The sequence below is a fragment of the Balaenoptera ricei genome, chromosome 1, assembly GCF_028023285.1.
Source record: "Balaenoptera ricei isolate mBalRic1 chromosome 1, mBalRic1.hap2, whole genome shotgun sequence".
In the NCBI taxonomy this organism is placed as follows: domain Eukaryota; kingdom Metazoa; phylum Chordata; class Mammalia; order Artiodactyla; family Balaenopteridae; genus Balaenoptera; species Balaenoptera ricei.
The window spans coordinates 54,379,062-54,638,907 of record NC_082639.1 but is presented as its reverse complement, the minus strand read 5'-3'; the positions used below and the strand labels follow the sequence as shown (position 1 = coordinate 54,638,907).

Below are 259,846 nucleotides of genomic sequence, written 5' to 3'. Positions count from 1 at the left end.
TGGTAAGGTTCCAGCTTAGGATTTTTCCGCTTTATGATGGTGTGAAAGCAATAAGCATTCAGTAGGAGCCGTACTTCGAATTTTGATTTTTGATCGTTTCCCGGGCTAGCAATATGCAGTGGGTACTGTGTACACTGGAGATGCTGAGCTGTGACAGCAAACCCAGCCCCAGCTCCCAGTCAGCCACCTATCAGGAGGGTAAACAACCAATACACGTGGAACCACTCTGTATCCATACAACCATTCTGTTTTTCACTTTCAGTACAGTATTCAGTAAATTGCATGAGACATTCAACACTTTATTATAAAATAGGCTTTGTGTTAGACGAATTTGCCCAACTGCAGGGTAAAGTAAGTACTCTTTTAGGTAAGCTAAGCTGAGCTACAGTGTTTGCTAGGTTAGGTGTATTAAATGCGTTTTCCCCTTATGATAGTTTCACCTAACAGTGGGTTTATCAGGAGGTAACCCTAAGTGGAAGAAGATCTGTACAACATTTCCTGTGGTTAAGCTGGTGTTTCATGTGTAAATAACTTTCCGGAAACACGTTCTGAGGGATGTCAGGGGTGTCAGCCTTAGCTAGATTTTGACTCATTTTTTCTATTCTCTAAATATTAGGGTATTTGTGTCTAATTCAAAGGTCTAATTCAACCTGCTACTTTCCACCTGTTTACTGATGGGCCACACTTCATTTGGTTAGGGTGGGTGTACTAATAGGTAAGATTTATTGAATATAATGTTTATTGAGTATAATGTTTCTAAAGTACAGGTTTAATTTTTTCCCCTATTTCATGCTCACAAAACTGAGATTCAAAAAATAAAATGACTAGTCAAGGCCACAGAGATAAGTATATGCAGGAGGCCAACTCAGGTGGATGTGGCTCCCAAGCCAGGGCTCTTGCCATGATTTGCCTGCATGTCACCAGGTTTGAGAACTAGGAAATGTACGGGGAAGGCTTGATAAACGTACGTACAAATACACTGTAAAGCTGAGTGTTACTACCACCAGTTATTCATGTACTACAAAATTGGTGAAGAGATCAAAAAGAACTGAGGTGGCCACAAAGCGTTGGAGGATACAGAGTCAATGAAAGAGGCTCGATTGTTAAGTAAGAATCTTCTGTCTTTTAGGTTCAGCATCTTCCTTGATTTGGTGAGAGTGGTTGTCTCCTCTGCTTGAGAAATGTGTCATTTACAAGATGTGTTAACCAGGGAAAGCTAGTTAATATCTGTGGGCATATGTTTCTTTACTATAAAATGGACACAAACTTATCTTAGAGAATTTCTGCAAGAATTAATGGGGTTTTGTATGTCCCTAGTTCTCAATCATGCATACACAGTAGACTCACCTGAGAACCTTTAGAAACTAGCCATGTTCTGATCCAAACAGATTCAATCATAATCAGCTGATGTAAGTAAAGCAGAATGATGCTTATAGAGTAGTATCATCTTGTGAATTAAGTAGTATAATCAAACTCATTTTATAGACTAGAGGATTGAGAATAGAATGGTGAATGTAATCAAGGTTACCTGACTCCACAAAATGAAAATATAGCATAGAATCACTGAGTCTTAGAAATACGAACCTCTCAGAGTTGTATGGATTAAATGACATACTGAATATAGAGCTCCTCGCACAGTACTGATAGCTACTCAGTAAATGGTAACTCATTATTATAAAGTGGTGGGCTCAACTTCAGATCTCATGCTCTTTCTCTATTCTTCCCTATCTTTGGAGCTAGGATGGGGCTTTTCATTTAAGAGGACTTGTTGCATACTTCTCTCACCTCAGAAGTTGTAACAATTAGCTTTAGCTATATAACGAACCACTCTTAAACTTAGACAATCACCATTTATTATAATTGCCCATGATTTTATGAGTTAACTGGGTGGATCTGCGGATCTTGACTGGGCTCCTGTAGATGGTGGTCCCCACAATCCTCTCCTCCTGGTAATCATGCCTTTATGTAATCCCCTTATATTATTTTTTTTGCTGTGTAACACATTACCACAGAGTAAGCAACTTAACGCCCATTTATTATAACAGTTCTACAGGTCAGATGTCTGGGCGGGTTTGGCTGGGTTGAATGTTCATAGTACATATGCAACAAGGCTGAAATCGAGGTATTGGCTAGGCTGGGCTCTTACCTGGAGGCTCTGGGAAGAATCTGCTTCCAAGTTCATTCAAATTGTTGCAGGATCCATTCCCCTGCAGTTGTATGTCTGAGGTCCTTGTTTCTTTGGTGGCTGTCAGCCAGGCTCCACTCTCTGCTCCTAGAGGCCACCTACAGTGAGTCCTTCTCATGGCCGCAATCTCTGACTCCCTCTTCCACCGTCAGCCAGAGAAAACTACTGCTTTGTAAAGGGCTTGTGTGATTAGATCAGACATACCTGGATAACCTCCATTTTGCCACATAATGTAACAGTCATGGAAGTTATATCCCATCATATTCGAATATTCTACCTGCACTCAAAAACTGACTTACAGATTTCCAAGTTGTAGTATTGAGAAAAGCAGCAGAATTATTCCTGTTCCCTCCTGGGTGGCAAGTGAAGTGGAAGAAGAAGCCATTGGACATGAAGTGCCCATACAAATAGAAATGAGAATTCTTGGCAGTGTGGACCAATGGTCAAGAATTCCGGGGGCTTCCCTGGTGGCGCAGTGGTTGAGAATCTGCCTTCCAATGCAGAGGACACGGGTTCAAGCCCTGGTCTGGGAAGATCCCACATGCTGCGGAGCGACTAGGCCGGTGAGCCACAATTGCTGAGCCTGCGTGTCTGGAGCCTGTGCTCCGCAACAAGAGAGGCCGCGACAGTGAGAGGCCCGCGCACCGCGATGAAGAGTGGTCCCTGCTTGCCGCAACTGGAGAAAGCCCTCGCACAGAAACGAAGACCCAACACAGCCATAAATAAATAAATAAATAGATAGATAGATAGATAGATAAATAAATAAAATTTAAGAATTCGACAGGATGATGTGTGCCTCCAAAGACATTTGGTATCAGAGGCCAGGTATTCTTCCCCAATGTTTGGTGCTATATAAGCTAATTGTACCTAATGATAGTCCCAGATGGATTATCTCAGGCAAATGAAATAGAAATCAAGATGAATTCTAGAGAAGTAAATATTATTTCCTGAACACCTAACTCTGTGGACTGAGATTTGTATCTACTCATAGAAATCTAAGTCTCTGCCACCTGAGCAGAATGGAGTTTAGAAAACATTAAGTTGTTATAGAAAAAGTAAGTTGTCTTCCTTGCAGTTAGATTATAGTGAGATATGTGCCCCTTTCATCTTTTTTTCTGATTCATATTTTTTTCATGTTCATACAATATATCTACTTTCACTAATTAATCCTAATAAAAATCCAAGATGCTGTCAAAGATTTATCAAAAGATATTCTAACTCAGCATTACTTATATTATGGGCTTAAGTAAATAGTGTAACGTAAAAAACACAAAATTGTGTATATAGTATCATCCTACTTGAGTGTTTTAATTTCTTTCTTTTAGAAACACATACATGCAAAGGACTAAAAGGAAATAGATAAACATATATAACAATGATTACCTCTGGGTTGTGAGATAGGGTAATTCTTATATATTCCTTTATGCTTTATCTGGATCTTCCATGCTTTCTATAGAGAATTTGTATTGTTTTTATAATAATAAAAACACATTTTTTTCCTTTTATTACCTCTTTTAAGTGGTAATTCTCATGTTATTTCATTAATGAGTTATCCTTTATCTTTTAGATGGCATTCATTCATTCATGTATTGATTCATTCATTCTACAAATACGTTTTGAACTGCTACTAAGCACCAGCTCTTGAAAAGGTGTTAGGTGAACAAGTCAGAATGGTACCTGATCCCACAGAGTCTTCCATATGTTAGAGGAGACAAATACTGAATAACAAATCATACTTGTGATAAGTGCTACAAATACATAGTGGTGCTTTAAAATGTAAATAGGAGGATCTATCATTGGAGCGAGTCAGGGAAGATATCCTGGAGGAGCTGATGCACGAGCTGAGGACGGGAAGGATGAGCAGTCGTTGGCCAGGTGAAAAGGGAGGAAAGAGCATTTCATTCCATGAGAGGGAATGTTAAGGGGGCAGGTTGGAAGTAAGAAGGAAAATTTGTGCCATCGAGGATTTAAAGAGCAATCAGTGTCACTGTAGCATAGAAACTGAGGGGTAGAGGGCCTAATCATGTCAGGCCTTCTAGATGGTGTCAAACATTAGGATCTTTATCATAATAGCAATGAGCAACCAAAAGGTTTTTTTTTTAATTGTGGTAGAATATACATAATATAAAAATGACCACTTTAACCATTTTTAAGTACATTCAGTGGCATTAAATACATTCATTGTGCAACCATTACCACTATCTCCAGAACCTTTTCATCACCCCAAACTGAACCACTGTACCCATTAAATAATAGCCTCTCATTCCTCCCTCTCTCAGCACTTGGGAACCACCATTCTACTTTGTCTCTATGAATTTAACTATTCTATTCTCATATAAGTGGAATCACACAACACTTGCCCTTTTGTGTCTGGCTTATTTCACTTAGCATAATGTCTTCAAGGTTCATCCTGTTGTAGCATGCCAAAAGGGTTTTATGCAGAGGAATACTATGATCATAATAGCATTTTTAAGAGATCACTCTGGCTCCTGTGTGTATGAATGAAAGTGGATGAAGTGAAACCAAATAGGCAAGTGGAAAACTATAGTGGATTGTACTAGGGTGAAGTCAATGGAGATATATAGGAGTGAATAGACTCAAGATATTTTCAGAAAGTAGAGTCAACAGAACTTGCTGATAGACTGTATGCATAGGGTAAGTGAAAAGGAGTGGTATCTCCTGGCAACCTGGGACTGGGACCATTATGAGGAATGTGGGGTTGGAGGGTAGTGCAGTATAATCATGAATTCTGTTTTAGATATGTAAGGTCTGAGGTGACCGCCATGCATCCAAGAGGAGTTATAGAATAATGTGTTAGATATAGAGGTCTAGAGCTTAGAAAAGAGACTTGGCCGAGTGATATGAACTTATAACCCATTAGCATATAGATGGCATTTGAAAACATGAGAGTGAATGAGATCACCCAGGGAGAGAATATAGAGTACAGAAAAAAAAAAGAGAGTCCAATACCAAGCTCTGAGAAACCCCAACATTTAAAGGCCAAGAGCTGCAGTGTGAAAAAGTTAGGCATTTCTACCTTTGAAAAACAACTTCTTTAGGAACATCGACCTAGCAGGAAGATTTAGATGTGTTTCTTCTGTATGTTATCCAGCCTTCCATAAACCTGAGTTCAAACCTATTAGGTTACGTTCAAAGGCAAGGAAGATTTGCTTCTTAAGTAAGTTATTAATATGCCATTTAGGAGCCTTCCTATAAACCAAATTATCCAGAATTTTGTTAAGTTTGATCTAGGTCAAGGAACAAGCAGTTGGCGATTTTGTGAAAGAGTTGAATGATTTCTCTGTCTACATATACAAGTGTGTATAAATGGAAGGTAGGTTAAATCGTTGCTAGATAAGTATACAATACTTGGTCAAATCCCATTTCCAAATACAGTGCTCATTAAGGCAGCTTTACCTTCACCTTTCACAAATCATCATTTGCATTCCAACTATAATGATTTAAAGAAATGTGTTTACCATAGGATATCAATTTTTGATGACTTCAACAAATTGCAAATGGTACGCATTTTATAATGAAAAAGACATGTATGGAATTTATAGCGGAAACACTGGGTGGTGAAGTGGGTGATCTAGTGGCATTAGCCATTTAACACTGGTTATATGGCTTATACAGAAACTGATTATCAAAATAAAAAACACTGAAAAGTCATTAACAACATGTAGACAAGGCCTTAGAAAGACCCTATATGGCATACAATAAAAATGTGTATCATATTGTAGTTAAAAACAAAACACAACTCATTATTTGTGTACACTCAACTTCCTATCTGGTGGCGTCAAGTGATAGCAGAACAGTATATATTGAGGAATATCGGAATGGTCTCCAGTTTAGGCCTAGAATGGTCACCCAAATCTCTCTCCTACCCAAGTGTTCTACTAGGCCTGTAAGGAGGTCTCTCAATTATGAGAAATCTGATGGAATATGTAAGTAAGTTGTAGATAATCTTCTACAACTGAATTTTCAATTATTTGTAGCTGTCAAATAACTAATTGATGATTCCATATCCCCATACAAATTAATACTGAACAACACTGCAAATGTCATTTTTGTTCTTTTGTTAAACCTAAATCATAGGTTCTTTGTGGCTGTAGATTTAGTTCATTATGTTAAATTTTGACCTATTTATAACTTGCTGAAATGACTTGTTCCTACATGTGTAAGTAATATAAAACCATTCAATATCTATTCTATCTGCACCTGTAAGTTATTCAGGTGCTTAAAACTTATTTGAATAAAACTTAATGGATATCTGTAGTCAGCAATTCTGAAATTGCTTGTTCCTTGCCAAAATAATAATAGTTTCTGCGCTCATGTTTCAGTGTCAAATGGTTATTCATGAAGTTTTATGTGAAAAAGATGGATATATGATAAATTGGACTTTTCCCTTAGAATTCATTTTTGGAATCTACTATAAAGGATCTCAGTCTGAATTAATTTATATGAATATTTGATACGCAAATATTAATATAAATGACAAAAAGATAAGCTTTTAAAAATACAGATTATGAAAGACATTTTTTAAGAGATAATGAATGCCTTCTGTTATCCCATTTCATCAGTGTTCTTGATGAAGAAATCAAGATGCTATGGTAGGCTAAATAATGCCCCCCCAAAAGATACCCATGAATGTTATCTTTTTTGGCAAAAAAAGAACTTTGCAGATATAATTAAGAATCTTGAGATGGGAAATTATCTTGGATTAATCAGGTAGGCTTTAAATGCAATCACAAGTGTCCTTACAAGTGGGAGAAGGAGGGAGATTTTGACTACAGAAGAGGAGAAACAATATGAACATAAAGGCAGAACTTGGAGTGATGCAGCCACACACCAAGGAATGCCAGCAGCCACCAAAAGCTGGAAAAGGCAAGAAATGCTTTCTCCTCTAGAACCTCTGGAAAGAGCACAGCCTGATGATAACTCGATTTTGCTCAGTGTTACTGATTTTGGACTTCTGGCCTCCAAAACTGTGGGAAAAAATTTATGTTGTATTAAGCCACCAAATTTGTGGTAATTTGTTACAGCAACCATAGGAAACTAACACAGATGCTTTAACTTTATGGAGAAGTCTAGACAAGAGACTCATGGCCTGATTCTCTAGAGGCCTAAAGTGTGACTTCAGGTGGTCAGCAAGAGACAGGATAAGAGGGGCTTCCCTGCTGGCGCAGTGGTTGAGAATCTGCCTGCCAATGCAGGGGACACGGGTTCGAGCCCTGGTCTGGGAGGATCCCACATGCCGTGGAGCAGCTGGGCCCGTGAGCCACAATTACTGAGCCTGCGCGCCTGGAGCCTGTGCTCCGCAACAAGAGAGGCCGCGATAATGAGGCCCGCGCACCGCGATAATGAGAGGCCCGCGCACCACAATGAAGAGTGGCCCCCACTTGCCACAACTAGAGAAAGCCCTCACACAGAAACGAAGACCCAACACAGCCATAAATAAATAAATAAATAAATAAATAAATAAATAAATAAAATCCAAAGTTAAAAAAAAAAAAAAGAGACAGAATAAGAAAAGAAGGCTATCCTGAGGTTCTACCAATGAATTAACAACAGAGGAAAGTATCTCAGGTATATCACAAATAAAAAAGGAATTGAGAAAATCATGGATGTAATTATTTCCAAATTATTGTTTTGCTTAAATTATCTAACAAATTAAAAATTTTTTGTTGAATTGTCTAGGAAACAGAGTCTCTGTTTCATCTACTATGTAGAATTGAACATAACATACTGTGAGTGTTCTGTATACCACACTGAGATTCTGAATACTCCCTATCAGAAGTAGCTTAGATTGGCTTTAGCAATTTTTCCTCAGAGTGAATTGTTTTGTTTCCTTCCCTTGACACTCCTGACTCCTGTAGTTCCTGCTGTATATTTTCTTAATATCAAAGATATCTTTGAAATAATTTATATTCATTGTCTTCACTAACTCTCCTTTCATACATCCATCCTTCCATTCAAGCCTTCTATGAAATACTTACTAAACATATAGTACAAGATACTTAGGTAGACCCAGATTTGTCACGTAAGATAAGATCCTTGTACTCAAGGAATTTAAAATAGGAGAGTACAGACATGTATACAAATTAATAAAATACAAGAAACAAGCATGAGCCACAAAAAAACAGTATTGATTTTTAAAGCTAGTATTAGAATAAAAAGGTCCCAAATCAATAACCTAAGCTTTTACCTTAACAAACTAGAAAAAGAACAAATAAACCCAAGGCAAGCAGAAAGAAGAAAACGATAAAGATTAGAGCAGATTTCAATGAAATTGAAAACATAAAAATAGGGAATAATTAATGAAACTAAAAGTTGGCTCTTTGAAAAGATCAATAAAATCAATAAACCTGCAGCCAGTGGCAAAGAAAAGAAGACACATTTTACTAATATTAGGAATTAAAAAGAGGATATCACCACAGACCCCATAAACAATTTTTAAAAACTCTATGTGCATAAATTTGACAACTTAGATAAAATGGACCAATTCCTCGAAACCCACAAACTACCAACTACCCCCCACCCAAGATGAAATAGATAAACAGAATGGTCCCATAACTGTTAAAAAAAATTGAATTAATACTTAAAAACCTCCAAAAATCTCCACACCCAGATGGTTTTAATGGCAAATTCAAATATTTAAAGAAGAAATAACACCGGTTCCATACAATCTCTCCCAGAAAATAAGAGGAGTGAACATTCCAGACTCATTTTATGAAGCCAGCATAGCTCTGATACCCAAACCAGACAAAGACATTACAAATCGAGAAAACTACAGACCAATATCCCTTATATACATAGTCACAAAAATGCTCAATAATATACTAGTCAATTGAATCCACAATATATAAAAAGAAAAATGTATCACAACCAAGTGGAGTTTATCCTGAGAATGAAAGGGTGATTCAATATTTGAAAATCAATCAATGTAATCCACTATATTAACAGTCTAAAGAAGAAAAACCATAGGATGATGAAGAAAAAATATTTCACAGAATTCAGGATCCTGATAAAAACTCTCAGCAAACTAGGAATAGAAGGAAACTTCCCAAACCTAATAAAGGGCTTCTACAAAAACATTTTCAGCTAACATCACATTAATGGTGAAGGAATAAACGCTTCATTCCCTAAGACTGGGAGCAAGGTAAGGATATCCACTTTCATCATACTTATTCAACATAATTATGGAAGTCTTAGCCAATGCAATAAAGAAAGAAAAAAGAAAAGGCATACAGATTGAAAAGAAAGAAATCAAACTGTCCTTATTGCAGATGACATGTTTTTCTATGTAGAAAATCCTAAGAAATCTACAAACAAAAAACTCCTAGGACTAATATATTAGTTTAGCAAGAGTCTCAGGATATAAGACCAACACACAAAAATCAATCATATTTTTATATACTAGCAATGTACAACTGTTTAGACTGAAATTTTAAAAAATAGATTTACAATAGCTCATAAAAATAAAATACTTAGATACAAATCTAATAAAGAATGTATAGGATTTGTATGCTAAAAACTATAAAATGCTTATGAAATAAATAAAAGAAAGCCTAAATAAATGAAGAGCTATACCATGTTCATGGATTGGAAGCATCAACATAATAAACATGTCAATTGCCCCCAAATGATCAATACATTTAACACAATATCAATCAAAATTCCAGCAAAACTTTTTGTAGATATAAACAGACTAGTCCTAAAATTTCCTTAGAAAGGGAAAGAAACTAGATGACTTTGGAAAAGCACAATAAAATTGGAGGAATCACATTATCTGATTAAAAGGTTTACTATATATAAAGCTACAGTAACAAGACAGTGTAGTATTGGTTAGGGGAACTACAGACAGATCAATGGAACAGAACAGAGTCCAGAAATAAAAGAGCGATTTAACAGAGAAAGAATAATCTTTTCAGCAAATGGTGCCAGGATAATTGACATCCATATGGAAAAAATAATAATAATAAACCTCAACCTAAACCTCACAGCTCACACAAAAATTAATTCAAAATAGATCACAGTGTTAAAAAATACAAAATAAAGAGCTAAGTCACATATTTAATTAAAATGGAAAAAAAATAGATCATAGATATAAATGTACAAAGTAAAACTATAATATTTTTAGAAGAAAACAGGAGGAAATCTTTTTGACCTGGGGTTAGGCAACAACTTCTTAGATTTGACACCAAATGCATGATCCATTAAAGGAAAAACTGATGAGTTGGAGTTCATCAAAGTTAAACACTTGCTCTCCATATGACACAATTGAGAGAATGAAAAGACAAACTGTAGACTAGGAGACAATATTTTCAAGTCACATCTCCAACAAAGATGTACCAGAATTTATAAAGAATCCCAAAACTCGGCCTACCCGGGCTCTTTGGTAGGGCTAATGGCAGACCCTGGGAGGGCTCACACCAAGGAGTACTTCCCAGAATTTCTGCTGCCGGTGTCCTTGTCCTCACAGTGAGACACAGACACCCCCCGCCTCTGCAGGAGACCCTCCAACACTAGCAGACCAGAGGGAAGAGAGAAGAAACAAGAAGAACTACAATCCTGCAGCCTGTGGAACAAAAACCACATTCACAGAAAGATAGACAAGATGAAAAGGCAGAGGGCTATATACCAGATGAAGGAACAAGATAAAACCCCAGAAAAACAACTAAATGAAGTGGAGATAGGCAACCTTCCAGAAAAAGATTTCAGAATAATGATAGTGAAGATGATCCAGGACCTCAGAAAAAGAATGGAGGCAAAGATTGAGAAGATGCAAGAAATGTTTAAAAAAGATCTAGAAGAATTAAAGAACAAACAAACAGAGATGAACAACACAATAACTGAAATGAAAACTATACTAGAAGGAATCAATAGCAGAATAACTGAGGCAGAAGAACGGATAAGTGACCTGGAAGACAGAATGGTGGAATTCACTGCTGTGGAACAGACTAAAGAAAAAAGAATGAAAAGAAATGAAGACAGTCTAAGAGACCTCTGAGGCAACATTAAATGCAACAACATTCGCAATATAGGGGTCCCAGAAGGAGGAGAGAGAGAAAGGACCAGAGAAAATATTTGAACAGATTATAGTTGAAAACCTCCCTAACATGGGGAAGGGAATAGCAACACAAGTCCAGGAAGCGCAGAGAGTCCCATACAGGATAAACCCAAGGACAAACACACCGAGACACATAGTAATAAAATTGGCAAAAATTAGAGACAAAGAAAAATTATTGAAAGCAGCAAGGGAAAAACGACAAATAACATACAAGGGAACTCCCATAAGGTTAACAGCTGATTTCTCAGCAGAAACTCTACAAGTCAGAAGGGAGTGACATGATATACTTAAAGTGATGAAAGGGAAGAACCAAGATTACCCTACCTGGCAAGGATCTCATTCAGATTCGATGGAGAAATCAAAAGCTTTACAGACAAGCAAAAGTTAAGAGAATTCAGCACCAGCAAACAAGCTCTACAACAAATGCTAAAGGAACTTCTCTAAGTGAGAAAAACAAGAGAAGAAAAGGACCTACAAAAACAAACCCAAAACAATTAAGAAAATGGTCATAGTAACATACATATCAATAATTACCTTAAACGTGAATGGATTAAATGCTCCAACCAAAAGACACAGGCTTGCTGAATGGATACAAAAACAAGACCCATATATATGCTGTCTACAAGAGACCCACTTCAGACCTAGGGGCACATACAGACTGAAAGTGAGGGAATGGAAAAAGATATTCCATGCAAATGGAAATCAAAAGAAAACTGGAGTAGCAATTCTCATATCAGACAAAATAGACTTTAAAATAAAGACTATTACCAGAGACAAAGAAGGACACTACATAATGATCAAGGGATCAATCCAAGAAGAAGATTTAACAATTGTAAATATTTATGCACACAACATAGGAGCACCTCAAAACACAAGGCAAATGCTAACAGCCATAGAAGGGGAAATCGACAGTAACACAATAATAGTGGGAGACTTTAACACCTCACTTACACCAATGGACAGCTCATCCAAACAGAAAATTAATAAGGAACACAAGCTTTAAATGACACAATAGACCAGATAGATTTAATTGATATTTATAGGGCATTCCATCCAAAAACAGCAGATTACACTTTCTTCTCAAGTGCACATGGAACATTCTCCAGGATAGATCACATCTTGGGTCACAAATCAAGCCTCAGTAAATTTAAGAAAATTGAAATCATATCACGCATCTTTTCTGACCACAACACTATGAGATTAGAAATCAATTACAGGGAAAAAAACGTAAAAAGCACAAACACATGGAGGCTAAAGAATACGTTACTAAATAACCAAGAGATCACTGAAGAAATCAAAGAGGAAATCAAAAAATACCTAGAGACAAATGACAATGAAAACACGATGACCCAAAACCTATGGGATGCAGCAAAAGCAGTTATAAGAGGGAAATTTATAGCTATACAAGCCTACCTCAAGAAACAAGAAAAATCTCAAATAAACAATCTAACCTTACACCTAAAGGAACTAGAGAAAGAAGAACAAACAAAACCCAAAGTTAGCAGAAGGAAAGAAATCATAAAGATCAGAGCAGAAATAAATGAAATAGAAACAAAGAAAACAATAGCAAAGATCAATAAAACTAAAAGCTGGTTCTTTGAGAAGATAAACAAAATTGATAAACCATTAGCCAGACTCATCAAGAAAAAGAGGGAGAAGACTCAAATCAATAAAATTAGAAATGAAAAAGGAGAAATCACAACTGACACTGCAGAAATACAAAGAATTATAAGAGATTACTACAAACAACTATATGCCAATAAAATGGACAACCTGGAAGAAATGGACAAATTCTTAGAAAGGTATAACTTTCCAAGACTGAAACAGGAAAAAATAGAAAATATGAACAGACCAATCACAAGTAATGAAATTGAAACTGTGATTAAAAATCTTCCAACAAACAAAAGTCCAGGACCAAATGGCTTCACAGGTGAATTCTATCAAACATTTAGAGAAGAGCTAACACCCATCCTTCTCAAACTCTTCCAAAAAATTGCAGAGGAAGGAACACTCCCAAACTCATTCTTTGAGGCCACCATCACCCTGATACCAAAACCAATGATACTACAAAAAAGAAAATTACCAATATCACTGATGAATATAGATGTAAAAATCCTCAACAAAATACTAGCAAACAGAATACAACAGCACATTAAAAGGATCATACACCATGATCAAGTGGGATTTATCCCAGGGATGCAAGGATTCTTAAATATATGCAAATCAGTCAATGTGATACACCATATTAACAAATTGAAGAAGAAAAACCGTATGATCATCTCAATAGATGCAGAAAAAGCTTTTGACAAAATTCAACACCCATTTATGATAAAAACTCTCCAGAAAGTGGGCATAGAGGGAACCTACCTCAACATAGTAAAGGCCATATACGACAAACATCATTCTCAATGGTGAAAAACTGAAAGCATTTCCTCTAAGATCAGGAACAAGACAAGGATGTCCATTCTCACCACTATTATTCAACATAGTTTTGGAAGTCCTAGCCACGGCAATCAGAGAAGAAAAAGAAATAAAAGGAATACAAATTGGAAAAGAAGAAGTAAAACTGTCACTGTTTGCAGATGACATGATACTATACATAGAGAATCCTAAAGATGCCACCAGAAAACTACTAGAGCTAATCAATGAATTTGGTAAAGTTGCAGGATACAAAATTAATGCACAGAAATCTCTTGCATGCCTATACACTAATGATGAAAAATCTGAAAGAGAAATTAAGGAAACACTCCCATTTACCATTGCAACAAAAAGAATAAAATACCTAGGACTAAAGCTACCTAGGGAGACAAAAGACCTGTATGCAGAAAACTATAAGACACTGTTGAAAGAAATTAAAGATGATACCAAGAGATGGAGAGATATTCCATGTTCTTGGATTGGAAGAATGAACATTGTGAAAATGACTATACTACCCAAAGTGATCTACAGATACAATGCAATCCCTTTCAAATTACTAATGGCATTTTTTACAGAACTAGAACAAAAAATCTTAAAATTTGTACAGAGACACAAAAGACCCCGAATAGCCAAAGCAGTCTTGAGGGAAAAAAACGGAGCTGGAGGAATCAGACTCCCTGACTTCAGACTATACTACAAAGCTACAGTAATCAACACAATATGGTACTGGCACAAAAACAGAAATATAGATCAATGGAACAGGATAGAAAGCCCAGAGATAAACCCACGCACCTATGGTCAACTTATCTATGACAAAGGAGGCAAGGATATACAATGGAGAAAAGACAGTCTCTTCAATAAGTGGTGCTGGGAAAACTGGACAGCTACATGTAAAAGAATGAAATTAGAGCACTCCCTAACACCATACACAAAAATAAACTCAAAAATGGATTCAAGACCTAAATGTAAGACTGGACACTGTAAAACTCTTAGAGGAAAACATAGGAAGAACACTCTTTGACCTAAATCACAGCAAGATCTTTTTTGATCCACCTCCTAGAGTAATGGAAATAAAAACAAAAATAAACAAATGGGACCTAATGAAACTTAAAAGCTTTTGCAAAGCAAAGGAAACTACAAACAAGACGAAAAGACAACCCTCAGAATGGGAAAAATTATCTGCAAAAGAATCAATGGACAAAGGATTAATCTCCAAAATATATAAACAGCTCATGCAGCTCAATATTAAAAAAACAAACAACCCAATCAAAAAATGGGCAGAAGACCTAAATACACATTTCTCCAAAGAGGACATACAGATGGCCAAGAAGCACATGAAAACATCACTAATTATTAAAGAACTGCAAATCAAAACTACAATGAAGTATCACCTCACACCAGTTAGAATGGGCATCATCAGAAAATCTACAAACAACAAATGCTGGAGAGGGTATGGAGCAAAGGGAACCCTCTTGCACTGTTGGTGGGAATGTAAATTGATACAGCCACTATGGAGAACAGTATGGAGGTTCCTTAAAAAACTAAAAATAGAATTACCATATGACCCAGCAATCCCACTACTAGGCATATATCCAGAGAAAACCATAATTCAAAAAGACACATGCACCCCAATGTTCACTGCAGCACTAATTACAATAGCCAGGTCATGGAAGCAACCTAAATGCCCATCGACAGATGAATGGATGAAGAAGATGTGGTACATATATACCATGGAATATTACTCAGTCATAAAAAGGAACGAAATTGTGTCATTTGTAGAGACGTGAATGGATCTAGAGACTGTCATACAGACTGAAGTATGTCAGAAAGAGAAAAACAAATACCGTATATTAATGCATATATGTGGAACCTAGAAAAATGGTGCAGATGAACCGGTTTTCAGGGCAGAAATTGAGACACAGATGTAGAGAACAAACGTATGGACATCAAGGGGGGAAAGCCGCGGGGCGGGTGGGGATGGTGGTGTGATGAATTGGGAGATTGGGATTGACATGTATACACTGATGTGTATAAAATTGATGACTAATAAGAACCTGCTGTATAAAAAAATAAATAAAATTCAAAAAAAGTTACATAATTAAAAAAAGAATCCCAAAACTCAACAGTAAGAAAACAACCCAATTTAAAATAGGCAAAAGACTTAAAGAGATACCTCACTGAAGAGAATGTATACAGATAGTAAAGAAGCATATGAAAAGTTGCTCAATATCATTGGCCATTAGGGGAATGCAAATTAAAACCACTATGAGATAACACTTCATAGCTATTAGAATGACTAAAATAAAAAATACTGACAAACTAAGTGCTAACAAGGATGCAGAACAACTGGAACTCTCATATATTGCAGGTAGAAATGCAAACTGGTACAGCCACTCTGGAAAACACTGAAACAGTTTCTTAAAAATTCAAACATACACTTAAACATATGATCCAGTAATCTCACGTTTGGGTATCTACCCTACAGAAATGAAAACTTACGTTCATGTAGGAACCTATACTTGAATGCTTACAGCAGCTCTGTTAATATTGCCAAAAACTGGAAACAACCTAGCAGATGAATGAATAAACAAATTGTGTAAATCTTCATTATGAGAAACTACTCAGCAGTAAAAGGAACAAACTATTGATACACCAATTTGGATAATTCTCAAAGGCATTATGCTGAGTGAAAAAATTCAGTCTCAAAGGGTTAATACATGATCCCATTTATATGACATTCTCAAAAAGAGAAAACCATAGTGAGGGAAAACAGATCAGTGATTGCCAGGAGCTGGGAGTATGGAGCTAGGAGGAGAGGAGGATGTGACAAGGGAGTTTATTGGTGATGGAACTGCTCTGGATCCTGATTGCGGTGATGGTCAAATGAATCTATACATGTGTTAAGTTAATAGAAATACATAACCTCACCTCCTCCCCTCAAAAGGTCAAATTTATTGTATAATAATTATTTTAATATGGAATTAAAACCACACAGAGGGATTCCCTGGTGGCGCACTGGTTAAGAATCCGCCTGCCAATGCAGGGCACACGGGTTTGAGCCCTGGTCTGGGAAGATCCCACATGCCGCGGAGCTACTAAGCCCGTGCGCCACAACTGCTGAGCCTGTGCTCTAGAGACCTCGAGCCACAACTACTGAAGCCTGCACGCCACAACTACTGAAGCCCGCGTGCCTAGAGCCTGTGCTCCGCAACAAGAGAAGCCACCGCAATGAGAAGCCCGCGCACTGCAATGAAGAGTAGCCCCTGCTTGCCGAAACTAGAGGAAGCCCGCGTGCAGCAATGAAGACCCAACGCAGCCAAAAATAAATAAATAAAATAAATTTATTAAAAAAAAAAACTCAGAAAAAAAATATTAGATGTAAAATAGAAGCTCAAAAAGCAGAATAGTTTCTTCTGCATTGAGGAAAGGTTTAAAGGCTTCATGAAGAATGAAGCATTTAAAAAATATATGTTAAAGGCCCAATGTGTAATACTTGTTCACAATCTATCTTCTCTGATAGACTATATATAATGAGAGCAGGAACAATGTCTAGTTTGATCACCTCTGTACATGCAGTAAATAAAGCAGTGCTCTATATGTATTAGGCAATCAATAAGTATATGATTATTGACTTATTGCCTATGATATTAATAGGCAGAGATATAATACAGGAAATTGTAGGAAAAGTGAAAAACATGAGAAAATGCCTGAAATTTCCTCCTCCCCCTTCTAAATCCCTTTTATCCCTTCAAGTTCAGTTAAAGTTCTAGCTCATCTCCCTGATTCTTCCAGCCACACTAATCTTTCCAACTTGTCCAAACTGGTTCTACCAAACATGGTCTAATATTTTAGTGTAGTACTTCTCAATATTTTAAAGCCTATGACTCATTTCCTTTAATAGTTATTAAAATGTGACTTTTTCCATTATTTAAATTTTAAAATACATTGTATTGCATGACTAAAAACAAATCAAAGCACTTGTCGGCTTCAAACCACACTTCTTTCATTCCTTGAGTCCTCCAAGAGAATCTTATCACCCCTCTCTCCCCTCAAATTGGGCAAGTCTTCCCTTCCTCTTCGGTTCCCGTACCCTAACTCATCCCTAGTTTATGCTTAATGATCAGTGTTTACTACTGTAATTTAAGACTTAATATCATTCCTTAGAAGGATAACATGTAACTCATTTCCTCAGCTCTTTCTTCTCCTGAGGACAGAGATCATGTCTACTACTTCGGTCTTGTAACTAATGCCATGTGTGCTAGATACTTGCTAATTTTATGTCCTTGTATACCATTCACCAGTCTACTTGTCTTCCAAAATTGTTACTGCTCTGCGAGGAAGAAAACAAGTCTTTTTGAAGAAGCTAAATCCAAACAATTTTACAACAGATGTTTAGAAATGGCACAGAGAAATGTACTTTTTAGTAATGCTGCATATTCATATCTATAATTGCCAGAAAAGTTACAATGCTGGTATTCTGTAACTGGCACTATTGCATTGATATTATATGTTGACATTAGCCTCAGACAGATGATTGAACGTAAGCTGGCCTTGAATTTAATTTAGATGATCTTGTGTTAAATTGTAGAGGAAAGAATAAAGTTAAGAATATGTATAAAATGTTGGATGTTTACCAACTGTATGTAAAAGAAATTTTAAAATATTGTTTTTAAATTTGGGGGGAATGGAACCATACTTCTAACCACTTTAATATGTTGGTCTTCTTTTTAACATTCATATATATCTTTAAATCAACTGTGGTCAAATATCGGAAATATATGCAGCTTGTGAATTATTCATAAGAATTGAGAATGCCTATTCTTCATCTTCCTTAGACAAGAATTAACCATAGCTAATAAGTACAGACGCTTCAATCAAAATCCTTTACCTCTTAGATTTTCAGCAACAATTCCTAGTCCCTGGCCCCTAAATTGTGTCTCCACATGAATTGCATCTACTTTCCCTAAATCAATTCCATTATTTGCCTTATTTTCCCTCAAATCTTTCTAATTCTTTTTTTTTTTTTAATTAATTTTATTTATTTATTTATTTATGGCTGTGTTGGGTCTTCGTTTCTGTGCGAGGGCTTTCTCCAGTTGTGGCAAGCGGGGGCCACTCTTCATCGCGGTGCGCGGGCCTCTCACTATCGCGGCCTCTCCCGTTGTGGAGCACAGGCTCCAGACGCGCAGGCTCAGTAATTGTGGCTCACGGGCCCAGCTGCTCCGCGGCATGTGGGATCTTCCGGGACCAGGGCTCGAACCCGTGTGCCCTGCATTGGCAGGTGGATTCTTAACCACTGCGCCACCAGGGAAGCCCTTCCCTCAAATCTTTATGCAGTTCTTATTTTTTCCAGAAATTAAGCAAGGCTGAGTAGCAAAGATAGGCTTTATAATCCTATGTAAAGCTAGCAGGGCTATCTCTATATGTCCTTATATAATACTTGTAACTTCATGAATAAGTGAAGAGCCTTTTAAGAGCTGAAGATTTAGTATTCACTTTACACGTTAGAAATAATTTTTATATATTCTCTAATAAGAATGGGTGTATATGCCTGTATATGGATGTATCCACAATATACAATATATTTCCCCAAAGCAGTCTTAGAAGTCATAAAGGACTTAATCCACTGCTGAGAAATATTATCAGTCTCTCTCTCCCTGGGGCATATGTGTGCACTAATGAATAATGAAATAATATGCTCACCCTCTGGTGGTCAAAACCAGAAATACATTTCCATTTTCCTGGATTATATCCCAAATATGATCACTGTGGTATATTAAGTTTCTGCTTCCTACTTAACCTACACCAAAAATAGATCTAAAAGAAGGCCACTGGCTTAAAAAAAAACCCACAGGTCTACTACAGTATGTAATGGAAAAATCAACAAAATTATTAAATATAGTAATTTAAGAATTACTTATGACAGCATTTGATAATTAACACTAATTTGGCTTTAAAATATCGGAACTGTAGAATTTTAGAGTAGGAAGGAATTACAGCGATCATTTAGCCATTTCCCCTCCCATTTAAAACTTAATGAAAAAAGATTTCATTTTGTTTTAGTTGTTTAATCTGTTTCATGTAATTAATTACATGAAAAACAAAGTCTGTATAAGTGGAATTGGATAGTAATGAGACCTTGTGTTTCTTTTCTTATGTTTCTATTTTTAACTTACAAATAGCCCAAGAACTAGGAAAAAATTATACCACATGTAAGTTTAAATTTTCTGCCCACTTTATTCAATCATCCAAAAAATATTTATTGTATATTATGGTTCCAATGGTATATGCTGGAATTGTAACTATCCCTGCTTTCAGCCTAGTGAAGGGTACAGATAAAACAGTAATTCCAGTATAGGATGCTGAGTGTGACCACAAAGAGTGAGCACAAAGTAATAGGGCCATCAAAGTGGTCTTGGTGGGGGCAGTAATCAAGAAAGGATTCTTGGGAAAACTGGCATATTTGGTGAGACCTGAAGGAAGAAGAGGAACAGGGGAAGGAAGACTTATTCTATGGGCAAGAAGGAAATATTACATCCAAAGGGCCTGAGGTGAGAGAGAATGAAGAAACTGAGAGAAGGTACAGAAGTATGGTTGGAAGAAGCCTGAAAAGGAATGGTCAGAGGTTGGAAGAAAATCTGGAGAATATGGTGTCAGAGAGATCAACAATATCTAACACTGGAGAGAAGACTTCAAAACATCCACTGTGTTTAATGATAAGGAAATTATTGATGTCCTTGGAAAAACAACCACTAGTTGAATTAACTGGAAAGAATGAATGGGAGTCAAAAAAGTAGGTATAGCAAACAATTCTTTCATGTCTTTTTGGTGTGAAGGGGAGGACAGAATAATGATAGAGATAGATGGGGAATGAGAGGTTTCTTAAAGATGAAAAGTCTAGAACACATATAAATAATGATGAAAAAAAAGCCAATTTCGAGGAAGTGTTTGTAGATAAAATTTATTCATGGGGAGCTTTAATGTAGATACCATGAAGATAGGAAGGGCACAGGAGAGACTTGGGGCATTTAGATGTCTTTTTCGTAAGTTGACTCCTTGTGCTTTTAAAATTAAACAACATGAAAAGTTACCTTTGAAAATGTAATAGTCAATCTGCACAAAACTACCCTGAAAAAGGGTAGCACCTCTTGAATTTAAAGAAAACATTCTTACATGTTAATCAACTTTATTTTAGTTGAATAAAGAATCGTTATCAACCTATGAGTCTGGTATTTCAGGGCTTGAATTAATTTTTTCTGGATATTCTAGTACCACAGTACTGAAGTAATCCTTAGAAAATCATTTACTTAAAGGTCAAAAAATGGAACCCAGCTTATTATAATCATTAACTAGCTGATTCCCTTGGATTTTCATTTGCTTGGAAGAAAGTTTAACTTGAAACAAAATATCTATCTTTTCTACTGAGTAATTGAAAATGGGACCATAAGATAGCTGGGTTTTTTTCCCCTCTAATAAGTGAGTAATGGGAAGAAGAAAAAAGCCTTGGTATGTCTAAGTGGTGACAGTGGTGGAAGATTAGGCTTAAGTGCTCACTATTCTTTCTTGAGTCTCCATGTTCCAACGATACCACTTTATGTCACCTATCATCCTATTATAAAAAGCCTTTTTACAACTTGCTGCAAAGATAGCAACTTTGTCATAGGCTTTTGGTAACAGAGCCAGATAATTTATTTCCTGCAACTCAATACTTTGTGAAATAGAATATAGGGCCACATTTATTTGACTTACAAAGCATCTGGCAATTAATAAAATGCTTTCACATTGCATTTCTTTTTAAGACATCATCTGAAGAATTCAAACTGCTAGATAATGACAACCCATTTTACAGACATCTAATCAAGGGCCAAAAATCCAAGTGACATTTAAACTATGTGCTAGCATGTGCTGGGTAAAAATAATATACTGCTATACTGGTATTCATATTTCAAAAGCTGACATTTACTAGCCAAGTATTCTGTTACTGATATGGTTACACAGTTCTAAATTGCTTAATATAATTTTTCATGCACTGTACTACTTCATTAATTGCTATTTGATTTAATTTCTATTATTTCAAAATACATTTAATTAAAAATACTCCACAAGTAAATCCATTAATCAATTTACTGTCAGAACAAAATATTCCTACTGTTGTGATTAGATTTTGGCTTCTTTAATACAAAAATTAATTTCTCCAAATTTTGCTTTAATTATATTTTCTCATGGGAAAACTAAATACAGTATATAATTAAATGGCTGTTTCTGCATTCACTTTTTTATTCCTTTTAATGATTTTTAGTGTGGTCACAAGTTTGACAGCCACAATACATTGATAACATAGCTGAATACAGTATTTGAAATAAATGTTACAGAAGCGTGGCAAGTTTTAAAATGTAAACTCTGAGTGATGGTGCATTTCCCATGTATTTGCATCTGTACCCCCAAATTTCACAACTCAGTCTGTGCTTATCCTCACCAGGTTAAGGTGTATGCCTCACTTAGGTCGTGGCAGGAGCTGTTGTGCCTTTTTGCAGACCCAGATTTTCAAGAGCAAGTGTTGAACTCAGGCATTCCATGGAGCATGTTGGCAACACCAGACTTTGCTTTGGTTCAGGTAAAAATGCAATTACTATTACTTGTGTGAGCTACCTGATCTCCCAGGGTTTGGGCTAGCACAAGGGGTATTTTGATATCCCTGCATGAGACCAGCAGGCAGATTCTGTACATGTTTCCTTGGGGAGGGGGTTGGGGGAGAGTCTAGAACTGATGTGCAGTCTTCCAACACACTGTCAGTGACAGAGCTGGAACCAAGATGGGATTCATAGTAACTTTTTTTCATCAAAGGTATTAACCGTCCAAGCAACAACCTGAATGCCTTTAGTTGACCACTTCTTCAAGTAGTTTGGGGATACAAAATCCTTTTGCATGAGGAAACCTGAAATTCCACACAGGTACCATAAGATATTACGTATGCTCCAAGCAAACGAAACATCTATTACCACAAACATGGATTGTATCCAGAGAGTATCATAGTCCCATCTGCTGTATGGCTAAGGTTCCAAGGTCTGTGAGTTAAAGCCATTACTACACTGTGATCTGTTTGTCTCATAGATAACTTCTGGCAAGAAAGAGCAAATAATACTACTATTGTATAGTTGAGGAAATTCCATACACATTTTCTTTAGAACATCAGTAGCCATATTTGCATGGCCTTTGACATCAAAGAAGACTGTGACGTTATGTTTCAGGCACTCTGCTCCAGCTTCCCTCAGGGCAGGGATCTTCTCATCAGGAAATTATTCCTGAATCTGTGATCTGCTGCAGGATTAAACTTTCTAATTTGTTCAAGTGTCAAATCACACATCGACCAGTCCCATCAGTCGTTGTATCTACTTGTGCTACTGTGCATTAAGATAGCAGTCTCATCAGAAGTAAACGCAACATCCAACTGTTCTCTGACTCATTGTGACTGCCACTGCCAATGGCAGAAACTCGGGCCTGGGGCTTGAGCACCAGCAGAGCCCCGTGGGAGGGCACATGCTCAAGGCGGAAGAGGCGCAGCAGGAGATCGAGGTTGCCGGTGAAGAAGCAAGCGGTGAAGGGGCTGCACGCCACCAGCCACAGCAGCAGCAGCAGGAAGGAGGACTCCTGGTCCTCTCACAGCCACATGCCTGTGACTATACCGGTGAGGACAGGAGTCCTGGATCCACTGGGCTCCTTGGACAGGCCAGAGTACAGGGATAAAGCACAAGGCACTCACTGCAGCTTGCCCATTTACATTTTATTCCAGGATTTTTTGATAAATAAATCAAAAGTGTATAGGATTTTATAGAATTCATTGAGTATTACTTTTTAAAAGCTTACCTGTACTTTGATTTCAATTTACTAGTCATAAATGAAATATGCCCAGATTTCCCATTAAATTAATAAGGCCACACGTTAAAAAAATTATTTCTATTTTAATAATAAAGTATATAATATGGACATGAAATGTAAATGCATACAAATGAAATAGATTATTATGTACATCAGTTAAATTCATTAGCATTTTGTTGATCAACAAATAACAGACTAAACTTGAAATAATTCTTCTTAGTTTGATAGTCTCAAGCAAAATTATTTCCTAAAAACAGTGTTTAAGATATAAGGGAATACACACAATAATATATCCATTCTTGTCGTTCATTCAGAGGCATTACATGCTGACAAACCTGCATATAAAAATAGAAAGCCTTTACCTTCCTTTTATATACTGTAATTTTGGGCTAATTTTTCAATAGGACAACATTTCTAGAACCTATGTAAAAAATATATCTGTGCAGATAAAATTCTTTAATATTTGTCCTTAGCAGGGACCTGCAATCTACGATCTGATGTCTAACAGGATAATCCAGCCTAAATTTTACGTAATGTAGTATTTGGTAGTTGGTATTTGTGAATGTGGGTAAAGAGGAGTGGTAGAAAGGGAAGTAAATATTCTTTCCTCTCTAAGCCTAGAACATATTAAAAAAACCATGATTGGGATAACAGAAAAGATAAACTCTTCTTATCCTGTTTTAGCATGTTTTAGGATTTCACTGACAGTATGGAGAAAAAAAGGGAAAGAATAGAAAGTTTTTTCCTTTTTCCCTTGACTAAACTAGTTTCAGGGTCTACTGATCTCTCCCTGCCTTTGAACTCCTGGCTAAATCAGAAACCCAGAGTTCTGCTAACACCAGAACTTCAGCTATTCCTAGCTCTTGACTTAGTTGGTTATATAAAACTCACAGGCATTTTCTCTTTTAGGTTACCTCAGAAAATCTTAATAATGTAGATAAAAATATTTTGAGTTGTCAAAAGTCCTACTACTATTAACACTACTTTGTATTTCTATATAATATTCAATAGTGCTTTCACATATATCATTTTATTTTTATCTTTACATTAATTTTGTGAAGTACCTAAAACTGGTGACATTACATTAAGTTTACACTTAAAGAGACTGAAACAAACAAAAAAGAGACTGAAACAGAGAAGTTAAGTGAATGTCCCATAATCACTGAACCAAATAGTGAGAACTGGATTAGAACCAGTCTCCTATCTCATAGTACAGGATGGTACTAATACAAATATCATACTTAAAATAATTTTCTACTTTATTTCATATCTACATATTTATCCATAACATTAATAGCAAAAATGTTTTTTTCAAATTGATAAAACAAAAGGCTTTAATAAGAAAACAATGCATTACCATTGTAGATTTTGGTGCCACTTCTACTGCAAATATGTCAAGTCCTCTGTTGTTTACACAGTTTTTACTCAGCTCGTTGTTGATGTGAATAATCACTTTATTATCTGACTATAAAAGAAAGATTTTATAAGTTGCTAGTCCTTTCTTTACTAAATACATACAAACAAAACGATAATTGCAAAACACTTTGCAAGTCTTGTGATAGAGATATTCACAGGGTTCTACAGAAACAAAGAAGACATCATAGAAACACAGAAACATTAGCTCAGACTAAATCTAAATCCTAGTTATCCTTCAAATCCTATACACATGTTTAAATCCCACATCACAGTTCCCTTCCCCCTAATCACAAACTCTTCCCCAACTTCTATAGTCCAAACTAACATCAAGTACAAGAGATGCAAATACAGTTGAATTCCTATTGCACACACAAACAGTACTATGTAATTTAACATTTAACTGTTGTTTCGAGAGTATTAATTTTGCCTTTACAACTAGCCCATAAACTCCTTGACAGCAGAGACCATGTTATACTTTCTAGTGGCCCCTATTGTGACTATGAGAGTTACATAATATATATTCACATTGACTCAATACTCAGTCAAATCTTAAGCACTTTAAGAAATTTATGGCAGGCATAAAAATAATGTAAATCTCACCCAGGAACTAAAAGAAATAAGCCAACAGTTCTAAAAACCTAGCCATCTTGAGTAAGATTTTATAAAAATTTATAATTTCTAGAAAACTCAGTATATCTGACTTTAAGAATTTATGTGTGTATTCTCTTGACCTGCAATATCAATAGTAGCAGAGAAGATGGCCAAAGTCAGAAATAATTGGCTTGATAAAAACAGGTCCTGGACAGTAGAATATATTTAATTGGATAAAATGATGATAATCTGTAGGATTTCTGATACTGCATAGTTTGTATAAAACAGTTGGGCTACATTCTTTTCTTTACTTTGTTTATATTTCTTTAAAACATGATGTCCATTGTTTAAAATAGCTATGTTATGTGTGAAGACTTTTAGTAACAAACTAAATAAAATATTTTGTACCCAGATTATGCTCTATCTTCATAGATCTCCAAATATTTAATTTTCATAATATTTTAAGAGAAAAACAATTGTCTCATAAAGAAACACAAAAAATAAATATCTAATAAATAAAGTAAATATTATATACCTTAAAAATATATAAAAATTATCATGCCCAGTTTGAGTTAGAAACTCAAAAAGAAAAAAGAATAAATTGACTATTATAGATATTATTAATGTAATGGGGTATTTAATTACTATGCAAGAATAGGGTGAGAAGGAAGATGGAACATAGTAGCAAACATTGCTGTTATGAGGAGAACCACCTAATAACTGATACCTTGTTTTCAATAACTGACGTTATCCAGGTGTCACACTTATAAGTATGTACAATTATATTTTCATAGCCATCCATTACTTTGGCATCGCCTTTGTTAAGAACAGATTTACAAATGGCCTTCTCAAGTTGCCCACTGCATGCCTCCATATGGACAGTTTTAATTCTTGGCTTGCATTTGTCTGCATAGATATCGATGACAAATGGGCATGCCTGAAATGAAAAATAAATCAAACCTTGTTTTAGCCTTTTGATAGAATTTAAATTATTTATTATTAATATGTTTATCATATGACTTAAGAAGATACTTTCTAGCTTGTCCTTCTGATACACATTTATGAGGAAAATTTTAGTACTATGAATTGATTAATAAAAAAGCATGAAATTCTGATTTTTTGGTTGCACATTAACTGATAATGTTCATAGAAAAGGAAAGAAACCTCCTTTACGCCAACCCCTCCATTTGCTCTAAAGCTAACTCATGTCATGTTAGTTACTTAATTTCCTTTCCTAACTACAGAAAGACTACAGAAAGAATTCAACAGGCTCTAAAGAAATTATGTGAAACTCAATACACGAATATACAGCACCAAAAATAACTAAGTGTAGAAAAATTAATTCACACAGTTTATAGTTGGTGTAAAAGCATCTTTAAAAATCTGAGATCTAAAGAGATTTTCTGCATTTGGAAATAGATTTTTCTAATGTCTACTCTTTAGTCTCTACCGTAGCCTACAAGATACTGCACACGGTAGCCTCTCTATACAGCCCAGTCTCCTGCCTTGCAGGAGATGTTCCAGTTACTCTGCTCTTTCATATCCTAGAACAAATAAAGCTCCTTCCTGTGTCAGGGATTTCGTATGTAGTATTCTCCCTGCTTAGAAGATTCATACCTTTTCACATATATGTCTCATCCTCCTCTTTCAGGTTTAAGCTTAAGTGTCACTTCTGCAGAGAGAGTGGCTCTGGTCCCCCAATCTCCTTCACTCCCCCACTGTTCTCTACTTTGGCCACTGGCTTGTTTCCTTTAAAACACTTTTGAAATGATTTTATTAATTTTGCATTTAATTAGTCATCCTCCTTCATGGAATGTCCATGAGGGCAGAATTTTTGACTATTTTATTCATCACTGTGCCTCTTTATTACAAGCTTACTTTATGTAGGCATTAAAGTGTATTTGTTGAGTAAATGAATGAATTCACACACATTGATGTTCAACCTTTTATTATGGGGACAAAAGATAAAAGTCTGAACTTAGTAGAACAATATACATTTTTTTTTAAAAAAGTTTAAAAATATTTAATGACTCCAACCTTTGGCAATAATAAAGTCAACTTTTTAAGAGATAGTAGACTGAAAAATCGTTGGAAAAGAAAGCAGAAGATCTGAGTTTGTAATTGGGTTTTGCCATTTACTAGCTTCGTGATCTGGGGAAGTTACTTCACTTCTATGAGGCTCGGTTTCTTCATTGAGAAGGTGGGGATAAACAGTATATATCCTGCCAAGAGTTGCTAGAAATATCTAATAGGTAATATGTGTCAAAATATTTCACAATATAGAATTCTAAAAAAAACTGTAATAATTATGATTATGGCATTTTAAAGGTTTAATTTATTTTTTCAGTACTGAATAGATTCTGGTATTATTTTACCATTTTTCAAGTCTTGCTTATTTGTTTTATTCAACGAAAGAGTATCAATATTACATTCAGATGTCACTGACCGCAAACATCTTAAAGTCTTTGTTAAAGACGTATTCCCTAAAATTTTTAAATAAAATCTTATCTACTCTAAAAATGGTGCCCTTTAACCGTATTATTTTTTTCTGTTCATGGACTTGATCTTTTATTTACTTATCTTTTTTATCCTACTAAGTTAATATAGGAAGCATACAATAAGGAAGAAAACAATTCATTGTAAATTGGTAATTGTAAAAACATTAACAATATATAATAAGGAAGACGGGGAAGACGGTAATAAAAAAACCTAGATTAAGGCATGCTACTAAAATTTTGCACAAAGTGTGGCTCTTAGCTACCTGTTAGCCAAGATAAAAGTGAAATAGAGTGTATTACATAGCTCTCAATATCTAAAAAAACGAAGGAAATTTTTCCCATTCCAAAAGGAATTTATACCATGAAATTCTTTTTTAAAAAAGAAGAGAAGGAGGGGCTTCCCTGGTGGCGCAGTGGTGGAGAATCCGCCTGCCAATGCAGGGCACACGGGTTCGAGCCGTGGTCTGGGAAGATCCCACGTGCCGCGGAGCAACTGGGCCCGTGAGCCACAACTACTGAGCCTGCGCATCTGGAGCCTGTGCTCCGCAACAAGAGAGGCCGCGATAGTGAGAGGCCCGCGCACCGCGATGAAGAGTGGCCCCCGCTCGCCGCAACTGGAGAAAGCCCTCGCACAGAAACGAAGACCCAACACAGCCAAAAAATTAATTTTAAAAAAAATAAGTAAAAAGAAGAGAAGGAATAAAAGGAAAAAAACTAGGCATACGTTTTGCTTATCAACGTCCCATAAAGAACAAATCATTGTTATGGTGACATAGGGGCAATGCTCTTGCAGGAGGAACAATAAAGAAGTTATGCTGCTCTTTGAAAGAGGATCTGCCTTTATAAGTTGATAGAGAGAGTGGATAACCTATAATTCTAAAATTGAATTGGGGGTTTAATAAGAAAAAATAAAGTAAAAGTGACTGGCTGTACCTGATTGTAGAGGAAAAAAATAAGACAAACTGAGAGTATATAGTAACTTATAGAATGCTTAAAATAAACTAAACTTTGGTTTACTAAAACCAATTAATGAGATTTCAAACAAACCTAAGCCCTTTCCTAAATCCTAACCTGTAGCTGATACTTTGGTTAGTCTTTGTGACACAATACCTACTAATTTAATAGGTGGGATCAAAATATAGCTCATTTAGACATTAGATTACTTACATAATATATGACTCAAGAAATTGCCAAAAAAATAGCTATGGTTCCTGAATCCTTATGGGCAAAAGACTCTACAGACATATTCAAACCAATTAGAACACAGCTCATAAGATTTTAAATGGATTCTTCCTAAATTATCATAAAACTTTCTTCTTTTCTTTTTTTTTTTTTTTTACAAACATGAAAATGTTAGGTCATGCTCTAGGTATATTAACTCAGTAACATAGCACACATCAAAGAACCATTGCCTATCAAAGCCAATACCTTAATTGAACAAGCTCATTGTCTCAGAGCACTTACAGGTATCAGTCAAAACTAAATCAGTCCAAATACCTTCAGATTTTGTATGAATCCTTTAAGTAATATGTTATCACATGTGTATATCCCTATCATTAATGGAAGCATTCAATATTTTTATACCAATTAATTAATTATGAATTATTACTTTCTCCCTATATTACCATCTGCTGATTTAATACTTTCAATCCAACAACTCTATAACCCTTACTGAATGAGGAGAATCTCCTCATTATGATTCTGTAAATCAAGAAGTATCCATGCCCAGAAAAAAATTTTGGATGCTTCAATACCAAATCCTGACTTAATATTGTTTGTTGATGGGGTTATATTAAAAAAATAAAAAGGACAATACCAGGCTTGACATACAATAAGTAGCTTAGTCTCTTTTGTAAAATCTATTTCCTTACCATGAAATAGCTTAGCTCAAATGATTAAATTATGGCTCTCTATAAGGCATACCAAATCACTAGAAGAAGAGAGTAAAATACATATAAGCTAACAGCTAGTATGCTTTTAGAATAATTGACTTTTGAAAAATGTTATAGAAAAAAACAAGGTTTTTTTTGTGCTTTCTCAAGTACTCTTTAAAAATGAACAACAAATACATTTTTTGATACCTAAAATAATTGCTATCATAAAGGAAGAGACAGTAAAAGAAGTTCTATAGAAGCTAATATCTATACTATAGATACCACAGAAATACTTTAGAAGTACTATACAAATACTTTTAACACACCATTATATTAAACAGACTACTCTGACTAAAGTCCTTATGTAAAAGCATTGTAAGAATAACAAAATAAAATCCATGGAAAAAAAAAATCCATGGAAAAGTTCAAGGATTCCATTGTAGATATACAAATTTTGGCCTCCCAAATTCTGAAAAGAAACAATGGGTACAATCAGGTTATAAGAACCACGAGGATTAAGATCTGACAAAACCAAAATAGCCACCTGGACTATAAAAATAAAGGATTAAATCCTCTGTGAAACAATTCATTCCAATAGGGACAAACTGGCTATAATATCAAACACTAAGGAAAAAACCTTCATAGGATGATGAAGGATAAAGTCAGTCCATGCTTTATTTGTAACTAAATTAACCTAGAAAAATTGAGGGACATGAACTGAGACTATGCTCTAAAAGACTCTGGGCATTTCCAAATTGAATTTCTACAGTTGCCTCTCCTGCTATGGTTTCTGAATATGTCGTACTAATAATAGCACATTTCTTTTCAGAATGGATCAAAATATTTCCCTGTTGAAAGGTCACAACCATCATGACTGCCTAGGACATTCCAATTTACTGATCCCATGACAAGGGACACATTTAACTGGAACAATTAGTCATAAATTTGGATTATGTAAGGCTTTGCTCCTTACTCAAAACATTTTTGTCTTTATCATTCCCAAATCTCTGGGAAAACGATAAGGGCCTTAACAGAATTAGAAAGATACATCCTTTAAAGACCCTAAAGTGAGGTTTTCCAGAGAACCTCCAGAAGCCAGCAGTACACAGAATTAACTGCTAACCCAAAAACCTTTCAATAAGCACATGACCATATGAAGTAAGAAGCTTCCTCTCGAGACCACTGGAGCAAGATTCTTCTATAGGTTACAGTCTTCTTTGAACACTCTTGTTTATTCATAGCTTTCCTCTTTACTGATTTAAGGGTATATATGTCTGACTTAGCCTATCATGTTCTCCTTATTAGTAATACTGACTTTCCTAAGTCTAGGCTTTAAGGAAAATATGTTTGAACTATGAGAAATAGAGATGCAATATTTATTATTTGTCACAGCACCAAGAAACAATATACCTACAATCCCACAAAGGATGATTACATGACTTGTGCAGCTTCTGTGTGGAAATCAGACTATTTAATGCCAACCCAGAACCAAGGTAAATTATTTTGTACAGCTATTAGTTAGGCCATTCCAAGGGCATGACCCTCCAATACCCTCAGTGGGTTATATTTCCTTACATACACCCCAAAAGAATAAAACCCTTTCTGCAAAAGACTCCTGAAGATAGTAAGCCAATGCACAGCAGTTATGCCACTCCACATGATCACCAAAAAATTGCTCCTTCATTTTGGTTGACACAGTAATTAATATAGCCTAAGCCCTGGGGGCACAACAATCCAGTTGAGTTAAATTCTTTAACTCGAACAGGTATAGATAATAAAAAAGCCTGACTTTCTTTTGAACAATCAGGGAGGCGTCTGAACTAATGCTAATACTTCAGGTTGTACCTGGATTAACACTAGAAGTAAAACTAACTAAAACTACAAAAGGCTATAAAAAATAGACTTAGGGAGTCCTTGGGACTTTTCTCGGCCAAGTCTGGAAAATCTGGGGTCATGATTCTGGAGTGCCCTTCAGTCCTTTCTTATAATACTTCTAGTTGTACTTGTCTCAGAGTTTAATGTTGTCCAGAATCTTAAAATGCTTCAGTAACTTAAAAAGTTACTTTCCCAACAGATGACTTAAAGGCAAAAACAGGATGAAATCATGATACACGCACAAACTGAAAATTAGATCTCCACAGAGGAAACCTCTTCAAAGAGAATCAACATCAGTGGTTGAGTGAATCTTTGATGGTTTTTTCTGCAGCCTTAGCTGGATGAAAATCAAAAGGAAAGACTGGGAATAAAAAAGTGCCCATAAACTTATGAAAAAACTGATTATTCTGTTGTCATGGTAATGAGTAGTCATCAGAACTTGTTTTTTTCTTTAATATATATTTAATTTTTATAAGTAAAATAGTTAATTTACAATGTTGTGTTAGTTTCTGGTGTACAGCAAAGTGATTCAGTTATATACGTATATATATCTATAAACACACAGATATGTACGTATATATTATATACATATATTTTTCATATTCTTTTCTGTTATAGTTTATTACAAGATATTGAATAGAGTTCTTTGTTCCATACAGTTGGATCTTGTTGTTTATCTATTTTATATGCAGTGGTTTATCTATTTTATATATATAGTAGTTTGCTAATCCCAAACTCCTAATAATTTACCCCTACCCCCCTTTCCCCTTTGGTAACCATAAGTTTTTGTTCTATGTCTGTGAGTCTGTTTCTGTTTTGTAAATAAGTTCATCTGCATCATATTTTAGATTCCACATATAAGTGATATCATATAATATTTGTCTTTCTCTGTCTGACTTACTACACTTACTATGATAATCTATAGGTCCATTCACGTTGCTGCAAATGGCATTATTTCATTCTTTTTTATGGCTGAGTAGTATTCCATTGTGTGTGTGTGTGTGTGTGTGTGTGTGTGTGTGTGTGTATACTCCATTGTGTGTATGTATGTATATACCACATCTTCTTCATTCATTCCTCTGTTGATGGATTTTTAGGTTTGCTTCCATGCCTTGGCTATTATAAACAGCACTGCTATGAACACTGGGGTGCATGTATCTTTTTGAATTAGAGTTTTCTCTGGATATGTGCCCAGGAGCAGGATTGCTGGATCATATGGTAACTCTATTTTTAGTTTTTTAAGGAACCTCCACACTGTTCTCCATAGTGTATGCACCAATTTACATTCCCATCAACAGTGTAGGAGGGTCCCTTTTCTCCACATGCTCTCCAGCATTTATTATTTGTAGACTTTTTGATGATGGCCATTCTGACCAGTGTGAGGTGGTACCTCGTTGTAGTTTTGATTTGCATTTCTCTAGTAATTAGTGATGCATCCTTTCAGGTGCCTGTTGGCCATCTATATGTCTTCTTTGGAGAAATGTCTATTTAGGTCTCCTGACTGTTTTTTGATTGCATTGCTTGTTTTGGGGGTTTTTTTTTGATATTGAGCTATATGAACTGTTTGATATTTTGGAGATTAATCCCTTGTTGGTCACATCATTTGCAAATGTTTTATCCCAGTCCATAGGTTGTCTTTTCACTTTGTTTATGGCTTCCTTTGCTGTGCAAAGCTTTTAAGTTTAATTATGTCTCATTTATTAATTTTTTAAAAATTTATTTATTTATTTTTGGCTGTGTTGGGTCTTCGTTTCTGTGCGCGGGCTTTCTCTAGTTGTGGCGAGCGGGGGCCACTCTTCATCGCGGTGTGCGGGCCTCTCACTGTCACGGCCTCTCTTGTTGCGGAGCACAGGCTCCAGACGCGCAAGCTCAGTAGTTGTGGCTCACGGGCCTAGTTGCTCCACGGCATGTGGGAATCTTCCCAGACCACGGCTCGAACCCGTGTCCCCTGCATTGGCAGGCGGATTCTCAACCGCTGCACCACCAGGGAAGCCCCCCATTTATTAATTTTTGCTTTTGTCTCCATTACTCTAAGAGACGAATCAAAAAAAAATATTGCTGCAATTTATGTCAAAGACTGTTCTGCCTATGTTTTCCTCTAGGAGTTTTATGGTGTCATGTCTTATATTTAAGTCTTTAAGCCATTTTGAGTTTATTTTTGTGTATGGTATGAGGGAGTGTTCTAACTTCATTGATTTACATGCAGCTGTCCAGCTTTCCCAACACCACTTGCTGAAGAGACTGTCTTTTCTCCATTCTCCATTGTATATTCTTGCCTCCTTTGTCAAAGATTAATAGTCCGTAGGTGTGTTTGTTTATTTCTGGGCTTTCTATTCTGTTCCATTGATCCACATGTCTGTTTCTGTGCCAACACCATACTCTTTTGATTACTGTAGCTTTGTAGTATTGTCAGAAGTCTGGGAGGATTATGCCTCCAGCTTTGTTCTTTTTCCTCAGGATTGCTTTGGCAATTCTGGGTCTTTTGTGATTCCATATAAATTTTAGGGTTATTTGTTCTATTTCTGTGAAAAATGTCATGAAAGGGATCTCATTAAGTCTACAGATTGCTTTGGGAAGTATGGCCATTTAAACAATATTAATTCTTCCAATCCAAGAGCATGGAATATCTTTCCATTTCTTTGAATCATCTTCAGTTTCCTTTACCAATGTTTTATAGTTCTCAGCATATAAGTCTTTTACCTCCTTGGTCAGGTTTATTTCTAAGTATTTAATTTTTTGATGTGATTTTAAAAGAGATTTTTTTTTCACTTTCCTTTCTTATATTTCATTGTCAGTGTAAAGAAATGCAACAGATTTCTGTACATTAATCTTGTATCCTGATACCTTGCTGAATTTGTTTATCAGTTCTAGTAGTTTTTGCATGGAGTCTTTAGGATTTTCTATGTATAGTATCATGTCATCTGCATATAATGACAATTTTACCTCTTCCCTTCCAATTTGGATACATTTTATTTCATTTTCTTGTCTGATTGCTGTGGCTAGGACTTCCAATACTATGCTGAAGAGAAGTGGTGAGAGTGGGCATCCTTGTCTTGTTCCAGATTTTAGTGGGAAGGTTTTCAGCTTTTATCATTGAATATTATGTTGGCTGTGGGTTTGTCATAAATAGCTTTTATTATGTTGAGATATGTTCCCTCTAACCACATTTTGGTAAGAGTGTTTATCATGAATGGATGTTGAATTTTATCAAATGCTTTTTCTGCATCTATTGTAATGATCATGTGCTTTGTCTTTGCTTTTGTTGATGTGGTGTACCACATTGATTGATTTGCGTATGTTGAACCATCCCTGTCACCTTGGGATGAATACATTTGATCACAGTATATGATCTTTTTTATGTGTTGTTAGAATTTTTGCCTCTATATTCATCAAAGATATTGGCCTGTAATTTTCTTTCTTGGTAGTGTCTTTGGTTTTGGTATCAGGGTGATGGTGGCTTCACAGAATGACTTTGGGAGTGTCCCCTCCTCTTCAACTCTTTGGAAGAGTTTGAGAAGGTTTGGTATAAGTTCTTCTTTGTATGTTTGGTAGAATTTCCCAGTGATGCCATTGATTCTGGACTTTCGTTTGCAGGGAGTTTTTTTTTTTTTTTATATAGATTCTATTTCACTTCTAGTGATTGGTCTGTTCAAATTACCTATTTCTTCTTGATTCAGTTTTGGTGGGCTTTATGCTTCTAAAAACTTGTCCATTTCTTCTTGGTTGTCCAATTTGTTGGCAAATAATTGTTCATAGTATACTCTTATGGTTTTTTGTATTTCTGCAGTATCAGCTGTTATTTCTCCTTTTTCATTTCTTATTTTGTTTATTTGGGTCCTCTCTCTTTTCTTCTTGGTTAGCCTGGCCAGAGGTTTGTTGATTTTGCTTACCCTTTCAAAAAGCCAGCTCTTTGTTTTATTGATTTTTCCTAATGTGTTTTATCTCTATTTTATTTATTTACTCTCTGATCTTTGTTATTTCCTTCCTTGTGCTGACCTTAATTTTTGTTTGTTCTTCTTTTTCTAAGAAGGTGGTGGGTGGTAGGTTAAGTTGTTGATTTAATTCATTGTTGACCCATTGGTTTTTTAGTAGCATGTTGTTTAGTCTCCATGTAATCATTTTTTTCTCATTTCTCTTTCTGTGGTTTATTTCTAGTTTCATGCCATTGTGGTCAGAATAGATGCTTGAAATAATTTCTGTCCTCTTAAATTTGTTGAGGCTTATTCTGTGTCCTAGTATGTGGTCTATCCTAAAGAATGTTCCATGTGCACTTGAAAAGAATGTGTATTCTGTTTTTTGGATGTAATGTCCTGAAAATAGCAATTAAGTCTAACTGGTCTGTTATATCATTTAGGATCTCTGTTGCCTTCTTGATTTTCTGTCTGGATGATCTGTCCATTGATGTCAGTGAGGTGTTAAAGTCTCCTACAATTATTGTATTCCCATCAATTTCTCCCTTTATGTCTGTTAGTATTTGTTTTATGTATTTAGGTGCTCCTATATTGGGTGCATATATGTTAATGGGTGTTATGTCCTCTTCTTGTATTGATCCTTTTATCATTATATAGTGTCCTTCTTTATCTTTCTTTATGGCCTTTATTTTACAGTCTATTTCATCTGAGTATTGCTATCTACCCCTGCTTTCTTGTCATTTCAGTTTGCATGAAATATCTTTTTCCATCCCCTCACTTTCAATCTGTGTGCGTACTTCACCCTTAAGTGGGTCTCTTGTAGGCAGCATATTGTAGGCTCTTGTTTTATTATCCACCTTGCCACTCTATGTCTTTTGACTGGTGCATTTAGTCCATTGACATTTAAGGTAATTATTGATAGATATGCATTTACTGCCATTTTAAACCTTGTTTTCCAGTAGATTTTCAATTTCTTCTTTGTTCCTTTCTTTCTCTTTTTGTTTTTCCTTTGGTGGTCTGATGGTTTTCTTTTGTGTTATGCTTGAGTTCTTTTGTTCTTGTTTTTTGTGAATCTATTATATGTTTTTTTGAGTTGTGGTTACCCTGTTTTTCAAGTATGTTAACCCATTAGTATATCTACTTGCTTTAGACTGGTAGTCATATAGGCTCAAACACATTCTTAAAAAAAACCCCTACATTTTCTTACTCCTCTCCTCCACATTTTATTTTGATGTCCTCTTTTACATCTTCATGTTTATGCTTTTGCTGTTCATTGTAGTTATCATTGCTTTCACAAAGAAATTGTTTTTCTGTGTAATGCCTGATTTGACTGTGATTTTCTCTTTCCTATAGATTCTTGTTTCTTTTCTATTTAATTTTTATTTATATATTTATTTATCTATTTATTTATTTATTTATGGCTGTGTTGGGTCTTCGTTTCTGTGTGAGGGCTTTCTCTAGTTGCGGCAAGTGGGGGCCACTCTTCATTGCGGTGCGTGGGCCTCTCACTATCGCGGCCTCTCTTGTTGCGGAGCACAGGCTCCAGATGCGCAGGCTCAGTAGTTGTGGCTTACAGGCCCAGCCGCTCCACGGCATGTGTGATCTTCCCAGACCAGGGCTCGAACCCGTGTCCCCTGCATTGGCAGGCGGATTCTCAACCACTGCGCCACCAGGGAAGCCCTCTTTTCTCTTTAGAGAAGACCATTCAATATTTCTTTTAGGATAGGTTTAGTATTGCTGTATTCTTTTAGTTTTTGCTTATCTGAAAAATTCATTATCTTATCTCTCCTTCTATTCTAAATGATAATTTTTCTGGGTAGAGTATCCTAGGTTGCAGGTTTTTCCCTTTCAGAACTTGGAATATGTCTTGCCACTCCCTTCTGGCCTGCAATGTTTCTGTAGAGAAATCAGCCTTATGGGGCTTCCCTTGTAACTAACTCTTTGTTTTTATCTTGCTGTCTTTAGAATCCACTCTTTATCTTTGATGTTTGCCATTTTAATTATATAATATATCTTGATATAGTTCTGTTTGGGTTCATCCTGTTTGGGACCCTCTGTGCTTCCTGTACCTGGATATGTTGCTTTCTTTAGGTTTGGGAAGTTTTCAGCCAAAATTTCCTCAAATACATTTTCAATCTCTTTTTCTCTTTCTTTTTCTCCTGGGATCCCTATTATGCATAGATTGGCTTGCTTTATATTATCCTATAGGTCTCATATATTGCTTTCTTTTTTTTTTTTTTTTGCTGTTTATCTTTCTATCTGCTGTTCTGATTGGGTGATTTCCATTATTCTATCTTCCAGATAACTTATTCGTTTTTCTGCATTACTTAGTTTGCTATTTACTGCCTTTACCTTGGCTTTCATCTCAGCAAATAAGTTTTCTAATTTTAATTGGCTCCTCTTTTATAGTTTCTAGTTCCTTGTTACAGTTCCTTGATCTGCATTTCTATCAATAGGCTTTCTTAATTCCTTCAGTGTTCTGTTGTTGTTTTGTTCGTTTATTTTGGCTGCACCGTGAAGCTTGCAGGATCTCAGTTCCCCAACCAGGGATTGAACCCAGGCCGTGGCAGTGAAAGTGCCAAATCCTAACCGCTAGACCACCAGGGAACTCCCCCTTCAGTGCTGTTATTACCTCCTCTTTGAACTTGGGATCTAGCAGACTGGAGAGGTCCGTTTCACTGTTTGTCCTTTCAGGGACTTTCTCTTGTTCTTTTCATTGGGAGTGGTTCCTCTGATTCTTCATTCTACTTATATTTCTCTGACTCTGAATTTAGGAGAAACAGGTATCTACTGTGGTCATGAAGGGCTGTTTTTATGTGGGAGTATCCCTGTGTAGCCTGCATGAGTCTGATAGTTTTGGTGCGAGGGCTGTTTTTAGTATGGATGCCTGCCACATTTTTCCTCAGTGTGTGCTGGCTGTTATCCCCTTGATAGGGGGTGTGATTGGACTTGTGGTGACCAGAGCCTTCACTGGATGTTGAGCAGGGCCTCCTCTTTGCTCTGTGGCTGTCATAGCCTTGTCAGGGTCAAGGTCTGCTCTTCATTTGTTGAAGTATAAGTCCCCAGATCCATTTCTGAGCTGTGGTGTGGGGTAGGTGGGGTTGAAGTACCTCTGCTGGGAGAGCCACTGAGTATTCCTCTGTGGGAGCTGTCCACAAGGTAGTGTGCTCCGGTGTCGCGTGTCACCCGTCGTGTGCTCACGAAGTACACTGTTGTTGGCACTGCCCTCCGCCCCACCTCAGCCATGGGATTGCAGGCAATCAACCCAGATGTCCCTCAGGCACTGTGTTCACAGGCACCAGGACCCACAGTAGTCACATATAGTTGTGCCTCTGAACCCGCTGTGGGCACTAGGGAATCAGCGCAGACCCTGGCCCTGCCTTCGCATGTACATGCCTGCAAAGCCCACAGCTGCTAACTCCAGGCCTGCCCCAGCCATGGGAGCACCAGTAATCCATGCAGATGTCCCACAGGTGCTGAGCTTACAAAGGTGCTGGCAGCATACATCCATCAAAGTTGCAAAGCCTCTGGACAAGGCTCAGATTTCAGCCCGGCTTCTGAAGTCAAGCGGCCCCTGGGGATTGGCTCAGATTTCAGCTCTGCCTCTGTATGTGGGCAACTGCAGCTTGGTGCTCCCAGAGCTCATGGAGGTGGAGCTGCGCCTGCTGTGAGGTCACTGGGAATGAGGCTGCTAGTGTAGGGCCCTGCCCCTCCCTTTGCATGCATTAACAACGGGGCTTCTATGGCAGACCTAGGCTTCATCCCGTGCACACCCCCATTTGTGGCCCAGGCCACACTCCAGCCCCTTTGGGCCGTCTCCATGCAGCCAACCCCAGTCCCCTCCCCAGGTCTGTCCGCTGAAACCCAAGTTTCAGCACCCAGCCACTGTGCACACCAACAGATGCGCATCTCAGGCTGAAGTGTGCAGCAAGTGGCCAGGACCATCTGTGCTGGTCTCTTTCTGCTCTGCCTGCTGCAAGCCTATGCTGCACTCTCCTCTGAGCCTCTGAATCTCCCTTTCTGTCCTGGCTGATCTCCCAGCTGGTGAGGGGGGTTCCCAGGGTGAGGGAACCTTTCCTCTTTCACAGCTCCCTCCCAGGGGTACAGGTCCCATCCTGATTCCTTTTTTTTTTTCTTTCGTCTTACCCAGTTACGTGGTGATCTTTCTTGTAGTTTTGGTTGTATGAGATCTGCCAGTGTCCAGTAAGTATTCTGTGAGAATTGTCCCACATGTAAATGTATTTTTGATGTATTTGTGGGAGGAGGTGAGATCCACATCCTTCTATTCTGCCATCTTGATCTCTCTCCCCAGAACTTGTTTTAAAACTGTTCAGTTGATCTGCAACAACTCACTTCAATAAACACACTTTTGTTTAAGTCAGCCAGTGTTGGCTCCTCACTTTTGAAAGTCAAGCAATCACAGACAGACTCATGTAAATAAATATACCACTGAGTGCCAACCAGTCAACAGTCTCACCTGAGTAACCATGCTTCCCCAAAACACTTTATAAATAAGATGAACATTCTGCTTTGCATAGAGAGACTACACCTGACCAGATAGCTCTCCCTTGTAGTAAGCAATCATTTCATTTTTGTCTTTTTATTTCAGCTACTGAGTGGTGGTCTCATCATCCTTTGACATTTTCACTGTATAAATTTTTTTTTTTTTACCTTTGGAACGTTCAATGATATGAATATATTACCTATTCAATAAAAAAATAAAATTTAAATAAAAAGATATTTGTCTCAGAAATCCTTCTTGCCTGTGACTTCAGAAGTCAGTGACATCAGCAAATGTTATAAAATGTCTTAATTTGCTCTTAACTAATTCCTTTGTTAAGTGAAAGCATGTGTAGCAGACACAATATTATTCACAGATTAGATGCTGATTTTGCACCATGCTTAAAAATGTGAGATTCACTAAATGTTAGGTTAAAGTAGGATGTAAAAAGTTACTGGAACTATTCACCTCTTATTAATAAAAATGGCAAAAAAAATTATAGAGAACTTCTCAGAAAAAAAATTTATGAGGAATGTTAAATGATGCCAAAACTAGGAACTAAACCAAAGACTCAATACACCCAAAACTTAAAATTTGTTGGTGGTAGTGTTACCCTCTGAGGTTGATTTATTTATAGAAAGGACAGATACTATTTTTAATTTATAAACAAATGTATTGTTATCTAATTGTGTGGTCTAAAACTATTAAATCCTTTATTCTAAACTTTATTAAAGGACACAAAAATATAAAATTTAAGAAATAGGCCTAATTTTTATTATTCCTCTGGTTTATTGGGAGTCTTATTCAACTTTTATACCTTATCATGTTAATAAATAATAATAATGATAGCTAATACATACACAGTGCTTTCTATGAGCCAAGTGCTGTTCCAAGTGTTTTACAAATATTAACCCAAGGAGTACCTCTGTAAAAAGATCAGAATTCCAGTTCTCATCCAGACATATTCTCCTTATTATGAGAGCCTTTATTCTATTAGGACAAAGAGTCTCTGAACAGAAATGAAATTTTAGCAACTCAAATAGCCATCGCCAATTAAGAAAAATAATTTTTTATATTACCAATCTTTTCCCTGAATATCATATGCTCAAACTCCTTTTGTTCCTGAATTACTTAAATGTTGGCAGTAACTAAATTTCAGGTAAGAACTTGTATAAACTAGCAGAAACATACTGTTGTGCCCAGGATTCATTCACGTATTTAAGTTCAAGGATTTTAGAGCCCAATTCAAAAGTCCTGTGTCAGGAAAATGCTCTTGGGGTAAAATATTATGTACATTAAACCCACTGCAAAAATTCAAGATTGTTTTACCTCTGTCAGTTCCAGAGCTTTATTGTAGCCCATTGAGTGTAGAGTTACCCAAAGGTCACGAGGATCTCCTTCTCCATCATTGGCTTCCATTAGATTCAGATCCATAAAGCCCTGTCTTGTTAGTTCATTCTTCTTTGTATCGAAATTCTCTGTCAAAACAACCAAAAGTTTCTTTCTTACATAATTTTAAAATTCATACACTTACTAAAATGTCTATTATTTATTAGTATTCACAAATGTTTATTTTAAAGGAGGCCTTAGGAATCTGTGAGCACTACAAAAGTGAAATAAGAATGACTCAAAACATGTTTGAGAGATACTGTTCTAATTTTCCACAACTCAGCATAAGCACTGTCACAGTGCATGATTTAGTTTTTCAACAAGATCTGAAGTCAAAAATAGTGCAAATATATTCCAAAATCAGAGGAAATTTTAATTTTTCTGGAGAAATTCCAACCTGCCTGCTTATCTAAAGTATATACTGACATATATTTCAAAAATTAGTATATGTGCTGCCAAAGCCAGTGCTGTATTTCAAAAATTAAAATGCTTCTTATATATTTGCCATTTAAACCCAAATAAATTTGATGTAATACCCCCCAAACTACTGGTGTTTCAAAAGGGAAATTTGGATGGTGCCAGGTTTAAGGAGACTGCTATATTCTTTTTTTTTTTTTAATTTTTATTTATTTATGGCTGTGTTGGGTCTTCGTTTCTGTGCGAGGGCTTTCTCTAGTTGTGGCAAGCGGGGGCCACTCCTCATCGCGCTGCACGGGCCTCCCACCACCGCGGCCTCTCTTGCCGCGGAGCACAGGCTCCAGACGTGCAAGCTCAGTAATTGTGGCTCACGGGCCCAGCCGCTCCACGGCATGTGGGATCTTCCCAGACCAGGGCTCGAACCCGCGTCCCCCGCATCAGCAGGCGGACTCTCAACCACTGCGCCACCAGGGAAGCCCGAGACTGCTATATTCTTTTTTTTTTTTTTTTTTTAAACTTCTTTATTGAAGTATAATTGCCTTACAATGGTGTGTTAGCTTCTGCTTTATAACAAAGTTAATCAGTTATACATATACAATATGTTCCCATATCTCTTCCCTCTTGCATCTCCCTCCCTCCCACCCTCCCCATCCCACCCCTCTAGGTGGTCACAAAGCACCGAGCTGATCTCCCTGTGCTATGCGGCTGCTTCCCACTAGCTATCTATTTTACATTTGGTAGTGTATATATGTCCATGACACTCTCTCACCCTGTCACATCTCACCCCACTCCCTCCCCATATCCTCAAGTCCATTCTCTAGTAGGTCTGTGTCTTTATTCCCGTCTTGCCACTAGGTTCTTCATGGCCTTTTTTTTTTTTTTTTTCCTTAGATTCCGTATATATGTGTTAGCATACTGTATTTGTTTTTCTCTTTCTGACTTACTTCACTCTGTATGACAGACTCTAACTCCATCCACCTCATTACAAATACCTCCATTTCATTTCTTTTTATGGCTGAATAATATTCCATTGTATATATGTGCCACATCTTCTTTATCCATTCATCTGTCGATGGACATTTAGGTTGCTTCCATGTCCTGGCTATTGTAAATAGAGCTGCAATGAACATTTTGGTACATGACTCTTTTTGAACTATGGTTTTCTCAGGGTATATGCCCAGTAGTGGGATTGCTGGATCGTATGGTAGTTCTATTTGTAGTTTTTTAAGGAACCTCCATACTGTTCTCCATAGTGGCTGTATCAATTTACATTCCCACCAACAGTGCAAGAGAGTTCCCTTTCCTCCACACCCTCTCCAGCATTTATTGTTTCTAGATTTTTTGATGATGGCCATTCTGACCGGTGTGAGATGATATCTCATTGTAGTTTTGATTTGCATTTCTCTAATGATTAATGATGTTGAGCATTCTTTCATGTGTCTGTAGGCCATCTGTATATCTTCTTTGGAGAAATGTCTATTTAGGTCTTCTGCCCATTTTTGGATTGGGTTGTTCGTTTTTTTTTTATTGAGCTGCATGAGCTGCTTGTAAATCTTGGAGATTAATCCTTTGTCAGTTGCTTCATTTGCAAATATTTTCTCCCATTCTGATCGTTGTCTTTTGGTCTTGTTTATGGTTTCCTTTGCTGTGCAAAAGCTTTTAAGTTTCATTAGGTCCCATTTGTTTATTTGTGTTCTTATTTCCACTTCTCTGGGAGCTGGGTCAAAAAGAATCTTGCTGTGATGTATGTCATAGAGTGTTCTGCCTATGTTTTCCTCTAAGAGTTTGATAGTGTCTGGTCTTACACTTAGGTCTTTAATCCATTTTGAGTTTATTTTTGTGCATGGTGTCAGGGAGTGTTCTGATTTCATACTTTTACATGTACCTGTCCAATTTTCCCAGCACCACTTATTGAAGAGGCTGTCTTTTCTCCACTGTATATGCTTGCCTCCTTTATCAAAGATAAGGTGACCATATGTGCGTGGGTTTATCTCTGGGCTTTCTATCCTGTTCCATTGATCTATATTTCTGTTTTTGTGCCAGTACCAAACTGTCTTGATTACTGTAGCTTTGTAATATAGTCTGAAGTCAGGGAGCCTGATTCCCCCAGCTCCATTTTTCGTTCTCAAGATTGCTTTGGCTATTCGGGGTCTTTTGTGTTTCCATACAAATTGTGAAATTTTTTGTTCTAGTTCTGTGAAAAATGCCAGTGGTAGTTTGATAGGGATTGCATTGAATCTGTAGATTGCTTTGGGTAGTAGAGTCATTTTCACAATGTTGATTCTTCCAATCCAGGAACATGGTATATCTTTCCATCTATTTGTATCATCTTTAATTTCTTTCATCAGTGTCTTATAATTTTCTGCATACAGGTCTTTTGTCTCCTTAGGTAGGTTTATTCCTAGATATTTTATTCTTTTTGTTGCAATGGTAAACGGGAGTGTTTTCTTAATTTCACTTTCAGATTTTTCGTCATTAGTATATAGAAATGCAAGAGATTTCTGTGCATTAATTTTGTATCCTGCTACTTTACCAAATTCATTGATTAGCTCTAGGAGTTTTCTGGTAGCATCTTTAGGATTCTTTATGTATAGTATCATGTCATCTGCAAACAGTGACAGCTTTACTTCTTCTTTTCCGATTTGGATTCCTTTTATTTCTTTGTCTTCTCTGATTGCTGTGGCTAACACTTCCAAAACTATGTTGAATAATAGTGGTGAGAGTGGGCAACCTTGTCTTGTTCCTGATCTTAGTGGAAATGGTTTCAGTTTTTCACCATTGAGGACAATGTTGGCTGTGGGTTTGTCATATATGGCCTTTATTATGTTGAAGAAAGTTCCCTCTATGCCTACTTTCTGCAGGGCTTTTATCATAAATGGGTGTTGAATTTTGTCGAAAGCTTTCTCTGCATCTATTGAGATGATCATATGGTTTTTCTCCTTCAATTTGTTAATACGGTGTATCACATTGATTGATTTACGTATATTGAAGAATCCTTGCATTCCTGGGATAAACCCCACTTGATCATGGTGTATGATCCTTTTAATGTGCTGTTGGATTCTGTTTGCGAGTATTTTGTTGAGGATTTTTGCATCTATGTTCATCAGTGATATTGGCCTGTAGTTTTCTTTCTTTGTGACATCTTTGTCTGGTTTTGGTATCAGGGTGATGGTGGCCTCGTAGAATGAGTTTGGGAGTGTTCCTCCCTCTGCAATATTTTGGAAGAGTTTGAGAAGGATAGGTGTTAGCTCTTCTCTAAATGTTTGATAGAATTCACCTGTGAAGCCCTCTGGTCCTGGGCTTTTGTTTGTTGGAAGGTTTTTAATCACAGTTTCAATTTCAGTGCTTGTGATTGGTCTGTTCATATTTTCTATTTCTTCCTGGTTCAGTCTCGGCAGTTTGTGCATTTCTAAGAATCTGTCCATTTCTTCCAGGTTGTCCATTTTATTGGCGTAGAGTTGCTTGTAGTAATCTCTCATGATCTTTTGTATTTCTGCAGTGTCAGTGGTTACTTCTCCTTTTTCATTTCTAATTCTATTGATTTGAGTCTTCTCCCTTTTTCTCTTGATGAGTCTGGCTAATGGTTTATCAATTTTGTTTATCTTCTCAAAGAACCAACTTTTAGTTTTATTGATTTTTGCTATTGTTTCCTTCATTTCTTTTTCATTTATTTCTGACCTGATCTTTATGATTTCTTTCCTTCTGCTAGCTTTGGGGTTTTTTTGTTCTTCTTTCTCTAATTGCTTTAGGTGCAAGGTTAGGTTGTTTATTCGAGATGTTTCCTGTTTCTTGAGGTAGGCTTGTATTGCTATAAACTTCCCTCTTAGCACTGCTTTTGCTGCGTCCCATAGGTTTTGGGTCGTCGTATCTCCATTGTCATTTGTTTCTACATATTTTTTGATTTCCCCTTTGATTTCTTCAGTGATCACTTTGTTATTAAGTAGTGTATTGTGTAGCCTCCATGTGTTTGTATTTTTTACACATCTTTTCCTGTAATTGATATCTAGTCTCATAGCGTTGTGGTCGGAAAAGATACTTGATACGATTTCAATTTTCTTAAATTTACCAAGGCTTGATTTGTGACCCAAGATATGATCTATCCTGGAGAATGTTCCATGCGCACTTGAGAAAAATGTGTATTCTGTTGTTTTTGGGTGGAATGTCCTATAAATATCAATTAAGTCCATCTTGTTTAATGTATCATTTAAAGCTTGTGTTTCCTTATTTATTTTCATTTTGGATGATCTGTCCATTGGTGAAAGTGGGGTGTTAAAGTCCCCTACTATGATTGTGTTGCTGTCAATTTCCCCTTTTATGGCTGTTAGTATTTGCCTTATGTATTGAGGTGCTCCTATGTTGGGTGCATAAATATTTACAATTGTTATACCTTCCTCTTGGATCGATCCCTTGATCATTATATAGTGTCCTTCTTTGTCTCTTATAATATTCTTTATTTTAAAGTCTATTTTGTCTGATATGAGAATTGCTACTCCAGCTTTCTTTTGATTTCCATTTGCATGGAATATCTTTTTCCATCCCCTCACTTTCAGTCTGTATGTGTCTCTAGGTCTGAAGTGGGTCTCTTGTAGACAGCATATATATGGGTCTTGTTTTTGTATCCATTCAGCCAGTCTGTGTCTTTTGGTGGGAGCATTTAATCCATTTACATTCAAGGTAATTATCGATATGTATGTTCCTATTCCCATTTTCTTAAATGTTTTGGGTTTGTTATTTTAGGTGTTTTCCTTCTCTTGTGTTTCTTGCCTAGAGAAGCTCCTTTAGCATTTGTTGTAAAGCTGGTTTGGTGGTGCTGAACTCTCTCAGCTTTTGCTTGTCTGTAAAGGTTTTAATTTCTCCATCACATCTGAATGAGATCCTTGCTGGGTAGAGTAATCTTGGTTGTAGGTTTTTCTCCTTCATCACTTTAAGTATATCCTGCCACTCCCTCTGGCTTGCAGAGTTTCTGCTGAAAGATCAGATGTTAACCTTATGGGGATTCCCTTGTGTGTTATTTGTTGTTTTTCCCTTGCTGCTTTTAATATGTTTTCTTTATATTTAATTTTTGACAGTTTGATTAATATGTGTCTTGGCGTGTTTCTCCTTGGGTTTATCCTGTATGGGACTCTCTGTGCTTCCTGGACTTGATTAACTATTTCCTTTCCCATATTAGGGCAGTTTTCAACTATAATCTCTTCAAATATTTTCTCAGTCCCTTTCTTTTTCTCTTCTTCTTCTGGGACCCCTATAATTCGAATGTTGGTGCGTTTAATGTTGTCCCAGAGGTCTCTGAGACTGTCCTCAGTTCTTTTCATTCTTTTTTCTTTATCCTGCTCTACAGTAGTTATTTCCACCATTTTATCTTCCAGGTCACTTATCCTTTCTTCTGCCTCAGTTATTCTGCTATTGATCCCATCTAGAGTATTTTTAATTTCATTTATTGTGTTTTTCATCATTGCTTGGTTCCTCTTTAGTTCTTCTACGTCCTTGTTAAATGTTTCTTGCATTTTGTCTATTTTATTTCCAAGATTTTGGATCATCCTTACTATCATTATTCTGAATTCTTTTTCAGGTAGACTACCTATTTCCTCTTCATTTGTTAGGTCTGGTGTGTTTTGACCCTGCTCCTTCATCTGCTGTGTGTTTTTCTGTCGTCTCATTTTGCTTATCTTACTGTGTTTGGGGTCTCCTTTTCACAGGCTGCAGGTTCGTAGTTCCCGTTGTTTTTGGTATCTGTTCCCAGTGGGTAAGGTTGGTTCAGTGGGTTGTGTAGGCTTCCTGGTGGAGGGGACTATTGCCTGTGTTCTGGTGGATGAGGTTGAATCTTGTCTTTCTGGTGGGCACGTCCACGTCTGGTGGTGTGTTTTGGGGTGTCTGTGGCCTTATGATTTTAGGCAGCCTCCCTGCTAATGGATGGGGCTGTGTTCCTGTCTTGCTAGTTGTTTGGCATAGGGTGTCCAGCACTGTAGCTTGCTGGTCGTTGAGTGAAGCTGGGTCTTGATGTTGAGATGGAGATCTCTGAGAGATTTTTGCCGTTTGGTATTACGTGGAGCTGGTAGGTCTCTTGTGGACCAGTGTCCTGAAGTTGGCTCTCCCACCTCAGAGGCACAGCCCTGATACCTGGCTGGAGCACCAAGAGCCTTTCATCCACACGGCTCAGAATATAAGGGAGAAAAAAATAGAAAGAAAAAAAGAGGATAAAATAAAATAAAATAAAGCTATTATAATAAAAAATAAGAAAAAAAAATTATTAAGAGTAAATGTATTCAGAAAAATTTTTTTTTAATTTTTTAAAAATAGATTTATTAATTTTTTATAGTAAAAAATAAGAAAAAAATTTTTAAGAAAAAAATTTATTTAAAAAAATTTTTAATTTTTTAAAATAAAAAATATGAAAATACTTATTAAAAAATTTTTAAATTCTAAAAATAGAAAATACAGAAAAAATTATTAAGAAAACATATATTAGGAAAAAAAAATTTTTTTAAGTAAAAAAAAAAAAAAATGGACGGACCTAACCCTAGGACTGATGGTGAAAGCAAAGCTATACAGACAAAATCTCACCCAGAAGCATACACATATACACTCACAAAAAAAGGAAAAGGGGAAATTAATATATCCTGCTCCTAAAGTCCACCTTTTGAATTTGGGATGATTCGTTGTCTATTCAGGTATTCAACAGATGCAGGCACATCAAGTTGTTTGTGGAGCTTTAATCAGCTGCTTCTGAGGCTGCTGGGGGAGATTTCCCTTTCTCTTCTTTGTTCCTACAGCTCCCAGCGTTCAGCTTTGGATTTGGACCCGCCTCTGCATGTACGTCGCCTGAGGGCGTCCGTTCCCCGCCCAGACAGAACGGGGTTAAAGGAGCAGCTGCTTCGGGGGCTCTGACTCACTCAGGCTGGGGGAGGGAGCGGTACGGAGGAGGCGGGCGAGCCTGCGGCGTCAGAGGCTTTGTGACGTTGCAGCAGCCCAAGGTGCGCCGTGTGTTCTCCCGGGGAAGTTGTCCCGGGATCACGGGAGCCTGGCAGTGGTGAGCTGCACCGGCTCCTGGGAGGGGCAGTGTGGAGAGTGACCTGTGCTCGCACACAGGCTTCTTGGTGGCAGCAGCAGCAGCCTCAGCGTTTCCTACCAGTCTCTGGGGTTTGCGCTGATGGCCGCGGCTCGCACCCGTTTCTGGGGTCCGCGCTGATAGCCGCGGCTCGCGCCAGTCTCTGGAGTTCGTTTAGGCGGCGCTCTGAATCCCCTCTCCTTGCGCGCCGTGTAACAAAGAGGCAAGAAAAAGTCTCTTGCCTCCTCAGCGGCTGCAGACCTCCTCTCCGGCTCCCTCCCGGCTTGCCGCGGCACGCCAACCCCTTCAGGCTGTGTTCACGCTGCCAACCCCAGTCCTCTCCCTGCGATCCGACCGAAGCCCGCGCCTCAGCTCCCAGCCCCGCCCGCCCCAGCGGGTGAGCAGACAAGCCTCTCGGGCCGGTAAGCGCTGCTCGGTGCTGAGCCTCTGTGCGGGAATCTCTCCGTTTTTCCCTCTGCGCCCCTGTTGCTGTGGGATCCGCGCTGATAGCCGCAGCTCGCACCCGTCTCTGGATTTCGTTTAGGCAGCGCTCTGAATCCCCTCTCCTTGCGCGCCGCGAAACAAAGAGGCAAGAAAAAGTTTCTTGCCTCTTCGGCAGCTGCAGACTTTTTCCCGGACTCCCTCCCGGCTAGCACCAAAGCCCGAGCCTCAGCTCCCAGCCCCCGCCCGCCCCGGCGGGTGAGCAGACAAGCCTCTCGGGCTGGTGAGTGCTGGTTGGCGCCAAGCCTCTGTGCGGGAGTCTCTCCGCTTTGCCCTCCGCAACCCTGTGGCTGCGCTCTCCTCCGCGGCTCCGAAGCTTCCCCCCTCTGCCACCCACAGTCTCTGCCCAAAAAGGGGCTTCCTAGTGCCTGGAAACCTTTCCTCCTTCACGGCTCCCTCCCACTGGCGCAGGTCCCGTCCCTATTTTTTTGTCTCTGTTATTTCTTTTTTCTTTTACCCTACCCAAGTACGTGGGGATTTTCTTGCCTTTTGGGAGGTCTGACGTCTTCTGCCAGCGTTCAGTGGGTGTTCTGTAGGAGCAGTTCCACGTGTAGATGTATTTCTACTATATCTGTGGGAAGGAAGGTGATCTCCGCGTCTTACTCTTCCGCCATCTTGCCCCTACTCCTGCTATATTCTTAATTGCTTTAATTTTAACTGAATTGTCCACTGGTCCCTAAAAAACTGTTAGATAATGGGGAACACTTTGGAGTCCACGAATGTCCCAGACAAATCTAAGTACATCCATTTTAACATTGTTTATAAGCATAAATTCATGAAGAAATATCTAGATATATATAATTCCTGAATGTTTCTATAATATAGATAATAAACAGCTACTCATTTTGGATTACATTCTGTTAATTGTCCTACAAAAAAGAAAGATCTTATTTTCCAACTCCCATCTGTAATATACCAAAGGAAAATGGGTACTCTTATTTGAGATATCTCTTTTGTACACATTATTGTGAGAAAAGAGGCAGAGACATAACTGTTTAAAACTGGTTGACTGATGAATAGTTTAAAAAGTTTAGAGTTTGAAAAGTGACTCACAACTTTTGTAAGGAAAAAAAGTAAATGTAGATTAAATAGATCATAGAAAGACATGGTAGCCACTAAAATGCAAGCTGGAGCTACCAAGTAGAAAAGCAAGATGAAAAAAATTAATATTTGATACATAATAAAAAGAAATTATTACTTTCAAGAAAAATGTATCTAGATACTATGCTATAGAGACTATCAATAAATAATCTACTTTTAAAACTTAAAATGATCAATTCTCCATTAAGTTTTTAAAGTTTATTAATATCCAACTTCAAGACTTACTTTAAAGCTACAGTAATCAAGACAGTGTGGTACTGGTGACAGATGAGACAAACAGATCAGTGGAACAGAACAGAGAACTCAGAAAGTACTCATACAAATATATTCAACTGATATATGACAAGGGAACAAAGAGAATCAAAATATTATATCATTAAAGTTACAGGATGATTACATCCTCCTAAAAATAATACTCTATTATGTGTGTTATCAATCTTATTAATTGAAGTTTACTATTATAAATCAATATACATTTCTTCTTACTGATTACAGTATATAAACTTTCAGTTAAAAAGAGATGTATTTTTAAAAACCTTTATATTAATAATATTTCTACCTTACTTGCTGTTTAGATAAACAGACTTATCAGACTCCTCTCTGGCTCACTGACTGCCAAGCTTAGACCATTTCAAGAACCAGAGGATTAGGACACATTACTACCCCAGTGACAGCAACATGTGAGTTAATCTCTCTCCTGACTGCATTCTAACCTCCTCAACTTCTTGTTCTGTGATCTATAGTTGGCTATGGCTTTCTGGCTTTCCCCTTTGACCTTTCAGCCCTTGGCTTAAATATACAAGCTCTACCCTCTTCCCAGACTCCTCGCAAGTGACAACTGACTTTGCCTCGCTCTCAGTATTTTTCTTTGCCTATCTTAGCATTTTTGGCTTTTATACATCCATCGATGGACTTTCTTAATTCAACTCAAATACAAAAAACAAAGAATTCTTAACATATATAAACAACTTCCTGGAAACCTCTTAATTTTTAGTAAAACTCTAGCCTATTAGCTCTTTGCTGCCCTCTCCTGGGCGCAGTTTGGGTCTCTCAACCACTTCAGTCCCTTTGCTAAAAGAGCTAAGACAAAGTTTTTTACATTCTAAGCTCCAAAGAACATAGAAATTATGATTAAGTAATTCACATTTTCTTTTAACTTGAGTACTACACCAACTACCAATTTAAGGAAAATAAATGTTTAATCTTTTATGGTCTACAAACAATGCTACTACTTTTAAACTGTCCTAATTGCTATAATATTCCACGGAGAAATTTGACATTTCACTTCTTAAGGATGAAAGGGTGTATGTATATATATATATTTTACATATCCATTAAGAAAAAGAAAAGTGCTTACCTCTGCAGACAGCCCAAGCATCTTCATCACATTTCTCACCACTTGTTCTCAGTTCAAAAAAATTATATTCTTCAAGGCTAAGAAGACCATTTCCATCTAAATCAATTACTTCAAATATATCTGATAAAGTTGACCTAAAATTACAAAAAAATAGCTAATTATTTGTCTCTAAGGCAACTAGATTGAAAAAGGTTTCTATGAGGATAACTTTCAAAAGGAAGTAATATAAAGGCATTAAACAATATTTGTAATGATGTTATCTACGAAACAGAAACAGATTCACAGACACAGAGAACAGACTTATGGTTGTCAAGGGGGAGGGAGAGTAGGGGAGGGTTGGATTGGGAGTTTGGGACTAGCAGATGCAAACTATTATATACAAAATGGATAAACAACAAGGTCCTATTGTATAGCACAGGGAACTATATTCAATATCCTATAATAAACCATAATGGAAAAGAATAAAATAAAAAACAATATTTGTGAATAATAAAATTAATGTATCCAAATATATATTTTACTCAGTCTAGTATTACATGACATAAACAAGTTTCCAAAGCAACCACAGCATGTCAACATGTAGTAGGAACACAAAGAGAAGTTCCCTTCTTCTTTTCTCCTTTCTCCATCTACTTTCTTCTTCCTCTCTACCTGCAGCCAGATCTTACTGTGTACATGTAGGGTATGGGAGGACTACCCTATTTGGATTTCATATTTGATAGCTATCTAAGTCAATAGTGCAACTAGCAGGACCTGTTTCTAGTGGAGGAGAAATCAGTAGATACGCAACTAAAGTTGACTTGCCAAATGTATGGAACCCAGAAATGAATGGCAATCCCAGACCTATGAGCAGAAGGTCACTTTCAGATGCCTAGTGGATGAGTTGAGCTATTAATTAGAATCTGGGTTTGGGATTTGCAGCTAGCCAAAGGAAAGGATGGAAGACAGGCTACTGATATATATCCAGTCTAGATGTTATAGCTCTTAACTTTAATAAACAAAACTTACCTAAACTCCTTTGTGAGAAATAATTCCCCTGTTTCATCTCTATATACAAGCTGGGCTTCTTCTGTTATTGGTTTTCTTTCTTTCTTTAGCCTGCAGCCAGTTGTGGAAGGAATTAACCAGTAAATTCCAGGTCCTAGTTCACCAGTCCACCCAAACATCTTTTCTCAAAAGAATTTTAAAAACAAACAAACAAACAAACAAACAACCACCATGAGTCTTAATGACTTTTAATCTTTCTTATGAAAGGGAAGCATTAGAAATAGTTTCTTTTTTTACCAATATTCACCAATTCTATTATGGTTCTATCAATGTTTTATAGGCTTCAAAATATTTTTGTTAATGGTAAGGCTAATAATATTAGATGTAGTTCTTTATATATTTTAAAAACAAATGCCTAAAACTGTAACAGGTTAGAAGTTATATAACTTCTAAATCTTCCCAATAATCTTCAAAAATGTTTGTTATGCAAATATTTCAACAGGAAGCAAAGAGAAAAATCTTAGAGTAATTTTTCTGGGTTATAGTTGCCTAATTTGATTCAAATATAAATATATGATTTGTAATTCAGACTTCTATGCCACAAAATAAAAATTAAATATATTTTAAAAGAGTTCCCTATTTGTATGAATTAGCCATATTTGTAAAAATACAATTATGTGGACAAAAGCACTGGAATTTTACTACTATTTATGTAATATGGACTATAAAACAAGAAGGCAGAGTCCCAGATAAACCTACCTTATACAAAATTCTTTTCCATCACAGCATATTTATAATGAGTGCCAAGACATTTGTATAGGAAAACATTTTATTCTCCTGTTCTATAAGAAAAAGCAAAATGGCATCCCTCTATGAACCTTCTAGGTGCTTTCTGGAGCCCAATGGTTTCCTATAAAACCTAGGGATTGTCTCTGTCAAATATATTAAACCTAAGCATTTCCTAGTCGTGTATAATATCTAAGCAAGTAGCCATTTGCCCTTCAGCACAGTATAACCCTAAGGAATTCTGTCTGGTATTGTGTCTAAAACTCCTTTCAAATCCCAGGTTTATTTTAGGTCATTCTGGGGACTCATATACAAAACAAAGTTGCTCATCCAAATTCTGGGTTCAGCCCTATTTCTACCCTCACAAGTCAGAGGAACCATAATCATCCTAAAGTGACCATGTCCTATTTTGATAAAAGAAGCAATCCAATAAAAGTGAGGGTCATTTTGAAAACTAAAGGTTGACCAAACCCATCTTTTGGAAATCATAATCTTTTAGATTGGCCAGATGTAGACTGATATCCAGGAGTGAACAGCAGTTCTTGCTGTTTCCTAATATATGTTATCCCTTGAATCTCCCTTATCTCTACATATAAACTTGAACTGCCACAGTGGTTGGCAAATAGAAAGTCTTTCATGGGCACAAAACTCTTCTTAAAGAAAATAATTATGAAACTAAAACTAAAATTCCTATTTTACTTGTCTTATTCTAGTGTATTATTCTAGCTTTTCCCTTTTTTCTCAGACTCACAGAGAGGGAGGAAAGATTTGCAAAAGAGAAAGTGCTGACTAGCACTTTTGATCCCAGACGATCCCAATCTTTAGGGATCGTCTGGGATGAACCCAGCAGAAGGAAACCAGACTGATTTGACTTTGGTAGGTTAAATGGAGCCAGAACAAATTAGGGTGAGCGGCTTTGGGCTCTGCTGCAGTTAGTAGGGGCTGGAGTGCTTCTGCGAGGCAGCTGTGGTGTGGCAGGGAGGCTCAACAGCCATCAGCTGGTGCTGAAATGACCGGGGGTGTGTAGCCACCCAATCGACTCATCAGCAACCTTCTCCTCCCCCAGGACTCCAAAGCCAGAGCGGGGATGACCTTAGGGTACCTTCCTGCCCCTCCCCCAAGTCAAAACTGCCTTGGACATTTCATTTTTACCTCATTTACTTGTATAACATTTTTAGTGAACGGGCATAGGATATTCACTTTTCTGATTTCTACACCCTCAAAGGGGCAGCTTGGCTTTAAAACAAAACACCTGGGGTGAATGGGCCCCTTGATATTTTCTCTACTAGCCACTAGGGTATAAAAAACTAAAAAAAAAAAAAAATCGTGCTACTATATTAGTGAAATAAGTCAGACATAGAAGGCCAAATACTATACTATATGGATTCACTTATATTGATGCATCTAAAAAAGTCAAATCCATAGAAGCAGAGAGTGGAAAGGAGGTTGCCAGGGCCTGGAGAAGGGGAAACAGGGCGGTATTATTCCAAGGGTACAAAGTTGATGTTACGCAAGATGAGTAAGTCCTAGAGCTCTACTTACAGCACAGTGCCTATAGTTCACAATACTGCATTGTATACTTAAAACTTTGCTAAGAGGGCAGATCTTACGTCATAAGTGTTTATAATAATAATAACTAAGAGGGTGGGAGGGAACTTCTGGAGGTGATGGATGGTTTTATGGCATAGATTGCCATGATGGTTGCATGGTGTATATTTATCTTCAAACTCATCAAGTTGCATACATTAATTATTACAGCTTTTTGTATGTAACTTTTTTTTAAAAACTAAGAAAATCCAAACTACTGTATTTAGACATATTTAAAAGCAAATCTTAAGAAAAAAAAAACAAAACAAAACTAAAATTCCTTTGTAAATAAGACATATTACAGATAAACAGAGGCCTATAGTAAAGAGGTAAATAGAAATTCATTCAAATTTTATTATAGGCTTGCTATGTACTAACATTTTTATACATGTAATCTCGTAAGAAAGTAATTTTAACCAAAACAAAGTGGGAAAGCTATTGTTTTAGACAATGCTTTATCTTCAATTTAACTTTGTAGTCAGTTTTGAAGAAGAGTTTAATCAAAACATTAACTGCTGTCATTTTATTTGTTTCTTGCCTATAACTATTCTTGTCTGTTAGGAAGCCAACAATAAAGACTTCTATATAACATTCCATCAGGGAAATGTTTGTCTGTCGTTGGGCCTATATAAAGATTAAATATGATATTGCAGTAAGCCCTTGAATAGTATTATTCCTGTTGTGTAGCAGATGTATTTTGTAGTCCTCATAAAACAAATAGCCACATTTATGTATCTGCCTCACATATTTGGCCTCTGAGTAAATGTATAATTAGAAAAGATCAGAACAACCCCATGGGCAACATATAAAATCATTTGAAAGCATTTTTTCAGATCAATCTATTTTTGGACCCTATGAGTCAAGCCTGAGGATAGTCATCTTGAAGTTTTTCTTTTTTGCAATAGTAGTACAAGTAAGACAAACATCTAGAGGAACATTTTCAAAGCCTTGAATTGCTTGTATTAGGGGGAAAAAATCCACTGGCATCAATCATTTTTATTGAGTATAACAAAAAAATGTTCACATGTGGGGTATCAGGGCATTAGAAAAGAGGAAAGTGAAGTACAATGTCACACAACTTATAAGTTATGAAGCCAAAATGGCCAATCAATCCTCAATTTTTAAATCTCAGCAAATAAGAAAAAGTCCTTCACAATTAATAAAACATATGTAATATGAATAGTGATTACTGTATATACCTTAACTGGAAGAGAAGATAAAAAGTTTTAAAATATATAGAAAAACTATTATTTTCCTCAAACTTGAGGTCATACTATATTTTTAACTAAACATTAGAAAATAAATATGTATACTTCTCTATTTCGTAGTTCAGTAAAACACATGAGCTGTAGATTTGCTTGACTCTCATTTTCCTTAAGAATATACAAGGCAGTATCAACTGATAACCAAGGGGATGGTTTTCCTATAAATAAAAAAAACCAAACATCTTAAAATAAGCAATCACTACTTACTCTTTCCTATTTAAAAAAGTAGTGGTTTCTTTCCCCTTTGGATTTTTTTTTTAGAAATACATATCCATTTTTATAAACATCATAGCATTTGCAATAAGGCATATACCTATACACAATGAAATTGTTAGAAACATTCTCTATATACACACTTTCTAAAAATCATAACTTTTCTTAAACTCATCAGAAAGCTAAGGTTGCCAGGCAACCAAGTAGGCTGAAATCCAAGGACAAACAAACCCTTTCAAGAAGACAGAAGATGCAAGCACTGGCTTACCTGTAAAGGAGCATAGGAGGAAGAGATGTTAGACATCATCTATGTGCTGTTAACTCCAAAATTTGTATCTCCTGCTAGGACCTTTCCTCTGAACATTAGACCCATATATCCAACTGCCTATTTGACATTTCCACTTGGATTTCTATGTCTAAAACTGGCTTTCCCAAACATCTGAAAAAAAAACCTGTCCATCTATACTCTTTTCTATCTCAGATAAGAGTAACTCATTCCTTCCAGTTGATAAAACCCAAAATCCTGGAATCATCTTTAACTTTTCCCTTCTCTCACGTATCATAACAAAGCCTCAGGAAATGCTATGGTTTGACCTTCAAAATATATCCAGAATCTCTACTTCTTATCCCCTCTACACCCCAGTTCAAAGCAACACCAGTCCCCTCTTAGAATTCTGCAATAGAGTCCTAGCTGGACCCCTTGCTTTCTGTACCTTCAATCTGTTTTCAATACAGCATCCTGACTGTTCTTGTTAAAATATGTCAGATTATGTTCCAACTCTACTTAAAAATCCTCTAATGCAGTTGAAAGTTGGAAGAATGTTGCTTCCACCCTAACAATGAGAAAAAATGCATGAAATACAAAATCATAGCATTTCTTGAACCTGTCAGAGCTGAGGTCACAGGACAACCAAGCAGCCTGAAATCCAAGGAAAGACAGACCTTTCCAAGGAGAGATGAGATGCAAGCACTGGCTTATCGGTGGTGGCGCACAGGAGAACAAGATGTCAGGTGTATAAGTGGAAGAAAAGAGAGAGCAGAAGAGATAAAGATGGAAAATGTTCTAAAAATAATGAGACAACAAGCCATAAATCTAAGAAACTCAGAGAGCCCTTAGTAGGATAAATACCAAAAAGATAAACACAAACAAACAACCAAAAAAAAAAAAACCTCCCCAAAACTCAAAAACAGCATCAACAACAACAAAAAAAACCCAGAAAACACGAAGACACATATTCAAACTATTGAAAATCAAAGATGAAGAGAAAATCTTGATGGCAGCCTCCTAAGGGTTCCTCTTTTCTCTCAGAGTAAAAGTCCAAGTTCTCATTATGGCAAAAAACAAAACAAAACTCTACCTGATTTTTGTCCTTGTTTCTCTCTGTCTTCATCCCCTACACTCTCTCCTTACTTACTTCAATATACCCACTCTAGCCACCTTGTTGTTCTTCTAACACCAAGCACACTCTCACCTCAGAGCCTCTGAACAGAGGATTCCCTCTACCTGTCACTTCCTCCACTCTTCACCCATCCCCTTCCACCAGCCCTACATCCACAGAGCTTACTCCCTTGCCTCCTGTGGAAGACAGCAAAAATGGCCATCCCTCTCTGAATCCACAACCCCTTGCAATGTGACTTCGTAGCTCTTCCATCAAGATGTCAAATCTATTTCTCCACCCTGTACCCTGTACTTGTCTTTTGACTTGCTGTGCACAACAGAATGTAACAGAAGTAATGTGCTGGTTCTGAGCCCAGGCCTATGGTGCTTCTGCTTTCTCTCTTAGATTCCTGTTATACCATAAGAAAAGTCCAGTCTAACTTACTAGAGGGTAAGAGACTATAAAAGGCTGAATCAAGTTGTCTCAGCTGAAACGCATACAAAGGAAAGAGCCCAGCCAAGATCAGTTAAAGCCAGCCAGCAGCTAACCTGCAGCTGATCACAGATGCACGAGTAAGCCCTACAGAGAAAAGCCAAGCCCAGCTCAGACCAAAAGAACTGCTCATAAGCAAACAAACGTTTAATTGTTTTAAGCCACTGAGTTTTGGGGTAGTTTGTTACACAGCAGTTGATAATTAACACACCTCTTTCAAAGTCTGCTCAAATGTCAACCTCTAATGAAGCATACACTAATAATCCCTTTCAATGGCAACTCATATTCCTTTGTATTCACAATGCCCCTTTTCCTCTATGTTTTTCCCATAGCACTTATCACCTTCTCACACACCATGTCATTTACTATTTATTATGTTTATTATTTATTGTTTATTTCCTCCACTAGAATGTAAGTTCATAAGGGCAGGGATTTTGTATTTTTTGTACTCTGATGTATCTGTATCTTAAGCACCTAAAATGATACTTGGTTTATAAGGTCTTCAATAAATATTTGACAAATAAATGAAAAAAAAATCTTCTTCATAAGAATACAGAGAATAAACAACTACATTGAATTTGCAGACCTATCTTGATACTTTTATCTGAAAAATGACTATTGTAATTGTCATTTAAAAGTATCAATTACCAGGGCTTCCCTGGTGGAACAGTGGTTAAGAATCCGCCTGCCAATGCAGGGGACATGAGTTACAGCCCTGGTCTGGGAAGATCCCACATGCAGCAGAGCAATTAAGCCTGGGCGCCACAACTACTGAGCCTGCACTCTAGAGCCCATGAGCCACAACTACTGAGCCCACGTGCCACATCTACTGAAGCCCGCACGCCTAGAGCCCATGCTCTGCAACAAGAGAAGCCACCGCAATGAGAAGCCCACGCACCTCAACGAGGAGTAGCTCCCGCTCGCCACAACTAGAGAAAGCCCGCACGCAGCAACAAAGACCCAATGCAGCCAAAAATAAATAAATAAATAAATTTATTTTAAAAAAAAATTAAAAGTATCATTTACCAAATGTTGTAAGTGTCCTACAAGATATACAGTGAAAACTTTCACAATCTGTACTTTAGGAGGGAAAAGTAATGTAAGTGGGGAAGAATCCTCTAGTAAGTAGATGTTTATATGTAAACATAATAAAAGAAAAATAAAGATTGATACTTAGAACAATAACATTAAAAGAATATCTAGGGAAAGCACCCATATAGCCATTTTTCACTAATTAAAAATTATGTAATAACCACTGTAGACACTAGGAAATTATTAATTTTTATCTAGCATTGGTGTATAGAAAAAGAATATTACCATGGATATGAAAATTATTAATAAGGATTGTCTAAGTCATATGACATAGCACTTTGAAGGTATTCAAAAATACTTGCAGTTCATATTTGTCCCAAATTATCCTCCTATAGAAGTTGTCTCATGCATATTAATTTAAAAAATTGATAAATGGAAAAAGCTAAGGATTAATTAGCAGATAAAAAGTTAATTCTATGTCAAAAGGAAACCAGGTAACATCTTATTCTCATTTTTAAATAAATTAAAAGAAAAATACTTTAAACATGTACAAAAACAATTTACTTTCTTTGCATAATATGACAACACAGTCAATGTGTTGTCAACGACTTGTTGTCAACGACTTTGTTGTCAAAGAAAGTCAATGACTTTCTTTAAGTGTATTGCAATATGTAACCACATGTTTCTTAGGCAGATCATTTTCTTCACTAACTAGAACCATCAAATACTTACATAAGTATTTTCAAAGTGGGCATAAATTGATATTTTTTTAAAAATACAGAAAATTTAAACTTGCCTTCAGCTTGACTCAGGTTTAATGGCTTAATTGTTAGATAAACCAGGGATCTCTGAGCTATTTGCATCCTATATTGATGACTAATGATTTCACCATCTTCTTCTAAGAAAAAGCAACCTTTTGATTGTACACATTGCCACTCCTGAAATGAAGGAAAAATATTTTCAAACAATATTTATTACAAGTTTCCAGCATGCAGAGCAATGAGAAGAAACCTAGGGAACATATAAAAGAAATGTCAACTAGAGCCAGTGCCCTCCAGGAATTTGCAACATCATTAAGAGGCAGCATTTAGATAACAAAAAGTTAGGAAAAGATATAATGGAGAGGAGAAATATGAAAAATATAGTTCATGAGAGCTGGAGAAGTACTGAAACAAAGTAATAAATGAACATGCTGCTGCAATAATCAGGGTGAGATTAGTGCTTAGAGCACACTAAGAAAGAAGTAAGGATTGTTAAAACTGATACGTTGAAAGAAAAAGTGAAAAGACTTTATATTTAAAAGATAAAGTATAATAAACCAAAAAAATTGTTTCAAGTCTAGGTAACTAAAAGACTGAATTCATTTCACAGCTATAGCAAAATGCTGATAAATACCAGTTTTGAGAAAGACCTCTCTATAAAATTAGCTCTACTATCTCTTGGTCTCAAATTCCTTCTCCTAGTTCCAAACCAACATGCTTATATGTGATCTCATAACTAGAACTTCATAACAGGTTTTACTTGAAGATGGCACTTTATGCAGAAAGTAAAGGATTCTTTGTTGAAGGTATGAGAAATTGTTCTATTACCATAGATGTGAGCAAAAATGCTTTCCACTTTATCATTAGTAGGCTTGCCTACCTATAAGACATATTTCTGTTCCACTCCTAATGGCTTCCAAAAATAGAATATTAATGAGGTTTTGAAGTAACTTTATAAAGGATGATTTTGAAAAATTATCTGTTAGTATATTTAGATAATAAGCTCAAGGCTTTAATAATATTAAGATAACAACTGAAAAGGCATGCATTAGCTATGTAACAATAATATCAAAAATATTATTAATCCTGGGACTTCCCTGGTGGCTCAGTGATTAAGACTCCACGCTCCCAATGCAGGGCGCCTGGGTTCGATCCCTGGCCAGGGAACTGGATCCCACATGCATGCCGCAACTAAGAGTTCACATGCCACAGTGAAGGAGCCCACGTGCTGCAACTAAGGAGCCGGTGAGCTGCAACTAAAAGGAGCCCACCTGCTGCAACTAAGACCTGACACGACCAAATAAATAAATATTTAAAAAAATATATTATTAATCCATTTTAGAAGGATTTACTATGGCACTGAAGAGTCAAGAACAAACATTATTTACATTGATATTGATATCTTACATTTTTAAAGGCTAAACTATCTTAACATATACTTACACACCATTTTTCTATTATGTAAATTATAATTACATTTATATTTTATATTATTTCCTTGGTACCAAAATACATTTAAAATTAGAAATTTAAAAATAAGGAAAAATAGACCCCATAGTTCTACCACCCTAGTTTGATTCTTATGTAATCATTCCTAATACTGACCTTACATAAAAACCTATTTTTTTACATTCTAATTAATATTATTTTATGTCCTGCCTTTTTCATTTAATGTTATATCTGAAACATTGTGCTATTGAAAAGGAACAAAGTTGAAGAACTCACATTTCCTGATTTTACTGCAAAGCTACATTAATCAACACAGTGTGATACTGGCATAAAGACAAACATATAGACCAATGGAACAGAAAAGATAAACCAGAAATAAACTCTCACAAATATGGTCAAATGATATTCAACAAGGGTGCCAAGACAATTCAAATTTCAACAAACGGGGCTGGGAAAACTGGATATCCCTGTGCAAAATAATCAATTTGAACCCTTACCTTATACCATATACTAAAATTAACACAAAATGGATCTAAGACTTAAATGTAAGTACTAAAATTACAAAACTCTGAGAAGAAAACATAGGGGGAAAGCTTCATGACATGAGATTTGGCAATGATTTCTTGGATATGACACTCCAAAAGCATAGGCAATAACAAAAAAATATAGATAAACTGAATTCATCAAAATTAAAAACCCTTTGTGCATCAAAGGACACTAACAACACAGTGAAAAGGCAACCCACATAGTGGGAGAAAATATCTGCAAATCATATATCTGAAATGGAGTATTATCCAGATTATACTAAAAACTCCTACAACTCAACAACAAAAAACCAAAAAAAAAAAAAAACCAATTAAAAAATGGCCATAGGGCTTGAATAGATATTTATCTGAAGAAGATACACAGATGGCCAATAAGCATATGAAAAGATGCTCAGCATTATCATTAGAGAAATGCAAATCAGAACCACAATGAGTTACCACCTCATACCCACTAGGATGGCTATTTAAAAAAAAAAACAGACAATAACAAGTGCTGACAAGGACGTGGAGAAATTGGAACACTTGTGCATTGCTCATAGGAACGTAAAGTGAAGAAGCCACTGTGGAAAAGGTTTGACAGTTCCTCCCCAAAAATTAAACATAGCATTACCATATGATCCAGCAATTCTACTTCTGGGTACATATCCAAAAGAACTGAAAGCAAAGACTCAAATATATAAAATGTCCATTGACAAATGAATGGATAAACAAAATATGGTATATACCTACAATGGGATATCATTCAGCTTTAAAAAGGAATGAAATTCTGACACATTGCTACACATGGATGAACCTTGAGGACATATGCTAAGTGAAGTAAGCCAGAACAAAAGCAAAAGGACAAATATTGTATGCTTTCACTGATATGAGGTAGCTAGGATGGTTAAATTCAGAGACAGAAAGTAGAACAGCAGTTGCCAGGAGCTGAGGGCAGGAGGAAATGAGGAGTTACTGTTTAATGGGTACAGAGTTTCAAGTGGAGATGATGAAAAAGTTCTGGAGATGGATGGTGGTAGTGGTCTTACAACAACACAAATGTATCTGAGGCCACAGACTCATACATTTAAAAATGGTTAAAATGGTAAATTTTATGTTATGTGTATTTTAGCACGACAAAAAAAAATTTTGCTAAGCAATATTCAAATTTTCAATTTAACTGGTTCTTTTATTACCCATTGAGTTTGTATACCATTACTTACTTAACTATTTCTAAAGTGTTGGACATGTAGGTTATCAGTATAGATAATGCTAAAATGAATACTATTTTGTCTAAATGTTTTTCTTCTGATGAATATCCTTTAGAAGAATTTCTAAGCAAAAAGTATGTGGGGACTTCACTGGTGGTGCAGTGGTTGGGCATCCGCCTGCCAATGCAGGGGACATGGGTTCAAGCCCTGGTCCGGCAAGATCCCACATGCTGTGGAGCAACTAAGCCCATGCGCCACAACTACTGAGCCTGCGCTCTGGAGCCCATGAGCCACAGCTGCTGAGCCCATGTGCCACAACTACTGAGGCCCATATGCCTAGAGCCTGTGCTCCACAACGGGAGATACCACTGCAATGAGAGGCCTGCGTACTGCAGGGAAGAGTAGCCCCCACTCGCCACAACTAGAGAAAGTCCGTGTGCAGCAACGAAGACCCAATGCAGCCAAAAATAAATAAAGTAAAAAATAAACAAATTTTTAAAAAAAGTATGTGTATTTTTAAGGCTAATGACATATGTTCATAGCGCTTTATAAAACAGTGGTGCAACTTTACAGTACCACCAATGGTGTCTAATGTGATAATTTGTTATTACCATAACTTGATCAGTAGTGTTACCATTAAAAAATTGGTTAGTGGTTGGGGATACTTTCTTAAGCTAGGTGTGAGTACATAAAATATTCATTATAGTAGTCCATATATTTTTGTATATGGTATTGTTAATGATTTTTTACCATAATTTATATTAATGTAATAAAATATAATAAATTAAAATGGTATTGCAATGATTTTTGCATTAATTTCCCTAATTACTAGCAAGGTTGAACATTTCCCCATGTGTTTATAATTTTGTCTCCTTCTGTGTGAACTGCCTATTTATCCCCTATTGTCATAGATCTATTGTGGACTTGGTATTTTTCTTACATATTTTAACAAGTTATTTTGACTATTTTAGATATTAATCACCTTTGTAAACTTTGATGCATGTATTTTCTCTATTTCCTTTAATTTTAGTTTTGGTTATTTTTCAATTATGTAAGTTTTCCATTTTTATATTCATCTTTTCTTTGGAGATTTCTTCTTAAACTGAATTTTAAGAAATTATCATTATTTCTAAACTATTACTCAAGCTTTTAGTCAGTCATTAGTCACATGCACTGTCACACCTTTGGGGTATAAAAGATATGTGTACTTTTAATTCTGAGAAATTAAAATGTGACCTTAAATTACTGGAATTCATCTTCACAAGTATACTTGCCCATGACAGAAACAAGTCATTATACATGATATTTCAACAACATCCCTATAAGACAATATGGGGTAGATATAAATTAGTCATTTTAATAAACAGACAAATTGAGATACCCATAGATTATATGGGTTCAGAGTTACACAAGGAGTTTGTAGAAATATTAGGTGTAGAGTCTAAGACTTCTGGATCAAAGCTTTACCATTAAATCATGTTTCTAAAAGAAAATATACTCAGGGTACTAAATTCAAAATTTTTATAACACAATGAGGTTCAAAGTTGGGCTTGAGTCAAAAGTTCAAGTTCAGCTGTTAATGATGAGTAAGAGTATGTACAGACTTTCATTTAGCCTCCCTGTAAATCTCTTGGATGGGAATATATTATTGACTAACAACAGATGCTGACGTTATTTCAAAGCCCATTGTCCTGAACATAATCAACATGACCTTGGACGATGATGACTGCCACAGATAAGAAAGGAAAGATATAATCATATAGAATTTTGAGACAGTTTGAACTAAGATTCTGACATCAAATGGAAAACACTTAAACTGTTTTCCTTTCAATCAATTTTTTAAAAATATTTATTTATTTATTTATTTGGTTGCACCAGGTCTCAGTTGTAGCAGGCGGGCTCCTTAGTTGCAGCACGCGTGGAATTTAATCTAATATAATTTATGAATATATTTTTTACATTTACCCAACTGGAATGGTAAAGGATACTAGTTTAGAATTACAGAATATTAAAGGTAGAGGTCTAAAAAGCAATTCAGTCAGACTTCTCTTTTGACTGATGAAACTCTGAAAAATAAAGTGATATGCTTAATTCACAATTCTCGTCGATTGCAGAACCAGACCTGAACCTAAGTATCCTTACTTTCTCTCCAAACTACCAGCTATATTCAAAATTCTTTTTTTCCCCACATTTAAATATCTGCCATGATTTTTCTAAAGCTAATATTTTTAAAACTTCATGTTTATGAAATTATCATAAGTATGATAACTTATTATCATTCAGAATTATACATATACTGAAGTGTTAAGATAAACATAATTATTTGGTTTTCTTACTAAAAAAATGTAGATTTTAGTAGCTAAAAAATTTCTTAAATTTGTATTGGAATCATGGGTATAGCAGCCTCTTACTCCCTGGTTAAAAAATGTTTAAATGAAACTAAAAAACAATGCACTTTGCCTGGTACACACAGTGAAAAGTACTTGTGGCATTTGGGAAACTCAAAAATGGAAGAGCTTCTCCATGTGCTTATGGTATCTCTGGCTGATAGGAGATGCTTTATAAAATTTAGCTGGGAAGCGAATTAAGTATTTTTATTAGACGTCTTTCCTAAGTTCCAATTTTAGAAAAGGTACAGGTAGAAGGGAATTTACAAGTTTCTTTGAAAGACGATCAATCTGAATACAACACATGGTTAATAAGGCTGGAAAATGGTAAGAAAACAGATATTATTAAATAGAAGAAAGCCTATATATTATATATATCAACCAAACTTCAAAGTGATAATCAGTTTACTTTGAATACTAAATAACACCACTAGGAGAATTTGTAGCTCTCTTGTTTGAAAGGAAGAATTCAAATTCTTAAGATCTGTCAGAGTTATTAAACACACAATGCTTATTCAACCCCAAATTTCCTTTAAAACAAATAGACTTTCAATCACACAGAGCTTTTTCTCTAGGACCTAGACTAAAATGTTATGAATTAAAAGGAAAAAAGTACTGACAAATTGGCTGGTTCATTCAAATAAATCAACTTGAAAGGATTATAGATTAAGTTGACAGTTTGAGTATTATGAGAAAAATGGAAGAAGGTTGAGTTTTTAAAAAATTCTTAGAATGATAGAGTAAGAAATTCCATGTATGATATAATTTTTGACAATATAAAGCAGAAATAAAATAGTAGCTTGTAATTCTTATATAGGGCATAAGGTGGTGCTATATTCTACCAATTAAAGTAAATTCATATAAAAGGAAAAAGAACTGTTAATTCATTTGTCATATACAAATATTATTTATTTTCATTCACAATGCATAAGGAAATGCTTAAAAGCATAAATTAAAAATAGTAAAGTTGAAAATTCTAGCTCTCAAAAACTTAAATATATCAGTAAAGTTACATTTTTCTTGGAACACTGTAGAGAACATGATTTGTTTTGACATACAATTCTGTATTATTAATTAAAGTTTTAAGTGAGATAGAATTATTAAGCAGTAGATCTGCCATAGACTTAGTCAAAGGAGGAACTTATATGTCATCATTACCATCATCATCATCACTGTTGCTTTCTATAAAGATACCCTATGTCACACTATTTGAAGGCTATTTACTTTTTGTTAAGTAGGTAAACAGACTGCTATTGAACTTTTTGTTATTAAAGAATTATAAACTGTACATACTTAAAAACTGTACATACTTAAAAACAAGAGGTTAAACAGATGATTTATAAGGGGAAAATTTGATATAGATTGCTCACCTAATTGACAAGTTGAATTGATTAACATTTTGAAAATGAGAGACTTTTATAAGAAAATTATTATTTGGAGCCTTCACAAAAATTAAGTTAGACAACCGTTTCAAGTCTAAAATGTTTATATTTGTATTGTTTTACATATATAGACATATATAACCTACATGTTACACAACATATTCACATACAACACATATGTTGTATTATATATATGTTACACAACACATATATATGTAAAATATATGTAGACATAGTCTAACTAGGAATCTGGATATAGTATTGCATCTCTGGAGCTTACAACTCATGGCTTTCTCTAATTTTAGTCATGACTGGCAACTGAAGCTATACTTCTCTCAAAGAAAAATTTCTAACACTCCTTGTACATTATGAAACCTAAGTAAATGGATAGAATTCAGGATTAAAAAAAGAATAGTGATACAGTACCTACATATGGTATACAGAAAGTAACACATGTATAGACCCTGTGAAGGTGGTACTTTCCTCCCATAATTCAGGTCTTTTACCATTTGTGTAGATATATGATTTAAAATCTGGCTTACGTGTACCCCATTACAATAATTTTCTAATTTCTGAAAAGACCTTTCTTTTCTGTCCCAATTCCATACTTCTCCACTCCACATGAAACTGAGGTACCCAAACTTGTTTAAAATAGATTTAAAGTATTTGAAGAAAATTAATTTAATAATTCTTTTAGTAACTTATTCTATCACTCTCAATTAAAACAAATTATACAATAACTGTATTCCTAACCAAGTACTTCTTAGAGTTGTTGTGAAACTTAAGAAATATATAAAATTTAAGAAATTAAAAAAAATAACTTCAAGGTAAAATGCAAACAAAGAACTGAATCCTGCTGAATAGCAAAAGGATCACAGATTAAAAAAAAAAAATCATTTCAGCTCATCTAAGAAATATCAGAGAGTACAAACAGTGGGCAATATCAAAATCAGAAAAAGGACATAAAAAGTCAGGTAAGTAATATGAAAGCTATGAAGTATTTCTAAAAGACATTAAATTTTATATGGAAGTCACAGAATTTATGAGTTGACAGTACACCATCTTCTTTTAATCATTAAATTCTCCTACTATCTTTTACCTACTTCCTAATTATCATCAGTACCTTTCCTTGCTCTTGATGTCTTAGATGCAAAACTTTAGTCTTTTGTTATACAATCACTATGGCCTACAGATTAATTTTGGTGTTGTCTATTAGAGTTGTCCCTTCCTTACTATGTTCAGGTACTACCCTTGGCCTAGCTGTACTTACTCTATACCTGGATAACTCTATCAGCCTCTCTATAGTCTCCCTAATTTGAAGTCTCCATACACAATATACAACAGTATAATAACTTTTCTTAAACTATACTTTCATCATGTTATTCCCACATAAAGACCTACAGTAATTTCTTAGTTCCGTAATATTAATAACAATATTATTTATTAAAGTAAAACTATGTCCCTGGCATTGTGCTAAATTATTTATATATGTTAGATGATTTAAATCTTTCAAAAACACACTAAATATAATTATTCCCAATTTATAGATAAGGAAACTAAAACTCAGAGGGGCTGCTGACTAACTTACCAAAGGTCACACAGTTATTAAGTGACAAAGCTAAAAGTTAAACACAGGTCTGTCTATTCAAAGGTTTTAATCAGCACCTTAGAACAGTGCTTTGCACAAAGTAGTCATTCAATAAATATTTGTTGTTGTGGGAATTCCCTGTTGGTCCAGTGGTTAGGACTTCATGTTTTCACTGCTGAGGGCCCGAGTTCAATCCCTGGTCAGGGAACTAAGATCCCACAAGCCACGCTGCTTGGTGCAGCCTAAATAAATAAATAAATATTTGTTGAATAAATGAAATGCTATACTAACTTGGTATATTGTTAATAATGAAATGAAAATCTTTATTTTTTTAATTCAGGGCCCATTACACTAAGCAAAATAGCTCGCATACATTACCTTTTTAATGAATATTTGTTGAGCTGAACTAAATTAAAGGAACTGTATTGGTATGTACCCAATTAATAAGAGCATGAAAAAGAGAAAAAGTTTTATTATGGCTTTAATATAACCCATATTAATATTCATTTATATTTTATAAAATTATATTTATTTACACTTTTGAATCAGGTAAGCAACAATTATTTAAGTTGATTTTATTAGTTAGCATTTAATTTAGTTGCAAAATACAGAAAGTTCCCACTGGTGGAAAATAATATTGTTGGAACACTAAATATTGTGTGTGAACATGTTGGACATGCACACCAAATTGCTTAGGGTGTATAGATTCCTAAACAGTCTGAAAAAAGTTCCTTGGAGATAATGTTTTAAAATTTTAATATAGAACAAATGTCACTGTCTAGCAATTTAAAGATATAAGGGACTTCAGAGTTCAATAACAAATACAGAGTTGTTATTTGAAACAAAAATGTAGCTCTTGAGAACAATCAGTTCAGTTTTCTAACAGCAGTTATAGTATGTGGTCATAACCATTTTTCCCCCTTTTACAGAGGTCCCTAGGTACACATTTTTAATGTATCCTAGCAGTTTCCAGTTAATGTTTTATATTTCTGTAGCTATTATTTTCTGTTGAAAGAAAACTAGTAAAGGTTGAGTCTAGAAAGGGAAAGCAAAGGAAGAAGATCAATATTAACACTCTACAAATATTGACTTAGCGAAGTGACTTTGTTGTCTTTCTCTCAAAGGAACTGATATTGAATGAATGATTTATTTATAAGAAACACCTATGAAAAGTATTTGTTAAACAAAACCAAAAAATTGCTTGGCAAAGTATATAATTGCATAATCTATTCATCAAGTTCAAAAATTGAAGAGTCATCATTTTTAAACTGAAGACCATTTAATAATATTCTTGTCCATCATTTTCACTTTAAATTTATTAAAACTGGCTTATAGGTAGAAATGCTACAATCCACAAAAAACCTCAAAGAATTACTTCATAAACTTTACTTGTTCTCTGTAAACACCAAAAAGTTATTAATAAACTTAATGTCAAATTTGTTTTCAGAAAAAGTCATACCATACCTATTCATTTAAAATACTATACCTTTATTGAGTTTGGCTCAGTTAACCTTGAGTTTCGGTTACTATTAGCACCCATGGTAATTGTGAAAGAAACAGATGTTCTGAACTCTCTAGTTGTTGTCAGTAAAGAACTCCTGGTGTCTCCTGTAACAAGTAATAGTTATTCAGTGTCACATTATGAAAAGCTGTCAATAAGAAGTCTGTTTCTAAACACAGTGTAGTATGAAAGGACTATGTATTAATTTCATCTCTTTGTTCTTCCTATTGAAATAAACTCAAAAGTTTTATATTTATCAGACTTTAATGGCTCCTAATTTCTGATCTACTAATAAGATTCTTTATTTCAATCTGTCATCTTTTAGCCTGAAATTTTAGTTTTAATAAAATATAATGAGCAAAGCCAAGTCAAGTTCCAAAATAAAATATTACTTCAATAGATTTTTATAGCTAAGTGAGTCTAGAAACAGTAGCTAACAAAAGTTTGTTTTATCACTGATAAGCTAAGATGGAAAGAAAAATTTATCTGAATATGATCCTTAATTCTTGAACAAGAAAAGTAAATACCTTTATTTGAGAATGACTCCTGATCAGTTTTTCTTATGATTCTGGGTGATGGTTTTGGTACTGGTGATGGGTCCCTTTCAGGGGACCCTTCCATGTGGCTTCCAAACTGTTGACGCCTCAGTTTACCGTCAACCTCCAATTTTTCTAGCGTAGTTTTGAGACATTGTTCATTGGTTGTCATATATAATTTACAAAACTACAGGAAGCAAGTACTCCAGTGAGTAAAACATTCAATCATACGTTTGGGAGGAGAAAGAAAATGCACATTAGTAGGCAAGGGATAGACTGATAGATGGAATATATTTCCTATTGAACTAGGTTACTCATTTTATTTTCTTGAATCAGATTGACCACCCTCAAGTGACCTAGTGAAATGCAGCCATGATTCAATAAGGAGGCCATAGCCTGAGTGAAAATAAAATGTTACACAAAGAAAGGTGATTTATTATTATTTTTTTATGACATGTGCAGACTTGCATTTGTTCTAAATAATTTTTATGATTCTTCCACTCCCGAAGAGGCATATTTCAAAGAAGAGTGTGTGTGTGTGTGTGTGTGTGTGTGAGCACATGCATGTATTTTAACTTCGTTACATTATTTTTAAGGTAGTCATCAGATTACAATTGTGGGACTGGAGAGATTAAATTTCAAGTACAATTAGTACATAATATATAAATATATCATTGTCAATATTTAAAAGATGTGTGCCTTTAAAAATACTTCTCCTATACAGTAAGCAAATTTACATCAGTATGAGCTTATGTACCTTGACGTAGTCAAATCTGCCATCAGCATTTACGTCAGCCAAATTTATTACGGCATTTACTTCTTCTCGAGTCATCTTCTCACCTCTCTGGGAAAAAAAGATTTATTTTAAAGCAACATGACTATCACTTTGTTATGCATGGGGAAAGTGAAAATTAATTTTAATCTTTTCTACAAGTAAATTTGAATATATGGTTTCATTAAAAATCTCAGAATGAGTATTATGTCAAGCAAAAATGAACCTATTATATGAAAGAAAATTTTACAATTTTATTAAATTGTGTAAAAGTTTGCTGAATTTCAGTTTACTAAATTTCAACAACATATATCATAGATTCAGTAATAACTACTATTAAATTCAGAGTAACAATACTTTCTCATGCTGTACCAAGAAACAGAATGGTTTCTGAATCTCATTTATACTTTAGTTCTCTTTTACTTATCACATATGAACCTATCACTGATTTACAAAGAGTTCTGGCAGGAAAGAATTGCAAAGGAGCACAAGAGGATTACAACACAGGCTCAATTTTATGCTTTATCTTTTATTTATAAAGCACCTTTCATCCAGAAGGATCTTTAAGTACTTTACAAACAACATATATGTGATTCATTTCACCTGCCAGTGAAATAGTTATTTCTGATGTGGACTTTGGTAGCCAGAGCTAGATTCCAAGTTGTTCTGCAAAACATGCATATTACAAAACTGTTTTACAGATCTTACCTTTGTTAGAAGTTTATAAAGATCAGTGTGTAAAATAGAGCCATCATCATTTACATCTAATTGCTTAAATGATTTTAGTAATTCTGCTTTTGAAGTAGGTTTTTCCTTTCTTAAAATTAAACAAAAATCATCAAAATTCAGTTTGGCAGTTTGAGGAGTCCAATACTTATTAATGGTCTTTTGGGATGGATTTCTTCCTGCATGCTGAAGAGCTGCCCAATAAAACAAGTATTATTTGTTACAGTAACATTTGGAATTGGTATTTAAGTACATTTTAAAAAAATCATTATATACTACAATATTATACAAAAGTACACACATACCAATACATTACCTTTGATGTTGATAATCTAGTGCTATCAACGTATGCCTGACTTTCAAAAATGACAATATACATATATGTTACCAGCTAAAGATTCTCAAATATATTAAAATGCCAGAATTAAATAGATTTTTCCTATTCTGATAGTTGGTTCTCATCTTACATAGTTTAATTAACTGACAATATCTGAGTTACCTCATAAGAGTGCCTGGAGAAAAGAAAAATATTTAAAAACAACCATTCACTTAATTGTTTTGAGGACATAGGAATAAAAAAAAGCATAAATTATTACTTTTTCTGGCTCAACAAATATTTTAATGAAATGAGTAAATCATTAGTTTGAGAATATCGCTGACAACAAGTCATTATATCTAAAATGTTCATCACTGCCAGCTATTAGTTTCAAGAACATGAATCACGTCCCAAATGTCAAATACATGCACAAAATGTATCCTACTTGCAGTTACAGCCCTGCTAAAAATCAAGAATGTCAACAAACTTTGAGAGAACTCTATTATAGAGATACAATGGTCAAATTACTTTTCATTTTAAACCAGAACATTTAAAAATAGTCCTATTACCAGTTATTCATAAGACATTCCTATTTTAAAAGCTATGCCCTTATAACTATGAGATGCAAAGAATTACAATGTGAGAAAGGCTTTGTATATTTGCATGTCATATCACACTAAAATATAATGGTTTTAAACAATTGTAGATATTTTGTACAGTTGAATAGGAGTAACTTGGTAATTTGCAAATAGACTAATCTCTTCATATTAAGACTTTAATGTCTTAACACTATCTAAAATGATCCAATAGTAAGTTTCCTAAGCACCACAGACAAAATTAACAGAATTTTAAAAGGTGTAACTGTCCTGAATTATACTACAAACTTCTATTATAAAACCTTATATTGGATATTTCCCACTATCTTAGGTGAGATTTCACAAGATCTATGCATTGTCAATCACCATTAAAAATTGATAACCTAGATATTCTACAATTTAATGTAATAAGGAATAATATATAAAAAACAATTTAACTAAAGAAATATCCTCAAGGAAATAGAAACTAGATCAAGGCAATAAAATGCAGACATTTGTGAGTCCATTATATTGAACATTCATTGTACACAAGAATAATATGAGGTGATTTTTTATTTTTAAAGATATAAGCTTCTTGGTTCCTAAGAAGTTTTATAATCTAAATAGTAAGTCCACACCTTAAGTGTAAAGTTGCTACTTGTGGTCAAGATTTATGGTTAATAACATATTAGAAGTTAATGGACTAAGATAAATTTTCCCATCTTCCAGATTATGCCAGTGCATTGTACCTAGATAACATAAACTTTGGCAAAGAAACAGAAACAAGATCATCAACTAGAGGTGACTCTCAGAGTTACCAAAAGTTACAGCCATAGCAATTGCCATCTTCCATTCACCTAGAAAGCCTTTGTGGAAATTTGTAACAGTGGAAATAACATGTTTTTTTAAATTTCCACAAGTTTATTTTGGAAGTAGACAAAAGCCCTAATTACCATGTTGCCCAGGAATAAAAGATAAGTAGTCTGCCTAGTGTATAAGTGGACAATTCCTTAATTCATCTATCAAGATAATCACAAAAAGGGCATATGTGTTTTAGGATTCCATCCCCAGTCAGCCTCCTCCCTTTAAAATCTGGGAATACAAGTAGGACCTAAATGAAGTTGTGATTTAAAGTCAAAAGTCCGTGTGAAAAAAATGGTATTTTCTGTCCAGCTCTGGAAAAATAGATGTGTAACTCTTTCCCACAAGTGGCAGCTCAAATGCTTGTTGCTATCTTCAATAACAAAATATTTTTAAAATATTTTTAAAATTACTGTTGTCTAAAAGAACAACTTTCTCAGAATAAAATTATTTTTGCCAAAACATGTATTAACTAAACATTCCCATATCTAAGAAATAGGTACTATACTAACCTAACTTTAATCTTTAGTTTTAGAATTAGTTGGAGCTCATTATGAAGTCCAATAACAGTGAAAACACAATGTAATTGTAGATGTTTAAAGGTTTACACCAAAATACTGATCTTCTGCCAGGGTTTACTTTAAGCTTTGACATGAGTTTATAATACCTGTATTATTTGTAAGCTGGGGAAAAAAGGAACTCTAAAGTTCTCTTTGACTTTCCATTTCCAAATAAGATAAAGTACTGCTTTATCCTATTTCAAAATGGAATGTCAAAGCACATGTATGTGCATAAGTGGCAGAAGGTTATAGACGAAAGGCATAAAAGTTTAAGAAAGAGACATCACTGGTTCACACAACCAGTTTTTTAAAATCTAGATTATCTGAAATCAATCATTACAATTTTACAAAGAATATTCCACCATAAAATCAAAAGTTGAAGAGATGAACACTACATTATTATCCTCCCAGATAATTCTATACGACTGATAACACCTTAGTAATACATACTCATTGATTTAAACTAAATGCCATAGTAGCAGAAAGCATGTTAAACTTTTAAACTTTGTAGATTCATGATCTCAGCCAATATTCAAAAGAATAGAGAGAAAAAACTAAAATTATAGTTTATAATAAAATATAAATTTTAATCTTTTCAATTTTTATATTTCCCAAAATGGGTTTCCTCAAATAGATATCTTATTGCATATAAATCCAAGACACTGTTGCAAGAATATGTCAGATTTTTTATTTCAGGAAACTGTTTCTAAAGTTGGCAAAAAAACTCAGTTTTTCTACTCATAAAGTTATTAGCCTTGATGAAACCGACATGAGTATAGTATTATCTGGTATTGTTGTTTCCCACTTTCTTAAGACTAAAGACCTCCAAGTCATTTGACACACCTAGTAAGGACCAAATTCACTGGTTTGGGGGATATCTGCACCAGAAGATTTAAAATATAATGGAAAACACAACCATACAAAATCTATGGGATGCAGAAAAAGCAGTTATTAGAGGAAAGTTCATAGCAATACAAGTCTTCCTCAAAAAACAAGAAAAATCTCAAATAAACAACATAAACTACCACTTAAAATAATTAGAAAAAGAACAAACAAAACCTAAAGTCAGCAGAAGAAAGGAAGGAAGAAAGATCAGACAGGAAATAAATAAAACAGAGCTTAAAAAAAAAACAATAGGAAAAGTCAATAAAACCAAAAGCTGGTTCTTTGAAAGAATAAACAAGACTGACAAACCTCTGGCCAGGCTCACCAAGAAGAAGAGAGAACACAAATAAACAAAATAAGAAATGAAAAAGGAGACATAAGAACTGATACCGCAGAAATACAAAAAAACCACATGGGAATAGTATGAACAATCATATACCAACAAATTTGACAACCTAGAAGAAATTGACAAGTTTCTAGAAACATACAGCCCACCAAAATTAAATCAAGAAGAAATAGATAATTTGAACAGATGGATCACTAGAACTGAAATAGAATCTGTAATTTAAAAACTCCCTACAAACAAAAGTCCAGGAGCAGATGGCTTCACAGGCAAATTCTACCAAACATACAAAGAAGAACTTATACCGATCCTTCTCAAACTCTTTCAAAAAGTTGAAGAGGAGGGAACACTCCCAAGGTCATTCAATGAAGCCACCATCACCCTGATACCAAAACCAGACAAAGACACCACCAAAAAAGAAAATTGCAGGCCAATATCTTTGATGAATATAGATGCAAAAATTCTCAACAAAATATTAGCAAACCAAATCCAACAATGCATAAAAAAGATCATACACCACGACCAAGTGGGATTCATCCCAAGTTCACAAGGATGGCTCAACATATGCAAATCAATCAGTTTTGTTTATGATACACCACATAAACAAAAGAAAAGTCAAAAACCACATCATCATCTCAATAGATGCAAAAAAAGCACTTGACAAAATCCAACATCCATTCATGATAAAAACTCTTACCAAAGTGGGTATAGAGGGAACATATCTCAAAATAGTAAAAGCTATTTATGACAAACCCACAGCCAATATAATACTCAATGGTGAAAAATTAAAAGCCTTTCTGCTAAAATCTGGAACAAGACAAGGATGCCCACTCTCACCACTTCTCTTCAACATAGTATTGGGAGTCCTAGCCACAGCAATCAGACAAGAAAAAGAAACAAAAGGTATCTAAGTTGGAAGGGAAGAGGTAAAATTGTCATTATACGCAGATGATATGATACTATAGACAGAAAACCCTAAAGACTCCACACAAAAACTACTAGAACTGATAAACAAATTCAGCAAGATAGCAGGATACAAGTTTAACATACAGAAACTGGTTGCATTTCTTTACACCAACAATGAAATATCAGAAAGGGAATGTAAAAAACAATACCTTTTAAAATCACAACCCAAAAAATAAAATATTAGGAATAAACCTCACCAAGGAGGTGAAAGATTTATATGTTGATAACTATAAAGCATTAATGAAGGAAACTGAAGATGATTCAAAGAAATGGAAGATATCCCATGCTCTCGGACTGGAAGAATTAATATTGTTAAAATGGCTATACTACCCAAAGCAATCTACAGATTTAATGTGATCCCTATCAAATTCCCATGACCTTTTCCACAGATCTAGAACAAATAATCCTAAAATTCATATGGAACCATAAAAGACCCAGAATTGCCAAAGCAATGCTGAAGAAAAAAAACAAAGCAGGAGACATAGCCATCCCAGACCTCAGACAGTACTACAAACCTACAGTAATCAAAACATTTGTGGTACTGGTACAGAAACAGACATATGGACCAATGGAACAGAATGGAGAGCCCAGAAATAAACCCACACACCTACGGTCAATGAATCTTCGACAAAGGAGGTAAGAATACACAATGGGAAAAAGACAGTCTCTTCAGCAAGTGGTGTTGGGAAAGTTGGACAGCTGCATGTAAATCAATGAAGTTAACACACCGTCTCACCATACACAAAAATAAACTCAAAATGGCTTAAAGACTTAAACATAAGACATGACTCCATAAAACTCCTAGAAGAGAACACAGGCAAAATATTCTCTGACATAAATTGTACCAATGTTTTTTTAGGTCAGTCTCCCAAGGCAATAGAAATAAAACCAAAAATAAACAAATGGGACCTAATCAAATTTACAAGCTTTTGCACAGCAAAGGAAACCACCAACAAAATGAAAAGACAACCCACAGAATAGGAGAAAATATTCGCAAATGATGCAACTGACAAGGGCTTAATTTCCAAAATATACAAACAGCTCATACAACTCAACAATGAAAAAACAAACCACCCAATTGAAAAACGGGAAGAAGACCTAAAGAGACATTTCTCCAAAGAAGAAATACAAATGGCCAATAGGCACATGAAAAGATGCTCCACATCGCTAATTATTAGAGAACTTCAAATCAAAACTACAATGAAGTACCACCTCACGCTGGTCAGAATGGCCAACATTAAACAAATAATAAATGCTGAAGAGGGTGTGGAGAAAAGGGAACCCTCCTACACTGTTGGTGGGAATGTAAAGTTTGTGCAGACACTGTGGAAAATAGTATGGAGGTTCCTCAGAGAACTAAAAATAGGGCTTCCCTGGTGGTGCAGTGGTTAAGAATCAACCTGCCAATGCAGGGGACATGGGTTCAAGCCCTGGTCCGGGAAGATCCCACATGGCGCAGAGCAACTAAGCCCGTGTGCCTAACTACTGGGCCTGCGCTCTAGAGCCTGCAAGCCACAACTACTGAGCACACGTGCCACAGCTACTGAAGCCTGTGCACCTAGAGCCCATACTCCGCAACAAGAGAAGCCACCACAATGAGATGCACGTACACTGCAACAAAGAGTAGCTCCCACTCACTGCAACCAGACAAAGCCTGTGCGCAGCAACAAAGACCCAATGCAGCCTAAAATAAATAAATTTATTTAAAAAAAAGAAAACTAAAAATGGAATTACCATATGATCCAGTAATCCCACTTCTGGGCATATATCTAGACAAAAACTATAATTCAAAAAGATACATGCACCCCTATGTTCATAGCAGCACTATTCACAGCAGCCAAGATATGAAACAATCTAAATGTCCATCGAAAGATGAATGGATAAAGAAAATGTGGTACATATAAACAATGGAATACTACTTAACCATAAAAAGAACAAAATAATGCCATTTGCAGCAACACGGATGCAACTAGAGATTATCATACTAAATGAGAAAGAGAAAGACAAATACCATATTATATTACTTATATGTGGAATCTAAAATATGATACAAATGAACCTACTTATGAAACAGAAACAGAATCACAGACATAGAGAATAGACTGGTGCTTGCTAAGGGGGAGGAGGGTGGGAGAGGGTTGGACTGGGAGTTTGAGATTAGCAGTTGCAAACTGGTATATATAGAATAGATAGACAACAAGGTCCTACTGTATAGGACAGGGAACTATATTCAATATCCTGTGATAAACCATAATGGAAAAGAATATGAAAAAGAATGTATATATATAGCTGAGTCACTTAGCTGTACAGCAGTAATGAACACAACATTGTAATTCAACTCTACTTCAATAAAAAATAAACTAAAAAAATATAATGGAAAGAAGCAAAAAAAGATCAACTCTAACTCTCACCCCTAAAGAGCAGGACAAAACCCAGAATTCTTAATTTTCTTTTAAAATTTCACTTATTTCTTAATACTACTCTTTCACAATCATTCAACCATATATATATATATATATATATATATATATATATATATATATATATATATATTCCCTTAACATTTTCCCCAGTGTAGGTCAAATTCAGACTAGTGATTCAGTTGCCAGAAGTGTTTTAATTCTATCATTATAAATCTTAAAGTACCAACATAAGAATTTATGAATCTTAAAGTATGAAGATAAGAATTTAAAAAATGTTTTTAAGCAAGTAATTAATGGAAGCTTTAAAAATACTAATCTAGTCTATTTGAACACTGAAAGTTTTATTTTGAACCTCTTAGATGATGTAGCTATATAAAATGGCACAATAGCATAAGGTAGTTCCATTGCTCAAGCTTAACTAAGAAACTGGAATGATTCAACAATGTAATTCTAATTGCAGTCTTTCTGATCTATTAGCTTTCAACAAATAAGGCAAGCTACTTAAGTTAAAAAAAATTACCTAAGCAAAGTTGATCTTTAGAAATAATGTTATCTAAGCTGCTTTTGAAAACAGTTAAGTAGGCAGCTCTACAATTCATATAAAATATCTCCTCTTCAGTTAGTGGAAATTTCTTTGATCGAGGACTCTCTGAAAGCGTTGATTTCTGACTGGAGAAAGCTGCATCACTTCCTGGACTGATGGCCATTCTATTAGAAAATAATTTAAAATTTTATTTTAGTCAATGTTAATCCTAAAATGCAAGTGTCACTTTGCCTTTCAAACTGGGGTGGGGGGGGAATCAAGACATCAAGGTTTTTATATGTGGAAAAAAGCTGTACATTATAATATGCATACAGTTATATTATCATATGTTAAGCTAGAATAAGCCTTTGGCAGTTGCTTTCTAAATATATATATATAAGAGAGCCAAAAGAACAAAGCCAAAACAAAGGTGTAACATAAATACAAAAGAAGAATCACAGGGCAAAGGAAAAGCATGCATCTATTCTCTCAAAATTAGAAGACAGTCAGTTGAGACTCTTCATAGGGTTGTAATGAGGATTAAGTAAATTAACACATGTGAAGCATATAGAACAGTGCCTGGCACATAATAAGTGCTAAATAAACTGTAGATAGAGTGAATCGCCACCATAATGAGAATTTGACTATAATGTGATTGGCAGTTGGCATCCATCTCCACAGCAGCATCAACCAGGTCATTTCACTAACATCTCAGTAATTCAGCCCCACATTTTAAATGACTGAATTTTAAAATCCAGTCATTTATAGCATTATCCTGGGGTTTTACTGTGTTCCACTACTACCAATAATAATGTTAATAATAATAATAATAATTTGGGGGGTTTATATAGCACCTCTGCTCATAAGAGCTTAAAGAACTGTCATACATCTTGATTTATACCTACTACAGTGGTCAGGTATTTTTTGCCCGTTTTACAGATAAGGAAATTGAGAGACAGAGATGTCATCCAGCTAATAGTAAGTAGCAAAAGGCAGTAAATTTCAATTAACAGTTTCTTCTTTTTTTAATGTGAACGAAGGCTTCTTGTACAACAGTTACTATGAGGCCCTAAATTGTGCTGGAGGTCTAACAGCTTGCAACATTATTTTACCCAGCTCTGACTTCTAAAAATACATTCCAACCTAATAAATTGAATATTTCAAGTTTAACAATAAGACGACACAGGTAGGGTCCCCTTCAGGACTCATTGGATTCTTACTCAGGAGGCCTAAATCACTTGCACCTTCTTGAATTATATAGGTCTTTTACACTTGGGAAAGAAAGATAATAATCGCTTATCATGGATGAAGTACCCTATTTATAATACACAGACCGCCTGCCTGACACTTTCATCTTACACCAGATTTAGAAGGACCCCACAGGGATGCGGTGTCACAGTCTGGTTACTGCAAATTGGTATCACTATAATTAAGCATCACAGTTCTAAACACATACGCATGCACGCATCTCCTCACAAATGTGAAAGAAAACTGTTCCAATAAGTAAGGGAGAATGAACGTTCGTTTTGCAGCCAGCAACTTAAAAATGTAAATATTTTTTTAAGATTGTCCTCAAATGCTCTTTCCAAATAAGGTGACTCCCTCACGTGGAAATTCCATGTGTGATATGTTCCAGAATGCTATTTTTTCCCTCTCTGTAACGAGAGACTAAACTGAAGCTTAAATATATAATTAAATATATAATTGCGCCCCTCAGGCTTGGAAACCTCCTGCATCTAAAACTCCAGCCCAAGACCAAGACAAGGGCCTAGAGAGTACTTTGCAGCGAACCGCTCCATAAATAAGCAGCCACACAATAGCAAGAAAAATAAACTGTGAACAAGCGCCTAAGGCTTCTAAAGGGCCAAGGGAAAACAGCCATCCAGTCGCCGTCCCTACACAGTAACATACGTTCACAGCTGATATCCGGCAACATCTCTCTATTTTTGTATTCCTCTGGGAATAAAACTGCATTTATATGTACATTTTTAAGTACAGACACGGAGCAAGTGTACTTATGACAGAGAGGTAAAAGATGCAGGTGGAGAAAGAGAAGCCGAACAGTGACGAACGGAGCGGGCGAAGAGACAGATAGCGAGCTGCTTGCTACCTAACTGCAGGTCACAAACGAGGAAGCGCAGCCAATTCTCCTTACGGATTCCGCAATCCTCTCACAGTGGCCGGAAGGTCCTTGGCCTTCTTTTAATTACCATGGCAACTGCACCTCTCCGCTACCGGAAACAAGATACGGAGTACCTACCCAAATGGTCCGGCTAGAAATCTAGGGATAGTTACTCCAGAGCCAACGGAGGTGGCTCTGCCTCTCTTCTACCGGGGGCCTTCTGGTCAGAGTCGTGAGAGAGGGTCCTGCGTTGCCCTGGCAGTGACTGAGAGCTGTCCTAGGCGTAGACTCTCCTCCCCCCTTCCCGGCATACACTGGGATCCCTTGTCGCTGGGGGAGTGTTTCCGGCGGGCCGCGTGGAGTGTGGCACAGCGTCGAGGCACCGTTCGCCCGCGCTTTTCAGGCTTCAGTGTTTCCCTCCGAAGGTTCTCTGTTTTCGTAAGAGGTTGCTCAGTGGTTTTTATCCAGCGACAGGGGTGCGTCCCTGAATGTCGAAATGCCGTAAGTATCTCCTCCCCGGGTGTAGCTGTGTTTGGGCCCCTCTGTGAGCAAGAAGAATAGATATTATGTAGCCCAATAACCTTTTCTGTTTTCCTACTTTTCCTACTTTTACTTTATCTTTTCCTCCGACAGTTCCTAGTGCTTGGTTCCCTCAACCTACGTCTGCTTCCCTTCCAACCTTACTTATCCGGTAGTATTTGTCCACTTTAATTCTGATTCCACAAGGCTTCTGACAGATTTTATAGGCTGTGGGTTATACTTAGTGATGTATTGCTTGAAATAATTTCAAATATGGTTAACATACCGAGAATAGGACAGGGTAGATTGCATCACGCCGTATAATTTGATTAAGCCATTAAATGCCTAGATTAGTGTCACGAGCTCATATAAACTTGTGGCAGAACTCATGGACCGGGTCCCAAGAGACCTGAACTCCAGCTCTCAAATGAGGAAGCATAGCCAATTCTGTAAAGAGCTGTCCAACGTTGAGCGAGTCACTTAATCACCTCCGGGCTTCAGTTTTCTTGCTTATCACTGCCCAATAGAGACTTTTTTTTTTAAGCTCCGTAAAGAACTTTTTTGGGGGGGTGGGGGTGGGGATAATATATAACACATGAAATTCTCTGGCTGCCTCTTGTCCCCAGGCTGATTTAGGTACCCCCTCTTGCGTGCTTCTAGAGTAACTTATTTCTCCGTCACATTCAGGTTTGAGCAAATGCAAAGTAACACAGGGTGGGAGGAGGGACATCTGTATCAAATAGGAATTGACATGAAAGTGGAAAAATTTGCAGAAATAATAACCTACATTTGTTGAATGTTTAATTATGATTTGGGTACTGTGTTTAGCAATTTCCCTACATTTTCTCATTGAATCTTAAAAAGGACCTTGGGAGGTAGGCGCTGCTGTTCTCTCTACTTTCCAGATTAGGGAACTCAGCACCTAATAAGGTGTCCTACACACAGGTATCAATAAATACATGTTTCACTTATACCCTTAAAAGGTATGGATTATTAAAGAGGTTTTCCTTTCCCCAAAATGAAGCAAAAAGACTTGCCTCACTACTCTTGCACTAGAAAAATAACCCAGTTAGCACTTATACAAAGCTGTGAGGAAAGTGTAACAAAGTCCCTGCCAAATAAGAATACCATGGAAACTCGTGTGTGTTTGCTTAACAAGTAGTGATACTTTCTGAACTATGCTCCTGTTCTGCTGTAGATAGTAGGGAACCAAAAAAAAACTGTTAAGTGGGGACCTTTTGGACAACTGTTTTCTTAACATATTAACAGGTACATGTTATATTAGGAGTGTCTGCAGTAATTATATTTTGGAAATAAATACATAACCTTAAAGTTGAGGTTGACATCTTAAATATATAGCAACTTCACTGAGTTTATTTTGGCAAAGTGATTTAAGACCAAATTAATGGTTAAATAATGCAAAAGTATTTTAGTAGAGGATCTCCACAATTGTTAGTAAACTTTTATTTTTCAATGTGGTTAAACTGCAGGGTCACAAATGGTGGTGCCAAAAGTCATCTTGGCAAGTTACATGTGAAAGTGGTATGGTTTTTAAGTGATGTTGATATGTTGACTTTTTGGTACTTGGTATTTTGGGTATTGGATTGTGTGATCTGTCTCTTTTCTAATTTCTTTAAATCTTGACAGGAAAAAAATATAATGAGTAACTGTGGAAATATACATGGCCTAAATTAATCTAAAATGAATAATAAACAATAAATATCCAATAACAATAGAGTGGATGGATGAATCTTAAAAATATACTGAGTGAAAGAACCAATTTGTAGAAAACTACATATAGCATATTATCTTTATAAAGCTTAAGAACAAGCAAAAAAACTTTAATTTGGGATTCTATATGTATATGATAAGATTATTAAGGGAAGAAAAACAGGGAATTGATAAATACAAAATTTAGTTTAATGGTTGCCTTCTCGGGAAAGCAGACGTAATAGAGAAGGAGCATACAGGTGTACCCATCCATATTGGTAATGATCTAGTTCTTAAATTGTGTGGTGAGTTTATGGGTGTTTATTTTCTTATTATGCTTCGTAACTTGATCATTATACATGTATTCTTTAGTATGCATCAAACACTACTTAAAATGTTTTTAAAGGATTTAGAGATTACTTATCTTGAATTAAATTCTCAATAAGTATAGTTTTCTCTGCCTTCTCTTTGTTTCTATAAGACAGATGCTATCTTGGAACTGGGAAAACAAATGAATTGGATAAATGTCTTTCCTGGTTTCATTAGGCTAATCATCATCCCTTTCAAATTTGCTCCTCCTCTGTGTACATTATAAAATTAGTGGCATCATCATTTCTCTATCTAGGCTGAAACCTTAATTTAAATTTTTATTTTATTTTTATTTTTTGGATTTGAAGACTTTGAAATGAGACAAACCAGGGTTTGAATCTTGGTTCTGCTACTTTACCAGCTGTGTGACCCTTAGATTGTTACTCAGTGAGTTCATGGATTAGTATAGTTACTCATTAAATAGTAATTGAATTATAAAGTTGCTGCTTGTAAGAGATTTCATCTTTATAGACAAATTTCACACCATGTTTATATTTGCATAATACTAAAGTCAAACATACTTTTGTAATAGCTCTTTCTGTAAATAATCAAATCCCCTTCTAGTGCTTTTTCCCCCCTTATATTTTTTCCTTTATAAAGATTCCTAGTATCACTTGCTTAATCTTTCTAATTAGTGTGAATTATCATGCTAATTCAGCCAAAGACATTCCATCTATTCCTGTAAGAGTTAATTTTATTCTGTTCCAAGCTATAGACTGAATTAAGATTATAAAGTTGGAATAGCTTTAGTGTTGGAGGAAACGGTTAACAGTATTTCTATGGGGTCCATTCTGATGATGTATTCATAAAAATCTGAGAGTTTTCTGAGAGAACTTTAAAATATGCTTTATTTTCCTTGATAAAAGAAAATGAATATAAGAATATTCTGGGTCTGATAAGCTATTTTATTGCACCTATTTGGGTTTGTAGTCATGCTGGTGATAGAGCCAAGTACAATGAATTTTATTGTTGTGGGGGGTGAAATGATGTGCCAGGTTAAGTAAAAGTTAACCATTTAATAAACACCCATTGAATCATAGTAGATATTCAAAGTTCTATTATTCTTTTACTTTAAAAGTATAGTACATTTTAAAAGAAGATTGAAGTTGTTAGTACTTGCTTTAAGTATGAAAAACATGAATTTTAAATACAATTCTTTCCTGCTTGTGAAAGTCAGCAAAAAAAGTAAGGACAGAAATGAGGAAGCTATAGTACAGCCTTGTAATAGTGACATGAGGGACTCCCCTCATATGGCAGACAAGAATCTCTCAGACTCTTATCAGTCAAAAGCAACTTGACCCTGCATAAATCATATTTTTTATTGCATCCTTGGACTTGGAGGAAGTTAAATCTCAAGGGGTGAAACAAAAATAGCCAAAACCAGATCTGTAATCAGTAAGCACAGATGAAAGGCAGATTGCCCTGAATATAAATACTGATATCCATGTTGTGCTTGATAGACTAAGCCTTGGGCTATAGGCAAGGTAAGGAAGTTAAACTTGAGACTACATTTAAGCTGGGAAGGGAGCTAAAATGATCCCTAGTTGGTATGGATCCCTTGGCTAGTAATGAAATTAAATGTACATCTTTGGAGGAAGCATCCTCAATTTAGGCCCCTACTTTTTTCACAGGTTAAGATCAACCAAATATCCAAAATCTAGATAAACAAACATAAAAGGAAACAAACTATCATGAGTGAAAGTTAAAACACATAGTAAACAACGGATTTAGATCCCAAAGACTTTACAAAATGGAATTATCGGAGATACAATATGAAATAATTGAACAGAATACTTAAATAAAAAGTTGAATCACAAAAATTAGCAAGTAATGAGACTACCCAAAATGACCAGGCAAATTTTAAACTAGGATGATTAAAATGTTTAGAAACAAAAAATATATAATTGTTGAAATAAAAGCTCAGTAGATGGACTTCAATGTTACAGTAGATTGTGTTGAACTGAACCTTCCGTAGATAACAATTTTAAACTCTGGGCAAAATATTAAAAGTAACTTCTTGAAGGCACTGGAAAGCAACCATACTAGGTAGAAATTGGAGGGGAGTTGACCCTTGAAAGAAGGGAACTACAATGTGCAAAGTTTGCATTTATATTGTTTTATCCAAGGGCAGTCCATATGATGTAGTACAGCTAGAACTCAACGAGAAAGCTCCAGTTTTACTTGTTTGAAGAGTTGGGTTAAGAGCTTGGGATTACCAGAATTGCTGGCAAGTAAAGGGAAAATCCTAAAAAGAGGGTAGCCCCAAAATCTGGTTATAAACTGCCAGAATCCTTGATGGATCCCTTAACTGCACATGGATTAGGGATTCTCCATGAAGCCTGGCAGGAAGCAACAGCTGGGATGCTGAAAGAATTGAACAGTGATTTCAGCTGCTGTCCATCACTGGGGAGACAGATTTTATAGTTTGAGTTTATTCAAGTTAAATGCCTGCTAGAACAAAACAACACTGTTAAGAGTAAGAAAGCAGAATTCAGAGTCTCGATGTCATATCGTCTACAGTGTACAAGATGCAATAAAATAATACCAGACAAGCAGAGAAACAAAATATGACTCGTTGAGAGTCAATTGAAATTGACCCCAAGATGACTTAGATTTTAGAATTAGCAGACAAAGACTTTAAAGCACCTACTATAAATATGTTCAAGAACTTAAAAGGAAAAAAATGGTCATAATGAAAGGACACATGGGGAATCTCAGAAGAGAAAAAGATGCAATGGAAATTCTGTATTTGAAAAGTACAATACCTAGAATGAAAATATTTACTGTGTGGGCTTTATAGCGCAAGAAAAGAACTTGAAGATAGAATAATAGAAATGATCTAATTGAAAAAATAAAATACAGAGCCTTAGTGACTTCTGGGACAATATCAAGTGGTCTAATATATGTAAGTAGAGTCCTAGAAACAGAAGAGAATGGGAATGAAATTAAAAATATATGTATTTTAAGAAATAATGGCTCCTAAATTTCTCACTTTTGCTGAAAAACATACAGTACAGATCCAAGAAGCTCAGCAAACTCCAGTTGAGATGAAAAATATGTATATGTTTGTCTATGCACATGTACATATACATGCCATAGTCAAACTGATAAAAATTAAAAATGAAGCAAAAATCTTCAAAGCAGCCAGAGAAAATTGATGCTTTACCTGTAGGGGAAACTATTCAAATGAAAGCTGACTTCTCATAAAAAAAACCATGGAGGTCAGAAGACAGTAGAATGACATTTTAAAGTGCTAAAAGGAAAAACACCTCAACCCAGAATTCTATATGTAGACACTATCCTTCAAAATGAAGGTAAAATAATGATATTATCAGATAAAAACAGAATATCTGTCACCAGCAGACCTGCATAGAAGAAATGCTAAAAAAAAGTTATTTGAGCTGAAGGGAAATGATATCAAGTACAAATTTACATCTATTTGAAGAATACTGGGAATGGTATATATGTGATAAGATATAAAAGACTATAGTTGTCCATCAGTATCTGTGGAGGATTGGTTCCAGGAGGCCCCACTTATACTAAAATCACACAGATTTTATGCTCAAGTCCCTTATATAAAATGGTGTAGTACAATGAAAACAGTTGGCCCTCCGTATCCAAGGGTTTTCTCTCCACAGAGTCAACCAACCATGGATGGAAATCTTGATCCACAGGTGTGAAACCCATGAATATGGAGGGTTGACTGTATATTTATTGAAAAAAAATCTGTGTATAAGTAGACCAGCACAGTTCAAACGCATGTTGTTCAAGGGTCAACTGTATATATTTTTTGCTTGTAACTTCTTGAATAGATGTGAGTGTTTAAAGCAAAAATTATAACACTTACTGTGGGTTTTATAACATGTGTATGTATATGTATAACAGTATAGCACAAAGGACAGAGGAAATGGACAGTAACATTGTAAGATTCTTACATTTATGTAAAGTAATATTGTATTAACTCTAAATGAACTGTGATGTGTTAAAAAGGCATATTGTAATGCCCCAGAGTGACTAATAAAAAATACAAAGAAAAATAATACATAACCCAAAAAATACATAAAAAACAACAGAGGAATTGAAGTGGTATACTGAAAAATGTTTAATCAAAAGAAGGCAGGAAAGGAAGATCAGAGGACTAAAAAACAAATGAGACAGATAGAAAACAAGTAGCAAAATGTAGACCCAACTGTATAATGATTACATTAAGTTTAAGTGCAATAAAGACACCAACGAAAAGGTACAGAATATCAGACTGGATTTAAATATATATAGATTGACGTATATATATGTTTATATGTATATATGTATATATCCCAACTCATTTAATCCTCATAACACTGATACCACCCTAACTGGATACCAAAATACAATAAAAGAATTATAAGAACATTGCTGACCAATGTATTTCATGAACACAGAATCAAAAATCCTCAGCAGAAGATTAGCAAATCTAATTCAGCAGCTGTAAAAGAGACAATACATCATGTCCAAGTAGGATTTATCCCAAGAATGCAGTTTTTTCAATATTTGAAAATCAATTATTGTTTTTAAAAGGAGAATAAAGGATGGTCCTAATCGAAGATGCAGCTGCTTCTACATAACTGCTCTGGTCAAAAAGGAGTCCAAAGTGACAGTTTTCCTTGATGATCACTGTTCTGTTTGCTGTAACTGATCTACAGCATTTCAGGAAAAAGACAGTTCCCATTGTACCTGTCATTTCTCAGCTGTGCCAGCTGAGGGTTGAGCTTTCTGGTGAGTGAGGACTCTGGGGTCATGACAGTGATGGAACACAACAGCCTCAGGACCTGGTTGCCCCAAAGTTTTCCTGGCAGTGTCTGAACTGAAGAATCTTGAAGATACCAGCTTGTTGCTGGAGCTGTGCTTTAGAATAAGATTTGTCTTAAACTGTGATTGTGGCTCTACAGAGTTGGGAAAGAAACGCTATGGGAAGAGGCAAGCTAGGAGAGTACAGGCTCTGTTAGATGGAAACATTGACCTTTGTTGGATTTTTTTTTTTTGCTAATATTGGTACTTGGCATATAAGTGACCAATAAAAGACTCCTGGTTGGATGAATTGATTGATAGATAGGTGAATACATAGATAGGTACATACTGTAGAAGATCATATTAATAGTTCTATGAAGAACACACCCATTTATGATAAAATAAAAACTTAGCAAACTAGGATAGAAGGGAACTCCTTCCTATGAAAAACCTACAAATATCATACTCAGTATTGAACGCTTTTTCTAAGATTAGGAACAAGGCAAGAATGTGCCCACTCACAACTTCTATTCAACAAAACACTAAAAAAAAAAGGAAATGCATAAATGTTGGAAAGGAGAAAGTAAAATTGATGATCCGCTGATGATATGATCATGAACATAGAAAATCCTAAGGAAGCTGCAAAACAATTATTAGAACTATTTAGCAAAGATGCAGAGCACAAAGTCAGTGTACAAAGATCAATTCTATTTCTACATGTTAGCAATAAACACCTGGAAAATGAAGCTTAAGTTTTTCCATTTATAATTATGTAAAAAAAATATAATAAGTTCAACAGAAGACATGGAAGATTTCTACTGTGAAAATTACAAAATGTTGCTTAGAGAACATAAAGATTTAAATAAATAGGGGCATGTATGGATTGGAAGACTATATTAAAATGTTGGTTCTCTCCAATTGATCTTTATTTATTTTTTTAATACATTTATTTTATTTATTTATTTTTGGCTGCATTGGGTCTTTGTTGATGCTTGTGGGCTTTCTCTACTTGCTGCGAGTGGGGACTACTCTTCGTTGCGGTGCGCGGGCTCCTCATTGTAATGGCTTCTCTTGTTGCAGAGCATGGGCTCTAGGCACACGGGCTTCAGTTGTTGTGGCACGTGGGCTCAGTAGTTGTGGCTCGCGGGCTCTAGAGTGCAGGCTCAGTAATTGTAACTCACGGGCTTAGTTGCTCTGCAGCATGTGGGATCTTTCTGGACCAGGGCTTGAACCTGTGTCCCCTGCAATGGCAGGCAGATCCTTAACCACTGAGCCACGAGGGAAGCCCTCCAATTGATCTTTAGATTCAATGCAATTCCTGTCAATCCTGGCAAACATTTTAAAGAAATAGAAAAACTGATTTCAAAAATTTTATAAAAAGGCTGAGGACTTACAGTAGTCCAAACAATCTTAAAAAAGAAGAATGAAGTTGGAGTACATAGACTAACTAGACTTAGTGTGTGTACAAAGTATGTACACTACCTAGACTTAACTATACTGTATAAAGTGGCAATGAAATCAATGTGGTTTGGGCATAATGGCAAATAGATAAAATGGAAAAGAATAAAAAGCCCAGAAGTAGAACCAAACCAAGTACCGAAGTAATTCAGTTGTGGAAAGAGAAATCTTTCCAACTGGTTCTGGAACACCATGTGGAAAAACAAACCAAACAACCTTGACTTCCACCTTATACCATATACAAAACTTAATTTGAGATGTAGCATAGTCTTAAATATAAACAGTAAAGTTTCTGGAAGGAAATACATGAGAATATTGTTACAACATGGGGTAGATAAAATTTTAGGCGAGGTACATAAAGCAACCGTAAAGGAATAAAATTGATAAATCAGACTACATCTAATTTATATATTGTAAATATACGTTTAGAACATATAAAGAACTCTTGGGACTTCCCTGGTGGTCCAGTGATTAAGACTCTGTGCTTCCACTGCAGGGGGCACGGGTTCGATCCCTGGTCAGGGAACTAAGATCCCACATGCCGCGCGGAGCAGCCAAAAAAAAAAAAAAAAAAAAAAAAAAATATATATATATATATATATATATAAAGAACTCTTACAACTCAACAGTAAAAAGATAAAAACCTTATTAAAATAATGGTCCAAAGACTTGATCCAATACTTAATAAAAGAAGTTAAGTGAATGGCAAATAAGCATTTTGTTAGACATCAGGGAAGTACAAGTTAAAATTAAATTGAAACACTATATAACACCCAGTAAAATAGCTGTACAGTTGACCCTTGAAGAACATGGATTTGAACTGTGAAGGTTCACTTACATGCCCATTCTTTTCAATAAATGTGTACTACAGTACTGCATAATCTATGGTTGGTTGAATCTGTGGATGTGGAACCAAAGATATAGAAGACCGAGTATAAAGTTATACGTGGATTTTTTTTTTTTGATGTGGACCATTTTTGAAGTCTTTATTGAATTTGTTACAATATTGCTTCTGTTTTATGTTTTGGCCTTTTGGCCACGAGACATGTGGGATCCTAGCTTCCCAACTAGGGAATGAACCCGCCCCGCTGCCCTCCACCCCCCCCACCCCCAGCCCCACACCGGAAGGTGAAGTCCTAACCACTCGACTGCCAGGGAAGTCCCTATACGTGGATTTTTGACTGCAGGGGGTTCAGCACCCATAACCCCCCACATTGTTCAAGAGTCAACTGTGTATTCATTTTACATTTTGAGAATACTAGGTGAATAATGAATCTTAGTAAATAGATTTGCTTTGCACAGAAGTATGGGTTAGCACTTCTTCAACTAGTTGCTGTGTGCTCTAGGCTTGAGAGAATAAGTTTATTGCAAATAATGTGAGCTAGGTTTTCACTGTAGGCTGAGGGATTTAAAGTATGTTGCCTTTGCATTGGAGGTATCAGTATGAAATCATGGATTTTTAAATATATGTATAAAAATCCAGGTAGATAGAAAAGTATGTGTGTGTGTTTTCTGTTCTAGCTCTGTCCATTGCCTTTAAGCAATGACGTAAGTAGCAATGAACACACCTAGTGCCGAGATTTTGATTTATAAATGCCATTGTCCACTAAAAAGAACCAAGTTTCTTTAAAGCAAAAGCTAATTCCAATGCTGGAGCAGAGAACATTTTGTGTGAGTGAGTGTGCATGCACAAATAAGGAAATATAATGAAGTGCTCAAAGAATTACAGGTACATGAGGTACATTGGAGGTAGTGTGAAAGGGGAATGATCCAATTGCCAAATCTGGGACAATTAAGCATCAACATAAATGGTAGGAATTGATTATAATCCATTGGATTAAATAAAATTCCATGATTCTGTAGTGATATAAATAAATGAATAAAGAGAAGAGAAAGGAAAGCTATTCCTTGGAGTGGAATGCTAATTAATAAATATAAATATGATAGGATTAAAAAATCCTCAATGGTTCTTTAAAAGTATTAAGACAAAGTTTGATAGGAAACAAGATATTTACATATAAGATTTCTTATGTATTACATTGGAGAAAACTGGCAGATAACATCTTAATCAATGATCAAAATACATATCTCACTGGTATTGTGCGAAACCAACATCATGTGCCTCAAGTTATCATGCTCTCAAAAGGATACAGCATCATTTTTGTAATACTTATGGCAAAAAACCCACATAGCCTCATCATGGGAAAATGTCAGATAAACCCAAATTGACAGATATTCTACAAAGATAACTAGACTGTGCTCTTGAAAAATGTCAAGGTCAAGCAAAAGAAAGGTTGAGGAGGAGCTGTTCTAGGTAAGGGGGACTAAAGAGATGGTACAATAAAATGCAATGAGTGATCCAGGATTGGATCCTAGACTTGGCGGTGGGGGAGGGAGGGGGGATTGGCTATAAGGGGCATTTTTGGAGCAAGTTGTAAAATTTGAATATGGACTCTTGATAATAGTATAGTATCAATGATAAATTTCCTGATTTCGATCAGTATGCAAAAATCAGTTGCATTTCTCTATACTAGTAACGAACTACCAGAAAAACAAATTAAGAAAACAATTCTGTTTACAACTGCATCAAAAAAGAATAACATTCCTAGGAATAAATTTAACCAAGGAGGTAAAAGACCTGTACACTGAAGACTATAAGACATTGATAAAAGAAAATGAAGACAGAAATAAACACATATATTCCATTCTCATGGATTGGAAGGATTAACATCGTTAAAATGTCCATACTACCCAAAGCAGTCTACAGATTCAATGCAGTCCTTATCAAAATTCCAATGGTATTTTTCACAGAAATAGAACAAACAATCCTAAAATTTGTATGGAACCACAAAAGACCCTGCATAGCCAAAGCAATCTTGAGAAAGAGCAAAGCAAAGTTTGAAAGCATCATGCTGATTTCAAACTATATTACAAAGTATAAAAATCAAAACAGTATGGTATTGGCATAAAAACAGGCACATAGATCAATGGAACAGAATAGTGACTCCAAAAATAAACTCACACATATATTGTCAATTAATTTACAACAAAGGAGCCAAGAATATACAATATAATATGAAGGACAGTCTCTTCAATAGTGTTGGGAAAACTGACAGGCCGATGTAAAAGAATGAAATTGGACCCCTATCTTACACCATACACAAAAAATCAACTCAAAATGGGTTAAAGGCTTGAAGGTAATACCTAAGATCATAAACCTCTTGAAGAAAACATAAGCCATAAGCTCCTTAACATTGGTCTTGGCAATGATTTTTTGGATCTGACACCAAAAGCAAAGGCAATAACAACAAAAATAAGTGGGACTACATCAAAGCAAAAAGCTTCTGCACAGCAAAGGAAATCAACAAAATGAAAAGGTAGTCTACAGAATGGGAGAAAGTAATTGCAAATCGTGTACCTGATAAGGGATTAATATACAAAGAACTCATACAACTCAATAGCAAAAAAACCCCCAAGCAATCCGATTTAAAAACTGGGCAGAGCTAGCTGCTTGTAAATTTTGGAGATTAATCCTTTGTCAGTTTAATCTCCAAAATTTACAAGCAGCTCATGCAGCTCAATATCAAAAACAAACAAACAACCCAATCCAAAAATGGGCAGAAGACCTAAATAGACAGTTATCCAAAGAAGATATACAGATTGCCAACAAACACATGAAAAAATGCTCAACATCATTCATCATTAGAGAAATGCAAATCAAAACTACAATGAGATATCATCTCACACTGGTCAGAATGGCCATCATCAAAAAATCTACAAACAATAAATGCTGGAGAGGGTGTGGAAAGGGAACCCTCTTGCACTGTTGGTGGGAAGGTAAATTGATACAGCCACTATGGAGAACAGTATGGAGGTTCCTTAAAAAACTAAAAATAGAACTACCATACGACCCAGCAATCCCACTACTGGGCATATACCTGGAGAAAACCATAATTCAAAAAGAGTCATGTACCAGAATGTTCATTGCAGCTCTATTTACAATAGCCAGGACATGGAAGCAACCTAAGTGTCCATCGACAGATGAATGGATAAAGATGTGGCACATATATACAATGGAATATTACTCAGCCATAAAAAGAAATGAAATTGAGTTGTTTGTAGTGAGGTGGATGGACCTAGAGTCTGTCATACAGTGTGAAGTAAGTCAGAAAGAGAAAAACAAATACCGTATGCTAACGCATATATATGGAATCTAAAAAAAACAAATACCGTATGCTAACGCATATATATGGAATCTAAAAAAAAAAAAAAAGGTCATGAAGAACCTAGGGGCAAGACGGGAATAAAGACGCAGACCTACTAGAGAATGGACCTGAGGACACAGGGAGGGGGAAGGGTAAGCTGGGACAAAGTGAGAGAGTGGCATGGGCATATATACACTACCAAATGTAAAATAGATAGCTAGTGGGAAGCAGCCGCATAGCACAGGGAGATCAGCTCGGTGCTTTGTAACCACCTAGAGGGGTGGGATAGGGAGGGTGGGAGGGAGGGAGATGCAAGAGGGAAGAGATATGGAAATATATGTATATGTATAGCTGATTCACTTTGTTATAAAGCAGAAACTAACACACCATTGTAAAGCAATTATACTCCAATAAAGATGTTAAAAAAAAAAAAATGGGCAGAGGACCTGAATAGACATTTTTTCCAGAGAAGACATACAAATGGCTAACAGGTACGTGAAAAGGTGCTCAACGTCACTAATCAGCAAGGAAATGCAAATCAAAACCACAATGAGATGTCACCTCACACCTGTTAGAATGGCTTTTATCAAAAAGACAAGAGATAGCAAGTTCTGGTAAGGATGTGGAGAAAGGGGAACCCTGTGCACTGTTGGTGGGAATGTAAACGGATGCAGCCACTATGGAAAACAATAAGGAGGTTCCTCAAAATACAGAACTTCTATATGATCCAGCAACTCCACTTCTGGGTATTTATCTGAAGGAAATCAAAACATTAACTACAAAAGATACATGCACTCCCATGTTCATTACAGTATTATTTACAATAGCCAAATATCCACCAATGGATGAATGGATAAAGAAAATGTGATATATATATATATATATATATATATATATATATATATATATATATATATATATATACACACAGTGGAATATTATTCAGCTATAACAAAGAAGAAAATCCTTCCATTTGCAATATGGGTGGACCTTGAGGGCATTATGCTAAATGAAATAAGTCGGAAAGTAAAAGGTGAATACCATATGATCTCGCTTACATTTGGAATCTTTAAAAAGAACAAACTCATAGAAAAGGAGATCAGACTGTGTTTACCAGAGGTGGGGGATAGGGAGGGAGGAATTGGAGGAAGGTGGTCAAAAGGTACAAACTTCTAGTTATGAAATAAATTAAGTCCTGGGGATGTAATGTACAGCAGGGTTACTATAGTTAATAATACTATATTGTATGTTTGAAAGTTGCTAAGCGATTAGATCTCAAAAGTTCTTATCACAAGAGAAAAAATCGTAACTATGTGTGGTGATGGATTTTAATTAGACTTACTATGATGATCATTTCACAATATATACATATATTGAATCATGTTGTACATCTGAAATTAATGTTATATTTCAATTATATTTCAGAAAATTTTCCTGATTTTGATGATTGTATTATGATTATGTAAGAGAATATCCTTGTTCTTAGAAAAACACACAGAAATATTTATGGATAAAGGTATACAGTGTCTCCAACTTATTTTCAGTGGATCATAAAAAAGATTTTGCATTGTATATATATGTGTGTGTGTATGTTTCTATAGAGAATGATAACGCAACTGGGACAAAATGTAAACAAGTATTAAGTCTGGGTAAAGGATATCAAAAACTGTTATTCCTAGGATATTTTTTAACTTTAAAAATATATAAAAATTAAAAGTTCCCAAAAATACCCATCAAATTGTTTTAAAAAATGCTAATGGATGGATTAAACAGTAAATTAGACAAAATTAAAGAAGGAATTACACAACTAAAGATAGACCTGAAGAAATTGCCTGACAGCATAGAGATCAATGATAAGAAATAGATGTTTAGAGATATGGAAAATGGAATAGAAAATCTAAAATTTCTTCTAGAGGGAGTCTCGGAAAGGTAGAATCAAGGAGAGCCAATATTTGGAGAAATTATGGCTTAGATTTTTCCAGAACTGATAAAATACAAATCCATATAAGAGACTGCCTTAGAGATAAGACAGTGTTGATATGACATCCTTTGGGAACCTGCATTTAAAGCACCTTAAATAGAATTGAAGGATTATAAAAAATGAAAGGAATTAAATATATTCTTGAATTTAAGACTGACGTTTTAAGTAAAAAAATAAAAAATTAAATATTAATTTATATAACACCTTTGTGCCAATCACTGTGTCAGGCTTTGGGGATTCAAATATGAACCGATGTTACACTCTCTAGTTTGCATTTTAGTGGGAGAGAGAGTTCAACAAGTATTTTTAGAACTCATAATTTACCAGTTAACAGACAAGATGCTAATGATATAAATACATTAGTCTAGGGAGGAAATAGACTATTTCAACTGGATAAGTTTAATGAGAAGGACATGCACAAGTATTATAGGTATGGAATGGAAAGATCCTTAGTGCAATCTGGACAGTGTCAGGGAAAAATTAAATATGACTGTGCTGGAATCTCAAAGAAAAGGTAGACATCAATGTTAGTTTATTATTGTTAACTTTCATGTTGTAAAATATTATACATACAAAAAGGTGTATAAAATATCACCAATCTACCACATTTAATTCTGATAAACCTGTTTAGCCCCTTTTAATAGAATCTTTTGAAAGACTTATTCATGTCCTTTATATATGTATGTGTGATGATACACATATGTATATGTTTCTTACAGAAGGTAATAGTAATGAATGTTTTATTAATGTTCATTTTTGAGAGTACCCATTTAAGAATGAAATGATCTTATGGCATTTCTCATTTTATTCAACCCAAAGAACATCTCACCTCCATCCATATATCTTCTGGGTTCAGTATTCCCAAATATATCCCTTTTATGTCTGTAAAAATTCTTTAGCTAATTCTTTATTAATCTTTTGATAAAGCAGCTTTTGACACCATAAACGTGTTGTCCAATAACTGGTTAAGGTTTTATCATGAAGAATAACAAGATTAATCATTTATTTAGTTGCTTTCACGTGGTGACCATATTTCTCCATGCAGTGGAGTGATAATCCCACTTACCCATGCTGTGATAACGAATTATTATGTGACCTCTGTCAGCGTTGAACACAAAAACGCATAGGCTTGAATGAAAGGGAGAATGCAAAAGGATATAGGAGATTCTTCTCCCTTCTTTGCTCATTCCCATACATGGAATGGAAAATGTATCATTTTAGATTTCTCAATTTGTACCTAAAGAGTCACATGGGATGTGAATTTGGCCATTGCCTTTCATCAAAGGATTTCTAAGCATCTCATAAGCATATTCCATAATCCTCTAAACACTGTTTGTGTAGTTGTAGCTGGCAATATTATTATCTCCATTATGGAGAGAAGTAAATGGAAGCACTGATATACTAAGTGATATTTTTATCTTCCATTCAGAAATTTACCACTGGTTTACAAGCCAGTATTATTTATCACCTTTATGAAGCTTAGTGAGATTATGTGATTTGCCCAACCTTAGGGGAAAAATTTGGCATAACATCAAGGCTCCTGAGTCTTATATGCCTTACTAATTTTATCTCCTCCCCACACACATACACTCTTACCCTCAGCTCTATTGAAAATCATATTTAATCCAATGTTTTAAAAGTCCTGTAAGGGACGAGGGATTACTATTATTCATGATTGTGGTTACTTATGTGGGAGAAAGGAGGGGTGAACAAGATGGGACAAATGGAAGGTTTTGGGGGATAGCTGGCAAACTTCTATTTCTTGATCCTGGGTGATGGTTACAAGGGTGGTTGCCTTATAATAATCCATTAAGCAATATACTTTTTAATGTAAAAAAAAAAAAAAAGTCCTGTAAGGGAACCTCAAATCATGTTGCTTCATGAGTCTTTGAGGTGTCATTCCTGGTTCTTAATTAGGAATCAAATGATAGTTTATTTTTTCTAGAATAGTTTTTTTTTAATATTGTAATATTGTAACTGCTGTTAGTAATGTTACATACTAAAACTCATGCACTTGTTCTGTTCTGATGAGTTAGAGAATCCTATTCAGGATACTACCATGTGGTAAACTAAATAAAATAGTGGAAGATGGTCTTAGAGAGTAATATGGCTAATTCTACATGGTTACTTTCTTTTCTTTTCCTGTTGATATAAAACTACATATCTTTATCTTTCTTAAATTCTCACCAGCAATAATGCTGGTAGCAACCAGAATTTTGATCCCAGTGAACCTAAACCTAGTACACCTAAGTGTACTAGGGGTACTGTAGTATTCAAATTGTGGGCATTGGTGTAAATTTGGGTTAAGTTGAAAGTGAGAAGTAACCTGTAGAGCAGCGGTCCCCAACCTCTTTGGCACCAGGAACTGGTTTCGTGGAAGACAATTTTTCCACGGACCAGGGTGGGGGTGTGGGGGGTGGATATGATGGTTCAGGCAGTAATGCGAGCGATGGGGAGTGGCAGATGAAGCTTCACTCACTCGCCCACCACTGCCCACTGTGCAGCCCAGTTCCTAACAGGCCGCAGACTGGTACCGGTCTGTGGCCTGGGGGTTGGAGACCCCTGCCATAGAGATTATAAGGTTACCCATAAGAGGGAGGTAATTAGGATATAATAGGTAGGTACCCATTTAAAATTTATTTATTTATTTTTAATTGTGAAATATACATAGCATAAAATTTACCATTTTAACCATTTTAAAGTATACAGTTCTGTGGCACTTAAGTCCAGGTAACCCTTGAGTAAATTGGGGATGTACTCTAGTCATAGTCCACCTATAACTGTACAGTCAGCATTCTGTAGCCCTGGTACCACATCCACAGATTCAACCAACTGCAGATGGTGTAGTACTGTAGTGTGTATTTCTTGAAAAAAAAAAAACCTCGAGAATAGGTGGACCCCTGCAGTTCAAATTCGTGTTGTTCAAGGGTCAGCTGTACATTCACATTGTTGTACAACTATCACCATCATCCAACTCCAAAGCTTTTTTCATCTTGCAAAACTGAAACTTCCTATCCATTGAACAGTAACTCCGTGTTCACCCCTCCTCCTAGCCCCTGGCAACTACCTTTCTATTTTCTTTTTTTTTTTTCTATAATATATATGTACTTTTAATTTTTATTGGAGTATAGTTGCTTTACAATGTTGTGTTAGTTTCTACTGTACAGCAAAGTGAATCAGCTATACGTATACATATATCCCCCTTTTTTGGATTTCCTTCTCATTTAGGTCACCACAGAGCACTGAGTAGAGTTCCCTGTGCTATACAGTAGGTTCTCATTAGTTATCTATTTTATACATAGTATCACTAGTGTATATATGTCAATCCCAATCTCCCAATTCATCCCACCCCCCCCCGCTTCCCCCTTGGTATCCATACATAAATGTCTGTGTCTCTGTTTCTGCTTTGTAAATAAGATCGTCTATACCAGTTTATTCAGATTCCACGTATACGTGTTAATATACGATATTTGTTTTTCCCTTTCTGACTTACTTCACTCTGTATGACAGTCCCTAGGTCCATCCATGTCTCTACAAATGACCCAATTTCGTTCCTTTTTATGGCTGAGTAATATTCCACTGTATATATGTACCACATCTTCTTTATCCATTCCTTTGTTGATGGACATTTAGGTTGCTTCCATGTCCTGGCTATTGTAAATAGTACTGCAATGAACACTTGGGTGCATGACTGCTTTAAGCACCTCATTTGAGTGGAATTATATAGTATTTGTCCTTTTTTGCTTGGCTTATTTCACTTAGCATAATGTCTTCAAGGTTTATGCATGTTGTAGCATGTGGACTTTCTTTCCTTTGAAGGCTGAATAATATTCTCTTGTGTATGTATATACCAAATTTATTACTTATTCCTCTGTCCACAGACACTTGCATTGCTTTCACCTTTTGGCTATTGTGAATACTGCTGTTATGAACATGGGTGTACAAATATCTGTTTGTGTCCCTACTTTCAGTTCTTTTGGGTATATATTCATAAGTGGGATTACTGGATTATATGTTCATTCTAGGTTTAATTTTTTGAGGAACTGCCAAACTATTTCCATAGCAGCTGTACCATTTTACAGTCCCACCAGCACAAGAGTTCCAGTTTCTCTATCCTGGCCAACACTTATTCTCTGGTTTTTTTGGTAGTAGCCATCCTGATGGTTGTAAAGTGGTATCTTGTGGTTCTGATTTGTGTGTGTGTGGTTCTGATTTGCATTTCCCTAATATTAGCGATGTTGAGCATCGTTTCTTGTGTTTACCAGCCATTTGTATATCTTCTTTGGAGAACTGTCAATTTGAGTTCTTTGCCTATTTGGGGGTGTCCATTTTTTTAAAACCAAGGTAGTAACCACAAGAGCTGCTTTTTACTTTACAGAACTACCAGAGATATATCGCTTTTAATTGCTAACTAATACTGGTAGCAAATGAGTAAGAACTTTAGGAAAATATTTGTCCCACATATCTAATCATGTTTTGCCTGTCCTTCCTTTGTGTGTTTCATCCATCCCTTCCTCTCTGTTTCTGTTAAGATCATCCTAATCCACTTAGCATCATCTATGCTACAGTTGTTTGTTTTTTAAAAAGGGTAAAAGCATTTAGTAGGTGCTTAATTTAATAACTGATATCTTGACACTGGGCCCAGTTCTACCAGAATGGTAAAAATAGATGGTCATAAATTCCTCTAGTAGGTTTGTTCTTCTTTACCTCTTCTTTAGCTCCTCCCCCTCAATTCAACAAGGATTTATTATGAACAGGGTGTAAAATCTGAGTTTCTCTCCCTCAAACTGTGTGATAGGGGGCAAATCACACCAACTCTTCCCTATTGGATGACCTAAGTAATCTCTTAGGTTTCTCCTAGTCTTGTCTAGTAAATGTCTTTATGATTCTTGTAACTATTACCAGCTTTTGGATATTAGATGCCTGAATTATCTGAGAACCACATTACCCACAATAAGTCATGTTTTTAGATTCTCACTAAACTGTTAGAGTGAGAGATAACAGTCTAACTCAGATCACTTTCTTATTTACTTTTACATATCTCCTTGGGCTTCTTAGAACAACCTAGGACCTAAACTGGAAACCTTTTAAATACAAACATTTAGTTTCTCTAAGAATTAACCATCACTAATAAAGCAAGAATATTTTGAACAGTTAATATCGGGGGTGGGGGTTGTTTACTTCTATAAAGTATTATTTCATCTTAACAGCATTTAAAAACAAAGGCTGAACAATGCTGTACTGTGTACTTTTAGTTTTTGATTTCTACTTTTGAAGTTTTATGAATACAGAAACATCTCACACACCTGAATAGGGTAATATATATTCCAAAGCTAAATATGAGTACTTTTTTGGATTAGCTGCCATTTTTGTTTGTTCATAACCTCTGTTCTCTTCTTGCTTCATTGAGAATTCACATTAAATTGATTTCAAGTGGACTTTTAAAAGATATGAGTAATTCTTTAAACCAATTTAGTTAATTTTAAGAAATAATGTTATGTGATAGGCTAATGTAGATATAATAGCAAAATTAAGTGAACTATTTTAGATAGATTAAATTTCTGTATTTAATATTTATTGCTGAGTAATTTTTATAAATTGTCCATCTCTTCTATTCCTGCTTCTGTCACTTGCTTGAAAGTCAGTAGTCAGTTATTTATGAATAGTCATTTTCTAGGATCTATAAATTTTGTTTTCTGTAGTACAACCTTTATAATAAAATTTGTTTGCTTCATGCTCAAATTCTCTAATATTTTAAATAACTTAATTTCTTTTTCTCAGAGATCGAGAAAGTACTTTTAACGTCACATTTGTCACTGGGAAAACTAGTTTTAATTTATATTGACCTTTTTCTCCTTTGAGCATTTAGTCTGTGTTCAATAAAATGTTGATGACTGCTCTTTAGAAGACAGCTGTACAAAATAAAGTATTATAAATATTCAGCTTTCCTTTCTAAACATTGTCACCAACAGCTGGGCATCCAGTTTAGCAGAACAGGTTTTGCACAGAGAGAGCCTGGCATGTTCCTGAATCAGTTTAGTGAAGGAGACAAAAAATAGTTTCTTATGGATTGGGGACTTATAAAGACATAGAGCATCTGTTCCTCAGTTAAGTCATAGTCTGGTAGCACTGAATCATGTTTAAAGCTAGAATAATGTGCAAAACTTTTTCACCTTGCTCATACTTTTATTTTAATGGCTAGTGTACTACTTCTGCAAATAATATACTTTCAACATCTCCATTGAAGGTATGTAAATTATTTTCCTTTTATGTATAATTTTTGTTAGTGGTATTTTAAAACACACAAATATATTAATTTTTAACTAAGATTATTGTATAATATAACTTTAGTGTTTGAATTGTATAATGGTGCATATATATAAAACTACATATATAAAAATCCATTTAAATATTTAATTATGATTTCATCTTGATATATGCTATCAAAAAAACAGTTTCATCATTGTGAAAAGTGCTTTCTTCATAGGTATTCTCCTTTAGTTGGTGAAAGTAACTTAGAATCTTTGTTTATACAGATTACTCTTAAATACTTGGCTACTTAAAGCATATTAAATCTAAGATATCTTTAACTATTTTGTTTGCAGTGTTAAAAGATCACTGAAATTGGATGATCTGTTAAAAGCAAATGTAAGTATTTACTTATGAGTTTGTAATTGTGTAATAAGATTGTGTTTTTAATTTTTTAACAGCTAATTTACCCTTATACTAAATGTAAAAAGTATCAAAAAAAAAAACCCACTGTGACATAATTGTTATTGGTACACCATTTTCTACATATAAAATTTGTAATCTAATATATGGAAATTCCTGGCCAGCTTGAGGTTTTTATTTAAAGAGCAAATTATTTGAAGCCTTAAAGAAATAATTTAGTAGAAATTAATTCACTATTTGTAGAAAAAAAATGCTCTGCCACTTAAATGCAGATAAATAAAGATGGAACAATGGCAATGCTTTAATCTGCATTCTCTAATCTGCTAAATTGAAATAAAAGCATTAACAACATTTTTATGTCAAAAAGGTAATTACCCCCTCAGCTACGCTGGCATGAATAAACAATTAAATACTAACACTGTAATAAATTTCACTGTGGTTGTCACAATAAGAATAAAATTGTACTGTTGCTATTACTTTTTGTAAATCTCATCATAGCACATTACCAATACCAGCATATCATGACATATGCTAGTTTATTATCTTTTCATTACCAATATTGGATCTAGATACAAACACTAATACTGGGATACTTATGGCCTTAGTAATCTTAAATGAAAGTAAATTGGTGAGAAAGTAAATTAAAACAAATAGCTAGTCAGTAAATGGGCTCCTATGTGAGATTCCGTATGAGAATGCCATTTCAAGAAATGGGTTTTATATGGAATTTCTCTTCAGAAGACTCACTGGTATTTAACAATTTACCATTTTTAAAACTTCCTAGATGCTTTTTAAAAAAATGTAAATAAAGGTGGCAAAATACTGCATTGCCACTAAAAAAATCATTAGCGGTGTAATTAGCAATTTAGAACACCATTATCCAACTTGTTCTGTACAGAATGCAGCTGTGACTGTAATTTTGCATCTGTTTCTTTGGTCAGAATGGTGTTTTGGTAGATGAGTAGTCCAGCTTGAAATGAAATACTGTTCTTTCCTGCCCCAAAACTGTTCTTTGGGAGGTGGTAACATCATTTGAATGGAAGAGAATGGCCATTTAGGAATTCATCCTTTTCATAAAGTACAGTTGTCGTCATGGCAAGCTTTCTATCCATTTTTTCTCCAGATTAGGATGTGTCAAGGTAGCCAGTGACACAGCTAATATCCTGTATTAGAAAAATACATTGTTATGTTTGGCCCAATTCTGTACCTTTAAACCAGTTGACTTAGCTTGGTACCACATGGCCACCAACTGCTAAATGCAGGTTCCTAGCATCCTAGCCTGGGCCTTCAACAGTTCGGTTTTCTAACCTATTTCTAATATTTATTATTATTTCTGATATTTTCAGCTTTTGTATCTTGCCTCATCATTTGTTTGCAGCTCTATCTTAGATCTGACAGCTTTTGCTCTGGTGCTAAGTCTAGGCTTCTCTCTTTAGCTACATTTATGCTTCTATCCATTCCAGTAACAGCTAAGCCCTGAAGCAGCCTGGTTCCCAAGAATCTGCCTACATGCCAGTGATCCCACTGAGGCTGCCTTAGTCCGTGCGAAGGAAAATCAGACATTTACCTATAATTCTAAGAGCACCTAATTGCTGTGAAGCTACAGAGGAACTAGTAGTAACTTTGTGGTCATTTTGCCTTACCCATATGATGCTGAAGGAAGAAGACTCTGGTGTCCAAGGAAAGGAGATGGCTCTTACATGCCAGTTGGTTGAAGTGGAGCCCGTTCATTCTAAACAACTGGTGTTTCCTCTCCCAGCAATAATTAGAACTACAAAATCCCAGTGCTCCCAATGTGGCTACAGACCTTCATGGAGATTAATGCTCCATGATGTTAGGGCAAGTCTGCAAAAGTAATTTTCCTTATGATTCCCCTAATAGGGAAAACAGAGGTATGGATCATTCCGTGTTATCTTCCTTTAATATATATAGAGTATATACTACGAGTACCACTACTTGCTGAACCTCTCAAATTGTTGGGGGGTAATGAGTGATGAAGGTTTTGATTTATCATTGCAGTATTGGGGTTGCTGAAGTTATTGCCCTCCAAGCACTGTTTCTAGATGAATTTTCAGCAACAAAGTGGAATTATTTATTACAAACTGTTGCCAATGGCAGTCCAGATGAATTTATAGGGACAGCTGGCTACCTGGTCATATACCTAGCCAGCTTGACCTAATCGCTTTCAGGCAACTTCAGAGAAGGAATGGGAGAAGCAGATGCTGCAGATTGGGAAGGGAAGGAGCATACTTCCTACCAAGGCCAACTCAATAGGCATGCTGCTAGAAGGAATGCAGTGCAGGTTTGGGGGAGGTTTGCTGATTTGGACATACATACCCAGTCGAAATTATTCCCTTACCGTTAGTAGGATACTTCTAAGTCTGATTATTCCCATGGCCTAACCTTATCTCATCTCTCTGAGATAAGGCTTTTACTGACTCCTGAAATTAGAAAGAACTTGGGACTTCAGGGCATTAGGAAATATTATAGCTCACATTCTGTAGGCTTACTTATTGATTTGGCTCATCTGCTCCTTTTTCTCCCCCTTCCTCCCTCTTCTTCCCTTCCTTCCTTACCTTTTTATTACGGAAATTTTCGAACATACACGAAAGTAGAGACAATAATACAGTGAACTACCATGTAACCATCACCCAGCTTCAAAAATTATTAACATTTTGCTAATTTTGCTTCATCTATTTATATATATATGTACACATATATTAATGTATATATGTGTGTATGTATCTGTATATTTTTTCCTGGAATTTTACAAATCCCAGACATGTTATTTCATCAGAATATTCTTCAGTATACATTTCTAACAGATAATGACTTCTTTCATAACTATAGTGCCATTATCATACCTTACAAAATAAGAAGTAATTCCTTAATAATATCTTTTTAAAATTATTATTTATTTATTTGGTTGTGCCAGGTCTTAGCTGTGGCTCATGGGCTCCTTAGTTGCAGTGCATGGGCTCCTTAGTTGTGGCATGCAAACTCTTAGTTGCGACACGCGTGTGGGATCTAGTTCCCCGGCCAGGGATTGAACCCGGGCCCCCTACATTGGGAGCGCGGAGGCTTTACCACTGCACCACCAGGGAAGTCCCAATAATATCTTTCACCCAGTTTATATTCACATTTCTATAGTTGTTTCAAAATGTCCTTTTACAGTTGGCTTATTAAAATCAGGATCCAAACAAGGTTTACACATTGTAGTGGTTCTTATGAACCTTGATAATTTTTTTCCCCCCAACTTCTTTTAAATCTTTTAAAATCTCACTCTTTTTCTTGTAATTTATTTTTTGGAAAAAACTGAAATATTTTTTCCATATTTCACATTCTAGATTTGGTTGATTGTTTTCTTGTGGTGTCCTTTAAGTGATTTCTCTAATCTTCATATTTCCTATAAAACTTGTAGTTAAAACTAGAGGCTTGATTAGATTCTGGTTCATATTTTGATAAGAATGCCTCATAGGTAGTCTGTGTAGTTCCTGTCTCATCACCTCAGGAGGCACAAAATGGTCTTGGTTTCAGTTGTTACCAGCCTGATCCACCCATAATAAAATTCTCTGTCAATCTTTCTCCTAATGGTTTTTTTTTTTTAATTCATTGATGATTATTTTATAGATTCCTTATTTCACTACACTTACCAAATACTGATTCCTTTTTTTACCTTTTGATTTTGGAGAATTTTGATTATGGAGAATGCACTGCCCATTACCCAGCTTCAGTAATTATCAACACAAGGCTAATCTTGTTTCATTTATAGTCCTACTCATACTTCAGTATCCCGCATACTAGATGATTTGAAGCAAATCTCAAACATCATCCATATCATCCTAAATACTTCAGTAATTATTTCTAAAAGATAGACTTTAAAAAAACTATAATAGTATTATCATATCTCTCAAAATTAATTCCTTAATCATCAAATGAACATCTTTGTTCAAATTCTCCAATTATCTCATATACTTTTTGACAGTTCAGTTCTCTTTTTTTAATTTTAGCACTTTTTATTGAGATATAATTCATGTAATATAAAATTCATAATTTTAAAGTATACACCAGTGGTTTATTATATACTCATTACATTGTGCAGCCATCACCGCTATCTGATTTTAGAACATTTCCATCACCCCAAAAAGAAATCCATTACCTATTATCAGTTAGTATCAATTTCCTCCTCCCCACCCCCCCAGTCCCTGGCAACTACTAATTTATTTGTTGTCTCTATGGATTTGCCTATTCTGGACATATTATATAAATGGAATCATACAATATGTGACTGACTTCTTTCATTTAGCATAACATTTTCAGGGTTTATCCATGTTGTCACATGTAACAGTACTTTATTCCTTTTTATGGCTGAATCATATTCTTTTGTATGGGTATATCACCTTTTATTTATCCATTCCTCAGCTGAAGGACATTTGGGTTGTCTCCACTTTTTGACTATTATGAATAATGTTGTATATAACATTCTTGTACAGTGTTTTGTATGAACGTGTTTTCAGTTTTCTTGATTACGTACCTAGGGGTGGAATTGGTGGGTCATACGGTAATTCTGTCTAACTTTTTGCGAAATTGCCAAACTCTTTTCTACAGCAGCTGCACCATTTTACATTCCCACTATCAGTGTACGGGGGTTCCATTTTCTCCACATCCTCATCAACACTTGTTATTTTCTGAATTTTTGATTCTAGCCACCCTACTGGGTGTGAAGCGCTATTTCATTATGGTTTTAATTTGCATTTCCCTGATGATGTTGAACATCTTTCCATGTACTTACTGGCCATCTGTATATTTTCTTTGGAGAAATATCTATTCAAATCTTTTGCCCATTTTTTAATTGGGTTGTCTTTTTACCTTTGAATTGTAAGAATTCTTTATGAGTTGTGAATACTGTTACCTTGTCAGATATATGATTTGCACATACTTTCATCAGTTCTGTGTGTTGTCTTTTCACTTTCTTGATAGTATACTTTGATACACAAAAGTTTTAAATTTTGATGAAGTCCAATTTATTTTTTCTTTGATTGCTTGTGCTTTTGGTGTCATATCTAAGAAACTGTTGTACAGTCTATGGTAATGCAAACTTTCACTGTGTTTCTTTCTAAGAGTTTTATGGTTTTAGCACTTACGTTACATTTAAGACCTTATTGACTTCATCTTTGTACATGGTATGAGGTTAGGGGCATGTGGATATTCATTTGTCCTAGCACTGTTTGTTGAAAGCTATTATTTCCCCCATTGAATGGCCTTAGAACCCTTGTTGAAGATCAGTTGACTATAAATTCATGGATTTATTTCTGGACTCTCGAATCTGTTCCATTTGGTTGTAGATCTGAACTTATGCCACTACCATGCTGTGTTGATTACTATAAGTTTTCAAAATAAAAAGTTTTTAATTACTATAAATTTGAAATTAGGAAGTGTGAGTCCTCCAACTTTGTTGTTCTTTTTCAAGATTGCTTCTGTTGTTCCATATGCCTTGCAATTCCCTGTGAATTTTAGGGTCACCTTGTCATTTCTGAAAAAGAAAAATTTGTACTTTTGATAGGAATTACACTGAATCTGCCATTTTAAAAATTAGTAATTCTTCTAAACCATGAACACAGGATCTATTTCTATTTATTTTGATTTTCTTTAATTTTTTTCAACAATGTTTTGTAGTTTTTAGTATACAAGTCTTATACTTTTGGGTTATATTTATTCCTCAGTGTTTTATTCTTTTTGGTGCTAATGTAAACGTTTTTATAATTTCACTTTAGATCGGTCATTGCTAGTGTATAGATACACAGCTAATTTTTGTATATTGATCATGTATTGTGTAACTTTGCTGAACTCGTGTATTAGCTCTAATACTTTCTTATAGATTATTTAGGATATTCTATATATCAGATCATGTCATTTTTCTTTCCCATCGGATGCCTTTTTTTCTCATTCTTGCTTATTGCCCTGGCTAGAACCTCCAGAACAATGTTGGGTAGAGTGGCAAGAACAGATATCATTGCCTTGTTCCTGATCTTAGGGGGAAAGCATTCAGTCTTTTACCATTAAATATGATGTTAGCTGTGAGTATTTCCTAAATGCCCTCTGTCTGATTGAGACACTTCCCTTCTATTCCTAGTTTGATGATTATTTTTTATCATGAAAGAATTGCATTTTTGTCAAATGCTTTTTTACATCTATTGAGATGATCGTGTGGGTTTTTTTCCTTTATTCTATTAATATGATGTATTATATTGATTGGTTTTTGTATATTGAACCAACCTTGCTTTCACAGGGTAAATCCCACTTGGTCGTAATATATAATTCTTATTTTTCTCTGGTTTCAGTTTGCAGGAATGTTGAGGATTTTTGCATCTGTATTCATAAGGGAGATTAGTCTGTAGTTTTCTTTTTTTGTAAGGTATTTGTCTGGTTCTAGTATCAGAATAATGTGGTCTCATAGAATGCGTTAGGGAGTGTTCCCTGTTTTTTGATAGAGTTTGAGAAGAATTGGTGTCAATTCTTCTCTAAATGTTGGCAGGATTCACCAGTGAAGCTCTCCAGTCCCACGCTTTTCTTTTTGACAAGTTTTCTGAATTGATCTAATCTCTTTACTTGCTATTGATGCGTTCCAATTTTCCATTTCTTCATGATTCAGTCTTGGTAGGCTGTATATTTTGGGGAATTTGTCCATTTCATCTAGATTATCTAATTTGTTAGCATACAGTTGTTCATAGTATCCCCTTATAATACCTTTTATTTCTCCAAGGTCAGTTGTAATGTCCACCCCCCATTCCTGATTTTAGTAATTTGATTCTCATTTCTTTCTTAGTCAGTCTACATAAAGGTTTGTCAATTTTCTTTTCAAAGAACCAACTTTTAGATTCATTGATCTTCTCTATTTTCTTATTTTCCATTTCATTTGTTTTCTCTTTAATATTAGTATTTATTATTTCTTTCCTTCTGCTTCCTTTGGTTTTAGTTTGCTCTTTTTCTTGTTTCTTAAGGTGGAAGGATAAGTTATTGATTTGAGAGCTTTCTTCTTTCTTAATGTAAGTGTTTAACTTTCTCTCTGAGTACTGCTTTCTCTTCATCCCGTAAGTTTTTACATGTGTTCTGTTTCATTTTCATTCTCCTCAATGTATTTTCTAATTTCCCTTTTGATTGGTTATCTAGGAGTTTGTTAATTTCCATGTATTTTTGTATTTTCCAAATGTCCTTCTTTCTTTAATTTCTGATTTTATTCCATTGTGATTAGAAAACATTCTTTACATGATCCAAATCTTTTTAAATTTACTGAGATTTGTTTTATGGCCTAACATATCTTCTATCCTGGCTAATGTTACATATGCACTTGAGAAGAATGTGTATTCTGCTTTCGTTGGGTGGAGGGTTCGATAGATGTCTGTTAGGTCTTATTGGTATATAGTGTTGTTCAAGTCTTCTGTTTCCTTGCTGATTTTCTGTCTAGTTGGTCTATCCATTGTTCAAAGTGGGACACTGAAGTTTCCAACTATTATGGTTGAATTTTCTATTTCTTCCCTCAATTCTGCCAGTTTTTGCTCCTTGTATTTTGGGGCTCTCTTGTTAGATGTGTATGTGTGTGTGTATTTATAATTATTATATCTTCTTTTTTTCAGTGTCAGTAAGTCTTTATTCATTGTGTTTTCTTGGAGAAAAGAAGAGGAAGGGGAAAGGATCAGCATATAGCAGAAGTATATAGCAAAAGTATAGCAGAAAGGAAAGGAAGTATCCATTAAAACCGTAAACACACACTGGTGATAGATTCACCAAAGCCCAAGGGAGCTCAGTCTTCTGTAGTTCAGGAATGAGAGGAAGGTATCAGGGAAAGAACAAACAGGTTCATGCTGTCCTTCCCTCCTTATAAATTCAACAAGTAGCACAAAGCTTTGGTTTCTAGTAGTAAACATGGAGTTACATTTGTCCATCTCCTATTAAACATAAGTTTTGACTTAAGTTTTTTGCATCTGCATAAAAGTTCCCGAGTGACTTGGATATATACATTCATCTTCCCTCTCTTGGTTTCCCACCTCCTCTTTCTACATGAAAGCCCCCCATTGCTTCTCTCAATCCTGTAATAGGAGATTAAGTAGGTTTGGTCCATCCATATGCCAGTGTAAGTGTTTTGCATGAATCTTATCAAGGAATAGTCTTGACTCACAAGGTTTGGCACAAGGGATGACGTATTCCTAACTTCAGGTTTTTTTATACAAATCATTCAGGAGTTATGGAGACACTCAAGAATCTAATGAGTATGTCTGTGTAGCGTAGGAGTCAAGTTTTTAGGACAGAAGATCCGGTCTAAAATAGGGAATAGGGAAAGGAGAACAAAAAAAAGGATGATCTAAGGCTTTCCCTTTTTTTCAGCTTTATTGAGATATAATTGACCAAAATATAAGATATTTAAAATATACAATGTGATGATTTGATGTATATATTGTGAATATATATACACAGTGTGTGTGTGTGTGTATACACACACACACACACACACACACACATACACATTGTGAAAGGATTCCTCCCATCAAATTAATTAATGCATCCATCACTTCAAATTTTTCTTTTTTTCTTTTTCTTTTTTGGTGAGAACGTTTAAGTTCTACCCTTTTAGCAAATTTCAGTTAGTGTATGATACAGTGTTATCAGTTATAGTCACCATGTTATACATTAGATTCTCAGACGTATTCATCTTATAACTGAAAGTTTGTACCCTTTATCAACCTCTTTCTATTTCCCCCATCCCCCAGCCACTAACAACCACTTTTTTACTCTCTGTTTCTGTGAGTTGGACTTTATTTTTTTCCCCTATTAAGTGATACCATGCAGTGTTTGTCTTTCTGTCTCTGTCTTATTTCACTCAGCATAATGTCCTCCAGGTTCATCCATGTTGTCACTAATAACAGGATTTCCCACTTTAAGAAGAGCGGCCCTAAGATGATATTCCAGATCCCTTTGGCTGGTACACTGTCCTCTGAAAGATACTTTGTCTTTTTTGCTTTCAATACAAAAAGAAATTTGTAAACAATTAAAAACCCAACAGAACATTTAGAAAGATCAATACATTATATTTACATAGTCTGAGTGACCTAACAATCACCAAATCAGCAACTGTCCAGCTTTATAAATCTAAGACAAATAAAATGTTTAAATGGAAAATTAGCACATGAAAAAATGTTCAACATCATTAGTCATTGGAAATACAAATTAAAACCACAAAGGAATACCATTCCCACTCACTTGAATAGCTAAATAACAACAACAAAACAGAATGGCTTTAAAAATCAACACTGGAATGTCTAAAACAACCTAAAGGTTGGTGAGGATGTGCAGCATTTGGAACTCTCGTTTATTGATGGTAATTTAAAATGATACAAACACTTTAGAGAACTATTTAGCCTTTATTTTATATATAGAAAATAAATCTATATCCATCCTATAGCCTGGCAATTCCATTCCTGGGCTTCCCAAATAAATAAAATCATATATCCACAAAAGACATATACAAAAATGTTCTTTAGCACCGTAATTCATAATAGCCCTAAGCTGGAAATAACCCAAATGTCCTTCTACAGGAGAGTAGAAAAACAAATTCTGGTACATTTATACAAAGGAATAGTAAAATTAAAAGGAACACAATCTTACCACTCACACCAACATAGATGATCTCAAAAACACATTGAAAAGAAGAAGCCAAACACAAGAGTTATGTATTTAATTTATATTAAGTTCAAGAATAGGCAAAAATAGCTATGGTTATAGGAATTAGAAAGTGGTTGCTTCTGGGCTGCAGAGTGGGAATTGAGTGGAAATGGGTACAAGGGAATCTTCTGGGATGACAGAAATGTTCTTCATCTTGGGTGGTGGCGGCATCAGTGTATACAGTTATCAGAACTCAGCAAGCCCGACAACTTAAGATCTGTGCATTTTATTGTAAGTAAATCATACTTCAATAAACAAAAATATATTTGAGGTAAGATTCACTTTCTCTTCTGAAAAAATAGGAGGACATGTGAAGGAATGATAATAGCCATGAAAATACATCTTTAAAAACTTATTGAAGACTACAGTGCAAGAGAGTAACAAAATGGTCATGTCTTTAATATTAAAATTAATATTTTAATGTCTTAAAATTGTGGAACAGTAGTGAGCACAAATAGAAACACCAGTAGTGAGCACAAATAGAAACACCAGAAACTTTTTAGCCAATGTTTTATTTTTCCTGTTAAAATGTTTTTATCAAAGTAAAATTTATAGATTGTGAAATTCACAGATCTTGAGTGTACAGTTCAATGAGTTTTAACAAATGTGTATCCCTGGGTATCAAACACCCAATCAAGAAATAGAACATTGTCATCAGCACAGATCTAATATATTGGTTATATCCTTTCCCTGCTGTCCCTGTAAGATCACTGGGTAAGTGCAAAATGCTTTTGTTCTCCATAACTACCATTAGAAATAACAAAACCTAAACATTATTAGAGTCATTAAGGGTGATAATTGTGGCAACTGATAAAAAGTTAGTTGATATTTAGGATTCTTCTAGGAACCCTAGGCCCAAATCGTGAAAAATCCCTGAGACAGCTAGTATTTAAAATTTTCTAATGTAAATTCTATATTAAGTACTAGTGATTTATAATACTGCCTTAGGTGAAACATTCCAATAACCTAATTAACCAGTATAAGATTATAAAGAATTGTCTCCCTTTAGCTACCCTAATTTTTCTTTTGCTTCTGGTTGTCCAAATACCTACAGTACCTGTATTTTTAAATATTTCAGTGATAGCATAGTCTAGTAGTTCATAATAATAATAGCAGATCCATTATATCCCACATTTCATCCTGAAAGAACCCTTAGTTAGTACTTTCTAGACTGTTTATAATAGGTAAAAATCAATAAAATACAGGCACCTTTTTGGTAGAATATGCTTTAAACAAGGTGATGAAGCAAGCTACAATTTGTGAAAGATATTGAAGGAGAATGTCATATATATTTGAAATTATGGAGAGAACATTCATTTCTTTTTTTCTGGGCAGAAAAATCAATGCCCAAATTTTAGTTTTGCTAATGTACAAGGTTTGACCTTACAAAAAGTACAGTGGCATTTGGACTGATCCTAGACAGAATCTTTTTTTTTTTTTAGTGTGGTGTTAAATATCTTTGTCAATAAATATTACAAGCAGTTGTAAATTATTATAGAAAGTAGTTGTGACTTATCTGATTTCTATATCCTTATATTTTGTTTGCATCCTGAATTCTTTCCCTTCTCTAGCCAAATCTGTTCTTCTCACTTTTTCTTTCTCTATTTTTCTAAAGGACCTGGTAGGTAGCACTCATCATTGCTGAATGGAAAGAGTTCCAGACTTCTCAATTAGTAGCTCAGTCTTCTATCAAATCCCAGTCTTCTTAACTCTTCCTTTTGTAGGAGATTAATGAGAAGACCAAGTCCTTCAACGTTTGGGGGTTGGCAGAATGGAAATTCTTAGGATTCTAGGATCACTTTTAAGCATCTTCAGAGTTTAAAAATTAGAGGACCGTGGTTAAACTTCGAGAGAAAAAGAACTTAAAGAAGTAAGACTATGCATTTGTGTATATCAGTAGGCAGACATATAAAAATGAATTATTTACTGAAGAATATTTAGTGGGATAGTAGGGAAAGGTAGATTTTCTTTTTCCCCTCTAAGTACATTACGATTGTAGACAGACATTTTAATCAACACAGATCACCAAAAAAAAAAAAAAAAGAAAGAAAGAAAGAAAGCAAAAGAGAAGACTTAGTATTTTTAAGGTGAGGGGGAAAAATTTATATATATATATACACACACGTGCACGCACACACACACAAAGACTTATTTTACGAAAGCTAGAAAATTGTTTTCAGGGAGAAATGTATGATCTACAGTTGCAATGTTTAGATATTTGGCAATTGGAAAAATAATTTTTGGTGAAAATAGGAAAACAGATTGATGTAAATGCACATTAGGGTAGTGACTTTCATTTCTTGTACATACACAGTGAAATATTTCTGGGCAATAAATTCTTAGAAAAGTGGGGTTGGATTGGATAAATGTCATAGTTTATGACTGAATACTTATAAACAACTGAAAACTCAAGATGGAGAGGTAATAACCACCTGTTAAAGAGACTTAAAGCCCTTTCACCTTACAAAAAAGATTAATTTAGAGCTATAACTTGATATTATAGTTTGATTTTTTTTTAAATATTGGTTACATTTGTGGCTACTGTGGATACATAAAATAAAAAACGTAATGCCTTTTGTTCCCCCAATACAAAGAAGTATCTATCATTTAAAATCTTACCTGTAAAAAAAAAAATTGATGCTATAGATTCTGGAATTAATACCAAGATTATTGAAAAAGGTGACATAGCCACTATTTCTGCCATGGTGTCTTGAAAATAAAGAATAGATGACAAGGGAGAATTATATAACTATTTCAAGTCAGCAACCAAGCTAAAGTTTAATTCTACAGTGTTGGCAACATATCGTGAACCTTCAGACCTTTCCTTTATCCCTATATCCACCCTGTGCTGTCTGTTTCACCTCTAGATTTCAGGTTTTTCATACCTTTTATTTGCACTTATCTAAGCCTCACCCTTCATCTTCACAAGAATCCTTCTGTGAGATTACTGCAGCCCACTTTGGTTTTCCCTCTTCTCTGAATTGCTGTAGCAAGCATACTACTTTTAGACCTGTCCTCTGCTGTTTATGAGGCCAGAACAATTTGTTCTCTTCCTATATACACATTAGTTAGCAAATGCTGGGTGATTAGTAAGCATTATAGAAAATATGTTTAAAAAGAATTCAGAAGAGCAAGAAATTAATAGTGTGATAATGGGTGTTTGGAGGAAGTGGATTATGAATGAGGCCCCAAACCAAAGGAAGACTAGCTGAGACCCAAATGTGCATAACCTAAGTGACTGGGACTACAGACGCCAGTTAATAATAGATGAATGAACCAGTGAAAAAATGAGTAGATTCTGAGTAGAGTGGCCTGGCTAAGTTTACTGGGCTGTTTCTTTTAAATCATTCATTCATCATACATTTTTGAGTTCTATAGTACAAGGATGAAATAATATTTATTTTCAGAAACTTAAATTCTAATGGGGTATACAGAAATGTAATAAATTATTAGAATTTACTAACTCCAGTAAGAGGTATGAACAAGGTCTATGGGAACACAGAGGAGGAAGCTGCAGAGAGGATTTTTGTAGAATAGATCAAATTCTCAAAGGCCTTAAATGCCATACTCAATTGTTTGAACATTATTTTTGTTTTATCATTAAGATACTGTGTCAGAGCAACTTTGTGAAGGTTAAGGACACCACTAATCCTTCCTAGAATTTCCTTGTGGGTCTTGCTAAGAGACACTTCTGAGAGTTTCTCTGGTCTAGGCCCATAATTATACTTCACGTTCAGCTAACAACAAATGTCAGGATGTAATTGGGAGAGTCAGCCATCTCTACTTGTTTGGAAATACCATCTCAGAAGGTAGTAACCATTTAATGTTAAAATTTCATAAAATCAAATTGAGATGCCCTAATCAGTATGGAGACCAGAAAAATGTACATACCTTGAAATAACAGTGTTCACTTTGAAGATAATCATTGTGTATATTTAAAATCCAAAAAGAAACATCAAGGAAAAGAGTATTAGTTTGAATTTTGTGAATTTTGTGAGTTTTTCAAATGTATTTCCAAAGATCTGTAACTAAACATAAGTATTTTTGTCCCAAATTAATATTTATTTCTAGTCATTTGATTCTTCAAAAATCAGAAGGAAGATAAGTGTTACAGCCTATTCACCAACAACTGGAACCTGTCAAATGAGCCCATTTGCTTCTCCCACAAGCTCTAAAGAACAAGAGAACAAAAATGGACCATCAAATGGTTAGTTGAAAATTCTTTTCCACTTATTGTGAGATTTTTCTAGTTATTGGTTAAATCAGAATTTTGATTTAATAATATGTGGATTTTGCTGCAACTGATTTTTCTCTTTTTTCTTAAAGAATTCAACATAGAAAAGACTAGAATATAGGTAACACTTTGGACATAAATGTAAACTTTCTAGGCAGTTATTTTAAAATGCTACTGCAGGCTTTGTTCCCTTACTATCCCATCCATTAAATAGAAATTATGGCCTGACTGCCTTCAGCCACTATCAATTATAATGGTATAACCCCTTAACAAGCTATCCATCATGTGCATAAATTAAAGGGCACATAATTCAGGTAATGCTACACTACAATTTAAGAGTGATACTTCTGAATGTTATTTTTATCCATGTTGTCCGTTTAGTTTTTTCCACATTTCCTGTGTCTTTATAGCTTGCTTTTATTTGTTATATTTCATCCTCTTCCTTTACTATTTTAAATGCATTTGCAAAAGGTTTTTAGAATTTTCCATTAGAGAGTAACCTAATTTTAATATGAAATTCTTTATTTTAAAATATTGTTAGTTTAATTTTGACCACACATATTTCTTGTTCTCTGGTAGTTTATTGCTAAAATATTCATTTAAAAGATATAGAAATCTAGGCGTGTCTCCTTCCTGACTGTCCTCTGTGGTTTGTCTGTGAGAACTGCTGATAGCAATATGTCTTCAGGAAATGCCAAAATTGGGCACCGTGCCCCACAGTTCAAAGCAACTGCTGTAATGCCAGTGGTCAGTTCAAAGATATCAGCCTGTCTGACTACAAAGGAAAATATGTTGTGTTCTTCTTTTACCCTCTTGACTTCACCTTTGTGTGCCCCACGGAGATCACTTTCAATGATAGGGCAGAAGAATTTAAGAAACTCAACTGCCAAGTGATTCGTGCTTCTGTGGATTCGCACTTCTGTCACCTGGCATGGATCAACACACCCAAGAAACAAGGAGGACTAGGACCCATGAACATTCCCTTGATACCAGACCCCAAGCGCACCATTGCTCAGGACTATGGGGTCTTAAAGGCCGATGAAGGCATCTCATTCAGGGGCCTTTTTATTATTGATGATAAAGGTATCCTTCGACAGATCACCATAAATGACCTTCCTGTTGGCTGTTCTGTGGATGAGACACTGAGACTAGTTCAGGCTTTCCAGTTTACTGACAAACATGGAAAAGTGTGCCCAGCTGGCTGGAAGCCTGGCAGTGATACCATCAAGCCTGATGTCCAGAAAAGCAAAGAATATTTCTCTAAGCAGAAGTGAGCACTGGGCCATTTTAGGGCCAGGCTGCAGTAGGTGGCCATGAGAACAAAACCTCTTTTGTACTATTGTCATGCTTAAAACACAAGACCTTACACTCAGCCCAGATGTGGTGTGGGACAGGACAGGCCTTTCCTGCAGGGGTTGGGGAGGCCAGCCTTTCTTCCTCTGGAGGGAATGGCCTGAGCTGTATTATGGGGCAGGCAAACTGATGTGTATAGTAGTAGGGTATCACTTTTGGTCTTCTGTAGTTTTATTAAACTTGAGCTGGGGAAAAAAAAAAAAAAAGATATAGAAATCTAGATTTCATAGGTTTAATTTTTAATATTATAAAAGGTCATGAATCAGTGACATGTCAAGTTTTTATAATATAAAATATTAAGTAGGTTTAAATTTAATAAAATATATTTTAGATATGCTGTGATTAGCCTGATTCATATTTACTATTTAACATTTGAGTGCTAAGCGTGTACTGGAAACTACAGAGAAACAAAGAAGTCTCCTCATTTTACCTAATTTGTTGTAATGAAACCTATAATGAGATCTTAAACTTTTGAATGACTTTTATTTTACTTTAATCAGGTGCTTTTTATCTTAAAGCTATCACTACTAGGTTTGCTTTCACAAAAATATATGAAGATGTATGTGTTTTCTTCAAGCTCTATATAGTTCTGGGGGTTTTTTCATTCACTTGATATATCTTTTGTTTAAAATTAAAAATTAGTGCCTTAGAGATAGAACATCTCTATCCTGAAATGTGAATAGATTTTAAGTGGATACATACTCAATTTCCATATTGAAATTAAATATGGACTTAAGGGAACATTTCTTTTGCCCATAAAAAGATTGGTCACATGATCTCGGTTGACATTTAAGTGGATAATTATCACAGATTATAGTACTAGGTAAGCTCTTTTTTAAAAAGTCATATAGCAAGGGTTCCTGCGGTGCTGGTAATATTCTATTTCTATGTGATGGTTATGCGAGTTCACGCTATAATTATTCATTAAACCGCACATATGTGTTTTATGTACTCTTTGATATATAGATCACACATACGGAAGTCTCAAAATAGGAGAACTCTGTCTAGAATCTTATATCGGATTATGTCATTTGTAATCATTACATTGCTTTTCCTAATATGTCATCTTATATGTGTTTTAGAAATAGGAAGGCCTGGGTCTTATAAAGTAATTTAAGTTCCGAATGAAGTCATAACTTCTGTTAACAATTCTCACTTTTTGAATATTGTACAAAACATAAGGTACAAATTTAAATAAGCACTTTTACTTAAATAGCATTTTCAAGGACATTTTAGGTGCTACTCACTTCCCATCACACTTAGGGTATATAAGTCAAAACTTTATCATGACTTTCAGGGCTATATGTCATCTAATACCTGACTACCTCACCTGCCTCATTTTCTGCTGCCCTTCTGATGTTTACAATGCTTTAGCCACTCTTACTTTCTGGCTATTCGTCAATCGTGCTGAGCCTGTTGCCTCCACAAGAACTGCACTTGCACTTTTCTCAATCTCGAATATTCTTCCTCCAGGTATTTATATGTACTTTCTATATTCATTTGAATCACATACTATGTGAACAGGTGACATTATTAACTTTAAATCTATTTATAGTTATAAAAGGAAGAAAAATGTGGTTCTAAGTCTTCCCTCTACTTAGACTCTGCATGGCCCACAAATGGGGTGAATGCTTCCAGTTTATACATTTAAGATACACACATACGGGGCATCTGCGCAGACAAATGGAAGTGTAGGTGACGGTCTGAGACAGCACCGCCAAGCTGGGAACCGGGGAAATGGCAGAGGCTGAACCCAAGACCGTGCAGGATCTCACCTCGGGGGTGCAGACACTCCTGCAACAGATGCAAGATAAATTTCAGACCATGTTTGACCAGATCATTGGAAGAATTGATGACATGAGCAGTCGCATTGATGGCCTGGAGAAAAACATCGCAGACCTCATGACACAGGCCGGGGTGGAAGAGCTGGACGGGGAAAGCAAGATCCCTGCCACACAGAAGAGTTGAAGGTTGCTCATCTGCACTGGAATCTGGAACACCCTTTTTACAAGCCAAGAGAAGCCAGATGGCTTTTTGCAACTAACTACTCTGTGTAGACAGGTTTTATATTATAATAAAGTGTGCATTCTTCTTACCACATACTATAGAGTTAGTTTATAGAGTGATTTCCCTCCCCTGCCCCCCATGTTTCCTGAACATGGTAACTTCACGTCTTGGACCTTGGTCAGTTGTGCTATTAAACACTAAAACTTTGGCGGTTCCTGCATACAATAGTCAAATTTTTTAGTGTATTTTTGTGAAGTCATTTTTTTTTTCTATCATTCCCTTTGTAGTAGTTGCTGTTTGATAAAAGTTGCTGTGTAATTTTTTTATTAGACATAGGGTAGATCCTTGGTTATAATAAGATTTTGTGAAGTAAGGCATTGATAGTTAAGGTTCTTTGATCCTCAGAGTGACTGTTGAGTGAACACCAAATAGTGTGTTGGCGATACTTTCCAAGTGGTTAAAAACATTTAAAATTGTGTATTCAGAAATATCTGGCACTACTCTGTCGCCAGAACTCGGAATGGAACCACGATTTTATGTCTGAGTCCCTGAGGTCATATGCTACAGTAACAAAGAGTGACCACAAGCCACTTTACTGTTAGCATTTTTAAATACGGACAATGACAGAGTTGCCTGATGTGATGAGGCTTTCAGAAGTTAGAGTTTTGCCTGAGGTTTGAACCTTCAGTAGGACCCTACCTTGTCCATCTACAGCAGTTACCATAGGAAATCTGGCAGGACTTTACAACTAAGCTACTCCATCTTTTGAGCTACTGGCTGGGAAAAGAAACAGAAAAGGAAAACAGACCATGTTAAGTCCATGCCTACTAAATAACTAGCAGTAGGCTTGAGTTTTTAAGAAATACTGTTTCTTTAAACTGTTTCTTACCTAAATTCGAGGAGAGTATTGGCTTTATTATTGATGATGGAAGACAGGGAAAATAACTCCTGCGGCTCAGCCGTGCAGTGTCAGGAGTGCTGAGCCCAGAGGCAGTGTTGATGGGAAGGAGACCCATGCAACTGTCACAGCAGGATGATTTTGTATAGAGAATATGGAAGAAGTTGAGGAATGGAACAGTGCTTTAGAGAAGGAAACCCGTAGTCAACACAGCGTGATTTTTTTAAAGTTTCCTATGTCACTAGTCTTAATTGTTAGTATTGCAAATATATAATAATATTAAGGAATAACTTGTCCTATTTATAAATTATATGGGGAACACAGAGGAGTCGATTTCTTCTGGGATAAAATGAATTTCCCACTGTTCTCACCGAGCTGTAGAAACTCCCTCACTGGGCCGGTAGGTTGTGCTGCGAGGTGTGGCCCTGAAAGCCCAGAGCCAGCTGGACTCAGGGACTGGATGGAACCGCATGCAAGATGCTTCCAAGCCTGGGAAATGGCAAGTGGACCGTCAGTATGTAAGCAGTTGGCTTCCTTAAGTAACAGGAAGGTTTCAGAGGAAGCTCCCCTGACCAAAAATACCTGCCGTGAATAAAGGTGCCTGAAATCCTGCTTAAAAAAAAAAAAAAAAGATACACACACACACACACACACACACTCTTATTTATTTATTTATCACCATATATATTGATTACATTTATGTATGTTTGTGTGTGTATATCATCATATTGCTATCCCCTCCCCTACCCCTTAGCAAATTTTTTCCAAACTAGTATCCTTTTCAGAGGAGAGGAAAGATGGTAAAATTTTCTGTTCCTTTACTCCCAAGATTGCATCAGACTTATTTTTTAATAGTTGGGGTAGAAGGATAAACAACAAATTTGCATAGTCAAAGAGAGTACTTGTAAATTAGACAATAGATCTGTAGAGATCACCCAGACTGTAGCAATGTAACAGCACAAAGAGATAAAGAGATGAAGTATATGATAAAACAGTAAAGAGAAATAATGGATAGAATAAGCTCCAACATATGTCAAATAGGAGTTCTACAAGGAGGAAATAGAATGGAGCAGAGGCAATATCTAAGATATATGGACTATCGGTTTTTCATAATTGAGGAAAGACAGGAATTTCCAGATCAGACTAGCATGCTTCATCTGAGCAGGGTGAAATAAAACAAATTAAAACAAATTCACACCTAATCTTATCATGGTAAAAATGCAGAACATCAAAGACAAAGAGAAAATTTTAATGACAGCTTGACAGTAGACTTCTCATCAGTATCTATAGGCTGCAGCAGGAAATGGAGTAATAATACCAACTGAAAATCACAGCTGAACTTTATTCAGGAAGTAAGAATGAAGTAAAGGTATTTTCAGACAGTCTGAGAGAATTTACCATTCACAGATATTCCCTGAAAGGATTACTAAAGAATGTACTTCTGTAAGTACGTGCTCATAATTGAGCCTCAAATAAAGGAATGAAATGCAAAGAGCAATGGTAAAAAAAAATAAATTAGCAAACATGTTGGTAGATCTATAAATCTAGTTATAAAACTGTGATTACAAATCTTGCTGACTATAAAGCAAAAGAAAAACAACTTGATAGGGGGTTGAAAACAAATACTAATAGACCATAATAGCATGGGAGATATATGAGGAAGCAGAAAGGAATTAAAAATTTTAAGGTCCTTGTAATTTTCAGGGAGCAGATGGAATATCTGTCACTTGACTTTTTAATTGTATTTTTGTTTACTTGCCTGTAAAATGGGGAAAATAATAATATCTACCTCAGGATTGTTGTGAGAATTAAAAGAATTAATGTACAAAAAGGACTTAGAACAGTGCCTGGCATATAGTAAGTGTTCAATACATATTTTAGCTATACTTTAAAATATTATTATTATACTTTAAGACGTCAGATGATTTAATGTAAAAGGAAAAAAAAAACAGTGAATATTAGCTTTTTATAAAAGCTAAGAGTTGGTATAAGAATATTAATATTAACATAGACCAAAATAGACTTTAAGACAAAAAGGCTTTATTGAAGATAATACGAATTTTTACATAATGAGAGAAGGAAAGATTCACTACCAGAAAAAGGATGCTGACCTTTGTGCATCAAAAATAAAAACTCGGGCTTCCCTGGTGGCGCAGTGGTTGAGAATCTGCCTGCTAATGCAGGGGACACGCGTTCGAGCCCTGGTCTGGGAAGATCCCACATGCCGCAGAGCAGCTAGGCCCGTGAGCCACAATTACTGAGCCTGCGCATCTGGAGCCTGTGCTCCGCAACAAGAGAGGCCGCGATAGTGAGAGGCCCGTGCACCACGATGAAGAGTGGCCCCCACTCGCCACAACTAGAGAAAGCCCTCGCACAGAAACGAAGACCCAACACAGCCAAAAATAAATTTAAAAATTAAAAAAAAAAAAAAAAAAGCCTCAAAACATGACGAAATAGGACAGGATTACAAGGAGAAACTCACAAATCCCTAATCATGATAGGAGATTTTAAACTACCTCTTTCAGAAACTGATAAAATGGATAAAAATAAATTAGGAAAGATATAGACAGTTTGTTTGTTTTTATTGTCATTCAACCAATATTTTTTTCTTCCAGTTTTATTGAGCTATAATTGACATATAGCACTGTTTAAGTTTAAGGTGTGCAGCATAATGATTTGACTTACATACATCATGAAATGATTACCACAATAAGTTTAGTGAACATCCATCATTTCATATGGAAGCAAAATAAAAGAAAAAGGAAAAAAATTTTTTCCCTGTGATGGGAACTCTTAGGATTTCTCTCTTAACAACTTTCATATATAACATATCACAGTATTAATTATATTTATTGTGTTGTACATTACATCCCTAGTACTTATTTATCTTATAACTGAAGTTTGTACCTTTTGACTACCTTCATCTCATTCCTCCTCCCGCCACCCTGTGCCTCTAGTAACCACAAATCTGACCTCTTTTTCTATGTGTTTGTTTGGTTTGGAGGTATAATTGACATACAACACTATGTTAGTAGTGTACAACTGGTGTACAACATAGTGATTCGATATTTCTATACATCACATAATGATCACCACCATGAGTCTAGTTACGATCTATCACCATAAAAAAATACCACATTATTATTGATTATATTCCCCAAATGTACAATTCATGCCTGGGACTTACTTATTTTATAACTGGAAGTTTGTACTCTTAATCTCCCTCACCAGTTTCTCTCATCCCTCCATTTCCCTCCCCTCTGGCAACCACCTGTTTGTTCTCTGTATCTATGACCGTTTCTGTTTTGTTACATTTGTTCATTTATTTGGTTTTTTAGATCCCACATATAAAAGAAATCATATGATACTTGTCTTTCTTTCTCTGACTTATTTCACTTAGCATAATACCCTCTAGGTCCATTAATGTTGTCACAAATGGCAGTTTCATTCTTTTTTAATGGCTGAGTAATATTCCATTGTATATATATATATATATATATACCACATTTTCTTTATCTGTTGATGAGCACTTACGTTGCTTTTAATATCTTGGCTATTGTAAATAATGCTGCAATGAACATAAGGATGCATATATCCTTTCTAATTAGTGTTTTTCTTTTCTTTGGATAAATACCCAGGAGTGGAATTGCTGGGTCATATGGTAGTTCTATTTTTACATTTTGGAGGAACCTTCACACTGTATTCCATAGTGGCTGCACCAATTTACATTCCCACTAAACAGTGCACAAGTATTCTCTTTTCTCTACATCCTTGCCAACACTTGTTATTTCTTGTCTTTTTGATAATAGCCATTCTGACATGTATGAGGTGGTTTTGATTTGCATTTCCCTGATGATTAGTCATGTTGAGCATCTTTTCATGTGCCTGCTGGCCATCTGTATGTCTTCTTTAGAAAAATGTCTGTTGAGATACTCTGCCCATTTTTTAATCAGGTTGTTTGGTTTTTTGATGTTGAGTTGTATAAGTTCTTTGTATATTTTGGATATTAACTCCTTACCAGACATATCATTTGTAAATATCTTCTCCCATTCAGTAGGTGGCCTTTTTGTTTTGTTGATAGTTCGCTTCGCTATGCAAAACTTTTTTGGTTTGATGTAGTCCCGTTTATTTATTTTTGCTTTTGTTTCCCTTGCCTGAGGAGATAATATCAAAAAAAATATTACTGAGACCGATGTCAAAGAGCTTACTGCCTATGATTTCTTCTAGAAGTTTTATGGTTTCAGGTCTTACATTTAAGTCTTTAATCCATTTTGAGTTTATTTTTGTGCATGGTGTGAGACTGTAGTCCAGTCTGATTTTGCATGTAGCTGTCCAGTTTTCCCAGCATCATTTATTGAAGAGACTGTCTTTTCCCCATTGTATATTCTTTGTTGTAGATTAATTTCCCATATAAGTGTGGGTTGGGTTCACTTCTGGCCTCTCTCTTCTGTTCCTTTGATCTATGTGTCTGTTTTGGTGCCAGTACCATACTGTTTTGATTACTGTAGCTTTGTACAATAGTATAGTTTGAAATCAGAGAACACAAAACTCTACCTTTGTTCTTTCTCAAGATCGTTTTGGCCAGTTGGGTTTCTTTTTTGTTGGAAAGTATAAAATATTTAGAATTGAGTGATAATGAAAACATGTCGGCACTTAGAGGAAAAAATTTATACGTAAACGCTGCATGATACTAGAAGAGTTCTTGGGGACTTCTCTGGCAGTCCAGTGGTTAGGGCTTTGTGTTTCCTTTGCAGGGGGTGCAGGTTCAATGCCTGGTTGGGCAACTAGGATCCCAAATGCCACGTGGCACAGACAATAAATAAATAAGTAAATGAGTTCTTAGTGGAAAACTTATATTTATAAATGCATATATTGTAAAAGAAAGAATGACTGAAAACTAATGAGCTGAGCATTCAACTAAGAAAGATAGAAAAAGAACAGTAGGACAAACCCTAAAAAGTAGAAGGAAATAGTAAAAAATATAAACAGAAATTATTACATAGAAATGGTTAATTAAAAGAATAACAGCATCTCATTCACCTCTTAGCCTACAGGCTCCAACTTGATCTGGCAATAACTCTTTTAGAAAAAAATTAACTAGTATGTGACAACTTAGATAAGTAATTTGAACCTCTGGGTCAAGGTTTTCCTCAACTCTTTTTTGGTTTGGGACCAAATGATGCCTCAGATGTGTGCCAACTGTAAAGTATATGTATCTAGAAGCAGCATGATACTGGTCTCAATCTGTTTGAACTTTAGATTAATTTATTAATAAGCAATCATAGCATCAAGGTTAATAGCACAGTTTTTGCAGCCAAATGGCTGGATTTAGATCCTGACTCTGCCACTTACTAGCATTGGGGCTTTAGATAAATTTTATGACTATTCTGTGCCTTTGTTTCCTCATCTGTAAGATGGGAATAAGAGTGACTATCTCAGAGCTGTGCAGATTAACTAGTTAATATATATAACATTTAAAACAGTGCCTGGCCCTAAAGGCACTTTACAAGTGTTAGCCGTTATCGTCATCATCACTGATTATACTTCTAAATGTTATAGTCTATTGAAAGCTATCTTCATTAGTTAGAGAAAGGGCTTCTGGGAGCCTTACCAGAAAGTCCAAATACAATTTTGAAATTAGTCCAGATTCAGTGATGGTACATTTATCACCAGTGTTTTGTGAAACTGCATTTAAAGGGAGTCAAGTACACAATTATTAATCATACATAACCTAGCAAGAAAAAGACTATGTAGAATCCACAGTCCTTTAGCTATGTTAATTGCTACTAAAATGGAATGAAATAAGGAAAGTGATTATTAAGTAACTGGAAAACTCTTGGTGATATATTAGAGTCTACTCAACAAGTCTTTGATAACTGATCCAAATGTTATTCTTTGAGACATTAAAACTCCTCCTCTTTAACAAATGGAAAGAATATTAAAAACATAAGTCCTTCCATGAGAAGATTGAGATTAATGCTATTGATTATGTTTTATAGGATGTGATATCTGACTAATCCTCTTACTATAATCAAAATGTTTAGAAAGGCCTTAAACACCTGGTGAAAATTCAAATAAAGCATTCTTTTGCTATTTCTCACCTAGCGTTACTGACTGCTCGTGCTAAAATGTGAAAAATAATTACAAGTTAAAGGAACAAAGTAATTTTAATATTGTGGAGCTTTATTGAATGCAGATAGCATAATACAAAATTCAGGAAATTAGTATTAACCTTTAGGCAAAGATTTTATGAAATAAAGTTTTAATGTGCACTGTGGCTTTCATTAGTGTTTTTTTCTAAGAAATATATTTTTTAAGAGACAGATTTTTTTTTTTTTTTTTTGGCTGTGTTGGGTCTTCATTGCTGCGTGCAGGCTTTCTCTAGTTGCAGCGAGCGGGGGCTACTCTTCGTTGTGGTGCACGGGCTTCTCATTGCAGTGGCTTCTCCTGTTGCAGAGCACAGGCTCTAGGCGCATGGGCTTCAGCAGTTTCAGTGTGCAGGCTTCAGTAGTTGTGGCATGAGAGCTCAGTAGTTGTGGCTCCCAGGCTCTAGAGCACAGGCTCAGTAGTTGTGGCACACGGGCTTAGTTGCTCCACAGCATGTGGGATCTTCCTGGACCAGGGCTCAAACCCGTGTCCCTTGCATTGGCAGGTGGATTCTTAACCACTGCACCACCAGAGAAGCCCAGAGAGACAGATTTTAATAGACTTATTTCCTGAAAGTTTTCTAAAATCATAAATAAAATATTATTACTCTTTTTCCCTTTCATCTTTTATTAAATAAACTCTTAACCATATTTATTTATTCTGTTTGGAATTTAAGGATACCAACAAATCAAATAATGAAAAGTTAATAAACAAGAGAGGTGACTAGTACTTTAGCAAAATTTCTAAACCACAAGTTTTTCTCTTTTTGGTATTAAAGACTATTTTGAGATAACAATTTAGTTATGACATAATTTTTTTGAGAGAAAGCATAATGTCCAAAGTAACAATGAGGGAAATTATCGTTAATCAGTTTCTGAACCAACTCCCTCAATGAAATTGTAAATGCCAGAGAATAGAAAATAATACTATAAATAATCTTTTCCTCTAGTAATAGGTGCAAATAAGAGTAATGGAATAAAAATTAAATGAAGGAAGAAATGGAAACCAGCATTGGATAGTCTGCTCCAGACAATATATCAATGTTTCTTAATGTGTTAATAAATTACATTTAAATTTTAAAGAAATTGCCTTCATGTTATCTGTGTATTTGGTTTCATCTGGAAGTATTGGATCCTCCTGCAGTATTATCTAGAACTATACTGTCCAATACATGTACATGTTGAGCATTTGGAATGTGACTCAGATGAATTGAAATGTGCTATAAGTGTAAAATACACACCAGATATTAAAAACTTGATGTGAAAAAAAGAATATGAATTACCTCATTAATAATTTATACTGATTATGTGTTAAAGTTAGAATATTTTGGGTATATTGGGTTAAATCAAATATTCAAATTTATTTCACTGTTTTTCCTTTTTTTAAAAATTTTGCTAGTAGAAGATTTTAAATTACATAAGTGGCTCACATTACATTTCTTTTGGAGAGTATGAGCTAGTTTTTCATGGTACATTGTATCAAACAATTTTTTAGAAAAATAACAAGAATATTGAGTAAATAATAGTTCCTGTGCCAGTTGTTGACCAAATGGAACTACGTTAAAATGTGTAGTGCGAGGAGGGCGTCAATGTTTATACGTTATAAAAAGTGGTTTCTCCTGTTTTTCACTAGTAGTAAAGAGTTTGGATTATTAATTCATTTGCTTGTTTCAATAAACTTTTATCAAAGGCCAGTATATGTAAAACACTGATATTCTTTAACTATGCTAATGTGTCCTCAAATACTCATTCATCGAATATGTTTAACATATATTGTGCACATAGCACTATAAAGTACTGTAGAACAAAAATCTATAAATGGTTAGCTCATAAAACAGTTGTCCACTTGACTACTAATAAGTGCAAACATCATGTTCTACTATAAAATCGCATTTACATGTCAACCCAGCATACATTTGAGGGATTATAACTTAATTACATTTGTATTTCCATTTGTGCTTCTGTCAACTTGTTAAAGTTTAGCTAAGCGATGGCATTAGATAACTACATAGTATTTTAAATGGATAGAATTTATTTCTTTTATTAATATCTAAAATAAATACCTTAATGAATGAAATATTTTAGTAGGCACCGAAGATCTTAACAAGAATTTACTAAATCAATATGCATTTTTAACCTGAAGTATAGTTGATTTACAATACTGTGTTAGTTTCAAGTGCACAGCATAGTGATTCAGTATTTTTTCAGATTATATTCCATTATAGTTTATTAAAAGATAATGGGTATAATTCCCTGTGCTATATAGTATATCCTCATTGCTTGTCTATCTTATATATAATTGTATCTGTTAATCCTATACCCTAATTTGTCCCTCCCTTTTTCCCTTTCCCCTTTGATACCCACAAGTTTGTTTTCTGTATCTGTGCGTCTGTTTCTGTTTTGCATATACATTCATTTGTATTATTTTTTTTAGATTCGACTTATAAGTGATACCATACAGTATTTGAAATATTTTCATAGGCACTAAAGATCTTTCCAAGAATTTACTAAATCAATATGCATTTAAACAGTCAGGTACTTTTACCCCTAAAATCGTATTTATTTTACTGTGATATCCTGAGGAACTCACTATTTTCTAGATATTAGTATCAACAATCCCTTGTTGTTAACTCTGAGACAAAAAAAAATAGGGGTTAAATAATGCAAGCTGGAAACTTTAATATATTTTTGATTAAAATATATATATATATATTTTTAAGGAACCAGTTGGTTGCTCTCGTGAAATCCCTTTTTTCTTTTTAAACACCTTTATTGGAATATAATTGTTTTACATTGTTGTGTTAGTTTCTGCTGTATAACAAAGTGAATCAGCTATATGTATACATATATCCCTATATCCCTTCCCTCTTACGTCTCCCTCCCACCCTCCCTATCCCACCCCTCTAGGTGGTCACGAAGCACCGAGCTGATCTCCCTGTGCTCTGCGGCTGCTTCCCACTAGCTGTCCATTTTACATTTGGTAGTGTATATATGTCCATGCCACTCTCTCACTTCATCCCAGCTTATCCTTCCCCCTCCCCATGTCCTCAAGTCCATTCTCTACAACTGTGTCTTTATTCCTGTCCTGCCCCTAGGTTCGTTAGAACCTTTTTTTTTTTTTTTTTAGATTCCATATATATGTATTAGCATACGATATTTGTTTTTCTCTTTCTGACTTACTTCACTGTATGACAGACTCTAGGTCCATCCACCTCACTACAAATAACTCAATTTTGTTTCTTTTTATGGCTGAGTAATATTCCATTGTGTATATGTGCCACATCTTCTTTATCCATTCATCTGTCGATGGACACTTAGCTTGCTTCCATGTCCTGGCTATTGTAAATAGTGCTGCAATATACATTGTGCTACATGACTCTTGTGTGTGTGTGTGTGTGTGTGTTGGCAGAGCCAGCTGAAGCTTTACTCTGAAAAAGATACTTGGATTGGCTTTTAGTTGGGGGCGTGAGCAAGAGAGGGAGCCCCAGGCAGTTGACTCCCCCCGGGGTGGGCTAAGGACGGGGCTGAGCCTCAGGTCTCTGGTTCCGACACTCCCCCGCACAACTCCTTCTTGCAGGAGCAAGTGAGTGGGGAGGCTGGGAGGGATCGCAGGAGTCTTTCACTTGGTCAGGACGTCAGAGGACTCAGATACCAGCTTCCCATCATGGGTCTCAATCTTCTTCACAACCACAGCCTTGGAACTGGTACGGCTGAAGGAGCTAGAGCCCCCTCCAGCGCCCAAGCTGGACTGGTAGGAGCTCAGGCCGTAGTTGAGGCCAGGGGTCCCGTAGGCTGAGGTCAGCCCACCTGAATACCCGCTGGTGGTCTTGGTGTGGATACTCACGTTCTGCATCCCAGACTCCAGCCGGCTCTCCTTGCCCTCCAGCAGCTTGCGGTAGGTGGCAATCTTCACGTCCAGGACCAGCTTGACATTCATCAGCTCCTGGTACTCACGCAGCTGCTGTGCCATGTCCTGCGTGGCGGTTCTCAGAGCAGCCTCCAGCTCAGCCAGCATGGCCTGAGCATCCTTGATGGCCGGCTCACCACGCTGCTCAGCATCAGCAATGGGGGCCTCCAGGGAAGCCCTCTGGCCTTTGAGGCCCTCAGTCTCAGCCTGAGTCAGTTGATGTTCCAGTTCATCTCAGAAATCTCTGTCTTCGTGTGATGGAGGTCATCCCCGTGCTTCCCAGCCAATGTCTGCAGCTCCTTGTACTTGATCTGGTACATGGTCTCAGCCTCGGCCCGGCTGTGGTTGGTGATCTCCTCATACTGGGTCTTGACCTCGGCGATGATGCCGTCCAGGTCCAGAGAGCGGCTGTTGTCCATGGACAGGACCACGGAGGTGTCAGAAATCTGCGACTGCATCTCACAGATCTCTTCTTCATACAGTTGCCTGTAGAAGTTGATCTATTCAATCAGCCCTTCCAGGTGGGACTCCAGCTCTACCTTGTTCATGTAAGCTTCATCCACATCCTTCTTGATGATGACAAATTCATTCTCCATGTCTGCGCTTTTGGATCTCTTCCTCATACTTGGTCTTGAAGTCCTCCACCAGCCCCTGCATGTTGCCAAGCTCCACCTCCAGCTTCAGCTTCTCCTGGACCACGGTTTCCAACTGATGCCAGAGGTTGTTGATGTAGCTTTCAAACATGTTGTCTGTGTTGCTCCAGGCTGGCTTCTGCTGCTGCAGGAGGTTCCATTTGGTCTCCAAAATCTTATTCTGCTGCTCCAGGTGTCGCACCTTGTCGACGAAGGAGGCAGATTTGTTGTTGAGGGTCTTGATCTGCTCCTTCTCCTGGGTGCGCACGGCCTAGATGTTGGGGTCCACCTCCAGCTTGAGGGGGCTCAGCAGGCTGTGGTTCACTGTGACAGCTGTGATGCCTCCCAAACCCAGGGCCCCACCATAACCTCGAGCCAGACTCATGCTGGTGCCCAGGCCACCCCGGAAGTTGCTGCTGCTGCCCACCCAGGAGAAGCCCGAGGAGCTGGTAGCTGAGGCTCGCGCCCATCTCTGGAGCTCGTTTAGGCTGTGCTCTGAATCCCCTCTCCTCGCACACCCCAAAACAATGGTCTCTTGCCTCAGGCAGGTCCAGACTTTTTCCCGGACTCCCTCCCGGCTAGCCGTTGCGCACTAGCCCCCTTCAGGCTGTGTTCACATAGCCAACCCCAGTCCTCTCCCTGGGATCTGACCTCCGAAGCCAAAGCCTCAGCTCCCAGCCCCCACCCGCCCTGGCGGGTGAGCAGACAAGCCTCTCGGGCTGATGAGTGCTGGTCGGCACTGATCCTCTGTGCGGGAATCTCTCTGCTTTGCCCTCTGCACCCCTGTTGCTGTGCTCTCCTCCGTGGCTCCGAAGCTTACCCCCGCTACGCCCCGTCTCCGCCAGTGAAGGGGCTTCCTAGTGTGTAGAAACTTTTCCTCCTTCACAGCTCCCTCCCAGAGGTGCAGGTCCCGTCCCTATTGTTTTGTCTCTGTTTTTTCTTTTTTCTTTTGCCCTACCCAGGTACGTGGGGAATTTCTTGCCTTTTGGGAAGCTTGAGGTCTTCTGCCAGCATTCAGTAGGTGTTCTGTAGGAGTTGTTCCACATGTAGATGTATTTCTGATATATTTGTGGGTAGGAAGATGATCTCCATGTCTTACTCCTCCACCATCTTGAAGGTCCCTCCTCATTAAAATATTTGATAAAAAACTAATGTATTTTAAACTAATTATATTATCAAAGTGGATTTATCTAGTTTTTCTTTTTAATATACCAAGCCCCAATGGAAATTTTATTCAAAAGATTATTTCTTCTATATAATGTAATCATGAATAAAAAATTAGGTGACTGGTAAATTTAAAAAAAAACACTACCTATTGAAAGGTTATCCACAATAGTGAAAAAATTTTCCTGTAGCAAATTTCAGGATACTTTTTCTTTACCTACTCTTCTTTCATTTGTCTACCCTTTTATTTTCTATTGGAAAGTTGGTGATTTAAATTCTATTTAAAATTTGACAGTTTTTGCCTTAACTTTATGTTCTTTTTATTGCACACATATAGGAAAGAGGAAAAACTGGAATCACCTCAGTATAACCGAAAGAAAGGAATCTACTACACAAGACAATGATGAGTAAGTTTGTTGTTGCTGAAATAATATACTCGTGTGTCTTAAAAGAAAAAGGTCATATTTGTTAAAGTGATGATTTAAGATAAATCATTTCTTTGCAGAAATGAATAGTTTATACCTGAGTAGAAGTATTTTTTCTTAAAGAAGTAAAATACTTTATTTATGATGTGTTTTGCCATGTTCATATGATGGTGATATATGATACCTTTATTTTAATACCCATTTAGCCCAGTTTCCCCAGCCTATGCATAAGAGACTAGCTTAGGGTAAAACTGAGGGAAACACCCTCTTTGGATTTACATGGATGGACAAGTAATACACTGTCTTGGAACATAATTGCTGGTTCAAGAGCTAGGAACACAGTGAAGCCAGCAGAGTAAGGAATCTAGAGGAACCTAGAAGGCTTATCGGCCATCAATCATTTTCATATTGGCCTGTCAGGGGTGCCTTGAATGAAGTCATTATGTGTAGGAAGCTACTGCCTATGTATTCTGGGAAGAATATTTATATCTATCCACTGAGGCTGGAAAAATTGAAATAAGCAGAACAGGGGGTTAAAGTTTTAAAGTACTTCATATGTTCAGCTCATTTACCTTTCCAGCTGTATCTTCTGTGTGCCATACAATATGATGGATGGGTAAAGATGAGGAAAATGAAACATCTACCCATTGGGAGCTTATGGTCTCATGTTGTAAGTTAATGTATCTACTCTAACTTAGAAATGGGTTATGGGTTATGTTTCAAAATGTTATTTATTTAAATTGAAGTATAGTTGATTTACAACGTTGTGTTAGTTTCAGGTGTACAGCAAAGCAATTTAGTTTTATATACATATATATATGTGTGTGTATATATATATATATATGTTATTACAACCTATAGATTATTACAAGATATTGAATATAGTTCCCTGTGCTATACAGTAGGTCCTTGTTGTTTATCTATTTTATATTGAGTAATGTGAATCTGTTAATCCCAAACTGCTAATTTATCCCTCCCTTCCCCCAACTTTTCCCTTGGTAACCATAAGTTTGTTTTCTATGTCTGTGAGTCTGTTTCTGTTTTGTAAGCAAGTTCATTTGTATCATGTTTTTTTAGATTCCACATATAAGTGATATCATATGATATTTGTATTTCTCTGTCTGACTTACTTTACTTAGTATCATCTCTAGGTCCTTTCATGTTGCTGCAAATGGCATTATTTCATTCTTTTTAATGGCTGAGTAATATCCCATTGTGTATATACAACACACCTTGTTTATCCATTCATCTGTCGATGGACATTTAGGTTGCTTCAATGTCTTGGCTATTGTAAATAGCACTGCAATGAACATTGGGGTGCATGTATCCTTTCAAACCATGTTTTTATCTGTATATATGCCCAGGAGTGGGATTGCTAGATCATATGGTAGCTCTATTTTTAGTTTTTTAAGGAACCTCCATACTGTTCTCCATAGCAGCTGTACCACTTTACATTCCCACCAACAGTGTAGGAGGGTTCCCTTTTCTCCACACCCTCTCCAGCATTTATTATTTGTAGACTTTCTGATGATGGCCATTCTGACTGGTGTGAGGTGATCTCTCATTGTAGTTTTGATGTGCATTTCTCTAGTAATTAGCGATGTTGAGCATCTTTTCATGTGCCTCTTCGTCATCTGTATGTCTTCTTTGGAGAAATGTCTATTTAGGTCTTCTGTCCATTTTTTGATTGGGTTGTTTGTTTTTTGGTTATTTAGCCACATGAGCTCTTTGCAAATTTTGGAGACTAATCCCTTGTTGGTTACATTGTTTGCAAATATTTTCTCCCATTCTGTGGGTTGTCTTTTCGTATTGTTTATGGTTTCCTTTGCTGTGCAAAAGCTTTTAGGTTTAATTAGGTCCGATTTGTTTATTTTAGTTTTTATTTCCATTACGCTATGAGTCAGCTCGAAAAAGATATTGCTGCGATTTATGTCAAAGAGTGTTCTGCCTGTGTTTTCTCTGTGAGTTTTATGGTGTCCAGTCTTACATTTAGATCTCTAATACATTTTATTTTTGTATATGGTGTTAGAGAATGTCCTAGTTTCATCTTTTTACATGTAGTTGTTCGGTTTTCTCATCACCACCCATTGAAGAGACTGTCTTTTCTCCATTGTATATTCTTGCCTCCTTTGTTGTAGATTAATTGATCATAAGTGCGTGGGTTTATTTCTGGTCTCTCCTGTTCCATTGATCTGTGTCTGTTTTTGTGCCAGTACTGTACTGTTTTGATGACTGTAGCTTTGCAGTATAGCCTGAAGTCAGGGAGCCTGATTCCTCCAGCTCCATTCTTTCTCAGGATTGTTTTGGCCTTCAGGGTCTTTTGTGTTTCCATACAAATTTTTAAATTACTTGTTCTAGTTCTGTGAAAAATGCTATTGGTAATTTGATAGGGATTGCACTGAATCTGTAGATTTCCTTGGGTAGTATGGTCATTTTAGCAATATTGAGTCTTCCATTCCAGGTGTACGGTATGTGTTTCTGTTTGTGTCATCTTCAGTTTCTTTCATCAGGGTCTTATTGTTTTTGGAGTACAGGTCTTTTTCCTCCTTTTGTAGGTTTATTCCTAGGTATTTTATTCTGTTGGATATGCTGGTAAATGGGATTGTTTAATTTCTCTTTCGTTGTTAGTGTATAGAAATGCAACAGATTTCTGTATATTAATTTTGTATCCTGCAACTTTACCAATTTATTGATGAGCTCTAGTAGTTTTATGGTGGCATCTTTAGGATTCTGTATGTCTAGTATCATGTCATCTGCAAACAGTGACAGTTTTACTTCTTTTACTTCATTTCCAATTTGGATTACTTTTATTTGTTTTTCTTCTTGATTGCTGTGGCTAGGACTTCCAAAACTATGTTGAATAAAAGTGGCAAGCGAGGGCATCCTTGTCTTGTTCCTGATCTTAGAGGAAATGCTTCCAGCTTTTCACTGTTGAGTATGATATTAGCTGTGGGTTTGTCATATGTGGCCTGTATTATGTTGAGGTATATTCCCTCTACACCCACTTTCTGGAGAGTTTTTATCATAAATGGATGTTGAATTTTATCAGAAGCTTTTTCTGCATCTATTGAGATGATCACATGCTTTTTATTATTCATTTGTTAATGTGGTGTTTCATGTTGATTGATTTGCTGATATTGAAAAATCCTTGCATCCCTGGGATAAATTCCACTTGATCATGATGTATGATCCTTTTAATGTATCGTTGGATTTGGTTTGCTCATATTTTGTTGAAGATTTTTACATGTGTGTATTGGCATGTAATATTCTTTTTTTGTGATATGTTTGTCTGGTTTTGGTATCAGAGTTACGTTGACTTCATAGAATGAGTTCAGAAGTGTTCCTTCTTCTACAATTTTTTGAATGGTTTCAAAAGGGTCAGTTTTAACTGTTGTCCAGATGTTTGGTAGAATTTGCCTGTGAAGCCATCTGATCCTGGACTTCTGTTTTTTGGTAGTTTTTAAATTACTGTTTCAATTTCAGTAGTTGTGATTGGTCTGTTCATATTTTCTGTTTCTTTCTGGTTCAATCTTGGGTCTGAGTGTTTTTTAAATCATTTGAGTGAACCCTAGAATGCATTTTCCATACAAATTGTGTTATTATTTGTGGTTATAACCTCAAGTCAGGGCTACAAGTCTATTTTTTTCATAATGTAGGTGAAGTATAGTATTAATCAGTAGTAGTCTAGATAAAAACATATGGAGAGTGCCACTTAGAGTACAATAGGGACAAAGGGAAGAGTTTTCTCAAAGAGGTCTCCTTCTTTGACAGCTTCATCTATCACCTGTACCCCTTTATCTGTTTTTATAGCTGCTTTCCCTAGCCATACTCCCCCCAGTTCCAAATATTTTCATGTGCCCTATCCCACAGATATTTTTGTTGTTAATTACCGTTCCTCCTTCCTCTAAGCAAAGTTCCAATTTCCTTGGTGAAACCAATCTCAACTAGATATTAAATGAGAAGCATTACTTTTTTGTTTAACTCATTTAATATATTTTAAAAGAGACAATAGGTGTACATAATAAAAACTCAAACTGTACAAAGGGATATATAGAAAGCAAGTGGCAAGTAACAATTTTTGAGTCACATATAATCTTGTATTTGAAAGCAATTACCTGTTAAACCAAATTAATCTCTGATACAGTTGTATGAAATATAACAAACTTAGAAGTAAAAGTAGACAGGCAATGAGAAAATATTTTTGGACAGTAGTGATACCATGTAAGCAAACCAGACTTACCTGTTGCTTTCCCCTGAATCAGCTCCACTTAAGCTATCCTAACTTTTCATAGTGTTTTTCCTTTTTTCTTCTTCTGAACCCATCAATCTGCTTACAGCTTGACATTTTTTTTTAACTTTTTGTTTTATATTGGAGTATAGTTGATTAACAATGTTGTGTTATACAACAAAGTGATTCAGTTATACATATACATAGTAGCTCCCATAGCAGTGAGCTTTCAAGTAGCAAGGGAGGAGCAAGAACCTTTGTTATGGGTCACTTAGGAATTTGCCAATATTTATTTAATTTCCCTCAATATTTGTTTCTAAAGATCCCTGTTATTTATGTATATCACTCCATGACTTGGTGTTAGAATTAATGAATTTAAGTACAAGCCAAGATATCTTACAATGTATAAAAATTATGTGTTTCTGATTGTTTTTTTCCACCCATCATAAAATTACTCAGACCTAGTCAATAGAGCTGTTTTATTAGCTTTAGTAATAAGCTCTTTATTTATTCCATTTGTTTAGATTTGTTCTATTATTCTGTAAAACCATTCTAAAGACTTAGATTTTTTAAAACCTGAAATAAAACCAAACATTTTGTATTTTTAGATCAATTTTAAATGATTATAACATTTTATGTTTTGTTTTGGCAATTGTATTAGGTTGTGGTTTTCCAGAGAAGCAGAACCAATAGCAAATGTACATACATATAGTAATATAATAATGACAACAAAAATGTATTACTGATGTAATAATTATTAATTAATAATAGATTAATAATGAATTATATATACAATTACCTATATAGATAGACTTATTATGAGGAATTGACTCATGCAATTATGGAGGCTAAGTCCTACCATGTACCATCAGCAAGCTGGAGATCCAGGAAAGCCAGTGGAGTAATTTCAGTCCAAGACTAAAGGCCTGATGACCAGGGAAGCCAATGGTGTAAATCTCAGTTCAAGGGCAGAAGAACAATATCCCAGCTAAATCAGGCAGGCAGGGAACCCATCCTCCCTTCCTCTGCTTTTTCTTCTATTCAGACCCTCAGTGCATTGAATGATGCCCACCCACATTGGGGAAGGCAATTTACTGAGCTAATATTACGAAGACGGTTGCATAACAGTGATTTTCTAACCCTATCATTCTTTCTGTTAGCTGGCCTTTTTGAAATTCATGAGTTCATAGTGATATAGTGTCTTTCCTTGCCTCCCCCTTTCCATATTTGCACTCCTTTTCAAACAGTAGATCTCTGGCTCCTATTAGCAGCAGTCCATTTGCACACTTGCTTATTCCTACAATATACACAAAATAGTTTCAGAATTCCTGCACTGCTAAAAACAAACCTACAAAAGCATTTTTGTTTGTATTCTTTTTTGTCTTTAGTTTGAAGGTATATAGTCAAATTACTGTGTTCAGAACTACTTGGATTAGTTCTCCATATGAAGAATTAGTCAGTCATGTGAAGTAGTTAGGTTAGCTTGTTGATGTTTATATGCAATTTTGATTTTTTTTCTCATCCTTTTTTATTTTTGTTTTTTGACTATGTAAAACAAGTGATATGGTTCCAAAAGTCAAAACTTTACAAAAAAGTATACATAGAGATGTGTTACTATTCCCTGCTGCATTCCTTCTGTGTAGTCCCTATAAGTAACCAAATTAATTAGTTTCTGGTTTACCTTTCATATGTTTATTTTTATAAAATTAAGCCATTTCATTTATTTTATCTCATTTCTCTTCTTATACAGAGATAGCATACAATTTATACTCTTTCATACTTCGCTCTTTCCACTTACGAATATGTCCTGAAATCACTGCCTGTTAATCGACTTGGCAAGTTTTAAATGTAAGAATTCTCCAGCAGGAAAATATAGTTCCGTGTTTTAGGTAAATTTTTTTTTCCCAGAAGACAGGCAATTAGTGACATGTCAATAAAGCTCAATATGTCGATAAAGTTTGTTTATAAATTAAACAAACACCTACACATTAATATTTTATGTGAACTTCCATATTCTTTATTCTCTAAAAGGAAAATATATAATTCACTGCCATTGGTTTTTCTTCCTCTTTGCAATTTCTTGCTGCTGCTGGCACTGCTACAAAAAATGCAGTAATGGTGACTGTCCTTCTATAAAGTTTATTTTCATATAATTGTAGGTTTGTCATTTTGAGAAGTAGAACATAGATCATGTGTACCCTATTCCCACTTTCCTGACATGATAACATCTTGCAAAGCTGTAGTACAATATCAGAACCAGGAAACTGATGTTGATACAATGCACCAATCTTTATTCAGGTTTCTAAATTTTACAATACATATTCATTCATATATGTGTGTATGTTCTATACAATTTTATCACATATGTAGTAGGTTCATGTATCCACCACCACAGTCAAGATACAGAATAGTCCTGTCACCACAAGGATCCCTCCTGCTGTATAAAGTGTATTTTCAATCACTGGTTTATTCTCTTATAAGCAGAAGAGTAACTTTTATTTCTATACTAATCCAAATAAGACCTATTTAAAAGTAATGTTATGCCATAAATGGGTTTTGTTTTTTGTTTTTTATCTATACAATTTAATTGTGACAAGTAACCACATTTCAGAATTCTGATTTTCTCTTTACTGTATTTTAAGTATTTAATCAAAAAACAAGAATACTGACTTATGGGTCATTTTCTGCTTAAATGAGGGTCTCTGGGGGTAAGTTAGTTGAAAATGTTTATCAAAAGCTTACGATGAAGATATAGTTATGCCTATATCCTGTAGGTGATCAAAGACTAAGAGGCAAACCAGTATTTACTTCCATTTTCAACTGTTTAAAATTCTTGAAAGGAAAGAATGAAAACTTTCCTCCAAACATCAGTAACAAGACAAGCGTGCTCACTTTCACCACTGGTATTCAATATTTTACTGAAAATTCTAGCCAGAGCAATTAGATAAGAAAAAGAATGAAAAGGCATCCAACTGGAAAAGAAGAAATAAAACTATCTCTATTTGCAGATGATGTGATCCTATAGAGAGAGACTCCCAAAGAATGCACAAGAAACTGCTAGTACTAATAAACAAATTCAGCAAAATTACAGGGTATATGATCAATACACAAAAATCAGTTGTGTTTCTATACACCTGCAGTAAACAATTTGGAAAGGAAATGGAGGCAATTCTATTTACAGTAGCATTTAAAAGAATAAAATACCTAGGAATAAATTTAACCAAAGAGGTGAAAGACTTGTACACTGGAAACTGCAAAGTATTGCTGAGAGAAATTAAAGAAGACCTAAATAAATGGAAAGACAGCCTGCGTTCATGGGCAGAAGATTTAATTTGTTAAGATGTCAATACCTCTACCCAAAGTGATCTACAGATTCAGTGTAGTGCCTATCAAAATTCTACACCATGTACAAAAATTATTCAGTCATAAAAAGGAACGAGGTTCTGATACATGCTACAAACACAATGAACCTTGAAAGCATATGGTAAGTGAAATAAGCCAAATGCAAAAGGACAAACATTATACAATTCCAATTATATGCAATATCTAGAATAGACAACTTCAAAGAGACATAAAGTAGATCAGAGATTACCAGAGGCTAAGAGCTATTGCTAAATGTTACAGAGTTTCTGTTTGTGGTAATAGAATAGTTTTGAAAATAGATAGTAGTGATGGTTGTACGATGTTGTGAATGTAACTAGTACCACTGAATTGTACACTTTAAAATGGTGAAAATGGCAAATCTTATATATATTTTGCCACAATAAGAAAAAATTTTTTCAATTAAAAACTAGCTACAGGGACTACTTGAATATGCACTGTCTGGCAAGAAAGCAGAGTAGAAGGATGTGAACTCACCCCTTCTTACAGAAACATCAAAATCACAACTAACTGCTGAACAACCATCAACAAAAAATGCTGGAACCTACCAAAAAAGATACCGTACATCCAAAGACAAAGAATATGCCACAACAAGATGGTAGGAAGGGCACAATCACGAAAAAATCAAATTCTACACCTTCCTGGTGGGCGACCCACAAACTGGACAATAATTATACTGCAGAAGTTCTCCCAGAGGAGTGGAAGTCCTGAGCCCCAGTCAGGCTTCCCAGCCTGGGGGTCTGGCAACGGGAGGAGAATCTGGCTTTGAAGACCAGTGGGGTTTGATCGCAGGAATTCCACAGGACTGGAGGAAACAGAAATTCCACTCTTGGAGGGCACACACAAGGTCTTATGCACCAGGAGCCAGGGAAAAAAGCAGTGACCTCATAAGAGACTGGGCCAGACCTACCTGCTAGTGTTGGAGTGTCTCCTGCCAAGGCGGGGGGTGGCTGTAGCTCAACTGCGGGGACAAAGACACTGGCAGCAGCAGTTCTGGCAAGTACTTATTAGCATGAGCCCTCCTGGAGATCGCCATTTCCTCCCCAAGACCTAGCCCCACCCAACAGCCCATAGGCTCTAGTGCTGGGACACATCAGGCCAAACAACGAACAGGCCAGGAACGTAGCCACACCCATCAGCAGTCAGGCTGCTTAAAGTCTTCCTGAGCATGGCCCTGCCCACAAGAGGGTAAGAACCGATAAACCTACCTAAGGAGACAAAAGACCTGTAGTCTGAAAGCTATAAGAAGCTGATGAAAGAAATCAAAGGTGACATAAACAGATGGAAATATATACCATGTACTTGGATTGGAAGAATCGATATTGTCAAAATGATTATACTACCCAAGGCAATCTGCAGATTCAGTGCAATCTCTATCAAATTACCAATAACATTTTTCACAGAACTAGAACAAAAAAATCTTAAAATTTGTATGGAGACACAAAAGACCCTGAATAGCCAAAGCAAACTTGAAAAAGAAAAACAGAGCTGGAAGAATCAGTCTGCCTGACTTCAGCCTATACTACAAAGCTACAGTCATCAAAGCAGTATAGTACTAGCACAAAAACAGAAATATAGGTCAATGGAACAGGATAGAAAGCCCAGAAACCCACACACCTATAGTCGTTTAATCTATGACAGAGGAGGCAAAACTATACAATGGAGGAAAGGTAGTCTCTTCAATAAATGGTGCTGGGAAAACTGGACAGCAACATATAAAAAAATGAAATTAGGACATTCTCCAACACCATATACAAAAATAAACTCAAAATGGATTAAAGACCTAAATGAAAGACTGGGTACTATAAAACTCTTCGAGGAAAACATAGGCAGAACACTCTTTGACATAAATCACAGCAATATCTTTTTTGAGCTGACTCCTAGCATAATGGAAATAAAAACTAAAATAAACAAATTGGACCTAATTAAACCTAAAAGCTTTTGCACAGCAAAGGAAACCATAAACAATACGAAAAGACAACCCACAGAATGGGAGAAAATATTTGCAAACGATGCGACTGACAAAGGATTAGTCTCCAGAATTTACAAAGAGCTCATGTGGCTCAATAACAAAAAACCAAACAACCCAATCAAAAAATGGGCAGAAGACCTAAATATACATTTCTTCAAAGAAGACATACAGATGACCAAGAGACACATGAAAAGATGCTCAACATCGCTAATTACTAGAGAAATGCACATCAAAACTACAATGAGAAATCACCTCACACCAGTCAGAATGGCCATCATCAGAAAGTCTACAAATAATAAATGCTGGAGAGGGTGTGGAGAAAAGGGAACCCTCCTACACCGTTGGTGGGAATGTAAAGTGGTACAGCTGCTATGGAGAACAGTATGGAGGTTCCTTAAAAAACTAAAAATAGAGCTACCATATGATCTAGCAATCCTACTCCTGGGCTATATCCAGAGAAAAACATGGCTTGAAAGGATACATGCACCCCAGTGTTCATTGCAGTGCTATTTACAATAGCCAAGACATGGAAGCAACCTAAATGTCCATTGACAGATGAATGGATAAAGTAGGTGTGGTACATATATACAATGGAATATTACTCAGCCATTAAAAAGAATGAAATAATGCCATTTGCAGCAACATGGATGGACCTGGAGATTATCATACTAAGTGAAGAAAGTCAGAGAAAGACAAGTATCATATGATATTGCTGATATGCAGAAACTAAAAAAAAAAATGATACAAATGAATTTATTTATAAAACAGAAACAGACTCACAGACCTAGAGAGAGAACTTATGGTTACCAGGGCGGAAGAGTAGGAAGGAGGGATAGATTGGGAATTTGGGATTGACATGTACACACTGCTATATTTAAAATAGATAACCTTGGTCAGCTAATCTGTGACAAAGGAGGCAAGGATATACAATGAAAAGACAGTCTCCTCAGTAAGTGGTGCTGGGAAAACTGGACGGCTACATGTAAAAGAATGAAATTAGAACACTCCCTAACACCATACACAAAAATAAACTCAAAATAGATTAGAGAACTAAATGTAAGACCAGACACTATAAAACTCTTAGAGGAAAACATAGGAAGAACACTCTTTGACATAAATCACAGCAAGATATTTTTGGATCCACCTCCTAGAGTAATGGAAATAAAAACAAAAATAAACAAATGGGACCTAATGAAACTTAAAAGCTTTTGCACAGCAAAGGAAACCATAAACAAGACGAAAAGACAGCCCTCAGAATGGGAGAAAATATTTGCAATTGAATCAACGGACAAAGGATTAATCTCCAAAATATATAAACAGCTCATGCAGCTCAGTATTAAAAAAACAAACAACCCAATCCAAAAATGGGCAGAAGATCTAAATAGACATTTCTCCAAAGAAGACATACAGATGGCCAAGAAGCACATGAAAAGCTGCTCAACATCACTAATTATTAGAGAAATGCAAATCAAAACTACAATGAGGTAGGCTTCCCTGGTGGCACAGTGGTTAAGAATCCGCCTGCCAATGCAGGGGACACGGGTTCGAGCCCTGGTCTGGGAAGATCCCACATGCCGCGGAGCAACTAAGCCCGGGCACCACAACTCCTGAGCCCGCACTCTAGAGCCCGCGAGCCACAACTGCTGAAGCCCGCACGCCTAGAGCCTGTGCTCCGCAACAAGAGAAGCCACCGCAGTGAGAAGCCCATGCACCGAAGAGTAGCCCCCGCTCGCCGCAACTAGAGAAAGCCCACGCACAGCAACAAAGACCCAAAGCAGCCAAAAATAAATAAATAAATAAATAAATTTATAAAAAACAAACAAAACTACAATGAGGTATCATCTCACACCAGTTAGAATGGGCATCATCAGAAAATCTACAAACAAGAAATGCTGGAGAGGGTGTGGAGAAAAGGGAACCATCTTGCACTGTTGGTGGGAATGTAAATTGATACAGCCACTATGGAGAACAGTATGGAGGTTCCTTAAAAAACTAAAAATAGAATTACCATATGATCCAGCAATCCCACTACTGGGCATATACCCAGAGAAAACCATAATTCAAAAAGACACATGCACCCCAATGTTCATTGCAGCACTGTTTACAATAGCCAGGTCATGGAAGCAACCTAGATGCCCATCGACAGACAAATGGATAAAGATGATGTGGTACATATGTACAATGGAATATTACTCAGCCATAAAAAGGAACGAAATTGGGTCATTTGTTGAGACGTGGATGGATCTAGAGACCGTCATACAGAGTGAAGGAAGTCAGAAAGAGAAAAACAAATATCGTATATTAACGCATATATGTGGAACCTAGATAAATGGTACAGATGAACCGGTTTGCAGGGCAGAAATTGAGACACAGATGAAGAGAACAAACATATGGACACCAAGAGGGGAAAGCGGCGGGGGGTGGGGTAGTGGTGGGATGAATTGGCCGATTGGGATTGACATGTATACACCGATGTGTATAAAATTGATGACTAATAAGAACCTGCTGTATAAAAAAATAAATAAAATAAAATTCAAAAATTCAAAAGAAAATTAAATAAAATAGATAACCAACCAGGACCTACTGTATAGCACAGGGAACTCTGCTCAGTATTATGTAATAACCTAAATGGGAAAAGAATTTGAAAAAGAATAGATACATGTGTATGTATAACTGAATCACTTTGCTGTAAACCTGAAACTAACACAACATTGTTAATCAACTATACTCCAAAATAAAATTAAAAAAGAGAAAAACAGCTACAGGAACAGCTAAAGAAAACCTCCTTGAGAAAGCTTTTGCGAATATAATGGAATAAATAGACCTAAATACAGAAAAAAAATTCTTTTGACAAGAAATGTCCAATTTTTTATATTGTTCAGATTTTTTATTTAACCAGTCTTTCTTCAGAGAAAATGCCATTAATTAATTTTGATGTGCATAAGAATCTCCTGGAAAAACGTATTTCTAGGCCCCATCTAGTGATATTCTTGATTAGTAGATCTTTTTTTTTTTTTTTTTTTTTTTTTTGATTAGTAGATCTTGAATGCAGCCTAGTTTTTAAAAAGTTGTATCTTTACCAGTCTCACCAAGGAATTTTGATGCCAGTGGTGAGTTACGCTTTGGGAAATATTATTATAAACATAGGTCAGAAACACCTCAGTTCAGCATCTTTTCATGTGCCAGTTGGACATCTTTGTCTTCTTTGAAAAAATGTCTATTCAGCTTCTCTGCTCATTTTTTAATCAGGTTTTTGTTGTTGTTGAGTTATATGCATTCTTTATATATTTTGGATATTAACCCCTTATTGAATATATGATTTGCAAATATCTTCTCCCATTCAGTAGGTTGCATTTTCATTTTGTTGATGGTTTCCTTTGCTGTGCAGAAGCTTTTTAGTTTGATGTAGTCCCATTGATGTATTTTTGCTTTTGTTTCCCTTGCTGGAGAAGATATATCTAGAAAGATATTGCTAAGACTGATGTCAAAAGAGTATACTGTCTAATACACAGTTGGTGGGAATGTAAATTGGTGTAGCCACTTTGGAAAACAGTATGGAGATTCCTGAAAAAATTAAGAATAGGACTGCCATATGATCCAGTTATCCCATTTCTGAGTATTTATCCAAAGAATACAAAAGTACTAATTCAAAAAGATATATGCACCCTTATGTTCATTACAGCATTATTTTACAGTAGCCAAGTTATAGAAGTAACTTAAGTGCCCATCAGTGGATGAATGGATAAAGAAGATGTGGCATAGCATATATATATACAATGGAATACTACTCAGCCATAAAATAAAAAGATGAAGTCTTGCCATTTGTGATAACATGGATGGACCTTGAGGGTATATGCTAAGTGAAATAAGTCAGAGAAAGACAAATACAATATGATTTCACTCATATGTGGAATATAAAAAACAGAGAAACAAAAAAACAGAATAAATGAACTAAACAAAACAAACATGTAGATACAGAGAACAGAGTGGTTACCAGAAGGGAGGGGACAGAGGGAGGGCAAAATGGATAAAGGGGATCAACTGTATGGTGACAGATGGAAACTAAATTTTTGGTGGTAAGCACACTGTAGTGTATGCAGAAGTGGAAATATAAGGTTGTACACATGAAACATATAATTTTATAAACCAATATTACCTCAAAATAAAGAGGAAAAAAAAACACCTGGGTTCAAGTCCTGACTGTGCTCCTTATTGTGTACCCTTGAATAATTAAATAATTTATTTATGCTTCAGTTTCCATACCAATAAAATGGAGATAATATTTACCACAGAGTTTTTTTTTGTTATTGTTGTTTTTGTTTTAATTTATTTACTTTTATTTATTTATTTTTGGCTTGTTGGGTCTTCGTTGCTACGCGTGGGCTTTCTCTAGTTACGGCGAGCAGGGGCTACTCTTCATTGCAGTGTGCGGGCTTCTCATTGTGGTGGCTTCTCTTGTTGCGGAGCACGGGTTCTAGGCGTGCCGGCTTCAGTAGTTGTGGCTCGCAGGCTTTAGAGCACAGGCTCAGTAGTTGTGGTGCACGGGCTTAGTTGCTCCGCAGCATGTGGTATCTTCCCGGACCAGAGTTCGAACCCGTGTCCCCTGCACTGGCAGGCGGATTCTTAACCACTGCACCACCAGGGAAGTCCCCAGAGAGTTGTTTTAAAGATTAAACGGGATACAGCTTGTAAAGTAATAAATACTATGCTTTGTATTTCGAAAGAGCTCAAAAAATGTTAGCAATATATTTCATTTTTATAATCCAGCTATCATCATCCAAAATAATTTAGATTAATAGAGTTAGGTAAATAGAGGTTCAGTGATGGATTAACCTTTTTCTGTATAAGACATTTTTTTTTAACATCTTTATTGGAGTATAATTGCTTTACAATGGTGTGTTAGTTTCTGCTTTATAACAAAGTGAATCAGCTATACATATACATATATCCCCATATCTCCTCCCTCTTGCGTCTCCCTCCCACCCTCCCTATCCCACCCCTCTAGGTGGTCACAAAGCACCCAGCTGATCTCCCTGTGCTGTGCGGCTGCTTCCCACTAGCTATCTGTTTTACATTTGGTAGTGTATACATAATATTGTGAGAATAAAGAAAAACTTGTTCATTAAACTTATTGTGGTAATCATTTCATGATGTAGGAAGGTCAAATCATTATGCTGTACACCTTAAACTTATATAGTGTTGCATGTCAATTATATCTCAATAAAACTGAAAGAAAAATTAGAATAAATTTAAAGAAAAGAAAATTTTGAGGATTTTATCCCTGTTATGTACATGCAGCTCTCAGGTTTCTTGAGATTTTATAATAATACAGTCTCTTATGGGTAGTGACTTTCAAATAAGTTTTTAGTAATGGAATTAATTAAGAGTTCACTTGTGGCCTATGAGAGTATAGTGTTAGTAGAGTAGTAAGGCAGAAATCTGAATATTTGAATTTAATTTCAGTATGGAGGAAGTGGAGATTGATCTAGACCATTACTTTGAGCAATGGTTTGTAAAAGAGACAATATTCATTAAGTAAAAGGAGAGTTAAACAGCATCAGGGGCCCAGCAAAATCATATATGTACTTGTAATATTGACCATCAATAGTGCTGTAAGTTTTCTCTAGCACTCACAGCTTGGGCCAGGAATGAATAAAACAAATAGGTAGGAAATCCAGGATTACGTATTAGACACGCATGTGTGTGGCAGGTTAAGGGACTGAGAAAATTTTCTTTTTCTTCAAGTTTTTTCCAGCTTAATTGAAATATAATTGACAAATAAAAGATATATATTTAAAGTGTATAACGTGATGATTTGATATATGTATACATTGTGAAGTAATTATGACAGTATTGTTAATTAACATATTTATCATCTCACATAGTTACCTTGTTTTCTTGGTGGTGAGAATGCTTAAGATCTACTCTCTTATCAATTTGAAGTATACAATATAGTATTTTTAACTATAGCTACCGTGCTGTGCATGAGATCCCCAGAACTTATTCATCTTATAAATGAAGCCTTGTACCCTTTGGCCAGCATCTCCCTGTTACCCCCACCCAGCTTTCTCAGTGATGTAACAAACTGATGAACTATGAAGTCTATGATCAGAAGGACGTAAAAGAAAGAAAAAAATAAAAGATGAGCATATTTCACTTGGATCTAGGAATGGATGTTCACTGGACTAGGTCTTTTTTATTTTATTCATTGATCCATCAAATAATATCTACCATACTACAGACACCATGCTAGGTAACTTGGTTTATAACGTAAACAAGTAGAGACTGTCCTTGCCTTCATGGAACTTACAATCTGGTGAGGAAGACAGATGCCAAACAATTGGAAGTTACAGAAAGGGGGAAATCAGGATCTTTAAAGACCGTTATGGCTTTTAGACGTTTCTCCTCTTCTCTCACTACACCCACAGTGCCTGCACAGTTAATACAGTAGGCACCATGGGTCGCATGCTAGGGAATCTTGAAGACATTAGTGGGCTCCTTTCCTATCTCCTTTGCCTCCCTTCTTCCATGTCTAGAATGGCACAGCAACAGCTGAGTTAATCACCTGTATCAGCAATTTTTAGTCAGACGCACCAATTTAATGATAGTTTCTCCTTATTCTTTTAGTTCTCCCCTCAGAATATATCTGAGGAACTTTATGGAGAAAAGGAAAATGATGAAGCTAAATTTGAAGGTAAGAATGGAAAATAATTGAAAGCAGTCAAGATGGGAAAAAAAACAATTGGAGCAGAATGATAGTTTTGAAAGTTACATTACATATGACTTGCTTGAAACTGTGGAAGAAATTTAAAGCATAATTAATGGATACATCCCTCCATGGATTTTATGTGGTCGAAGCATCTAATTTCAGTTGTTCTTCAGAATAATAAGACTTCCTCTTTGGGGAAAATGAGAGAACTCTGAACTTCACGTGAGACTTTTCTAGGCAAATTGGAAAAGGCACCGAAAACCCTGAATTTTTGGCATGTGGCTTTCTCAAGAGAAAAAGAGATATTAATAGTGAACATACCGTAAGAATCTGCCCTGACATAAGGCAGTCTGGCAAAAACATGTCAAAACGTGAACAGCTTTCTGTTGTGCCGGAGCAACTGGATCATAGTTTCTTTTTAAAAGTATCTTAGAGGACTAACCCAGACACTTTAAAAATACTAGTTGGTAAAAAAAAAGATGATGCTGGACTTTTACTCTACTGACAAACAAAAAAAGATTCATTCAAGGAGGACCAAGATTTCAGATTTCTCAAGTTGTACTACGGTGGTCTTTGGCCATAATATAGGATGTGATCAAATCTTATAAGGATGCCATGAAGCTGGCAGCAGTCACTGGATATCGGGATGCAGTACCCATCAACATCTGCATAGCTTGCAATGGTCATTATAAGATGAAGGATTTGATCCAATTTAGTCCAGCCAGAGGCAAATCTGTTTACGAAAGGAGTAGTGTTCTATAAAATATGAATGGCACCTACTGATGACACTTTCACTCACCAACTTGAAAGAGGGAGCAACAGTAACTTGGAAATTTTGTAACAGAAATGTATTCTGCAGGCAGGAATAAGTAAATTAGTGAAGGGACATCGAGATGATATTAAAGCAAACAGTGATGCTGTCTTAAGGCAACAAAGTACAGTTTGAACCATCCATTGAAAATATAGAAAATGCTGTTAGCAGCAATAAAAATCTAGTCTCCAGCACAATGGGATTAAATATAAAAATTGCCATTTTCTCTAGGATGAAGACAGTGGCAACCATTCTTCTCCCAAAAGCTGCTCAGCAAGTAGTTTATCTCCAAAGATTATGAAGCCTGTCTACTGAGTCAGAAGATGTAGAAATGGAGAACACACTTCCTGAATTTCTCAAAATTTAACAGTTGGATGACAGTTTTAAAACCATTCTGTGAATTTGGTTGCCACCGAGATGGGAAAAGGAGTTGATTTCACCTAGGAAGAAGTAAAAGGAGGAGGAGGAGGAAAGGAAAGGAAATTAAAATAAAAATTACAAGAGTGATGGAGTGTCCACTACTCTACTTGGTCCTGCAGTGGAGGCAAGTTTCCCTGCAAAAGTAGCTTAGGCATGTGAAGAATATCTTGATACTCAGTGAATTGATACTCAGTCCAAAAACTCCAAGGTTACAGTTTGCTTAGCTGCTGGATAACTATCTTAACTTGGGAGAGAGATTTACTAACAGGATTGTTGGGGATGCTACATAGCACAGCTCCTGGGGGCACCATTCACATCTTACTCTATCTGAACAGAGCTCCTTTGAGTCATTCAAGATGGCAACCCTGCAGGACCCATCCCTTCCCACACAATTCCCTGAGGGTAGACAGGGAACAGCATCAGTTCCTTAAGGTGTGATAAGACAGTGTGGAGAGGCTCTGCCCCTCCAATCCTCCCAGGAAAGGGATGCAATGAAAAGAGCCCCTAGGACTCCTTCTCATAGCAGAGTAGCTTAATTGCCTCAGCTTTGCACTTCTGAAGCACTTAGTAGGCTTACGTAGAATATAAGGGAAGCTGGAGGTTCCCAGCCCTGGGTGGGAGTCACTTAAGTCGTCTTGCTCCTTCAGGCTTTTGGAGCTCAATTGGAGGAGCTGGAATCCTTTTATGATACTGTCACAAACTGAGGTTCCAGTGGTGAGCAGTTGAGGCCTCAGACAGATAGATGACTTCTAATTTAAAATGCATAATAATAAAGGTAAATTTTTAAAGAAAGAATATGACCTGTAATTCCAATATCCTCACATAATTTTTAGCTTTTGCATAATGCTTTCTCTCCATTCCTTGTTGCATACTTAGATATATATTTTACTTAGTTGAAACATACTGTTCAGGGACTTCCCTGGTGGCACAGTGGTTAAGAATCCACCTGCCAATGCAGGGGACACGGGTTCGAGCCCTGGGCCAGGAAGATCCCACATGCCACGGAGCAACTAAGCCCGTGCACCACAACTACTGAGCCTGCGCTCTAGAGCCTGCGAGCCACAACTACTGGGCCCTCATGCCACAACTACTGAAGCCCACACACCTGGAGCGCGTGCTCCGCAACAAGAGAAGCCACTGCAATGAGAAGCCCGCGCACCACAACGAAGAGCAGTCCCCGCTCGCCGCAACTAGAGAAAGCCCACGTGCAGCGACGAAGACCCAATGCAGCAAAAAATTAATTAATTAAAAAAAGAAAAACATACTGTTCATATTCATTGTGTATGTACATTTAACATCACATTTGTCTTATTTTTTAATAGCACACAAATGTTAATGGATAACACTGATGTGATTTTTTTTTTTTTAAAGATTTATTTATTGATTGATTGATTGTTATGTTGGGTCTTCATTTCTGTGCTAGGGCTTTCTCTGGTTGCGGCGAGCGGGGGCCACTCTTCATCGCGGTGTGCGGGCCTCTCACTATCGTGGCCTCTCTTGTTGCAGAGCACAGGCTCCAGACGCGCAGGCTCAGTAGTTGTGGCTCACGGGCCTAGTTGCTCCGCGGCATGTGGGATCTTCCCAGACCAGGGCTCAAACCCGTGTCCCCTGCATTAGCAGGCAGATTCGCAACCACTGCGCCACCAGGGAAGCCCTGATGTGATTTTGAAAAGCATTTAAAGAGAATATCTAGTTTCTCTCATAAAATCGATGGTATAGATTTGTGCTCTCCGAAACAGTAGTCACTAGCCAGCCACACATGCCTAATGAGCATTTGAAATGTGACTATTCTGAAATGAGATGTGCTATGCGTGTAAAGTATACGCTGAATTTTGAAAAAAAAAGTAAGTATAAAATATCTCGAATAATTTTTATATTGATTATATGTTGAAATGGTAATACTTTGGATATATTGGGCTAAATATATCATTAAAATTAAGTTCACCTATTTCTTTTTACTTCTTTTAATGTGGCTACTAGAAAATTTTTAATTACATATGTAGCTTGCATTATATTTTTGTTAGACTGCACTGGTATAGATTATCATACACAGCTATGAGATCTTAAAATTGAAAAAGAAACTAAAATTGCAGCCATAAGGAAATGGTTAAATCATCTTTGGTGTATTCACTAGGTACAATATTGTGCAGCTTTTAAAATTATAGACACATGAATATGTGTGTGTTTGTGTGTGTGTAATGTTATATTAAGGCAAGAAAGTGTGATATAAAGTTATAAAAATATTTTAAAAACCTAAGATTTTTCCAGAATGCTAATATGCTAACTAGAGATATGTTTAGAAGGAAGGTAGAATTACAAAGTGAAGTTTTCTCTGTTTTCAAATTTAAAAGAGTGCCTTTGTGTCTTTGTCACACTGAAATATATTAAAGCTAAAAGACTTGGTTTTTTAGTAAAGAAGATCACTGGGTAACACTGATTCATAGGCTTAGATCTAGGTAAATAAGGAGATGGTGATGTATTAGTTTTCTCAAAGTGGTATGGGGGAGAAAGGACAAGCCAGCTACATCTTCTCTCCCACTGCTTAGTGGGAATGAGAAAGTGAAACACCAAAGGACAGGATGGGTGGTAAAATATACTGTTTGTAAAGGAATGAAAGCATGAAGGAGGAGCATTTACATCTTTTACCACTTTGAAAAATATAAAGAAAAGGATTAGAAAACTGAATCAAAGATGCTTTCAAAAGAATTAAAGCTCTGAAAGTGCCTGATCTTGCTGAATATTTTTTTCTTCATTCATAGATTCATGGTGTTGCTATCTAAAGTTGAGAAATCATCAGACGAATTCATGGAAATAATGCAAAATTTAAGTAATATACAGGTTTGCTTTTTTTGGCATATAATTTTTCATATTCTGTTACCCTATTTGAAAAAGAATAGGAGACTCCAATCCCAGAAAGAACTTACAGGGGATATGTTCAATTTACTTTTCATGGGAACTTCTTTTCATATATGAACATTAATTAACCATAATATTTTAGTAATATCTGGCTTCTTCACATTTAAAAGTAAATTTATTAATTATGTTTAGTCTTTTTAGTTAATAAATTGTTTTTATTCAGGTATTTTAAGGCTTGCAATAGTTAACCTAACAGAAAAAGTTAAATTTCATTATCATAGAGTTTAAGTTTTTCATATGAAGGAAGCAGTGTACTGTATTTTCACTAGACTTGTCAGTAGTATTATATTTGTAGAGAACTTAACTCATTTAAGATGACTTTCTTTTAGGCTTTGGAGGACAGTAGAGAGCTTGAAAATCTCATTGGTATCTCCCATGCATCATGTGTCTTAAAAAGAGAAATGCAGAAAACAAAAGACCTAAGTAAGAGAAATTTATGAGTTTTTGATTGTGTCTCTCTATTACTTGTTTGCAAACTTAGAACAGGAAGCCACATAACTTTTGCCAGGATATGTTATTTCAGGGATTCTTCTTGAATGTGAAGGGAAAGAATGTACCTTGGTAACTGGTATTAGGCTTTTTTTTAAAGCAGTTCTCATTCTTTAAAAAAGATATAAGGTATTGCATTTTATACTTGATATTTATAAGTATGTATTGCTTGAAATTATTGTTTCTTATGAAGTTGTTTCTTCCAAAATGAGAAATTATTTAATATTCCGTATTAATTTTTAATGTGAGATTTTTTTTTCCTTTAGTGACAAAAGTAACAAAACAAAAACTATTTGAAAAGAAGAATTCAGGACTTCCCAACAAAGGTAAAGAATTGTGTTTTAATTTATTACATAAAGAGATCCTTTCATCTCATTTTACCATTTCAACCAATTATCATGGGCCCTTTTTTTAAAAGACCACGAATCTCATTTGAAAAACATTATATTGCATTTAGCAAAAGACCGTGTCTGGTAAGATCAGCTTCCCTGATGATTGAACTTTTGAAATACAATTTTCGGTTCAAGAGTTAAATTTTTTCTTCTATCAAAAGTTCTTTTTGAGAATACAGACAAAGTGGTGCAACAACGCATTAATATATGGCAGCTTTTAATGGTGAATTAGAAAGATCCACAAAACATGAAAAGTTACTTTGTAACCAGTGTTCTGAAAACTTTCAGATTATTAATGACATTTGATCTACTGTGAACTCTTATACCTTGGAGCATTTCACAGTATGGGAAACTAAATTAGCAGATTTTAAGTTCTCGTAACACATGCACATTCATACCTCAGTAAGCAAAATACTATAAAATATTAAAACCATTAGACCAACTTAAGAGGGATGATTTTAATATTACTGACATGAATGCCATTTGACAATCTCTGCAGATGGAGGTAGGCCTTGAAGTGGATAGCCATGTTTTAGTCTACCATTTTTGAGTACCAATGACTGCCATTTGTTGAGGACTAGTAATTACTGTGTTCCCAATACTAGGATCAGCAGATCATTACAACAACCCTGCAAGATAGCTATTATTGTCATTATAGATAAGGAACAAAGACACAGAAAAATATTAAGTAACTTGCCCAAAGACGCTGCTACTTAAGTGTCAGAGCAGGGATTCCAACTAAAGACCAGTCTTACCTCAAAAAGTATGGTCTTTGCATTTTTCCATGTTGTCTCTTCCTAAAACAAATGAAATCATCCAGTCATCCCTGCTCTCAGATTCAAACACAAGGCGTAGCTGAAACTGGTTCAACCAATCTAGTATGTTAGTCTGTGTTTAGGATCTTTAACAAAGCCAGCGATGAGTTTGCCGTGGAAAGAGCTGGGATTCCCTGCTGGTCAGTTCCGAAGGCCAACTGGGTCATGGCAGGGCAGCAGCCATGGAAAAACTCCTCCAAAACTCATGTGGGAAGGGAACTGAGCAGGCTTCCTGAGCCATTCAGTTGGGCAGCTAACTCCCATTAGGATCCATAGAATTTAAGAGCATGAAAGCAGCTCTTTCCTAGAAAAGGCTTGAGATCTCTTCTAATGCTGTGTAACTTGATTATAATGTGTAACTGGTTTTCAGTGATTTTAATCTCTGCTAACTTGACAAGTTTTAGAGGATCATAATGGGAAATTGGAATATTTATTATTTCCCAACTAGAGGAAATCTTTCTTCTATATATTCTGTGGCAATGCTGTAATTTTTTTTTTTAATCTGTAATTTCCTAGAACTAATTAGAATTAGGCTTTACATTAGGCCTGTGCCAAGTTTTGAGAAATGAGGAAAGGAAAATTGTAGAACAAATAGGTGAACTGTCACTGCTAATAATTAATGGGAAAAAATTTCCCAAAAGTATTGTTTCCTTCCCTAAACATTTATTAAGACATTAAAGTCATTTCCACATGTTAAAACAGTCATCTCCTTTCGGTTATCCAGTACATACTGATTCTTTGTGTGTGTCTGCATGATCAGCCTTAAAACTATTTTCTAGTATTTTAGGCATTAAAACTGACTTGCCCATTACCAGGTGTTCCCTAAGAACTGAGTGTTTGTTCATGCATAGAGGAGATTGTATCACTAAATCATGCTTTAAAGTTTCTAATAAGCATTGATTATTTGTTGTGGTTTAAATGAAAACTGAGCTAAGATATATTAAATATATAATATTTATATAAATTATATAGAAATATATATATGAAAATATATGTCATTTTCCATTTCTGTTTCTTGTCAAGAGCTACATTAACTCTTAATATTTACTTAGATATTCAAATCTTCATTAGTGTATCACTTATTTTTTAAAGTAATATTGCCTGAAAAATAGATTGAATTTTTTAATTTGAATTTGAGCTAAATATTTTTACAGAATACCTTTCCCTGTTTTTTTCTCTGGTTCCTAATATATGTATTTTTTAATATTAGTGGGATTTTTTTTTTTTTTTCGGTTATAGGTGATGGACACCAACACATGCACGTTATATGTAAATTTCTTTGCTAAGTTAACTTTCACCCCCTTCTATTCATACATTCATTTTAAGAGGGCTTTGTTAGTTTTTTTGACAGTTCAAACTAATTTGCTTTATATATTCCTTATTTGGGCATCTAGCCTTCAGCTTTTCATAAAAATTTCTAATTTACTCTTTTCTTTTACTATGCTGTTACCCAGAATTATTTAAATTTTAAAATGTTTTGAGAATCTCCATAATATTAGAAATTATATAGTCACAAATTACATAATATAAAAATCAGCCCTATAATATGTTTTGGATTTGGTTTATTAGGTAATTATGAAAATGAAAATAGATTACTTGTTTCACTATCAAAAGAATGTCCTTCAGATTTTTTTTTCATTCAGATTCTTATCAAATTTTCCCAGAATAGTTAAAATAAACAATAACAGAAGAATTCCAACATTTATGCTGTCATTGCACCTTTGAATTGGTCCTTTAGTTCTGTTTATTTTTTTTCATTTCAGTGCTAGTTTGTTTAGCATCAGTTGTAGTCTTTATTACAGGCAGAGAAGTATAATTGTAAAGATAAGACTCTAGTGTTTTAATTAAATAGACATCTGACACACATTCTAAGGCTTTATATAACCTATTCCAGGGAAATTTAAAACATACACAGTAACATGAAAAGGTACACTGAGATTTTCATAGTTTTCAGAACTGGACCTTGCACATTAGGGAATGCCTTGATAGAGCATATGAATAAAGAGGACCTCCTTTGCTAAATACAAATTTCTTAAACAAAGGAAGGCTTCTTTCTTTTTTCAGTTACTTAGGAAGTAAGCCTAACTTCACTTTCCTTAATAATATTGGCTTTATGACTATTAGAAAAATAATGAAATGAAAGGTTCTTTTTCTGTTATATTTGGATGCGAATTTTCAAAATTATTTTTAATTTGTTATGCTGAAGATTTAAAACATATGACCATTCAATGGGTTGATACAGATGGAATGTCACATTATCATCACATGGGAAGGCATGAAATTTATTTACTTTGCATAATCAACCCCTACATAAAACAACTTGATACAAATATTCCTGAGACAATAGATGGCATTATATTGTACTTGGTATTTTCATTTTTTCTGGAGATATTAGAAAATACCAGCATTGTTTGTCTGTGACTAGTACTTCCAGTAAACAAAATGTTTTTTAAAAGAATGTAAGCAAATTGTAGAGCAGTTGCCAAGATATGAAATCTAGACACTTAAGATATGAAATCTAGACACTTAGCTTCAGTCCAAAACATATTTTATCTGTTTTGAGAATAATTGTGTAGGTTGAAGTATGCATAATTTAAATGAAATGTAACCATCTGAACTTTACATTGTTCAAAAAAGTTGATTGTTTCAGCTGTTTATAATACAAAATATTTCAGAATTTCTAGCTCTGGCCTTAAAAAGAAAAAAGCACAAACTATCATGTTCTGGCTTTCTTTAGCTAACTTACTGTCTTCTTGCATTGTAAAATTCATCTTGGTTATAGCATTTTGAAGTTTTCAAATTCTTGGACCACAGGACAAATTTTAAACTCCTTCTGTTCTAAGACTATAAAATAGCTTGATATTGCCTTTTCATTCTAACCACCCACTGAAGTATTTTTTAGCTTAAAAATATGTTGTTCTTTCCCCCACTCAGTCTTGAAAAAGTATTCATCATATCAGCTAAATAATTTTACTCCTAGAAAACTACTACCCTTTTTTTTTCTGTTATGTCTTAACATTAAGCAATATCTTTTTTCAAACAAATACTCCAATATTAAAAGCACTGAGGTTTAGACATGATGAATTTTAGGAGAAACAACAAAAATTCCCCTATGCTTTAACATTCTTATGTTTATGTTAACATTCTTATGTTTATCTCCAGATAAACATTAGTTTATCTGGAGATAAAAAATAGAGATGTTAGTTTTGGTGACACAAATACACATTAATGTACAACTGTAGTCCTCAGCTCTTTATAAGGATTCAGTTGTCACATATGCTGTATGTGGGTCATACCTTTTCCTATTAATAAATGTTCACGCTTTTGCTTTACACTATTCATCACTTTTAGGGCTACATTTCGACTGCTTACTTGAGATTTGTCTAGGATTTAAGGAAAAACAAACTGGTTTATTACTTTTCAAAGCCTTTTAAATAATTTCTTCCAAGATTTATATTTTTTTATACTTTACTAGAAGTATGATGCTTTTATCTTTTAAATAATTAGGTAAAAAATTTTAAACCATAGATTTTAACTCATTTAATAGCAATTATGTGTTTAAGAGGTGTAAATAACTTGCTATCAGACATTACAAATATCCAGGTGCTCTGTATGTGCTGATGACAACAAAATTGAAACGAAAGACCGTAATAATTCTGACTGGTTTTCTCTGCAGAAGATATTGATTATTTGTGTGTGGTGAGAGATTTGGAAAATTCAATTAAAGGAGTTGTGCAAAGGTTTCATAAATTTTCCTTCTACAGCGTGTACACAGACATTGTTGCGTATTAAATCAATGCAGCACTTCACAATATATTTTCTTTGAAACATAAAAATAAATAACATTTAAACAGTTCTGCTTACTACAGAAACAAATTTTATTTTCTGTGAAGCATTTAGTCATGTGCTATCACTGACTCATACACATTTGCCAGCTGTAACAAATTTTATAGACATTTTCTCCAGAGACATATTTCATATACTATGAATTTTTAAATGAGCAAATGGTGAAGAAGGGATGTCAGCAATATAAAAATTGATCAGTTAAAAGATAAAAGCATAAGTAAAGAGATTTGTATGGTAGTCTTAATAGGTTTTATTAAATAAAAATACTATAAAAAGATAGTAATGAACAGACTGAAGACTAACTGTTCTTGAGGTGGAGAAAAATTATTCTGGCACATTTAGTAGGAATTGGTTTTATGTCACCTGACAGGTGAACATTTTTTTTCCATTTTAACTCTTAGAGTAGTCAGAAAAGCTCCTCAAAGTGTTAGATAAATTCTCTAAGTTGTTTTTGTATTTTTTTGTTTTTCTTTTTGTATTTTAAACACATCTATATAATAATAAAGCAGATATTTATAGTGTTATATAACTAATTATATAGTTAAAAGCAGGACTTGGGCAATCAGTACGTATTAGGTGTTTTTCTTCCTCCAGCTCAGACCTCACATAGGCAGAAAGTAGTCTTTTTCATTCACACTGTTCATACCATATGCTTCAGTCCTCTGGAATCTCTCTTTCTCAGGACGCCAGGCTTCTCTACTACTTCTCTCTCTGCTTGGATTGTGCTTGCTTCCTTCTTTGTCTAGCAAACTCCTGCGCATTCCTTAAGGTCAGCCTTCAGTGTCACATCATTTGAAACTCTCCCCAGCTCGCCTAGGTAAAAGGCTAAATTGCTTCATCTTCTAGGCTTCTACAACACTTGTCTGAATGTTTATAAATGTATCATGTGGTAGCGTATTGTAATTGTCTGGTTACAGGGCTCTCTCTGGGCTTCTCCTTGGCAAACAAACAAAAGTCTTATCTCTATACTATAGTCCCAGAGTTTAGTATAGAACCTGGATAGAAGGTCCATAATGCATATTCAGTGAATGAATAAAAACAAATGGCCACTCTAAGAATTTTTTAAAGGAATTATTTAGATATTTTCAAATACTTATAAATTGCTATTTCCTTACATGCCCCATTCATTTAATATTTATTGAATGCCTACTAGGAGCCAGGCACTATTCTAACATTGGGGATACACTAATAAACAAGACAGACATAGTCCTGCCCTCAGGATTATAGAACCTAGCACAAAAGATGAGTAATTATAATAAAACATAAGCACACATTATAATAGTAAGTTTCTTGTCAGTTTTCATCCTAAATTTTTAAATGTACGTTCTGAAACAGAATCAGGCAAATCTGTAGGCTGTTGAAACAAGAATTTATAGCCCCAAAGCTGTTACTTATAATGTAAAATAAAACTTTACGTGTAGGTTCTTTATTTTAATTTCATTTTGATTAAGCACTTATTCTGCATCATTACTATGACAACTTACTTTGCACTGTTTTCTGAAAAAAAAAGTTTTTTCTTTCATATAGAATTAATTATATGATCTTGATAGCTATGAATTCCTTAAAACCATTTTAAACCGAGGTACTGTTTCACCTTAATAATTAGGTTTAGCCATGTTAGATTTCACTGTTTATTTTTCAGGTGGAAACATTTTAATTATATTATCAAACTTGGTATTGTCTGTCTGTAAAGAAAATAGGGACATTAGCTGAAATTATATTTTATCTATTCTTATAAATAATAGGAAGGCAGTCTAACAAGATCTGTGAGTTAGAGGCTGTTGAAAGAGAACACTGTTGAACTTACCAGGCCACCTTTCAGAGAGGGCATATTTTTTAGTGAATATAAAGAGGGCCCTTAATTGAGTACCTTTGGTAAAAATAGCTAACTAAATAGTGAGAGGTAGGTTATAGCTTCTATAGGGCACATCTGACTGAACAAAGACATAACAAGTCGGTGAATTTGGAAATGTGCTGAATTAAGTAAATAATTACATATTAATTAGTTGTACCTTTCCTTCAAAACAATTCCTGTGGATTCAGCAATACAAGTAAAAATGATATATTTATAAATAGCTTACTATAACATATTAGCTAGAAGCATTATGAGTCATGATGTAACATTAGTGTTTAGTGTACCTGCAACTGAAGGTTCACAGTAAAAACTAGCATTATCCCAGACTTAGTGGCATCAATATTAAGATTCTTAGAAGCTAACCAGATGTTGCCTGTTTTCTCTCAGAAAAAAATTAATGCAAAAAAAGAATTCTATACTGAAAATACGTTGCTTTGGAAATGGTATCTCAAGTGATTAATATTATCTCCCTAACTAGCTGTTTTTAAAATATTTGCAAAGCATCTTCTACAGAAAATTGTATCACTTTCACTCCTTAAAATGTTCATTCTGTAGTATACAATAAATAATAGCTTATAATAATAGCTAACATTTATTGAGCACTTTCAATGTGCCAGACACTGTTATAAGCGCTTTATACGCATCCCATTTAACCTTCACAACAACTTATGTGAAGTAGATAGTTATTATCTTTATTTTACAGGTAAGGAAACTGAGGCACAAAGAGGTTAAGTACCTTGTACCAGAATCACTTAAGAGACAGAGCCAGTATACTAACCAGAGTAGTCTGGTGCCAGAGCCTGTGCTCTTGCCCACTACATGGTAGTAATCAGTGAATGTCAGGTTTCATGACTGCTCAAAGGTTTTAGATTCTATTAAGTTTTAAGTATACAATATATATACAAATACATACATTCATTCATTATAGGGTAAAATGTTTTATATAATTTCTGACCTATGGAAATCCAACAGCAAACTATTAGATGGTTGTCATAAATACACAGTTATATACACACATAGATATTCACAGTTATACATTTGGCAAAAGAATATACACATTTAATATATGACAGTCTCATTAATGAACTTTTGGGAAACTTAAGAGTACTGAGAATAGCTTTGTGTTCGTGGATTCTAGTAAACATCATCACATGTTAGGGATGTTTTTCTGAGTCTTTATTTTGAGTAGTACTTTCAAAAACCTTGAAAGAATTAAGGTTGACCTACTAGTCAACTTCCCTTTTAGTGGGAAGCAACAGAGAGAAATTACAGTGAAATGTACTTGACTACCTTTGAGACATTTCCCTGGGTTCTTTTGATCATGTTTTCTTCTCACCTTGGGTGCTTTCTTCATGATCTCATCCATTCCTTGACTTTAGTTCTCACCTTAGTGTATAAGTCACCCTCCTCCTGAGCTGTAAACAATCTCAGCTCCCATACATTATTCCCCTAATATGCTGATTTCATCCCCCCCTCATATTATCCCTCATTGTATCTTTCTAGGGATTACATTCATCCAGTGATAAGGCTGAAAACCTTACAATTCTGTCTCATCTAGTTGTTCCCACATCCAAACTGCTGCCAAGTCATATCACTTCCCAAAATGTTTACTTCTCCTTTCCATGTCCACTGCACTTCATTACCTCTCATCCAGATTATCTGCATCCTCATTGTAACCTGCCTCTCTGCTCTTTGATCTCGTTTCCCTACAGCCTGTCCTGCTACTGAACAAATTATGCTTTCGAAGGTATCACTCCACCATATTCATAGTGAAATCCAAATTTATACCATCATTCAGAACTCTTCCCTGATCTGACCCCAGCTTACCTTTCTAATTTGTCTTTGTGCCTCAGTCACTCCAGATTATTTGCCATTCATACCTAGATACATTCCTCAGAAAGCACCTGTCTCATTTCCTTATCTTTGTTCTTGTCTCCTCTACTTGGCATACCTTTTCCCCCATCATCAAAATTTTACCCATCTTTCAAAACCTGCTTATAACTTACCTTACACAAGGCTTCCTTAGATCCCTCTCTTCCATGTTCTTTTATGCATTTGTCACAGCTGCCTAACTGGTATGACTAAGGGAGGATATTAAACTCCCTGATCTTGTCCTATGCCCTAGAAACCTCTGACAGTCACAATGCCCCTGACACCACTGTGGCCAGATTCCCTGTCTGCACATCAGCTTCTGCCCTCTGTCACATTTCAGTTATTATTCCTCCCGACCTATATTATTCAGTGGGGGTGAGCACCCCATATGCATTCGCTCCCAGAGCCTTTAGAAAGTGGAGCCTTTATAAAATAATGTTACAATAAGAGAGACTGTGCGTAAGGGAGACAGCAACCCATAGGCCACAGACAGTATGAAGACCAGCAAAAGAGGCGGAGAAAGCATGATTTGGGCTAATGTCAACAAGCGATGCTGAGATACATTTCCTAGAAACAGTGTAAATAAATCACTTGGTTAACAAAAGTGTGAGGATTAGTATAAACAAAGCACTTTGCTTAATGCCAACCTAGTATTCAAGCTAAGGATATAAGATTCATATTATATACATGAAATAATAGTAATATAAGGCAAGCTATGATAAGTGATACAAGTTCAGACCCTTCTTCTTTCTAGGATTCTGGCCAATAGCAAGTACAAAAAAAGATTATGAATCCAACGAGGATCACAGTATCAACTTGATTAGTGGAGGAATTAACCTCCAACATGGCAGGCCCTCTGGTAGAAGGTTGGGGTAACTAATGTGGACTAAGGCAGAAGTGGAACCTCCCCTCTCCCATACTGAATCTAGATCTTGAATCCCATGTGCTCTCCTGAACCTGAGGAGAAAGCTGGATCCTTGAAACAGACCCAAGTCCACGTGTCTCTATAACAGTAAAGACCACAGACCTACCTTACATGCTTGGTTGCAGGAGAGAATGGGCCGGTCTCCTTACAACATGAAATTAAGAAGCATGAAGGCCAACTGGACTTGAGAGTAGACAGACGGTGAAAGGGAAACTGAATAGTGGGGAAGAAGAGTGTTGTGTAAGAATAGTGACCGAATATGACTAGTAAAATGTGGACTACTGTTCTGGACTTCAGTCAGTCAAATTTGTCACTTTTCCATGGGCTGTAGGGAGCAGAAGAGTTGACAGAAATTTCTTCCTCTTCAGACTGAGGAGAGTAAACATTCTTTTCTACTCTAAGTACGAAATGAAGAATAAGCAGTAGTATAGGAATACACAACATAGACCGCCTTTAGGATAGAGTGATTAGGTCATTATTTAAGGGTTCATGATTTTAAAATCAGTTTTAGTTATTCCACTGTACATAATCTCTAACAGAGGGCCATCCAAGACCCTAGTAATGGAAATGTTTGTATTTTACTAGGAAGCTGGAATTTGAAAAATGGGTAATGTTGATGGGCTGTGTAAACATACTAGGCAGAGATAACAACATGAACAAAAAAGGCAGAGCAGCAGAATGAACAGTAGATTCCAGATACATCATTGACAGTTATGATCACCAGGCTAATAAATTAGCTCAGACTTTATTCATTAGGCAGAAATGGACCAGTGAAGATTATTAAGGAAGTAACAATCCAAAATATGTTTTAGAAAGAATATAATATAATTGCTATATAAAGGATGAATTCTGTCAAAATACTGCTCATGAACTGCATCACTGGATGTAAATTTCTTCTCATTTGTGTTCTGAGAGCTTCATCTCCAGAAGCAGAATGACAGTGTGGAGAAAACCACCATGCTGCTGCTCCTCACACGTGTGCTATGATATACGTCACATTGATCAAAGTAGTGATTTTTGCTGGATCCTAAATTTGGCCTCAGAATCTTTCTCAACACAACTGTCCTGGCAGCCATGATCAACTGATGAGACTTCTTTGCAGGGCCTGGCATTGTAACAGAGAATGGGATTTGGATTAGATGTCCAGCACCAGCTCTACTACCTACTTTAGCTAGTGGCCTTAAACAAGGCACTCGGTTCCCAAAACCTTAATTATAAAATGGGACTGATGCTATTTACCTTGTGGATTATATAAAATAGCCTAGGGAATTCCCTGGTGGTCCAGTGGTTAGGACTTGGCACATTCACTGCCAGGGCCCTGGTTCAATCCCTGGTCAGGGAACTAAGATCCCGCAAGCTGCGCGGTGTGGCCAAAAAAACAAAAATAAAAAGCAAATTAATTAATTTAATTAATTAGCTTAATTAGTACCTTCCCCACAGTAACTTTTTTTTTTAATTTTTATTTATTTATATTTATTTTTGGCTGTGTTGGGTCTTCGTTTCTGTGCGAGGGCTTTCTCTAGTTGCGGCGAGCGGGGGCCACTCTTCATCGCGGTGTGCGGGCCTCTCACTGTCGCGGCCTCTCTTGTTGTGGAGCACAAGCTCCAGACGCACAGGCTCAGTAATTGTGGCTCACGGGCCTAATTGCTCCGCGGTATGTGGGATCTTCCCAGACCAGGGATTGAACTCGTGTCCCCTGCATTGGCAGGCAGATTCTCAACCACTGCGCCACCAGGGAAGCCCTCCCACAGTAACTTTTTAATAAATGGCAGTCTTCCTTTCCTCCACAGTATTATCATTAGTTCTGTGTATCAATAACCTATAAGGATATTAAGTGAACTCTAGGATGCTTAAAATCTTCTACTAGTATTCAGATCAGACTCAGCTCATGAGTTGGTAAAAGTTGGTTGTCAAGTTGGCAACCTATCTACTTGTAGGACAAGAAGAATATAGGTGGACTGTCATGAATAGGGAAATATAGGGGCCCACCATGTATTACTTATTCATAGCTGCCAATATAAGCAAGGAAGGGATATTTCAGGAAGTAAAGGGTCCACATGCCCTATGGGTATATATGCCATCAGCTGCCATTGGGTGCTTTTTTCAAAGGCTTCCTCTCACACAAGTGTCCTAAGGCCAAATAGACAAGAACTTCTATCACCACTAGGAGTCCCCAGAGGGACATAACTCTGAATAGGAATGTCAGTAAAGACTGTCTCTTTTTTGTGGGGGCAGCTGTTGGAGGAAACACCTGCTGAAAGGCCCTGAAGGCTTATAGACAAAAGGCATGTAAGATTTGGTGTTTTCATTAGGTCATGTTGGAGTTTTAGAACCCTCTCGAAGTATCTCAAATCCATCTTCACATAAAGTGAAGAGTGCTACGTCAGAGTAGTCACATTGACAATTATTTGTGAAGGTGAATCTTGCTTGGAAGACTCAAAAATAGCAAATGAGAGATGACCAGTACCTAACTAAACTAGGTACCAAATTACATAGTAAACGGGTGTTTAAATCATTTCTTAAATCATGTATGAGATGCATGTTAATTTGGAAACTAATTCTTGATGATTTAATAAGCATCTTTTTTATCCTGCAGGCATTTAGAAGAAATGCACTCGCTATGAAAATGCCAACTTCTGTATCTGCCTGATCATATTTAAAGGAACAGAAGAAATGTTTGTAATTAATCTGCCCAGTAAATACCAGATCATAGCACAGGCAGGTGCATGTCTAGATAAAATTTCTTGCAGCTAATTTAAACTTTCTACACGCACCAGTAGATAATCTCAACGTAAATAATACATTTCTTCTTGACCCTTTAAAGTAAGCCAACATGTAGAAGAGGATCTTGACTTATATTTTGTATCCCATATGCTTCTATATACTTTTAGCATTTGTGGATAGACTTAATAAAGCATTAATAAAAATGGCACCTTTGGTAGAGCTATATATTTTAAAACTCATATTAAATCTAATAGTGAGTGGTATTAGGTACCAGTTTTCCCATTTAAAGCTCCAGATGTGTATTTATTAGATTCTTTTGAAAGCTTTTAAAATTTATAAGTTTATTTTAGCTACTATCTCAGGGATGAGTCTTTATTATATTCTAGTTATTCTTATGCTTGTAGAGAAAAAGTATTTTCAAGCTTTTAAAATTTCCACATCTCCTTTTATAAAATATTGGAATGTATTTTTCAGTATAGACTTTTAAATATGAAGTTGTTTTTAAACTGAACTACACAGACTCTACTGAATTTAAAGAAAAGACCTATCTCATGGAGCAATATGAGATCCCCTCCAAATTATTTTGAAGCATTATTTTAAATTTTTAATTTTCTAGTTTTTTTTGTATCATCATGTTTGTGCTGTCACAAAATAAAGGGGAAGAGAGAATCACAGAATTGATAGCACTTTTTTTAAACCTTATATACTTTTCTTTGACCATTTCCACAGGGAAAAAAATGCTATTCCCTTGTATAATATCTTATACAAATTGTCTTGACAAAATTTGTATAAGATATTACCATGTCATTTAATTCACTGTATCATGAAAATAAAAATACTATATGAAAAATTTGAAACAAAATTTAACAAATTAAGGTTGAAAATAACTAATTTTCCATTTACAGAAATTTCAGATTCACCTCTTAAAATGAAAATGAGTTATTTTTAAAAAACTATTCATTGAAATGATACTAAACAGTAACTCAATTAACAAAACTAATTGCCTTCACTAGTGATTTTATTGGTACTATTTAAATAAGGTTTTTAAGAGAATCTGCTAAATATTAAGGATACTTTGTGATACAGTGCTCATAACAGGACATTGCCTAAAATATACCAAAAAGGATAATTCCTTTGTGTTCTACCATTGAAAACTTACCTTAGAATGTAAGCCAAAACATAAAGAAACCTACATTAGTCAGGAAATGAAGGGTTAAGAAGTAGATTAGTTTCATATGTAATCCAAGTTATGTAGCTATGTGCTTAATGCTATTAAATCAGTTACTGTATGTTTGACCTCTTGATATACTAAGCTTTTGCCTTTCAGAACAGCTGGGTCGGCTAAGAATCCCTTCCCAGTTCTATTCATTGTAGATCAGATGACTCTCGCTTTATCACCCTTGGAGGCCACATGAAGGACAAAGCAGAAAGATCCACACACAAAACTAATGTTTATATGGGCGGGGCGGTGGGGGGGGGCAGAAGGGGGGGGATACACTTGGCCCTGATCTTCCAATGAACATAACAGAAGAGAGAGACCAATTGAGACTTGAAACCATTGTGTTACTCGAACCATTATTTAGTTACATCCTATCCATCTCTTACTCTCTTTCCCTTGAACAGAGAGGCTCCTTTGGCTGCCTTGACTTTTGTAAATGTTTCACTCACTTAGTTGTGGTTTATCATTTGGACAGAATGCTACATCGGGGATTTTTCTCCCCTCCCTAAGGCTTCAAGACAAAATGACTTCTGTTGCCTCATATTTGATACATGAACATATACCCTATTCTCTTCATTTTAAGACGCATACCTATGTTTATTGACAACAAAGAAAACTGCATTTTTCAGAAACAGCCCTTCCCTCTAAAATGAACTGGAAAATAACTTGGAAGAGATCATTCTTTGACAGGTATATCAGTGATTAAAGTGAGAAGTCTTTAATTTTTTTGTATAAGCTAAATATCTTTATATTAAAATATCCCTGTAATCCTGAATATAGCTGAGAGAAATGCTTTGGAATTGCCTATTTCTGATCTTAATTCATCACTGGACATTTTTGTTATTTTGGTACTTAATCCCTCAAAGTTCAAAGTGGACTGTTCTTAAACTGGTTTCTAATAGATACGAGATACTTGACTTATAATTGCTACAAGTCTCCATTAAAGCTACAGTGTAACTAACTCCATATGACTAGATTAAATCATCTGGAAATGTATTTTTATTTAGAATTCACCTATAAGATACCTTGAATATGGGTGCATTCTATTTTACTAATGTTTAAATAATACTTTCATTTTCAAATAATGTTTCTCTATTCCAACTATTTAGAAGTTGTCAGAACTTCCTCATCATTGAATTAAATCAACATCCTGTATTAAATGCAAGTTTTCTATTACAAAAAATAAAAAATAAGACTACACCAGGCAGCCAAGATGCTGACATTTGGGCACAGTGATTACAGATGGTGACCATGGACAGCGATGTTCCTGCTGATTCGGCAGCGATTCAAGGCTGCTTTTCTGTGCTGACCTGCCCTTTGAGTCTTTATGCACATTTGCTTTGAGAAAGAAATACTTCTTGATTTTTTGCTTTGTCTAAACCCACTTCCTTTATCAGACTTAAAAACATATACGTTGTTGCATCAGCCTGTAGGTGTCCGTGTCTAGAACCAAATTTTCTTTGTGTGTATGTGTTTGGCTTGCATTGTTTTAAAATATACCACCACTTAGTTATTATGCTTTAATGGCTTATTAAAGAAATATATTCATTAAAAACATAGGTTGATGGGGAAATGGTTATTTTTATTAGAGACTAAAGAAAACATATCTTTACATGAGACTCTACAACATGGCTACAATAAATTATTCTTACCAACTGAATACTATAGTAAAGATGGGCTTCTTCTAATATAGAGTGATACAGTATTAACAGGGCTACTAAGTTAACATGAAGCATGATATGGATCAATGCACATGGCATTGCTAACCTTGAACCATGTCATAACAAAGAAGAACAGAAGGATGAACCCAGTATAAGGCCACTTAACTTAAAAAGAATGATCCTGAAAGTTTAGAACTAATGATCATAAGTAATTAAAAAGACTTCATTCAAACCACTTAGATTTAAATTTAGGAAAATTCATTGTTTAACTGCATTCAGGTAAATCAGACTTCTTGGAAATAAATAAGAACACAGTTTAATCTCTGCCTTGCTAAAAAAAATTCAAATTTGCACAAGTAATGAGGCATGTTCAAACTTTAAATAGTTTAAATTGCCTTCTCATAGTAATATAAAAGATTATCACAAATTTAATCCCTGAGATATAATTTCTAAAGCATTCTAAAATGTAAGGAAAATGAAATCTGAATACCAAAATTAGTGATTTCCTTCAAAAATAAGGGGCTAAATTCTCCCATTAAGCTCACTGTATTTGCAGATTTTTTTCAAGACAACAAATTACAGAGTACATTTCCTAAGTAAACACTGAGATTAAGGACATGTTTCTCTTATTTTCCCACTTGAATAACTGTGAATTTAATAAAACTACAATATTTCTTGGCCACTCAGTAGTTAGAAAATAAAAGCCTCCATTGCTTTGGTCCCCATATACATATATTTTGTGTAGACAACAATGACTTTTCACCATTTCCTTTCCTATAATTCCATGATTCTCAAAATGATCATTTCTTTTTATACACGGCAAAAATTTCACAAAAGCTTGTAGCACTATTAACATTTTCACATTTCTTTGGGGATATAGCTAGTTGATCTTCTTCTGATTTCTTCCGTTTTTGGAATCCCACATGATTATAATGTTGAAGTATACCAAGAAGAACAGGAAGTTTAAGCAGGATACAAAACACACCAATACAGAAAACAAGTCCGGTAGTTTCTGAGGAGGATCCAGTGTGACAGCCATCAGTGTCAGAAGGACCATAGTGATTACTGAGATAAGAAACTATAAGGAGGGAAAAAAAATGTTACTGCATAGGATAAAAGATAACATTTAAATGTACTGGTAACATTGATTTATAGTTGTAAATGAGCAGAATTGAAGGGGAGAGCTGGGGGTTCAATCTCTTCTACTAATGAATCTCAACCTCGGCTGTATGGAAGAGTCATCTGGGAGTTTTAAAAAAATCTCGGTCCTCAGACCACATCCCAGACCAATTAAATCAGAGTTTCTGGGGTAGGCGCTCCAAGTGATTCCCAAGTGTAGCCAAAGCCTGAGAGCCCCTATCTTATACTTCTTATCACCCAAGCACTGAAAAAAGGAATCTGAAACATAATATTGCTAGTCAGGGTTAAATTCATGGCATGCTCCAGGGCCCTACAGGATATAAAATTCTAAGTTAATCTAAGAATTCATCTATGAAAAATTTTTCTACAGCAAATGCAAAACTACATTTCATATTCACTGAACGCATTCAGTGAGCCAGTGCTGTAGTAAAGCATGGTGGGGCACATGAAAGAAAATGTCCTCTGGCCTCGAAGAGCTTCCAATTTAGGGGAATGAATGAACTAGTTAAATAAAATCACAAAGTCACAGTTTAGTAAATGCCAAGATGAGCAGTAGACATAATTACTGCATTTATTGTAATTGTGCAGCAGTCAGTTTCCTTCTCTAGACCAGTGCACCGCACCATAGAAAAGAGTAGCTGCTAACCACATAACGGCTACTGAGCATTTGAAATACGCCTGCTGTAACTGAGGAGCTGAATTTTTAATTTTACTAAGCTTAAATCCACGTGTGTCTAGTGTCTACCATATTGGACAATATAGCTGTAGACTGTGAGACAAGGACCAGCCAGACAAGGACATGGAAGCTACTTAAGTAAATGTAGAAAACAAGCAGTGAGAAACAGTAGTGACTTTCGTGAAGGAAGTGGGACATAAATGGAACCCTGAAAGATGCTTTAATGGCTAGATAATGACAGAATTGGTAAGACCTGTAAAGAGAGTAATGCAGTGATCATTCCAGACAGAAGAATGGGAAGGATGGAAGCCAAAAAAGGCTTACAAACAGGTATAAATAGGCTGCAAATATCCTCCAAAGGGAAAATATGAGTCAATCTTAGGAATGAAAATTTCTGAAGTGAAATCATCAAATCAAAAGTTTCAAACTTAAGAAATATGGGACTGAATGAAATGTCATGATACTATGATCTTGAATCACTGTCAGACTCCAGCCATTACCCCATTTGTCTGCTCCTGTTTAGAAAAAAGTTTCCTAAAAGAGTTAACTATAACTTGCTGTGTCCAATTCTCCCTTTCATTAGTGAAACTGCACCAATTAGGCTTTCACTCCAATCACTCCAATGAAAGATCCATAATGACCTCCACTAAACTAAACCCAGTGGTCAATTCTTATTGCCTTATTTGATCTCTCAGCAGCATTTGAAATAATACATCACTGCCATCCTGAAACCCTTCCTTTGGCTTCCACGACATTATACTCTCCTGGTTTCCTCCTACCTCACTAGTTAATCTTTCTCAGACAACTTCACTGGTTCCTTCTCAATCTATAATCACACCTTTGATGAGCTCATCCAGTGATGTGACTTTAGTCACTGTCTATATACTGAAGACTCAAATTACTATCTCCAGCCTGGACCTCTCCCCTAAACTCCAGACTCATATATCCAAGTTCTCCTTAAAATCTCCACTTGGGTATCTAATAAGCACCTAAAACTAAGTATATATATATATATATATATATATATATATGTATATAAACTATCCTCAATAAGATTAGCAATTGACTTATCAGAAAATATGGATGCCACAAGGCAGTGGGATGGACGATACTCAAATTGCTGAAAGAAACAGCAAAAATACCCTTCAAAACTGAAGGGGAAATTAACAAAACCAAGTCAATACATTTGAAAATACTGAAATAATACAAAGTATGTTCTCTAAATACATTAGAATTAGAATAGAAAAACATGAAGTAGTCAAGGAAATCCCCAAATATTTGGAAACTGAAAACCAAATGCCTAAATAATTCATGAGCCAAAGAAGAAATCAGAAGAAATGGACTATATATTTAACTAAATTAAAAAACATATATTTCAAAGTTTATGGAATACTGCTTAAGAATGGCACAGGGGTTATATATGGGTTTGAATGACTATATAAAAATGGAAGAAAGGTCTAAAATCAACCACCTGAACTTGAACTTTAAGAAACTAGATAAAAAAGAGTAAACCAGGGACTTCCCTGGTGGTCCGGCGGTTGAGACTCCGCACTCCCAATGCAGGGGGCCCAGGTTCGATCCCTGGTCAGGGAACTAGATCCCACGTGCCACAACTAAGAGTCCACATGCTGCAACTAAAGATTCTGCATGCCACAACTAAAGATCCCACATACCCCGCACACTGCAACAAAGATCCCACGTGCCACAGCTAAGACCCAGCGCAGCCAAATACATAAATAAATATTTTTTAAAAAAAGAGTAAACCAAACCCAAGTATGACAAAGGGTATATAAAATTAGAACCAAAATCAGTGACATAGAAAACAGAAAAACGAGAGAAAATCAATGACCAAAAGTTGGTTCTGCAAAAATATCAATGAAACTATCAAAATTTAGCTAGACTGACCAAGGCCAAGAGAGAAGGTACAAATTTCCCAAGTCAGGAATGAAAAAGGAACATCAGTCCTTACCATACATAAAAATAAAAAGGATTATAAGGGAATATTATGAACAACTGTATGCCAACAAATTAGATAACATAGATGAAATGGACAAATTCTTAGACACACCACTGAAATTGTGTCAAGAAATACAGAAAGTCTGAATAGACCTATAACAAGAGATTGAATTAATCATTTTTTAATTGAAGTACAGTTGATTTACAATATTGTTAGTTTCAGGTGTACAGCAAAGAGATTCAGTTATATATATATTTTTCAGATTCTTTTCCATTATAGGTTATTACAAGATATTGAATATAGCTCCCTATGCTATACAGTAAATCCTTGTTGCTTATCTATTTTATGTATGGTAGTTTGTATCTGTTAATGCCATACTCCTATTTTATCCCTCCCTCCTGAATTAAGTCATCTTTAAGATCCCACAAAGAAAGGTCCAGGAACAGGTGGATGGCTTCGCTGGTAAATTATACCAAATGTTTCTAGAAGAACTAATACCAGTCCTTCATAAACTCTTCCGAAAAGTAGAAAAGGAACACTTCCTAACTCATTCCATGAGGCAAGTATTAAGCCTGATTCCAAAACCATACAAAGACATCACAAAAAAGAAAACTACAGACCAATATCCCCTATGAATATAAGATGCAAAAGTCTTCTACAAAATACTAGCAAACCCGAGCAAGTGGCATATAAGTAAGGTTATATACCATGATCAAGTGGAACTTATCCCAAGAATGCAAGGTTAGTTCAATATACAAAAATCAATCAATGTAATATACCATATTGATAGAATGAAGGAAAAAAACATAATATCACTAGACACAGGAAAAGCATTTGACAAAATCCAACACCTTTTCATGAAAAAACATTCAATTTAGGAACAGAAGAGAACTCCCTAACCAAATAAAGGCCATCTATAAAAATCCCACAACTACATCATAGTTAATGTTGAAAGACTGGATGATTTCCCCCTAAAATCTGAAGAAATGAAGATATCCACTCTTGCCAGTTGTATTCAACACTGTACTGGAGCTGTCTAGCCAGGTAATTAGGCAAGGAAAAGAAATAAAAGGCATCCAGTTTTAAAGGGAAGACATAAAACTATCATGATTTACAGATGACATGATCTTGTATATAGAAAATCATAAGGAATTCACTAAAAACTTATAGTACAGAATACAAGTTCAGAATTAAAAAATCAATTGTATTTTTATGCAGTAGCAATGAACATTATGAAAACAAAATTAAGAAAACAATTCCACTTACAAAAGCATCGTAAAGAATAAAATACTTAGAAATGAATTTAACAAAAGAAGTGCGAGACCTGTACATTGAAAACTACAGAACATTGTTGAAGGAAATTAAAGAATAAATTAATGGAAATACATCCTATGTTCATAGGTTTGGAAGACTAAATCTTGCTAAGATGGCAATACTCCACAAATTTAAATGCATATTCAAAGCAACCCCTATCAAAATCTCAGCTGGGTTTTCGGAGAAATTGATGAGCTGATCCTAAAAAGAATATGGAAATGCAAGGGACACAGAATAGCTAAAACAATCTTGAAAATGAATAACAAAGTTAGAGGACGCAATTTTCAATCTCAAAACTATAAAACCACAGTAATCAAGACAGTGTGGCAGCAGCATAAGGATAATATAGATCAGTGAAATAGAATTGAGAGTCCAGAAATAAACCCTTACGTTTAGGATCTGTTGATTTTCTACAAGGGTGCAAACACAATTCATTGGTGCTGGAACAACTGAATAAAGTTGGACTCCTACCTCATACCATACACAAAAATTAATTCAAAATGAATCAATGTCCTAAAGAGAATTAAAATTACAAAACTTTTAAAGAAAACATAAGAGTAAATCTTCATGACCTTTGGTTATATAGAGATTCTGAGATATGACACCAAAAGCACAACAACAAAAGAAAAACTAGATATATTAAATTTCATAAAAATGAAAACTTTTGTGCTACAAACAATACCATCAAGAAAGTCAAAGAGCAACCCACAGAATGGGGGACAATATCTGCAATTTAGTAAGAGACCTGTATCAAGAATGTATAGAGAACTCTTCAAAAAAAAAAAAAGACAACTCAACTAAAAATGAACAAAGGATGGGAATTCCCTGGTGGCCCAGTGGTTAGGACTCCGTGCTCTCATGCCAAGGGCCTGGGTTCAATCCCTGGTTGGGGAGCTAAGATGCCACAAGCCATGCAGTGTGGCCAAAAAAAAAAAAAAAAAAAATGGGGGCAGGATTTGAATAGGCATTTCTGCAAAGAAATTACAAAAAGATACTCAACATCATTAGTCACTAGGGAAATGCAAAAACCACAATGAGATACCATTTCACACCCACTTTGTATGGCTATAATAATGGAGGGGTATAATAAAAAAAGCCAATAACCAGTGCTGTCAAGGATGCGGAGAAAGTGGAATCCTCATATATTGCTGGGGGGAGTGTAGAATCATGCAGCACTTTGGAAGACAGGCAGTTTCTCAAAATGTTAAACACAGAATTACCACTCCTAGGTATATACTTGAAGGAAATGAAAACATATGTGCACTGGTAAACTTAATACACAAATCTTCAGGGCAGCATTATTTATAACAGCCAAAAAGTGGAAGCAAGCATCTACTGAAGAATAGATAAACAAAATGTGGTATATCCATATAATGGAATTGGCAATAAAAAGGAATGAAGTATTGATACGTGCTACCACACAGATGAAAATCAAAAATGTGCTAAGTGAAAGAAGCCAGTCATCAAAGACAACATTTTGTATGATTCCATGTTATAGACTGAACTATGTCCCCACAAAATTCATATGTTGAAGCCCTAAGCCTCAATGTGACTGCATTTAGAGATGAGATTAAATTAAGGTTAAATGAAGTCCTAAGGCTGGGGCCCTAATCTGATAGGACTGATGTCCTTATAAGAAGATAAAAAGACACCAAAGAATTCTCTCTCTCTCCACACATACACACACACACACAGAAGAGGCCACATGAGGAGACAGCAAGGTCACCTACAAATCAGCAAGAGAGGCCTCACCAGAAACCAATGCTGATGTCACCTTGATCTTGGACTTCTAGCCTCCAGAATTGTGAGAAAATAAATTTCTGTTGTTTAAGCTACCTGATGTGGTATTTTGCTATATCAGCCCTAAGGGACTAATACATTCCATTTATATGAAATGTCCAGATAGGCAAATCTATCGAGACTGAAAGTAACTGGGTGGCTGTCCAAGGCTGAGGTTAGAGGTGAGGGTGGAATGGGGAATGACTGCTAAAGGGCACAGGGTTTCTTTTTGGGGTGATGGAAAATAATCTAAAACTAGGTTAGGGCGATGGTTGTAAAACTCTGTGTACATACTTAAAACACTGAGTTGCATGCTTTTTTTTTTTGAGTTGCATGCTTTAAATGGGTGGATTTTATGGGAATTATATCTCAAAAATGCTATAAAAGAAAAAAGATATTATAATAACTTTTTTTTTTTAAATAGTACCTTAAAAACTAAACAACTTACCAAATGTTGTATAATTCTGGGAAGAAATGTAAAACATGGAAAATATTTCCTAACAGAAATGGAAAAGGATTTCAACTGCAGGTCTTCTTCAGAAGTCTTTTCAAATATTGAAAAGGAGGTTGCACAAGCTATGAAAAATGCCATCACTGTCACAACTGAGGGCATTAGGAGTTCATCCTTCAATAGAAGAGGCAGCATACTATATGGGAAAACAGAAAAAACGTTAAAAAGAGAATTGTCAATTCAAACCATAATCACTTTGTAAAAAAGTTGTAAATGAGTTTATAAGTACTATACTGAAAATATTATACTGGAAATTGGTTTGACTCACCTAAATGTTGACACAAGTAAAAACCAAGTAGACATAAAAGGAATTTCCCTTAAAACTAAGCAGACTGGTCTAAAATGACAAAGAAAAATATGTTAATCTTAGAGAATATAATTTCAATGCTTACATGTAAAAATATGAATACATTTTACCTGTCTGATTTTTGAGGTAGTTAAAAAACACACACACAAAATACTCCATAGGGACTACTGATTCATTTTTTTATAACTATCAATCCAAACTAAATGAATCTAGACACAGAGAAGGTGTCAACTCCTCATAATAAATGGAAAACTGCTTCTTCCAGTATCCATTAATGAAACATATTTTCCCTATCATACAAACAGTAGCTTAAAGAAAGGATCAAACAGAACTGAACATTCAGAGAAAAAGAGCTTTTTCACATATTTCATCCTACTTGGTAAACATGAATATCCTACTTGGTACAGTGGTTTTCAAAGTTCTTTTTTATGATCTTCCATGTGACATAATGCTCAGCTAAGTTAAAAACTAAAAGACAGGATCGTCATCTGCCACTGCAGAGAGGACAACAGAGGCAAGGAAGAATTATAAAGGGTTGATGATGGTAGAATAAAAGAAAAAAGGACGAAATGAGTAGGAAGAGGCTACATGAAAAGAGCAATAGTATAGGAAGAGGAAGCGTAACACCAGTAGATGGAACCACTGGCTTCATCAGAAAGCTGTCTAGGGTCATAGGTCCAAGCTCTGTGACCTCCTTAGCACCGCCCTGGTTGCATTACCTTCTGGATTCAACTGTGGCAATGCTCCAAAAGAAGGGCCTAGTCAGAAGACTTAAGTCCTACCTAGTCCCATCCCTGCCACTTACTTACTGTTTGACTTTGAACAAGTGATTAATTTAACCTTTTTCTTATCTGTAAATGGAAATAATAACAATACCTTGGATTGTCAAGTAGTTGAAAGAACTCTTCTGCAAGTATTATCTAGTGTTTATTTTTTAGTAAAACAAAAATAAAATAACTTTTTACTAATGGTGGTAGTTGTTGAATAATTATTTTTGTTGTTATTATTATTGGTCTCCTTATTTTAAAAGGTTTAAGTATTCTCCTTTCTTAGAAGGATGACTCTTCCTCATGTCAGCTAGAATATGAGATGGGAGGCCTGGGTTTATAAACTGATTGAAAACTACTACACTAAAAGAAAATACTAGAGGACTTTCAATTTCATTGCTTTATGCTTTTATAATTGGAATGTATTTTTGTTCATTACAAGCACACAGTAGGTGTTCAATAAACATTATTTTCTCTTTCTAGGTCTTAATTCTTTCCCACTTAATCATTCGGTATTCATTTACTGAACGTAAGCATTTATTGAAAATGTAGTATGTAAAAGCACTGCTCTGAAAGGAATGCAGTGATGAATGTAACTCAGCCCTTAACTTCTAGGTACTTAATATTTATAATCAAGCTGCAAAATCGCCTACAACCTCAACCTCTTCTCTGAACCCTTCCTTTCACCACCTTGTTCAAAACAAATCCTAGTTCTCTCCCGCTAAGGAAAGTGCTGCCCCTCTGCCCTGTCAATTGTGCCTGTTTTGTTATTGTTGTTGTTTCCACAGCCTTCAAACAATTTAAAGGCCCTGAGAAGGGAGATAACCTCTTTGCTCTTCATCACTACTTCCACACTACTCTCCCTCTCCCCACCTTAACAGTTTCCAGCTTTGAATCTCCTGTCGTCTGGCTGTGTATCCCCTATTATTCCTCAACTTTATCATCCGCCAGCCTCAAGGATCACTTCACTCATTACTCAATAATTTCAACTTCTTACACACTGTCACTGTCTACAACCCTACTCATCTCAATTCTTGGCAATTTTAACATACACATAGATGATCTTCCAACACCCAGACCTCTCATTTGCTGGAACTCTTCTCTTCTAGTGATCTCATCTTCAGTCCTACACTTAGGGTCATATGCTAGACTGTCAGCCCTCCGTAATCACAACTCATCAGTTGCATTCTGACTACTATCTCCTACCTTTTCAGTACTCCAACAATCTCCACCAAGACCTTCGATCCATTGTTCCTAGCACATTTTCACTTTGCCTCACTATTTTAATGGCCTTTTCCCTTCTTACCCAGGTTAAGTTCTAAGATCAATCATTATAATCACTCCCATGTATTCAATCTCAAACCCCAAGCAAGTGAGTTATCCTCACTAGACAAAACCATAAACCTGGAAATACCCAACTCTCCACCTGCACTTACTCTGGCCTTACTGAGCAACTGCTCTGGAGGAAAACATTTACCCACACTAACTATTCTCACTTTAAATACATGATCATGATATTCAAGTGTCCAGCAATTAGTATATATTTCCCTAGTCTGTTCATACTCTGTGTCTCCTTAGAAAGATAATTCCACCTTCTCCTCTCTTCTCATATTCCCAACAGCTCTAACCCACTCTTCCCTAATGACTTTGCCTTCCATTTCAATAAGAAAACTAAAGCAATTAAAAGAGAACTTTCAGAGATGTCACCATCACATCTACTCTCTTCCCAGCATCTGTACTGATACAGTGTGTTCCCTCTTTTTATTAAGATGAACGATTCATGCATCTGTCCACAGCCAATCCTTCCATTTGTGCTCTAGATCCTACTCCCACCTCTGTCTCTGAAGGACACTGCTCCAGCAACTCTTACCTCTCCTGTATCATCAATGTTCCCTCTTACTGACCATTCCCATGCCATTATCTCTCCTATCTTAAAACAAATAACAAACCTCTTTTGACCCCACTTTCTCTACCAGTTATTGCTTAATTTCTCTGCTCTCCTTTTTGGCAAAACTCATCTAAAGAACTGCCTACCTATCTCACACCATATACAAAAATGAACTCAAAATGGATCAAAGACCTAAATATAAGAGCTAAATCCATAAGTTCTTAGAAGAAAGGGTAAATATTACCTTGGATTTGGCAATGGTTTGTTAGATACAACATCAAAAGCACAAGCAACAAAAGAAAGAATAGATAAATTGGATTTCATCAAATTAAAAATTCTGTGCATCAAAGAACACTATCAAGAAAATCCAAAGAATGGAAGAAAGTATTTGTTAATCATATATCTGATAAAGGTTTAATATCCAGAATATATAAAGAACTTCTAAAACTCAACAAGAAAGAGAAACAACCACTTAAAAATTGGACCAAGGATTTAAGTAGTAGGCATTTCTCTGAAGAAGATATACATATTGCCAACAAGGACATAAAAAGATGCTCAACATCATTAGTCTTTAGAGAAACGCAAATGAGAACCAGAGTGAGATACCACTTCATACCTACTAGGATGGCAAAAACAATAACAGACAATAACAAGTGCTGACAAGGATGTAGAGAAATTGGAACACTTATAATTACTGGTGGCAATGTAAAATGGTACAGCTACTGTGGAAGTTAGTTTGGTGGTTCCACAGTAAGTTTACAGAATTATTATATGACCCAGAAATTCCACTCCTGGAGACCCAAGAGAACTGAAAACAAGTGTTCAAACAAAAACTTATACATGAATGTTCATAGTGGCACTATTCCCAATAGCCAAAAGGTGAAAACAACTCAAAATGTCCATCAACTGATGCATGGACAAACAAAATGTAGTATATCCATATGATGCAATATTATTCAGGCATAAAAATGAAGTACCAATACATGGTACAACATGGATGAACTTTGAAAATATTATGCTAAGTGAAACAGGTCAGAAACAAAAGGCCACATATTTTATGATTCTATTTATATGAAATATCCAAAACAGGCAAATCCATGGAGACAAAGTAGATTAGTGGTTACAAGGATTAGGGGAAGGGGAGAATGGGGAATGACTGCTTACTGGGTATGGGGTTTCCTTCTAGGGTGATGAAAATATTCTGTAAGTAGACAGTGGTGGTGGTTATACAACATTGTGAATGTACTAATAGTGTATTTCACCATTATATATATATATATATATATATATATATATATATATATAAAATATATACTTAAATATATATATATATTTTAAAAAGAATCATCTATACTTATCCTCAATTCTTCTCTTCTCATTATGTCTTAAATCCACCCCAATCAGGCTCTTCCCTGCATCACTCTACCAACACTAGCCTTTTCTAAGTGACTTAGAAAAGTCACTTTTCATCAGTGACTTCCATTTCACTTTGGCAAATAGTCTATTCTTAACCCTCATCTTATTTGACCTATTAACAGCATCTGATACAACTGATCACATCATGTCCTTTTTTCCCCAGTTTTATTGAGATGTAACTGACGTATAACATTGCACAATGTGAACAAAGTGTACAATGTGATGATATAGGTGTATGTTGCAAAATGATTACCACAGTAAGGTTCATTAACACATCCATCAACTTAAAGTTACCTTTTGTGTGTGTGTGTGCCCTTGTGTGTGTCTGTGGTGACAACTTTTAAGATCTACTCTCCTGGCAACTTTCAAGTATACAATACAGTAAGTCCCCTACATACGAACAAGTTCCATAGTGAGAGCACGTTTGTAGTCCGATCTGTTTGTAAGTCCAACAAAGTTAGCCTAGGTACCCAACTAACACAATCGGCTATATAGTACCGTACTGTAATAGGTTTATAATACTTTTCACACAAATAATACATTAAAAAAACAAACACAAAAAATAAAGAAAACATTTTTAATCTTATAGTACAGTACCTTGAAAAGTACAGTAGTACAGTACAACAGCCGGCATCCAGGGGCTGGCATCGAGTGAACAGGCAAGAAGAGTTATTGACTGGAGGAGGGAGAAAAGGTGGGAGATGGCAGAGCTGAAGGATTGTCAGCAACAGGAGACAGAGGGCAAGCTGCAATGTCACTCACACGTGATGCTGAAGGAACGCACATTCGCATCCTTGAAAGTTCGCAACTTGAAGGTTCGTATGTAGGGGACTTGTTAACTTTTGCTAACTACAGCCAGCTACAGTGTATGCTGTACATTAGATCCCCAGAACTTATTCATCTCATAACTGTAAGTTTGTACTCTTTAACCACCTTCACCCATTTCCCCCCCACCCCAACACAGGCAACCACCAACTTACTCTGTTTCTGTGAGTTTAGTTTCGATGCTTCTATGTCTTAACATTCCTCATTTAAGTGAGCTCATACAGTATTTGTCTTTCTCTGTCTGACTTACTTCATTTAGCATAATGCCCTCAAGGTTCATCCATGTTGTTGCAAATGTCCTTCCATTTTTTTTCTTTGGCCGCACCATGGCATGGCAGTAGGATCTTGGTTCCCCAACAAGGGATCGAAACTGTGCCCCCTGCAGTGGAAACGTGGAGTCTTAACCACTGGAGGAAGGAAGTCCCTAGGATTTCCTTCCTTTTCTATGGCTGAATAATATTCCTCTGTGTGTGTTGGAGGGGGGAGTAATACGCCACTTTCTGTATTTATTCATCTGTTGACAGGCACTTCCATGTTTCCATGTCTCGGCTGTTGCAAGTAATGCTGCAAAGACCTCGGGGGTAAAGATGCCTCTTCAAGACAGTAATTTCATTTACTTCAGAAATATTCCTGGGTCATATGGTAGCTCTATTTTTAATTTTCTGAAAAACCTCCATACTGTTTTCCATAGTGGCTGCACCAATTTACATTCCCACCAGTAGTGCACAGGGTTCTCTTTTCTCCACATCCTCATCAGCATTTGCTACCTCTTGTCTTTTTGATAAGAGCCATTCTAACAGGTGTGAGGTGGTATCTCATTGTGGTTTTGATTTGCATTTCCCCGATGATTAGTGATGTTGAGCACCTTCTCATGTACCTGTTGGCCATCTGTATGTCTTCTTTAGAAAAATATCTATTCAGGTCCTTTGGGTTATTTGTTTTTTCTACTACTGAGTTGTATAAGTTCATTATATATTTTGGATAATTAACCCTTTATCAGATACATGATTTACAAATATTTTCTGCCATTCCACAGGTTGCCTTTTCATTTTGATATTTCCTTTGCTGTGCCGAAACTTTTTAGTGTGATGCTGTCCCAATTATTTATTTTTGCTTTTGTTCCTTCTGCTTTTGGTGTCATATCCAAAAAATCATTTCCAAGAACAATGTCAAGGAGCTTCTCCCTTATGTTTTCTTCTACAAGTTTTACAGTTTCAGGCCTTACATTTAAGTCTAAGCCATTTCAAGTTAATTTTTGTGAGTGGTGTAAGACAGGGGACCTTGTATCCTTAAAATACCTTCTTCACTCAGCTTCCAGGACACCAACTCTTGTGGTTTGCATCCTAGATGGCCATTCCCATTTGCCTCTTCTCCCAGACCTCTTAATATTGTGTGGCCCAGGACTCAGTCTCTGGCATTCTTCTCTGTCTATACTCACTTCCTTGGTTATCTCATCCAGTCTCATGACTTTAAATGTCATCTCTACTGAGAAATTACTAAATTTATGTCTCTGGCTCAGTCTCTCTCTAGACTCCACTCATATATCCAACCCAGACTTGTATTTAAATACTAACTCAACACCTCCACTTGATGTCCAAAGACATGTCCAACACTGATCTTGGGAACCTCCCACCTTGTTCACATCTAGTGTAATCCTGCTCCACTTGCAATCTTCCCCATTTCAGTCAATGGCCACTCCATCCTTCCCGTTCCAGGCCAAAAACCATGAACACACCTTTGATTTTTCTCTTTCTCTCACATGCTACATCCAAATCATCGGGAAACCTTCAGGCTCTACTGACCACTTCTCACCTCTTCCACTATTACGATCTTGGTCCCAATCACCACCATCTCTCAACCTGGATAATGGTGATTGCCTTCTAAATGGTCTCTGTGTTTTCTACCCTTGCTCTGTACAATCTGTTCTTGACTTGCCACCAGAATGATCATTTTATTTTTTAACAACTTTATTGAGGTATACTGATATACAATTAACTGTACATATTTAACATGTATAATTTGATAAGCAAAGTGATCCTTTTAAAACATCAAGTCAGGGGACTTCCCTGGTGGCGCAGTGGTTCAGAATCCGCCTGCCAATGCAGGGGACATGGGTTTCGATCCCTGGTCCAGGAAGATCCCACATGCTGCGGAGCTACTAAGCCCACGCGCCACAACTACTGAGCCCGCATGACACAACTACTGAAGCCCACGCACCCTGGAGCCTGTGCTCTACAACAAAGAGAAGCCACCGCAATGAGAAGCCCATGCACCGCAACGAAGAGTAGCCCCTGCTCGCTGCAACTAGAGAGAAAGCCCATGTGCAGCAACAAAGACCCAACGCAGCCAAAAATAAAAAATAAATAAACAAAACAAAACAAAAAAAACACATCAAGTCAGATCATGCATCTTCCTCAAAATCCTTCCATGGCTCCCCGTTTCCTTCAGAATAAAAGCCAAAGTTCCCAATATGGCCTACAAGATCCTATATAATTTACCTTAAAGTTACCTCTTTAACTTCACCTCCTATTACTTCCTACATTGACCACTGCACTCTGGCCACACTGGCCATTCTGTTGTTCCCTAAACATATCAGGCATACTCCCATCTTAGGGCCTTGGCACTGGCTGTCTAGAATGTTATTCTCCCAGATGTCCACTTGGCTAACCCTCACCTCCTCCAGTCCACTCAAGTATCTCCTCGACAAGGCCTACCTTGACATCCTTGTTTAAAATTGCAACCTGCACTTACTCCTGTACCCCCAGCTCCAGTACTCCCAACTTCCCTTATCCTCTTTTATGTATCCTTCGTGACTTTTATTACCTGCTAACACGTTATTTAATTTCTTATTTTTATTTAATTATTAGTGTCTGTCCTTGAGAATGAAAGCTAAGAAAGTAGGGATTTTTGTCTGTTTTGTTCACACATATATCCCAGGTGCACAGAACAGTATCTGGCAAATAGTAGGCCCTCAATAAATATTTATTGGGTGAAATATTTGTTTAATGATAGCTTAGCTGGAACCAGGTCAAGAGGAACTTTAAAATATTTGATCAAAATTATATTAAAGTCATGCACTGTTATGAATAATTTAGGTACAGTTGTAGAGTATGAACTTCCAGAAATTCAGGGCCCAAGAGCTAATCTGAATGGTCAGATTATAGGTCACTCACTGATCGAGCTCCTTTCTCTGGAGTAGGAATCCTGGGGAAAATTATACATGTTTGAAAGCAATACCTCTCCAGAGTTCCATCCCCTGGCACTAGGGATTTGCATAGGGTCAGCCTAGCCTCACATAACAGTGGTCAGATCTAACTCAAGTTTAGACTTTAGGGGATGAAATTAAGCTGCCCTCCCAGTCTGCAATGGTACGAGACTATTTTTTTCGGAGGAAAGAAGGCTTCCCCATAGGCCAGCCCCCCCCTACTATAAAGCTCTGCACTAAGGTTTTAATTCAAAGCTTCACCTAATAAAAGCAATACACCCTTCCATTTGTCATTAGTCATTTCATACATGCATCTTCCACAGGAACCTAGCAAACATAGGGTGAGGGGTGCGGCAGGCATGGGTGGGATTGATCTTGGGCAGGATTCAAGTATTCCAATGTGTTCTGGGCAAATACTATTTTAATATTGGGATAATATACCCCCAACTGCCACTCAATTTCTATGAAGAACAGGAAAAAATTTTAATGCTCCTAAAAAAAAGGAGTCTGGTTAGGGATTGCCAATAGGGTCTAAACAAAGGTTTTGACAGAAGAACTAGAAAGAAGGCAACATATAAAAGCCTCTAAAGAGGTTGATGGAGAGAACAGGCTATTGAATAGATGTGGAAATGAATGAAATGAAAAAGGCAAAGAAGACAAACAGGCTCCAACCTAAGTAGAGCCTCTTTGGAAGACAGTTTTTATTAGCATATAGAAAATATAAATGAAAAAAATAGGAAGAAATAAGATGTCAGAAATTCTATAAAATTTTATCAGTTTAAAATATATCATAAAGAAGTAAAATTGTAAGAGATCATCATTCTGGAAAAAATGTGATTTTATGAAATAATTTTATGCAATTATGTAACACTTGCATAGTTTTGATTTGCACTTAGGTGATTAAATGTAAGTAATAAATTTATTTATATATTATAAACACATCATAATAAATAAACAAATAAAACATACTTGAAACATTTTTACTTACAATGACACCAAAAGAATGGACTTTTCATGTACTTGGAAAGAAAATAGAAAGAATGACAGTGCACAGCTAACCTTAAGGAAAAAGGGGACAAAATCAGATATAACAACTTATAAAATATAATATCAATTTAATTATGAATCTGACTAAAAATCATTTCAAGTAAAATTTTAAAGTTTAATATAGCTTGTAGCTAGAAGGAAAATATATACACAACTCTAATGTGCATAATATTTTACTCAAATTTAATAATCAAAATATTTTGAAAAATAATTATTATAAAGCTATACCTAATCATCTACAACAAGTTCATTGAGTCTCAGTTATTAATAACAAAACTACTAAATAATCCAGACACAACAATCATACCTTCATCCTCCCTTGGAATCTCTGACAATTTAAATTAAAAAGCATGAAGGACAAGAAAGTCAAAATCTAAAACTGGCAAAGTAAATCCATTTTAGTGTTTTTAAAACGTGCACTTCAATAAAATATATTCAGTGTTCTATAAAGTAATCATTTGCTTTTTGGGATTTTAAATTAATAATTACTTAGATCTATTTTCAGGAGTTTATATTCTGCATATTAGACATTTATCTATATACATCCAATCTAGTTGCTCAAGCAAAAAACCTGGATCACTATCTTGTACATGCTATACATCCAATCCATCAGCAAATCCTACCTACACCATCTCCCAAATACAATATTCACTGACTTCTCTCCACTCGCCTCTGCTGATGGTGGCAGAGGAGTGGTCTAAGCCATGCCCATCTTCCTGTTGGACCACCGCAATAACCTCCCAATTGGTAATGCTCCTGCCCCCGACAATCCATTCTCCATTTAGCCCCCATATCAGATCATGTAATTTCCCTGTTTAAAATCTTCCAACAGCTTCCCATTACACTTAGAATAAAATGCAAACTCCTACATAATCTGGGTCCTGCCTTCCTCTTACTGTCTCCCTCACTCATTTCACACCAGCCACTTCATATTTGTCCCTTTAATGCTTCGAACATGCCAAATGTGTTCCTGCCTTGAGAAGAAACTTGCTTTTGTCAAGTCAGAGCCCAGATCTTCTTGTAATTGGTTCCTTCTGATCAATCAATCATTCAGTTCCAGGATGAAATGTCACTTCCCTAGAGAGGCCTTCCCTTACTCAATCTGAAGTAGTACCCCCGTAAGCAAACCCCACCAGCCCTCTTTTCACATAATACTATTTTCTTCATAGTCCTCATCACTCCCAGATATTTTCCTGTTAACTGATTTATTTTGTTTATTGTTCTTCTCCTGCCACTAGCATGAATGTCCCCCAATTAAGAGAGGAGGGATATTAGCTGTCATTCATTTATATGCCAATTCCTAGAAGAGGACCTGACACATTAGAGGGCACTTAAATACTACTTGAAAAGATACAGATAAAAGTAACTTTGTTGCTATAGGTATATTAGTATTCATACTATCAATTACCTTAATTATAGACTTATATTAAGAAATAATTCAATCTAAATTGAAAGGAAAAACACTTTAAAATAATTATAATGGGAAATGTTTTAAAGCTCTCAGAAGTATTCAATAAGAATTTAAAACATTATCAACAAAAATAAAATAAGTCATTAATATGTCTTTTTTATTTTTTAAACACAATGTCTGGTATTAAAACACAACAAACAAAATAAAATTAGGAAATTAAGAGAAAGAAAATGCTTTTTCTGCTTTATAATCCTAAAAGTAATCATCTCTAACACTGCTAGTTACCGAAACTCTGAAATTCCATTCCATCATCTTTGAAATATACCTTTATTTAGCATGATAAATAACCATTTTACATAAGCTTGCAAATATTTCAAGTTAGGGCTACTGAAGACATCAGAATATTACTAACCACATCTCTCCTATTCTAAACATTCTATAGAATATTAACTATAGATGACTTACTATGATCAGAGTTCATTCACAGAATGAAACAACAGACATCATCAATAAAATAGTAACTTTAAAAAAGAGGAACATGAATCTTTTTGCACTGTGGAACCAATAAGCACTTTTGAAATATTTGACTGACATGCTCTGTTCTGGCTTGTTTTTAGAATGCAATATAAATAAGTGGCAGTCCCAGAATTGAAACCCCAATTTCTAAAATGTTGTCCCTTTAGGGAATTTCCTGGCAGTCCAGTGGTTAGGACTCCGTACTTTCACTGCCGAGGGCCTGGGTTCAATCCCTGGTCAGGGACCTAAGATCTCACAAGCTGCGTGGCATGGCCAAAAATTTTTTAAAAATAATAAAAAATAAAAGGTTGTCCCCTTTATAAGTCCACTAAGACTGACTGTTTTCATAAACTAACTCTTCTTGATATTTTAAAAGGATATTCTTTAAATGTCATTTTATAGACCAAGGTACACAGGAACAAATTCTAAATACCACAGAAATACAACCAGGAGGAATCTGTAAACCCACGCAGAGAAACGCTAAAATATAAAATATATACCCAATCCATGTTCCAACTGATACAAGTCATGCTCCTAAAACAGAGGTCTGTTCCCTCTCCTTCTCCAAAATCTTTTTTGCTCCTCTTGCACACAAATCAGACTCCAAATTTTTCAGCCCAGCATTCAAGCTCTTACATAATTTGATTCTTTCTGACTCTTCTCTCTCACTATATCCTCTCCTAACCTCAACACGCACATACCCACATAAAAGTTACACAAATTTCATTGGTTAATAGCTGTTCCCAGATCATTCCCTATCCTTTCCCACATCTGTACCTTCAAGCGCTTCCTCCTATCTCAAACTCTCCTGTTATATAACCACCTATTCCAAATCTTGCCCAGCTTTCAAAATTTGGCTCTGATTCCACTTGCTTTAAGAAATAGTCTAAAATCTGCCCTCAAAGTAATATCTCCTTTTCCCATACTATCACAGCACTCCACTGTACCTGACAGAACTTAATACCATCTGCTTTATAGCATAATAATTTAAACATGTCTATCACCACTGTTTCTTCTTTGTATTCCCTCACTGACCACCACAAATAAATTAAATAGTTGTTGAATTAAACTGAAAGATTCTGATTGCTCAGCCTAGTACAAAACAGCACCTGTCAGACACTCAGTAAGTGTTTGCCAAATAAATGAATGTCTTATGTCTCAATCCAATAAATCCTGTTCAAAGCAGGAAAATAATTATCTGTATTTTTAAAAGATCAATTGCAGCAAGAATTAAGTATCTAAAGTAATGAGAAACTTACCAGAGTAAATTTGAATCCTTTGGGAGAGGGGTGAAGTGTCAATTTTATACATGCCGGAAGCAGGCTCAAAAATGTAAAACAAAAGCTAAAAAATTAATAAAAATTAAACATTTGTTTTCTCTATAAAGGTATATAGCTAAAACAAAGAAACAATTTTTTAATGTAAGGATCACATTACTTATCAACTTAAGTTGATTTCAAATTAAAGTTTTTTATGTATTAATAATAAATTCAAGACCAAATAACATTTTAATAAAATCCATACACTGAAATATGTACACACTTTAATATATACATGATTATATAAAATAGAACAAAATATTATAGAACTAAATATTGTTTATTTTTTTTAGTATTTAGTATCAATTATGGAAAAGATACAAAGATAGCTAAAAGTCAATTATCAAACACTCAAACAAGAAAACATAACCAGGTATAAAGAGACAATGCTATATTTGTAACACAAACATTCATAAAAGTTACTCACAAGAGAACCTCTTTGGCCCTCAATTTCACAAAAGTTGATTATCTGATTTTCAAGCCCATAGTAAATCAGAAAGAACAAGCTAGAAAGGGAGTGGGAAGCTGCTAGAGCTTCTCCTTGTGATGGTTGATGGGCAAGGAGGAAAAAAGAACTCAACAAGCAGAGCAGTCTGGAGCCACTTAGTACCAAGGCAAACAGTCTTTGAAAGCCCTGAAAACAAGTATTATAATGCAAAACAATAACTAATTTTCCCACTTGCGGTGGCTTTGTGGCTTCAGCTTGACTAGTCTGCTTCCTGTTACGGTGGGCTACAAAGGATACTCTCCAACCAAAAGAACTGGAGGAAAGAGAAAGGCAGCACACACACACACACACACACCTCCCAGTTATTCAAACACTAATGTTGGTGCTGCTGTGAAGAGATCTGCAGATGTAATTAAAGTCCCTATTCGATTGATTTTAAGTTATTCAAAAGGGTTTGGCCTTGGGTGGGGCCTGAATCACTTGGAAGCCCTTTAAAAGAAGGCTTAGGCCTTCCCTGAGATCAGACTCCAAACAGCAGTGGGGTCACTACAGCTCTTCCTTCCCTCTAGATAGCCCCTCCTGAATGTCTGTCTTGTGGACTGGCATTCAGTTTGCTTAGCCAGCCCCCCACAACTGTATAAGCCAATTCCTCATAATAAATTCACACACACATACACACACACAGTGATCTCCTACTCATTCTCCTTCTCTGGTCGCCCCTGACTGATACACCTCTGAAAATTATGACTCTTCAAGGTTATGTTAAATCATGTTTAATATATTGTTTAAAGAAGACGGAAGTAGGTAACAATAACTTTCACATAAAATGTTTCAAATAAAAGAGTTCTGTTATACAGAGCAATGAGTTTACATTATGTGGAATATTCACTAATGAAGACTACCTTACTCTCTATGATGCCAGATAAATGAGGTATTGCCATGACACTTTTAGAGTAGCTTATAAAACACTATATACAAACTTGGTGTCTCTTACCTGATCATTATCTGGATGTGATGTGGCAAAATATCCCTGATCTTCAGAAAGACACTGAAGGTGCACCAAATATTGGCTACTTTATCCTTAAAAGAAATTTGTTAGTTTTACATTCTAGTATAATTAAAAGAAATATTAAACTCCATGAAGTACAGCCCATAATCTCTAAATAGATAAACTTTTGGGTCATGAGAAGCGCTTGTTCACAATTTCATAACTAAGTTGATTAAACTCTCTAAGGAACACATACACACACACATTTTTCGCAATAGGAGGTGATCTAGCCAACCATAATTTAGATGCGCCCAAGAAATACTTAATATTTTTCAAAGAGCAGCACATGATTCCTAAATACTGAAGTTATTCATCTTTGGAAATTTTTCTAAGAAATCTTTACTTCCTCTAATGTAGAACACATATTGTTTGACCCATTTTACCACACACCTGAAATCAGAGTAATCTATTAGCTAATCTCCAAAATATACAAACAGCTCATGGAGCTCAATATCAAAAAAACAAACACCCCAATTAAAAAATGGGCGGAAGACCTAAATAGACATTTCACCAAAGAAGACATACAGATGGCCAAGAGGCACATGAAAAGATGCTCAACATCACTAATTATTACAGAAGTGCAAATCAAAACTACAATGAGGTATCACCTCACACCAGTCAGAATGGCCATCATCAAAAAACCTACAAACAGTAAATGCTAGAGAGGGTGTGGAGAAAAGCGACACCTCTTGCACTGTTGGTGGGAATGTAAATTGATACAGCCACTGTGGAGAACAGTATGGAGGTTCCTTAAAAAACTAAAAGTAGAACTACCATATGACCCATCAATCCCACTACCGGTCATATACCCAGAGAAGACCATAATTCAAAAGAACACATGTACCCCAATGTTCATTGCAACACTATTTACAGTAGCCAAGACATGGAAACAACCTAAATATCCAACGACAGATGAATGGATAAAGAAGATACATATATACAATGGAATATTACTCAACTATAAAAAGGAATGAAATTGGGTCATTTGTAAAGATGTGGATGGACCTAGCGTCTGTCATACAGAGTGAAGTAAGCCAGAAAGAGAAAAACAAATACTGTATATTAACACATATATGTGGAATCTAGAAAAATGGTACAGATGAACCTATTTGCAGGGCAGGAATAGAGACATAGACATAGAGAACGGACATGTGGACACAGGGGGGGAAGGGGAGGGTGGGACGAATTGGGAGATTAGGATTGACATATATACACTACCATGTGTAAAACAGATGGTTAGTGGGAATATGCTATAAAGCACAGGAAGCTCAGCTCAGTGCTCTGTGATGACCTAGATGGGTGGGATTGTGGGAAAGAGGTACAAGGGGGAGGGGATATAGGTATACATATAGCTGATTCACTTCACTGTACAACAGAAACTAACACAACATTGTAAAGCAATTATACTCCAATTAAAAATAAATAAATAAATAAAAAGAAAGTAACTATCACCGGCAACTGTACCATCCTACCTCCCTCTGTCGGGCCAATGAAACTGCTCTTCAGATTTTGAGGGCAACAAGTGAATGCAGGTAACCAACAGCACCATCAAAAGTGTATGACACTCATTTTTATAATTATCATGATAAATACCATTTCTGAAATATTGGGTTAGCCAAAAAGTTCATTTAGGTTTTCTGTAAAATATTACGGAAAACCCCAAACAAACTTTTTGGCCAACCCAATAGAAGACAAGGCAAATAACCAGGCAGCTTACATGGAGAACTAAACTTTTCTTTATATAGGTATTAAGGTTAGAGGATATATAAAGAAGTTAGGAGCACAATCCTCAAAGTACAAATTACAGCTCTGCCATGCAAAAGCTATATGAATCTGACCTCAGTTTTCTGATCTGTAAAGTGGGTATAACAGCTACTTCAGCACTATGGTTAAGGATCAAATAAAATTACATGTGAAGTGCCTGGTACCTAGTAAGAAAGTGGTGGTGATATCAATAGTGATTATTTATGATTATCAGTACTATCACTATCATCATCCCCATTGACATACAGGGCACACATTTCTGTTCCTTCACAACACCAAATTCTTTCTTAGTCTCTTTCAAAATGCTGGTTCCATCCTCCCACAGATCCACTGAAAGATACTCTATAGCATTTCATATACTCAAAAAGATATATATGCTTTTCTAATTCTTTTTAAAAGAAATGTTTATTCAAAAGCAAATTATCTATAAATATGTTGTCTCTGTCTAACTTTATTAAAAGACCTTTTTGTTTCCGAAAAATGGTTTGTTTAATTTAATTACTAACTCTAAATCAAATTATCCATGCAATAAAAATTTAACAAGAGTGATTAAGCTGGCATTAAATGAAATGAAATGAATGATTCTCATTAAAAATTACTATGGATGAAAGCTATATACTTCATAAGGAATTATGAGATCTTTCTGAAGCAAACATGATTATTAGTTTAATAAATAATTTCCTAGGACTAAAAAGAGAATATAAACCAAAAAAACCACAAAGCTGTTACCTTTGTAGCTGCAACTTCTCATGCTGTCTTTCATCATGAACCCTATTTCATTAGAAAAATGTATAACTGAATTATGGACCTCATGATGGCATAAATATTACCTATTTGTACAATGTACTGGAAAATGCCAGATAAGCTATAGCTTATGTGCCGGATTAAATAACTGGCAAGGAATGACTGCAGGAGGAGAGCAGCTGAAGTGCTTCTACATGAAATCCCCAAAGGTCACAGGGAAGGTACTGTAACAGAAAGGAGCGAGAGAAAAGTTTTTAAACATGCCTCAAATAATCCACGATCAACTGGAAAGAGTCTTCTTAGAACTTGCAGGGTTTGTTCCCTTTCTGTAAAGAATGGCAGCCAGCAGAGAATGAAGGAAGCCACAACAGTACAAGCCAGTTTAATCAACAACACAAGCCTAGAACAAAAACAAAGGGAAACGGTAAGATAGGGAGAGGTTAGTAATTCTGAGAAATTAATCTGCGTCTCATTACTATAAATATAATAAATGCAAATGTATAGTAATGATAAATCTATGCCACCAGTACAGGTTTAAGATGAGAGTCTACTTAAATCAGAGTTAAGACATTCACAACTATTAAGATGTGCAATTCCCCAACAAGAAGACTATCACCATCCTTCTTAACATTTAACTTAGATGCCATTCCTATGCAGCTATGAAGAAAAATGTCAAATTGGGATGTATTTCTAATAAGTATATAATGTAATATGCTCTAAAGGGATGAAATCCTATAGCAATGTTCTAACAAGCTAATTCACATTACCTCCAGTAAATATACATCGATCAAAATATTTCTCTAGTTAGGAAGATTTAAAATACAATAATATAGAACATGACTTGATCTCTCTTTCCATTTACTCCATAGCCACCAACACATTAATAAGAAATCACCAAAAGGCAAAGGTAAGTATGCCAAATAAATTATCTGAAGTAATTTTTTGAATACTGTTGTTTAAAAGCCACTCACCCCTTTCCTTTGAGGCCTTTCTTAAAACACTTGCCAAGTAAAAAACAAAAAAATGGCAAGGAGTGGTAAAGTTCCATCTGCTTATAATTTATAGCTAAGCAAAATGCCAGGGACCCCAGCAGGTCCCAGTCGTAAGATACTCCAAGAACACCCCACAAGGCAAAGCCGAGACTCACAGAATTATATATGTTCCTGTGTCAAGGAATTAGCTCAATAATTAAAAGAGATAGATTTTGCATTTTATAGAACATTTTTCTTATGTGATTTTGTAATAATATATTATAACGAAAATGATTTCTAAATAAAAGCTGAAAGTATTGAGTTGATAAACAAATTTGAAATTATATATCGTGGCTTCAAATATATTAAATCTACTACTAAACAGAGCAACTGATTTGTTTAGGTTTAAAAGAGCTCTAAATAGTTAACACATAGCTTTGTTTTCTGCTACGCTATTTCACAATATTACTATAACACATACCAAAATCAATGCTCCAAAAGTTAAAAACAAACACCAAACTTACTGATATCACTATTTTTCCTCTATAATATGCATCAATAATATAAATTAATATATGTGCTTGATTAGAAACTAATAACACTGTTATATGAAAACAATATCACAACTAGATTTTCAGTTGAAAAAGGTGAGCTGAGTACTCATGTTTACCTCCTCTCCTTCCTGAGACCCCCTTAAAATGATAGGGAATTTTTTACAGTATAAATTCACAGCCATAAAGAGAACAGGAAGATGCATTACAAGAGATGAAGATTTCAACACATTTCTAGAAGATGGAAAGAGGACAGTGAAGTGGCAACAAATAAAATAAACTAGAAGGAGCCACAGCTTAGTGAATGCACAGAGGAAGCTCCGGCTGGCAAGGAGCCAATCCACCCTGCAGGCCCCCAGAGAATTCTGGAAACAAGCAGGTTGGAGTGCTTGAGTATGTTGAAGAGAAAACAAGAGGATTCACTGAAAATTCCTAGATGGAGATGTCAAATCCCACCTCACTCCTTTGCAAAGATTATCTGGCAGCCAAAACATTTACTACCAGGCAACAAAAGAAGGAATATTTCTCCAAAGAAATGGAATAAACTATCTGGGCAACTAATGTAGAAGTCAACACTATAGTGCAAATTCCTCCACATTGTGACATTTAAGGATCCCAGAGTACTGGCCAGAATCCTGCCATGTACCCTATAGTGGACCAAATGTATAGAAAGCTCACATGCAGCTTTCTCTTCTGCCTTATTCTTAGAATAAATACACCAGGATCAAATAGACATATAAGGAACACCTATGACAGAAAAAGGACCAAAGTGAAGAGGAGAAAAGACTGACCCTAGGAGAATGGAAATAATTCAGGGAACAGTGGGGGAAAAAAAAGAGTAAACTGAAATTTAAGATATTAAATGCTTAACAGAACAAATGAAATTTAATAGAAGTGTTACTCATAAAGCAAGACAGTCTTCAAAACTGTAAAACAAAATGACAAAGAGATGCTCAAGATGGAGCTGAAAGATCTAATATCTGTCTAATAAGCTCAAGAAAGAAGGGAGAGAATTAAAAAAAATAATTTATGAGAATTTCTCAGAACTGAAGAACATGAGTCTTCAAAATGAATGACCCATAGTGTCCACAACAACTGTCAAAAATACCTTTGCCCAAACAAATCATTATAAAATTTCAGAGCCCGAAAAGTAACAAACAGGAACAACAAAAGCAGCAGCAGCAGTAACACATAATAATAGCAATAAATATTTATGTAGTGCTTAGTACCTCCCAAGTACTGTTTTAAATGCTTTACAAATATGAATTCATTTAATTCTCAAAAAGCTTAAAAAGTAAGGGTTATTATCATCCCCATTTTACAAATGAGGAAAGTAAAGTAAATAGCGGTTAAAAAAAGGTGTCCCTACAAAATGACATAATCCCCAAAGCTTCAAGAGTTTGATTCAAATCACAGAGAAGATACCACTACGAATTTACCAGAATGGTTAAAAGGAAAATAACTGACAACTGGTGAAGGTGAGCACCTGGAACTCCTACACCATTGTTAACGGGAGTATTAACTGGTAGACCATGCTTAAAAACCATATGGGAATAGCTAAAATTAAGCAAGTGCACATCCTATAATTCAGCAATTCCACTCATAAGAAATATATTTACATGTGTACAGAGAGATATTTACAAGAAAGGTCAAAGCAACATAGTCATCATAGCCAAAACCTGGAAACACTCCAATGTCTATCAGTAATAAAATCATGTGTATTCATGCAATGGAATATTATAAAGCAATGAAAGAGAACGAACTACAGCTACATAAAACTACACAAATAACTCTCACAAACAGAATGTTGAACCAAAAACACCAAGCACAAAGGAATACCTACTGTGTTGTCTTTTTTATAGAAAGTTCAAAAAAGGGGGAGAACCAAACTATAGTACTAGCAGTCAGTAAGTGGCTATCTTTGAGAAAGGAGATGGGAGAACTACTTGGGATGCGCACAGGTGTGGTTTTGGATACTGGCAATGTTCTATTTCTCGACATGGATAATAGCCAGTTCATTTACGTTTTGTGTACTTCTCTGTATGAGTGTTAATGTTTCAAAGTAAATATAGTATTAAAAAATCTTGTAAACAACTTTTTTTCTTTTCTTTATTATCAGTGTTCTTGATATTATCAAACTATCTAAAAGCCATGATCCTATAATGCCAAAAAAAAGGGCTCAATTAGGAAAGAGGACTGAATAAAAAATATGATGGAAGTAACTACCTATTTGAATATCTTTTGCAAGTCCTTTGACAGATACACATTTTAATTTTATAAATAAAACAGATTGGCACCAAAAGGAAAAAATATTAATCAAGCAATCATGGTGTGGATTATTTTTTTTCCTTTGGGACAGATAGTAATATTTAATACATTAGAAGACAAACTGGAGAGCCATGTACAGATTTTATCAACTTTCCTCTATAATTTGTTTATTTGAATGTTCCTTATTTTAGGTATCAAAAATTACACACATAAAATCCACATAGATTTATTCAATTTTAGTTTCCTGAAGCTCCCAGCTACCACTATCTGTTAGAGAAACATTTTGTTTTAAAACTCAAAAACTGGAAGATTGTTTTTGTCAGTGTCAGATAACATTTACAAAACATAGAAAATGTTTCACCTTTTCAGAATCAGCTCCAACAGCTAATCAGTTACCAACATCCTGTTCCCAATCCAAATAGTTGTGAAAAAAATTGCTACTTTTAATTTGTACTTTACCCTTCAACTAAACACTTGCTGAAGAGATTCTTTTACCATTTTAAAAATAGTTTAAGCAAGAACCCTAGTAAATAAGACATTACTAGATGACAACATTATACAAACTGAGCCTAGATTTCATGATATGCATCTGACTTCATTTCTAAATTAGTAAAGGATACTGAAAATGTCCATAGTCGATAAGAATAAGGCCTGGATACAGCAATATGCATAATGCATTAGCAATCTGTAAAGAAAATTATTGTGAAATAAGAAAGTAATCTGTTACTTGAATCAAACTGCGTAAAAGTGTAGTTTTATTTAACACAGTAGCAAATGTTCCCCTCTTACCTTCTATTTATCGAAATACTCCATTTTTATAAAGCAACTCTTTAAACACTAAAGTCTTCATGGAGGTAACATAGTATACTTCAGTAAAAAGGAAAAAAATCCCTAAAAGCGGGCTTCCCTGGTGGCGCAGTGGTTGAGAATCTGCCTGCCAATGCAGGGGACACGGGTTCGAGCCCTGGTCTGGGAGGATCCCACATGCCGCAGAGCGACTAGGCCCATGAGCCACAATTGCTGAGCCTGTGCGTCTGGAGCCTGTGCTCCGCAACAAGAGAGGCCGTGACAGTGAGAGGCCCGCGCACCGCGATGAAGAGTGGCCCCCACTTGCCACAACTAGAGAAAGCCCTCGCACAGAAACGAAGACCCAACACAGCCATAAATAAATAAATAAATAAATAAAAATTTAAAAAAAAAAAATCCCTAAAAGGTGTTTGTCTGAGAAAGCACTTTTAGATATATAAATCAGATAAATTAATCTAATGATTAATCTATATAAAAAGACCAAAGAGAATAGTCATGGGACTTCCGTGGTGGCACAGTGTTTAAGAATCGGCCTGCCAATGCAGGGGACACGGGTTCGAGCCCTGGTCTGGGAAGATCCCACATGCTGCGGAGCAACTAAGCCCATGCGCCACAACTCCTAAGCTTATGCTCTAGAGCCCACAAGCCACAACTACTGAGCCCGTGAGCCACAACTACTGAGCCTGTGCTCTAGAGCCCACGAGCCACAACTACTGAGCCTGCACACCTAGAGCCCGTGCTCTGCAACAAAGTGAAGCCACCACAATGAGAAGCCCGCACACTGCAACGAAGAGTAGCCCCAGCTCGCTGCAACTAGAGAAAGCCTGCACGCAGCAACGAAGACCCAACGCAGCCAATAAATAATAAATAAATAAAATTCTAACACAAACCATTTGATTTTTTTTAAAAAAAGAGCATATTCGTTAACTGTGAATATGAGAATATATAGCAACTTTTCAAAATGATTTTCAGTTGTCATTCTCACAAGCCAACTCAAAATTCAGATTTACCAGTTAAGCAATAAATTTAGCATGCTGTGCAATTCAGCAGTATATAACTTCTAAAATTCAGTGCATCTTATTACTATATTTGGACATTAAAATAATTACTCTAAGTTAATGTTTCTAAATGAAAATTAATTGACAGAAGATATACTGTTCCCTATTATCTACTCCCAAAAGCATGACTTCCTTAAGCTCTGTATTTAATAGTTAAGGTAATAAAACATTTCAGAGATGAAATGTCAGGTTACTTCAAAACTTACCTTTTTCTTAGTTGAGATTTCTTTTAAACAACAACAGTACAAAACCACTGCAGGTATGTAAATCAGCAAATCAGCAATTAACACTGAAAAAACAAGCAAATGATTTTAAGCGTTGAGTCCATCAGGATCTACTATAACCTATTAACAGCCTTCCTCCAACCCCGAGTGGGAATTCTATTAACACGAGGTTCCTACCCACTCTGGACAAGTCCTTTCCACGTTGAGCCCTTTCCATTCCCTTCACCTGTGCCTAATTTCAACTGATACAGTACTACAGAGTCTCTTAATTTTCTCCAACAAATTCACACATTAAATCAATCAGCTGTATCTAAAACCAGGTCTCTGCTCTGACTTGGACTTAAAAATTAAGAATACTCAAAGCAAGGGAAGGAAACTTTTATTTTCCCCTCAATATCTGCATACTCCAAATTTTCTGATGTGAATACCTCAAATGTGGAGATGCATAGGAGAATCTTTGTTAATGTGAATATTTATAAAAATTCATAAATTTTTGCTAATTAATGCCTACAAAGAGCTTGAGAGGCCCAGGTGAGGAGGAAACTGAAAAAAAAGTGGGAAAAAAAATAAAGCAATTCATAATTCTGAATGTTCAGTCCTTTTAGAACAAAGAAAAACTAATATATTAAGTTCTTCAACAGTACAACATAGCTATCCAAAAAGCCTATTTTTTTCTTGTACCACACATATATTTGTGTCCAGAATAAGATAAATGATAGTAAACTGTCAGTGGTAGATGCATGCAATCCTATTTTCAGCTCCAGATGCCACATTTTAGATGACACTGACAAACTGGAACATATTTGAAGGAGCACAACCAGAGGCTTCGAAACCATAATCACATTCAAGAAACTGGTCATCTAAGAAACAGCTAAAGTATTTATGAATGTTTAGCCTCGAGAGGAGATGACTTCAAATGTCTGAAGGGTGTTAGGTATATAAAGGATCGGACTTGTTCTATGTAGCCCAAGGAAACAGAACCTAAAATGACAAGTGAAGGTTCAATATAAGAAGGAAATTTCTAATGATTGGGGCTCTCTGAAAATAGAATAGAGTCTCTAAAAGTTGTAAGTTCCCTGCAGATACAGGTATTGGCTCAGAAGCTAAATATCACGTGGTGAGTATGTGGTTCAAAAAGGATTAAAGCATTAAAGCGTTTGGGAAGAGGGAGTGGTGTGGGAGAGGGAAAGACAGGCAATACAGGTAATCTCTTGGGCCTGATATTCCATGACTGGATGAATAGTAAAGAGAACAAACCCTGACTAGATTTAGACTAATTAAGGAAAAGACACAGGTTAGCATTAAAGCCTAAGTCTTGTAAAGCTTTTAAAGAAACTTAAGCTTATTACTTTCAACTTTTAAACAGCACACAATAAATGCTCAATAAACATTTGTTGTAAAGATTAATTCAGCAACACTGCACAGCAATACAATATATGACATACGGCTGTAATTCACCGTAAAAGTGAAAGGGATTTATTAAAGCAACAGCCTAAACGAATAAAACTTCAATTTAGAGCTAACCAACTTCAGGTGAGCTATTAATATTAGCCTCACTTTACTAGGCCTCAGTTTCCTCAGCTTAAAATAAGGATAACAACAGTATTTACCTCATTTGGGTGTCCAAATTATTAAGGGAGATAATAGTAAATGTAAAGCACCCAGAATTATTAGTTTCTACTCTTTTGTGTTTTAGCTTACATATACATTTGCTCACATATTATACATATATATGCATATTTATAGTTACACAACTATAAAAGTAAGGACAATAATAGAACCTGTCATCAGTTCAAAAAAAATTTTAATCAAATTTTACACTCAATGCCTATTGCTCTTTCACCTGTTGCACGCATGAAGAGCTTATGTGCCTGACTCTCATATCCTCGTGATGTATGGAGAGCAATCCAGTCTGGATTTATAAACTTTGCCCTGCAAATCAAACATATATACATGCACTTTATTCCCCATTACTTTTAGCAATAAGGACATCTGAGGACATATGAATCTATTTTGAGAAGTGGCCATTGCTCCTATAAAGCAATGGAGTTAAGGCTTAAGCTTTACTCTTTGTATTTAACCATGTGAAACTGACTAATGCTATCAGAATCTGCCATGCTTATCTTCCAACAAACCCATGTAGCATGTTAACTAAAAGCCCTACCTTCATGATTCGTCCAGTGTGAAAACAATCTGATGTCACATTTCATTTATTAAACATATACTTTGTAAAGAGCAATACACTAATATTGACAAGAGGATCACAGTTTTATAATTTATAATCTTTTCAGTTATCATAATAGGCTACAATAAATAGCTATTAATCGTAAATCACTGCATAAAACTGAACATAATTATTAAAGATAAATTAAGTTTTCAATCATATTACATTCTCCAGAACACTGCAAAGTATATTTGATTATCCTGAAGTTTGGAAACTTATTTATTTTTTTTTTTTGAAACTTATTTTTAATCCAGGAAGCTAATTTTTACAAAATATGAAATAGAACAAATAAAATGAGGTCAGAAGATAATGTGAAGAAGTTCCTCAAATTTCTGCTGATACACTTCAAATCTGAAACGGAATACCAGGACAGAGTAGAACTGGTTCTCCACTAAATAGAAGCACCTAATCTTCTATAAACCATTCCATTTCTGTAAAAGAAAAAGGAATTCCAATCCTGATCTTAAATCATAAGTGAAACACTATGGTACTTCTAGTTTCTTACTTGACAAGTTAGTCAGAAAACCATTTAGACCTTTATTTCTCATTTACTTTGCGCCATTCCAGGAAAAAAGCTTTTCTATGCACAACTAACCGTATTAGATATATTTCTCAGTAATCCATGCGTAATTGGTAACATCTCTACTTCAAAACAAAGCTAGATTTTTGCATCTCTTTCTAGACTTTCCTCCAAAAAAATTATGAAAATAGTCAAACTCTGATAAACTTTCCTACAATCCAATTATAAAGATATGGTGCTCTACAAACCATAATACAATAGTAGCTACAAACGAGCTCTCCTCTATTCAATAAACGCTTCCTTACTACATCTGCTAAGGGCATAAATATTTAAAGTTATGTCAAGGAAGAAAAACTTACACATATGCACATAAAAGACTATGGTAAGCTGTAAGAGGTGGATAGTCCAATCCCCAATACTGTAAGTTGTTATCACTGCCGTTAAAATACCTGAAGAAAAAGGACAAAGAAAGCGCCATTCCAACAATCAATATTCAAGAAATACTTATATTTAACGTCTCACTTCATTTAACTTAATTAACATGAAAAAATGTTATACAAGGTTAAAAAAAAATTCATCTAAACTTTTCTCCCCCCTCCTAAAAATTTTTGTGAACTCACAATTAAAAGTTGTTATTGAGTAGTGTGACTAAATAATTTATTGTCTAAACCAAGGTACTCTTAAGAGTGAAAGAAGCTATAAATAATTAAGCCATAACAATAGAGGCAAACCAAGATTCTCACAGGCAAACCGAATTTGTTATCACTCTACTATTAGTAAACTTAATGACCAACACTTATACAAAAGAAAATATGCAACAAAAAGAGAATTTGCTTCTGACAGTCTAAAAAATTAAAGAAACAATACGAAATCACAATTTAAATAAATAAAAAATGAATGTCAAAGACTACATAAAGATTTGGTTTACAAAGAAAGAAATATTGCATGAAACAGGTATACTTTTATTAATAACACTTTGAACACAATTCAACCAACATGTAATGAGAGCCTATTACATGCAAAATTCTGTGAATTAAGGAAGAAAACTAGATCTAATGTTCATAACTTAACAGGCTCCTCTAACTGGTCAGAATGGGAAGGAACGAAATTATATTCAAGAGTGTTATCATTAACTTCAAAATGTAATTTTTTCTAACATATCATGGGTATTTTTGCTTTTTACAAAAAAATACTATAATTTAAAATAGTTCCAGGACTTCCCTGGTGACACAGTGGTTAAGAATCCGCCTGCCAATGCAGGGGACACGGGTTCGAGCCCTGGTCCAGGAAGATCCCACATGCCACAGAGCAACTAAGCCCGTGCGCCACAACTACTGAGCCTGCGCTCTAGAGCCCACGAGCCACAACTACTGAGCCTGCGTGCCACAACTACTGAAGCCTGCGTGCCTAGAGACCGTGCTCCGCAACAAGAGAAGCCACTGCAATCAGAAGCCCACACACTGCAACGAAGAGAAGCCCTCGCCCGCTACAACTAGAGAAAGCCCGTGCACAGCAACGAAGACCCAACACAGCCAAACAAAAAATTTTTTAATAATAAATAAATAAAATTTAAAAATAAATAAATAAAATAGTTCCAAACTTAAAAGTTTCAAGAACAGTTCAAAGAGCTTCTGTACATCAAATGTAAAAATTTAACAAAAGACACCATAAGAAAAATTCAAAGACAAGAACAAACAGGAAGAAGATATTTATACATATATAATATACACACATATATATATATACATATATACATATACACACACCAAAAACTGATTAAAATATAGAATACTATTGTATACCGTTGAATACTGTGGCAGACAGACTTTAAGGTCATCCCCATGAACCCATCTCCTGGTGTTCCTGCCTTAAGTGTGTACAATCAATCCCCACCCCTCAAGTGTGGGCAAGACCTGTGACTTGCTTGTAAACAACAAAATACGACAAAGGTGATAGGATGGTCACGCCTGTGCTTATGTTTTATATATATGTAAGATTCCATCTTGCTGGCTAAGCTACAGAGACTCCCTTTCACTGACTTGGAAGAATCAAGCTGTCACGTTTTAGTAAGTGGGCATACTGGAGAAGCCACATGGCAAGAAACTGCAAGTAGACCCTAGGAAATAAGGGTAGCTACCAACAAGAAACCAAAGCCCTTAGTCTTGTAAGTGCAAGGAAATTAATTCTGCCAATAACTTGAGGGAACTTGGAAACGGTTCCTTCCCCAGTTGAGCCTCTGATTAGACTGCAGCCTCAGATGACAACTGGATTGCAACCTCCTGAGACCCTCCCTGATCATAATATTGAACTAAGCTGTGCCCAGACTTCTAACCTAAAGAAACTACAATAATAAATGTGTGTTTAAGTAAGTACCATTTATGGTCACTTGTTAACACAGCATAGAAAATTAATGTAATTGTTTATTTTAAAATCATATAACTCATTACAAAAAAGATCAGCAATCCATCAGAAACATGGGGGAAATATATAAATATGCAAATTTGAGAAAAAATATGATGGTCAGTAAATATATTAAAAGATACTCAACAACACAAGTACTCAAGGAAATGGAAATTTTAGAAGTCTGGTGTTAGTTTTTATTATTAAATATTGGTAAGGGTATATGGAAAGAGATATTCTTGTGTTGGTATCCATTAAAACTGGCTACTTTAGAGATTCCACTTCTAGGAATCTACCTAGGAAAAACATGTACACAGGAGAAATGTACTTTATTTAATCATTCACCTACTAAAAGATATTTAGAGTGTTTCAGGCTTCTCATAATTATAAACAATGCTGAAATAAAGTCATTCCCACAATTCCTGACTTATAAACCTGTGATTTTTTTTTAAAAAGCAACATGCTCAGGGTAGGTGGACTCTTCTCCTAGCCCTGGTATAAACCATGCCTGCACTGAGCCAGGCGTTTCTTTCTATTAATGATTGCTTTAAGGGTAGGACTTGTTGCTCCTGAACAAAAAGAGAAGTAAAAAATAAGGTATTCTTATTATTCCTGCCTTGAATATGGTTGTACAAAGTCACACTGCTGGTAGCCCTGGCAGTCATCTATTGATCATGGGGTGAAAAGCCTCAGGATGAAAAGCCAACATGCCAAGAAGAATGAATGAAAGAGAAGAAAAATGGAAAAGCCTGAGTCCTTGATTGCTATTATTATTTTTTTTAATATTTATTTATTTATTTGGCTGTGCTGGGTCTTAGTTGCGGCATACAGGATCTTCGTTGAGGCATGTGGGCTCTAGTTCCCTGACCAGGGATCGAACCCAGGCCCCCTGCATTGGGAGTGCGGAGTCTTGACCGCTGGACCACCAGGGAAGTCCCTTGATTGCTATCATTGAGCCAGTTTACCAGCCCTGCAAAGACCTACTTATTGAGACAATTATTTTATTGCTTAAACTACTATTACTTAGGTTTTCTACTACTTGATGCCAAAAGTACTCCTGACTTCACACATAAGGAATTGTCATTATAAAATTAAAGAAAAAAAGTTCAATTTTCCTCTATTACTTACAACTATGTATATTGAAATGGAATAAATAAGTGTTTAAATTTAGAATTATAAAACTGACTTTTGGGCTTCCCTGGTGGCACAGTGGTTGAGAATCTGCCTGCCAATGCAGGGGACACGGGTTCGAGCCCTGGTCTGGGAAGATCCCACATGCCGCGGAGCAACTAGGCCTGTGTGCCACAACTACCGAGCCTGTGCTCTAGAGCCTGTGCTCCGCAACGGGAGAGGCCGCGACAGTGAGAGGCCCGCGCACCGCGATGAAGAGTGGCCCCCACTTGCCGCAACTGGAGAAAGCCCTCGCACAGAAACGAAGACCCAACACAGCCATAAATAAATAAATAAAAATTTTTTAAAAAAATAAAAAATAAAACTGACTTTTTTTTTTACAAATTTATTTATTTTTGGCTGCATTGGGTCTTCGTTGCGGTGCGCGGGCTTCTCACTGCAGTGGCTTCTCTTGTTGTGGAGCACAGGCTCTAGCCACGTGGGCTTCAGTAGTTGTGGCACGCGGGCTCAGTAGTTGTGGCTCTCAGGCTCTAGAGTGCAGGCTCAATAGTTGTGGTGCGTGGGCTTAGTTGCTCCGCAGCATGTGGGATCTTCCCAGACCAGGGCTCGAACCTGTGTCCCCTGCGTTGGCAGGCGGATTCTTAACCACTGCACCGCCAGGGAAGTCCCAAAACTGACATTTTTAAAGTTTACCTCATAGATCCTGATTTCACATTTTAGACAACTTTGTCACTTGAAAGTTTTGACTACACTACAGCTAACTTTCTAGATGAAGACAGAAAGATTTCACTCTTGGAAAAAAAATTTTTTTTAATATTTATTTATTTATTTGGCTGCGCGGCATTTTAAGTTGCCGCGTGCGGTATCTTTAGTTGTGGCATGCAGGATTTTTAGTTGCGGCATGTGGGCTCTTAGTTGCATCACGTGGGATCTAGTTCCCTGACCAGGGATTGAACCAGGGGCCCCCCGCACTGGGAGCACTGAGTCTTAACCACTGGACCACCAGGAAAGTCCCCACTCTTGGAAAACTGAAGTTAAAAAATGAGAAACCATTCCTCAGCCACATTGCTAGGTAACAATAGTGGCAAACTAATCAAATTTGACAAAATTAGCCAAAAAATTCAGACTATTAGAAATGTTATTTCCAATATAGATTTATATCCACTGTTGATAATAGTGAACCTGTCCCAAGGATATATTTTCTCTTTTATAAAATGTGCCATTGAGATATATCTTTTTCAATGATAGTTATTATGAATCATATAGCAATGAACTTCAAACTAGGGGAAAAAAAAGAAATCACACCATTTAAACATTAGAACTCGGCACTTTCACTGCCATGGCCTAGGTTCAGTCCCGGGTCAGGGAACTAAGACCCCACAAGCTGCGCAGTGAGGTCAAATAAATAAATAAACAAACATGCACACACCTATTAAAAAAAAAGAACAGTATCAAATATTTAGGTGACCTCTATTTTAAATACTCCAAACTTGGTCTAGGGTACAGCCAACCTATTAATAGAGAGTTCAATATGAAGTTCTTGTATGTAACTCTCTCAGAAAGGAGTTATATAAAAGCAGTGACCAAAGCAATCAACAGAACAATATAAACAGTTTGCATAGCCAGGTTTAATCAAGTAATCTACCAGGCATCTAATAAGTAAAATAATACTGTCATCAATTGTTATCAGAAAGTGTTCAACAAAAATGACAGTGCATGGATTTCTGTGAGATATAACTACAGCTAACATTTATTGAGAACTCATTACACTTCAGGCACTGGTCTAAAGTGCTTTAAATGAATCATTTTATTCAATCCTCACAATAACCCAGTGAAATATGTATTCTATTATTTCCATTCTATGAGTGATAAAACTGTGGCAGAGATAGTTAAATAACTTGCAAAAGCTCCCACTGCTAGTAAAGAGTACAAGCCTTGATCTGAAGTCTGGCAGTTTGACTCTAGCCCTACACTCTTCACAACTAAGCTACTGCTTTTTTTTCATCTCATATGTTCCCTACAGGAGAAACTTTGCGAAACCTCCACAAGAAATACTCTTAGTCCATAAACTTCCACAGTTTATGTCCTGAGGAGCTTCCATGGCATACAGTGTCCTATCCTCAAAGTTCTAGTTCAGTACCATATTCCAGCTGGTAACTAAATATATGGGTAACTTTCAGGAGGATGAAAGTTCAAAATGAGCCAACAATATGCAGGGTAATATATGTGACATCAGTATACAGGAAGATGAGGATTCTGAAGATGAAGAAATAGCATATTTTCCTTTTAAGTGTCTTCAAATAATCTACATTAACTGACCGATAAACAATAAAATCAAGTTAAAATTATCCATACCATTGTTTGATCGGTAAATTAATAGTAATCTCTTGCCAGTGTCTCTGAGCTTCATAATCACCAAACATAGGGGGCTTTCCAGCACCTAAGATGAAAGGTAAAAAAAGCAAAATAAAAATACACTTTAGTATATCAGTGATTTTATTTCCTTATGAAATAAAATCCTTATGAAAATTTCCTTATGAAAATTTTCTAAATTATAGAGATAGTATAGGAGGAGGAAAAGAACACAGAAGTTACCCAAAAAGTCAGAGAGATGAGGTCTGAATCCTGGCACTGCTAGCACACTGAGTGACTGTGTAACCCTGAGCAAATGACTTAACCTCCCTAAGCCTCAGTACATTAAAAACAGAATCAATACTGTCACCTCAAGGACTGCTGGAATAAGGAAAATAATGAACATAAAATAACCTGTATAGTACCTGGCACACATAAACATTCAATAAATATTGTTAACATTAATTAGTTATTAACATTAGTTTTTTGGTTTTTTTTTTTGGCCATGCCGCGCGGCATGTGGGATCTTAGTTCCCCAACCAGGGATCAGACCTGCACCCCCTGCATTGGAAGCACGGAGTCTTAACCACTGGACCACCAGGGAAGTCCCTTAATTAGTTTTTAATTAATTAGTTGATAATACTAATCATAAGATATCCAAGTTTATTTTTACTTCATGAGAAAGACTGTCAACTATACTGTCCAATAAGTATCATAAAACAACAATAATAACAAATGTCTATATTTTACCAAGGGCTTTTACAAACTAAATATAAATAACTTAAGGTCAAGTATAGAACCAAAAACGGACTATATATTGCAAAGACATTGGTTAGGTCAGGCTTTGATGTCAAATGAGTTATATAAAAACTGCCACTTTATAGTTTTTTTTTTACTTCAAAATTGCAAATAAGGGATAATGGATCTTTAATAACTAACAATTGACAGTGTCTACTACATGCCAAATACAACAATGGAGCAGGTATTATTATCATCCCCACTTGACAGCTAGCAAAACAGAGGCAATGGTCACCCAGGTAATGAATAGCAGAGTCTGGACTGGAACCCAGGCAGACTGGATCCATAATCCATGTTCTTGGCTCCTACTGTGTATTGCCTCACAACTCGGTTAAGGTAGGTTGTTAACCTTAAATCATTTTAAATGATATAAGGGTAATTCCATTTAGTAAATAGTAAACAACCACTATTCAGCTAACAGTTGACTACAAGACTGTGAGAGGGCCCAAATAGGTACAGTACAGACACAGGTTTCTTAATCAGCAAGTGAAAATCACATACAGTCAAATATATTCATTAATCCATTGGGAAGGTGTGCCACATTGGTGAATGATATGTTATCAATCACTGAACTCTAACCCAGATGTTCTCCAGCTTTGGAACACTACATTAAGTAGATTTTCTGCATTTAACAGCTGTATTATACCACTATTCTTTAAATGCTAGCATCTCCACCCAAGGAGATACTCCCAGTATGAGATAATCATGGGAAAAGCAGATTAACATCTCCAAAGCATATACACGTTGAGTGACTGCCGTAAAAAAATTACCCACAGTACAGGCACATGTATACACACACACAAACCTACCCCTGTCTCTCTCTTGGAAAGTACCATATCTTATTCATTTTTGCATTCTCAGGATGTAATTGCACCTAGCAGATTCTCAGTGAATGATGATGTAGGAAGGATGTCAATATTATCAGTATGATATAGCAAGGATTTTAAGTTCAAAAAGATTTGAATTTTTGAGTCCCTTATTTTCCACTTACTGAATGTGCAACACTAAGCAGTTTGTGATGGCAGACCAATTAATTATGCGAAGGCTACTTTAACACAATGCCCATATACTGGTTCTTGTCTCAAAACATCTTTAAGTTACTATCTGGCATTTTGAAATTCCAAGCCTCTGCTCATGCTGCTTACTTCCTCTCCCTATTCATACACCTCTTTTATCAACTCGTATCCAACCTTTAAGAACCATCCCAACTACCAAATTCTCCACAAAACCTTCCCTTATAAATTAAAAACATACTGATCATTAATTATTGACTTCTTAGAACTAATATTTATTAAGGGCAAACTATAGACATCATACTTATATATATTATTTTATTATTCATTACAGTAAGTCTAACAAGCAAGTGTTGAAATAGTGTTATTTTCTTCATATTAGGCTAGGGATTGTCAGAGTGATTAAGGAAAAAGAATTATTAGCAACTGCAGTAGTGAAAACTTCATTAAGTACTTAAGAGCAAAATAAAATGCCAAGAGCTTTAGATGTAACTCATTTGATCTGCAACCTATGATTTTACCAACATTTTACTGATGAGGAGACTGAGACTGAAATTTTAAAATAACTTGCCCAGTGTCACACAGCCGATAAGACACAGCTAGTAACATTCAAACCCACTGGCGTTTAATCTCAATACCTGTGACCTTGTCAGAGAGTAAACAGTAGAGGCACGATTTGAATAGGAAATAGAAGACAATAGCCATAACAAAAAATAAATACCAAACTTGAAGTATATCAATTGTTTAGTGAATTGAAAACCCATTACCACAGTATCTCAGAGCTATATCTCCTCCTTCTGTTTAATAAACAGCATATGAAAAAACGTGGAAATCAAAATAGGTAAGTCAAGTAGATTTTAAAAAGGAAAAAAAAAAGTATTGACTTCTCATAATACTTATATTTTCAGTCTCATGTATTTTGTCACATGATTATACTATTTTCTAATAGCTACCCAAATAAGAATTTTAATTCCGGTGGACATAGAATGTGATTTTTCCAGAGTTCACAGGAAACATATTGCTAGGCATATAGTACACACTTTCAGTTAAAACTTGCTCAGTTAACTGAACAGGAGGGGGAGATTAACTTACAATTTTTTTAAAGAAGGAAAATAATTTCCCACTGAATTAACTGCATCTTTACGTGTGCACTTTATAGATGTGTGTGTGCTGTGGGGGCAGTTTCTCTTTTTGGTGATACAGCTGCTGTCTACAGGGAGAAAGGAATTGATTTTTATTTTTTTTTCTTTTGCTTTTGTTTGCTTGTTTTTGGCCCAGTGGGATAATACCTATACAGTGGGCATAGGAAACTACTTAAGTCATAGAGGATCTTAAGTAGTTTCCTACACCTGAAAAAATCCGGCTATCTAGATTTTCTGAAATTGCTCTAGACTTGGGGTCAGTGTGGAAGAATTTATTACCATTCTCTAACAAACAGAAGAATGGATAATGACTCTCTTCAGGGTTGAGAAACAAGTTTCTATCCAGAGTCTGACCTACTTCAATAAATTCAGCTGACACTGGCTATGAAATTAGTACTTAAGTTTTTAAAACTGCTAAAGTGCCCTTAAAGCAACCCAGAAGAGCAACCCAACTGTACCTGTGGGAGCTTCACTTGGGAAGGGCAAAATGGATTCTTTCTACTGTGATTAATTCTACAAATTCATTTACATGAGATTCAGAATTACGTAAAGAAAACGTATTAATGTACATTTACAAAGCTTCAATTTTGTCTCATTCTTAGGAAAATGGGCTTAAGCACCACTTAAATGTTCATTTTATTAATTGCTGAACTATTCAGAATTATGTTAGAATTTAAAAAACAAGTAGTTTCTTTGATAACAATACATACTAATCGCCTTTACATTGAAACTTTAAACATTCTAAGGGAAGAGAATTTGGTTAAAATTTTCCATAATAATCCCCCTTTTATATATCCTTAGTGAGTGAGAAGAAACATTACAAATAACAATGGGTCAGCTGAGAGAAACTATACAGTATGTGCATTTCCAAAGAAGAAATAACGGACTAATACTAAGCAAGCTCACCTGAGCTTCCTCACTCCAGTGCTTCCTAATTACAATCTTAAAACAAGAAAAACAAAAAGCAAACTAAAATAAGCATGTTAAAAACAAATTATAACCAAAATAAGTATTTTAATTAATAGAAGGAAAAAAATCTCAACAGAATCACAGATGTTACACTCATTCAGTAATCCTCCCAGCCTCCTATGATACAGAAGTTCATCACACGTGAACACTAAATGTCACACTGTTTACGATGGAGTTGAGAACTCTGACAGAATCACCATTTTTCTTAGTATTTAGCATTTTTATTTTTCTCATCTGAAAAATGACAAAAATATATAACAACCACCTACAAAAGATGCTACAAATATTTTAATATGCAATAACAATACTCTTCTTACATAGTAATCCAAAAATACTCTTGTTCTGTTGACTTTCTTAGAAGACAATTTAAGAGTAAGGTTTAACTTTTTTGTTTTTGAAGTATAGTTGATCTACAATGCGGTGTTAGTTTCAGGTGTACAGCAAAGTGATCCAGTTATACATACATATATATCTATTCTTTTTAAAATTCTTTTCCCTTATAGATTATTACAAGATATTTAGTATAGTTCCCTGTGCTATACAGTAGGTCCTTGTCGGTTATCTATTTTATATATATATAGTAGTGTGTATATGTTAATCCCAAACTCCTAATTTATCCCTCCTCTCCCTTTCCCCTTTGGTAACCATAAATTTGTTTTCTATGTCTGTGAGTCTATTTCTGTTTTAGAAGTAAGTTCATTTGTACCATTTTTTTTAGATTCCACATACAAGTGATATCATGATATTTGCCTGTCAGGCTTACTTCACTTAGTACGATAATCTCTAGGTCCATCCATATTGCTGTAAACAGCATTATTTCATTCTTTTTTATGACTGAGTAATAGTCTATTGTACATATTCTTTAACCATTCATCTGTCAATGGACATTTAGGTTCCTTCCATTGTATATACTGCTGCAATGAACACTGGGGTGCATGCATCTTTTCAAATTATAGTTTTCACCAGATCTACGCCCAGGAGTGGGATCGCTGGATCATACAGTAACTCTATTTTTAGTTTTTTAAGTTAACTCCATACTGTTAAGAGTAAGGTCTAAAATAAGTAAGAGGACTTTCCTGGTGGCGCAGTGGTTAAGAATCCGCCTGCCAATGCAGGGGACACAGGTTTGAGCCCTGCTCCGGGAAGATCTCACATGCCATGGAGCAACTAAGCCCGTGTGCCACAACTACTGAGCCTGCGCTCTAGAGTCCGTGAGCCACAAATACTGAGCCTGCGTGTCACAACTACTGAAGCCCGTGCACCTAGAGCCCACGCTCTGCAACAAGAGAAGCCACCACAAGGAGAAGCCCGCGCACCACAACGAAGAGTAGCCCCTGATCGCTGCAACTAGAGAAAGCCTGCAGCAGCAACGAAGACCCAACACAGCCAAAAATAAATAAATAAATAAATAAATAAATAAATAAATAATTTTTAAAAATAAATAAATAAAATAAGTAACAGGAGTCCTGTTTTCAGATGAGGGAAGTAACTGAGTAAACTCAGACTTTAGGAGAGAAATGTTAGAATAAGTAATGTATGTAAGCCACAGGGATAGGAAAGTATTATATATGCGTGTTGTCCTCTACTTGATTCCCATTAAGCATTTGGTTATGTACACTAGTAATACTGAAATGGTGTGGGTTTTTTTAAAATTATTTAACCCTATACCCTGATATTAATTTAACGTTCTCTTGAGATAAAGAGTGCAAAGAAAATAATATATCTGTCAAAATTAGAAGACTAAAGGAAAATTAGAAGACATAGGATTGCAAACTAAATAATGATCAGGAGTAATACAGCCTGAAGTAAGAAAAGGGAATGACTATCCAAAGGACCAGTTACGGACTGAAAGCAAAGGTAACACAAATTACATATTTCATATGACAACTTTTAACTGGGCTTTTCCTCAGCCCTCCTTTATCCCATTCCAGCTACCAATTAACTCCCTCCTTCCATTCACTAACAAACTTCCTAAAAGTTGCTATGTCCACTTATTAACTCCCATTTAGTCCATTATGTTCTGGTAGTTAGGAAGCTCACAATGGCCTCCTAGTGATCCTTTGTCTATTTTAAATTTTCATTCTACTTGACATGTCTAGAACTTGACACTGTTGGCCAGTCCTTATTTCTTAAAATTCTCTAATTCCCCGGCTTCCAGGATAATAACTGCTCCAGGCTCTAATCTTACATGATTTCTTCGCAGTCTCCTTTAATCATTACCCCTTCTCTGTGAAGATGATCAGTGGTTAAATCCGTTTTCTTCTGTACTACAGATACTCCCAACTCTGTGGCTTCAACCATCATCTCTATCAACCTTTTGTAAAAATCAGAATAACCTGTGGAGCTTTAAAAAATACAGATGAAACTAGTTTCCAGCAACATGGCAGACTCAGAAGGTCAGAAAAACACCTCCAATACAGGAAAAGTATATATTTTTTAATTATTTATTTTATATATTATACATGTACAATTTTAATATATGGCTGAATCAGCAGCAAAATAAGAGAATTCCTTAGAGGCCAGAAACAACAAAAAAAGCATAGACCCAGAAGAGTAAGCATTTGTCCTGAGGGAATCCAATGATCTTCGGTGGCCTATACCCTAGGTACTGAAAAGCTCTATGCCATAAGTAAGGAGGCAAAGCCTTAGTACTTGAACAAGTAGGAATTCAACGTCAGAAAAATCTCTACTAGGATTAAAAATACAAAGCCTTTGAGGAGATGGTGAAGATAGTATTTATCTCTGCCTTGGCTCTTGGTAGTACAGGAAAAAAGAAGTCTCCCAAAAATTCCTAACCATAAGTCTGCACTCACCCAGTTTGGGGCCTGAATTCACATCAAGTATTTGCCAAAGGAATCTTAAGATGAGAATTTAGTTTGACTTTTGTTAAAAGTGCCCCAGGTGCCTGGGAGGAGGCAACCCAAACCCTCTGTGGAGAAATACACAGTAAACTGAGGCCTCAAAGAATTCCCACAGATAAAAGTTCTAAGTAACATGAGCTCACAATTTTAAAAAAATCACTAAACTCATGAAGAAACAAAATAACATAAGCAAGAGTCAACAACAAACAATTAACTATGAAATCAGACTGCAGGTATTAGAATTTTCTGATAGGTAATATAAAATAAGCATGTTTAGTATGTTTAAATATATAAGAGAAGACATTAAGAGTATGTTGAAGAACAAGAGATCATCAGAAATGATCAAAAAGATCTGAAAAGGAAACAAGTAGAAGTTCTGGAAATTAAAAATGTAACAGTTGAAATTTGAAAACTCAATAGATGGGTAAAAAAAACAGATTAAACACAGCTAAAGAGAAAAGTAATGAACAGGAAGACAGATCTGATGATTATAAAGAAAGCAGTATGAAGAAACTATGAGAAGGGAAATACAAGCAATTATGAGGTATAGAGAGAATGAAAAGACCCAACACAGTTTGCACAAGGAGAATAGAAATGAGAGAGATGCAATATTTGAAGAGATAACAAAATTTTGAAGTCAATGAGGTGAAGAAACTGTTGTCTATTTTATTCTCTGCTATATCACCTACCCTTGGCATAACTGTCAATACAGAATTCCATACCCAGAAAAACTTTACAACAAAGAGCAAAATAAAGGTATTTTCAGACAAAAATGGAGTTTGCCAGCAACAGACTCTCACTAAAAAAAAAAAAAAAAAACCCTCCCAAAGATATACTTCAGGAAGAAAGAAAATGATCTCAAAGGAAGATGTACTATGTAAGAAGGAAGGGTAAACAAAGAAAATGAGGGTAAAACTGGATAACTATAAATTGTATAAAATAACAGTGACTAACATCTAAAATCATGAAAGAACTGAAATCCTAGGCAATAATACCATTTTAATTTGGGGCAGGAGGTGAAGATTTGTAACTAGAGTTAAAACGTTCTAAGGTCCTAGTGTTGTTCAAAAAGAGGATAAATTGTAAAGGAAAAAGATTGATAAATTTCATTATTTTAAAGTCAAAAACTCTTGTTCACCAAAAGACACCTTAAAGTGTGAAAAGATAAGCCATTACCTGGGAGAAGATATCTGCAACTTGTACAAAGGTTAGCTTCCAGAATACAAAACACACAGGAAAAAAACAAAAGCCAAAATATAGAATACATACGAAAAAAACTAATATAAATGTACAAATGATATAAGCAAATATCACAGAGAAGGAAATGCAAATGATTAATAAACACAAAAGTATGCTCAATCTTTTAGAAATGAAATTCAAAATAAATAAATGAATTCAGCAATGAAGGAAATTAAAATTAAAATCACAATAAAATATCATTTCACACACTCCATCCTGGCAAAAATTCAGAAGTTTAACACTACCAAATGCTGTGAAGAATGTGGAGTAATAGGAACCCTCCCACTTGGGAAGTGCCTCAATACTAGAAAGGCTCAGAATGGACCACCTACATAAAATTGGCTCTAGGAATTGGCACAAATGATTTCTGGTTCACCTCTTGCACTTGCTTTGTTCTAGCTCTGAGGTTAGGCATGAGCTTAAAGAGAAATTGGACAAAATAGGATCTGCCTACTTTGATTCTAGCCAAGAAAAAAGAAGTCCTGCTATTGGCCCTGCCAAGGTCACCACCAGGCTGCACTGGAGTATGAAGCTAGAAACTAACTCTAATAACAAAGTGTTCTCTGTGACCAGCTGAAGATGGATTTATGTGTTCCTGTGCCCCCAGCCAAGTTGCATCTCCCAAAATTCCCGCTTTTTTATATGACTAAAATGCACCCAAATCTTAACATAACCAAAAGAGAATTCATTACCTTCCCCCACTGAATCTGCCCTACCTCTCAGTTTTCAGTCTCAGTATCTCTAAACTTAGAAACCAGACTCATTCTCAAACTCTTCCTTCTTATTTATCCTTGCATACAATTAGTCATTAAATTTTGCTGATTTTTACCTAATGTGGCTCTCAAATTTAGTCACATTTTTACCTAATATGGCTCTCAAATTTAGTCACTTAGTCCAGGCCCTTACCATCCCTTTCCAAGACCACTGAAACCAGCTATGCATAACAACTTCAAATAAGCATTATAAACATATATGAGGCCACTACACATAGATGCTACCATCAGTCTCTACACGTTCTACTCCAAACACCATGCTGCCTCTAAAGCTGTCTTCTTAAAAAACAAATCTGATTATGTGAATTCCCGGCTTAAAAACCTCTATTGCCCAAAAGATAAATCCCTCACACATTGCTTTGGCTCACAGTCTGCCTCAAATTTATTTCTGCCACCCCATCTCTTACTGTTCCACTTACCATGCACCCTGTATTCCAGTCACACTTACATCCTCACCAAACCTCAAAGAACTCTCATCCCTTGGTCATGCTATTTCCTCTCACTGGAATACTCTCCTCACCTCCTTTTCTGCCTAGTAAAATTCTTCCCTCCCTTTTAGAACAAACTTTAATGTTACACAGCAAATCCCCTACACACTAAAGAGTTCTGTTCCGAGAGCACATTCGTTAAGTCCAACAAAGTTAGCCTAGGTACCCAACTAACACAATCAGCTATATAGTACTGTACTGTAATAGGTATAATACTCTTCACACAAATAATACATAAAAAGCAAACGGACACAAAAAATAAAGAAAACATTTTTAATCTTACAGTACAGTACCTTGAAAAGTACAGTAGTACAGTACAACAGCCGGCATACAGGGGCGGGCATCAAGTGAACAGGCAAGAAGAGTTACTGACTGGAGGACAGAGAGGAGGTGAGAGATGGTAGAGCTGAAGGATCATCAGCAATAGCAGACAGAGGGCAAGCTGCAATTTCACTCAGGCCTGACGCTGACGGCACAGGTTCTGGTTCCTTGCTGGATTCAATTCTACCTACCCTCTTGAAAAAACAATCCAGTGATGTCTGGGCAGTAGCTCTGTTTTTCTCGTCATAGATGACACGGTAGCACTGAATTGCATTCTGAACGGCTGCTGCAACCTTCGTGTACCATTCTACGTTTGGGTCCTGTGCCTCAAAACTAACAGTGCCTCCTCAAATAAAGAAAATCCCCTTGCCATTTCCTGCGTCTTCAGTTACTTCTTCTTCCTCTTGTCTCTCTTCATCCTTTCTCTGGGCCTCCAATTCCTGGCACTTCTTAGCAGTACCAGCTATGTCACTGCTGCTTTTATGCTTGCTTCTGGACATCCTGGGCTTGAAATAAAGATACTGTACTACTGTACTCTATACAGTACTGTACAGTAAAGTACACAAAAGCACAACCACTTGTAGAGGATGCACACACGTGACAAGGTACGCCAGTCACGTGAACTAATTCACGTGATTGGACAGGCGAACACACGTCTGCATCTTTGAAAGTTTGCAATTTGAAGGTTCGTATGTAGGGAACTTACTGCATTCTAAGCTTTTCTCATCTGAATTAGAAGTCCCTTATGCTCCCAGTCTACTTTGTTTATACCACACTATATTTTAATGTAATATATATCTACATGTCTGCCCTACCCACTAGACTGTGAACTTCTCTAGGGAAGTAAAAGTGTGATTCTAAGACCCAATTACAACATTTGCGGGGGGGGTTCCCACACACATCCAGCAAGCAATTCTCTGAACACCACCTGGGTATCCTATATCTCAACTAAATTCTGACACTATCTACCTGGAGATAGCATTAGATCCCATAAGTTATGGGTTCAGTCCTACAAGACTGCATCCCACACCCCACCCCCACTTCAGACACCAGTGTCAAGACCTACTGCCTACAGGTTGCAGGTTGCCCCCTCCAACTCAGGGTGTCAATGGCAAATCCAGGTTATCACACGTACTTCTGACAGGCTATAGATCAGAGGTACCCACAATCTCCTCTTTAGGTTCGATCAATTTGCTAGAGTGGCTCACAGAACTCAGAGAAACATTTTTCTTACCTAGATTACTGGTTTATTATAAAAGGATGTAAGTTGGGAACAGCCAGATGGAAGAGATGCATAGGGCAAGGTGTGGGGAAAGGAGTGCAGAGCTTCCATGCCCTCTCCAGGCATGCCACTCTACCAGCATCTCCAAGTGTTCACCAACCCAGAAGCTCTCCAAATCCAGTCCTTTTGGGTTTTAATAGAGGTTTCATTACATAGGCATGACTAATTAAATCACTGGCCATAGGCAATGATTCAGTCTCTAACTCTTCCCCTCCCCTCCCCAGAAATCAGGGGGTGGGATTGAAAGTTCCCACCCTCTAAGCATAAAGTTGGTTCGCCTGGCAACCAGGCTCCATCCTTAAGTGGGGGAACCAAAGCCACCTCATTAACATAACAAAAGACAATTTTATCATCTCACTTAGAAAATTCCAGCAGTTTTAGGAGCTCTGTGCCAAAACCACAGATGAAGACCAAATATATATGTCTTATTATGAATCACAATATCACAGGTACATACCATGTATTATTCTTGGCCACCTTAAAGACCAGACCTAAAGATATGATCACCAGCAAGACCTATTTTTGCTGCACAGCAGACACTCGATAAATATTTTGGAGTTAAATGATCTGATGTCAGGATCAAATGAGAAAACAGTTATGAACCACTAATGTGCTGATTATATTCCTACATTACTAAAAATAAAGCACAATCCATATATATTATCTCAATCCTCACAACAACTCTGTTAAAGTACATATTAATATTCATACTTTGTAGAAGAGGTACACAAGGTTCATGAAGATTAAGAACCTTCTCCAAGATCAGGCAGCCAACAGGTGAAAGAACTAAGATTTGAACCCAAGTCTATGGCTGCATTCAAGTGATTTTACTTCCTCAATATTCCTTAAATTCATTTCTCCATCTTTCAACTAACTGACTTAGCTCAAGACTTCTTTCTCAGAGGCCATAGAGCAGAGTTAAAGCACTGACTCTGGAATAAAATATAACTATATTTGAGTCCCAGTTGTCATTTATTGGTTGTCTCATTTTCCACTTGTAAATTAGAGATAATACCTATCTTCACTGGTGTGGTATTAAGGAAAATGCTCAGTGTCTAGCATTTGGTAAATACTTAAAAAAGAGTAGCTCTTAATTCTATTACTAAGATTGTCTAATTTGTCTCTTTACACCCAACCTTCTCGCTACAATAATTTTTTATTAAAATGAAAGTTATTTTTCTAAGACACAAATAATTTCCTGAGCTAACTGTATAGCCAAACCTCTAGCCATCCCTCCCCATCCTTTTCGTTCCTTCTTTTTATGCTATCCAATACCAAACACTTCTAACCATGCTCTCATGCCATCTACCATGTCTTCGCACATGTTCTGCTGTCTATAGTATCTTCCCCATTTCATTTGCCTAGCAAATTCCAACTCATCCTTCAAACCTTGAACTCAAAAATCATCTTCTCTGAAAAGTTTTCTCCAATGCACCCTGATCACTCATTTCTCTATGTTACCTTTGAACCTCACACATACTTCAACATTATAATTATCACCTTGTATTGTGACTACTTATCTACTAAAATGTGGACACTTTAAGTACTGGAGCCATTAAGTATTTAAGTATTCACCTGGAATTTCTAGCACTTAGCGTAATGCCTGGAACATGAGAAGCATTAAATAAATACTCACAAGGTTAAATTTAATCCCATCCCCAGCCTCCAGGACCACACTCCATCAATTCCTCCTCCCTTTCTCTCACATCGTCCCCAATCTTATTCTCCACTGGTCTCTTCCTTTCAATGTAGTAACATGCCTTCTCTACCCTAAACAAACAAAAAAGCCTCTTTTGATTCTGCTCCCCCTTTGAAGTACTAGCTCATTTCTCTCTTCAATGCCTAATAGATCATTGTTTCTCAACCTGTCATCTTCCCATTTAAAACACATCTTTGTTTTATCATTATCACAAAGCCCATGCTTCTATTTAGCTCTTATACAAATTCTACTTATTAGAATTAGATGCTTAAGTGTACTTTCTTGACTACACCAATAAAACCTAAAATTCTTCTCTGTCCCGGTCAGAAGACTATAAACTATTACCAAAAACTAAAAACCTCAAAAAACAAACAAGAAAACTGATTCAAAAAATTATTTACCTATCTTAAACGAAAAATGCATTACCTGAGTAAGAATTAAGAGAAACTGTCCACCGTACTGTTAGTCCTAGTAAGACAACAGCTGTCATCAAGTAGCATTTCTCCATATTTCTTCTCAAATTTAGGGAGAGGAAAAATAACAGGACCAATGCCGGAATACTTTTAACACGCAGTCAATCACTTCTTTTCTTGATCAGAGAAATGTTATCAATTCTTTGGAATTAGGAATTTGAGAGGATTTTAAGTGATGCTTCGTTTCCAGTTAAATATTGATTTTTATGTCTATGAAGAAGTAGCCTGCAGGAAAAAAGAAAAAAGATACCAAGATTTAGCTGAGCATAGTACCTACAACAACAAACCCATTAAACCAAGTAGAAAGATGGAGAAGTGGGGGAAGCGGAGGCAGGGAATCGAGGAAAGGGGATAATTTTAAGTTCCTTATCCCCTAGTCCTCTAGTTGGGAAATGTACCTCAAAAGGTAGCTCTCCCTATTAAATGTGACTCAATATATCTAAAGATATAGTAAGGATCTGCTCTCACAAGGAAATATGTCTGAGTGAAGAAAAACAGCAGAGATATGTAGATAGTAGGTCAGTTCTAAACAGAGAATTTTCACCTACAGGTAAAAACAAGACCACAAAGATAAACAAAGGGGTGATTTTACCTTTGGTGCAGACAGAAAGAGGACTTTTATCTTTCTATTCAGCTTGAGAAAATCTTCCACTAAAGTAATTTATGTAGTTTGATTTTTCTTTTCTTCCAAAATATACTTGAACTAACTACACCAACTTTCCGTTCTAAAGAATGAACCTTTGTAAGAATCAATAAGAATAGCCCCAACTCTTAAGAGAAAATACAAAAGCAGTAAAATACAATTAACCACTTACGTGCTTCATTTTTTTTACTTTTTCCCTATTGGGTCGGGGTTCTAAAAGTTCAAAGATTTGAAAAATCATGGGCCATTTTAACCACAGGATATAATTTAATTTACATATATTCAGAAAAATGCAATTAATATATAAATGAAAATTTTAGGGAAAAATTGGCATATTCTACCTACAGGTCAAAAAAGTATTTTCTTACTTAAAAATAGCAAGGGACAACTCTAGAACTAATAAGTCTAGCATCTCAATCAGGTAGAATGACTCAAAGCATTTAATAAGGCTATGTGAATATATTATTCAAATTTGGTTTATATAAATTCCCTTTTTCTTTCCTCCCTCCTACTGCATCCACCTTTGATCATTCCACTGTTCATTAGAAATTTTACCACAGAGGCAAGGTAGGAGGAGAAATTAAAATTAAATCACTTTCCGATGTTGATTTCAGGTTTGACACAGTTTATAGGCCATTATAAACTTTTCAAATCCTTTTTTAGTCTAACTCGAAAAGCCCCTTTTAACAACGCATTGCACTATATATTTCAGAATTGCAATACAACACTCTATTTTCTGCTGAGATATCAAGTTTAAAATTGACTTTACAAATGCTAATTCCTGGATTTAAAAATACAGCTTAACTAATATTCCATCTTGGAAATTTAAATCACTAATACAAACAAGTTAAATAAATAATCCACAGTTCCAGATAATCATATTTAAGTACTTCCCCAGGAACCTTAAGTAACAAAAATAAGACAACCAATGACATTTAATAATCATAATAAACTTTAAAAGAACATAATGCTTAACTAATAATATGCTGATCAAGTTTTTTTGTTTTTTGGCTGCACCGCGTGGCTTGCGGGATCTCAGTTCCTCAACCAGGGATTGAAACCAGGCCCCGGGCAGTGAAAGCAAGGAATCCTAACCACTAGGCCACCAGCGAACTTTTCTGATCAAGTCTGTTAAAAGCACAAAGGTGGGGCTTCCCTGGTGGCGCAGTGGTTAGGAGTCCACCTACCAATGCAGGGGACATGGGTTCGAGCCCTGGTCCAGGAAGATCCCACATGGCGCAGAGCGGCTGAGCCTGTGCGCCACAACTACTGAGCCTGCGTTCTAGAGCCCGCGAACCACAACGACTGAAGCCTGTGTGCCTAGAGCCCGTGCTCCGCAACAAGAGAAGCCACCTCAGTGAGAAGGCCGCGCACCACAACAACAAAGAGTAGCCCCAAGTAGAGGAAGCCTGCGCACAGCAACAAAGACCCAACGCAGCCAAAAGTAAACAAATAAATTTAAAAATTTAAAAAATTTAAAAATTAAAAAAAAAGAAGCACAAAGGTGGAACAGCTGACAGATGAAAGAATCATATCCAAAAAGATTTGGACAACATCTATGATGGACCAAATCTAACTCCAGAAATCATTACAGGGATAAATTCAAATAAATTCAAAGTTCTGCACTTAAATGTGAAAAAACCAACAAAAATCAACTGCTTGAGTATTTAAAGGGAAGCAACAGATAACAGATGATAATTACAGTTCTGTATGGACACAGAACTGATGACCAATATTAGATTAAATATTAGAAAAACTTTTCTAACAACTAGAGCTGTCCAAAAATTAAATAAGCTTCTTCTTGAGAAAGGAGTTCCTCTTTGAAAGGTTCAAGCAGAAGCTAAGCAACAACTTGAAAAGAATAGTTTTAGAGTGGAGAACAAATAACTAATTTCTAAACTGTGTTTTAAATCTGATTTTGGATGCATATTATATGTCTAAATTAATATAAATCCTGACAATACAAAAGATGATTTCGTCTCCCAACATGTCCTAATCCCCAGTAAGTGACAAGTACTGCCACTTTTGTAGGGTTTCTTTAATGAGTAAAATGAGTAGGCCTTCGCATCCTCCACAAGTGGTTCATGTTAAAAACTGAAGGACATCAAAAACATCTCTTCCTGGCATCTATTACGCTTAGAATAAAATCCAAATACCTCAGCCATAAGATCCTGCCTACCTCTCCAATTTCATCTCCTCCCACTTTCCCACAAGGTCTTCCCTCTTTCTAGAACCTGCCCATTTCATTCATACCTCAGTTCCTTTCCAATTCTATTCCCTTTGCTTGGAATGCTCTTAAGCCAGCTCACTGGCCAATCTTTTGTCATTCATCTTATACCTCAAGTCATCCCCTCAGAAAGTTCATCCCTGACCACCCTTACTAAGGTTTCCACTTCTTACTGTCTGTGCCATTACCTTCTTTTATTTTCTTCCTAATTCTTTTCACTATCAGAAATTATATTTTCACACAACATGAAACAATCTCACAAACATAATCTTGAGTTTAAAAAGCTAGACACCAAAGAATACACACCATATGGTTCCATTTACAAAAGGCTCATAAATAGGCAAAACTAATCAGTGGTGTTAGAAATCAGGAAAGAGGTTACCTTTGGGGAGGAAAGGGGATGGCGATTGGGAGAGGTCTCCAGGAAGGTCTCCTGAGAAGATGCTGTGAATGTTGCTTCCTGATTTGAGTGGTGGTTAAAAGATGTGTTTACTTAATGATAAATCAACTAGTTACAATTTATGATTTGTGTACAGTATTTTCTTGTACATGTTATATTCCAATTAAAAAGTATAAAGGAAATTACATTTATTTGCCAGCTAGAATATAAGCTCCAGGCAAGTAGGGATCCTCCTACCTTAGTCGTGGCTCGGTTCCCTGCGCTTAGAGCAATGTTGGCAGAAAGCAGGTACTCATTACTCATAAAGTATTATATTTGCTGAACGGAGATCTTCGTGTGTGAAAGAAGGTACCTAATTTTACTGAGTCCTTTATGGTTAAAGATATTATGTGAGACTTTTAACCGATCTCTTCTCCTTGAGCAGTAAAAAGGGTTATTACTTTTCCCATCTGTAAAGCAAAGCACAATAACTTCCTAACCCATCCTCGCGCCACGAAGTTGCCACGCGGGCAGCAGAGGAGTTTTCCGTCCTACTTTGCCCCGAGGGTGCGTCTGGACAGAAAAAAAAGTCTGCCGTACACGTCCCAGGGCCGAACTTGCTCCTTTCAGTCTGAAAGGTCCCTCCCCCAGGTGGACACCACAGCCAGGGAGTACTGCTATCCCAGGTGAGCACGTCTCGCCAAAGGGACCCCTCCTGATGTGTCTCTCCCTTTCTCCGGCGGGCCAGACCCTCAGGACCGCAGGAACAAGGGTGCCAAGCCGCTCCAGCCCAGGGTCCCCCCACCGTCACCGCGTCCCCCAGCCGACTCCCAAGCGAGCCTGCGGGCTGGTCTGCGGAGGCCTCGCGTGCCGGTCCTCTGAGCGAAGCGGTGCCGGGAGCCGGGCCGCCAGCCCCAGTCTCTCCCCACCCCGGCCACGCACCCCAGAACGGCAGGGAGCCGACCCCTTACCCCGCCGCCCGCGGAACGCGGGGATTCGCGCCGCAGCCGGTCCCAGGAAGGCGCCTGCGCGCTCGCCCCCGCGGCGGAGTGCCCCGCCGGCCTTCCTTCCGCGTCCGCGTGCTCGCGGTCCGCCCGCGTGCCCTGCGCGGGAGCGAGCCCGTCGAGCGTGAGGGGTGGGGCGGGGAAAAGGCGCGGAGAGGAGGTGGCCGGCTTCGGAGGCGGAGCACCAGCGGCTGGAACCCGAGAGGCCCGGCGTCCGGGTGAGGCTTGGGGCAGGTGGAAAGCCCCTTGCTCTTCTTTCCTGGGATCGTGGCCAAGGCTTGCGCGGCTGCTTAGTCCACGGATTCCTGTCAGGGGCGCGTCCTGGCTCGCTTCCCACAGTGGACAGCCCCATGGCTAGTCCTCACCAGCGAGCAGGAGATCTTCCTCTGGACCTGTGCCCTCGAGGAGCCAGAAAGCCAACCTGCTTTACTTTCTTCAAGCTACATGTCTGCGAAGAAGAAGGTATGAAGGCTGGGAAGTCACTTCATGGAAGAAAGAGTACTGAACGTCCAGCCATTTTTGAGAGACTGTTGGTGATGCAGAAGAGCAGCCCTGCCCTCCAGTAGCCACCACACAATCTCCATCAGTCAGCTTGGATCACCTACGCCCAAACTTGCAAGTAATAACCACATTCCCTTCCTTTAGTCAAAGAATGCCCTCATATCCCCCTTCTGAATCTTGCCATTCTGTAAAAACCAACCCCTCTGTAATCCGTAACTACCAGCAAATATTTGGCTTTGGCTATGGCTTTATACTAAGTGGATCTGAACAGCTCTCTGGATCTCGGTTTCTTCATCTCTGAAATGAGTGAGTGGGCTAGGTAAACTTCCAAAAGTAAAATTTCATCCTACTGTATTTAAAAGACCATCAGCCCTGAAAATATAAAGAAATATGGCCAAGTCCCTGACCTCAAGAGATTTAATTCTCATTGGAAAGTCATTTTCATGCATAAAAGGATAGAACAGATGCTAAAGGTCAGATTACTGGTATATGCATTAAGTACTGTAGGAGTTCAGAGAAGAGGGTCCACTGTAAACTAAGAACTATCAGGAAATGCTTTCCCTGGAGAAGTCAGCTGAGCTTTGAAGGAAAGCCTGGGCCTTCATAAGCCAGGAGGATGGGAGTAGGACTCTAGACAAAGGAAATGGTTCAAGCCAAAGTTGTGGCAGTTGAAAAGTGCAGAACATTTCCTCCAGTTGAGATGGTGGGTGATGAAGCTGGAAAGGACTAATTGTGGAGAGTTTTGAATACCAGGCTGTGGTGTTCAGAATTTATTCAGTGATCAGTAAGGGGACCATTGAATGACTTAGCATGTAATGACTTTTAGCAAGTGTACAGTAAAGTGTTAGAGAAAATTTAAAGTAGTAATAAGGGATAAGATAAATCAGAGGGAGAAGTAGAAATCTTTTTAGTAGTCCATGCATGATTAGACAAGAGCCAGGACTGAGATGGCAATAGTGGAACTGGAAAGGAAGAGATCAATGCCAGAGGAGGAATATACAGATCTTGGTAACACAGTAGATATGTAGAAGTGAAACAAAGGAGAGGGGAAAGTCAAGCATGGCTCCCATGGTGTCAAGTCTGAATTACCAGAACTGAAAGATCTAGAGAAGCCTGAAGGAGAAACTGGCTTGGAGGGAAATATGGTGGATTGTATTAAGTTCGAGGTGACATCAAGACAACAAAGTAGTAATATTCAAGTACCAGTTTTGAATCAGAGCCCAGGAAAGAAGTTGGGGCGGAAGATAGAGATATGAACATCTTTCATTTGGCTGAAGAAACATGGAGACAGTACAAAAAGAAAATAGACAACCATACTTGAGTACACACATATTTAAGGCCAAGAGGAAAAAGGCAAGCTGATGAAGGATATTATGTGGGTAGGAGGAAATCCAGTACATCACAGGATCATAAATATTAAGCACCTTGTGAATAAGAAATGTGTTTGGCAGACCAAAAATCATGTTTTATTAAATCTAATTGGCTCTGTCAGTTATAAGAAGCACCACTATTTTATGCACCACTGAGAGAGAAACAAAAGTTACCATCTAAACTTACTATGATTGTAAAACACATATAATTTCAGAAATATCAATACGTGTTAAAAGATATATCTTCAAAAAAAAAAAAAAAAGATACATCTTCAAATGATGACAGTTGGTATCAGTCTCTCCTTTCTGCCTCCCAACCCAATAGCTTCTGACACAGTATTTAGAACAAAGTTGATGCTTAAAATGTTCATTGAATAAATAGTGGAAGGAACGTCAAAGCCTCTAATTCATACCTGAACTGCCCCACCACTACATCTATATACCTCCTCCTGCTCTTTCCCTCCACTAGGTACTATCACCTCTGAATGTCCAGTGCCTATATATAACAGATGCTCAGTAAATGCATTTTGAATGAGGTCATTAGGATAGAACCGAATTCATTATGACTGGTATCCTTATAAGATGAGGAAATTTGGCAACGGACATGCCGACGCGCAGAGGACAATGTGAAGACCTGGAGAAGATGGCAGTCTACAAGCCAAGGAGAGAAGTCTCAGAAGAAACCAACCCCACTGTCACCTTGATCTCGGACTTCTAGCCTCCAGAAGTATGAGAGTATACATTTCTGTTGTTTAAGCCACCCGGTCTCTGGTTTTCTGTATGGCAGCCCTAACAAACTAGTACATACCTTATCAAAGGTACTCTGAATACTCAATGTACTAGGCAAACTTCCTCACACAAATCATACTTTTATAGTAGTTTCTAGTCCCGTCTCTAGATCACTTCCACTTATTAAGAAAACAAGCCCTTTCCTATATCAAGCCCAGGACTTCCCTGATTCTAGGTGAAAACCATTCATCTGATCATAGCTGTTCTTTGAAATAATTTTTTCCTCTCTGTACATCTTCCTCAGTTGACCCTTATATGTCATTTGCCATTCTTCTGAAATCTCCAGGTTTCATCATACCTTTGCCTCCTCCGGGGAATAAGTCCACGTAAGCAGCATAGAGTTAGAGCGAACCTCCAAATTTCCATATAGCCATTGGCAAAATAGTGTTCTCTTTTATATGCTAAAAGTTGTTCATATCCAATTCACTTGATCCTCACAATAACCCTGAGAATGGTAGAACAGGTATTATTATCCTCTTTGGACATACAGGAAAACTTGAGATCAACATTTCCCAAAGTATGTTCCACAGAACTGTCATTCAGTGTGATACCTATTGTCAAAGAAAAAAAAAAAGGTAAAAGAAAAGTATGGGGACGATCTCTTGATATAGAGATAAGTTTGAAAACAATGGGTTACACAAATCTAAAAAAGGATTCTTTACTCCAGGTTTTCTCAGAGGCTTTTGTGTGTTATTATAAGTCATGACTCTCCAAGAGAATACAGAATTTTCAGCCATTAACCATGAAATCCTATCCCCACACCCCAACCCAACTCTGACATCCCACCCTACAGAGTGGTTCATGAAACACACTTGTTGGAAATGCTGGTTTGAGACATTGTGTAATTTCCCTAAGAAATACAGCAAATAGATGTCAGGACTATAATTAAACATGAATCTTAGTTACTTTCATTCATTTTCAAGTCATTTTCATTTTTTGCACCCCTAAAAAAAAGACAAAATATTGATGAAGACTGTCCTTAGTATGATTATGAACTTTGAAAATTAAGTTAATTATAAAACAAAATTAAGTGGAAAAAAATAAATCCCCCAAAACCAGAAATAGAATGAAACAAAAGAAATTTGGATACAATGTGTATCCAATTGGTGCCTCAACTACACAGAGAATAAATGTTCCAAGTGACTTTATTATTTCTTTTTTGGCCATGCTGCGTGGCTTGAGGGATCTTAGTTTCCGGACCAGAGATCAAACACGGGCCCCCAGCTGTGGAAGTGTGGAGTCCTAACCACTGGACCACTGGGGAATTCCCCCAAGTGACTTTAAAACACTGTAATTTAATGATGTATCCCAAGTGCAATATACCCTAAGAAAAAGAAGATCTGTTAAAAAAAATTAAATGATTGTTGTTAGAACTCATGCTGTTGGCATTAGGATTAGTGTTATTATTCTAAGACTACTGTATGTGTAAAGTGGGGTAAAGAAAATGAAGATTTATGTGATATTCAGATTCTACCATCCCGGTATTTTGATACCAGGATTCTTGGTGTGGGAAAGGAGTAAAAGGTGTAAGATAGAAGTTAAGTATCAATATGAACTTATGATTTATTTTACCTAATTACTGAAGAGAAAAAATGGAGGGAGAGAGAAGGGGAGGGAAGGAGGGAAGGAAAGGGAGGGAGGGAGAGAGGGAGGAAATATTTCCTAGCTCTTTTTACTGAAAGGACTAAAAACAAAGACCAATTCAATAACAATGAGCATCCTTAGCATACAGACTGTAGTCTTGAAACGCCACTTCTACTAAAAAGGAAAGGGAGATCACAGAAGTAGCTAATTACAGGTTTGGAAAAGAAATCCATAAAAATAAATCTGGAAACTTTTGTTCACCAGGTATCAAGGAAACTATCAAAGACTACTAGGGTCAATGTCAGAAAGACTCCAGAGCCATCTTAAATGATTTTTTTTTTAATTTATTTATTTCTATTTATGGCTGTGTTGGGTCTTCGTTTCTGTGCGAGGGCTTTCTCTAGTTGCGGCAAGCGGGGGCCACTCTTCATCGCGGTGCGCGGGCCTCTCATTATCGCGGCCTCTCTTGTTGCGGAGCACAGGCTCCAGACGCGCAGGCTCAGTAACTGTGGCTCACGGGCCCAGCTGCTCTGCGGCATGTGGGATCTTCCCAGACCAGGGCTCGAACCCGTGTCCCCTGCATTGGCAGGAAGATTCTCAACCACTGCGCCACCAGGGAAGCCCCAGAGCCATCTTGAAGAGACTCCCGAGGGCCACGGATGGGACACATTGAGCATCAGTAAGCATAATAACTACAATGGATTGAAACACATCAAACGTGAATTGTCTGTCACATTGTCCATGCACTCGTAAAGATACTTTAAAAAAAAGAAAAGGTCACCAATGGAGGAAGCTAGCAAACCACTCATTATTTTGAAAACTGGTAAATAAAGAAAAAGAATCAAGTAGTTATTCTGTCTTTGTTATATAAATTATTCCAGTGGGTAGCCAAGTAGTTGATATGGGAAAGATTCTCTTTATAGAGTATTCAACTTACCTTTCTCTTCCCTCTCCCCCTCTTCCTTCCTCTCCCTTCCCTTCCCTCTCCCTTTTTACACATACACACACACACACACACACACACACACACACAGAATCACCCTTGTTTCAAACCACGAAATAGCCTTATAGATGAGATGAACTGTTTTGGGAACTTCAGACACTAAGCCCCTATTTGAAAGAGACCAAAGTGGAATCAACATAAAACTGCATTATCTACTGTGAAAGTATAATTATTTAAATTTCTTTACTGCTTAAATGAAGCTAATCAAGTTCATTTATAATTACTTATGGATATATTCATTTATTCAACAAATAGTTTTTGAATAAATATCCTGCCCTTAAGGTGTTTATAGACCAGTATTGTGTACAGCCCAGGAGAATATAAATTATTGTTATTTTTGCTGTCACTTTCAGATGCCACTTGGAATTACTCTCATACAAATACAGATTTTTCAACTGTATATATGTACATAATCATACATATAATTTTGTCAATTTGGGCCATAAAAGAAATAATACATGTTCCTGCCATATAGTTGGAATGGTGTTATTGTCACAGAATCTAGGAACAATTCTAAGAACATCATTTTTATATCTTTATTTTTATCCAGATGTTATTCAAATAAGCCAGAAGAAATATAAATGTATAAAGGTCCACAGATATAATTTGGTATGTAAGTCTAAGCTTTATAAACTCATAAGATTTTAAAATTCTGTTTTTAAAAGTTATTAAAATATAGGATGGTGCTTATATCTTTACAGATAAAAAGAGATCTTTAATGTGGCAATGCAATATACTCATTGGTTCATGGACCCCCAAACCTCCAAGGAGTGTCACAAATCTACATCTCTCTCAGTCCAGGACTTTGAATTTAAATTTAAATATATGATATAACTTAGCCCAACATATTTTGGAGAATTATAAACATCTATAATTTCCAATAATGAGAAACACTGATGGGCCAATGTTTAAGTAGATTTGTAAAGCCAATGTGATAACACAAATGCAACTTTATTACTTTATCTTCGTGTCTTTCACAACTGAGTGGATTGTCACACTCTGTTATGTGGCCCACAGATCCATTGGCTAGAGTTATCATGGTACTTGTCTAAAATGGCCTTTGAAAATGAAAATTTGGGCTAAATATAAAGGAGGCAACCTGCCAGTAAGAACTATTCAAACCAAAAAGTCTCCCCAAGGGAAATGATAAGAACTCCGTTTTAAAATCATATAAATCAAGATGGTAGGAGGTTCCAACTTGTAAATTTTACAGTAAATACATCAAGAATTAAAGTCAGATTTTAAGTAAATTTTTATTTATAGTAAAGAAAGAAAGTCCGTACCAGAAAAACAGGTAAGTCACAAAATAAAGCCTTTGCTTCCTAGCTTTTGCTCACCAATTTTTTAAAAAGATTACCAAACTAAAAAAGAGCACTGAGGAGAGGGCCAGGACACAAAATATGTAGGGTGTGATTTTTTTTTTTAATCACCATTTTGTTTTACAGTGGGTTTTGGGTTTGGTTTTAATGAGAAAGGAGATGGCAGATATTGTCAGTAGTAGCACTCTGCCTCTAGGAACTTGGATTTAAAAATCTAAATGAGATACCACATGTGCCCAATAATAGTAGCTACTACATATCACCTGAATGATTCTCATAAAATGAAGGGAAGAACCTAGGTGCTTTGATGGCATGAAGGAAAATAATCCTTTCTGGATATGCAGTGAAGGCAGGTTTGGAAAAAACTATCTATAAAAAGTTATTTTCTATAATTGATGGAGTTAGTTTTCTGGAATAAGAGCTGAACTGAACAGAACTAATATTGAATCCACCGTAGTCACTGAATCCACAGTAGTCAGTTCATAACCTCTGGGTGCCCTTTCTCCTCTAGAATTTCTTTCAGGATCTGGAGAACAGGGCTAGGAAATGGAAAACATCCTCTCCCTTCAGTTGACACCTGCAACCCAAGAACATATGATAAGAAAAATTAAAAACAAACAAACAGAAAACAGCCGCAAGTTTTTCCCAAAACCCCTATACAAAGCTGTAGTAGAGTATCATTGTGTTTACTATCCAAATAATGGAGCTCTTGTTCTTTATAATTGTTCTTGGGAAAGATTGGAACTATTGCATTATCCTAGGTATGCATTTGGGCTGATTGTGAGGGTGGGGCCAGAGAGTACTAAATCCTATTCAAATAAATGAGGAGGCTGGAGAAGAAAAGTGTGAACAGTCATTCTCCAAAATAGACCCCAGTGAAGTGCAATTACGATTTATCAGATACCCTGCATTTTCCTCTGCATAGACTTTTACAGAACACTGTGGTTTAAATGAAATGCACCAAGGCTGGTATCTAGTTGCATTAAGCCCTAATTTGACTCCTTGGTTTGTTCTCTGCTGGAAGCTTTCTTGTCTGTGTATACTTCTCTTCCCAAATGAATTTTCCCTAGAGGCATCAGGGAAGTGGAAAGGCTTTCTCTGGAGGCTCCTTTTTAAATTTTCGCCTCTTACTTTTTGTAAAATACTCAGTTCCTTTAAGCCATTTCACAGTGTAAGATTTAATTACTTTCTGCTTTGCTTTTTTCCTGGTCTCTCCTTGGTGTTACCGATTTGATCAAAACCACCAAGTAGGGATTTTTATTGAGTCCTAAAACCTAAGACATCCAGATCAAATTTTGGAAAACCTTGTGTTCTTAATAAACTTCTCTACTTTCTCAGCACGCTTATCTTACATTGAATTAATAAAGTTTTGGTAGTTGTTTAAATAGATTAAATGTCACACTTTAAATAGAAAGAGAAGGCTCTGCCTAACTGACCTATTTTTCATCTGTGATTTAGAAAAAGGTGAGATTAGCATGGATATTGCATTTTCAAGGACCTCACCACTATTAAATAGACTGTTAAGTGCATTTTATGGCTGAAGAGTCTGTTCCCAGTTCAGTCTACAAGACGTGCTAAGTTCATCTCTACCTGCTACATTGAACATTCACTGACTAAAATACTTTCTGTGGATGTAATACCTATGCTCTGTATCTTTTAAGTATATAACTCTAAATATTTTAGGACTAGTAAAACATAACTCAATAAAAGTCCCAAGAATATGTGTTGTCCCTCAAGAAAAATAGTGTTCTTATTTATCCAATGATATACATCCTGTGCTCCATTAGCTGCTGCATATCATAAGGTGACCAGATGTTGAAAAAATAACATAGGCACTCATAAAATGAGACTCCAAGTCTTATTTAAACCAAAAAAGCAACAATAACTGGTTAAAACTGCACCCTCACATCAACTCAACTTATTCTCAGGATTTCAAGGCTCTGAAAGGAGTAGTTTATGGGCTTCTAATGAACAGAAATATTTTACCACTCATTCTTACGGCAACTTGGGCCAACTTGAGTATTTTTCTCTTGTTGTTGTCTTTTAAGGAACTTCTGCCTGGCTGTTTACCTTTTTATTTAGGTGATCTTTGAACACAAAAGAAAATGTCAATGAATGAACATAAGATAAACCTTTAATATAAAAATTAAAAATACATAAATTAGGAAGTTATCTTCCTGTGTCTCCCCTCTTTCATCAAAGTTTACAATCTATTGTACTGTGTTAGCAAACCCAAAAAGAAGTAAGTCTGTTAATGGAGAATTCTGTTAGAAAGGCTACTTACCTGCTTTTGCTTCCTCGGCATGCCAGAACTTTGATTTTAATTGTTCGGTAGACTCCATCAATCCAGATATCCATACGTAATAATGATTACAGGGATTCTTCAATTCAGAACTTTATGTACCCCAAAAATTCCCTTTTAGGGAAAAAATGACTATCTGTTCTGAGGGTTCCCAATAACCCAGACATGCATCTTAATCATTTAAACCTTTTAAATTCCCCAACTTCCACTTCCTGTGAAGAAATTCTATTAACCACTCTATACATAGAAAAAGTTTCTTTTGGTTCTTCTTCCTTTCTGCCACAAATGATATAGCCTTTACCACTCTGCCCAGCTGGCATTACTACAATTGTTCTGCTATATTCTTATTCCACTTTGCTAATATCTCCCTTACAGCACCTAATTCATTCCTCTGTGTTATAGTTAACTATATACATGTTTGCCCCCAACAAGAAGTTAAGCTTCTTAAGATGAGAGTAAATACCTTATTCTATTTTATATTCTTTACAATTGTCAGCACAATATTTTGAATTAGTGGGTTCACAATAAACATTTTGCTGAATTAATTAAAAACTTCGTTAACCAACCAATTAATAATAAAGATTATGTTAATTAAAGACTAAGCAGAGCTGCTGGAGAATGCTTGAATTCCCAGTGGAATCAACAAGAATAACTTGAATATACTTGACAGTACATTTGTTTGTTTTAAAATTAATTAATTAATTAATTTATTTATTTATTTTTGGCTGCGTTGGGTCTTCGTTGCTGCACGTGGGCTTTCTCTAGTTGTGGTGAGCGGGGGCTACTCTTCCTTGCGGTGCATGGGCTTCTCATTGTGGTGGCTTTTCTTTGTTGCAGAGCATGGGCTCTAGGCACGCGGGCTTCAGTAGTTGTGGCACACGGGCTCAGTAGTTATGGCTCACGGGCTCTAGAGCGCAGGCTCAGTAGTGGTGGCGCTGGGACTTAGTAGCTCCGTGGCATGTGGGATCTTCCTGGACCAGGGCTCGAACCCGTGTCCCCTGCATTGGCAGGTGGATTCTTAACCACTGTGCCACCAGGGAAGTCCCAGTACATTTGTTTTTAAAAATATCCCAAGAGGAAAAATCATTTAGACCCATTTGAACATTTCATAAAGCAATTTTAACCAAGTTATTTATGATTGGTGAATTATTTATTCTACAGATACACTAAGGTTATGTTTCTTTAAAAAAAAAAAAAAAAGGAGCAATGAGACTAGATAACCTAGATAATTCAAATTCCCATTTTACTTTTCTCAGAATTGTTTCTTGGATTCTTTCTTTAGTCTTTTCCTTTGCTTTGTTGAGCTATAACCTTTAAAGTTCTTAAGTATAAAAGCAGTAGAGCTATGTTGTCAGGTTCTCTAGAGCAAAGATCACTAATAAGCTTTGTTTGCAAAAAGAAATCCTATTGTGGGATTAAGAGTACACGGCTGGAAGTCAGAGACCTGGTTCTAATCCTGATGCTGTTACTATGTTATCTTATCCAAAATACTTTACCTTTCTGACCAGTTTCCTTTTTTATACAATTAGACGGTTTTTATACTAATCTCCAAAGTTCTACCAAATTATTAAAATACCATAAATTTACTACAAATAGCATTGATACTTATTTTTTTTATTGAAGTATAGTTGATTTACAATATTGTGTTAGTTTCAGGTTGTACAGCAAAGTGACTATATATATATAGTCCCCTGTGCTATATAGTAAATCCTTGTTGTCTATTTCATATACGGTAGTGTGTATCTGTTAATCCTATACTCTCAATTTATCCCTTTCCCTCGCTTCCCCTGTGGTAACCATAAGTTTGTTTTCTATGTCTATGAGTCTCTTTCTGTTTTGCAGAAAAATTCATTCATACTATGTTTTTAGATTCCATATGTAAGTGATATCATATGATATTTGTCTTTCTCTTTCTGACTTACTTCACTTAGTATGATAACCTCTAGGTCCATCCATATTGCTACAAATGGCATTATTTCATTCTTTTTATGTCTGAGTAATATTCCATTATATATATGTACCACATCTTCTTTATCCATTCATCTGTTGATGGACACTTAGGCTTCTTCCATGTCTTGGCTATTGTAAGTAGTGCTGCTATGAACATTGGGGTCCATGTATCTTTCTGAATTAGAGTTTTCTCCGGATATATGCCCAGGAGTGGGATTGCTAGATCATATGGTAACTCTATTTTTAGTTTTTTAAGGAACCTCCATACTGTTTTCCATAGTGACTGCACCAATTTACATTCTCACCAACAGTGTAGGAGGGCTCCCTTTTCTCCACATGCTCTCCAGCATTTACTATTTGTAGACTTTTTGATGGTGGCCATTCTGCGTGGTGTAAGGTGCTTTCTCATTGTAGTTTTGATTTGCATTTCTCTAACAATTAGTGATGTTGAGCATCTTTTCATGTATTTGTTAGCCATCTGTGTGTCTTCTTTGGAGAAATGTCTATTTAGGTCTTCTGCCCATTTTTTTGATTGGGTTGTTTGTTTTTTTGATATTGAGTTGCATGAGCTGTTTGTATATTTTGGAAATTAATCCCTTGTCAGTCACATCGTTTGCAATTATTTTCTTCCAGTCTGTAGGTTGTCTTTTCATTTTGTTTATGGTTTCCTTTGCTGGGCAAAATCTTATACATTTGATTAGGTCCCACTTGTTTACATACTTATTTTTTTAATTAAGTAGCCTTTTATTGGAAAGAGTAATATGTGTGTGTGGTAGATTAAAATTGGCCACAAATTCTTTGATGCTCCTCCCTGTAAGAGATAGAGTCTATTTCCTCAGTCCTTGAAGCTGGGCTGGCCATGTGACTTTCTTTGACTAACAGAATATGGCAGAAGTGTTGTGTGAGTTCCTGTGAGTCTAGGCCTCAAGAGGCCTTGCAACTTCAGCTCTTGCTCTCCTTGGACACAGGCATCATATCAAGAAGCTGAGGCTGACCTGCTAGAGGCAGATGGCACACATGACAGCCAGCATCCACAGCCAGACACCTAAATGAGTCCACGTTAAATGACCCAGCTCTTGTCCAGTCACCAGACGCCTGCAGCCACGTGACCAAGAGAAGACCAGGAGAACTACCTGGTGAGCCCAGCCCTAACTGCTCACGCTTAGAATTGTTACCAAAGAAAATGGTTGTTTAGTCACTAAGTTTTGAAGTGATTTGTTATATATAGCAATAGATAACTGGTATAATACCTCCAGTTAAAAAAAAAATCAGAACAAGCAAAAATATGTCTTCCTTCCTCTCAAAAGCCTGAGTCCCCATCCCCAGAGACAAAGTCCCCACAATGGGAGCATATTCTGCACACTGCTCTGCATCTTGCTCGATTCCTTTAATATAATATGGAATTTATATCAGCCATATAAATAGCATTGGAGCATTCCATTATATGGATAATATAGCATAATTCATTTAACCAGTCCCCTTCAGATGGACGTTTAGGCAGTTTCTGCTTTTTTGTTATTTATAAACATTGATACAATGATCATCTTTGTACATATACATCTATGCATACATGTATACCTATATTTCTTTAGGAGGTGGGGATGGGGATCAAGGATGGTACTCCCTCACTCAGATACATGGAAAGTCCACACCAACAAACAAACTTCTATCCAACAGGCAGGACTAGTAAGGCAATCCTACTGTCCAGTCAATGCCAATGAGGGTGATCCCTACTAAAGCCAACTTAATTTGTTTTTTAGCTTTTATCTCCCTGTCAAAGTCACTCTGTTGTTCTCAGTGCTGTGTGTTTCTTCTGGTATACCACAGCAGGCTTCTGAACTTTTGTCAAAAGCTGCAGTTGCCATATCCTTTGCCCAGACATCCATTGTATGCCAGGGAGTCTATCTAAGCTTCTGACTATGATCACCAATCTCATCACTGCCTCTCACTGAGGAAAGCCTGTCCCCACAAGAGAACTATCAAGCAGGTAAACACTGATGAAAATCATACCTAGATTTCTCTACATTATATCCCTAATAGGATACTTGATTTTACCTCTCTTTCCCCTCTCCACTCCAGCTCTCACCTTCTTTTGTGCTTTCTAGGGCCCTTCTTCTGACTATAAGTTTTCAGCTTTCACTCTTTCTTACAGTTTTGGAGCAGGCTTGACCCTCTCCACAAATGCCTGATGGGAAGAATCCACTTATGAAGAACACAGGCTTCCCGTGCTCTGGTTCAAGGCACACACCAGTACTCCCCAGCCAAAGGCTCTCAAATGCTCTCCATTATCATTTTCCAAAAATACTTGAACCCCGGATTATGAGAAGCCCAGTTTCTGAGACACTCCATCACCGTGCCTCAGGCTGCTGTGGGTGAATGACACACAGCACATAGGACCAAGATTTTCCCATGGCCCTTGCTCCCAGATGAAAGGCACCTTCAATCATATACTCCCAGGTTCTACACCCCAACATAACCTCTTATGCTTTCATTAATAATGAACTGAACCCATCTACAAAACAAATGAAGCTGGAAAGTGAGACACTTTCCTACCCTCCCTTGCAGGTACAAGTAGCCATTGTGTCCAAGTTCTGGTCAGTGATGTGTATGGGGAAGTCAGCTGGTAGGGCGTCTGTGAATGTTTTTTCCTTTTCTAGCAAAAGGGATAAATGCAGTGTGTTCTTCCCTTCTAGCTCCTATCTCTTCTTCCTGCATTAAATACAAAAATACCTGGAGCTCTGACAGCCATTTTGCAACCATGGGTGATGTATTAATTTTCTATTGCCAAATTACCACAAACTTAGTAGCTTTAAAAAAAAGACAAATTTATTATATTACAGTTCTGGAAGTTAGATCTTTGCCACCTTTTAAAAGCTGCCTGCATTCCTTGGCTCACGGCCCCTTCCTCCATCTTCAAAATCAGCAGCATAATATCTTCAAATCTCTCTGTTTCTCTGACCTCTGCTTCTTTCAACACATTTCCTTCTCTGACTCTGACTCTCTTGCCTCCCTCTTATAAGGACCATTGTTTACATTAGACCTATCTGGATAAACCAGATTACTCTTCCCATCTCAAGATTCTTAACTAAATCACATCTACAAAGTCCCTTTGGCCATTAAAAGTTATACATTCATAGGTTTTGAGTATATGGATGTGGACATCTTTGGGGAGTTTTTATTCTCTCTACCAAAAGTAATATGCATAATGACCAAAAGCTGAGGATGATAAAACAGAAAGATAGAAGAGCCCACCTGCTTGATGACATTACAGAATCACAGTACCAGTCCTGGGCTGTATACCTCTACGTAGTAAAATGTCTTCATTGCTTAAGTCACCATTAATTGGGTTTTCATTTTCTTGCAACTGAACACATTCTAACTGGTACATTGTTTTCATTGTGCAAGATTTAACATGATTCCTGGGCAGATTCTTCCATATAGAACAAGATGGCCACCAGCAGCTTCAAGATTACCTTTTACCAACTTCGCAGCCTAGATGGAAAGAGAGAATCTCTCTCACATTAGGTCCAGAAAAAGATCTGGTCTGACTCTCACTGTCCTAAATTGGGCCAGGCCTGGGCCACATACCAACTCGCGGAGCAGAGATATGGGGTCAGCCCCACCAGAACCTCAAGAACTGAGAATAAGGGAGGGGAAGTTTCACAAAGGAGAACTGGGGATTTGCTACTAGAAAATCAGCAAATAGATGCTGGGCAGCAAAAGCAACTGAAGATTACTAGAGAAGGTGATACATAAAGCGTTCTTTTCTTGAGCACTTACTATGTTCCAGACACCAGGCTAAGCCATTTTTATTCATTCAAAAAACAGTTACTGAGCGCCTACTATATGCTAGGCAGGAGAAAAGGAAAGATATGGTTCCTGTTCCCAAGGCAGTTAATATTTGAAGAGTTTACAAGTATTATCTCATTTAATCCTTTCGACCACGATATGACATAGGTATTTTATTTATCCCTACCTAATAGATTAAAACATAAAATGCCATATAGCATAGAGTGCTTAAGCGACTTGCTCATGGTAGTGAGTGGCAGAGCTGGAATTCAAGGTTTATCTGGGAAGTCTAGCCCTAATCTAATATACACGCTGCAAGTATAGATGAGAAGTGAGGTGAAAGGGGATAGCACTGCCCCTAGTGACCTACAGGACCAGGGCTGTTCCAGGGAATGCCGAGGACCCAGACAAGATACTTCAGTCAAGTTAAAATGGATATCAAGGGCTGGTAGAGAAAAACATATGTGAAAGAAGGAAGACAGACCCCCGTAGCCTGCAGGAGTGAAAGGGAACTTGGGGACCAATTATATATTTCATTTCATTTTTTACATAAAAGAGACCTCATCCCTACTCCTTGCTCCATTTTCACCCCCTATAGTCATTAACTAATAGAACCCAAGTGTTGAAAGACGAGTTATAGAGCTTCTAGTCAAAAGCTCTTCATAACCCAGATGGCAGCCAAAGTCTCCCTGCCTCTTAAGACCAAGCAAAATTGACTCAAACTTCCACTCCACCTGCTATGGAATATCCAATGCCCTTTCCAACATCACTGAAAAAACCTATGTACTTGTCCTCATGGAAGCTGCCTCTAGCTCTAATTACTTTGTCTTCCAAGTTGTTGGTCTCTATATTGTTGCTTCTCCATCATCACAGCCTTGTCATCAATTCAGATGTGTAATTCAACCCAATTAATACACTAATCTCCTGCACCTCATTTTATATTAAGGAAAAAACTGAGACATGAAGAGGTTAAAAGACTTGCACCAAATCACTCAGTTGATGAGGGGCAGGCCTGGGCCAAGATGTCAGGCCTTCTTTCTACTTCATCATTCTGCTCCATCAGGCACCTTTGTGTAGGGCAGAATGGGGAAAGGAAACTTGGGTGACTGTTGCCTCGCCCTTATGATCTCATGTAACTTTATCTCCCAGAGACCCTGTCTCCAAATACAGTCATTTTGAGGTTACAACTTAACACATGAATTTTGAATGGGACACAGTGCAGTCCACAGCACAACCTCATTAAAAGTTAGGAAAAAAACAATGTGTCAGCCATAAAAAGGAACGAAATTGGGTCATTTGTAGAGACGTGGATGGATCTAGAGACTGTCATACAGAGTGAAGTCAGAAGAACAAATATTGTATATTATCGTGTGTATGTGGAACCTAGAAAAATGGTACAGATGAACTGGTTTGCAGGGCAGAAATAGAGACACAGATGTAGAGAACAAACGTATGGACACCAAGGGGGGAAAGTGGCGGGGGGGTGGTGGTGATGGTGGGATGAATTGGGAGATTGGGATTGACATGTATACACTAATATGTATAAAATAGATACCTAATAAGAACCTGCTGTATAAAAAATAAATAAAATAAAATTCAAAAATTCAAAAAAAATCCCAAAAAACAATCTGTCATCTCAGAAAAACAATTTCACCTGCCTTCTCAACTCTTAGTGAAGTCTTAGTTATGAAAATAATTAGCAATAAATAAACTCTTAAGTTTTCATTAATAGGGCAAAGGAACTTGCAAATCACCTAACAATCCTTGAGTGCCTAGTATGTGCCAGGCACTGTTACATACACCTTACATGTATTAACTAAATTCATCCTCACACCACCTTATTAGGTAGATACTATTTCAATTCCCGTTTTGCAGATGAAGAAATGGAACCTGCCCAATATCACACAGCTAGTAAGAGGCAAGGCTACGATTCAAACTCAAATAGTCTGGCTCTAAGCCTGTGCTCTTAATTCTAACTCAACATAGCTTATTACTTATTATAGTCATTTCCAATTTATTTATGTTGTAAATAAACATGGTTATACAAAAACAAATGGAAAATAATATGTATGAATTATATTTGTATACCTTATTCACGTAAAGTGCTTAGAACTAATTCTCAATTAAAAAGGAAAAATAGGAGTAATTGAAAATTATAGCCAACTCAAGTCAGTAATGCACGAATAAAGCATCCCTCCTAAAAATTTGGGGAGTTCCAGCTATCTATTTATGTCATATATATGGAAACACTGAAATATTGCCAAGTCTTGCCTTTATTAGTAGAATACTAAATTAGAGTCCTCAATGTACCCTAACAACACCTAATTTTTTTTGTAAATATCAAGCATAATTGGAAACAGAAGACCACCCCCAACTAGGATGACTAACTGTCCCAGTTTGCCTAGGACTGTTCCTCTCTTCTAGTCCAGGAAATTTGTAATTCATTATTTAAATATCAAGTATAATTGAAAATAGAAGTTTGCCTGGGGCTGTCCTTGAGTTCTCTTCTAGTCCAGAAAATTTGCATCTCCTCTGGAACCAGAAACAACTGTACTCATCCAAACATGTTTTTCGTTTTTTTCGTTTTGCCACGTCTTTGGGTTTTGGTGCTCGAAAGCTAAATATTTAACATTTTGTTTCTTATGGTTTCCTTTTCCTGTGGCAGTGGATGATATCCTAGTTTGAACTGGAGAGAGGGATGGGATTTAAAAATAAAAGATTACAACTCAGGAGTCCAAAAAATATTAACAGGAAGCAAAATTCTCTGCTATCAAATCCCCAAATTCATCCACAGGGACATTTATCCCAACTCTGGAATCAGCCTGGCTTGGGGAAGGTCCCATTTACCCCCATCAGCTTCTCCCTGGTTGCTTCTCCTCTCTCCTCTCCAAGGCTAAGAAAGTTTATACAATTTGGCCAGCTGTGAGTCTTTACCTATTGTTCCAAAATCAACTGTTAATGATGTAAACTTCCCCCACCCCCCAGTACTTTGGTTTTTGACAGGCAAGGAGCCCAGTTTCTTTCCAAAAGCCTTCCTTCCTTTCTGCCATCAACTTCAAAATGTCTGTTTTAAAACTCAAAACTAAGCAGACACTTTTTCCCTCTGAATTTTTTTCTGCTATAACAAATAATAACAGCTAATATACCATATATTTAATAATAATGGTACTACCCCATGGACTTCAGGTGGTACCAAAATGGAAGAGAATTAAATGCAGACATTGCCTAACAGGAGTTAGTGCTCTACAAGTGTTTGCTGGCCAAGCACTGTTGTAAGCACTTGACATGTATTCTCACAACAACTTCATGGGGTAGGTACTATTATTATCCTCTTACTCCAGATGAAGACACTAAGTAACAGTAAGGTCACACAGTCACATGACTAGTAAGTGGCAGGGATGTATTTCAAGCAGTCAGGCTTCAGATCCATTCTCTATGCCACACTGCTTCTGCCTCTGAGAGGAAATAGAGGAGTTGCAGGAAATTTCAAGGAAAGAATCAATGGTTAGCATTTCAGAATATTGCTGCAACACTCTCCTTGAAATGCATCAGAAAAGTAAAATGGAATGATGGATGGATCAAGAATGAATGGCTCGATCAACTACATGATAGAGCAAGTGTATTAAAATGTTAATGGTAAAATGATGAGTACACAGGTGTTTATTGCAAAAGTCTTTCAACTTTTCTGTATGTTTGAAATTTTCCATGACAAAATGTTGAACATCTCCCCCAAATAACTGCAGCACATTTGTACTCTAAGAAGGGCAACTCAGGTGCTTCTGTCTTTTTTAAAAATTCTACTCTATCCAGCACCCCATTACATATGACAGCACATATTTTATTGCTAAATTGTATAGGATAGGCAAAGTGACTCTGAAATAAGAGCAAGCACAGCAGGCTAGCCTGAAGACCTCAAGGAAGAAGTCTAAAAGTGTCCCTAAGGAATGTCGCTGTGAGTCACATTGCTACAGATTGTGACAAGTAGAGATAAAAGACTAAATTATTATGTTTAGCATAGAGAATTAAGCAGTAGAAAGCCCCTGTGAAGACCATCAGTAAATCAACATCTTTAGGGAGGGAAGTTAGAAGCTGAATGCAAATTATTTGCAAATTTTAGATTGTATCTTTGGGTTACTAGTATTAATATAATAAGAAGAAAAGCTAACATTTGTTGAATGCTTATTGTATACCAAGGACTATTCTAAACATTTTACATGTATTAACTTATTTAATCCTCTCACCAACTCTATGAAGGTAGGTACTATTATTGTCTTCGATTTACAGATAAGATAACTAAGGCACAGAGAGTTTAAGTAACCTGCACAAGGTAACACAGCTGAAAAGTAATGCAGCCAGAATTTGAAATTAGGCAATCTCATTTCCACACTTGTGGCCTTAACCACTCACTCCCTTATACGCTCTCTTGTTAGGGTTTTAAGCAGTTAATTCATAACCCTTCTCTTTCCTACCTAAATTTAAAACCAACTGAGAAGCAGACACAGGAATCAGAGATAAGAAGTATTAGCTTTATTTCTAATGAAATCTAAATTAAATGATGTGCAACCAAATGGACTTGCTTATAGTTGCTGAACTAGTCAGACTTTCCTACCCAGTCATAGGAAGTGCTAAACAGTTGCAGACCTCAATCACAAGTACAGAGCATGTTCCATGTTCTGCTAAGGTCATGGCATGGCAGACGCTGAAAGCCAGAAGGCATCCTCTCTGTAAGCAGGCAAGTCCAAAATGTGCAGGAGTGGCTGATCCACAAATGCCTGGCTCATTCTTCTAAACTCGCCAAAGAGATAAGTCATCCTCCCTCCCTCAGGAGAGGAGGGAGTAAGAGGCACACATGTCCTCTAGTAAAAAGTCCTTCCCATGGAAACATATTGAATAGGAAATAAGTATTTTCTCACCTAGCACTTCTTAGTTATTAAATTCAGCAATATAAGAAGGAAAAAAAACTGGTTATACACACACATACACACACACACACAAGTAATGTGGAGGCGTCCCAGAAAGTGTACAAAATATTTGAAATTGCAGAGTCTTAGGAGAGCCTAGAAGGATAGAAATCTAAGAGGAAAAACTCCTCCCAAAGCAGTAGCTAATTGAGATAATCTTCTTGAAGAAGGAAACACATTTCCTGGCAGGTGGTAAGTGGTCAACTCATCTTCTTAGCTCCTATCCTTATTATTATTATTATTGTGCTTATTGTTCTGTACTCAACCACAATTCACTTCCTGTATGCAACACAGAATAAAACCATTTAAGTGGATTCCAGGCCAAGTCTTGTCCAGAGGACAGAAATATTTTACATTTTATAGCACTGTGAATTTTGCAAAGCACTTTAACATATATTATCTCATTTGATTCCCAGAACAACCCTGGTAAGGCAGGTATTACAATGGAAATTGCATTTTGTCCAGGAACTAAAGTAACATGTAAGGTAAAAAAAAAAATCAAATATAATAAAAATTAGTCACAAACTCCCTTAAATTTGCCCTTACAGTATAGAAGCATACCATCGCTCTCTTAATCTAATTGCCAGCTTTTCCACTGTTGGAACAGGTTGATACCTCTTTGGTTGAACTCTAGATGTAAGAGCTGGCTTGCGTTTAGAGTCCATATTGTAGAAAAATATAAGGGCAGTATATTTAACCATCGAGATGTCATCCCATTTTCTGTAGCAAGATGCTTACATTGTAAAATGCATAAGGGAATGGAGACTAACTGCATCTAGCAACTTCAGGCCACTCTTTCTTCATTTCCCTCTGTCCATGCCCATTGAATGGAATTCATGGCAACTTCACATTTAAATGATTTTTCATTCTCTCTTTTGTCTTTTTTCTCTCTGTCTGTTTCTTTCTCATACTTTTAAAGTGATGTTTGGTTTAACTTAAGCTAAATAGACATAGAATGTCCCCACTAGATTATCATAATCTGAGGTTTACAGTTTCAAGTAACTTAGCCAAAATCATCAGGCAGCAAAAGTCAATCGGCTGACTTCTACCCCATCTTCTTTTAACTATACAACATCACATCCTCCCATTAACCAGATAGTATAACTGAGGTAGTCTTTACAAGCTGAAAATTAGGTATTTGCCTGATCAGATACAATCTAGGCCGATAGTAACTTCTTTTAGTATAATCTTAGTGTAGATCTAGAAAAATGTTAAAATTAGTCTACCTAGACCAGAGCTCAGCAAAGACATAAGGCACATGTCCTTGTTCTTGTGAAAGTGCTATCATATCTTTAATGACTATTGTCAAGACCTCTCATCCACAAGACTGAAAAATACCCTGAAAGTGAAAAAGTGATTTACCAAGTGGCACTACAGAGTAAATTGTTTCACATTTGTTAAGTTGTGAGAACACAAAAATGATACCTAGCTCGAACAGATGGAAGGGACAGTGGTATCAGCAATGTCATTTTAAAATATGAAATGTGACAACCATGGGTATATAATATCAGAGAAAAAAAAAGCTAGCCTCATGAAAATATGACTGCTATTAAATCAGCAAAACTGTAAAGTAATAATAGCCACCATTTTTGAGCACTCCAAATACATTATCGTAGTAAATCTTCATATTATGTTTCCCATTTCATAGATAAGAAAATTGAGATTCAGAGAGACCAAATACCTTTGATCAAAATCACATTTCAGAAATGACAGAGCCAGGATTTGATTGACTGTAGGACTATCAGATCCAAAGCCCATGCTCTTTCCAGATAATCATTCTGCGTCTCAAACCCTCCCTAGAATTTTGAAAATACAGTATAGCTATCTCTTACACAGTAAGTTTTTAGCTCTTATAATTTAATATTTTTTTCTCACACTTCATCTCATTTATGTAAGAATATTTAAAAGCAATAGATAAATAAATGTAACCCATTAAGACTTCCCTGGTGGTCCAGTACTTAAGACTCTGCACTTCCACTGCAGGGGGCACGGGTTCGATCCCTGGTTGGGAAAATAAGATCCCAGTGACACACTGTGTGGCCAAAAAAAAAAAAAAGTAGCCCATTAAGTATATGTATTGAATATTCTGTACTAGAAGGATGGTTCCCAAAGTAGAGAGCAGATTCGCTCAGTCTCCTGTGGGGCTTCTTCACTTTATTCATGGGGCTCCATGGGTGGTGGTGGTAGAGGAGGGTGATTCAGTCTCCTCACCTGAACTACAATATACACTATCAATATCAGAGGGAAGGAGTCATCAAACTGCCAGAGGCTTGAACGACAGATATCTTGGAATATCAGCTATCTTAAATCAAGACAAAAGTGAAATTAAGGTTTAAAAAAAATCTCTAAATGTTTAAATAGGTACTCAAAAAGATCTGTTACCAGAAATGTTGAAATGATAGTTATAATAGTATAATTCTTCCGTTTCCTTTCTTTCTCTCAGCTAAATTTTCAATAGTGGTCTTTACAGAGAAAGACAAATACTGTATTATATCATTTATATGTGGAATCTAAAAAATACAACAAACTAGTGAATATAACAAAAAAGAAACAGATTCACAGATAAAGCGAACAAATTAGTGGTTACCAGTGGGGAGAGGGAAGGGGGGGAAATACAGGAGTACAGGATTAAGTACAAACTATTATGTATAAAATAATCTACAAGGAGGGACTTCCCTGGTGGTCCAGTGGTTAAGACTTCCCTTTCCAATGCAGGGGGTGTGGGTTTGAACCCTGGTCAGGGAGCTAAGATCCCACATGTCTTGAGGCCAAAAAACCAAAACACATAAAACAGAAGCAAAATCGTAACAAAGTCAATAAAGACTTTAAAAATGGTCCACATCAAAAAAATCTTAAAAAAAAAACCCAAGGGGACTTCCCTGGTAGTCCAGTGGCTAAGACTCCTTGCTCCCAATACAGGGGGCCCAGGTTCCATCCCTGGTCAGGGAACTAGATCCCACATGCCGCAGCAAAGACACAGCTCAGCCAAATTAAAAAAAAAGAAAAGAAAAGAAAAAAAAAAGCTACAAGGATATATTGTATAACACAGGAAATATAGCCAATATTCTATAATAAAAAAAAAATAGTGGTCTTTATGTGGGCAGACTCCATCAGATACTTCCAAGTTCAATGTCTGGCCTAGGACTAAGAACTAGTATTGTCCTTTAATCCAATCTGTTAAGTCTTATACTCGATTCCCTCCAGCAGCAAGAGCAACTTTTATCATAAAATCATAATTCCTGATGTATGTGGAAAGGTGATGCTGTTGAAGTACCATCAATAAAGCAGATGTTTCACAGTGGTTGTGATTAATTTGTGCTGATCTTGATACCACCTTGCTCTTGTAACCAACATTTACATTTGTAAAATGGTAGAATTTGAGAGATGGTTTACTGATATAATCTGTAACAATGGCAAAGAAAGAAGCTAACTGAGCTATATAAAAACTAAATCAGTAAATCAACTATACTTCAGTAATAAAAAAAAAACACCTAAATCAATAGGGACCACACAAACTAGATATAAATTTGCAAAAAAAAAAATGCATTAAATGTATAACACTAAAGAGAATATTATCTTGATCCCAATTGGAGGGCAATGACCAAATAATCTGGGATTTTCTTTCTTCTTCTCTATATTAAATACTAGAATCTGTATGAATATCTTTCAGGGAAGCCATCTAAGGTCCTAGTTTTGTATGGTGAATGGTTTGGATAACTGACAGGTGAGAGATTAACGTTTATGCCAATGTTCACAGCAATGAAGGATAAATTATATAACTGTTTAAGCTTTTAAAAATGCTTTTTTTTTTCTGGTTAAAAAAAAGAATGAGATTCTGACAACTATCCCACAAAAATTTTTACCACCAGTATAGTCTGAACCCAACCCTGGGAGAGGTGGTAAATAACTAGGGGTCTCCAAATAGATCTCAGAGCAGGCCCCGTAGACAGCCCTGGAACATGTATACTGAATACAGAATCCTGATACTTTCTCAAAGCTATAACTTTTGCTCAGTTTTCTCCACAAACAGTAGTCTTAACATAGAGGCCAAACCACGTTGAATTCCTTGTGTGTCAAGATAAAGAAACCCAACACACGACAATATAACATCTTTAGTATTGAAATCTAAGCAAATGACTCTCAAATTCTCTATATTTTACTAAGGAAATAAAAGTTCTATAAAAGAAAGACACTCTAACAAATAAAGCTGCCCCTGTGTGCAATGGATGTTTTGTGAGGTAGCGATTCCTTTTCTACTGGGAGAACTGAAGCAGAGGCTGGCTGAAAACCCCGAGGTACTCTAGAGGAGTTTTCCTCATTAGGCTGGAGGTGGAACTGTCTGCTGGTACTTTTGGCTAGGCCAAGGAGTTTTCAACTAATTTCACAGTGGCAGAAAAAATATCGCAGAAAATCCAATTATATTATGAACGTTGAAATGTGTTATACTTTTAAAATCTCTAATAAATGCTTTTTAAATTCCTTCATTAAAAAAATTAACATGGTGTTTATAAAAGCATTTATTATAAAAAGGGGGGACTGAAGGAAAGGAATGGGAAGGAAACAGTCCCCCAAACTCGAGAAAAACCTCATTCGATCAATAAGCACCCTTCAAGATTCCTCATCCCCACTCCCATGGTCCTAGTCTGTCTTTTATTAGACAAATACTTTTGATCGTCCCCTTTGTGCTCAGCAATGTTAGACGGTAAGGAGCTTACAGGGCATCGTAGACAACCGTTCACTAGTTGGCACCGTGGGCTCCAAGAAGGCGCAAGCGACCTGAGCTGGGAGGCTCAGGAAGGCTTCCCGGAGAAGGCGGTGCCTCCCAGGTGGAGCTTGAAAGCAAAGAGAAAATTTAAGGTTTGGGGTTGCTAGGTCGCTGCGATCCCCGGCATGCGCCTCTTGCAAGGGTAACGGCGAAAATGTGTTGTTGGTCTTTTGGAGAAAACTGTCTCGCTTACCATCTGTCGAGAGGAGAGAGTGGAAGGAATGGAGGGAGGAAAAGAACCAAAGCTCCCCTCTTCGATAAGACGTGCACTGCAGCTCCTATTGCCGGATCCAAATGCCCACTCCGCTGAAGCAGGAGCAGCTGGGCGGTGATGGCGGAGAGGAGACTTCTTGCCACGCGCTGGCGGCCGGGCGAACAGGCCCAAGTCGAGGGGCACTCCCGTCCCAAGACCCTGGCCTAGTCGCCCGAGTTCTCACGACCCTCCTTAAGGCTGTGGCTTAACTAGAACCTAGTAGCGCTGTCCCTGGTTCCCCAGAGATCCTGGGTTGGGGCGTCTCGGCCGCCCTGGTTCATACAGCGGAGATTTGTTCCAGTCGCGGGCTTACCCAGCGCGGGCCAGCAGGGCGCCGCGGGGGCGGGTGTCGTTTTACGGATGGGTTTCCTCCCTAATCAATTCAAATTCTCTCTCCCCCCACCCTGGCCCCCTCCCTCACCCCCAGGCAGAGGGAGCTGGAGTCCCGCAGGCCGAGCCCTAGTGGCTGGCGCAAAGGTGGACCTGGCATGGGAGGGGGTGGGGACGCCCATGGAGGCCGACTCCCGACACTCGGGCGATGAGGCTGGACCTCTGACCCTCGGGGTGAGCGGAGTTTCGGGCCTGGAGTTCCCGCCTTCGTTCTTCCCCTCCCAAATCCCGAGGCAAGAAGGAGATCTATCCGTCGGTCCCCGGAGAACCGCTCAGCCCTGGGCGAGCAGAGCGGCGAGGCCCGAGCGGGTTGGGTCGGATCGGGCGCCCAGGGCCGCGGGGCCACCCAGGGTCTAGGTCTTGGTCTTCCGCGAGCTGAGTCCCGCTCGGCCCAGTGATTCTCTGCGTTTGTCTTTTTTTTTTCCTCTCCACTCTTCCCAACCTTCTTTGCCTCACTGTTCGCTTTTTTCCTTTCCTCAAGGGGGGCATCCTTCCTGGGTAGAGAACAATTTCTCCTCCGCTGAGTATTTCCATGGCTTACCCTTGGGCCGCTGAGTGACCTTGGGGAAGTCACTGAACTTTCAGGAACTGTGTGAAAAGAGGGAAGGGTGCTCTCTAGGGCTGTTTTTCTGAAGATGCTTCCGAAATTTAGCCCCAGAGGACTCAAGGGAATGAAGGTCTTCCCTCTCCCTCCCCATCTCACCACTGATAGGACGGAGCTGTGTGCATAAGCACAAAATCATCTGAAAAAGGAGGGCTTTTGGTACGAGTGTTTATATTAAAATAAGGGAGGTAACTAAATTCTTATTTTGAAAAATTCGGATGTAAGACACCCCATCGGGAAATAAAAATAAGATGATGCTTTCTACGACTCCTTCGCTGATTTTGCAACATTTCTTTTCAAATTTTGTTCTGCGTACTCGCCCCCCTTGGCTGGTGCTGCCCTCGGGGAGCAAAGAATGGCTGGTACATTCCTGAGAGGGCAAGGGGAGGGTGTAGCGATGGTTAACAGAGAAGTTGGCTCTGGGTGTAACTATGCCAACTGTGAGGGAGGCAAAGGGAGGGTGGTCTTTTACGCGGGTCTGAGATCTGGTTGCCTTTAATTCGCCCCGAGACTGCGTGTTGCGTTAATGGGCGTCTGTCAGCGGAGGGCTCAGGTTTCCCCACTTGCCTCGGACAGTGGAAGCAAAGGGGCAAAAAGCAAAGGAGACCGCTCAACCAGAAAGAAATATGCCAGGCCTCTGGAGCAGGGGGTGCAGACTGAGAGTGAGTGGGCACCGCGGGCTTCTCCTCAGGCCCAGGGCGGGGCCGAAGGACTCAAGACCAGGGGGAGACCCCACCTTTGAAAAGCCCCTTCTGACTTGCCTCTCTTTTGCTTCATCCTTTCAGATAGCAAGGGACTGGAATAGGTTATGCAACCCCTCATAGAAAAACCCATTTTTTTACACCTAAAATCTAGTTGTTCAAAAACAAGCCAAACACTGCAAGTGTTTGTAATGGAGTTGTTTGTCTTTCTAGAGGCCATTAACAAACAGATAAACTCCTTACATCCCCTTAGGTCTTTACAGTTTATAAAACATTTTTCACTGACACCAACTCACCTAATCCTGCAAGCCCAAGCGACAAATAGACTCCTCATTCTCATTGTAGAGGCAAGGGAATGGAGAGAAAGAAACCAAGCAGTTTGTCCAAGGTCACAGTCAGGAAGTACCTATTCCCTGATTGGGACGCCCTCCCCCTCTGGAAGGCATGTCTCATTCCACTGCTTCCTGTCATTCCCTCCCATGAAATAGACACACACACACAACCGCCCCCACCACCACGCGACCTGGGCATTCTGAGAACACCTTCCAACCTCTCCATCCACCTCCCAGAGAGGCGTTCATTTACTAATTATGCTGCAGTTTGCAGCATGTGTCTAATAGACACATGGCTCTGGAACTGGCTTTCCTTCAGATTATAGTCTCTTCAGTACAGTTCTTCAAGGAACCCACGTTAAAACGTGCACACACACACACACACACACACACCAGCCTTTCATAGTCCCCTCACTGCCAAGACTCTTCCTATAAACCATATAAAATAAATAACCTCAAATATAACTCTTAATTGCTTCCAAGTCCATGTTTCCTCATCACTAAACTTTATTACTTCCCAATCTTTAGGGCAAACTTCCCTCGGGACTTTGTCCCTTCCAGGAGAGAGGCCGAGAAAAATAGTTTTTCAGAGATTCGACCTGGGTGTCCCAGGCCGGGAGGATGAGCACGGGAAGGGTGTCAGTGTGCTCAGAGCTTGGGAGGGAAGCAGAGGTCTCTCAGGGTTGAGAGTGGACCCTCGGAGACAAAACGCGGAACTTTTCCATCTGCTCGTCGCCCCCTACAGGCCACGTCCGCCATCGCAGCAAGAGCCCTGCAGAGCCCGGGCATGTATTCTAGCCTTCGTTCGCATTTCCCTGGACCTCCGAATCCACCCTCCATTCCCGGAGGGACTGAGAACCGGGACCCCACTCAGGGACTTTGTCCAGGGGATACTCTAAGAGCCACAGGCCTTGGAACTGGATAGACTTTCTAGAAATGAGTGCCGGAAGAAGTGGAAACCAGTTTAAATTCGTGTGTAGCCGAAAGCTAAAATCCTCCCCATAAAAAAAAACCCGCTTCTTCTTTTTATTACAAATAACTCTGCCTAAGTGAAATAAAAAGCCGATATCAGTCGTGTTGCCTTTAAATCTCAGTGTAAAAGGAGATTCTAGTGCCTTTCCTCGCTGCTGCTCGCGTCCGCTCATATCAAATGTGGGTTTCCAGCCCTCCCTTCCCCAAGTGCTTGCGTTCATTATATACGATATTTGCATTTTTCCCTTCTGGTCTAAGCCTTCATGGTTTAGCAAGCTTAAACCAAAAAGAGCTTTTCAGCTGAGGTATGGCCAGGCCTATCTCCTTGACATCTGCCGGGACTTTAAACAGCCGCTGGTCGGTTTGGGGTCTGCGTCTAAGAGTCTCCTACCCTCCAAGAAATAAAGGGGACCATCTTCAGGCTCTAGTTCAAGGTTGATAAGTGTCTGGAAGGAAAGTTGCCGGGGGATCTCTCCTCTACACTCCAACGCCTAATGCATCGGGGGAGGGGGGTGGGAAGCCCTGCGAATCTCAAGCGGCAGCTTGTGGCCGAGTGTCACGCTGCGGGCGCAGGCTCGGCCGGTATTGCTGCTATGCGCGGAAATATGAGCGAGTAATTTTATAAGTAACAAAGGATCAGGGATGGAATGAGGCCCCTGTTATCCAATGTCATTTAGAAGCCTTGGATCAGCAGCTTCTTGAGGCTAAAAGTGAATTCAAGAAGCCCTGCCTTTCCCTTTTCCCAGGGGTGTCAGCTAAATTTAGAAATAACCTCTATGTGTTTGCACAAATCATGTACCATTTGCTGTTTGTGTAAAAACCGATTAGCCAGACACAACTGTGAAACAACTTGTTACTTTTATAGCTGCAACACACAAACAAATTTAGATCCGTTTATTTTTCCTTGTAAAAAGAGATTAGAAGGGACCCGCCCGGAGACTGTGTGGTCCATAATCTCTTCTCCGTGAAGGTAACTGTTGCTCCTCTCGGTGGCGGTTGATTATCAAGTTCTTGTTTATCAAGTTAAACGATCTCACCCCCGGCAGCTTGTTTTATTTTAGGACTCTGATCCAGAAGGAATGTTTACTCAGGACACAATAATGTTTACTGTTTACCAGGAAGACCGATTCGGTTTTTGCGAGGAAGGGTCTTTTAAAGCGACTCCCTTAGCCCACGCCGACAGCAGGGAAATAAGGCTCGGATCAGCAGCCGGGAGGCGTCTCCGCGACCAGGGAGGCGAGGTGGACGCCAGCGCCAGAGACTGGCGGTGTTTTGCAAACAGCACGCGCATAGGGCCGAGCTGACAGTACTGCTACCCGCTCCAGTTTTAAAAAGCGATTTCGCATACGTAATTGTAACAGCTAAATTAATTACGAAATAATTAGAATTGATGCCATTTGAGGATATGTTATTGGTGATGGGAACCGGCTTCTCGCGTCTAGATGTTTCATTTCTACCTTAATACTTAAGGTTGCAACAGCTGAAATGCACATTAAAAATAATCCGCAAGGACATCTCCCCATTCCTGCTCTGTGATCTCGCATTTCACACTAAACTAGCCTAAGGTATTTTTAAAAAGGTTAAAAAACGGGGTGATGTGCATCTGTTTTTAAAAGGATATTAAGGCCACTATTTCTTGGCCTTCGGAAAAGCTGCGGGTTGGAGGAGGCATCTACAGGAATCCTTCAGAAATCGAAATTATGTTGTGGATTACTGCCATAGAAAAGAAGTATCCTATTTGAAAATATTATGAAAGAATAAAACAACTGTGTATCACCTATCAGGTTAATATAGGTAATACAACTCCACTGCAAAATTTAAAATGCCATACATATATTTAAAAAGTTAACTGGGTTTATTACCACTTCCACTTAGGGGATGAAAATAAACAGTTTGAAAAATCAAGGCTTTAAATGCTAAAATGAGGGAGATGTTTGGAATTAACATTCTTTTGAAAGGATAATTGAAACGACTAAGAACTCTCATTTGGGAAGTTTTCATTGTGAAAGATAAAGTCTTGTATTTAAAAAATATTAAAATTGTGCTGATGTTTAGAATTAGGTTGGTTTTTTTAATGGCAGCTTACTTAATCTTCAGAAATATCTAGTCATTTAGATTTAATGAATTGATAGGAAGGAGATCACCACCAACATCCCGATTTTACATGAAAACTAAAAGAAAATATTAATACAATTTAAATTAGGCATATTCTTTCTCTAATTAAACTTCTTACACTCAAATTATGAATTAGCAAAATTTGAAAAGGTCATTCCTTGAAACTCCTCTAATATCTGGGAAAAATAAAACGCAAATACTATTTTAAAATCTTGTCATTTATCTCAGACACCTAAATAAAACACTAGGCTGAGCCTTTAAAAATTTTATTTACAAAGTTGTGTACAACACGATGGAATAACATTTAGAATACCATATATATTCATTCATATATAAACAGACTTTTATAATAGAATGACACTATTCGCCTTGTGAAAATCTTTTAATATTTAAAATCTCCCAACATCTCTATACATTTTTTTCTCACATAAAACTGCGGAGAGTGAACCTTCAGAAAAAATGAAAGTTCAGAGCTCTAAATCTACTGAATTTGTTTTTTTCTTAAAAAAATAAAAACCCCAAAAGGAAAGTCAATAATTTTTATACAAATATATACAAAGAATTTCCCTCCCATCCCCAAGGTACTGAGAGCAGGCGCCGTCGGGGTACATTTTCGGAAATTCGGTTTTCGGTTTTACCTGTACGGAAAGCTATTCCCCGCGGGTGCGCGGTGAGAGTTTGCTCCGCCAGCCTAGGTGTGCAGGACCGGGTGGAGGCCGCCGAAGGTCGGTGTCGACGGGTTGGAGGGAGGAAATGGAAGAGAGGCAAAGTCCAGGATTGGGCAGGGGGGCCAGGAGCGGGGCGGGGCGCGCAGCTTGCAAATGCAGCCGACGCTCGAGGCCGCCGCCGGACCCTGCATCCCGGCCACCGGCACGTCCCTATTGAGCGGGCCACTTGGCCTGCGCTGCGGCGGCGGCAGCGGCGGCGGCCGAGGCTGCAGGCTGCAGAAACTGTCCAGAGAGCGGCACGCTCAGGATGGGCGCGATGGTCGCCGTCGTCCGACTCAGCGAGAGAGGCTGGTGCGTGGCCATGAGCGCTGCCGACTGCACGGTCCCGGGCGGCCGCAGGAAGGACTGCGCCGCCCCGCCGCCCCCGCTACCCCCGGTGCCCCCAGTTACCCCGGCGCCCCCAGCGCCCGCCGCCGAGCCCCCGGGCGCCGCGGGGCCCCCACCGATGATGTTCTCGATGCTGAACGACGGTCGCGCACTCGGCTCGGACTTAATGAGCGACGCCGTGGTGCCCGCGGCGCCCGCCGTGCCCGCGGCGGCCGCGGCGGCGCCCAAGCTGTTGAGCTGCAGCTGCAGGCCCGGGCCGAGCTGCGAGCCGAAGGCGGCCGCTTTGCGGCCCAACTCGCCCGAGGGCAGCAGCGGCACGGCGGGCGGCAGCACGGGTGCCACCGGCGGCAGAGCGTACGGGTACTGGAGCGCCGCGGCCGCCGCCGCGGCTGCCGCGGCAGCAGGGTGCGAGTACGCGCCGGCCGCGGCCGCAGGGTGCAGACCGTAGGGGCGGCCGTAGGGCCCCGCGGCGCCGGCCGCCGCCGCCAGGCTGTAGGCGCCGAAGCTCTGCATCATGAGCGCCGTCTGCTCACGCAGGTGCTCCTGCTGGTGGCGCTTGAAGCGTTTCCGGCGCCGCAGGAAGCTGCCGTTGTCGAACATGTCCTCGGACTGCGGGTCCAGGGTCCAGTAGTTGCCCTTGCCCGGGTTGCCCGGTTCACGGGGGATCTTGACGAAGCAGTCGTTGAGCGAGAGATTGTGGCGGATGCTGTTCTGCCAGGCGGGGAACTTCTCCCGGTAGTAGGGGAAGCGGTTGCTGATGAACTCGCAGATGCCACTCAGGGTCAGCTTCTTCTGCGGGCTCTGCAGGATAGCCATAGTGATGAGCGCGATGTACGAGTAGGGCGGCTTCACCAGGCTGTTCTTGGGCTTGTTCGGAGCCAGGCCTCCCGCCGCACCGCTGCCCGAGCCAGGCCCGCCACCGCTCCCGCCACTCTCCTCGCCGCCAACGCCGCCCTTGCAGCCGTCGGCCTCGGACGCGCCCGCCTCGCCCCCTGGCCCGGCCCCGGCTCCAGCGGCCTCCTTGGGCAGTGCCAGGGGCTGCTGGTGCGGCGGCTGAGGCTGCCCATGGTGGGGGGCCGCCAGCGTCACCTCGTCCGCCTCGTCCAGGCGCAGCTCGGGCGGCCCCGCGGGGCTATCGCAGCCCGCGTCGCTGTCCTTCTCCTCCAGCCCGTCATCGCCCTCGCCCACCACATCGATGTCCACGTCCTCGGCCGTCAGCACCGTCTGGCCGGACATGTCGCTGGCGCTGCCGCCGCCGGAGAGGGTCATCCCTCCTCGGGGTTGGTGGCGGCGGCGGGGAAGGAGCGGTGCGCGATGGGCGTCTTCAGGGGCTGCCGCCAACCTCAGGAAAGGGGTTTTGGGCGCCCCCGAAAGATGGGGGATTGGGAGAGGGGAGGGGGGCGTAGGTGGTTCGGGGCCCTCCGGGCTTGGCTCACACTCGGCGGCCCGGCATCGCGCGGAGAGGGCTCTGCCGTCCGCCCCCAGTGGCAGCGCTCCGCAAACTCCGGCTGTCCCTGGCGCTCGGTACTAGGCGCTCGCTGCCGCTGCCGGCCCCGGCGGCTTCTCCACGCCGCGCCCCCTCACTTCGCCCGCCTTCCTCGGCCTCTGGCCCGGGCGTGGGGAGCAGGAGCAGTGCTGGCGGGCGCGGGACGCCGGGCGCCGAGCAGCTCGGGAGGGCGCGGGCAGGGGCAACGGGGGGAGGGGGTGTCAGGGACGCTGAAGCCCCCGTAGTCGAAAGTCGCGTTTTAAGGACTGGCCTGATAGATTACTTTCTACTTAAAGATCCAGCGGGAGGCGGGGCCACGTGACCGTGCGTGACGTCAGGGCCGCCGCTGAGCCGGCCAAACTCAAGTTGGTTGAGAGAATTGTCAACAAAGGGACGAGGGACGCGCAACTCTGCGCCGCACCGTGCGCCAGCATCCCGCGGGTCCCGAGGGCGCACCGGTCCGCCCCGAGACCCCACCTTGGGCTGGAGCCCGGCGCGGGGGGTTGAGGGAGCCTGTGGGTGTGAGTGCGGATGGGTGCGTGTGAACGAGTGAGGGTGTGGGCCTGTGAGCGTCCGCCGAACCCCGAGGCTCCGCTGCCCTGCCCTCCCCGCCCCCTCTCCCTTCTCCCCCCTTTGCCAACGCTCCCTAGGCAAGGACTGGGCGTAGAACGTAGGACAAGATTCCCATCCCGTTGTTATTTTTATTTTTTTTTAAAGAAAAACTTAGTAGTCTCTGTTTTGTTTTTTGTTTGATTCTTTTTAGCTCTAAAGAGTAAGGGCTGCGCCCCGGCTCTGTCTTGCTAATTAGACTTAAGAGCCCCTCCTGCCTCAGTGCTTAGACGGCGGAGACACCTACTGAGGGGAGGCGCTCCTCCTCCCCCTAAAGTCAAACCACCCGGTCCTGCCTTCGCTTTCCTGGCTCGATGTGGGCGTGTTTATATGTATATACATATTTTTTTCCCGCTCGGCCACAGCAGCATCAGTTGGGGTTCCCGAAGGTCAGAAAATGGCTATTGATTAATCTATTAGAATAATTGCCGAGAGAAATAAAAAAGACGTAAAATAACAGGGAACCTATAAATAAAGAAGCCTAACTAGCTGCTCGGAGTTGTTAAACGACTTAGCATGTG

The 259,846-nt window shown here is 36.7% G+C and overlaps 5 protein-coding genes, 1 long non-coding RNA gene, 1 other non-coding gene and 3 pseudogenes across 18 annotated transcripts in view; 5 read left to right on the top strand and 5 right to left on the bottom strand.

Annotated features, from left to right (window-relative positions):
- Positions 1-21,933: 21,933 nt before the first annotated feature.
- Positions 21,934-23,333, bottom strand: LOC132359690 (glycerophosphodiester phosphodiesterase 1-like; annotated as a pseudogene).
- On the bottom strand, positions 23,242-82,477 carry EFCAB7 (EF-hand calcium binding domain 7). 8 transcript variants are annotated; one of them, XM_059923916.1, is made up of 14 exons: positions 82,166-82,280; positions 80,053-80,240; positions 72,586-72,797; positions 71,863-71,949; positions 71,097-71,292; positions 70,555-70,676; positions 60,566-60,707; positions 56,702-56,811; positions 53,037-53,194; positions 52,029-52,162; positions 41,548-41,696; positions 26,287-26,496; positions 24,910-25,017; positions 23,242-23,393 (listed from the first exon to the last, which is right to left on the bottom strand). In XM_059923916.1, exons 2-14 carry the CDS (start codon positions 80,237-80,239, stop codon positions 23,334-23,336), a joined length of 1,875 nt encoding a protein of 624 aa, XP_059779899.1. In that variant the 5' UTR covers position 80,240; positions 82,166-82,280; the 3' UTR covers positions 23,242-23,333. The 8 variants fall into 8 exon arrangements, with proteins under 8 accessions (XP_059779899.1, XP_059779905.1, XP_059779890.1 ...); XM_059923907.1 differs by lacking the exon at positions 23,242-23,393 and adding an exon at positions 23,676-23,887 and having other exon boundaries at positions 82,171-82,280; XM_059923893.1 differs by lacking the exons at positions 23,242-23,393; positions 82,166-82,280 and adding exons at positions 23,677-23,887; positions 82,316-82,477.
- A 113-nt stretch (positions 82,478-82,590) lies between these two features.
- On the top strand, positions 82,591-167,936 carry ITGB3BP (integrin subunit beta 3 binding protein). 3 transcript variants are annotated; one of them, XM_059923968.1, is made up of 8 exons: positions 82,591-82,678; positions 103,792-103,834; positions 117,647-117,782; positions 134,254-134,323; positions 154,622-154,685; positions 155,108-155,201; positions 155,534-155,593; positions 167,569-167,936. In XM_059923968.1, exons 1-8 carry the CDS (start codon positions 82,674-82,676, stop codon positions 167,574-167,576), a joined length of 480 nt encoding a protein of 159 aa, XP_059779951.1. In that variant the 5' UTR covers positions 82,591-82,673; the 3' UTR covers positions 167,577-167,936. The 3 variants fall into 3 exon arrangements, with proteins under 3 accessions (XP_059779951.1, XP_059779943.1, XP_059779958.1); XM_059923960.1 differs by having other exon boundaries at positions 154,622-154,700; XM_059923975.1 differs by lacking the exons at positions 154,622-154,685; positions 155,108-155,201; positions 155,534-155,593; positions 167,569-167,936 and adding exons at positions 150,550-150,616; positions 151,674-151,929.
- On the top strand, positions 89,343-89,478 carry LOC132354802 (small nucleolar RNA SNORA16B/SNORA16A family). Its single transcript, XR_009499417.1, has one exon. It is a non-coding gene; the product is annotated as a small nucleolar RNA SNORA16B/SNORA16A family (small nucleolar RNA).
- Positions 118,438-119,353, top strand: LOC132350196 (peroxiredoxin-1-like; annotated as a pseudogene).
- Positions 120,853-121,246, top strand: LOC132350189 (heat shock factor-binding protein 1-like). The gene has a single exon (XM_059899108.1). The coding sequence runs from the start codon at positions 120,900-120,902 to the stop codon at positions 121,128-121,130; it is 231 nt and encodes a 76-aa protein (XP_059755091.1). The 5' UTR covers positions 120,853-120,899; the 3' UTR covers positions 121,131-121,246.
- Positions 131,833-134,148, bottom strand: LOC132347113 (keratin, type II cytoskeletal 8-like; annotated as a pseudogene).
- A 2,540-nt stretch (positions 167,937-170,476) lies between the features above and the next one.
- On the bottom strand, positions 170,477-226,556 carry ALG6 (ALG6 alpha-1,3-glucosyltransferase). Of its 2 annotated transcripts, none has more exons than XM_059899087.1 (15): positions 226,443-226,556; positions 222,176-222,447; positions 209,168-209,252; positions 203,641-203,730; positions 202,381-202,469; positions 200,520-200,602; positions 199,069-199,133; positions 195,630-195,815; positions 194,923-195,058; positions 192,097-192,182; positions 190,595-190,679; positions 187,350-187,420; positions 178,222-178,290; positions 177,891-178,089; positions 170,477-171,654 (listed from the first exon to the last, which is right to left on the bottom strand). In XM_059899087.1, exons 2-15 carry the CDS (start codon positions 222,255-222,257, stop codon positions 171,457-171,459), a joined length of 1,524 nt encoding a protein of 507 aa, XP_059755070.1. In that variant the 5' UTR covers positions 222,258-222,447; positions 226,443-226,556; the 3' UTR covers positions 170,477-171,456. The 2 variants fall into 2 exon arrangements, with proteins under 2 accessions (XP_059755070.1, XP_059755077.1); XM_059899094.1 differs by lacking the exon at positions 226,443-226,556 and adding an exon at positions 225,475-225,538.
- Positions 226,557-256,698: 30,142 nt separating this feature from the next.
- FOXD3 (forkhead box D3) lies at positions 256,699-258,929 on the bottom strand. Its single transcript, XM_059899074.1, has one exon. It carries the CDS (start codon positions 258,497-258,499, stop codon positions 257,054-257,056), a length of 1,446 nt encoding a protein of 481 aa, XP_059755057.1. The 5' UTR covers positions 258,500-258,929; the 3' UTR covers positions 256,699-257,053.
- A 190-nt stretch (positions 258,930-259,119) lies between these two features.
- The window catches only part of LOC132350155 (uncharacterized), a 2,365-nt gene continuing 1,638 nt past the window's right edge, over positions 259,120-259,846 (top strand). Inside the window, exon 1 of one of the 2 annotated variants that reach the window (XR_009497861.1) lies at positions 259,120-259,237. This is a non-coding gene — a long non-coding RNA (uncharacterized LOC132350155). Of the gene's footprint in view, positions 259,238-259,606 lie in introns of those variants that run through there. The other variant, XR_009497860.1, reaches the window with a different exon arrangement.

Bases quoted from the DNA above. Each gene is read 5' to 3' on its own strand.
- EFCAB7 (XM_059923935.1), bottom strand. From the start codon at position 80,239: ATGGCCATCAGTCCAGGAAGTGATGCAGCTTTCTCCAGTCAGAAATCA. The intron at 71,950-72,585 runs GTAAGATCTGTA...TTTTTTTCCCAG, and splicing joins TTTATAAACTTCTAACAAAG to AGAGGTGAGAAGATGACTCG. The intron at 53,195-56,701 runs GTATACATATTT...TTTTGAGAAAAG, and splicing joins CTGAACTACGAAATAGAGAA to ATGTTTGGGTGGACTGGTGA.
- ITGB3BP (XM_059923960.1), top strand. The intron at 103,835-117,646 runs GTAAGTATTTAC...ATTTATTTCTAG, and splicing joins ATGATCTGTTAAAAGCAAAT to TCATTTGATTCTTCAAAAAT. The intron at 117,783-134,253 runs GTTAGTTGAAAA...GCACACATATAG, and splicing joins CAAAAATGGACCATCAAATG to GAAAGAGGAAAAACTGGAAT.
- LOC132350189 (XM_059899108.1), top strand. From the start codon at position 120,900: ATGGCAGAGGCTGAACCCAAGACCGTGCAGGATCTCACCTCGGGGGTG.
- ALG6 (XM_059899087.1), bottom strand. From the start codon at position 222,257: ATGGAGAAATGCTACTTGATGACAGCTGTTGTCTTACTAGGACTAACA. The intron at 200,603-202,380 runs GTGAAAGAGCAA...TTGTTTTTTCAG, and splicing joins GCTCTTCATGCGTGCAACAG to TGTTAATTGCTGATTTGCTG. The intron at 192,183-194,922 runs GCATGTTTAAAA...ATTTCTTTTAAG, and splicing joins TTGATCGTGGATTATTTGAG to GATAAAGTAGCCAATATTTG.
- FOXD3 (XM_059899074.1), bottom strand. From the start codon at position 258,499: ATGACCCTCTCCGGCGGCGGCAGCGCCAGCGACATGTCCGGCCAGACG.